Source organism: Kogia breviceps, chromosome 18 (genome assembly GCF_026419965.1).
Source record: "Kogia breviceps isolate mKogBre1 chromosome 18, mKogBre1 haplotype 1, whole genome shotgun sequence".
NCBI lineage: Eukaryota > Metazoa > Chordata > Mammalia > Artiodactyla > Physeteridae > Kogia > Kogia breviceps.
Genome location: NC_081327.1, coordinates 32,298,915 through 32,585,466, shown reverse-complemented (window position 1 = coordinate 32,585,466; position 286,552 = coordinate 32,298,915). Strand labels below are relative to the sequence as shown.

At 44.9% G+C, this 286,552-nt stretch overlaps 5 protein-coding genes, 1 long non-coding RNA gene, 4 other non-coding genes and 2 pseudogenes across 47 annotated transcripts; 5 read left to right on the top strand and 7 right to left on the bottom strand.

Annotated features, from left to right (window-relative positions):
- The first annotated feature begins 27,100 nt into the window (after window positions 1-27,100).
- GOT2 (glutamic-oxaloacetic transaminase 2) lies at window positions 27,101-56,543 on the top strand. Its single transcript, XM_059045429.2, has 10 exons — window positions 27,101-27,429; window positions 44,037-44,193; window positions 46,367-46,495; window positions 48,547-48,606; window positions 49,145-49,306; window positions 49,681-49,785; window positions 50,905-51,055; window positions 51,536-51,701; window positions 54,565-54,715; window positions 55,296-56,543. Exons 1-10 carry the CDS (start codon window positions 27,341-27,343, stop codon window positions 55,416-55,418), a joined length of 1,293 nt encoding a protein of 430 aa, XP_058901412.1. The 5' UTR covers window positions 27,101-27,340; the 3' UTR covers window positions 55,419-56,543.
- A 3,843-nt stretch (window positions 56,544-60,386) lies between these two features.
- On the top strand, window positions 60,387-75,282 carry SLC38A7 (solute carrier family 38 member 7). 2 transcript variants are annotated; one of them, XM_067018393.1, is made up of 11 exons: window positions 60,387-60,819; window positions 62,684-63,105; window positions 63,747-63,945; window positions 64,182-64,326; window positions 65,219-65,317; window positions 65,970-66,027; window positions 66,209-66,323; window positions 67,696-67,843; window positions 68,383-68,582; window positions 69,670-69,724; window positions 72,408-75,282. In XM_067018393.1, exons 2-11 carry the CDS (start codon window positions 62,836-62,838, stop codon window positions 72,508-72,510), a joined length of 1,392 nt encoding a protein of 463 aa, XP_066874494.1. In that variant the 5' UTR covers window positions 60,387-60,819; window positions 62,684-62,835; the 3' UTR covers window positions 72,511-75,282. The 2 variants fall into 2 exon arrangements, 1 of the variants encoding a protein (XP_066874494.1); XR_010837658.1 differs by having other exon boundaries at window positions 60,417-60,819; window positions 68,383-68,753.
- Window positions 75,283-96,495: 21,213 nt separating this feature from the next.
- Window positions 96,496-96,602, bottom strand: LOC131745659 (U6 spliceosomal RNA). Its single transcript, XR_009332393.1, has one exon. It is a non-coding gene; the product is annotated as a U6 spliceosomal RNA (small nuclear RNA).
- Window positions 96,603-103,573: 6,971 nt separating this feature from the next.
- On the bottom strand, window positions 103,574-106,659 carry LOC131745157 (uncharacterized). The gene is made up of 3 exons (XR_010837659.1): window positions 106,539-106,659; window positions 104,428-104,524; window positions 103,574-103,699 (listed from the first exon to the last, which is right to left on the bottom strand). It is a non-coding gene; the product is annotated as an uncharacterized lncRNA (long non-coding RNA).
- Window positions 106,660-107,370: 711 nt separating this feature from the next.
- Window positions 107,371-204,730, top strand: CNOT1 (CCR4-NOT transcription complex subunit 1). Of its 15 annotated transcripts, none has more exons than XM_059045395.2 (49): window positions 107,371-107,501; window positions 127,741-128,013; window positions 143,030-143,137; window positions 143,710-143,808; window positions 144,161-144,229; window positions 144,318-144,372; window positions 144,874-145,077; window positions 146,012-146,180; window positions 147,258-147,384; window positions 147,533-147,643; window positions 151,107-151,277; window positions 151,698-151,825; window positions 154,421-154,661; window positions 156,395-156,514; window positions 157,277-157,399; window positions 157,568-157,719; window positions 167,853-168,003; window positions 169,237-169,438; window positions 170,157-170,300; window positions 171,452-171,576; window positions 171,817-172,103; window positions 173,041-173,119; window positions 175,386-175,616; window positions 175,956-176,096; window positions 177,516-177,695; window positions 179,447-179,563; window positions 179,875-179,985; window positions 180,324-180,401; window positions 180,575-180,752; window positions 181,575-181,705; window positions 184,193-184,489; window positions 185,200-185,340; window positions 185,434-185,538; window positions 186,377-186,496; window positions 188,478-188,669; window positions 189,239-189,381; window positions 189,828-189,936; window positions 190,036-190,205; window positions 190,862-191,093; window positions 193,101-193,349; window positions 194,316-194,479; window positions 194,684-194,801; window positions 195,924-196,025; window positions 199,085-199,258; window positions 200,214-200,363; window positions 201,035-201,215; window positions 202,796-202,928; window positions 204,074-204,208; window positions 204,391-204,730. In XM_059045395.2, exons 2-49 carry the CDS (start codon window positions 127,912-127,914, stop codon window positions 204,467-204,469), a joined length of 7,128 nt encoding a protein of 2,375 aa, XP_058901378.1. In that variant the 5' UTR covers window positions 107,371-107,501; window positions 127,741-127,911; the 3' UTR covers window positions 204,470-204,730. The 15 variants fall into 15 exon arrangements, 14 of the variants coding, with proteins under 14 accessions (XP_058901378.1, XP_058901377.1, XP_058901374.1 ...); XM_059045394.2 differs by having other exon boundaries at window positions 107,373-107,501; window positions 170,154-170,300; XM_059045391.2 differs by having other exon boundaries at window positions 107,373-107,501; window positions 170,154-170,300; window positions 190,862-191,114.
- On the bottom strand, window positions 125,895-125,967 carry TRNAE-CUC (transfer RNA glutamic acid (anticodon CUC)). The gene has a single exon. It is a non-coding gene; the product is annotated as a tRNA-Glu (tRNA).
- Window positions 162,195-162,422, bottom strand: LOC131745155 (cytochrome c oxidase subunit 6C-like; annotated as a pseudogene).
- On the top strand, window positions 168,290-168,425 carry LOC131745706 (small nucleolar RNA SNORA50). Its single transcript, XR_009332436.1, has one exon. It is a non-coding gene; the product is annotated as a small nucleolar RNA SNORA50 (small nucleolar RNA).
- Window positions 178,517-178,655, top strand: LOC131745704 (small nucleolar RNA SNORA46). The gene has a single exon (XR_009332434.1). It is a non-coding gene; the product is annotated as a small nucleolar RNA SNORA46 (small nucleolar RNA).
- Window positions 204,731-206,186: 1,456 nt separating the features above from the next.
- SETD6 (SET domain containing 6, protein lysine methyltransferase) lies at window positions 206,187-211,127 on the bottom strand. 5 transcript variants are annotated; one of them, XM_059045423.2, is made up of 10 exons: window positions 211,038-211,127; window positions 210,137-210,737; window positions 209,822-209,911; window positions 209,597-209,741; window positions 209,377-209,518; window positions 209,056-209,250; window positions 208,807-208,927; window positions 207,170-207,350; window positions 206,882-207,024; window positions 206,187-206,736 (listed from the first exon to the last, which is right to left on the bottom strand). In XM_059045423.2, the coding sequence occupies exons 2-10, from the start codon at window positions 210,161-210,163 to the stop codon at window positions 206,431-206,433; spliced, it is 1,350 nt and encodes a 449-aa protein (XP_058901406.1). In that variant the 5' UTR covers window positions 210,164-210,737; window positions 211,038-211,127; the 3' UTR covers window positions 206,187-206,430. The 5 variants fall into 5 exon arrangements, with proteins under 5 accessions (XP_058901406.1, XP_058901407.1, XP_066875390.1 ...); XM_059045424.2 differs by lacking the exon at window positions 211,038-211,127 and having other exon boundaries at window positions 209,056-209,115; window positions 210,137-210,264; XM_067019289.1 differs by lacking the exon at window positions 211,038-211,127 and having other exon boundaries at window positions 209,056-209,115; window positions 209,822-210,264.
- On the bottom strand, window positions 211,101-255,317 carry NDRG4 (NDRG family member 4). 19 transcript variants are annotated; one of them, XM_067019295.1, is made up of 18 exons: window positions 255,215-255,317; window positions 254,724-254,947; window positions 234,291-234,385; window positions 228,220-228,264; window positions 220,641-220,746; window positions 220,268-220,388; window positions 220,118-220,180; window positions 219,890-219,950; window positions 218,677-218,763; window positions 218,512-218,568; window positions 217,992-218,095; window positions 217,056-217,112; window positions 216,914-216,965; window positions 215,877-215,924; window positions 215,664-215,699; window positions 215,498-215,549; window positions 214,085-214,123; window positions 211,101-213,277 (listed from the first exon to the last, which is right to left on the bottom strand). In XM_067019295.1, the coding sequence occupies exons 3-18, from the start codon at window positions 234,360-234,362 to the stop codon at window positions 213,123-213,125; spliced, it is 1,155 nt and encodes a 384-aa protein (XP_066875396.1). In that variant the 5' UTR covers window positions 234,363-234,385; window positions 254,724-254,947; window positions 255,215-255,317; the 3' UTR covers window positions 211,101-213,122. The 19 variants fall into 19 exon arrangements, with proteins under 19 accessions (XP_066875396.1, XP_066875395.1, XP_066875394.1 ...); XM_067019294.1 differs by lacking the exon at window positions 255,215-255,317 and having other exon boundaries at window positions 254,724-255,139; XM_067019293.1 differs by lacking the exons at window positions 254,724-254,947; window positions 255,215-255,317 and adding an exon at window positions 254,370-254,537.
- Window positions 255,318-280,669: 25,352 nt separating this feature from the next.
- Window positions 280,670-280,977, bottom strand: LOC131745154 (non-histone chromosomal protein HMG-14 pseudogene; annotated as a pseudogene).
- Between the last annotated feature and the right edge of the window lie 5,575 nt (window positions 280,978-286,552).

Sequence of the window (286,552 nt, the reverse complement as noted above, 5' to 3'; positions counted from 1 at the left end):
AGCAAGAAAAGAAATAATATCCAGATTGTAAAGGAAGAAGGAAAATGTGAACCTTTATTCACAGATGACATGATAACCTATGTGGAAAAAGAGATGAACTCAACCAAAAAATTACAGAACGAATAGATGAGTATAGGAAGGTTGTAAAGATTCAAGATCAATATAAAAAACTCAATTACATTTGTATACGCTATCCACAATTGGAAATTAAATTTTTAAAACTATTATTTAAAATAGTATTTTAAAATATTAAATACTTAGGGATAAATCAAAAAAAAGATGGGAAAGACCCATACAGTGAAAACAATGAAATACTGCTGAGAGAAATTAAGGAAGAATTAAATAAATGGACAGCTATACCTTGGTCATGGGTCAGAAGACTCAATGTTGTTAAGATGTCAATTCTCCTCCAAACTGCTCTGTAGATACAAAGCAATCTCAATCAAAATCCTAGTAGGTATTTTTGTGGAAATTGAGAAGGTAGCTCTAGAATTCATATGAAAATGTAAAGAACCTAGAATAACTAACATAACTTAGAAAAAGAAGAACAAAGTTGAAGGACTAACATACCTTATTTTAAGGCTTTTTTTTTAAACTAGAGTAATCAAATCAGCATGGCATTGCCATAAAAACAGGCAAATATAAATAGCAAGTCCAGAAAAAAAAAACTACACATATATGAACAGCTGGTTTTTTATAAAGGCACATAGACAATGCAAATAGTACAGCCTTATCAACAAACAGTTCTGTAACAAGTGGATATTTATATTCTCTGGCAACTCTGGACCTCTGTTCCCACCAGCCAGCAACTGGCTGGGCACCATGCCGTCCACCCATGCACTTTGCTTGGCTCCCCACCGCTCCCCACTGCTCAGCTCATCTCCCCTGTGTAACTCATTCACGTTGCTCACTCAGCCCCTTCAGACAGCTGAGCAGGGGACCCCCAGGGGACTCTCTCCAGACCTGTGGTCCCCTGGGCCTGCCCTAGCTGCTGCCGTCCTCCCTGCAGTGGCCAGCCCTTATGATGGGAAAGGCCCTCTGGACTCTTCCTGGGTGGCCCATTGACACACAGGGCCAGAAGGCCAGGGCATGGGCAGTGCTTTGTCACATTGGTTCCTCTCCGACCGGCCGGTCCCACCTACAGAGCCTTACCAGAAACTGGACACAAGCCAAGCTTTGGTTAAAGGAGGGGTCCTTACCACAAATGCCCATGGGGTCTAAGCTTAGAAGGTGAACCAGTGCAGAGTTGGGGAGGAGACAACACAGGATGGAAGGGACTGAGGCAAACTATACAGAAAGGCCCATCCTGGTGGCAGCTGCTTCCTGCCCACCCTGACATGAACCAGTATTGTCACAGCCTTGCTTTTTAAGACAGGAATCCAGATTTTTAGATGTAAATGGCTGAGTTCTAAGTGTCATCAATGAATCTAAATTAAAATACAAGAAAAGCCACAAGAGGCCAACTGCTTGGTTCTGAAGCCACATTCAGCCTCAGATGCCAGCAGATCCCAGGTTAAACCCTTCAAGGCGTGGGATCAGCTCTGGTCCTGGGTGCCTGTGAGGGCAGCTGTGAGCTGGAGAAGCAGCGGGCAGGGCTTTCTCCCAGGGTGTCTACAGCAGCCCGACCACAGCTCGGCTTCCCAGCTGCCTCCAGGTGGCGCGGCCGGACCTCCGAAGTCGCTGCTGTCCAGTCCCACCACCCGGAAGCCCCGGTGACGGGGCTGCCAGTACCTACAACATACGATGGGGGCAAATACGTCCATGCCTTTGAACTGCTGCTTGGATATGGTCTTGTTGAAGATGAGCCCTCCGAAACTGAGGAGAGACAGCAAACGATTCGAGTGGACGCTTGCCAATCTTCTCCACGCAGACCGCCCATCAGCTGAGCGCTTTCCTGGCTCCCTGGCCCAGCTGGTCTCCCCAGTGCCCTCTGCACCCCACACATGCATTTTCACCTCTGTTCTGAGTCTCACCTGTACCAAAAAGCCCATCTGATGATGTCAGCCCACTGAAAACCCAACGAACCCTTTCTGAGGCCACTGAGCGGGCTGGGCTCTGCCAAGTGATAGCCGGCGAGCTGCTCTTCAGCAGAAAGCCGAACCTGCGCAAAGTCTCCCGACCCTCTACCCCCGTTCCTAGAAGCCGCCACCCCAGAACCTGGCCCCACCAGCCCCTGTGGTTTAGCACAGGCCTGGAGCCCAGGAGCTTCTAGAAGCAAAGACACCTCGACCACAGCCTCCCCTCCCCAAGCGTCAGTCAAGAAAGCACATCAGAAGGGACTCGGGTGGCCCCGGTCAGCGTCCACAAGCAGAAGGGGGCCCCGAGGATGGGTCTGGCTCGGCTGGAGGCCCCAGGGCCCTGGGGCACTAATCCCTCAGCACTGTAGGTCCCACCAGCGGCCGTGCTGCGGAAACACGGCGTCCACAGAGCTGTCGCCTTGAGGCCAGCTAAGCAAGGCCAGGCCGGCAAGGGCGGCGGCAGCAGGAGAGCGGGGCCCCGGGGGCCGGGGCCGAGGCCGCGGCCGGTGCCCGTCCACTGTCACCAGGCTCTGCTCCACAGGCCCCCGGTGCTGTGGCCGCCATAAACAGGGCTGCCCCTCGGAATATACGAGGTCCGGGGTTCTCGGGGTAAGAGCGAAGAGCATGGCGAAGGCGCCGCATCCACGGCTCACCCCACCCAGACCCAGAGGCGTCGCCACACCCCTGCGCCCGCGCGCGCTTGCACCTGCTGACAACCATCCTCAGGACTTTCCCACCCGAACTTCAGGATCTTCACGACGGGTGGGTTCTGCTTGGCGACGAGGACCCACATGGGGGTCAGGGCCGCAAAGCCAACGCAGACCAGCAGCGTCAGATACTGACTGTGTAGGGCGGTGTGCGGGGCGGTAAAGGGGCGCGTGGCTGGTGGCGCCAGAGCTCACGGAGGGGTCCGGGCTGTGGCCTGGGTGGCAGAGCTGAGAGGTGGGTGGGGACTCTGGGCACCGCAGGCCCGAGGAGCAGCTTCCGTCCCCATCAGTCTGGTGGGCCATCCCCCGCACGTCTCAGAGAACCTCGCTCCTATCAGGCGGCTGGAAGGGCTCCTTCCACCTCGATTCCCGCCACACCTGCCTTTTCTTCTCTGATGTCTTTGTGACTTTCCTGACACACTTCCCTCCTCTGCCTCCTCTCTGCCCAACCTCATCGGTTCCACTTATGGGATCGTGACCGTAGTGGCCAGCACCGCGTTCGGCACCTCGTGTGCCTGACTCTCCTGTTCTCAACGACCCACTCGGACGGCCCGGCAGGAGGTGGCAGACCAGGATACACGCCCTGCTCCTGAGGCCACCCCAGCGCCTGTGTTTCTCATAGAGCTCGGACCTCGGCCTGCTTTGCATCTACTCCTGTCCCTGTGTCACCTGCTCCAACCGGCGGGAGCCCGGAAGACCGACCTCGACCTGGATCGGCCACCGGAACCTGGGCGCAGGCCGGAGCCCGACACATGGGGCACACGCGGCCGCCTCGCCACCCTAGCCACTCCCCGCTCCGCCTGCCTCCTACGCGCACGCAGAGGAGGCCTCGTGGAGAAATGTCCCCTGACCCCCGGAGCACCCAGAGCAGGCTCGGGGATGTGCACCCCTCTGCAGAAGCTGCAGGCCCAGTGTGCAGGCGTGGCTCCGTGTCCCCTGCCCTTCTCTGCAGGAAACAATCGTGGCCCGTCCTTCTGGCCCACGGGCTCCTGGGAAGCTGCAGGGAAGGACCCGCCGCCACAGGCCATGTGCTCCACGGTGGGCGTCCAGGGCAGGAGGCGGGCCCAGGGGTTCTGCTAGTGTCCGACACCCTGGAAATGGCAGCCTGGAGAAGCAGGTACTCAGGACCCGTACCCTCCCAGCGCCGTGATACCCGCCTCCCCAGCTGAGGGCTCACCCCCCTTTAGTCAAGACTTAACCGGAGTGGTGCCAGGCCGGAGACCCGCGAGACCCCAGGGATAATCCAGTGTCCAACTACAGGGACGGGTTACCCAACACAACTCAACGTCTGGTGCATCGAGCAGAGACATGGAGCTGAGCGCAGAGAGGAGGGAGGGTCTGGGGAGGCCTGAGACTCGAAGTTATTTTGCAAATCAAACTCGATAACCCATGCACAAATCTCCTTTGAAATTATTTTGTTTGAAAAATAAAATAAGGTCATCTTATTTAAAAGAAAGAAAGAAGAAAAGGAAGGAGGGAGGGAGGGAGGATCTCACAAACAACCTAACTGCACACCTCAAGGATATAGAAAAAGAAGAACAAACTACACTTAAAGTTAGGAGAAGGAGGGACTTCCCTGGTGGTCCAGTGGTAAAAAGTCCACCTTCCAATGCAGGGGATGCGGGTTCCATCCCTGGTCAGGGAAGTAAAGATCTCACATGCTGTGGGGCAACTAAGCCCGCCGGCAACAACTACTGAGCTCTCGTGCCTCAACTAGAGAGCCTGCGAGCCGCAAACTAAAGAGGCCACGCTCAACAACTAGAGAAGAGAAAACCCGCACGCCACATCTAGAGAGAAGCCCGCGCACCACAATGAAGAGGCCATGTGCTGCAATGAAAGGTCCCGCATGCCTCAAGGAAGATCCCCGTGTGCCGAAACTAAGACGGAAGCAGCCTAATTAATTAATTATTTATTTAAAAAATAAAGTTAGGAGAAGGAAGAAAATACAAATGAGGGTGGAAATAAATGAAATAGATACTAGAAAAACAACAGAAAATATTAATGAAATTAAGAGCTGGGTTTTTTTTTTTTTAAGATAAACAAAGTTGACAAACCTCTAGGTAGACTAAGAAAAAAAGAGAGACAACTCAAACAAAACTATACAAGAAAGAAGAAACATTACAACTTATATTATAGAAATGCAAAGGATCTTAAGAGACTACCACGAACACTTTATACACCCACAAATTGGACAACCTAGAAGAATTAGGTAAATTCCTGGAAACATATAACCTACCACGAATGAATAATGAAGAAACAGAAAATCTGAACAGACCAATAATGAGTAAGGAGGTTGAATCAGTAATCAAAAATCTTCCGACACAGAAAAGTCCAGGACCTGATGGCTTCACTGATTAATTCTACCAAATATTTAAAGAAGAATTAATGTCAATCCTTCTCAAACTCTTCCAAAAATTGAAGGAGAAGGAGCACTTCCAAACTCATTTTACAAGGCCAGCATCACCCTGATACCAAAGCCAGACAAAGACACTACAAGAAAAGAAAATTATAGGTCAATATCCCTGATGAACATAGATGCAAAAATCTTCAAAATACCAGGAAATCAAATTCAACAACACATTAAAAGGATCATACACCATGACCAAGTGAGATTTATCCCTGAATGCAAGGATTGTTCAATATATGCAAATCAGTAAGTGTGGTATACCACATTAACAAAATAAAGGATAAAAATCATAGGATCATCTCACTAGGTGCAGAAAAAGCATTTGACAAAATCCAACATCCATTCATTATAAGAACTCTCAACAAAATGAGTATGGAAGGAACATACCTCAACCTAATAAAGGCCAGGGACTTCCCTGGCAGTCCAGTGGGTAGGACTCTGTGCTTTCACTGCTGAGCACGGGACTGCACTCTCCATCTAACTGTGACAGAACCCAACGGCCCTCCCCCACTGAACACACACACACACACACACACACACACACACACACACACACACATCTTCCAGTGTTCATCTGCTTTTCTGACCCATCAGCTACTCCACTCTGAGAGTAATGGCAATTATTTTGAAATTTTGGTCAGAAGTCAATGTGGATATACATTCAGGTCACCATCATTGTCACAAAGAGTTACCGGGAGAAACGTAGCAGAATAACATTTTGAAATATTTCATCTCTATTGTACGTTCTCCCAGTTTCACTTCCCAGAAGACAAGCAGATAATTGGTCATGTTACCATTGCCTCAGGAGAAGAACAAAGCTAAGTTGAAATTAGACAGATGTTGCAAACCCTCTTGCTATTTTTAATCTAAATTTTAAGCCTCAGAAGAATAGGGTTCAGAGGTATGGACACGTTAGGGCTATGTAATGGGTAATTTTATGTGTCAATCTGACTGGCCTAATGGATGACAAAATAGCTGGTAAAACATTACTTCTGGGTGTGTCTGTGCTGCTGTTTCCGGGAGGGATTAGCATTTGGATCCGTAGGCTGAGTAAAGAAGATTGCCCTCCCCATGTGGGTGGGCGTCAGCCAATCCATTAAGGGCCTGAATTGAACAAAAATGTCAAGGAAGGGCAAGTCAGCTTTTTGCTTGAGCTTCATCTTCTGCTACCCTCAGACATCAGTCCTCCCGATATTCGCTTTACTGCAATGGTCTGGAACCTGATCTGCAATCTCTCTGAGGTATGCCTGTATAATTAAAATCCATTTTTTCCTTAAGTAAACACAGTTTGAAGCCAAGCAAAAGGGTTAATAGGGGTTTGTGTAGATGTCCTTAAGTGGCTTGGCATTCTGTAAAGTTTTGGGGGTGAATGCACAGAGCACAGAGGATTTTTAGGGCAGTGAAGGTATTCTGTATGATACCATAATGATGGATACCTGTCACTATACCTTTGTCCAACCTTGTAAAATGTACAACTCTAAGAGTGAGCCCTGATGTAAACTATGGACCCTGGATGATTCTGATGAGTCAATGTAGGTTCATCAATTATAACAAATGTACCACTCTGGTGGGAGATGTTGATAATGGGGGAGGCGATTTGTGTGGGGGGGGGGTGCAGGGGTGATATGGGAAAATGTACCTTCTACTCAATGTTGCTGTGAACCTAAAACTACTCTAAAATAGTCTTAAATAAATAAATATGACATATATCTTATGCCAGAATACAGCCATTTTTATTCCAATTTATAATTTTTAAAAATTATTTCCTGGTAAAATCGCGTAATTCTCTTCCAAAAGTAAAATGGGGACTGCTCAGACTTCGCAGCGTGCGGCATGGAGTATTCTAGGAAGCTACCACGAGATGGCAGCATCCGCCCACAGATGTTACAACCAGCCTAGCCCTACTCTGCAACAAGGAACTACACGTGTTTGAGGAACCCTAGAGGGCCTGAGGCTGCTCACCATCCGTTTAGGGGGAGGCAGGGATGCTGGCTCAGAAAACATCTGGTAGGGGGCAGTCCTCTCCACGCCTCCACGGGTACACACACACTCCTGCCCTCATTCACTCAGAAGGTCCTGTCACAATTCTATATAGTTGTGGCCATTTTAAACACACACACACACATACACACACCACCCAAGATGTCCAAGCTCAGAAAAGCCCCCTGACCCACCAAATCTCAAGGTTCATAGGGCTCTTGCATCTGTTCCTTCCTTTCTATTTTAAACATAGACGTCACTGGAGATGCAGCACGTTAAATAACAATTTCAGTGTCGGGATGCACCAGCCCCCAATGTCAACCAGCTCACCCTGGGTGTGGGTTGCACTCTGCACAGCCAGGACCCGCAGGAAACCACAAACTAAGGAATCTCTGACGTCGGATGAGCACTCCCTGGTACCGTGGAGTAACTTCATTCCGTTTTTTCACTTCAGGTGACTGATTTTCAGTGTGGTTTAGTCACATCTCTATGTTCGTGTACCACCTAGTGGTAGAAGAGAGATTCAGACCCATATTTGTCTGATTTCAAACCCCCTTTTTTCTACTATCACTTTATTTAGTGTTTATCTACTTTATTGGAGCTTTTCCTACAATACTGGGTTGGGGGGGGAAGAAAACAAGAATATCCGGCTCTCTGAAAAGATTTAGTGTCACTTGGGTTTTTTTTTCTTTTTACAAATAGAATCCAATAGAATTAAACAAAGATTTTTGCCAAATGCTGAATGAAAGTTAAATTGTAGTTAAATGGAATGGAATGTGGAATTCTAGTCAACAAGAATTCTCACAGGTATTGCAGAAAAAGTTTTCTGTGACCACGATAGCACCTGAAATGCCTTATCACCACATAAAAATTAAGGTCTATGAAGAATGCCACACTTGTTCTCAAAATATTCATAAAATAAACTGTGCATTCTTAGTTTGAGGTTAGATGTTATGTAACTCTGACCCAGAAGACTTTTTTCTATGCTACTGCTGGCCACAGGGCCATTATAATCAGCAAATCGATATGGGCTTAAGTCACATTAATAAAAGAATAAAGTAATTATCACACTCTCCTCTGCCTTGGTCAGACCTCTCCCAATGGTGCCAAGTTCTTGTTATGACATTTTATGATAGGTTTTGTCAACCTAAAGAATGGGTTTTGATGCCAAAAGTTATTATGACATTTTAGGATGGATTTTGTTAATAAGAGAAGAGAGAGCAGGATGGTCAGAGGCTCCAGGCCAGACATCCCTGGGGTCCTCAGCTGTCTCTCCTGCCATGAACTGAGGAAGAAATGATTTAATAAGGGGGACATAGCGCCTGTACTCAAATATGCAGGGCATTTGTTTTCTGGCTCTGGCGATCAGATGCAGGCCTCTGAACAGAAGGTACACAGTTTATCGCACGATACGGAAGAGTACTGTCACACCGAGTGCTGTCCCACAGTGGAATAGGTGGCCTGGGAAGGGCATCAAGATCTGATGAGCCAGTGAGACCCATAAGCAGAAAATCATTCCATATATGTGATGTACTGTGACAAACTCTAGACACACAGTGGTGTTTCAGGTAGGCTTTGTCTCTGCCCTCACAGGGGCTTCACAGAGAAGACAGACCAGGAAAAAAAAAAAAAAAAAAAACGTATCTAGTTTTAACTATAAAGTATGAAATGTACTATAATAAGAACGAGAGTGCAAAGGAGCCCATCCAAGGGGCTCCTGCCCCTGTCTCTGAGTACAGAGAAGGATTCCCAGAGAATGAGAATATGAGACTAAAATAGTGAATGAGAATTAACTGAATAAAGAAAATAGGAGAAAAAGAAGATTTTCCCCTGAGAGGAATGCTCCTTCCCAAATACAGTTCCCTGTGACCTCCTTCACATATGTGACCTTTATGAACACCAAGGAAAACAGCCCATTGTTATGTTATCTATTGCTGCATAACAAGCCACTTCAATGTTTTGTGGCTTAAAACAACAATCATTTATATGCTCATGATTCTGCATCTTGGCTGAACTCACACAGGAATGTCTCCTGGTTCGCCTGGGCTCACTCCTGTGGCTATAATCATCTGATAGCTCCACTGGGATGGACTGGCCAGATGGCCTCGGCCAGGGCACCTTGGTTCTCCTCCACAGCCTCTCACCCTCTGGAAGGCTAGACAGAACTTCCTTACTCGGTGGTCTCAGGGCTGCATTCCAAGAGGGCAAAGGAGGACGTCTTAAGGCATCTAGGGGTCCAGGCTCTGGAACTCACACAGCATCATTTCTGCCCCATTCTATTGGTCAGAGCATGCCATAAGGCCAATTCGGATTCAAGCAATAGGGAAACAGACTCTTCCTTTTGACAGGAGGAGCTACAAAATACTGTGGCTCTGTTTTTCAATCTACCATAAGTATGGTGAGAAAACCCAAAGTGGAAGGAATTAGGGAAGATTCCAGAGAAGAGATGGAGCTTGAGCTCGGTCTTAAAGGACGAGTAAGATTTTGTCGAGGAGAACAGGAAGAGTGCATAGCATTACAATGACATGGAGGTGTCAGAGAACATAGGTGACCTGTTTGAAAAAGAACACAGGGGTTGGCTCAGGGGACAAAATTGTGGGGAAAGACCCATCAGGAGAAGAGCATCATCACACCTAGCAGTGTCCCACATGCATTTGGCTGCTCATGATACGATTAATAAATACTGACTGCATCCAATCAAGGACAAGATCACGAAAGCCTCTATGGTAGATATAGGAGTTTGCCAAGAGAAGATTTTTAATCAGGGCAGTTAGGCAATGAGAGTTCTCCTTGCTTATCCGAAATGTCATTTCATAGACACTGCATAAACTAGCATCCAAACTATTTTGTTCCTGTGGATCTGGTCAAGACCTTTAATCATCTGTACTTTCCGTGGCCCCTGACTTGATTATCTGTGTGAATTCTGGATCTTTGTTTTGATCATATCAATTCACTCCGAGTAGAGGAGAGATGTAATATCCTCAGCAAGCTGCAGAGACCCCATCTGACATGAAAATGGACACTGAAACATGAGGACCATGGTGAGAGCAGGTATGAAGGCATATGGCTAACATCTAATCCAACACACATTATCTCCCTCCAGTTGGATTCACACAAGATTTTTTTTTATTTGCCTCAATCAGTAGAAAGGAGATATTTTATTGCCAACAGGCTGGAGAGAGAAAGAAGTGGGATTGAAATTCTGGAACTCATCAACTTTGGCAAAGCCATAATAGCGGTAACTTGCGACTACAGTGGTAGATTGCTCAGGGTCACATGGATCAAATGATTTAAGCCACTAAGAACACAGAATAAACATTTGCTCATATCTGTGGTTGCTCTGTGAGCAGGACCTTACATGACTCACGATGAAAGTGTAGTCATAAAAGACCACATATTATTATTGTATGATTCCTTTTACATGAAAGGCCCAGAGGAGGCAAATCTATAGAAACAGGAAGTAGATTAATGATCGCCTATTACTATGAGGAGGAGTGAGGAGAAATGGAGGGTAGCTGCTAAAGGACACAGGGTTTCTTTGGGGGGTGATAAAATGCTCAAAATTTGATTGTGTAATGGAGCAGGACCCTATGGGGACTTCCTGGGACAGACCCTCCCCCCCACTCCCCACCATGTGCTCTGCCTGCCTCTTTTTTTTTTTTTTTAATATTTATTTATTTGGCTGCACTCGATGTCAGTTGCATCAGGGTCTTAGTTGCGGCACGCAGGATCTTTAGTTGATTTTTAGTTGTGGCATGTGGGATCTAGTTCCCTGATCAGGGATCGAACCCAGGCCCCCTGCATTGGGACCGTGGCGTCTTAGCCACTGGACCACCAGGGAAGTCCCCTGCCTTCCTCTTGTTTGTAGAAAAACTTTAGCCTTCTAGGCCTTCCCCAAGTTCCAAAGAATAAATTTAATAAGAGAAGTAAGAAAATGCAGGAGCAAAGGAAAGCAGTCAAGCAAGACAAAATAATAATAGTTTAGCCATTAAACAAAGTCAAGGCCCTTCAGTTCCTCTTCAAGGGCTATAGATAATCTTCTGAGCCAAATCCTTTGAGTTGTTTTGCAGATACTGAAACCCCCACCAGGTGGGAGAAGTTAACTGCGTGCTGCCCACAAGCACGTAGACCCCAGACCAGCTGGAACCAAAAGATTTATGATGTTGACTCCCCGTTACCTCACCATCAACCAATCAGAAGAATGTCCATGAATTGATCACATACCCTGCAACCCTCTCCCACACTCTATCTTTAAAAATCTTTCCCCGAAAGCCCTTGGGGAGTTCGGGCCTTCTGAGCATTAGGTGCCTGGACCCCTTGCTTGGTTGGCCCTGCAATAAACACTGCACTTTCCTTCACCACAACTTGGTGTCAGTAAATGGGCTTTACTGTGTGCAGCTGAGCAGACCCAAGTTTGGTTTGGTAACAATTGTGGTGATGGTTATAAAACTGTGTGAATACATTAAAAATCATTGAATTGTACACTTTAAGTGGGTGAATATATGGTATGTGAATGATATATCAATAAAGCTGTTCCAAAAAACTAAGTTAAATTAAAGAATAAACTCTCTTTTCACGCAAATCCTGTCATTTGGAGGCTGGCTGGCAACCATCCTCTAATCTAACCTTTATGCTCAGAAAGTCTTTTCAAAATCAAGGGGAGATATGGGACTTCCCTGGCAGTAAAGTGGTTAACACTCTGCACTTCTACTGCAGGGGGCACAGGTTCGATCCGTGGTCAGGGAACTAGGATCCCACATGCTGCATGGTGTAGCCAAAAAAAAAAAACCCAAAAAAACAAAAAACAAGGGGAGATATATTCTCAAGGCAAAAATGAGTATAATAAATATCTTCTGCTTCCTAATGGTGCCCTTTGTTTGTTTAGCCCAAAGGGAGCAGCTATATAAATGCAAGTCAAGAATCCAAGCACTTGATAGCAATCAGCTGGAATTTACATCATCCAATTAATCTCAGTGCTGGCAAAAACTACTGTCTTGTTTTGTTTCGTGGGGAGAAGTAAAATCTCTTGGAGGTGGGAAGAACTAAGACCTGTTGATTCAATGCGTTTTGTGTTAGGTTTGCAAGAAAGTGATGACACGTTCCTGGGCCTCAGGTTGACTATATTTTGCTAAAATAGGGAGGAATCCCTCAGGGACACACAGGTCTGGGGCTACTTGTGCTGCAGGGTGGATTCATCACTAAATTATCTTTCTAACAAAGGCTAATTACCTCCTATGTTATACAAGACCTCGAAGACATAAAATGAATGAATCTAATGTCCAGCCAAGACTTGAGCTGAGAGTCAGCAGGATGGCACCTGCCAGAGGAGCCTCTTGGGTGGTCTACACAGACAAAGGTGAGCATAGGCAACCGTGATCACATGTACCCCTTGGGAGGGCTTTCACACACCATGGTCTTATGTGATACTCTTCTCAGTCATTGCCAGGAATGATTTTAATTACATTTATCTGCATATGAGGAAACTGATGTTCAGGAACATCAGAATCATATAGTGGACAGGGCTTAGCTTCTGTAGACATAGAGCTCCTCATTCAAATGCCTTAAATACAAAGTATTGGCCCAATGACTTTTGGCAAGTTTTTACACCTGAGTTTCAGTCGCCTCATCTTTATAGTGATGATGATCATGCCTCTCCCATAGGCTTGTAAGAACTAGAGGAGAATTTATTCACACAAGTACATACACACATATGCACATATACACATACATGCACATGCACAAACATACATGCACACAGAATGTCTGGCACTTCTAAAGAGTTTAGCAAGTGGTTATTAAACTGTGGCCTCTGGAGTCTAACCCCTTGGGTTAAAATGCCAGGCCTGCTATTTGCCAAAGCTAACAAATGCAAGAAGCTTGGCTTCTCTGTGCCACATTTTCTTATCTATAAAATGGGGACAATAATAGCAGCTGACCCACAAGCTTGTTGTAAAATTTTAAGATGATAAAAAGCATATAAAGTCCATAATAAATGGTCAATAAATGATGGAGACAAAGAGGATAATGATTAAAAGTAATGATTATCTTAACTCTGAAACAATTTGTTCAGGGTCACGTAACAGGTTTAAGGTGAAAGTGGGCTCCAATCCTAGGTCTTCTGACTTTAAATACTGATACTTTTCCATTACTAGAGAAGACCACAAAGTCAAGAGAAAGGGTGTGAAATATTTTCAGATCCCAAAGGGTCTTTGGTGGCAGAAAGGATGTCAGCAACGTTCAAGAAACAATAAACTCTTCTTAAAAAATAGAATAGAAGGGAACACTTCATAACTCATTGGACAAGACCAATATTGTTGCAGTGATTCCAAAGCTAGATAAAGACATGACAGAAAAAGAAAGAAAACTACAGACCAATCTCTTTTATGAATATGGACACAAAATCCTCAACAAATACTAGCAAAGTGAATCCAACAGCATATAAAAATAATTGTATATACTATAACCAAGTGAGATTTATCCCAGGAATATAAGATCAGTTTAGTATACAAAAACCAGTCAAAATTATATACCATATATAGAATAAAAACAAAAAACACATGAACATCTCAATAGATACATTAAAAGCATTTTAAAAATCCAATACCCTGGGCTTCCCTGGTGGCGCAGTGGTTGAGAATCCGCCTGCTGATGCAGGAGACACGGGTTCGTGCCCTGGTCCGGGAAGATCCCACATGCCGCGGAGCAACTAAGCCCGTGAGCCATGGCCGCTGGGCCTGCGCGTCCGGAGCCTGTGCTCCGCAACGGGAGAGGCCACAGCAGTGAGAGGCCCGCATACCGAAAAAAAAAAAAAAAAATCCAATACCCTTTCATGATAAAAACATTCAACAAACCAGGAATAAAAGAGAACTTACTTCTTCAACCTGATAAAGGACATCTGTGAAAAACTCATAGCCGATATCATACTTAATGTTGAAAGACTGAATGCTTTCCCCCTAAGATCAAGAAAAAGACAAGAATGTCCACTTATATTCAACATTGTACTGGAGGTACAACATCGTACCAGGGCAATTAGGCAAGGAAAAGAAATAAAGACATCCAGATCAGAAAGGAAGAAGTAAAATTATCTCTGTTTGCAGATGACATGATCTTACATATAGAAAACCCCAAATAATCTGCTTAAAAACTATGAGCTAATAAACAAGTTCAGCAAGTTGAAGGAAACAAGATCAAGATATAAAAAGTAGTTGTATTTCTATACACTAGCAGTAAACAATCCAAAAATAAAATTAAGAAAAAAATTCTACTTGTAATAGCATCCAAAAGAATAAAATACTTAGAAATAAATTTAACCAAATAAGTGCAACACCTATACACTGAAAACTACAAAACATCGTTGAAGTATAAGATCTAAATAAACAGAAAGAAATCGCATGTTCCTGGATTCGGAGACTCAATATTGTTCAGAGAGCAATAGTCCCCAAACTGATCGACCTGTTCAACACAAGCCCTACCAAAATTCAGCTGGCTTTTTTGCAGCAATTGACAAGCTGATCCTAAAATTCGTATGGAAATTTAAGGCACCCAGAATCCCCAAAACAATCTTGAAAGAGAACAAAGGTGGACTTTTTAAAGACTCACACTTAATTTCAAAACTTACTTCTAAACCACAGTAATAGAGACAGTAATGAAACAGGAGGGAAGGGGGCAGGGCACAACCTTTAAAAGAATGACATAGCCCAAGGACACGACATAAACTGATTAGACCAGACAGGTCCAAAATGGTGCACCAGTCGACTTCCACTAGACCTTGAGTCTCAGGATAGCTCATTGTAACACATCAGCAAGCTAAATGACACATCCACAGGTTCCAAGACCTACCATAAAGGTCAAACAGTGGGTGGTGGGGCTTCCCTGGTGGCGCAGTGGTTGAGAATCCGCCTGCCGATGCAGGGGATACGGGTTCGTGCCCCGGTCCGGGAGGATCCCACATGCCGCGGAGCGGCTGGGCCCGTGAGCCATGGCTGCTGAGCCTGCGCGTCCGGAGCCTGTGCTCCGCGATGGGAGAGGCCACGGCAGTGAGAGGCCCGCGTACCACAAAAAAAAAAAAAAAAAACAAAGTGGGTGGTGGCCCAAATTCTGTAAATTCCCACCCCTTCCCCAAAATAGCTGGAATACTCTTCCCACTCATTAGCCTATGAAATTACCCACCCCTATAAAAACTGACAACCCTGACTTCCCTGGTGGCGCAGTGGTTAAGAATCTGCCTGCCAATGCAGGGGACACAGGTTCGAGCCCTGGTCCGGGAAGATCCCACATGCCGCGGAGCAACAAAGCCCGTGTGCCACAACTACTGAACCTGCGCTCTAGAGCCCGCAAGCCACAACTACTGAGCCCGTGTACCATAACAACTGAAGCCCATGCGCCTAGAGCCCATGCTCCACAACAAGAGAAGCCACCGCAGTGAGAAACCCATGCACCACAACGAAGAGTAGCCCCCACTCACCGCAACTAGAGAAAGGCCGCATGCAGCAACAAAGACCCAACGCAGCCAAAAATAAATAAATAATTTTTTAAAAAAAAACCCTGACAACCCCATACGCTGGGGCCACACTGGCCTTCTGTGATGGCCCACACTCTGTCTGTGGAGCGTGTTTCTCTCTAAATAAATCCACTTCTTATCTATCACTTTGTCTCTCACTGAATTCTTTCTGTGATGAGACATCAAGAACCTGAGCTTCATTAAGTCCTGAGACCAGGTGTGTGATCTCAATGAAAAGGCTTTGGGTTCAGGGACTTCTCTGGTGGCTCAGTGGTTAAGAATCTGCCTGCCAGCCACTGTGGAGAACATTATGGAGGTTCCTTAAAAAACTAAAAATAGGGCTTCCCTGGTGGCGCAGTGGTTGAGAATCCGCCTGCCGATGCAGGGGACACGGATTCGTGCCCCGGTCCGGGAAGATCCCACATGCTGCAGAGCGGCTGGGCCCATGAGCCATGGCCGCTGGGCCTGCGCGTCCGGAGCCTGCGCTCCGCAATGGGAGAGGTCACAACAGTGAGAGGCCCGCGTATCACAAAAAAAAAAAAAAAAAAAAAACTAAAAATAGAATTACCATATGACCCAGCAATCCCACTACTGGGCATATAACCAGAGAAAACCATAATTCAAAAAGACACATGTACCCCAATGTTCATTGCAGCACTATTTACAATAGCCAGGTCATGGAAGCAACCTAAATGCCCATCGACAGACGAATGCATAAAGAAGATGTGGTACATATATACAATGGAATATTACTCAGCCATAAAAAGGAACGAAATTGGGTCATTTGTAGAGATGTGGATGAATCTAGAGACTGTCATACAGAGTGAAGTAAGTCAGAAAGAGAAAAACAAATATCGCATATTAACACATATATGTGGAACCTAGAAAAATGGTACAGATGAACCGGTTTGCAGGGCAGAAATAGAGACACAGAAGTAAAGAAAAGACATATGGATACCAAGGGGGGAAAGAGGCAGAGTGGGGGTGGGGGCGTGATGAATTGGGAGATTGGAATTGACATGTATACACTGATGTGTATAAAATGGATGACTAATAAGAACCTGCTGTATAAAAAAATTAATTTAATTTAATTTTTTTTAAAAAAGAGGGCTTCCCTGGTGGCACCGTGGTTGAGAGTCCGCCTGCTGATGCAGGGGACAGGGGTTCGTGCCCCAGTCTGGGAAGATCCCACATGCCGCGGAGCGGCTGGGCCCGTGAGCCATGGCCACTGAGCCTGCGTGTCCGGATCCTGTGCTCCGCAGCGGGAGAGGCCACAGCTGTGAGAGGCCCGCGTACCGCAAAAAAAAAAAGAATCTGCCTGCCAATGCAGGGGACATGGGTTCGAGCCCTGGTCCAGGAAGATCCCACATGTCGCGGAGCAACTACGCCTGTGTGCCACAACTACTGAGCCTGCACTCTAGAGCCCACGAGCCACAACTACTGAGCCCATGTGCTGCAACTACTGAGGTCCGTGCGCCTAGAGCCCGTGCTCCGCAACAAGAGAAGCCACCGCAGTGAGAAGCCCGTGCACTGCAGTGAAGAGTAGCCCCAGCTCGCTGCAACTAGAGAAAGACTGTGCGTAGCAACAGACCCAATGCAGCCAAAAATAAATAAAATTTTTTTTAAAAAGACTGTGGGTTCAAGTCCAAATCTGAGTTGCATAGTTTCAGTGAGGTACTGACATAAAGATAGACATATAGATCAACGGAATAGAATTAAGATTCCAGAAATAAATCCATACATCTATGGTCAACTGTTCTTTCAACAGGATGCCAAGACCATTCACTGGGGAAAGAATAGTCTTTTCAGCAAACGATGCTGGAACATCTGGATAGCCACATGCTGAAGAATGACGCTGGACCCCTACCACATACCATATATAAAAATTAACTCAAAATGGATCGAAGGCCTAAATGTAAGAGCCAAGATCATAAAACTCTTAAAAGAAAACATAAGGCCAGCATGGGAGGGCGTCCTTATGGCTAGAATGGGAGCTCTCAGGCTTTGACCAGGTTTACAATGGAGCTATGTTACAAGACCAGTGCAGTCTATTTTGTGCAGGATAGTTGTGCAAAAACTGTGTTGGTCATGTGACTGAGTCACAGAGCTATTGCAGCTGGTTGTGTATGGCAGGAATCATTTTCAACTCAGTTTTGATATGATTGAGGGTTTTCTGCCATGATCACAAGGCACTCATATACCTTGATCCCTCCCTTTTTCCCTATCATTATCTATTTTCCGGAAAGTATATAAAGGTGGTCATTTATATTTTAACCCTCATCTAGGTCATTCATTCATCCATTCATTTATTTATTTTCCTAGTGCTTTCAATAGCCCAAGGTCAAATAATTTGCATATTAAGCTTCAATTTCCTTATCCTTGTTAGGAGACAAGTCTCCCCAGATTTCTCACTTTCTTCAAGGTCTGGGTCTTCTAAGCAAGATATGTTTGAACGGCAATCAGCTTTGGAAGCTAAAGACATGTATCTCATGAGATATTTGGAGATTATCTCTCCGGAGATATCACAAGGTAATAAAGGTAAGACTTTTCCTTCCCTCTCCCCCAGTGGAAACTTGCTTACATTCCATAAGTAATCTCTCTCTCCACAGGGGAAGATGGACAGATCACCAGTTTCCTAATTTCAGGGTTCCTCTCCTATGGGGCACCCCTCTGCATGAGCAGGTAACCTCCAGCCTTCATCACCTTTCCCCATGGAGCATGGGGCAAGGGGAAACACTGCCCTGGCAGCTGTTTGGGCTGTGAGTACTAAATCATCTGTGTCTCTGACCCAAGGGTCTCATGTCTGCTGTAAGTATATAAAAACTGTAACAGGCTAACTCATAAGCTTACAAATAAGGTAAAATCCCAGACTTTTCTCAATTTCTGACTTAAAATTTTGTAAAATGGATAATAGCAGAACGAACACTTTAGAGTTTTCATCAAGACCATATGAAATAATGCATGTAAACACTCAGCTATTATTAGTCAGCCACAATGCCTTACTATATTTATTAATTACTCTACTGGAGACACAAAATTAAGTACTAGGGACACAGTAAGAAGCAATAAAAGGATTTGCTTCTTAGATTTCTGTCTGAAAACCTGAGTTCGAGTCCTGGTTATGCATTAACCAGTTTTGTGACCTAGGACAGTCACCAGAGCCTTTGTATTCTCATTTGTAAAATTAGAATATTGGAAGAAGTCAACATGTAAAAGATCTATTCCAAGGAACATTAGACTCATGAGATTATTCTTGGGGGAAAAAAAGCGTTCCATGGACACAAGAGTCAGGGAAATTTTGCATCTTATATATCTCCCCTAGAAATCTATAATGCATATAGTAAAAACTCTGAGAAGCCCTCAGAAAGGAAACCTGTTTAACTTGAATGAAGCCACAGTTTCCAAAAGTAATTTGACCACAGGACCCTTTTTCCTCATGACAGCAAATTAGCATCCCATGGATCATATCGTAGGAAATACTGAACTAGGTGATCTAAGTTTCTCCAATGTAAACAATCTTCTGTCTCTCTGTCATCATTACCTACATCTAATGTTTCTTTCTGTAATTTCAGACTCAGGTGTGAGTGGGTATGGTCTTCTTGTTGACAGGGGCCACATCTGTCACTTCTAAGTCACAGGGCATAAGCAACTGACAGGTCAGTATTTACACAGAGCCACACCAGTAAAATATATACCCATCAGCAAGTGCACAAAAACAATGATATTGGAAGTTTGTAAACGAGCTTCCCAACACACTTATTGCCACCAACACCCTGTTTTCCACTGTTCCCAGGAAGCCTTTTCTTTAATAATCAGATGGAAAGAAAAGCTTGGAACCAGAAGGCTTTTTTTTTTCCTGCCTTCTAAACAGCTAAACCCAATAAGAGTAATGGTCTAGAACCTGGATGATTTGGATTCTAATTCTGCCAATCCATGAACTCATTTTTGATTTGAAGCAAGTCATCTTCCATATCGAATCCTGCACTTTCCATCTGGAAAGTGAGGGAGTTAAGCGAGGTGGTCCCAGTTTGAGAGTTAAGCGAGGTGGTGTCTGTGTTCAAACCCAGTTTGTTTCCTTCTGAGTAAATGGCATCTAAAGGCAGTTTTGATCCAGCAACTCCATGGTTTGGCCGTATAGCCTTCGGTAGTGGCCATCTGGTACAATGGAGTGTGTAGCAACCTCTCTACCCTCCAACAAGCAATAGCTGGAGATGGGAACATCTCAAGCCCATCTGGGTCTTTTCAAGGAGGCGACACCACACCCCTCATGGTCAGTGCCCACACTGAGGTTACCCTCACTCTTTGGGACATGCTCTCTCCAGCTTTGGGGACAATCTGTGTCCACTGAATCAATGACTTGGACTATTGCAATCCTCATATTTTCTTTATTTTTTAATAATTAAAAACTCAACAAGAACCCTCATTTAAGTTATGCTAAGGGGTTTACTTCAACCCACAAAATCTATGAGAGCTATACCTGGGCCTGGAAGTGGAGCCAGACACAATAGCTTAGATTAAGGCAGGAGAATAGCTTCAAGTGTGAAGTTAAAGTTTGTCCTGTGTGTGTGTGTGTGTGTGTGCGCGCGCGTGCCTATCTGTCTGTGATGGTTCAAGCATAACTTAGCTGGGAGAACTAAGTGCTGTGAATGCGCACACTGTCTTCTATTTTTCCAAACTGTGCTTAGGAGAAGCTCAAATCCTGTTAACTACTGAGCACAGGGAACATCTCCCCAGTGCAGCTGCTAGCCTTGGCTTTGAGGTTGCTGACTGCACCCCTCTCCCTGCCCTTCCTGTTGTCAGCTGAGTGAGGTCTGGGGCTTGTCTGAATCTCCTCACCTGGTCAGAACCACACAGTTGCAGGAAGAGGAACACTGAAGACTTCATTGGCTCTGACTTTACCAATCTGTGACCTTGAGACAGGCATGTGACTCTATGGGTCTCAGATACTTTCTTATTCTGTACAAAAGGTCTGATAACCCTGCCATGAAAACATCAGGCTGCTGGTGGGACATCTCTTGCCCCTTCCCAATTTGTGCTGTAATATCTGAGACCACCTTGACTTTGTCTGACTATCTGCACCTCGTTCTCTGATGTCTTCCAGTCTTGACAAGTGCTGCTCTTTCATCCTGGTAACATCCTTCCTTTTTTGCTTAATAAACTTGTACTCATTCTTCTAGGATCAAGTCAAGTGTTTCCTCCTCCAGGTGTTTTTTTAACATACATTTAAAAAATTTAAGTATAGTTGATTTACAATATTAATATTAGATTCAGGTGTACAACATTGTGATACAATATTTTTATACTCCATTTAAATTACAAAACAATGGATATATTTCCCTGTGCTATACAACATATCATATCCTTATTGCTTATTTATTTTATACATAATAGTTTATACCTCTTAACCCCCACTGCTATCTTTCCTCTCTCCTTTCACTCTTCCCGCTTGTAACCATTAGTTTGTTCTCTATATCTGTGAGTCTGTTTCTGCTTTGTTATATACATTCATTTTACTTTCTTAGATTCCACATATAAGTGATAATATAGAGTATTTGTCATTCTCTGACTTATTTCACTAACCATAATACCCTCTAGGTCCATCCACATTGTTGCAAATGGCAGAATTTCATTCTTTTTATGGCTGAATAATATTCTAGTATATAAATACCGCATCTTGTTTATCCTTTCATCAGCTGATGGACACTTAGGTTGCTTCCATATTTTGGCTATTGTAAATAATGTTTCTATGAACATTGAGGTGCATGTATCTTTTCGAATTTGTTTTCGTTTCTTCATTTTCTTTCAATTCCAGCAGTGGAATTGCTGGATCATATGGTAGTTCTATTTTTAGTTTTTTAAGGAACCTCCATACTGTTTTCCATAATGGCTGCACCAATTTAAAATCCTACCAACAGTGTACTAGGGTTCCCTTTTCTCCACATCCTCACCATTTGTTATTTGTAGACTTTTTAATGATAGCCATTCTGACAGGTATCAGATGATATCTCATTGTGGTTTTGGTTTCCATTTATCTAATGATTAGTGATGTTGAGCATTTTCTCATGTGCCTATTGGCCATCTGCATATCTTCTTTGGAAAACCCAGGTGGTTTCTCCTGATATCCCAGGTTGGGTGTCTGTTTTGCACTCCTCTGGCAGTGGCATCTGCATTTACATTTATACTTAGAGAACCCCAATTCACAGTTCTGCCCTTCAAGACGCTCACAGTCTTATGGCAGATGCTGCATCATATTCTTTTATATTTGCCCTTTTTTGCAATGTCCTCCTAGGGTGGTGATATGTTTTAGAAGGATCCTGCTAGCTGCTGTAAGGGGAATTTCTTTTTCTTTTTTTTTTTTTTTTCCGGTACGCGGGCCTCTCACTGTTGTGGCCTCTCCCGTTGCGGAGCACAGGCTCCGGATGCGCAGGCTCAGCGGCCATGGCTCACGGGACCATCCTCTTCGCGGCATGTGGGATCTTCCCGGACCGGGGCACGAACCGGTGTCCCCTGCATCGGCAGGCAGACTCTCAACCACCGCCCCACCAGGGAAGCCCAAGTAAGGGGAATTTCTTGAGGGGCAAGACAGAGTCCAACAGTCCAATGAGAGGAGGGGTTTCTGGTGTGACCCAAGAGAGGACTATGATGATGTGACCACGTGGATGAGAGGAAGGTGGCTTCTACTTCCTGTGGTAACGAGAGCTGGGCCTGAATCCCAGCTCAGCCCCTCCCTGGCTATAGACTTTGGGCACCAACTTCTTGGCATCATTGTGAGGAATAAACGAGGGAATAAATGTTTAGTAGTAGTATTCCAGACATATTCTGGAGATCAACTGGGGAGTGTGGGAGGTGATGGAGAGCTGGATCAAGGATGACTCTTGGATTTCTGGAAATGGGTAGGTAAGTCAGACATGACTCAACACTGAGCAAGTCAGGTCATGATGGGAGGGCATATTTGGGATCTGTGGGTGGAATAAGTTCAGGCCTTCACATCTCAGCCCTGGCTCACTCTGAATTGTGGTCCTCACCCCCATGGGCAGGGCAGGGTGGATCCAGCATAGGCAGCCAGGGGGACAGAACTGATTAGAAAAAACAACAGGCCAACTATCTGAAAGGCTAGACCCTATCAAAGGTGCTCTGTGTGGCCCTGGGTAATTCACCTTACTGGCTGGGGCCTGAGCTCACACATATGTGAATGAGGGAGACAACTGGGCCCAGCCCTGGCCTCCCAGACACCAAGCCGTGAAGTACAGACGACAATGATGTTGAAACACCTCCTCTTCCTTCAAGATGCACTCACATGTCACCTCCTCCTTGTCACCTCTCCTGGTTACCCAGCCAGCAGCAACCTGTCTCCACTGTGGGCTCCTAGAACCTCCACACTATGGGCACTTACTTCCTTACACCCACCTCACAGCTCCCGCACAAAATGGCACACACAGGCCACACGCCGCCACGTCTCCTGCTCCTCCTCCCTGCAAGCGGTCAGCATAAGCCCAGGGCTGGTCCAGAACCCAGAGCTAGTCAGGATCCTAGCTGACAGGGGAATCGGGGTCCTTCAGGTGAAGCGTCTGAATGTGAAGCACACCACAGGGAACACAGGGAAATCAAGACACACCCAGGGGTTGCACACGGGGAGCCACAGATGCACAACATTAACAAAGGATTTAAAAACATCATTTATTAAAATCCTTAGTTATCAGGTGGAGGTGGGTGGCTTTTCCAGAGTAATTTTACACATACAGATAAGTGTTTGGAGACGTTCTGTGAGCCAGTGGGAGAGGTTTCCAGAGGGTCCAGCAGCCAAAGACCAGTACATTCTGTGGCGGCTCTGAAGATGCTCTCTGACCATGAAGAGGGGCAGAGACACCAGAAACTACCCCCCACACGCACACACCCCATCTCCTGCTAGCAGGAGTGCCTGCACTCAGGCGTCCCCCAAGCTCTTTTTCCAAGGCTGTGCATTTCCCTAGGGCAGGCTGGGCATGGAGGACTAGGGTTGAGGGGATATAAAAGGCCCCAGTCAGTCCAAAGAAAGGGCTGCTTCTTCAGATGAGGTGGCCCTCAGCCAGCACCATCCCCTCCTCACCCAAGGCCACTAAGGCAGCCCAGCATCCCCTACCCTGGGCTCAGGTGGCCTCTTCTGTCCTCTTCAGGAAGCATGCAAACAGGGCACACCTGGACACCTGCACAGAGTCACATCCCACTCACTGACTTCCACATGTGCACACAAATGCAAGACACGACAAGGTCACGCTCAGTCACCCCAAGTGCACATGCACATTCTCCACAGACTCCAAAGATAGGCATACGGCTACTCATACACTCATGTGCGCACACACACACACACACACACCATGTACACGCGGGCCCCTCCTAAGTACTCTCTCCTTATATAATTTATATAAATATCTACATAGTAGCTGCTGGGGGGCTGCTGCTCAGATCCCCTGCCCCCTTTCCACTGAACCCATTCACTTGCCAGGCAAGGTCATGCAGCAGGACAGAGAGTCAATGCACAGGTACAAAAGCCAGGCCCCCTCGCCCTGGCTCAGGACCACTCTTCAGGGCCGTTATAGCTTCAGAGCCTTTGTTCTTGCTGCAACACAGCTCCTCCCTCTATCCAGTCCTGCTTCAGTCATTCCCCCAGGTGGTGATGGCCAGAGCGCTCCCCCAAAAAGTATGAGTCTGTGCTGAGCTCTCTTTCCTTAACGGTCTTCAGTCCCCTGGCCTGGAAGAGACTACATCTTTTCTACCTGCTGCCTGAGGTTGACCTGCAGCACCAAATCCACAGCCTGGGCCTGGAGCAAAAGCCCCAAGTTGATTCCTGGACAGGCCACCAAAGAGCTGACTCCAGGCTGGGAATAGATCAGGGGATCCTCCTAGTTATCTGCATTTGGTACTGAAATTGGTGAAAGGAATCTAGCCTCTATCTGTGCTTTTGTTCCTAGTCTCAAACCATAGGTGGCTACGTGACCTTAGGGAATACTTCCCTCCTTTGGCCTCAGATTCTCCATAGATATAGTGGGAAGTCTGGAGTTTGGGACACAGGCTCCCTGTGACATCTATAAAGGGCTGCAAGGCATGGTTTAGATCTACACTGCTCCAATGTGGTCCACTGGTCAGCAGCACTGGCCTCATCTGGGAACTTATTAGAAAAGCAGAATCATAAGCCCGACCCAAGACCTGCTGAATCATAATCTGCATTTTCACAAGACCCCTGGGTGGTTCCGATGCACATTACAGTGTGAGAAGCACTGTCCTGAATAAGCTCTGAAAGCCCTTTCTGTTTCTAGAGTTCTATGATACACTACTTCACCAGGATTGGGATGGAGGGTGTGGGCCTTTGGGTTGAGAGGGGTTATTGATTTGACGGCGAAGTTTTGTCTTTATTGATCAATGGTGACCCGACAGCTCAATTCCAGTCAGCTTTCATGACTCCAGCAGAATTCCCAGCTGTGGTAAGAGTAATTTTAAAAATAATAATACAAACGATGATGAGGGTTGAGTAAGGTGAAGAACGGACTTCTCTGTGACTCAGGACCTCCTCACTATTAGACATTCCTGCCCCCTTTCACCCAGGAGAATCCAATGAACATCTGGATCTACCGGGAGCCCTGGGGGCTGACTTTTCTGAGCTCATCCCGGAAACACATCCTCTGGGTCTGACTGAGAGTGACCAGGAAATGGGCAAAAGGCCTGGAGAAGCTCCAGACACCGTGGAACAGAGCATGATATCTAGTCATTTCCAACTGCTGGAACCCAGAGCCTGTGAATGTCTGAACCCAAAGTTGCCCAGATTGCCTAGTCCAGAGGCTTGCACTTAGTTTGTTAAAACTGTTTTCTTAAAAAAAAAAACAAAACTGATGGACCTTACACATATACATATGAGTGCTTACTTGGAAGTTCATATGTAAAATACAGAGAAGTATAGACATCATGTTTGACTTTAGGGCAGGGGTGGCTGCCAGAGGCTCTCTGACTGCAGTGGCAAGTGGACGGCTTAAAGGATCAGCAGCTACTAATTGGCAGATTAGGGCCGAAACCTGAAACGCAGGATTCAAGAATGCAAGTCATCAATAGTAGGATTAGGGGTAGGCGGTGGGAGTGTGAAAAAACCCTGGGAAATGGCCAGAAGGGGTGATCAGTCAGAAGAGGGAAGCTGACCAGCCACTGCCTTCCCCTGGAGGGAGAGTCAGAAGATGGAGAGCCACCCTGAGCCCTGACTGTGATGAGAAGATAGACAGGAAACGGTGGGGGCAGAAGGGACAGTGAAGAGGGGCACGGGCCATGCTTTCTTCCTCCTCCATCTCCCACATGTGAAATATCGTACGTCCTGCAAAGTTCAGATCAAAGGCTATCTCCTCCACGAAGGCCTCCCCGATTTCCACAGCTGGCACCGAGTCCTCCCTCCTGTGCCCTCCCACGGTTCTCTCCCCTCCATCTGATCTTTGCCACATTCTGCCTCCTCCTATTATGGCTCCCTTAAAAGGTAGCTAGTGTGTACCCTTTGCACTTGATTTTTTTGCCCCTTCCTTTAGACTCCTGCCTGGAATGGTGACATTGATGGCTCAAGTTGCAGCTACCATCTTGGACCACTGGGTGAGGGGCACACCTTAGTGAGGACGGAGGCACAAGCTGGGTCCCTGAGGACTTTGTGGGGCAGAAATGCCATGCCAGCCCTTGACTGCCCATCTCCATATTTTTATGTTAGAGAAATACATTTTATCTTGATTAAGCCGATTATTTTGGGTCTCTGATATCTGCAGACAACCCCAATTTTAACTGATACACTGGGAATTATTTCAGACTCCTTTTCTACTTCTCCCTGCATTTAATCACCAAACACTTTTGATTCTCACTCCATATGTCCCAGATCTGTAACCTTTTCTCCATCATTGCTACTTCAACCTGAATTCAGACAATCAAGAATTACTTGCCTAGATTATTGTGTCAGCCTTCTTTTGACCTTGTCTCCCTACCTCTTAGGAGTGTCCTTTCCAATCCACCTTTCATACCAGCGACTCAAATTAGCTTTCTAATGAGAAAGTTAAATGTATATGTTACAGAGACCCACACCCAGAATGGTGATAATCGTTAATATTATCTGTAATTTTTTATGAAGCAAATATGACAAAGTTGTCTTATTCCCTCCATAAGGGCAAACATCCTCTTGTGCCCTCGTGATCCTGAATTGAACTGTCTCCTTGGTGTATTCTTTCAAACTTTTACATACATTTGTGTATGAACGTATGGTATGATTTTGTGTATTTTAAAATTTTATCTAAACGGCGCCATATTATCCCTATAGTTCTGCGACTTGCTTTTTTACTTTTTTGAGGTCTATACATGTTGATACCTATAAACTGAGATCATTCATGTCAGTAGTAACAGCTACCTCTTCGGTCAGGTCCGTCGTCATTAAATGAATGAAGCGTGTCGAGCGCTGTGAACGGCAATAAACTGTGTTGTAACTGTTTTCCGGGACTACGTGGCGCCGGCGGTGCAGACACCCAGGCGGCAGGACCCAAGGCCTCACGGAAGCCAAGCCGCTCCGCTCCGGCCGCCAGGGTGCGCTGTGACGCGGCTCGGGGCCTGGAGGGAGGCCGCTCTAGCCTCGCCCGGGGAAGTCGCTGTCCTTACCTTCAGCAGGACCCCGCGCCTCCGTGTCCGTGCCCGCTGGCATCTCCGCTCCGTCCTCCAGCTACCCACTGCCCTCTTGCCGCCCACCATGGCCCTGCTGCACTCCGGCCGCGTCCTGTCCGGAGTCGCCGCCGCCTTCCACCCAGGCCTCGCTGCCGCGGCTTCTGCCAGAGCCAGGTAAGCGGGGGAAAAAGGAGCCAGGGCGACGGGCCTGCGAGCTGCCGGCGCCTCAGAACATCTAACCCGCCTTCAAAGCACACGCGTGCACCCTCACACACCAACTTTCTCAGCTACCCCCTCGGCTTCACAGGGGGCTGAAGATTGAGCGTCCGCGCCTCACAATGACCCTTCGGGTCCTACCTCCCACCCATCCCACGCCCCTAGGACTGTCGGAGAGCCTGCCAACGCGTTCCCCTGGGTTAGGAAATGTGGCCCTCTACGGCACCCGGACTCCCATTCAAGGTGGCGAGGTCACGACACGCAGATTCGGCGCAGTGCGGGTGGGGGCAAGGGGAGAGCACCCCGGCAGTGGCGCGGAGCCGGCCTCGCGCGGATTGGCTCTGGCGCCGGGAATGCCTCGCGCCAGTTGGCTGCGGCGCCGGGCGGTCCTGGGGGGGTGGGGGGCGTGAGCCCTTGACCCGTGGCTCTGGGGAGTGGCGGGGCTCACCTGTTAGGGTCTCCCTGGGCCGCGGCAGGGCTGGAGGGGCAGCGGCTGGCTCCCGTTTGTGTGCCGGGGGAAGAAAGCTCAAGGGAGGAAGGTTCTCAGGGCCCCGGCTTTCGGGCTCGGCGTTCCTCCCTGCATCCTGTGACCTTGGCGCGCGGCATTCTCCCGCCTTTGTCGCCTCCTGAGTCACCGGTGATCCCCTCCCTTTGGCCCTTGGATGTAAGAGTCGAGGTGTAGTGACTCCCCCCCCCCCCCCGTTTTCTCCCTTAGGAGGTCTGGCTGTAGGGAAGTTGCCTTTCTTCCCCTCCCTCTTGCTCTGCTCTTCGTTTAGTGAATATTTCCTGATCGCAGCCAGGCACTGGACCAGATCCTCTGCTAGATGCAGCGGTGAACAAGCCTGAGGGAGGGACCGGTGTCACTCAAAAAATTCCAAATATGTAATTTCAAAGTGTGTGATGTGTTGCAGAGAATAGGTTACAGAGCATTAAACGAGTTAGTAATCCCTTCCTAGTGGAGAGAACCAAGCCAGGCTATTTAATTCACACAAGAAGCCGATTTGGGAGAGTGCCCTTAATGACTACCTAATCAGGAACCGAGTCTCCAAACCACTCCAATCAGATCTTAACTCGAAAGGAGCAAAGCCTTGCCCTCTCATACCTGCCTTGGCCTTTCGTTTGAATGTATGCACGGTGTCTTTAAGCCGGCAGAACAGTTTGTCCTTACCAAAGCCCCACACTCTTGGCAGCACAGTTTTGTCCAGGCTTTCACACTTTCTTCTTTACCTAATTTGGTTCCTTCTTGGCCCACTGTCAAGGTGTGCTCTTTAAGGCAGCCTGCCTGGACCAGAATTACGGAGGGGTTATCATTAATGCAGCAGATTTGGAGAACAGAAAATAGTGCCTAAAATTATGAGCAAGTGAAAGTCTGTTTCACCACTGTAGTAATCTTAAAATAATCTCTTGTTTTATGGATTTGGTTGAGTGGCCTACAGCTCTGCTTACAAAGTGCTTGGTGAAATCCCTATGGGTGTTACCTTTTTGTCTCTCTTTCACTTTGACAGCCTAACTTGTTTTTCTTTTGTGTCTTTTCCATATTAGAATGTGAATTCCATGAGAGCAGAGACTGTATCTACTTTGTTCACTGTTATAATATAGTATTTCAGAACTTAGAACATTGGCTGGCATGTCTTTCAAATTGAATATTTTAATTTTAAACCTTGATTTTTAAATTAATGCAATGGAAACAAATATGACATTTTAGCATTGTACCTTAGTTCAAAGTCTAAACGTAGGGGAACGAGAGTGGTTCAAAATGTGTACCAAAAAAGTCTTAAAATATTTGAGCCCCTGCAGTTGAGGAGGTGCTGTTCAGGTTTAACAACGATGCATGATTTGGTGATAGAACCAGATGCCATATCTAACTATGACTGTTAACTGTTCAGACAACAAGGAAGTTAAGAATCTCCACTCCTGCCACGATGGATGTGATCTTTACCTAAAGCCAAATGGTAAAACTGGAAAACATTTAAACAACTAATTGAAGTTTTTTTGTTTTTATTTTTTTAAAAAAACAGCTCATTCTAATACAGTGAAACCTTGGCAGTTGGTATTCTGAAGGACTGAGGATTTATCCTATGACATACTTAATTTTCATACTTGGGTCATTTAAATGGAACTCTCTAAGTTTAAGTGTTCCTATAGCTGCATTTTTTTATACAGAAGGAACTAACCTTTAACCTTTTCTTCCTGACCTGTACTGTAAAAGCATAGTAACATGAAATCAGACATAGTCACAGGTCAGTGAAGAAAGGAAAATATGCTAATGTATTTTTATTATAAATACCTATTCTTAATTATTTAATTCTGATTATTTAATTTGTAGTTAAATAACTGAAGGAGTATCATGAGACCCTTTAGAAAGGCTGTGTGCAGTAGCGGTACAATAACCAGTAAAAAGATCGTAATTGTAGTATTGTCTTTGCCGTTTTTTAGCTCTATGATCATGAGCAAGTTAATTAACTTCTCTTCTTATTTTAAAATAAGAATGTGAGGGAAAACATTTTAAAAACTATAAAGCACTAGGTAGACTCCCAGAAAAATTGCAAGGTATTTGAGTTGGAAATGCTTATCTGAATACTTTGTACCTAACATCTTTTGGTTGGCTGGTCAATATTGCTCAATGGCTGAAGCTTTGCACTTTTGTCCAAAGTACATAGATAGGAATGCTTTGTAGGCCACAAGTTATCAGTATCAATTTTGTCCCTGGAACACTCTTGGTTTCCTCTAGTACTATCCCTTAAAATCATTAGAGTTCTTACAATGTGGGCATGATCTTTACCCTTAGAAGGAATGGAATAATAAAGGGCACAGAGGACTGAACATCATTACTGATATAGGACTGACTAATCAAATTAAGTATTCCTGCTCCTTTATTTAGATTGTTTAAGATTTAATGTTTTGAAATTTTTTTAGAATTCTTCTTAAAAGATACCACTCTCAATCAGTTCTCTGCCAGAAGACTTAAGACTATGATTTCTGAGAGAATTTCTCTACTAGGTAAACTTTTTAAAGAACTTGACAAATAAGTGCTTTTCACACCCTTTAGTAAGAATGGTGCCTTCTCCTTGTGGTTTAGGAGCAGCGGCTCTGTCATTGTTGATGGAAGGCCCTAGAAACAGAACCATCTTTTTAAAAATGACAGTTGTTTATTAAAAGTTCTCTGTATGTCATTGGGCATTCAAGATGTTCCTTGCACTCATCAGTTAATGACAGTGATATAGGTGGGCAGGTGGCTGCATGTTTTCAGGGTCTGAATCATGGGTAGGACATAACGAAAGCTTTCGTCAGGCCCAGTTCAGAAGTTGCTTCGAGGTAGTATCTGTTTCTTACTATTGCTTAGATACTGGGACAACCAAGCAGCCTAGAACACTGAGAAAACAATGAGAAGGATTTTGAGTCCTGGCAGTAGTGCTAGTGAGGAGGAAGAATGATAACATCTCTGAGACTCCAGAGAAAACTCAATAGTAATAATTGAAAAGCAGGAAAGACCTGCATTTGGTCATAAAGTTATGACTTATACTCCTTGAATTTTTTACATACTTGCCTCACCAGTCTCCATACTAGTGGCAAGGTGGTTATAAATAAAAGTGTAGTAGTAATAATTTAGTAACAGTAATACCAGCTAACATCAAGCACTGTGTATCAGGCTCTGTTTTTGAGTGTTTTATATTTAATAGCTCCTTTCATCCTTGTAACAACCCTGCGAGATAGGTACTGTTGTGCCTCCATTTTACAGGTAAGAAAAATTGAGACTTAGAGAAGTTAATTGATTGGCCTGTGCTCACACAGCTGGTAGGTGGCTGAGCATTTGAATCCATGCAGTTTGCCCTACTGACATTGCACAGGGCAAGCTATTAAAAGAAGTAAAAGCCTGGGACATCTGCAAATGGAATAATCCACCCTTTGTTAAGAGAGAATTAGCTGTACATACCAATTACAGCTACTGAGACTGAGACAATTTTCAACTTGTCAGGAGAGCTTAAATTTAACTCTACTGCCATGTCCAACCAGCCATCCAGCGTGCCTGATGGAGGAGAGAGGTATATTAGTGCTAATTGGCCACAAGTTCAACAAGAGAATGATCATTGGGAAAGAAATTCTAATGGAATAATTCGCCAAGCTTTCAAAGCTTTCAGCATGGATAGTGTACTGTGCTGTGCTGAAACATTTGATTGGTTGGGATTGAATAAATGATTACTAAAAGAATGTGGGCTATTTCACCTAAGTTATTGGGAACCTTGCTTCCCTAGCTTCTACTTTCTACTGCAACACCCTCTGGCTGTTTCGTACCCTTAGCCTTTATTCGTATGCCTCTGCTTAGAAAGTCTTTTTCCTCCTTTCATCTGTAGCATAGATCACCTCCTCCTGGTAGCCTTCCTAAGCCTGTACTTACCTCCCCTTCCCAGGCTATCAGGTCCTCTCCTCAGGGCCCCCATAAATAATTATCTGTGAGGAAGGCGAGAAGATGGCAGAAGAGTAAGACGCAGGGATCACCTTCCTCCTCACAGATACATCAGAAATACATCTACATGTGGAACTTCTCCTATAAAACACCCACCAAACGCTGGCAGAAGACCTCAGACCTCCCAAAAGGCAAGAAACTCCCCACGTACCTGGGTAGGGCAAAAGAAAAAAGAATAAACAGAAACAAAGAATAGGGACGGGACCTGCACCAGTGGGAGGGAGCCGTGAAGGAGGAAAAGTTCCCACACACTAGAAGCCCCTTTGCGGGCGGAGGGGGGAAGCTCCGGAGCCACGGAGGAGAGCGCAGCAACAGGGTGCGGAGGGCAAAGCGGAGAGATTCCACAGAGGATCGGTGCCGACCAGCACTCACCAGCCTGAGAGGCTTGTCTGCTCACCTGCCGGGCCGGGCAGGGCTGGGAGCTGAGCCTTGGGCTTCAGTCGGATCCCAGGGAAAGGTCTGGAGTTGGCAGAGTGAAAACAGCCTGAAGGGGTTAGTGCACCACGGCTGGCAGGGAGGGAGTCCGGGAGAAGTCTGGAGCTGCCGAAGAGGCAAGAGACCTTTTCTTCCCTCTTTGCTTCCTGGTGCGCGAGGAGAGGGGTTTAAGTGCGCCACTTAAAGGAGCTCCAGAAATGGGCGCGGAGGTACCGAAGGGACAGGAGACTTTTTCTTGCCTCTTTGCTTCCTGGGGCGCGAGGAGAGGGGATTAAGGGCACCGCGTAAAGGAGCTCCAGAAACAGGCGCGAGCCACGGCTGTCGGCACGGACAACAGAGACGGGTGTGGGACGCTAGGGTTGCTGCTGCCGCCACCAAGAGGCCTGTGTGCGAGCACAGGTCACTCTCCACACCGCCCCTCCTGGGAGCCCGTGCAGCCCGCCACTTCCAGGGCCCCGTGATCCAGGGACAGCTTCCCCGGGAGAACACGTGGTGCGCCTCGGGCAGGTGCAGCGTCACGCAGGCCTCTGACGTCGCAGGCTCGCCCCGCATCCGTGCCCCTCCCTCCCCCCAGCCTGTGCCAGAGCATCCGAATCAGCTGCTCCTTTAACCCCGTCCTGTCTGAGCGAAGAGCAGACGTCCTCGGACGACCTACATGCAGAGGCGGGGCCAAGTCCAAAGCTGAACCCCAGGAGCTGTGCGAACAAAGAGGAGAGGGGGATGTCTCTCCCAGCAGCCTCAAAAGCAGCGGATTAAAGCTCCACAGTCAACTTGAAGTGCCCTGCGTCTGTGGAAAACCTGATTAGACAGTGAAATATCCCAAGTTGAGGAGGTGGACTTTGGGAGCAAGATATACTATTATTTTCCCCTTTTTTCTTTTTGTGAGTGTGTATGTGTGTGCTACTGTGTGAGATTTTGTCTGTATAGCTTTCTTTTTACCATTTGTCCTAGGGCTAGGCCGAACTGTTTTTGTTTTTTTTTTATAGAAATTTTTCTTAATAATTATTTTTTATTTTAATAACTATATTTTATCCTTTATTTTGTCTTCTCCCTTTCTTTCTTCCTTTCTTCCCTCCTTTTTTCCCTACTTCCCTCCTTCCTTCCTTCCTCCCTTCCTCTCCTCCTTCCTTCCTTCCTTTCTTCCTTCCTTCCTTTCTTCCTTCCTCCCTTTCTTCCTCCCTCCCTCCCTTCCTTCCTCCCTCCCTTCCTTCCTCCCTTCCTTCCTCTCCTCCTTCCTTTCTTCCTTCCTTCCTTTCTTCCTTCCTCCCTTCCTTGCTTCCTCCCTCCCTTCCTTTCTTCCTTCCTTCCTTCCCTCCCTCCCTCCTTCCTTTCTTTCTTTCCTTTCTATTTTTTCTCCCTTTTATTTTGAGCCGTGTGGATTAAAGGCTCTTGGCACTCCAGCCAGGTGTAAGGCTGTGTCTCTGAGGCAGGAGAACCAACCTCAGGACACTGGTCCACAAGAGACCTCCCAGCTACACACAATATCACATGGCGAAAATCTCCGAGAGATCTCCATCTCAACACCAAGACCCAGCTTCACTCAAGGACCAGCAACGAACAGTGCTGGACACCCTATTCCCAGCAAAGAGCAGGACAGATCTACAGCCCCATCCATTAGCAGAGAGGCTGCCTAAAATCATAATAAGGCTACCAACAGCCCCAAACACACCACCAGACGTGGACCTGCCCACCAGAAAGACAAGATCCAGCCTCATCCACCAGAACAGAGCCACCAGTCCCCCCAACCAGGAAACCTACTCAACCCACTGAACCAACCTCAGCCACTGGGGACAGCCACCAAAAACAGACGAAACTACGAACCTGCAGCCTGCAAAAAGGAGACCCCAAACACAGTAAGATAAGCAAAATGAGAAGACAGAAAAACACAGCAGATGAAGAAGCAAGATAAAAACACACCAGACATAACAAATGAAGAGAAAATAGGCAGTCTACCTGAAAAAGAATTCAGAATAATGATAGTAAAGATGATTCAAAATCTTGGAAATAGAATAGACAAATTGCAAAAAACAGTTAACAAGGACCTAGAAGAAATAAAGAGGAAGCAAGCAATGATGAGCAACACAATAAATGAATTGAAAAATACTCTAGATGGGATCAGTAGCAGAATAACTGAGGCAGAAGGACGGATAAGTGACCTGGAAGATAAAATAGTGGAAATAACCACTGCAGAGAAGAATAAAGAAAAAAGAATGAAAAGAACTGACGACAGTCTCAGAGACCACTGGGACAACATTAAACACACCAACATTCGAATTATAGGGGTCCCAGAAGAAGAAGAGGAAAAGAAAGGGACTGAGAGAATATTTGAAGAGATTATAGTTGAAAACTTCCCTAATATAGGAAAGGAAATAGTCAACCAAGTCCAGGAAGCACAGAGAGTCCCATACAGGATAAACCCAAGGATAAACATGCCAAGACACATAATAATCAAACTGTCAAAAATTAAATACAAAGAAAACATATTAAAAGCAGCAAGGGAAAAGCAACAAATAACACACAAGGGAATCCCCATAAGGTTAACATCTGATCTTTCAGCAGAAACTCTACAAGCCAGAAGGTAGTGGCAGGACATATTTAAAGTGATGAAGGAGAAAAACCTACAACCAAGATTACTCTACCCAGCAAGGATCTCATTCAGATTTGATGGAGAAATTAAAACCTTTACAGACAAGCAAAAGCTGAGAGAGTTCAGCACCACCAAACCAGCTTTACAACAAATGCTAAACGACCTTCTTTAGGCAAGAAACACAAGAGAAGGAAAAGACCACAAGAACAACCCTAAACAACTAACTAAATGGTAATAGGAACATACATATCGATAATTACCTTAAATGTAAATGGATTAAATGCTCCCACCAAAAGACACAGACTGGCTGGATGGATACAAAAACAAGACCCATATATATGCTGTCTACAAGAGACCCACTTCAGACCTAGGGACACTTACAGACTGAAAGTGAGGGGATGGTAAAAGATATTCCATGCAAATGGAAATCAGAAGAAAGCTGGAGTGGCAATTCTCATATCAGACAAAATAGACTTTAAAATAAAAACTATTACAAGAGACAAAAAGGACACTACATAATGATCAAGGGATCGATCCATGAAGAAGATATAACAATTGTAAATATTTATGCACCCAACATAGGATTACCTCAATACATAAGGCAAATACTAACAGCCATAAAGGGGGAAATGGACAGTAACACAGTCATAGTAGGGGACTTTAACACCCCACTTTCACCAATGGACAGATCATCCAAAATGAAAATAAATAAGGAAACACAAGCTTTAAATGATACATTACTCAAGATGGACTTAATTGATATTTATAGGACATTCCATCCAAAAACAACAGAATACACATTTTTCTCAAGTGCTCATGGAACATTCTCCAGGATAGATCATATATCGGATCACAAATCTAGCCTTGGCAAATTTAAGAAAATTGAAATCATATCAAGTATCTTTTCTGACCACAACGCTATGAGACTAGATATCAATTACAGGAAAAGATCTGTAAAAAATACAAACACATGGAAGATAAGCAATACAATACTTAATAACAAAGTGATCACTGAAGAAATCAAAGAGGAAATCAAAAAATACTTAGAGACAAATGACAATGGAGACACGACGACCCAAAACCTATGGGATACAGCAAAAGCAGTTCTAAGAGGGAAGTTTTTAGCAATACAATCATACCTTAAGAAACAGGAAACATCTCGAATAAACAACATAACTTTGCACCTAAAGCAATTAGAGAAAGAAGAACCAAAAAAACCCAAATTTAGCAGAAGGAAAGAAATCATAAAGATCAGATCAGAAAGAAATGAAAAAGAAATGAAGGAAACAATAGCAAAGATCAATAAAAGTAAAAGCTGGTTCTTTGAGAAGATAAATAAAATTGATAAACCATTAGCCAGACTCATCAAGAAAAAAAGAGAGAAGACTCAAATCAATAGAATTAGAAATAAAAAAGGAGATGTAACAACTGACACTGCAGAAATACAAAAGATTATTAGAGATTACTACAAGCAACTGTATGCCAATAAAATGGACAACCTGGAAGAAATGGACAAATTCTTAGAAATGCACAAGCTGATGAGACTGAACCAGGAAGAAATAGAAAATATGAACAGACCAATCACAAGCACTGAAATTGAAACTGTGATTAAAAATCGTCCAACAAATAAAAGCTCAGGACCAGATGGCTTCACAGGTGAATTCTATCAAACATTTAGAGAAGAGCTAACATCTATCCTTCTCAAACTCTTCCAAAAGATAGCAGATGGAGGAACACTCCCAAACTCATTCTATGAGGCCACCATCACCCTGATACCAAAACCAGAAAAAGACATCACAAAGAAAGAAAACTACAGGCCAATATCACTGATGAACATAGATGCAAAAATCCTCAACAAAATGCTAGCAAACAGAATCCAACAGCACATTAAAAGGATCATACACCATGATCAAGTGGGGTTTATTCCAGGAATGCAAGGATTCTTCAATATACGCAAATCAATCAACATGATACACCATATCAACAAACTGAAGGAAAAAAACCATATGATCATCTCAATAGATGCAGAGAAAGCTTTTGACAAAATTCAACACCCATTTATGATAAAAAAACCCTGCAGAAAGTAGGCATAGAGGGAACTTTCCTCAACATAATAAAGGCCATATATGACAAATCCACAGCCAGCATTGTTCTCAATGGTGAAAAACTGAAACCATTTCCACTAAGATCAGGAACAAGACAAGGTTGCCCACTCTCACCGCTCTTATTCAACCTAGTTTTGGAAGTTTTAGCCACAGCAATCAGAGGAAAAAAAAGAAATAAAAGGAATCCAAATCGGAAAAGAAGAAGTAAAGCTGTCACTGTTTGCAGATGACATGATACTATACATAGAGAATACGAAGGATGCTACCAGAAAACTACTAGAGCTAATCAATGAATTTGGTAAAGTAGCAGAATACAAAATTAATGCACAGAAATCTCTGGCATTCTTATACACTAATGATGAAAAATCTGAGAGTGAAATTAAGAAAACACTCCCATTTACCATTGCAACAAAAAGAATAAAATATCTAGGAATAAACCTACCTAAGGAGACAAAAGACTTGTATGCAGAAAACTATAAGACACTGATGAAAGAAAGATGATACAAATAGGTGGAGAAATATACCATGTTCTTGGATTGGAAGAATCAACATTGTGAAAATGACTCTACTACCCAAAGCAATCTACAGATTCAATGCAATCCCTATCAAATTACCACTGGCATATTTTACAGAACTAGAACAAAAAATTTCACAATTTGTATGGAAACACAAAAGACCCCGAATAGCCAAAGTAATCTTGAGAATGAAAAATGGAGCTGGAGGAATCAGGCTCCCTGACTTCAGACTATTCTACAAGGCTACAGTAATCAAGACAGTATGGTACTGGCACAAAACCAGAAATAGATCAATGGAACAGGATAGAAAGCCCAGAGATAAACCCACACACATATGGTCACCTTATCTTTGATAAAGGAGGGGAGTATATACGGTGGAGAAAAGACAGCCTCTTCAATAAGTGATGGTGGGAAAACTGGAGAGCTACCTGTAAAAGTATGAAATTAGAACACTCCCTAACACCACACACAAAAATAAACTCAAAATGGGTTAAAGACCTAAATGTAAGGCCAGACACTATCAAACTCTTAGAGGAAAACATAGGGAGAACACTCTGACATAAATCACAGCAAGATCCTTTTTGACCCATCTCCTAGAGAAATGGAAATAAAAACAAAAATAAACAAATGGGATCTAATGAAATTTAAAAGCTTTTGCACAGCAAAGGATACCATAAACAAGACAAAAAGACAACCCTCAGAATGGGAGAAAATATTTGCAAATGAAGCAACTGACAAAGGATTAATATCCAAAATTTATAAGCAACTCAGGCAGCTCAATAACAAAAAAACAAACAACCCAATCCAAAAATGGGCAGAAGAACTAAATAGACATTTCTCCAAAGAAGATATACAGATTGCCAACAAACACATGAAAGAATTCTCAACATCATTAATCATTAGAGAAATGCAAATCAAAACTACAATGAGATATCATCTCAATCATCTCACAGCGGTCAGATTGGCCATCATCAAAAACTCTAGGAACAATAAATGCTGGAGAGGGTGTGGAGAAAAGGGAACACTCTTGCACTGCTGGTGGGAATGTAAATTGATACAGCCACTATGGAGAACAGTATGGAGGTTCCTTTAAAAACTACAAATAGAACTACCATACGACCCCGCACTCCCACTACTAAGCATATACCCTGAAAAAACCATAATTCAAAAAGAGTCATGTACCAAAATGTTTGTTGCAGCTCTATTTACGATAGCCAGGACATGGAAGCAACCTAAGTGTCCATCAACAGATGAATGGATAAAGAAGATGTGGTACATATATACAATGGAATATTAGCCATAAAAAGAAATGAAACTGAGTTATTTGTAATGAGGTGGATAGACCTGGAGTCTGTCATACAGAGTGAAGTAAGTCAGAAGGAGAAAAACAAATACTGTATGCTAACACATATATATGGAATCTAAGAAAAAAAAATGTCATGAAGAGATTAGTAATAGGACGGGAATAAAACACAGACCTACTAGAGCATGGACTTGAGGATATGGGGAGGGGGAAGGGTGGCCTGTGACGAAGTGAGAGAGTGGCAGGGACATATACACACTACCAAATGTAAATTAGATAGCTAGTGGGAAGCTGCCGCATAGCACAGGGAGATCAGCTTGGTGCTTTGTGACCACCTAGAGGGGTGGGATGGGGAGGATGGGAGGGAGCGAGACGCAAGAGGGAAGAGATATGGGAACATATGTATATGTATAACTGATTCACTTTGTTGTAAAGGAGAAACTAACACTATTGTAAAACAGTTATACTCAAAGATGTTAAAAAAAATAATTATCTGTACCCTGAGCCTGTCTTCATCACTGTACATTATCCCTCCACCCCCTCCCCCCACCCTACATTGTTTATAACTCCCTACTGGTCACTCCACTGGGCTAATCTGGTGGTGAGGGATTGTTTTTTACTCTTATTTGTGTCACCAGCCCTTAGCACACCGCAGTTTCTCAGTGATTGATTTAGAGATCATAAAGACTTTGTTTTCTTTATGAAATATGAAACTGTGTAAAAAATTTCAATGCCCATTACCCCTGAAGAAGAAGGGTAGAATAATCTTTTTCTCAGAACAGTAATTTAGCATGAGGTAAAACCTCAGTTTAATGCATTAATGCCTCCATGCTGCCAGAAGGATTGGAAAAAAAGATGGTGCTTTTCCAGGGCCAATCACAAAGACAGTTTTTGGTGAAAGATAGCCTGAAATTTTTGTGCTTTCTGTATCTAGGATTCAATTAGGGGAAGGCCAAATGAAAGTGTTTTTAGATGTTGTTTAGTCCCTTGATTTACGATAGGATTTTGAGTGTCTGAGAAATAATGATTGCTTACCCATTTAATCAAAACAACAACAAAAATATTAAACATATAACATGATTGTAAAGAACCTTAGCTCTTTCAAATGTGCAGAACATCAATTAGAAAAAAAAGAACTTTGAGTTGGAAAATGGAAGAAAAAAACCAACAATCATAGTACTTTAAATACTTCTGTTCTCTGAATTTCTAGCCAAAACTAAGATTAATCTACTAAATTTGTTCAGTAATAATCTCACAAATGTGCAGAACCATTTTTGATTTTTTGTTTTATTCTATCCTTAAATAATCAAGGACATAAAAGAATCAGCATAGAGCATAGAGAAGTATTCTGCTAAAACACAGAATCTCTACCATCTAGACAGATTATACAGAAGGTAAAAAATAACCTTTCATATTGTAGATGAAGTCATTAGTCACTAAACCAAGGAAGATTGAGCAAAACTTTGTTAAAATGTTAACACATTTCGTAGCTTCTTTTCAGACTCAGTTATTATAAATCAAAACAAAATTCACTTTCCAAGGTTTGTCTTTAAATATTCTTTCATATTTACAGCAAACTGACATACTTTAAGATAGTATAACAGCTTTCTCAGTTTAATTTCTGACACAGTAAATATTGGTAGTTATGCTCCACATAAATAAAGGCTTTTTTGGGCCCTCAGTAAGTTGTAAGAGCATAAAGTGATACAAAGACTGAAATGTTTGAGAACCACTGCTTTGGCAAAACACTTTTTTTCCCTTGAAAAACAGAAACTTACATACAGTTGTATTTCTCTGTCACTGTTGTATAGTCTCAACCATTCATTAATTATAATTTTAACTGAAGTAACTTAAATTTCACAGATAAAATGGGGGAGGAAGTTGATGTCAGTCCTACACAAGCATTTTGGCAGGTTAGTAAAGCTCATAAACACACACAGTACAACTTCTGCAGACACACACACACACACACACACACACACGTCCCTTTTATACCTTCTTAAAATGTCAACAACAAACATATTCACTAAAATGATCCAAAACTATATAGCCTCTCTAAAGCATATAAAAATAAGAAGCAAAAGTATATAAACTTTAAATTAGGCTTAGTAATCAGTATGTCAATATTTTATCATACTTAGAAATTATCTCGGTATCCAATGGTTAATCCATGAAGTCACTAATATAAGTCAAAGATTTTAAGTTATTTAAAGATCTTGGAAATTGTCTTCAAGCTACAAAATTTAATTACTGTTCTCCCATAACCCTAATCTAATCATGAGAAAAACATCAGACAAATTCCAATAGAGGGGCATCCTACAGTATCCCTAACCAGTACTTGCCCAAACAGTCAAGGTCATCAAAACAAGGTATGTCTGATATGGTCACAGCCAAGAGGAGCCTAAGGAGACATGACAGCTAAATGTAATATGGTGTCCTGGAACAGATAACAGAACATTAGGTAAAAACTAAAGAAGTCTGAATAAATTGTAGACATAACATAGCAACACTATTTCATTAATTGTAACAAATGTACCCTACTAATATACAACGTTAAGAGGAAACTGTTGTGGGGTGGGTATATGGGAGCTCTGTACTATCTATTCAATTTTCTCCAAATAAAAACTTCTAAAAAATCAAGTCTATTAGTAAAAAGTAAAAATATATTACTACTGTTAAAATTTTTAATTTGTCAAAATAAAAATTAGTTGAACACAGATTTATATTTTCCATAGTTTTAAACGTTATATAGGAGTGATGTTAGCTTATTTTATCAGGGAATCAGTGTAAGTTTAGGAAAAACAGACCTACATAGAGTAAAATGTATGCTTGTATTATACTTAACATAAAAAAATAAAAGACATTGCTGTTTTTTTAAACCAAACTAGTCTCATTTATCAGAGATTTACCTTATATGAACTTGAGTTTTGTTTGTTTGTTTTTGGCTGCACTGCAACGCATGCAGGATAGTTCCCGGACCAGGGATCAAACCCAGGCCCCCTGAGGTGGAAGTGCAGAGACCACCAGGGAAGTCCCTGAACTTGAATTTTTAAAATGTTTCTGAGTTAGTTGCTTTAAGAAAAAAAAAAAATTAAGACTAGCACATTTTAAGCACTAGAAATTCAGTTTCTATGACACAATCAGAACAGAGCACCTTGACTTTTGAGTTTTTTTAATAATCTAATTTACCAGTACTCTCCTGAGATGGAAAACATTTCTCATTCAGACACTCGGATATAAAACCCCTGAAAAAAAGCCTTTCTGAATTACACAGGGAAAGCTTATAGCTCTTAAGACCTACAACTTCAGCCACTGGTAAAGAGTAAAGACACACAATCTCAGGTCTGATTAAAAAAACATGCAAAAAACAACAACCAACCAGATTGTCATCTCTCCCAATGGAGAATCGATCTGTGCTATCCGTTTACAGAGATCACTGGTCACAGCATAAAACCAAACTCACAGTCAGTGTTGCTGACAGGGACTAGCTTATTTGCCATAGAGGAACCAGAACCCCCAAATTAGTAGGAAGTGGGGAACAAGCTAGAGAAAGTTATTTACAGTGATATTTCCTCTTGGGATTCACTCAGGGAGTGCACACCCCCTACAACACAGTTCACCTGGCTCCCCCAGGTAAATCTAGTGGGCATTGGTGGATGACCCCTAACGCTGTTAAAGGATAAGTTATTTTTTAATTCTCATTTTTTATAAATTTTAAAAATATTTATTTATTTTTAAAATTTGTCTGCGCCGGGTCTTAGTTGCGGCACCTGGGATCTTTGTTGCTGCGTGCTCGTTGCTGCATGCGGGATCTTTAGTTGTGGCATGCGAACTCTTAGTTGCAGCATGTGGGATCTAGTTCCCTGACCAGGGATCAAACCCGGGCCCCTTGCGTTGGGGGTGTGGAGTCGTAGCCACTGGACCACTGGGGAAGTCCCTATTTTTTTATACATTTTTTAAAGGTTACTTTCCATTTACAGTTAATACAAAATATTGGCTGTATTCCCAGTGTTGTGCAATACATGCTTGAGCCTATCTCACACCCAATAGTTTGTACCCGCCACTCCCCACCCCTGTATCACCCCTCCCCCATCCCCACTGGTAACCACTGGTTTGTTCCCCGCATCTGTGGGTCTGCTTCTTTATTCACTAGCTTGTATTTTTTAGATTCCACATATAAGTAATATTATACATTATTTGTCTTTCTCTCTCTGACTTAATTTCACTTAGCATAATGCCTTCCAAGTCTATCCGTATTGCTGCAAATGGCAAGATTTCGTTTAAAGGATATTTTTTTAATGTAAAATCATGACTCATACAAATATAAAATAATGAATATTGTTAAGCATTTTAGCTCAATAAGTAATGAGGAAATCAGTAAGATGTTACAACCAGTTCTAAATACCTGGCAATTCTCTGTCATCCTCTCCACCTCTACTGCCCCCATCCTGGTTCAAGCCCGCATCTTTCTCTCTTTCTCGCTGGGCGCTGAACCAGATTTTTCATGATCCTTCTGCGTTCCCCTCCCTCTCTGCATTCAGTACCCCACCTTGTGACCAGATGAGCTCTAAAAACGCAAGTCTCCTCATGTCACTGTGCTTACCTGATCAACATCCCCCCTCCAAAATAAACCTTAAATGATTCTGTATATTTTCACTACATCCAAAGTAGAGCCCAGGAACCTGTATTTTAATAAACTTTCCAAATGATGCCCCTAACGAATTTGGGAACAGGATAAAACGCAGTCCCTTGGGTTGGGTGTCACAGGACACCCTTACATTGGTCCTTGCTTACTTCTCTAGTCTCATATTTTACTACTCACAGCTTGTCACTGCCAAATTACTTGAAATATCCTTTGCCTGGGAATCCAGGCAAACTGCTTTGAAAGTGTCCACATGCACCCTGTCCTCCCCAGGATGATTCAGGTGCCCCCACCTTTTGCGTCTCACAGCATTTGTATTAATATTATTGGCCTCCACTGTTCTGCAAGGTGCTTCGAAGTCTTATGCATTGTTGGATTATTGGTGTCTCTTGCTATATCACGTGCATGGTAGACACGCAAACATTTGTTGAAATGGATTTTTGGCAGATCCAAGACGTCTTTGGCCATGGAAATCTAGTTACTGTGACTGATGTCTTATATTTTCCATTTCAGCTCCTGGTGGGCTCATGTGGAGATGGGGCCCCCAGATCCCATCCTGGGAGTCACAGAAGCCTATAAGAGAGACACCAACAGCAAAAAGATGAATCTGGGGGTTGGCGCCTACCGGGATGATAACGGAAAGCCTTATGTGCTCCCCAGTGTCCGGAAGGTAAGCTTGCCAGACATCTGTTTGATGGGGATGTATAACTGAAGGGCACTCCTGAAGAGAGACAGAAAGACTCCTGGACTGGGGGTCAGGAGACCTGGGTTCTAGTTCTGATACTGCCTGAATCATATAGGTTGTCTGGGCTGTAGTCTCCTTGGCTATAAAAGTGAGAGGTTGGAGCTATATGGTCTTTTCCAAGGTTGAACTTCTGTGATTATCTGTAAAACAGGCAGAGTGTCATGTTTAATCCTGAGGATGCACAAAAGGACCAAGCATTTATACATTGTCTCTTGGTGATAGGAATAGCCCTTTGTGGATGAGGGTTACCATTGTTATTTTCCATTTCTCTCATTTTGATTGCCTTAATAAAACCCTCCTACCCAGACGTGTTCTGTCCTTTCTTCCTATTGAACTATAGAATAATTTTCTTTATTTTGTCGTATTTTTATTAGTAGTCTTTCTATTGGTTATCACAACTCTAAATAATGTAACTAATTCCCTTAGAACAGTTTTTTGTTTTGTTTTGTTTTGGCTGCGTTGGGTCTTCATGTCTTTGTGTGGGGGCTTTTCTCTAGTTGCAGCGAGTGGGGGCTACTCTTTGTTGCGGTGCATGAGCTTCTCATTGCGGTGGCTTCTCTTGTTGCGGAGCTCGGGCTCTAGGGTGCATGGGCTCAGCAGTTGTGGCTCACGGGCTCTAGAGCACAGGCTCAGTAGTTGTGGTGCATGGGCTTAGTTGCATATCCCGCAGCATGTAGGATCTTCCTGGACCAGGGCTCGAATCCATGTCCCTTGCACTTGCAGGCAGATTCTTAACCACTGTGCCACCAGGGAAGTCCCAGAACAATTTTTTAAAAGAAAGTATGTGTTTCCTTTCCATCTGCACCTCCTCTGATGAAATATGTGCTGCTTTGTCACTTCCAAACATGGGTAGTGACGTGTTGTTCCTACATACAGCAGAACTAGGCATCCTGAGTGGAAGTTACAGAAGCATACTTTGGGGTGGGAATAAAGAACCCTGTGATCATCTGAGCTGCAGTAGGCTGGCTCAGGCCCTCCTGAGCCACTGTAGTAACAGAGCATGGGCTGAATTAACCACTGAAAGAAGAAAGTTCTGAGTGTATGGGAGTGTGGATGAGGTGTCCTCTCTCTAATTCTCTGAGTAGAAAAAAAGGACTCAAGAAATGGTTGTGATGAGAAGACTCAAAAAACCGCTGTCTACTGGGTCCCAGGTCATGCGGGGATTGCTTTTGTTCGCAGTAAATCAGTTTAAACTATTCAGCATGTGTTAGCTATTGATATAAGCTGAAACACCACCACACACTTTTGTACATTACCTCTTAACTCTTCACCTCAGTCATATGAGGTGTAGAAATAGCTGTTCCCCCATTCAACAGGTGAGCAAACTGAGGTTCAGGGAGGTTAATAAATCACCCAGGGTCACACAGCTAGTAAGGGACAGCCAGGCCTCTGACTCCAAAGCATGTAGATATGTGACTATTACTATTAACCTTTTGAAGTTCTTAGACTGGTATATACCTTAAAATACTTCTTTATGTATTTGTTTTGGTTTTATCATCTTATATCTACTTTAAGTGTTGCTCTTAAACCTTGTTCTTGTGCATCCCAAGAATGCCATTTTTTAAAAACCAAGAGACACCATATACCTACCCATTCACATAAAACCTAACTCAATGGGCTTCCCTGGTGGCGCAGTGGTTGAGAATCCGCCTGCCAGTGCAGGGGACACAGGTTCGAGCCCTGGTCTGGAAAGATCCCACATGCTGTGGAGCGACTAAGCCCCTGCACCACAACTACTGAGCCTGTGCTCTAGAGCCCGTGAGCCACAACTACTGAGCCTGCGCTCCCTACTCTCCGCAACTAGAGAAAGCCCGCGCACAGCAATGAAGACCCAATGCAGCCAAAAATAAATGAATAAAATAAATAAGTTTTTTTTTAAAAAAACCTAACTTCTAAAAATAAAGTAAAATATGATAAAAATTTAATATTCCTTTTCTGTAATATAAGATATATTCTACTTACCCTTCTTCTTGAACAATATCTCCAAATTTTTTAAAAGGCTTTACTTCCAAAATTTAACTTATAAAACATTAGATATTATTCATGGTAATTCCATGTAAGGAGAAGAAACTAAATGGATGCATTTTCTCTTATCTAGGCAGAGGCCCAGATTGCTGCAAGAAATTTGGACAAAGAATACCTGCCCATTGGGGGACTGGCTGAATTTTGTAAGGCATCTGCAGAACTAGCCCTGGGCGAGAACAACGAAGTGTTGAAAAGTGGCCGGGTAAGGAGAACAGACTCTGGCATCATACGGGTCTCTTTTTAAATTTAACAGTTTAAACAAATATGAAGTAATTTAAATAAGAAAAGATACACCCCTTTGTGTGTGATGATCGTTTTGAGGTAGCTGCACCATGACTAATATCTCTTCTTTAGGTAGTAAATTGCCACTAATTCAATATAAGATTTCATATAATACCAATTCCAAAAATGTAGTAGTAATCCTAAAAATGTTGTAGTGATTTGACTTAAGATTTGACAGTTTTTGCTGTTAGTCTCTGTGTGTGCTTATGTTCATTTTACACTGAATGGCTTTGAGGAATGCCAAACTATGCCAAGTTTTAAGGCCTATAATTAGCCCCCGCCCTCATGTCCCAAGCTGCCAGCTTAGGTAGAAGAAACAGGCAAAAAACAAGCCACAGGGTGACTGTCGGGGCCAGGACAAGCCTGGCACTCCTCTGCCGCCCCTTCACAGCCAGCTTGGATGTTGAAAGAGCAGACCATGCTCCCTCCGTGCTATCTCCCTCCTCTCAGAGGGCAGAGAGCATCCCTGCAGCCAAGAGGTGAAGCACAAGTGGTTCCTAGGTGTCTCCTCCCTCCAGCTCCCTGGGGACCCTCTTACTGTGGAAGAAAGACGTCCCTAAAGGTTACTGAACATAAGCTTTTTACAAACAGATTCTTGTATGCACCCACAGGGTAAACACAGGCCCAGCACTTGTAGTACAAGACTCACATCATGCAGGTGGGATGCAGCCAGCCAGCCTGATATGCGGTGTCATGTGCATTATAGTTTCCTTGCTTTTGAAACAAATGTGTTTTTTTAATAGATACATTTGTGTGTTTAAATATTTATTTTTCTCGGTAAGTCTGGGGGAAAACACACAAAGCAAAGCTAAGCTACCACATCTCCCCTCCCCATTCTCAAGGCCAGAATGAATAGTTTATTCACAATACTGGTCTAAGAACATTAGTTCACTAAGTGGAAGAGAAGCATACAACCTTGACCCCAGGGTAATGTAGTAATGATCCTAAGTCATGGACAAAATATGGTTTGATTGCTATCCATATAATCAACCACCTGTTAACCTCTCATTAAAACGTCTGTATTTTTCTGTAATTTTTGCTTAGTCTGTGTATCATGTAGCGAATTGTAACCTAAGTGTAAGACTGGCCTATCTTAAAATCACATCAGCTTCTCTTTTATAAATTGCTGTGTCTTTCTGATTCTTATTATTAGATTTACAGTTAGGTTTTTATTCCTAACATGCCAAAGTTTGCACAGGCAAACTTTGTTTACTAAAGAGTTTGTTAGTAGGCTTCCCCCAACATTTAATCCACTGCCTCCCAGTCCAGAAAGTAGATTTATGTTTTGTAGTGCCTTGTACTTCTATGATGCCTAAAACAACAACAACAACAAAAAAAACCCTACTGTAGTTTCTTACTCATCCCCTAAAGTTGACCAATTTGAAGATTTACCTCAGGCCATCTCCTTGTTACCCAAAAAGTATTTTCAGATTATGAAAACTCATAGAATATTACTCATGTAATAATGTTATTCTAATATACTTGTTGACTTTTTAAGATGACTCGCTTTTTGATGTTCAGAGAGTCATTCAATTTCATATAAGTCTAGAATAATATTTTAATGTAGTGACTGTTCATCGTGTCTTATTTTCTCTGTATAAATCACTCCTTTTTCATATCTGGTGGGGGGCTGTGTCCTGAAAGTTTCTCATATGACACAGTATGATACTAACAACTTTCAGGGCAGGCCATAAGGAATTAGCTTCCACATCAGCACAGGTGTTAGAAACTGAAGAGCCAGCTCTTCTGAGAACCTGTAATGAGAGTTGCTCTCTCTTAGAAAATGGAATGAAACAGTAGTACTCTTCTCTCGTTTCTAAATATTCATTTGGAAGGGTGTCTTCACCTTCTGAAGAAAGAAGGGTACTGACCATACGATGCCTCCCTGTGGGCTTGAGCTCAGGTTTGTTAAGTCGTGGGCCCAGTAGAGAGAGTGCTGCACCTCACTGACTAGGGGTGTCTCTCCTTCAGTATATCACCGTGCAGACCATTTCTGGAACCGGGGCCTTAAGGATTGGAGCCAATTTTCTGGTGAGTCGGGAAACTCCTTCAGTAAGACGGTCTATAAGCTGGGGATAATGGGGTTCCCTATTGCATATGAGTTTGACTTCTGACCCAGAAGTAGATTTCCTCTTTCCACAAAGCTGGAAGATTTCCAGTTCTCTAATAAATTGAGTTGGGAGGAGAGCGGGGTATGGAAGTACTTAGAAGAAATTATAAGGAAGAGACAATTATAATAATAAGTACAATTTATTGAGTACCTACTGTACCTAGGAGATTTTATATCTTAACTTGTTTAATCTTTCTGAGGGAGATTTAGTTAATGCCATTTTACAGAGGAAGAAAGTGAGGCCCAGACAGGTCCTTGGCTACATAGCCAGTGTAATTGTTGCAGCCTGATTCCAGCCCAGGCAGTCTCGCTGTTGAGTTATCACTGTCTCTCAATCGTAGAGAGAAGCTGACTTTCAATAGAGAAAAATGTCTTCTCAGTTAAATATATCAACTTTTTTGTTGTCGTTTTTGCCTCTCCTTTCTTCATTTTTCCATTCCCTTTCATTCCATCTTTTAGCAAAGATTTTTTAAGTTCAGCCGAGACGTCTTTCTGCCCAAACCATCCTGGGGAAATCATACGCCCATCTTCAGGGACGCTGGCATGCAGATACACAGTTATCGATACTATGACCCCAAGACGTGTGGCTTTGACTTCACAGGCGCTATTGAGGACATTTCAGTAAGTGTGGCTTTCAGGGCAGGAGGGGGAAGGAACAAGGAATAAACCTCCCTGTGGAGATTTGATGTCTCCCACTTAGGTCTCAATATCCAACTTAAAACACTGGGATGAGGGACTTCCCTGGTGGTCCAGTGGTTAAGACTCCATACTTCCACTGCAGGGCACATGGGTTCAGCCCCTGGTCGGGGAACTAAGATCCTGCATGCCACACGGAGCGGCCAAAAAAAAAAAAAAAAAAAAAAAACCAGGATGAGCTAATTCTCAGACCTCACATTATTTTCGTTACTTATCAAATAATGGTGACCCTGTGGCATTTCAGGTAAATGATCTCCTTTAAAGCTGCAAAGTAATCTCTTGGTTGTTGTTCTCTTTAGAAAATACCAGCACAGAGTGTTATTCTCCTGCACGCCTGTGCCCACAACCCCACGGGAGTGGACCCTCGTCCTGAACAGTGGAAGGAGATGGCTGCTGTGGTGAAGGTGAGGCAGGTGAACTGACCGGTGACTGTTCTGTGTTTAGTAACTAGCCTTGGATGCTTCACTTGGCGAAGTCTTAACAGTGAGAATTAACCTCGAGGCTGCATGAAATTTCCACACATAGTTGTAGTTGCCAGGAAAGAACTCCTTGTTTGCATAATTAGCAGTTCTGTAATTGATGATACATGAGCAGTTTGAAAATAATTTTTGCTCCTCAGCCAAGATGTATAGAATTCTGATAAAATTTGTCGCTGGCTAGTCTGCACAGTCGGTATCCCCTGGCCCCAGGATATCTGCTGTTGGTGCCTACACTTGCCCTGGTCAGTGGCTACTTGTTCATCCTTTTATCCTTTTTTTCACATCCCCTCCTGTCTTTTCCACTCTCCTTGGCATTGCCGTTAATTATTCACAGTGATTCTTATTCTTCTGTGAGAGAAGGCACTAGTCAAAATTCCCAAGGAGGAAGATATTCCTGTTGGCTCGTGTCCCCATTCTCACTCCTTTCGGTTTCCCTTTCTTTACGTTCTCTCAAACCTAAGCTGCGAACAGAGTGGGACAGAGAAACAGCATTCAGAGAGCACTTTCAAAATGAGATGGTTATAATGAGGCTGTCCCCTGAGCCCTGGGAATAAGATGGCCTGCCAGAGCCTCATTAGCCCCAGGAAAGGCTGAGGCTCGTCCTGTGTTGGCTGGACCAAAATAACTACCCAGACCACTGTGGGCCTTAGAAGAGCTTCCTGTTTGGACTTCCCTGGTGGTCCAGTGGTTAAGACTCCATGCTTCCAATGCAGGGAGCGTGGGTTCAATCCCTGGTCAGGGAACTAAGATCACACATGCCATGCTTGCTATTTGACCAGACAGCATTCTGTCCAGGTTGGATTAACATTATCTTTTCTTAATGTCTTCTTGAAGGCCCATATCCACCAAAGTATTGAATAAAAACATATATATGTTGATACCTTAACTCTAGGAAAATTAAACATCTCCAAACTGCCACCTGAGGAGAAAACTGTTGACTTTGTCTGAGTGAAGCAGGCATGGTCCCAATAAGCACAGATAACCATCTGGGGCATCTTGAGAAGAACTGCCTAAAGCTTTGGTCATCTTTTCTTTCCTTTCCAGAAAAACAATCTTTTTGCATTCTTTGACATGGCCTACCAAGGGTTTGCCAGTGGCGATGGTAACAAGGATGCTTGGGCTGTGCGCCATTTCATCGAACAGGGCATTAATGTCTGCCTCTGCCAGTCCTATGCCAAGAACATGGGCTTATACGGTAAGCTAGAGGACCTAGGGTGATATGTGTTCTGCTGAGACTGAAGAAGGGGTGGGAGAGGGTGCCACAAAGGTGTAGAGTCTTGGAAGGGGTGGGTTGTGCGTGTGCATGTGTTGTCTGTGTCCCTCTTACCCAGAGAGGAAAGATGGGTAAAGTGGATTTTACTGCTCTAAGCCATATCTTATTCAGTGTCCCTGAATTCCTCCAGCAAATAAACCTATCACGGCTTCTCTAAACAAAAAGTGACTGCTCTGTGAGCCAGGAAGATAGATACAGTGAAGAGAGACCTGTGACCACTCTCTAGTACTCCAACTTTCTGTTGTAGATTCACCATGCTGGTTGTTGAAAACTTCTTATTTATAACAAAGCATTATTTTGTGCTTCTGATGGAAACAGATAACACATAGCGAATGGAATCATGACTGCCTTTAGTATTTTAGATAGGAGAACCAGAAGACAAGATCCATTTTTTCTCTTCAGGTGAGCGTGTGGGAGCCTTCACTGTGGTCTGCAAAGATGCTGATGAAGCCAGGAGGGTAGAATCACAGCTGAAGATCCTGATCCGTCCCATGTATTCCAACCCTCCTCTCAATGGCGCCCGGATCGCCTCCACTATTCTGACCAGCCCGGATTTACGGAAACAATGGTAAAGGCGCTTTGACATTCCCCAGCCGTCTACCCTTCCCACCACTGATCCTTCAGAGCTCCTTTATACTTGACTTATAGGGACATGCAGTGTCACTCAGCTTCCATATGTGGAAGGGGAGGAAGGAGAGAGGAGTGTACATTTTGTCAGCACTTTCGAACAAATAAGTAGGTTGTTCCCCGTAAGAGAAAACATTGGTCTAGATTAGGGGTTGGCACACTATGTTCTGCAGGTGAAATCTAGGCTGCCCCCATTTCTTGATGAATTGTGTATGGATGCTTTCATGTCACAACAGCAGAGTTCAGTAGTTGTGACAGAGAGTCTGCAGCTAACAGCTAACCTAACATATTTACCATTTAGCCCTTTAGAGAAAGCTTGCCAACCCCTGCTATATATAATTCGGAGTCATGGAAGGTGTGATTTGTTAATAAGAGTTTATCCTGTGTAGCTGGTTAACCGAGGGCATAGATCCCTAAGCAGCTAATTGGATAGAAAAGCTAAGTCTGTCAGAAACTTCTTCCACAGCTCACCTGGTCATCATGGAACAACTTTTTTCTACCTTATTTAGATTAATCCTCTGAATATTGAAGTAAATAGAGTCTGGTTCAGGATATTTCTTTTCAGTACAACAGATCTATGCAAGGCTTACCAAAAAATCAACTACTTTTTAAATTAGATCTGTTATAAAAGTAATGTGTGAGTACATTTCAGAAAGTTTGGGCAAGTCACTATAACCCAGATTTATTTTCTTTGCCTGTTATTATTCATAGCTGTAACATGAATAGTATGTCCATGTATCATATGTATGTGTAAATATGTTATATATGTGTGTGTAGGGTTGGTTTTGTTTTTGTCACTAAGAATTATTCTCAGCTTTTTTTCTTAATATTTTTAAGTGGTTTTAAAAAATATTTCCATGGTCCTTAATGGTTATCAAGATGTTTATTTTTTTAATGTATGCATTTCAGTACTCATTTGAAGTCTGTAGTGTACAGAGATGACAGAGAGACTGTGCTAGGTGACTAAGATATCTCTTCCCTTTGGGAGTTTATATTCTAGTGAGAGAGATACACGTATAGCTTTGCTACAAGGCAGATGGAATAAATGCTGAGTAAAGGAAGAACTATTGATTAGTGGGGAATGAGGGAGGAAGTGATGCAGACAGCAGCATTTGAGCTCTGCCTTGAAGAGAAAAGGCAGGGGAAAGGAAAGGAAAGGAAAGGAAGGGGAAAGATGTGCGTGAGGATCAGCACGGGCACGCGATGTGCATCGTGCAGGGTGTGCTTCAAACCAAGTGGGTTTTGTAGCAGAAACACTGAGTGTAAGGAGGGTGGAGAAGGCAGCAAAGCTGGGAAGGTGGGAGCAGGTCATGAAGCACCTTGATATTGTGAGAATTCAGAACTTCATTCTGTGGACAGCAAGGAGCATGGGGGCGGGAGGGGGCAGGGGGACAGTGGTTGCTAAGGTGGCCCTGGATCTAGCCATGGTCATGTACTCAGTACCTTTAGGGCCCAGGCCTCAAAGTGAATGAAGCTGGATGGATAGGGCTACAGGAAATTTAAAATCAAATGCCATCCTTAGTAGGACTAGGGGCTCCAGCCGGTAATCACAAGTCTGGTGCAGTGTTGCCAGCTTCTTGTTTTTCAAGAGAGGCTACACATCCACGTCTTTATGTGCATGTACCAAATCTAAGAATGTTTAACTGGGTCAAATAAGACATGACGAAGACTCTTATTTGGCCTTTCATTGGCAGTATGTAACCTCTGTTCTACCTCTGCATGACATCATGGTGGAGAGATGGTTTGAAAAGTGAACACATAAGAACAATGAGATAAATTATTTACAGTCATCTAGTTAGTGAGAGCCAACAAGAATTTCCCATAGCTCCATAGGAACAGAATGAAGGGGTAGATTCTGAGGAAGGGGAAGACTGTGTCCTGAATCCAGCGAGCATGCTCAGTCAGAGGACTGCCTTCTGTGCTCCCCCAGACAGAATTCACCCTCTTTTCTCAGGGCTCTCTTAACACAGCACAATTCTATCGATTCTTAACTTATCCCACCTTGTTCGATAATCAGTTGTTTACAGGTTTGCTCCCAGCCACAATGGTAAGCTTTTAAAGGGAGAGGCCGGGTCTCAGTCCTCCCTTTCTCCTCAGCACCTAGCCACATGGCTGGGCACATGGTAGGTTCACAGCACACTGTCTTTAATTGTGAAGGCAGGAATGTTTCTTCCATCCATGTTAAGGAATATGGTCATATTTTACTGTGTAATTTGCAGCTTTTGCCCCTTGCATAAGGGATGGAGAGCCTTAGTCCTCCTATGTTTTAGAGTAATTTAGTCATTCATTTTTCTTTTTTTAAAAATTGAAAATCTAATTGGCTTTATTAAATAATTCAATAATTCATGGATTGGGCAGTATCCATCTAGTAAATACAAAGGTACTCCACATTCATTTTTCTTAATAACTCAATTATATCAACTATTTTAGTTGCCTGATCAAAATGGTGTTCTGATATAAAGCAGGATGCTGTAAAATATCACTGTTGTGGCCTCTCCCGTTGCAGAGCCCAGGCTCAGCAACCATGGCTCATGGGCCCAGCTGCTCCACAGCATGTGGGATCTTCCCAGATGGGGGCATGAACCCGCGTCCCCTGCATCGGCAGGCGGACTCTCAACCACTGCGCTACCAGGGAAGCCCTGTAAAATAGCTTTCTTCCGAGACCAATGACAACACAGGACTTGGTCAAAAACAGAGAATTGAGGCACGCTAGAGCAGTACTCAGGGGAGGTAAAAATGCCGGGAACTGGCTTATTTGTCAGCGCTTGGCCAGAATTGAGCTCCATCTTGGGGTTTTTTTCCAGGTTACAAGAAGTAAAGGGCATGGCCGACCGCATCATTAGCATGCGGACTCAGCTGGTCTCCAACCTCAAGAAGGAGGGCTCCTCCCACAACTGGCAGCACATCGTTGACCAGATTGGCATGTTTTGTTTCACAGGCCTAAAGCCTGAACAGGTGAGTGGACTCCGATTTCTCCGCAGCAGACCAATTGATCAGTCCTTGCAAACCAAAATTCCTCAAGTCACCTACCCATTTAGGATTACTCTAAAAACAGTCATTTTGAAGCTTCATTCATAGGTAAAAGAAATATGAAGCTTTCATTTCGTTTTATTCTTTGTTGGTCGTTTACCTGTCTGTATCCTCTATGAGGTTGCAAACTTCTGAAGAACAGAGCTTGTTTTGATCATTTTTATAAACACTGCTGTTTCTCAGAAAGATTCCAGAACAAGCAGGAGCCTGAATATTGATAGGAAGAGTAGCTGTTCCATAGCTGGATTCTGGATCAATTTTTCTACAAAGGCTGAATATAAGATTTTTTTCACCTGGTCACACTTCAGAACTCAACATCCTACTTTAAAATAGCTTTTTATTCTTCTTTTATTCTAAGCTAGCATACCAAATTCTGGGAATAGGGTTTAGGTGAGAAAACAGACCTTCTGTTATTTTCCTGTTCTAACTGTCGGCTAATTGTGCCATGCCAGGGCTGTGGAGACCCCCCTGACCAGGAAGTGCCCACACACTCTTCTCTCTGCAGGTGGAGCGGCTGACCAAGGAGTTCTCCATCTACATGACAAAGGATGGCCGTATCTCTGTGGCAGGGGTCACCTCTGGCAACGTGGGCTACCTTTCTCATGCCATTCACCAGGTCACCAAGTAATTCCCCTGGTCAGAGGGGACAGAGACAACCTTCCTGTCTTCAGCCTCTGCTATTGTGAGATTCACACGGAGGAAGAGGGAGAGTGGATGGTGGTGAGCGGATCCTTTTTTTCAACCACAGTACTTTAAAACTCAGCGATTGAATGTGTTTCTCAGAAAAGAATGGGCAGTGAAATAGGGCGGAGGCACCTGTGGCTGGTGTTGGGAACTTTGTGGCTGTAAACCAAACTCTCACTCATCCTTTTATCTCCAGTTTGTTCAACAGAGTTTACATATACAAGAAAGATATAAGCCCAAAAAATACCTGTCAATCACACCATTGCGATATTTCAGAAGCTTTAACAGAAGCACCGTTTGGTGTTGCGGGTTCCTCTGTAAAACCAGCGTGAAAATAGCACCTATTAGAGGCTTTGTGAAAAGACCTAGTTCTGACATTAACAGTCAGCCCGATGTTTGTCCTCCCATGACTGAGCAACCTTATCAACAAACTGTATGACAGAAACCATGTTTTACAGCGAGTCTGCTACTGCTGCAGCAAAGAAAATAAAAGATGCAATTTCCTGTCTTATTTAAGAAAAAAAGAAAGAAGGCTCTCCTTTTTAGTACTTGCAGGCATTTTAATGTTCCTCTTTTCTCCTTACTCACTGCTGTTCTTTTCCTTAGGCACAAAGATCTATAACTAGCCTAGATTTTCATCCTGTTCTACTCCTTGATTGACCATCAGTCCCATCGCATAGGATTCACTTATTTGAAGAATGAAGAACATTATTTACTGCTCATCCCATACCCTCGCTTTTCTTGGCAAAGAATAGTGGAGAGTAGGTAACTGCACTTTATGTCAGCATCCCCTTCAATGATTGTTATCTCCTGTAGGGATGTTGCCTCTGCCCAGTTGGACCTCGTAGCTTTGTTCAGTATGGTTGTGCAGTCACTCATTTCATATCATGAGTCAGGCAGTGCAGGGTAGAATCAGGAAAGAGGATATTCTGGGCTTTGATTTTAACTTTTGTGTGCTGCCCGCTGGGCTCAGGCTTCACCCTTTGGAAGGATAACCACCATTTGCTCTAATCATGTAGACTTATTGCAGCCTGGTCTCTCTCTTACAATAAAGTTACTGTAGACCCAACTGCCATTTACCATGTTATCTTTTTTCTTTAATGGGATGAAAGGGTAGGAGTGGGTATATATCCCTGGAATCTGGAATTGTGTCCAGATGACCATAAGCCAAGAGATGTTTTAGCTGTTTTGAATGTAAACCAAAGCCACATCTTTGTCGTGTCATTCCTCATGTCTAGTCCAGCAACGCTGGAAATGTTGGTACAATCCTCTGGACCTTGGTAGACAAGTAAATGGAGTGCCTCAAAGGATCCTGTGGATAGAGGCAGTGATGAGGAGATGGGGAGGGGAGATGGCAACTTCGGGTGTCTAGAGGAGTCAAGTAGGTAATATAAACAGTGCATGTAAAGTAAAAAAGCGATGTGAACTGGGTGTGAGATGATTGTCAGTGACCAGCCCGCATCCTCAGAGATGAGGCATAGTAGGGAAGTAAGTGACAGGCACTGTGAAAATGAAAGCCCAGGGTTGCAGGTCTTAAATTTTTCAAATAAAAATGGAAATCCTGATTTTTATGGGAGGTCTATTGATGCTTAAAAGCTGGCAACTAATTCTTTTTTTTTTTTTTAATGATTTGCAAGCAAGATGCAAACAGTAGATCGCCAGTGTGCAGCCTCTACTATAAAGTCATATGTTCTGTCAGCAGACATCCCAAGGTTTTTCTGTCACCTTCAGCTTAATGCCAGGAGCCACTCAAGATAGTACAACTACTGGGCAGACAGGCAGTGGAGCAGGAGTCAGGCCCAGAGCCCAACCACAGTGTTTTGATTATTGTTGGGAGGGGAAAGCAGGCTCAACTTGTTCGTTCCCCCTTGCTTCTCCTCACTCTCTAAGAGACACAGTACATGATGGGCTCACTCCTCTCCTTGGCTCTCTGTGTTCCTATTGGTAATGGATACACCAAGGTGGTAAAAGGTCAAGTGAATGGACTGATCACCAGATGTCTTTGGGAAACTATCTTAAATGGGGAAACAGTAAACATATTAGTCAGCTGCTCTATAAAGGAGATGACTGCCTAGCTTAGAAGAAACTGCTTTAAGTCTCCCTGTCTGGAGCCAAAATGATTGAAAGTTGGCTGCCAAGACCTCAGCTGGAAAAGCAACTTGACCACCCGACTGACCTTGTTATTTTTAAACACATGTATTTTCAGCTCACCCTGGACCAAGTCCTATTCCTCACTGAAAAGTCGTGTACGGTGTGAACCTGATGTTTTTCTCATAGTTCAGTCTGTTGGCCATCATCAACCCTTTCCTCATTTCCTGCTAGGGTCTAAGATGTTCTTCCACTTGATGGAGGAGGTAGCTTGCCTGCCCAGAAAGAGTACTCATGCCTTGTTTCACCATCATTTGAGGTAGGATAGTTCCCAAATCTGGATTTAAAAAATTTTTAATATTAGTTCCCTGGCCTTACCTCTAGGCACTCTGACTCAATATGTCTCAGGTAAGGCTTGCAAATCTATTTTTTTAAATGAGAAAAAGAAAACTTTCTAGGTGGTGCAGATACAGCTGATGCATAGGCCAGCTATTGGGCTCTATTAGAACAACTGCCTTAGGCTTACATCTAAACAGCCAAAGTCCAGCTCACTCAACCAACTTGAGAATTTTGTTTGAAACTTTTTTCCTTACTTCTAGGCTGTGGAAATTTTTTAAATTAATTTTATTGGAGTATAGTTGATTGGAAAAAAATTTTAATAGAAATTATTGGTTTATTTATATCTAATAACTGAAAGGCCAGTTATTAGATATAATAACTTTTTCTTTTTTAAAAAATGATAATTTTATAAATATGTTGAGAGTAGTATTGAAAATCATGTAACTGATAAGGAATTTGTATCCAGAATATATAAAGAACTCTTACAACTCAACAATAAAAAGGGGGTCTGAATAGACACTTCTTCATAGAAGACATACTAATGGCCAATAAGCACATGAAAAATGCTAACATGAGTCATCAGGGAAATACAACTCAAAACCACAATGAGAATCACTTCATACCCACTAGGATGGCTATAATCAGACAATAACAAGGATTATCAGGGATATGGGGAAACTAGAACCCTTACACACTGTTGGTCAGAATGTAAAATGGTGCAGTTGCTTTAGAAAACAGTCTGGCAGGGCTTCCCTGGTGGCGCAGTGGTTAAGAATCCGCCTGCCAATGCAGGAGACACGGGTTCCAGCCCTGGTCCGGGAAGATCCCACATGCCGCAGAGCAACTAAGCCCATGTGCCACAACTACTGAAGCCCGTACCTAGAGCCTGTGCTTCGCAGCAAGAGAAGCCACCGCAATGAGAAGTCCATGCCCCACAACGAAGAGTAACCCCCGTTCACCGCAACTAGAGAAAGCCCGCACACAGCAACAAGACCCAACACAGCCAAAAGTAAATAAATTTATTAAAAAAAAAAAAAAAAAAGTCTGGCAATTTCTCAAAAGGTTAAACATAGGGCTTCCCTGATGGCGCAGTGGTTGAGAGTCCGCCTGCCGGTGCAGGGACAGGTTCATGCCCCAGTCCGGGAAAATCCCACATGCCGCGGAGCGGCTGGGCCCATGACCCATGGCCGCTGAGCCTGCGCGTCTGGAGCCGGTGCTCCGCAACGGAAGAGGCCACAGCGGTGAGAAGCCCGCGTAACGCAAAAAAAAAAAAAAAAAAAAAAAGGTTAAACATAGAGTTACCATTTGACCCAGCAATTCTACTTCTACATATATACCTAAAATAAATGAAAACGTGTGCACAAAAAGTGTATCTCAACATTCATTGTGGCATTATTCATAATAGCCAAAAAATAGAAACCACAAATGTCCAAACAACTGATGAATGAATAAACGAGATGTGATATAGCCATATACATATATACATGTAATATTACTCGGCAATAAAAAGGAATAAAGTACTAATACATGCTTCAACAACCTTGAAAACAGCTCATCCAGAGCACAAAGTAGATTAGTGGTTGCCGGGTGCCTGGGGGAGGGACGAATGGAGAGTGACTGCTAATGGTTACAAGGTTTTGGGGGGAGTGATAACAATGTTCTGATATTAGATATCAGATATCTGATATTAGATTGCAAAAGTCTGAATATACTAAAAACCACTGTATTGGGCACTGAAAGTATAAATTTTTTGGTAAAATTCATAAATCTCAAAGCTGTTATTTATGTCTTAAAAAACCTGCAACAGCTCAGATGTCCTTCAAAAGTGATTAGTTACACAAACTGCAGATACCATGGCATATTGTTACTCGGTAATAAATAAAACATACACACACTGCATAAGTCTCTGGGCAATTCTGTTAAGTAAAAATAGCCAGTCCTAAAAAGTTGCAGACTGTATGATTCCATTTATATAACATTATTTGAAATGGCAAACTTTTAGAAATGGAGAACAGATTAGTGATTGCGAGGAGTTACAGAAGGGGGGCCTTGCTGGAGGGAGGTGAGTGTGGTTATAAAAGGGTAACAGGAGGGATCCTTGTGGTGATGGAAATGTTCAGAATCTTGAATGTGGTGGAAACCCTACATATGATTAAGTTGTATAGAACTAAATACAAACCAAAAAATGACTATAAATATAACTGAGGAAATCTGAACATGATCAGTGGATTGTGTCAATGTCAGTATCCTGATTGTGATATTGTACGATAGTTTTGCAAATTGTAACCATTGAGGGAAACTGGATAAACAGTACACAGGACCTCATCAGCAAGGACCTTTGATGCATGGAGAGGACATAACACAGATTAAGACATTGGAATGCCAAAGATTATGTGACAGCTTGCAAGTGGCACACAGCCACAAACAGAAGCCAGGGCTCTGGACACCCATTCCTTTATTTATGTGAGTGACACGAATACCTCAGATCCCCAGTTGTAGAATCTAGGCCCTGGGGTTATAGCCATGAACAACCCTCAGTCCAGCCACAGCTCAAGGAGGTACAAATGACCCCTCGCTGTCCCTAGTGAAAAAGTCCAGGGTCACTGGCTGTGGGTGTGAACGTAAGAAGGGAGACAAAGGAGGATAATGAGGCCAAATAGCTCTGGCCCACGGCATCCGTACTGTCAAAGACACCAAACCTCCTAACGCTCTTGCTAGGAGGCAGGAGGTGCGGCTTGGCCAAGAGGCCAGGACTCAAGTAACAGGACATGGGCTGAGGATTAGAGAGCTGGCGTCTAAGACTAACGCCTGCCGAAAACTACAGCTCCCAGAGTGCCCCGCGGTCCGCCCCAGCCTCGGCGGTCATGTGACCGCTGCTCACGTGTCTCCACAGCCGGCCCGGGCTCGAAGCACCGCAGGTAAGTGAAAGGAGGTACAGGTTGATGGAGGTGGAAACATTAGGTCCCTGGGTCCCTAGGGCCGCCACCGCGGCAGAGCCCTGCCCACTCCCCGCAGGGCTCTGCAGCCCGGCGTCCTCTGCCCCACACCTGCCTTCGGTCGGCCGGCCCTTGCCGCGCCTTAAGCCCGGCCTGTCCCCACCTAGTCTCCACCTAATCAGTCCTAGGCCCGGATGAGCGCCGGAGCCGCTCCCCAGTTTACCCCACAGCAGCCCACTCTCCTCGCTACAGGCCTGAGGATCGCCCCCACCCCCCGCCCTGGGTGCGCCCTGGCCCACCTTCCAATTCAGCCCACCCCTCGTATTTCTGGGATCCAGCCCCAGGCTGGTCTGGGAACCTGCTCCGGTTGGGATCTGAGGGGCCTACTGCAGTGGTTACAGCTCTGGCCTGAGCGTGTGGGCATCAGGGTTCTAGTTCTGGCTCTGCCGACGAGCCGCTGTGACATTAGTCTAGCCTCTTTGCCTCGTGGGCCTGTTTCCCTAACTGAGCTGCTGCTCCACTCCGTGAGTTAAGTCAGAGCGCTTCAGTTCCCTTCACTCTGCTGACGCGCACAGAAACAGCTCAGACTCTCTCTGCTGACAAATTTTAGGTAGAGTTTGAGAAAGAAGAAACTGGGGGCAGAGAGGGAAGTGAGGAGAATCAGATCCCAGATCTTTGGGGAGAAGGAGCTGTAAGGAGCAGCTGTCCCTCCACCAAAGCCGGAGGGGTGGAAAGAGCAAGTAGGCTGGGGACCGTGGAGCAGAGTAGTTTGAGGGGAGGGGAGGCTGAGAGATTTCAGCCCAATGCAGAGACCTCTGTGTCTGGGATGTAAGCAGGGTGGAGGACAAGGTCTCACCGCTCAAGTAGCGCTAACTTTGCAGGGCTCTCTCTGGAGCTACGCTGGAAACTTGGGAGACCAAAACTGCCTCCATTGCTCACTGCTTTGATTTTTTGCTGAGTTGCTGGCTGGGTGGCAGGTTGCACAAGAGGAAGCCCTGTGGCAGCTGACTGATCTTTCTGGACTTGGAGCCAGCAGGGAGACACTTGCCCTGGAGCTGTGTCTCTTGGTTGCATGCTTGGTGACAGATGTCTGAGAGCACCCAAACTCCCCCTTTTCTCTCTAATGAGTTTAAGGCTCCCAACTTTGTTCAGCCATCACAGGCGGAGCAATGGCAAGCATCTGACTACCCAAGAGGCCTTGCTAGCCATTCTAAACCCCCCAGTGTGCTGGGGGCATTGGAGGGGATGTCCCTGTGATGGGCAGTGGTTAGGTCAGGCATGTGGGGAGAAAAGTAAGAATTGGCCTAAATTTTGAAGGGCTTTGAAAGCTCCACAGAATTTAGACTCTGGAGGGGAAGTATGCTGGGCTGTAAGAAATTGAAATACCCACAGTTCTGGGTGAGGATTGTTCTTGCGACCCTGTGGTGTAGAAACAAATTAGGAAGCCAGACAGATCTGGATCTAAATCCTGCTTTGCAACTTGCTACTATGTGACCCTGGATGAGTGATCTGATCTCTCTGAACCTTATGACCACTGTCATAAGGAATGAATGAGATAAGATATGTCCACGATACTCCTGCCCGATGCATGGCCTCTAGTGCTGACATATCAGTACCCCTCTCTTCTGTGTTTATGTCTTATTTACCTGATAGGTCTGTAGGCCTGAAGCAGGCAGGAATTACATCTGACACATTTCTGTCTCTGCCATCACACTGTGGCACCCAATGCAGTATTCTGCACAGCGGCACACCCGGGTTTGGATCTCAGCCATCTGATCTTGGGAAAGTTGTTTCACCTTTCTGTGTGTTTCTTGGGATAACAGTAGTACCTGCCTTTCCCATCTAGGTTGAGGAGAGCCAGAGCCCACAGGCCTCCTAGGATAACAGCCCCAAACAGGCTGGTGGCACCCTCCAGCTGAAGGTGTTCCCTCAGCTCCCCAGGGCATGTGGTCGTGAGACAGAACCCACAGACCCTGCAGGAACAGGACTCCCAGGGCCATGGCCCAGGTCAGCATCAACAGTGACCTTGGAGAGTGGGGCTTAAGCACAGACTCCGGGGAGCGTGCTCGTCTGCTGCAGAGTCCCTCTGTGGACATAGCCCCCAAGAGTGAGGGGGAGGCCCCTCCTGGGGGTCTGGGCAGAGGCACCACTTCCACACTTGGAGCCATCTTCATCGTTGTCAATGCCTGCCTGGGCGCAGGGCTGCTCAACTTCCCAGCAGCCTTCAGCACTGCCGGTGGAGTGGCAGCTGGCATCACGCTGCAGATGGTGAGTGAGCGGGCCTGGTGGGCAAAGGTGCAGTTCTAGTGGTGGGTCTGGGCTCTTCACCTCAAAAGGGAGGCTCTGGATCAGGAGTGGTCAGTTGGAGACACATGCTACCACTCTCCCCTCCATCACACATGGCAGACATTACTAATCTATTCCAGCATTCTTTCCTTTGAGCCCAGATGAGGCTTCAGAAGCCTTCCCAGCTATCAGGGAAGTTTGGACATCGACTGCATATTTAATAATTTCATGGTTACGTTTAAAAAGCAGGCCCATACCTCAGAGCCGTGCTGAAATATTTGCTGATGAAATGATATGATAGCTCGTTCAAAATAATCCAGAGTGGGAGAGGGAATAGATGAAACAAGATTGGCTGTAAGTTGATAATTTTTGAATTTGAGTGATGGGTACATAGGGGTCCATTATACCATTCTGTCTACTTTTGTGTATGCTTGAAATTTTCCTCAAAACATTTTATTTTTAAAGAAAATCTCAACTCCAGTAATCTATTAAAATTGCCCTGCAAGATAAGGCTAATTTGCCAGATGGGCACTAGGCACCGGGCCAATAAATGCTGAGCAAGACCAGGCTGCTCTTTGCTGCCAGGCCTTTCCCACACCCTCTTGCTCCGCCCCTGCCTGCAGGCCATGCTGGTTTTCATCATCAGTGGCCTCGTCATCCTGGCCTACTGCTCCCAGGCCAGCAATGAGAGGACCTACCAGGAGGTGGTATGGGCTGTGTGTGGCAAGCTGACAGGTGTGCTGTGTGAGGTGGCCATTGCCACCTACACCTTCGGGACCTGCATCGCCTTCCTCATCATCATCGGGGACCAGCAGGACAAGAGTGAGGTCCCCCCTCAGTACCTACCTCGTCCCCCCCCACCTTCAGCCCTGGGGGTCATGCGGTGGGCGGGAAAGAGCATGGAACACCTGCCCAAGGCCTGGCCTGGGCCCGGCATTCATCTGGGAGTCCTCCCTCCTGGCTGCTGGGCCCATTAGACAGATGGAGGTCCCAGCAGAGGTGGAGGACCACACCCTGCAGTAGCCTGGCATCACGTTCCCTCCTTCCTCCCTGTGCAGTTATAGCTGTGATGGCAAAGGAGCCTGAGGGGGCCGGCGGCAGCCCCTGGTACACAGACCGCAAGTTCACCATCAGCCTCACTGCCTTCCTCTTCATCCTGCCCCTTTCCATCCCCAGGGAGATCGGCTTCCAGAAATATGCCAGGTTCGGAGGCCCCACCCCAGCCTGCGCTGGACAGCAGCTCTGATCACAGGCAGCTGGAGACCCAAGGGCTTCAGGGGAACCCCTCTCCTCCATGCCACCTCATCTCCTGGGGCAGCAAGAGTGGGCGAGGCAGGGTAGACTGGGGCTTGCAGGGGTTCCGGCATAAGACCTTCCTCTTGTGTCAGCAGCAAGGGAGACAGTGGCTCTTTGTATCAGTGAGAGATTCAGTTCCAAATGTCCTTGTCAAAGAAGGGGTGGGTGATAATCATGTGTGAAGGCAGTCTCCTAGCCTGGGCCTCGTCTTTCCCGTGGAGGATGGGATTCTTGATCATCTGGGATTGTCAGCCTGGCAGCATTTTCCATGCACCTTGGTATGAAGGGAAGGGACTCGCTTCCTGGCTCAGAGTCTGAAAAGCTGTGGGATTCTAAGCTGTTTCCTGTGATCCTTTATTGAAGGGGTCACACTCAGTGTCTCCAAGGTTTCCTTTCATGTTGACTTCCCAGTATTTGTGCCTTCAACCCTCCAGCATCTCCTACTTCTCAAAGGCCCTGCTTGCACCTCTCGCCAAGTCTGGGCTGCTCTGATTGAAGTAGCAGATGTGCTTTGAAGCCCAGCCCCCTTGCTGTGGTCTCTGAGCCATGGAGCTGAACCACCTCATTTCCCAGTGACCACAAGTGTCAGTCTGGTCCCCTCTTGGCTTTCTAAATGTGGCTTGTTTCTCTGAAACATATTTCTCGTGCATTTCTTGAGCCTTTGTTTGGGATAGTCTCCCAGTTGGTTCATTAGACACTTGTGGTCACTAAAGTTAAGGGCAGATGTCCCTGGGGATGGAACGAGAGAAAAGGCAGCTGGGGCTAGGGAGGAGGAAGCTTAATCTCTCCTTCCTGGCAGCTTCCTGAGCGTCGTGGGCACCTGGTATGTCACTGCCATCATTATCGTCAAATACATCTGGCCTGATAAAGAGATGACTCCAGCGGACATCCTGAACAGGTGGGTGAGGGCCCCCGGGAGACACATGGGGTAGAAGCTGCCACTCGGGCCCCAGGAGGTGCTGGGTCAGGCATCAAAAAGCCACACAGGTGCTCTTCCCAAGGCTCATTAGCTCATCAGGGCTTGACTCATTGGTCATTTTAGGAAGGAGGCAAGAGGTCCTGATCTCTTTGTACTGGAGAGAAGAGTGACAGCCGGAGATGAGGGAGACTTTGCCACTAATGTCCAGCAGATGAGCCAATGTGAGACTAGGCCTCAGGTTATGGAAACTGTCAAGGTGGAATTGCACATTTGTTTCAACAGCTGCTTATCTGTAATATCTGTATCTTCCATGTGAGGATGAATCAATTTTATTAATTAAAAAAAAAGTTTCCTTTTTCTTGAAAGGAACAAATCAGAGAAGCAAAAGCCCAAGTGCAAGAGCCAAAAATTCTGGATTTTGGTCCCAGGAGGGCCTTCCAGAGCCTTAGCCTTAGTTTACTGACCTGTAAATGGAGATGTGTCCTCTCCCAGCCCCCAGACTTCTGTGGGTTGAATGTGTGCATGCTGGATAAGGGAGGCCGTGGGGGGCTGAATGAAGAGTAAGAGCATGGCGGCGGTTGGTGACTCTGAGGGGTTCCCGGGCAGCAGCATCTTGTGTGTTTGTCCACAGGCCAGCTTCCTGGATAGCCGTGTTCAATGCCATGCCCACCATCTGCTTCGGATTTCAGGTGCTAGTTGCAAGGTCCCTTTTGTCCCCTTAGCTCACTCCCCATCCTGGGATGGAATCCCCGTTACAGGCAGGATTGGGGAGTCCTGGAAGGAAGGATGGAGCGGGGGCCCCAGGACCTGCCCCTTATCCTTGGGGGTGAGGTCACTTGCCCACCATGACCCTGCCCTTCACCCTGACAGTGCCACGTGAGCAGTGTACCCGTCTTCAACAGCATGCAGCGGCCTGAGGTGAAGACCTGGGGTGGGGTGGTGACAGCCGCCATGGTCATAGCCCTCGCTGTCTACATGGGCACAGGTGAGTGCTCCCCTCCGAGGGCGGGGCTTAGAGGGCTCCCACTTTCCCTCTTTGTCCCCAAGTCGTCTGGCCCAGGATTTCCTGGGGACAGCCCCGCACTCCCAACATGTCAAACACTTCTGTAGGCACTGGCTTGAACTTGAGCCACCTTGGGCCTCCTCCTGCCCCAATGAGAAAGATGTATGCATGCATTCGTTCAACAGCTCTCAGTGGGTGCCCAGTAAGTCCCCGGAACTTTCTCAGCATGGGGGATATGCCATGGAGATAGATAGACCCGGTCCTGCCCTCATGGAATTGACAATCTAGTCGGAGAGAGAGTCTTACAGGAGCAAGTCAGGAATCAGTAAGGAAATCCAGACAGTGGTGAGTGCCCCGGTAACAGGGAAACAGGGAAGCTGTGAGTGGGACTGAGCGGGGTTGGCTTTGGTGGGTAGGTCACAGATGGCTCATCTCTGAGGAGGTGGCGATTGGGGAAGCCCAAATCATGAGAAGGAGCTAGGAGCTGAAGAGCTGGGGGGAAAGCATTCCAGACAGAGGAACCAGAAAACGCCAAGTCCCTGAGGCCAGGACAGAAGAAGGTCTGCATAGCTGGAGTGGAGCAAGTTGAGGGTGGGTGGCGGGCAGCCCGGCCAGACAGGGAGCACAGCCAGATCCTTGAGGACTGCTGGGAGGCCGAGAGGACGCGTTTCAGCGGGGGTGTGGCTCGGGGACACACGGCTCTGGGTGTGGTGTAGAAAATGCTTTGGGTGAGAGAGCAGGACTGGGAGACTACCAAGAACGGCCCTGTGATTCCTTCCGCAGATGGTTCTAGAACAGGACCAGCACTGTTCTAGTTTCTGAAGCCACAGCCAGGAACAAGGGTGGCAAATAGGCAGAGTCCCGTTCTCCTGGGGCTCGGGTTCTGGTTGAGGGAGACAGACAGTAAACAAGTTAAAAAAAAAAAAAAAAAAAAAAAAAAAAACAGTTCCGAGAGAGGAGTGCTCTGAAGAACACAGAACAGGGTGGGGTGAGGGAGTGCAGGCGGGCAGGGATTATTGTGGATGGGCTGGGCGGGGAAGCATTCTGAGGAGGGGACAACGGAGCTGAGACCTGAATGATGAGGAGGTGGTCAGACGGAACGTTAATGCAGAAGCTCTGAGACAGGAACTGCTGGGTGAGTTCAAGATCAGAAAGGTGAAGGTGTGGGGGTGGGAGATGTGAGAAGTCAGGGAGGGAGGCTTCTCATCCCAGCCTGGACACCCCTGAGCCACAGTCTTAGCCTCCAGAGCTGCTCCGTCACCTCCCCATCTGCTGGTGGACCCAGCGGTGAACCGTCCACGGCCCTAACCCTCCGAGGGTCGCCCGGACCCAGCCCTCTTGTCCCTGCCCTCAGGCATCTGTGGCTTCCTGACCTTTGGAGCTGCTGTGGACCCCGACGTGCTCCTGTCCTACCCGTCGGAGGACATGGCTGTGGCCGTTGCCCGCGCCTTCATCATCCTGAGCGTGCTAACCTCCTACCCCATCCTGCACTTCTGTGGGCGGTGAGTCCCCTCTCCACCCCACCGGGCTGCTCCCTTTCACCAGGGCCCCTGAAAGCCCTTTGAACATGGGCCTTGCGTAGAATCCATTTTATAGAAGGAGAACCGGAAGCCCAGAGGAAAGAGTCAGTGCCTCGCGTGGCCCTGCAAGTACCCCCAGCCGGGTCTTTGGGGGCCCCCTTTGTCCCAGAATCACCAGAACATTCTGTGAGTCCTCTGAGAACCTCTACTCCAGATCCTTTCCTAAACACCCTGCTTTCTGGGTACCCCAGACCCTTCCTTTTCAGGAGACTAGTCGTATATGTTCCCATGGGTTGTGCTAGTCCTGGGCCAGGCAAGGCACTAAGCCGTTCACAACCATCCCCTCCGGTCCCCACGGCAACCCTGAGAAGAGTGCTGCTAGGCCCATTTCTAAGAAGAGGAAACTGAGGCCCAGGGGTTAGGCTCTTACTTACAATCCACCCAGCCGGGGGTCTGGCTCCATGGCTGGAGGTGGGGAGCTGTTAGCAGGGGCGCCTCTGAGCCACTCTCCGTGTGAGCAGGGCGGTGGTCGAAGGCCTGTGGCTGCGCTACCAGGGGATGCCGGTGGAGGAGGACGTGGGGCGGGAGCGGCGGCGGCGAGTGCTGCAGACGCTGGTCTGGTTCCTGCTCACCCTGCTGCTGGCGCTCTTCATCCCTGACATCGGCAAGGTCATCTCAGTCATTGGAGGGCTGGCCGCCTGCTTCATCTTCGTCTTCCCAGGTGTGGACCCCTGGCATCCCCGCAGCACTCTCTCCCAGGGCCTCCTGACCTGAGCTCGTCACCTCCCGGGGAGGATCATCACCAGCATTTATTGATCACCCACTTCAGGCTCTGGCACGTTTAAGTGTCGTCTCCTGCAAAGAAGGTGTAGTTGTCATCTCCATTTTACTGGTGAGGAGATGTGAGGATCGGAGAGGGTAACAAGCTTGCCTAGAGGTTAACAAACTCAACTAAAGAATAATAGAACCTTTTCAAACCCAGGTCTGTCTAGGTCCACAGCCTATACTTTTTTTTTTTTTTTTTTTTTTTTGCTGTACGTGGGCCTGTCACTGTTGTGGCCTCTCCTTTTGCGGACCACAGGCTCCGGATGTGCAGGCTCAGCAGCCATGGCTCACGGGCCCAGCCGCTCCGCGGCATGTGGGATCTTCTCGGACCGGGGCATGAACCCGTGTCCCCTGCATCAGCAGGCAGATTCTCAACCACTGTGCCACCAGAGAAGCCCTCACAGCCTATACTCTTAACTCTTCATTCAAGTACCTGTTACTCCCCGACTATCAGGGATTTGGCTGGGTCAGCCCATGACAGGGTAATTAGGGTCTGGTGGTGGCACCCTGACACGGGTTGGGAGACCTGAGTTTCAGACATAGTCTGCCACCAGATCCCTGGGGAACTGTCCTATCTGCCCAATCATAAGTTTTGCCTGTATCCAGCTTACTTCTCTCTAGGAGGCCACCTGAAAATCCCTTGCCACTTTGCTTGGAGCAAGGGGGACACATCTGCTCAGAAGTGTACTGAGAAGGGGCCTGCACTGTAGACACCAGAGTCAACTCCCAGTGCTGCCCCTTTAGCTCTGGGGCTTGCATGCAGCCCAAGGGGTGCCTGGCAGGTGCTGGCCCCTCCTGGAGACCAGATGCCAGGTCTCCAGCTGGGTGCAGAGTGGAGACAGAGGCAGAATGTGTGGAGGAGTAAACACAGGCCTTTCTCCACCCACCATCACTGCCTCCTGGCAAAGGGGGAGGCTGGACTGCTGGGGGGTGGGGCGGGGCCCCGCCCACCCAAGCTCTCGGGGCCACCTCTTCTCTTCTAGGGCTGTGCCTCATTCAAGCCAAACTCTCTGAGATGGAGGAAGTCAAGCCAGCCAGGTAAAGCAGGGCCCGGCCCGTGGTCCTCTCAGGGTGGTACTGGATGGGGAGTGGTCTTTAAATGGATAGAGTCAGGAGACTTGTGTACTTTGAAAAACTTTTTTTAATACTTCTTTTAAAATGGGTAATATGTTAGTTGTAACAGTTCAAATACTACTGCGGATTTTTTTTTTGAATTTTTGAATTTTATTTTACTTATTTTTTTATACAGCAGGTTCTTTTGGGGGGGGCGCGGTACACGGGCCTCTCACTGTTGTGGCCTCTCCCGTTGCGGAGCACAGGCTCCGGACGCGCAGGCTCAGTGGCCATGGCTTACGGGCCCAGCCGCTCTGCGGCACGTGGGATCTTCCCGGACCGGGGCACGAACCCGTGTCCCCTGCATCGGCAGGCGGATTCTCAACCCGCTGCGCCACCAGGGAAGCCCCAGCAGGTTCTTATTAGTCATCAGCTCCTGAGGATTTTAGAGAAAAAAAGTGGAAGTCCCTCTTTCCCCACAGCCCACTCCCCACTGCTCCCTTCTCCTGAGAGAGCTCCACGAGATCAGCACAGCTTGTTCCCTTGTAGACTGTTGCTGTGTGTGCATATATGTCTGTACACAAAGCTACGCATGCGTGTACACAAACACATGGGGTTTTGTGTCTGGTTAGGTTTTTGCAAAAATGGTTTCATGCCAGACACACTTTTCTGCTACTTGCTTTTTTCACTTAACCATGTATTTTGGAGATCATTCTATGTCCACACAAGATCTTCTGCTTCCCTTTTCCACGGCCGTAGAATATTTTGCTGTTTGAATATGTCCTGAATTGTGAACACACTTCTGCATGTACACCTTGGCACAGCTGTTCGAGGATCTCAGTAGCATTGATTCTTAGAAGGAAATTGCTCCGTCATAAGGCATGCTCATTTTTACTCTGGCACACGGGTTCAAATTACCCTCCAAAAAGGCAGTACCAGTCAGAGTCCCAGAAGCAGTGGATGAAAGTGCCCTGTTCCCCACACCCCTGTCAGCACTGTATATAGCAGCCTTTTCAATATTTGTTAGTCTAATGGATACAGAACACTACATTTTTTTTAAATTTACCACTTTAAAGTGTTCAGTTCAGTGATATTAAGTGCATTCATATTTTTGTGTAACCATTACCACCATCTACCTCCAGAACTTTTTCATCATCCTAAACTGAAATTCTGTACCCATTAAACAATAACTCCCCATTCCCTCTCCCCTCGCCCAAGCCGCCACCATTCTACTTTCTGTCTGTGTGAGTTTGACTCTTCTAGGTACCTCATGTAACTGGAATTATACAGTATTTATCTTTTTGTACCTGGCTTCTTTCACTTAGCATAATGTCCTCAAGGTCCATCTATGTTGTAGCAGCCTTTTAAAGGCTGAATAATATTCCATTGTGTGTATAGGCGACATTTTGCAAAACATTGCATTCTTTTAATACGTGCATGTCCCTGAATGGTAGAGAAGTTATGACCAGGTTGCATGCTTTAAAAAAAAAATTATTGTGCAAGTAATACTCATTGAGTATAGAAAACTTAAAAAAATACAGACAAGTCTAAGGAAGAAAATAATAATCACCTTTAATATCCAGATATAACCAGGGAATTTCCTGGTGGTCCAGTGGTTAGGACTCTGTGCTTTCACTGCTGAGGGCATGGGTTCAATCCTTGGTCAGGATTAAGATCCCACAAGCCAGGCGAGCAAAAAAAGGGAAAAAAAAGAAAAAGAAAAAAAACTCTAGTTATAACCCTGTAGCTATATATATATATATAGATATATATATATTTTTTGTGTGTGTGTGTGTGTGTGTGTGTGTGTGTGTGGTACGCAGGCCTCTCATTGTCGTGGCCTCTCCCGTTGCGGAGTACAGGCTCTGGACGCACAGGCTCAGCGGTCATGGCTCATGGGCCCAGCCGCTCCGCGGCCCGTGGGATCCTCCCGGACCGGGGCACAAACCCGTGTCCCCTGCACCGGCAGGCGGATTCTCAACCACTACACCACCAGGGAAGCCCCCGTAGCTATTTTTGACACATATCTTTCCAGGTATCTGCTTTTTTATTTTTTTAATGAAATGGATCACTCCATGTGACCTGCTTTTTCCTGACCACCTTTCCATCAGGACATATGCATTCTTTTTTAAAAAAAAAATTTATTTATTTATTTGGCTGTGTCAGGTCTTAGTTGCAGCACGTGGGATCTTCCTTTATGGCACGTGGGAACTTGTAGTTGTGGCACACAGGATCTTTAGTTGTGGCATGCGGCGGTCTTTAGTTGCAGCATGCGAACTCTTAGTTGTGGCATGTGGGATCTAGTTCCCTGATCAGGGATGGAATCCGGGCCCCCTGCATTGGGAGCTTGGAGTCTTAGCCACTGGGCCACCAGGGAAGTCCCAGGAGACATGCCTTCTAATTCCAGTCCTGCCCTTGGTGTGCTGTGACCAGTCAATTAATTCCATTAGGTCTTGGCCTCTTTACCCATGGTCTAGGGATCATACACCCAGCCCCATAAACCGTTGTATGAAAGTTGTTGAGAAGTAGGAAGTACTCCACCCACAGGAGAAGTGGTATAAGTAATTACAGTAATTAACTGATATATATAAATATGTATATATATGGAAGTCAGCAAAGTCACAAGTGGGTCGACTGACCAGGCCCTCTCTCACCTTCTGCTCTACAGCTGGTGGGCGATGGTCAGTTACGGAGTCCTCTTGGTCACCCTGGGAGCCTTCATCTTCGGCCAGACCACAGCCAACGCCATTTTTGTGGATCTCTTGGCATAACCACTGCCTCCCAGGGAATTCTTGGCCTTTGCCATTGGACCCTGGAACCCATCTTGTAGAGCTTCAGGACCACCCTGAGTCCGGCACCATTCCCCTCTACTGGTGGGATGACATCTGCACATCCTTTTCCAGGGACAGTTCTGGGGTGAAATAGGCCCAACATCCCTGGACAGCTCAAACCCAGCTCCCTTCCTGCCCCTGCATCCTGGCAGTGCCACGGATGGTAGGAGGAGGTCTTGTGTCACAGAAGAACCTTTCCCCCTCTTTCACCTCTCAACTTCTCCACGCCTGGAAGCCATGGGTGAAGAGAGTCGGTAGGTCTCCAAAGGAACAACTCAGCCTGACTTCCCTCTGGAGGAAGAGTGTGGACCAAGGGCTGCCATCCTCCACAGAGAAGCCTGCCCTGGGTACGGGCTGTGCTCATTACCCCGGGACTCAGTGCCTGCTCCAGTCTATCGGCAGCCCAGCCAGCAGTGGCTTCCTCCAGCAAGTTCCAAAGGTAGCACTGAAGTCATACAGGTGCGCCGAGGCAGGCAGACTGATGCCTTGTCCACGGCCTCCTGGGCCTGCGGTGAGCCTGAGAGCCCTCTTGCCCATGGCTGGTTGACATTTCCCAAGCCTTTTGGGGCCTCACCCTGTCTTCTTACCCAGACCTGATGGTCCAGGCATCCCTCTGCATCTCCATGCCCAGACATCACCGAGTCTAATGTTTACAAACGGTGCCAGCCCAGCTCTGGGCCAGGGGCCGTCCCGTGCCACGGTGCTGTGAGTACTCCTCCCTTAACTTTCCCCAAGGCGGGGAGTGTGCTTTTCTCTCTCAAATTCCTGATGGGTCCCTCTTTTCAGAGGCACAAGGGTGGGTGAGGGAGCATGCTGGGAACCCCATACCGGCTGGGCTGGTGAGGATCAAGGGGAACCTGTCTGGCATCTTCACTTTGAATGGCTGCTTCTCTTCTCCCTGCCCTGCATGTCCCCCCTTCCCTGCCAACCCAGCCTGGTACCCTGGAGACAAGAAAGGCAGCTGAGTGGCCACTCACTGGGCAACATCTGAGTGTAGTCACACCAGCCTCAAAGTCTCCCTTCCAGTCTGGATCTTGTCTGCTCCTGTCGCCCATCACTTCTTCACCACCACCCCATTTTTCTGTGTAGCTCAGTCTCTCCTGTTCACATAAGTATGGGGGTGGGCGTGGACCAAACCCTCTCTCGTCCACTTCCTCAGCTCCACAGGTCTACCAGGCCTGGCCTCGGCGGCCTGCCGATCACACTGAGGTCACGCCTACGTTGTGCCCCAGGCGGGGTGAGGAAGGATATTTTCCCCTTTCATATTCTGGACGTCTTGGCCACTCGCTTAGGCCAACGCTAGGCACCAAATCAGGCTTCCTCTGCCTGGAACACCTAGCGTTCTCCCTGGCCCCTCCTGCCTAAAATCTCTGAATGCAGTGGCGGGGTGAGAGGGATCCCTCCCTGCCCTCAGGGCAGTGAGACAGAAGAAGCAGAGCCTTGTTGGGGCCAAACAGGCTTCTGCTCAGACCCCCGGACTGGGTGACCTGCCTTTCCTCACGTCCCCTGGGGGCCAGACCCACGTGGCCGTTTTCTCTCAGCCTGCTGCACAGCACCAGGCCCTGCCAGTGCCCACCCCGGATACAGTTAGGAGGACGGCCCATCACCCACAGGGCCGCACTGCCTCCTAATGTTGGATTTCAGTGAGGGGTGGGGGGATGTAAGGGGACAATGAGCTGGAATCTGGCCTAACCTCAGGAGCACCTTCCCCTGCCCTCTCTGCCAGGGCATTTTACTGTTTCTTTTCTACTTGTGCACATTCAGACCAGGGAGGATGGTTAATAAAAAGGGACTTGTGCTGCTGAGCTGCGTGGCCTGTGTCTGGTGCCAGGGACAGTGCAGGCCACTGACAGGAGGAAGACGGGCCGGAGTGGGAGTAGGGGTTGGGGTGCGACAAGGCCGTTTGGCCTCACTGTCTGTGACCCCTTTACTCGAGAATAGGCCCATGACGCTCCCTTCCCTAAGCCGGAAACCTGCAAGTGGTTCTTAACACTTCTCTCTCCGTCCACATCCCATCAGACTTTCCCCACTGACTTGGGACTCCACCTTGGTCTGTCCTGCTGCCTCTACCTTGGCTCAAGTTCTTCCTGTGTCTTCCCTGCACCACTGCAGCCTCAGATTAGCCTCTGTGTTGTATGTCCCTCCCTGAGCTTCAGACCCCTGAGCATCCCCTCCACTTTGTCCTTTCAGAGGCAGGTGTTGAGAGCAGGCCCTATTGTCCTGGTTATGGAGCCTGTCACTGTGCTCAGTGCAGGGGAGAAGGTATTCAGCAAAACACACCAGCTGTGCTGTCGGTCTACTGGGGTAGACTGATGCTTAGCAAGTCATCACAGATATAAACATGCAAGTTGTGATAAATGGCAAGAAGGGAAAATACAGAATGTTATATTTGGGGGTCTGAAGCTTCCCTGGGGAGTCAAGGAAGGTTTCCTGGAGGAATTGACATATGAGCTGGCCTCTGAGTGATGAGTAGAATGAATGAACTAAGTGAAGAGAGGTGGGGAGACCTTTCCAGGCTGTGGGAAACGCATGTGCAAATGCCCTGTGATGGGAGGAACATGGTCATTTGAGGAACTGGAAAGTGGCCATTGTCGGTGGAGCATTACCTGGGTGTGGGAGAGCAGCAGAGGTGAGAGCAGAGCATTCTGAGATGGTCTGCAACGGCTCCCCCGGTCCTCAGAACAAAGTCGAACCCGCTCACCTTCTACCACACTCCCCATCCCTGTTCAGGTATTTTGCAAAGATCCCTCCCTCCTGGTGGAGGTGGGGACCCTCTCCAAGGAGGAAACATGTTGCAAGACTAGACAGGTGTGACAGCTTTGGGCCACGGTTCACACCTGCCTAGTGGGCCAAGAGCTTGAGGTTGGGTTTCACTTTCTCTGAGCGAACAGAGAGAAGGAAAGGTTACATCTAGGCCACAGGCAAACGCACAGCCAAATTCATCCATTCAAGTCAAGACTTGTAAGCACTTAATCAATGTCTGTCTCCCTGTTAGACTGTAAGTTCCACGGGAGCAGGGTCACATCTCCCTTGTCCATCAGGTATCTTAGCCAGTGCCTGGCACATAGTCAGCAAGTGTTCAATAGTTGTTGAACAAATGAATGAATGAATAGCAACTAACACTCGTTGATTTCTTACTTTGTGCCAGCAATTAACTTGCATCATCCACTTTCGGTCTTCAGGACAACTCTATGCAAAAGTGAAAGCTGAGAGATGTTAATAGTGTGCCCAGGGAGTAAAACTAGAGCCCTCTGGCCATGCATGAATGAACAAGTGAGCCGAGGGCTCTCAACCCCAGAAGGCAAGCTCAGGAACCTCCAGCCCTCATGCTGGCACCAACATCAGATCCTACAACCTCTGACTTACTGTCCCGTCCAAACCATGTCAAGTGCTGGGATGCCTGCTGGCTGGTGGCTCTGGCCAAGTCGCTTCCCCTCTCTGGGCTTCTGTTTCCAGAATCTCTAACACGGGACTGAACATCATTGACTGATCATCACTGACCTAAGGTCACTGATGATCAGTTTGTACTTTCAACAAAGTACATGAAAAAAATGGCAGAAGCGCTTTATAACCAGAAATCCACGTTTACAGAAGAAATGCAAAAACTCAGTTTCTCCTCAGGAGGACACAGGCAGAGGTTCCCCTACCACTTCCTGAGAGTCAGGGTACTTCTCAATCTTTAACGTGCATACAAAATTTTTTATCTCCTTAGGATACAAGTTCTGATTCAGTAGATCTGGAGTGGGGCCTGCAGTCTGCATTGTTAACACTCCCAGCTTCGCCCATGCTTTGGTCCTCGGACTGAACTTTGAATAGCAGGGGGACTGGTGGACAGACCAAAGGCTTTGGCTTCGGACAGACCTGGGGTGGATCTCAGCAGTGCCTCTTTACAGTGGGAACTCAGAAAGTAGTTCACTTCTCCGAACCCCACTCTCCTCAACTATAAAGTAGGGGTGATGGTGCCCATCTTATAGATGCAAATATTATAAGTCCAAGGACAAATGGCATAATATACGTGAAATGCCTGGTAGATAGCAGGGGTTATGGTGGTCATTTCCCTGTACTGGAAAGAAGGCGGGTGGGGTGGGAGGGTAACTGCAGTGTCTTCCTTTAGTCAATAGAGGTCACCTCTGAATATTTTCAGCTTATGAAAGTGAGGAGCCCATGGCCTCAGAGGACAGTCCAGTCCTGAGTCATTAGGGTTCCTGGTGATCTGCTGCCTAGCACTTCTGAGTGATGTCCCTATACTGGGGCAGGGCCACTTCTAGATCATGGCCTCCAATCTGGTGGGGCAATCAGACCAGTCAAATAATCACAGAAACTAATTATGTAGGTACATGTGCTAGATGTACATTCAGTATTACAAATCCAGATTTGGTAATTCATTGCTGTGATACAATGAAAAATTTTTCCGTAGGTGTGGAGGAAGGCCAGAGACATTGTAGTCAGGAAGAAGGAAGAAGGCAGACACCCTGTCCTCCGAATACTTTGTGTTTCCTGCGGGGGCACTGGGGTGGGGAGCGGGGGAGGCATAGGCACAAGATGCCTATTTGGATATTCTTCCATTAAAAATGAAATTGATGTGTTTCCAGTCCAACATGTAAGAAGCTTGGAAGTGGCCACTCCATCCTAACAACAAGTAAAAAGTTGAACAAACCGAAAAGTCAACTCTTCTTAGATATGTACAATAAGTCAGATTATAAGGCACACCACTGCCCCCAGAATTGGAGAGAGAGACAGACAAATACAGAGCAGAAACCCACAAGCAGAAACCTCTGTGGGAGTCAGTGCCAGGGTAAGGAAACCTGAAATGTAATTGATGAATTGCTGGAGGCTCAGTGTGGACAAATCTGAGAAATAAAAACATCAAGGAAGGGCTTCCCTCGTGGCACAGTGGTTAAGAATCCACCTGCCAATGCAGGGGACACGTGTTCAATCCCTGGTCTGGGAAGATTCCACATGCCACGGAGCAACCAAGCCCGTGAGCCACAACTAGTGAGCCTGCGTGCCACAACTACTGAAACCCGTGCGCCTAGAGCCGGTGCTCTGCAACAAGAGAAGCCACCACAGTGAGAAGCCCACACACCGCGATGAAGAGTAGCTCCTGCTTGCCGCAACTAGAGAAAGCCCGCGTGCAGCAATGAAGACCCAGTGCAGCCAAAAAAAAACCAAACAAAAAACCCACCAAGGAACCCAGTCCTGTTGGGGGAAGGGAGCATACTTTGTTACTTTGTGGGTTTTACCTGAAGCTCTACCAGGTTCTCATAGTAATAAACATCAGAAAAAAATTCCTCATGTTTCCAGCAGGGGAGGGTAAAAGGAACCATTCTGAAATGTGCTAGAGCATTCTGTTCTTGTTAATAAGATATGCCCTCAGGAGACACTTAAAATCTAACCAGAGCCTAACCTACTGGGATTTTATCAGAGCCTAACAGACCTAAAGGAAGGGAAACACACAGCTCAATCCCACTCTAGCCACCCTGGGGGGACTGGAGGGAGAAGATAAGTCAAGTCCATAGTCTTTCTCTTAGTGAGCCAGTCCATCACAGGCTCACTAAGAGACTGATCCAGTCACAGGACTATAGAACGCTTTCCCTTCCCTTACACCTTGCAACCTTATTACTAAAGGCCAATCTATAGCAGCTCCTTTTACCTAGTACATTATGTCTGGCTATCAAGAAAAAATTACAAGATATACTAAAAGGCAAAAAACATAGTTTTAAGAGACAGAGCAAGCATCAGAGCTAGACTCAGATATGGCAGGAGTGTTTGAATTATCAGACCAGGAATTTTAACAACTATGGTTAAGATGCTAAGGGCTGTCATGGATGAAGCAGACAGCCTGCAAGAACAATAGATGGGCAATGTAAGCAGAGAAATGAAAATTCTAAGCAAGAACCAAAAAGAAATGCTAGAGATAAAAAACACTGTAGGAGAGATGAAGAATGCCTGCCTATACTGTACAGACTGGATACAATTTAGGAAAGAATCTCTGAGCTTCAGGATATCTCAAAAGAAACCTCCAAAACTGAAAAGCAAATAGAAAAAAAAAAAAAAGTCTGTGGAAAAACAAAAACAAAAGGAATAATGTACACAGAATGGGAATATCAGAAGGAAAAGAGAGAAAGGAACAGAAAAATATTTGAAACAATAATGACTGAGAATTTCCCCCAAATTAATTTCAGGCACCTGATTAATTAATGACAGACCAGGGAGCTCAGAGAACACCCAGCAGGATAAATGCCAAAAAATATGACACCAAAAAAAAAAAAAAAAAAAAAAAAAATATGACACCAAGTCATATCATTTTCAAAAAATACAAAAAATCAAAGATAAAGGGAAAGTCATGAAAGAAGCCAGAGGGAAAAAACGCCTATAAAGAAGCAAAGATTAAGAATTACAAGGGAATTCCTTGGGCGGGCCAGTGGTTAGGACTTGGCACTTTCACTGCCAGGGGCTGGGTTCAATCCCTGGTCAGGGAACTAAGATCCCACAAGCCTCACAGTGTGGCAAAAAAAAAAAAAAAATTACTGTTGATCCTTGAACAATATGAGGGCTAGGGGCTCCAACCCTCTACATACTTGAAAATCTCCATATAATTTATAGACAGCCCTTTGTATCCGAGGTTCCTCCATATCCACGGTTCTGCATCTAAAGATTCAACCAACTGCAGATCGTGTAGTATTGTAGTATTTACTATTGAAAAAAATCTACTATATATAGACCCTTGCAGTTCAAACCCATGTTGTTCCAGGGTCAACTGTACATCTGACTTCTCAGAAACTACGCAAGCATGAAGAGAGTTGAGTGAAATATTTTAAATGTTAAGAGAAACCTAGAATTCTATATCCTGTAAAATTATCCTTCAACAGTGAAGGAAAAATACTCTCTCAGACAAAAATTGAGGGAATTTGTTGCCAGTAGACTTGCCTTGAAAGAAGTGTTAAAAGGAGTTCTTTAGAGAGAAGGGAATTTTTTTGGGGGGGCCACGCCACCCTGCTCTCAGGATCTTAGTTCCCCAACCAGGGCCCCCTGCAGTGGAGCACAGAGTCCTAACCACTGGATTACCAGGGAATTCCTGAGAGAAGGGAAATTAAATGAAGCAGATATCACAATGATAAAGAAGAGAATGCTTTGAAAAATGAACAAAATGAAAACTAGCACCTAAAAATTACAAGTATGACTGCCAAATTTAAAAATAAATCAAAACAAGAGTTAAAGATAGTTAAGAAAATCCCCTAGAAAGCAGAACAAAAAGACAGATGGAGGGAATTCCTTGGCTGTCCAGTGGTTAGGACTCAGCGCTTTCACTGACAAAGAGATGGGAAACAAGATAAGAAAATTAGAGTTTCAACTCAGATCCAACATCTGACTAACAGAAGTTCCAGAAATAGAGAAGAAAGAAAATGGGCAGGGGTAGGAAGTGGGAGAGCAGAGAAAGAGATATTACCAAAGAAATAACTCAATAAAATTTTGCAGAACTGAAAGATATGAGTCTCCATACTTGAGCCAGTAAATTGAATTTTAAGAGCTGCACACTGGAAATAAAGAGAAAATCTTAAAGATTTTCTGAGATACTGGTGGGCAGGGAGGGCATGCTTCTTGGCATCACTGCAAGCTAGAAGATAACACATCAATGCCTTCATAATTTTTAAGTGAAACTTTTCAACCTAGATTTCAGTGCACAACCAAACCTTCAATCAAGTGTGAGACTGAAACAAAAATATTTCCAGGGGCTTCCCTGGTGGCGCAGTGGTTGAGAGTCCGCCTGCCGATGCAGGGGACACGGGTTCGTGCCCCGGTCCGGGAGGATCTCACATGCCGCGGAGCGGCTGGGCCCGTGAGCCATGGCCGCTGAGCCTGCGCATCCGGAGCCTGTACTCCGCAACGGGAGAGGCCACAACAGTGAGAGGCCCGCGTACCGCAAAAAAAAAAAAAAAAATTTCCAGATAAGTAAAGGGTAAATAAATTTACATCCTGTGTAGCCTTTCTCAGAAAGTCACTGGAGAATATGCTTCAGCAAAACAGAGTTGTAAAGCAAGAAAGTGTAAGGCAAAGCATCCAGGAAACCAAGAATCTACCTCAGAAGAACCAAATGATGGTTTCCAAATGGCAGCTGGGCAGCTGACCAAAACGTGGCCAGTTCAGTTGAAGCAGGAATACGGAGAGCAAGCAAAGGAAGGTCTCCAGGGAAACAATAAAACTAAGAGGTTATGTGACTTGTCTAAGCATTTGGAATAATTACTGACAGATCTGTTGGAACATTTGGATAAGTATATATATAACAAAGCAAATGGGAAAATATGGCCATTATTAACCACAGGAAAAACAAACAAGTTTTACAAAGAAGGAAAGGAAATCATAGTAAACTATCAATAGGTTTTTTTTAAATTTATTTTATTATTTATTTATTTAGGCTGTGCTGGGTCTTAGTTGTGGCATGAGGGATCTTTAGTTGCGGCATGTGAACTCTTAGTTGCAGCATGCATGAGGAATCTGGTTCCCCAACCAGGGATCTAACCCCAGCCCCCTGCATTGGGAACAGAGTCTTACCCACTGGACCACCAGGGAAGTACCTAAACTAACAATACACAGCACAGCAGTGAACAATATTTACATACTCATAATAATGTACATACTGATTATTTAACCCTAAGGGCTGTATTGTGACAGAACCTCATTTTTAAAAGGGAGGAAGGGACTTTAGGGTACAGGTGTAAGAAAGCTAAATCTTTAATCAATAATTACTGCTTTTAATTTTTAAATCACAAAATATTATCTTAAATAGCTATCTTAAATAGCACATTATCTTAAAATAGTGAGATAAATGCCAAAAGAAACAGCTTAAAAGAGATGCATGTAGGCAACACAACGAGCTAGAGGTGGGCAAAGCTGGGACAAAGGACTGCTGGCATTTGATACAAGCTTTTTTTAAAAATATTTATTTATTTATTTTTGGCTGTGTTGGGTCTTAGTTGTGGCACAAAGTCTTCTCTCTAGTTGTGGCGCATGGGCTTAGTTGCTCCGCGGCATGTGGGATCTTCGCTCCCCGATCAGGGATCGAACCCATGTCCCCTGCATTGGAAGGCAGATTCTTAACCACTGGACCAGAAGGGAAGTCCGGGATATGAGCTTTTTATTACCACTGGATTTATAAAACAAAATGCATGACTAGTTGGGTTTTTTTAAACTTACAATTATTTTTATACTTACAATAGCCAAGATATGGAGGTAACCTAAGGGCCCAGTGATAGATGAATGGATAAAGAAGATGTGGTCCATAAAAAAGAATGAAATCTTGCCATTTGAGACAACATGGATGGACCTAGAGGGTATTGTGCTAAGTGAAATAAGTCAGACAGAGAAAGACAATATATGATTTCAATTATTTGTGGAATCTTAAAAACAAACAAACAAACACAACCAAACAGAAACAGCATCAAAGATACAGAGAACAAACAGGTGGTTGCCAGAGGAGGAGGGTGGGGAGATAAGAAAAACAGGTGGGGGAGATTAAAAGGTATAAACTTCCAGTTACAAAATAAATGAATCATAGGTATGAAATGTACAGTGTGAGGAATGCTGTCAATAATTATGTAATATCTTTATATGGTGAAAGATGGTAACTAGATTTATCGTGGTGATCATTTTGAAATGTGTAGAAATATCAAATCACTATATTGTGCATCCAGAAGTAACATAGTGTTTTAGGTCAATTATACTTCAAAAAACAAACTAAATCAGAGAAAAAGAGATCGTTACCAGAGGTGGGGATCAGGGGAGAGGGAGTTGGATGAAAGTAGTCAAAAGGTACAAACTTCTAGTTATAAGATAAATCAGTACCAGGGATATAATGTATAATATGATAAGTATAATTAACACTGTTGCATGTCTATCTATGAAAGTTGTTAGAGGGACTTCCCTGGCTGTCCAGTGTTTAAGACTCTGTACTTCCATTGCAGTGGGCGAGGGTTCAATCCCTGGTCTGGGAACTAATATCCCATATGCCGCAGGGTGTGGTCCTCAAAAAAAGTTTTAAAAAGTGATCATAGGGCTTCCCTGGTGGCGCAGTGGTTGAGAGTCCGCCTGCCGATGCAGGGGACATGGGTTCGTGCCCCGGTCTGGGAAGATCCCACATGCCGCGGAGCAGCTGGGCCCGTGAGCCATGGCCGCTGAGCCTGTGCGTCCAGAGCCTGTGCTCTGCAATGGGAGAGGCCACAACAGTGAGAGGGCCGTGTACTGCAAAAAAAAAATTAAATTAAATTTAAAATTTTTTAAAAATAGTGATCATAAAACAATTTTTTTTTTTTTTTTTTTTTGGCCGCACTGCATAGCATGCAGGATCCTAGTTCCCCAACCAGGGGTCGAACCCACGCCCCCTGCAGTGGGAGTGTGGAAGACCGCTTGGCAGCCTTCTCCATTCTTCAATAAACAATACAACTTGTGAAATAGTAAAAAATAAATATATTGGTCTCTGCCCCATTTCTGTCACAGAGCTCCTAAAACTTCTGTAATTTCCTAAATGATAAGGGTACTTAGGAGCATTTTTGTTCTAATATTTGGTCTTGGACCCTGGTTCCTGACACAGAGCTCCTAAATCCCTTGGAATTTCCTGGGCGATAGGAGTGTCTTTTGTTCTAATGAGGCAATGATTGGGGGGCTTCTGTATAACTTCAGGATTGGTGCAGGTCACCAGAAAGTCCACACGCCATGATCAGAAGCTCGGAACTTTCAGCCCCAGCCCCTCAACCTCTGGGAAGGGGAGTGGAGCTGGAGATTGAGTTAATAATCAATCATGCCTATGTGATGAAGCCCCCATAGAAATCCTAGCACTACATGGTTGGAAGAGGTTCCGAGTTGGTGGACACATCCACATGCCAGTAGGGTGGTACACCCTGACTCCACGAGGATAGACGCTCCTGCACGTGGGACCCTTCTGAACCTCATCCTATATACCTCTTCATCCTGGCCATTCATCTGTACCTTTTATAATATCTCTTACAATAAACCAGTAAATATAAGTAAATGTTTCCCTGAGTTCTGTAAGTCATTCTAGCAAACTACTGACCTCTGAGGTGGGAGTCGTGGGAACCCCAATTTATAGCTGGTCACCAGATTCAAGTGGGGGGAGCCAGACCCACCCCTCCAAGAGAGAAGTGACAAAGTATTTGTGGCCATCTTTATCTACCATATAATCTGGAAAATATACATAAATACTTAGCTCAAAGGGCTGTTACAGGGCTTCCCTGGTGGCGCAGTGGTTAAGAATCCGCTTGCCAGTGCAGGGGACACGGGTTCGTGCCCCGGTCCAGGAAGATCCCACATTCCGCGGAGCGGGTAGGCCTGGGAGCCACAACTATTGAGCCTGCGCGTCTGGAGCCTGTGCTCCGCAACGGGAGAGGCCGCGACAGTGAGAGGCCCGCGCACCGCGATGAAGAGTGACCCCCCACTCGCCGGAACTGGAGAAAGCCCACGCACAGAAACGAAGACCCAACACAGCCAAAAATAAATAAATAAATTAAAAAAAAAACCGGTTGTTACAAAAATTATATTGGATTTATAAAAAATGCCTTGTCTATACTGAGGAATAAACAAATGTTTTATTATCGTAATTCTTTTAAAAAGGTCATATTTAGCATTAGAGGGTGCCTTTCTTTTTTCTTTTTTTTTGGCCCCATAGCTTACAGGATCTCAGTTCCCCGACCAGGGATTGAACCCAGGCAATGGCAGTGAAAGCCTGGAATCCTAACCACTAGGCCACTAGGGAACTCCCAGAGGGTACTTTAAATTAATAAAGAGAATTCTTCACTTAGAAGAGTTCACCTCAAGTCTCTCTAAACAGCACTCTTCCAGGAAAAGAGGACTTGGGTCATGTGTCATTTCACTGAATCCTACTAGCTAGAACTGCACTATTCATACACACTGAGGTGTCTTTTGAAGGCCCAACGTGGAGAAAGAGGCTCTTGCTGGGAACATTACCAACTCCATCTCCTGGAGGGGCAGTGGTCGGAGCAGGGGCCAACTAAGAAAGGATGACCTCCCCTGGGCTTGGCTCTTAATGTCCAAAAATGAGATTGGGGGAATGAGGAGGTGTGTCCACGGGCCACTTAGTTTATTCTCAGTGAGATTGATTCTGTGGTCCCTCCCAGCTCTGGCAGATTATATTATCCTCAGCCTTTTCCTCCTCAATTCCTTATCCAGGGGTTGTAAATAGAACCCATTGTGTGCTTATCTTTTAAAAAGAAGGAGGAGAAGGAGAAGAAAGAAGAGGAAGAAAGAAAAGAAAGGAAGGAGAGAGAGAGGAGAAAAAGGAAAGAAAAAAAGGAAGAAGAATTTTTAAATTACTTTGAGGCACGGAGCTCCTAAAACCCTTGGAATTTCCTAAGTGATTTAAAGTGTCTTTTGTTATGTTAATGAGATGAAGTTCTGACTGCGCCTAAGGTTGGCGGCTGGTTGCCAGGAAACCAACTGTGTTATTAGAGGGTTGGAACTTTCAGTCCCACCCCCTGACCTCCAGGGAGGGGAGAGGGACTGGAGATTGAATCTGCAGCCTAATGGCCAATGCCTTACTCAACCATGCCGATGAAAAAAAGCCTCTATAAAAACCCAGAGTATGCAGTTCAGAGATTCCATATTGGTGAACAGGTGGAGGTGCTGGGAGCGTGCTGTGGTTGGAGAGCATGGACGCTCCATGCCCTTTCCCCATACCTGCCCTGTGCATCTCTTCTATCTGGTTGTTCTTGTGTTACATCCTTTTACAATAAACTATTATCTAGTTAAAAAAAAAAAAGAAAAAGAAAGAAAGAGGGACTTCCCTGGTGGCGCAGTGGTTAAGAATCTGCCTGCCAATGCAGGGGACACGGGTTCGAGCCCTGGTCCAGGAAGATCCCACATGCTACGGAGCAACTAAGCCCGTGCACCACAACTACTAAGCCTGCACTCTAGAGCCTGTGAGCCACAACTACTGAAGCCCGTACGCCTAGAGCCAGTGCTCTGCAACGAGAAGCCACTGCAATGAAAAGCCCACACACTGTAATGAAGAGTAGTCCCTGCTCGCCACAACTAGAGAAAGCGCGCGTGCAGCAATGAAGACCCAACACAGGCAAAAAAGAAAAAAAAAAAAAAAAAAGAATTTTAAAATAAAGAGCAATAAGGAAGGAAACCACCAGCTAGAGCTGGATTTCAGTATAGTACCAATCTGGCAGCTTCTTTCATATATGTTCCCTGCCTGGCACCTGGGGATATCTGGGTTTTGGAGCCCTGCAATTAACCTTGAACCAAATCAGCCAATCCCAGCCCACCCAGGTGCTACCCTGTAACCCAGCATCTGCCCGGAGGTTCTGAAATGCCAGCGACTGAGCAGGTGCCAGCACCAGAGCCAGCTGTCCTGCCAGCACCAGAACCAGCTGTCCTACCAGCCTCTGCCCAGAAGCTCAGGCTGACAAAGGGAATGGGACTGGCCAGGAACACTAGCCAGGGCTGGGTAGGGAATGAAGTGAGAAATATGTAGCCTCCCAGCTATACCGTAAACTTTGGCTTTTCTCGGACCCCAACATCCTCCCTGCTTGTCTGGCTGCTTATGGTTAACAGAAGGCCAGGGAGACGCTGACTCTGCCTTCTTTTGAGCCAAGCCCCTGGGGCACCATGCATATTAGTATAAGGGAGGCTTCTGGGTGCTATGCTATTATGCTGGACCTCAAGTAACCAGAACCAGCAACCAACCATTCTGCTTAACTGAATTCCTGATTAACATGTATATCCCTAACCTGTATATCCTTGATGTTTAAAATTAAAAATTCCAAAATGTGTTAGGAATCCTTTCTTCTTTAGAAAAGAACATCTCATAAATACAATATATCTGAATCTTTCTCTGGGGACTTAAGGTCTGCCAGAAAGCTTCTTTACTTCCTTCTCTTCTTCCTTCCTTTCCTCCACAAGTTGTTTTTAAGCATCTATGATGTGTCACTCCCTGTTTAGGCTTGAGGACAGAGAGCTGCAGATAGCTGGCTGGAGTGGGTATTAACTAAAGAATATTCCTGAGAGGCCACTACTGGTGGCCCAATGGTTAAGACTCCATGCTCCCAATAAAGGGGGCTCGGGTTCAATCCCTGGTCAGGGAACTAGATCCCACATGCGGCAACTAAAGATCCCACACACTGCAAAGAAGGTCCCGCGTGCCACAACTAAGACCCGGTGCAACCAAACAAATAAATATTTTAAATTAAAAAAAAAAAAGAATATTCCTGAGAAATTGCCTTCATAGCCTAAATTCTGAATCCTAGTCTGTTTCCTCTGTTTTTTTTTTTTTTTACTATTCTGAGGAGGAAGCTCAGGAAAAAAAAAAAAAATCAACCTAATTGTGAGCTCTGGGTAGCCAAGTTCAAATCAATCAAGGTTTAACTGAACAGGGCTGGGGCACAGGGAGACCCCAGATAATCAGAATAGAGCACAGGGCTGGAATTGGAGAGGTCTGAATTTGAGTCCTGGTTTTACCATATTCAGTTGGTAGGATCTTATATTCCCAAACTTTATTGAGCATTTACTATGCACTTGGCACTGTGTTCAACACATCCCATGCATTATCTCACTTGATAAGTGAACTCTAAAGTTACTGCCTAAGAAATCACAGGACAGGCACTTTACCTCCTTGAGCCTGAATTTCTACATCTGCAAAATGGAAACAAAAATAGCATCTGACAGGTTTGTTGGGTGGATTAAGTGAGCCCAGTGTTGGAAAGTCCTCAGCACTGGGCCTGGGCCAGGGTGTGTTCACAGCAGGTGTGGCAGCCAGGACAGGCCACTCCAAATGCATCCTGCCAAGGTGCTCTGCTGGGTAGTCAGGTTTTGGTTTTGATTCTTTCTTTATTAAAATCTTGTCCCCCTTCTTCTTCTTCTTCTTCTTTTTTTTTTTTTTTTTGTCATTTTAAAGGGACTTGACTCTCCAGTTTGGCTGGGCTTCACTGCTTTTATTGAATCCCAGACACAGCTGCTCCCAGCCTACGAGGATCTTGCCTGCCAGGAGCTAAAACCTAACTTCACACAGTTTAATTAAGACGATAGAAGACTGGAAATTCCCTGGTGGTCCAGGGGTTAGGGCTCCACGTTTCCACTGCAGAGGGCACAGGTTCCATCCCTGGTCTGGGAAGTAAGAACCCACAAACCACTCGGCGTGGCCAAATAATAATAATAATAAAATTAAATTAAATCAAAAAAAAAAAAAGAAAAAAAGGAAATCTTCCCAGGCCCAACCCAGTGCTAAATGAGTGCTCTGTCTCTTCACTGCTTGCCTGCCCTCAAAAGGGTACAGGCAGGGGCTTCCCTGGTGGCGCAGTGGTTGAGAATCCGCCTGCCGATGCAGGAGACACGGGTTCGTGCCCTGGTCCGGGAAGATCCCACATGCCGCGGAGCAACTAAGCCCGTGAGCCATGGCCGCTAGGCCTGCGTGTCCGGAGCCTGTGCTCCGCAACGGGAGAGGCCACAACAGTGAGAGGCCCGCATACCGCAAAAAAAAAAAAAAAAAAAAAAAAAAGGGTACAGGCAGTAAGGAAAGAGTCACTGTTAGTCCAAACAACGACTTGCTGTGCATCCCCACGCAGGTTTCTTTCCCTCTCAGGGCCTCAGGTTTCCTTCCTCTATAGTGGGAGGGTTGTAGCACATGACTGCTGAGGTCCTTCTGACTCGGGAAGCCTGTGGTTCCAGCTGGAGTTTGCCACTAACTGCCCTGCAAACCCCTCCCAACCCCCCAAGCCATCACATATGGCCGACGGGGCTGAAGACAGGCCAGGAATCAGTGGCAAGAAATGGGGCAGCGTGAACCCTCAGTGAGGACCCCAGGCAACAAAGGGAAGCCAACCTTTCCACGCCAACACAGGGCTCCTGTCGGGGGGAAGAGGAAGGCCCACTTCCAAGCAGCTGGGCCATTTCCTGGCCACAGGATCTGCCACATCATTTGTGGGGCCCCCTCGTGCAAACGTTATTAAGAATTCAAGACAGTGACAGCAGAACAGTCAACCAAGAGTGGGGACCTTCTAAACACAAGGCCCTGTGTCACTGCACAGGCCACATGTCCATGAAGCTGGCCTGCCTGGAAACCCTGGGACATGGTGCCAGAAGATCACTTTCTCTTTCTCCTGCAGGTTTGTGGACGCGCAAGGGAATCCCTCACCGGACCATCTGATGCGCTAGCTGAATGGCAGTCTGGGCTAGAGTTCCACTGAGGGAATTCTGGCTGAGACGGGCCCGGCTGGGTGAGGCAGGGGCTTCCTGGGAGCAGTGCTGGCGTGGGGCAGGAGGGATGAAGGCCACCTGGTCTACTTTTTCCTTGATGATCTAAGCCAGAGCTATAGTGAAGTTCCCTAAGGAGCCCTGTGTGATCTAGTGCCAGGTGGTGAGGGTTGGAGAATTAGACTCAGGCCTTCAGAGCCAGAAACTCTGGGAGAGCAACAGAACAGCCAGCAGCTCAATGTGGTGGAAAGAACACTGGACTTAGATTCAGGAGGCATGAACTGTAGTTGGTGTCACCTTGGGCCGGTCACTCCCCCTCTCTGAGTCCCAGTATTTTCACCGATCAATTGCCTTATGGACTTTTTAGCATCAGGTGAGTAAAATTCCATGGAAAGCAAACCATCCTGAGCATGACTCAGGTGCAGGGTCAGTTCACATGCTGCAATAAGACAGAGGTGGTTCAAGCCCCCTCTCCAACACCTCCCACCTGTGGGAACTTGGACGAGTTACTTAACCTCTCTCTGCAGGCCTCAGTGAAAGAGACGACAATAATTTTAGTATTGTGAAGATTTAGATCATTTAGGAGAAGTTTAGCATAATATGTGCCTTGGAAACAGACTAGTTCAATTGTGGGCTCTGCCATATACTAGGTATATGGCTTTAGATAAATAAACCTGGTTGGGCCTCAGTTTTCTCATCTGAGAAATGGGAATAATAAAAGAACCTACTTCATGGGAATTCCCTGGCAGTCCAGTGGTTAGGACTCCACGCTTTCACTGCCGAGGGCCTGGGATCAGTCCCTGGTCAGGGAACTAGAATCCTGCAAGCTGCACAGTGCGGCCTAAAAAAAAAAAAAAAAAACCTACTTCAAAGGTTGCTGTGAGAGGAATAGGAGCAATTCCCATAGAGTACTTAGCACAGTAGCTGGCAGACAAGTTGGCTCTCGACAAAAGGGAACAGAGAACAGGGCCAGCAAGGACCAGATTTGGGGTTCAGGAAGAAGCTCCATGGCAAAGTTTGGCCTTAAATTGGAATACCCTCTGTTACTCAGGTGGTGAAAGGATTCTCTCTAGAGAAGGTTTGGAGAGGCTAGAAGAAAGAGGGCTTCCCTAGCCTCCCCTGTGGAATGCCAACCTAGGGGATGCCCTGGAGCTACCTACTCCTGGACTGGAGCATCCACCTATGCCCCTCTCTGGCTGCCATCTTGTTAGGAGGCATGGGCAAGAGCCCCAGGACCACTGCGTTCAGCCCTACGGGTGCCCTTGGCCCCTGCAGCCCAAAGCACACTCACACATCTCCCTCCTCCCTATACAGGGAACGCTGACGGATCCCTCTACACGAACCCACACAGCTGGAACCTGGTAGCCAGTGTTCTGGACCTGGAGTCCCCACCGGTGTGGTTTCCTCCTACTCTCTCAGCTAGAACTACCAGACCAATGACCAACAGGTGGGTGGCTGCACCACTCAAGGTGGGGACAGGGAAGACGGAAGGAAGGGGAAGGAAAGGAAGAAGGGCAAGAAGGCTAGATGGAGGTAGAGGGAGGACAAGAGGACGGGAGCTGGAGGAAGAAAGGAAATGCCTTCTGTCTCAGACAAGAGGCTGCAAACAGCAGCCTGTGAGCTGCAGCCATTCAGCCCGTGGACATCTTTTCCTTGCCCTGCCTATTAGAGGGAAGAAAACTTGAATTTTGTTTGCCACTGTTTACATAATTGAGAGATTTCACTTAAAAATTCAGACTTGTGACTTCTGTTGAAAAGTCAACTCTGAGCCTGCATTTGCTCTTAGTAACACCCTTCTGGAGCTGAGGCGCAGCAAGGGTGAGTGGTTGTAGAAGACCCTGTGCTCTCCAGTTTACCACTGTCCCCACCAGGCCCTATTGCCTGACACCCGTCTGCTTCACCCATTCATGTTTTCTGCCTAGTTCCTGCAGGCAGTAGGTTTGTGGCCCCTGCTTTTGAATCAAAGAGTGCCAAACCTCACCCTGGGGGCTGATCGAGGAAGGATAATAATGCCTCCCTCCTGTATACAGGGCAAGCTGGACAGTGTCGTGATTAAGAGTCAGGCTGCCAGGTTCAAATCCCAGTTCTGCCATTTCCCAGCTATCTGGCCTTGGGCAAGTTCCTTTAAATATCCCTTGCCTCAGTTTCCTCATCTGTGACATGGGATGCTAATAACAGTACCTATCCCACAGGGTCATGCAGAAGATTAAGGAAGTGAATACACACAAATGACTAGAATATTGAAAACACTCAAGGTCAGCTATCATTATCATCATCCCCGAGGCTGTCGCAGAGATCAGACTGTATACGAAGAGATACTTTGTGAGCCTCTGAGAACTGAACAAAGATGAGGGATTTACCAGCTGGGCCAGAGGAAGCCTGAGCCAGCTTCGAAGCAGGTGGTGACCAGGCAGCTGACTCTGCAAGCTACTCTTTGTGTGACCATGGGCAAGTCACTCACCTTTCCTGAACCTGAGTTTCCCCACCTATGAATTTAGGAGCCAGACAAAATGATCTCTGGACCCTCATTTTCTTTTTTTAAAAAAAATTAATTAATTTATTTTTGACTGTGTTGGGTCTTTGTTGCTGTGCGCAGGCTTTCTCTGGTTGCAGCGAGCGGGGGCTACTCTTCATTGCGGTGTGTAGGCTTCTCATTGCGGTGGCTTCTCTTGTTGCAGAGCACGGGCTCTAAGCGTACGGGCTTCAGTAGTTGTGGCACGTGGGCTCAGTAGTTGTGGCTTGCGGGCTCTAGAGTGCAAGCTCAGTAGTTGTGGTGCACGGGCTTAGTTGCTCCGCAACATGTGGGATCTTCCGGTACCAGGGCTTGAACCCTGCATTGGCAGGTGGATTCTTAAGCAGTGAGCCAAGAGGGAAGTCCCTGGACTCTCATTTTCTTTTTTTTTTTCTTTCTTTTTTGTTTTCGGCCGTACACACAGCTTACAGGATCTTAGTTCCCGGACCAGGGATTGAACCTGGGCTCTGGCAGTGAAAGTGCGGAGTCCTAACCACTGGATCTCCAGGGAGTTCCCAGGACCTTCATTTTCTAATCTGAAATTGAATGCAACAATCTTCTTCTTAGTAATCTACTGTGGGCCAGGTACAGTGCTACACATGGGGGAAACAGTAGTGAAGGAGGTGGTCCAGTCCCTCCTCATGGAGCTTACAGTCTAGGGCAGAAGCAGACATCAAACTAGTCATTACAAGTGTGAGGAATATGGCAAAAAAGGAGCTAGAGGGGATTGGGAAGCACAGAGCAGGGAGATGTACATCACCCTTGGCCTCAGGGAACAAAGCCCAGTGATTGTGGAGGAAAGAGTCTACTTACAGAGTGTGAGCAGGGACCAAAGGCTTGGAGATAGGGAAAGCTGATGCCTGAGAGGCTGGAGCATTATGTTTAAGAGGGAGGGCGACAGGAACTTCCCAGGTGGTCCAGTGGTTAAGACTCCACACTTCCAATGCAGGGGGCGCAGGTTCGATCCCTGGTCAGGGAACTAAGCATGTCGTGTGGTGTGGCCAAAAGATTAAAAAAAAAAAAAAGAGGGAGAATGGGGCTGGTGAGCTGTGCAGGGCCTGACTACTGAAAGTCTCATAAGCCCCATTAGGGTTAAGGGTGATAGGAAGCTCTGAAGAGTGTGAAGCCCTGGACTGCCTGGATCAGACCAGCTCTGCCATGTTAAAGAGAAAGGGAGAATGGACCAGAGTGGGTAAGAGGGGAGCTCAGGGAGACCAGCAAAATGTGCAAATGAGTATATGATCTCTTCTCACCCTTTGGCTGGGGCAGGGGAGCCTGTCTGTGATTCTTTCCCACCTTGACCCCCACCTTGGGCCCCACTTCCTCTCCATTCAGGTGGCTTCTGACAACTGCTAAGCACTGCTGAATTTCTTTGAAAAGCTCCCCACTTTTGCCAGCCATGACTTCTGTGTTTTTGGAGAAAGTTAAGAGAGTATATATGTGCCCCGCCACCCCGAGTGCACAAATTGTCAAGGGTCCATTTTCCATCGACTTCAAGGTAAGTCTCAGGTCCTTGGCTGCTGAACAGGAGCAAAAGGCCAGCACTGCCCAGTAATCTTAATCCTGTCCTTCACTCTTCAAATATTCTTTGAGCACCCAGCCTGGCGCAGACGGGAATACGGTGGTGACCAAGACAGTCTCTGCCTTCTAGGTGGAGGGAAAATAGGCAGTAAGTGTACACACATATATAAACAAGGTCGTTTCGGAGAATACCAAGAGCTATGAAGGACCGCTTTAGATATCGTAGTTGGGAAACCTTCCTGAGAAGGAGACAAGTGAGCTGAATGATAAGAAGAAGGCATGAGAAGAGCCTCAAGAAAAGCGGTCCAGGCAGAGAGAAAAATAAGTGCAAGCCTGAGGCCGAAGAACCCAGGTGGAAAGAAGGCCTCTGTGGCCGGAGCAGAGTGAGCAGGGGCGCGTGTGGAGGCCACTGGAGAGACGAACGGGATCTGGGGGGCCTTGTAAGCCATGGTAAGGATTCTCTAGGAAGCCATTGGAGGGGTTTTAACAGGAGGATGGATTGCGGGGGTCGGGGGAGAGTAGAAGGAAGGAAACCAGTAGGGCCTGTTCTGGTGGTCCAGGCAGAGATGACGGTGACACATGGACTAGAATGAGAGCACTGGAGATGGAGATTAATGGAAAGATTCGGGATATATCTGGAACCAGAGATCAACCTCTGACCTTGATCTCCATCCCCTCTGGCCTGTTTCCCCATCTATACATAAGGCTAATCTGAGACATCAGCTACTCTGAGATGCTGAGTATGGTTCTGTGTTAATCCTGCACATGGCAGCATAGCCAAAACACTAAGAGTGTAGACCTGGAAATGGCACTAACCTGGGTTTGAACCCTGGCTCTGCCGCTGATTGGCTGTGTGGCCTTGAGCAAGCTCTTTAGCCTCTCTGTGTCTCAGTTTGCTCATCTGTAAAATGGGAATGCACCAAAAAAAAAGAAAGAAAGAAAAGGAAATGAATTCCCTGGTGGTCCAGTGGTTAGGACTCTGCACTTTCACTGCCAAGGGCATGGGTTCAATCCCTGGTCCAGGAACTAAAATCCTAGCAAGCCACATGGTGCGACCCCCCCCACCCCCCAAAAAGGGGATGCACACAATAGTACCTGCTTCACAGGATTAGGGTGAATAAAGGAGACAATGAATATACAGGGCTCAGAGCAGGACCTAGCACTCAAGCTTAGCCATTATCACTGTTACCATCAGGAGGGGCTTCTCGGCACTTATTTGTGTCTTCTGGTATCAGGGCTTTGGAATGGGAAAGGAAATGAGCAACTACCAGCTGGGTGATGATCTTCTGATAGAGTATGGTTATTACTACCATGGCCTCATTGGCAATGAGTAAGTCCTGTTTCCTTCTAGTTCTTGGCATGTCTACTTTTGAGGCAGCTGGCTCTCTGTCATCCTTAGGCCAGAGGCAGATGATGCCACCAGGCAGGCCAGTTTAGATTGATCAGAGGTAAGTAATATGGCAGGAAATCGGCACAGAGCTGTTCTTACACACATACACACACAGAACATACCCTCCAATCAGTTTACAGCAACCCTGTGAGGCAGGCAGATTGGTGGGACTCACATGGGGATTTAAAAATTCTTATTTCTAGAGGTTGGGGAAATTCCTGAAGATGGTCAAAAGGTACAAACTTCCAGTTATAAGACAAATAAGGGCACATCCCTGGTGGCTCAGTGGTTAAGAATCCGCCTGCCAATGCGGATTGGGGACAAGGGTTTGAGCCCTGGTCCGGGAAGATCCCACATGCCACGGAGCAACTAAGCTCGTGCAACGCAACTACTGAGCCTGAACTCTAGAGCCCATGAGCCACAACTACTGAGTCCTCGTGCCACAACTGCTGAAGCCTGCACGCCTAGAGCCTGTGCTCCGCAACAAGAGAAGCCACAATGAGAAGCACACGCACCGCAACGAAGAGTAGCCCCCGCTCGCAGCGACTAGAGAAAGCCTGCGCACAGCAACAAAGACCCAAGGCAGCCAAAAAATAAAATAAATAAAATAAATAAATTTATATATATAAAAAAAGATAAATAAGTCCTGGGGATGTAATGTACAGCATGGTGACTATAATTAATAATAGTGTTCTGTATATTTGAAAGTTGCTAGGAGAGTAGATCTTAAAAGTTATTATCACAAGAAAAAAAAACTAACTATGTGAGGTGATAGATATTAACTAAACTTATTGTGGTAATCATTTTGCAATATATATATATATATATATATATATATATATATATGTCAAATCATTATGGTGTATACCTTAAACTAATACAATGTTATGTGTCAATTATATCTCAATAAAACTAGAAAAAAAGTAAATACATAAAAAATAAAATTTAAAACATTTTTTTCTTGTTTCTCATTGCTTTTAAATTGCAAATACAATATACTGTCCTGATTAAAAAAATTCAGGCAATATTTCCTCCCTATTTTACAGGAAAACAAACTACCCCAACGCCTTCCAGACAGTCAGGGGCAGACTGTGGACTAGAATTCAGGTTTTTTGTGTCCAAGGACAGGGTTTCTCCCCTGGGCTGTGTGGTCTCCCCATAGGGCCTCCAACTCTGCCCCTTACCCTGCCCTAATCCAGAAGAAACCTACAAAGGCCTTGGCAAAACACTTAGCAGATAGGCCCTGATCCACATCAGAGATAACATTTTCTCTGACACAGGAGATAGGACTGTCCCCAATTCCTCCCACAGTATTTGCTGTCACACCACTCCTGTCTCCTCCTCCCAAGAGGGTGTGCTTATCTGAATGCAAATGACGCAAATCTGAGTGCAAACTTCAGCACTCTAAGATTTTTTTAAACCAAATAAACAGCAGGAGGTCTCTCGGGGAATGATGACACACTGAGGGGATGACCTTCCTAGAGCAGTGTTTCTGCCTCTGCTCCCGGGGCTGGTGCTGGGCCCTCAAGGTTCTGATTAGCCATTGCCAGAACCCAAAATGGCAAATGCCTCACATTTTCCTTTGACCCTTGACAAAGGGTTATTGTGCACAGGGAGCAATCATGGCTCACCAAATTTTGATTTTCAAATTAGATTACTGGGCAATCTAACTCCAGATTTCTGCCAAGGGTTTGCAAAGTTCCTGCTGTGCATGCCCACGTGGAGATAGTGGAATACCACTAGGAGTAGGAATGGGTGAGATAAGAGGACCACAGAGCCTTTGGCCGTATCTAAATGGGGTCAAAACTTAAAAAAACTTAAAAAAAAAAGTGTGACTCCTGGCCTCTAGAGCATAATCCAGCCCCCTGACTTTGCTGTGTTGGGTCTTCGTTTCTGTGCGAGGGCTTTCTCCAGTTGTGGCAAGCGGGGGCCACTCTTCATGGTGGTGCGCGGGCCTCTCACTGTCGTGGCCTCTCTTGTTGTGGAGCACAGGCTCCAGACGCGCAGGCTCAGTAGTTGTGGCTCACGGGCCTAGTTGCTCCGTGGCATGTGGGATCCTCCCAGACCAGGGCTCGAACCCATGTCCCCTGCATTAGCAGGCAGATTCTCAACCACTGCGCCACCAGGGAAGCCCTCACTTGGATTGTTTTTAACAAAATCCAAGAACAGAATGAAGAACTTGGGCTGATTTTTTTTTTTACATCTTTATTGGAGTATAATTGCTTTACAATGGTGTGTTAGTTTCTGTTTTATAACAAGGTGAATCAGTTATACATATAAAAATATGGAACACTTCACGAATTTGCGTGTCATCCTTGCACAGGGACCATGCTAATCTTCTCTGTATCGTTCCAATTTTAGTATATGTGCTGCCGAAGCGAGCACCACCATCATCTCTTGCCTGGACTATTACATCCTTCTAATTTGAAGATTCCTGCTGCCCCCCCACCCCTTTGCTCTCCTGTAGTCTTCTTTTTGCAGTAACCTTTTAAAACTAAGGTCAGCTCACATCCTCAGCTCAAAATCTTCTATGGCTTCTCTTCTTACTAGGATGAAAGCCAAAGTCCTCACCTACCATGCCTGACAGGGCCCCACAATGCTGGCTCCTCTCTGACCTTTTTTTCTGCTACCCCTCCTCTCCCACTGCTCGGCCTCAGCTACAGACTCACCACGCTTCAGCCTCAGGGACTGTGTACGTTCTGGTCTCCTGCTTGGAACCCTCCGCCACCAGATGTCTGTGTGCTTTCCTCCCTCACCTCTTTCGGGTCTCTGCTCAGATCCTTTATCAGAGAGGTCTCCCCAAACAAAAAGAGCTGCCCACCTCCCCAACCTTCCCACCTCTGTCACTCCAGCACCTTATTTGCTCCATTTCTTTTCATAGCACTTAGACCGCTCAATATTATCTCCTTAGTATTATTGTTTATCACAACCCCCTGTTTAAATGCAAGATCAATGACTGCAGGAACTTTTGCTTTTTTGCTGCTATATTCCCAACACCTGGCACAGAGGAGGCACTTAAAAACTATTTGTTGGGGGGACTTCCCTGGTGGCACAGTGGTTAAGAATCTGCCTGCCAATTCGGGGGAACACGAGTTCAATCCCTGCAACTAAGCCTGTGCGCCACAACTACTGAGCCTGCACTCTAGAGCCCGTAAGCCACAACTACTGAAGCCTGCGCACCTAGAGCCCGTGCTCCGCAACAAGAGAAGCCACCACAATAAGAAGACTGTGCACCGCAACAAAGAGTAGCCCCCGCTCGCCACAACTACAGAAAGCCCGCGTGTACAAACAAAGACCAACGCAACCAAAAATAATAAATAAATAACAAAAATAGATTCTTTAAAAAACAAAACAAAACAATTTCTTGGGGACTTCCCTGGTGGTGCAGTGGATAAAACTCCATGCTCTCAATGCAGGGGGCCTGGGTTCGATCTCTGGTCAGGGAACTAGATCCCGCATGCATGCTGCAACTAAGAGTTCACAAGCCACAACTAAGGAGCCCTGAAGCCACAACTAAGGAGCCTGCCTGCTGCAACTAAGACCCGGTGCAACCAAATAAATAGATAAATACTAAAAAAAAAAAAAAAAAGCTTACCTAGAGCAGCCTTTGACACTGGACAGCATGGTCTGAGCCTGAAAGAGATCAGAATGTGGGGTGCTCAGGATGGTGGGAATGGGGGGACAGGCAGCATTTCCCCAGGGTCCCCTGACCAGTACAGGTGTGTCCTTGGAATTCTTACTTCTTGGGACTATCATGTGGTGATGGTAAGAGAGGAAGACATGCAAAGTGGCCTGGCTGCCCCTCCTCTCTTTATCCTGCCTTCTCCAGGTAACTCTCCCTGACAACTCCCATTTGGGGTACAGAGTGGACCAGGGGCTGCTGTGGAAGTCAGAACAGTTCCAGACAGAAAGGACTGTGAGGTCATCTAGGCCAACTCTTCTGTTTTACAGAAGAGGATTCTAGAGAGACAGAAGGACTTAGTCTGCATGGGAAGGGGATGAGCAGAATTACAGAAGGGGCCCGGGGCTGTAGAGCATGGGACAAGCTTGTGGGACCCCAAAATAGCATCTCTATGAGGTTCACCAAGTATTGGGGGACTGGCATGGCAACTGGGACGTTGGGAGGGAATATCTGAGGCTTTCAACCCCATAACCCCTTCCATACTCTCTGCCTCCTGACAGCCCCATCCCTGGGTTGCCTGAATGTACCCAGGCTGTACCACATACCTGTAGCTGAGCCACACCCTCAATTCCCTCCCTGCCTGGGAACTGTGCAGGTAAGCCCAGAGGAGATCCAGCAGCCACTGGCGGAAACACTAGAGTGTGGATATGACCTCCCAAGATTGGGGGGCCTTCATGGGGAGAGGTAGGGCAGAGATAGCTGACAGTAAGATGTAGGGTAGGGCAGGCTGTTGGTTCACTACTAGGATCCCAGCACCTGTAATAGTGCCTGGAACGTGTGGTGCTCCAAGGACAATGGTGTTTCAGGGACAAAGGACAACCCTGCCTGAAAAAGTTTCAGCGTTACACACCCTGCTGGACTCTTACTGCCATGTTGCGATGGGTACAAAATTCCTGAGCCCACCTGGGCTACAAGACCTGTTCCTCTCTCGTCCCAAATAAAGAAAGGCATCTGCCCTGTCCCACTCCCACGCTAAAGAAGGAAGGTATATGTGCCTCGACCAATAAGAAAACAAAAATTTCACCTTGGACCATTTCTTTGTTCTAGGGATATAAAAAGTGACTAATAGCACATGTTCGGGGTTGGCTCTCCCAGACTACTAGGAAGTCGGCCTGCTGTTCTGGCAGCGACCATTCCCTCTAATAAATTCTAACCTCTTTACATTCTGCTTTATGTCTGGAAATTCTTTTCCAACCCGCGTTCAGACCACAACAGAACACAGTAAACACTCAAATATTTGTTGAAAGAAGAAATGGATGAGGGGGAGGCATCTGTTGCAATTAGAAGGAGATGGGATGGAGGTGGGGGTCCTAGAGCCCAGGCACAGGGTGTGGGAAAGAATCGTTATCCTGGGAGAGTGGATAGGCCCATAACTAAGGGGAAATTTCTGCTGATTAAGAGGCAAGGTTGAAAATGGGATCCAAGAATCCCCGTTCCCGGTTTCCCGGAGGAGTAGATGCAGGCTGTCTGGACATCCTCAGCTGCTTCTGCCTGCAGAGCCCAGGTTTGCCCTCAGTACCAGTGGCAGCATATGGACATGGTCCCTTTCCCCTTGGAGCTGCTGCAGAATGACCTCTGAGCCCTTGTCCATAAAGGGGACAGTGACCTGGCTTGCAACTTCGTGGGTGGGGAGAGGTCTGTGGAGGCCCTGAAGCAGCCAGTGAGGATGTGATGCCCCAGGGGAAGGGTGGACTCAGGGGCTGGCCGGGTGGGGGTGGAATGGCTTCAGCCCTTTCTTCTCCCAGAAGTCAACAGCCAGAGGAAGAGTCACTTCCCAGGCAGCTCTAAGTGGGCGCTTGTTGCTGGATACCTTCTGCCTTGGAGAAGAACCCACAGGAGAAGGAGGAGGACTGAAGAAGATCAAAGCCCAAGTATTTCAAAAACAAAGAAGAAGACCTTGGCCCTCCAGCTGCTAAAACTGAACTCAAGGGAGGAGAGATAACTTCTTTCCAAAAGAACTTATTAGCATTTAAAGGTGTCCCAATCCCTCTATCTTAAAAACTACAAACCCTCCTTTGCCCTCCAGCTACAGCTCTCCTCTGCAGCCTGATCCCATCTGGCTTTAAACTCCCTCTCAGCCACAGAAAAGGCTCTCTGTGAGGTCACACAGCCCAAGGCCTTGTCAACCTCCTCCCTGCTTGACTGCTCAGCAACACTGAGTCCCTCAGTCCTCTTTTGCTTCCGTGACTTCACTCAGCCTCCAGCAGTCCGCAGTCCTCCAGGGTTGGGCTGTTTCCCAGCATGCTGGAGACTCTTCCCTCCTCAACCAGGAGCCTGAGCACAGCTCTTCTCAGGGCCCCCCAAGGCCTCTGCTCTCTGAAGGCTCCCCCAGGGCAACCGAGCCGGCTTGTCAGTGCCTCCATCAGCAGTTCTGGCTCTCAGAGGCCCAAAGCTTTAGCCCACAGCGTCACCTTCAAATTGAACTCACTGTCTCTGACTCCACACCTGCTCCTCCAGTCTCCCAGCATCAAGGGGCAGAGTTGAGGTGGGGGGAAGGAGGTACCCAAGGGCAGACAATCCTTCACTTTTTCTCCCTCACCTTTCACACTCCATCAGTTGCCAAAGCCCGACACTCTGACCTCCCTCATCTCTCGTGACCCCACTTCGCTCCATTCCCACGGCCACCGCCTCCCCTGGACTCCTGCGGTAGCCTCCTGGCTAGTCTCCCAGCAACTTCTCTGGCTGCACACCAGTCCTTTCTTCACGCCACAGCCAGTGTGACCTCCAAACAGTGCAAATATTAGCATATCAGCTGTGCCATCCAACCCTTCAAAGGTTCCCAGAGCCCTTAGGATAAAGGGCTGAGCACAGAGGCTTAAATTGTCCTCTGGCTGCCTCTCTAGGCTCCAACCTTCCTGGTCTTTTAATTCTTCAAAGATGCCAGTATCATCTCTGTGAGGCTTAGCTCTTTGCTGGAATGTACTCCCTTTCTGCCACTCTGTTTAGAGAACTCCTACTCCTTTTCATATCCTTAGAGAGTCCTTGAATCCCCGGACTGGGTTGCAGGCTCCCCGGAGCTCCCTATGTTCCTCATTTGTTAACATTTATCACAGTTGTGATTCTTTGACAGCTGGCTTCTCTGCTAGTCTGAGCAGATGATAATGAGCAACTTCAACCTGCATAGACACCTGAAGTGCCGATTCTGCTCTGAGCTATGTTCCAGGACACAGCTGTTGTTTAATCAGTGATTATCTGTTGAAGAAATGAGGGTTCTGCCCTGGTGGTGGAGGGGTGTGTGTGATGTATTGGGAGGTAAGGCCTTTGGGTGGTGATTAGGTCATAAGGGTGGAACCCTCATGAATGAGATTAATGCTTTTATAAAAGGGACGCCAGAGAACTCCCTTGCTTTTTCTACCATGTGAGGTTACAGCAAGATGTACATCTATGAACAAGGAAGTGGGCTCTCCCCAGACACTGAATCTGCTGGTGCCTTTATCTTGGGCTTCCCAGCGTCCAGAACTGTGAGGAATAAATTTCGTGGTTTTTTTTTTTTTTCCTGCGGTATGCGGGCCTCCCGCTGCTGTGGCCTCTCCCGTTGCGGAGCACAGGCTCCGGACGCGCAGGCTCAGCGGCCACGGCTCACGGGCCCAGGTGCTCCGCGGCACGTGGGATCTTCCCGGACCGGGGCACGAACCCGTGTCCCCTGCATCGGCAGGCAGACTCCCAACCACTGCGCCAGCCAGGAAGCCCTAAATTTCTGTTTTTATAAGCCACTGGGTCTATAGTATTTTGTTTTAGCAGCTTGAATGACATTATTCAAAATGCTTTCTTTTTTACTTGAACATGGAATTTGTCCTTTCTTTCACCATCTCTGATTACTCTAAAACCACAGGGCTACAATGACAAATATAGGCCTATCCTCATCCTCAGGTCAGTGAATGAAGCTAATTAGGCTCAGATTTTGGGGGGTTGAAATGGGCCTCCGTAGAGATTCCCCAATATTTTATTCCAAAGGTGTTTGCTTATTATTTTCCCTACGGGTTCTGAATTTTGGAAGATTTTTGCCTACCAAATATGATGAGCTAATTAATGATAGCTGCTGTAGCTTCTGGGGGGGGGTAGTGTGGGGAAGGACAAATATTTGATTTTCTTATGCTTTCTGAAGTACTGAAAGCTGTTCAGAGGCCCCCAATATATTTGAATTCAGGGATTCTTGGTCATGAAAAGTCCTTTTCAGGTCAGTGTGGGTGGCTGGTAAGCTTACCTTTTGGGGTTCAGGGAGGGGGTACTGTTTTAAGCTACATATCCTGAAAGAATTCCAGCAAAAGTATTTCTCCTGGATCAGCTTCCAGAATTTAGATTATTGACCTATTCATTCTATAGGTAACATACAGGCTTGAATTGTTCACTAATGATTACCTGGTCTGTCTTTTGCTCCTCCAAAGAGTGACTGTAAACATCTTAAAGACAGAGGCCTCTTTTTCTCAGACTTCCAAGACTCTATACTGTATTTGGAAGAGATTAAATGTCTGATGGACTTAATAACCTAGAGAAGGAAGTATGAAATGGTCAAGAGGAATTTGGAAAGGGAGTTCCCTGGTTGGTCTAGTGGTTAGGATTCTGGGTTTTCACTGCTGAGGCCCTGGTTCAATCCCTGGTTGGGGAACTAAAATCCTGCAAGCTGGGAGATGTGGCTCCCCCATCCTAAAAATAGAGGAATTTGGAAGACAACGCTCAACTTATTGCCCCCTCCCACCTTCAGTTCAGGATATCTTGTAAGTTTACCCCTCTAAGATGACAGTAGAGATGGGTGCTAGGTAAACCATGTTAAGTGTAAGTTGGGGGCTGAGGGGCTGAGACAGTTTCCAGAGAAGTCTGTAGTACTAAACGAGAACTATCTGCCAAGGCAGGGGCCCAGATGGGCAGAGAATGAAGAGTTCAGACTAATGGTCCAGGTTTCAGGCAATCATCTCAAGTATCAGGTCTGTAATCAGGGAGGACACAGAAAGTTATGGCAGAGTCATACAGACAGAGTCATACAGTCATACAGCTCAGAAGAATTCCATAAATAATCCGAAAGTCCACGAATCTGTCTAAAGCCCAGGTAGGATTCTCAGACCTGCTCTAACTTGTTTGCAAGCATCCACTCAGTGCTAAACTAACCATGAACCAGAGGAGATGCTTTGTGGCTTTTCCTTTTTCCTCTTAGCTTCTTCCCTGTTCTCTCATGAAAAGAGACAGAGGGATAAATAACCTTAAAAAAAAAAGTCAGGAGTTTCCTACACAGTCTTGGGACAAAATCCCGTATTAAAGAGAGAATCTAGGGACTTCCGTGGTGGCACAGTGGGTAAGAATCCACCAGCCAATGCAGGGGACACAGGTTTGATCCCTGGTCCGGGAAGATCCCACATGCCGTGAAGCAACTAAGCCCCTGCACAACTACTAAGCCTGCGCTCTAGAGCCCGTGAGCCACAATTACTGAGCCCGTGAGCCACAACTACTGAAGCCCATGCGCCTAGAGCCTGTGTTCGGCAACAAGAGAAGCCACCGCAATGAGAAGCCTGCGCACCACAACAAAGAGTAGTCCCCTTCGCCGCAACTAGAGCGAGCCCGCACCCAGCAACAAAGACACAACGCAGCCAAAAATAAATAAAATTTTTAAAAAAGGAGAGAGGCTTCCCTGGTGGCGCAGTGGTTGAGAGTCCACCTGCCGATGCAGGGGACACGGGTTCGTGCCCCAGTCCAGGAAGATCTCAGATGCCGCGGAGCGGCTGGGCCCGTGAGCCATGGTCACTGAGCCTGCGTGTCCGGAGCCTGTGCTCCGCAACAGGAGAGGCCACAGCAGTGAGAGGCCTGCGTACTGCAAAAAATAAATAAATAAATAAATAAATAAAAGGAGAATCAAAAAATTCAAATGTAAACTCAACTGGAAAACACCAAACTCACAGCAGTATTTTCAGAATCTGTCTCATTTATAACACCCTATCAGACGATGCACACATTTTTTGGCTTGGAAAATATCTGATCACCACTGGACCACTGAACATGACAGCTGGGAGATCACCTAGGCACGTGTGTGTGTGTGTGTGTGTGTGTGTGTGTGTGTGTGTGTGTGTGTGTTTCCAAACAAAGGCTTAGAGGATGGTGGCTGGGAATGTAAGCCCTGAAGTCAGAGAGCTTGGGTTTCAAGGCTGGCTTTGCCATTGACTAGGTATGTGACCTTGGGCAAGTGACTCACCTCTCTAAGCTTCAGTTTTATGATCTGTAAAATGGGGTCCCTACCCCACAGGGTCTTGAGGTATGGATGAGATAAAGCATGTAAAGTTTTACTTTTAGAGTATATTAGTTGATTTATAAACCTATGTGCACATAAGAATTCCAGGACCACACAGTAAGGCTTTGGCTTCCCAGGAGTCCACAGAACACACTTTGGGAGCCAAATCCAATATCCTCAGAATAGTAAAGAGGAAAAAAGAAGTGCAGGGAGGGGAAACGACTTTCCCAAGGTTACACAGAAAGTTAGGGGCACAGCCTGGTTCTGGGCCTGGGTTTCTGAATTCCACAATGGGCTTTTTGCAATGTGCTTACCTGGTCATCCTCCCATCAGGGTAGAGCCACCAAAGTCATACCAAAGCCTGGGTGCCCAGGGAGCCAGAAGGTTTGGAGCTTAGGCATTGCTGATGGTCTGGAAGGAGATCAGAATTTAGACTTAGGCTGTCAGTGAGTTGCTTTGGATAAGACAGTCAAAACTACTGTAAATTGGGAACTCCCTGGTGGTCCAGTGGTTAGGACTCCATGCTTCCACTGCAGGGGGAATGGGTTTGATCCCTCGTAGGGGAACTAAGATCCCGCATGCTGTGCAACGCAGCCAAAACACAACAAAACAAAATAAAACTGCTGTAAATTGAAGTTACTGACTCTCTAATAAATGGGACTGAAAAACAAGAACACTGAATAAAAAGGCCTTGTATCTCTTCTTCATTCAAGCACCAAACATTTTATAACACAGTTTGCACAGATCTCAACGTTTTTGCCTTCTAGGTATTTATGCCTCCACCCCAAGCCAATTCAATAAGGCTTTTGTTTCCTAACACTTACATTTCCCTCTCCAGGCTATTTTGGGAAATAATTAAAAGAGTTTGTATAGTTCTTCCAGAGCATGGGAAGCACAGTTAATTGGGGGTGAAGGATTGGAAGAAGGCTGAGGAAAGAGGCCAGGTGAGTAATTAACAGCTGGTAAAAATATCCTGTTTCTAAATATGTTTGAACCCCAGAACACATAATTGCTGAGTTACAAGGTGATGCAGCGAGTCCTCCGTGAAGGTCTCTAGTAAACTAGTTTGTCTGGGCATGATTTCCAACTATGTCTTTCAGTAAAGTGAAAAAAGTACACTAAGTTATCTCCATTAACCCTTCCAATTTGTAAACATTCTATGAGTCTCTCTCTTTCCTAGCAGGGATAGAAGCCACCCAGAATTCTTGACAGCACACAGTTGAAGGACTTTGATCTCCAGGCTATTTATTGTGCGAATCCTGCAAGTACTAGGCTAAGTCCCCAAAGCACGTCAAATCCTAGCAGTGGTGTTGGTGTAGCTGGGAGTGAGGATGGGGGTGGAAGGGTGGCACTGGGAGTGGGCAGAAGGGTCTCCCAGAGCAGCCTCAGTATAAAGACAGGTGCAAATGGGGAAAGGCAACTCAGCTTTATTTCATTCAACTGACTTTAGGAAATTTATGTCTGAGACCTGAATTAGTTGTAGAATTACAGAATTGATCTTAGATAGTTGACCTCCATGGGTGTCATTATCTGTCTCCTTTTATTTATTTTATTTTATTTATTTTTTTATTTTTGCATTACGCGGGCCTCTCACTGTTGTGGCCTCTCTTGCTGCGGAGCACAGGCTCCAGACGCGCAGGCTCAGTAGTTGTGGCTCACGGGCCTAGTTGCTCCGCGGCGCGGCATGTGGGATCTTCCCAGACCAGAGCTCGAACCCGTGTCCCCTGCCTTGGCAGGCAGATTCTCAACCACTGCGCCACCAGGGAAGCCCCCTACAGCTGTTTGAAATCACCACTCAGTAAACGTCTGCTGAAAGAGTTAGCCTCCAACCAAGGAATGGGCAGGTGTCAAAAAGTATTTCTAGGACGTTAGTGAAATAAGCCAGTCACAAAAAGACAAATTCTTCGTGATTCCACCTATATGAGGTATGTAAAGTAGTCAAACTCTTAGAAAATAGAAGGGTGGTTGTCAAGGATTGGAAGGAGGAGATGGGAAGTTGTTTGATGGGCATACAGTTTGTTTTGCAAGATGAAAAACTTCTAAAGATCAGTTGCACAGTAATATGCATATAGTTTTAACACTCCTATGCGGTACACTTAAAAAGAGCTAAGATGGTAATTTTTATGCTATGTGTTTTTACCATAATTTTTTTTTTTTTAGGCACAGAAGGTAGTATGAGAGAGATGCCTATGAGACAAGCAAACCAGCATAGCCTCAGGACGGAGCGATGAGGATACTTGTTTTCAAAACTTAAAAGAGCCACCAGTCAACACTTCCTTCCACTCATCCCACACTCAGCTAGGAACACGTGACCACAAAATCGTTTCAAAAATATGTTTATTCTTTCTCCCGAGAGCAAAGGGCATAAGTATTCTTTCTGATACCAGTTCCAGGGACTAAGCCAAAAAGAGACTGAGCTTCCTACCTCTCTGTAAGGAGTCCCTTCTTCAACAGGCAGAACTAGATGGGAAAGTTCTCTTGACGAAAGTGAGGCAAGCTAGGACCAAACGGGAACCTGGGGGACTACGTTCTCCAGCACGCCTTACTCCTCTTAGGGCGCAGTCAGTGACGGAAGAACTCGCACTACTTTTGCGACAGGAACGGGGAGGGGGAACTACGTATCCCAGGATGCAAAGCGCCACCACTCTAGTTACAGGGTGGCTTGCTTTCTGGTAGCTGGTGCTCCCCGCCAAATGGACAAGGCGGGCGGGGATGGGGAAATGTTTAAGATTGGGAAGCCTGGTGGTCTACCAGACTTGACACTTCGAAAGTGGAAGGAGCGTATTGGAAAGCTGTTTTTCCCTCTAACTCGGAGCAGTGCCCGCGCAAGGTGGCGAGGATTTAAGGGCCCTCTCCTTTATTTATTGTTTCTCAGAGGCAATGCCAGGCCCCCATTGGTCGACGACCTCGAGGGCAGGTGGGAAGTCCGTAAAACCCCAAATCGAAGTTACCTGAGTCTCCCCATTGGCTCTCGCCTCGAGCGCAGGCGCAAGGGCTCCTACTCCCGTCCCTGGGGACTGGTGAGCGGCAATTGGCCAAAGCCCGCGAAGTAGGAGTCTGGATTGGTAGTTGCTAGCAAGAGCCTGGTTTCTTCCTTGAGTTCTGCAAGCGATAGTGTGTGATTGGTTTAAATCCGCGGGCACCCGTCTGTGATTGGGCAGGGGCCACAGGCGGGGTACGATCATTGGCTGGTGCTGGGGCCCTCCTTCCTCGGGCGGGCAGCGAATGATGAAATGGGAACGGGGAGGGGAAAGGCCGCGACGTGAGCGCGCGACCTCCGGCGCCATTTTGTAGAGAAACAAGCGGAGTTAACCGAAGAGGGGTCGAGGAGAGCCGGAGTCGGGGACCGAGGAGTTTCCTGTGTCCAGCGCCGCCGGAGCCGCCTGAGGTGAAGTGGGCTGGGGTCGGGTGCTGGGGCCGGCGGGCGGTGTCAGCTACGGAAAGCGGGTGCCGGTGCGGGAAGGAACGGGGGTGGTCCCGGGGCCACTGGGAGCGTTTCCCGGCGCTCCGCTGTGTGAGGGGCAGTTGGGACGGGGAAGTGGAGGGGCGAGAGAGGGCGGACTCTCTTCTCTCGGCTCTAGAGCCTTCGGGCTCTGAAAAGAAGAGGCCGAGGCGAAGGCTTCACAAAGCGGCGGGCAGAGCGCGGGATGAGACCCGGGATGGCCCCCGGCCCGGGCCTGGAGGCTCTGAGGGCGGCGGTGGCGGCAACTGGGGCGGCTGGGCCTCGGTTCGCGCGGACTGCACCCTTCTCAGACTCCACGAGCTTCTCAGCTGCCGGATGGGTGCAGCAGGCATTGGCCCCGGAGGCCTAGCTTCGGGGGCGAGGGGCCCGTGTTTGGAGTACAGGCTCCCAGTTCCTCTGGGCGGACCTGGAACTGCCAGTCCCCTCCCCCGCCCCCAGCACGTTGTCAAACCCCGGGTGTTTCGGGTGTCCGCCGGTGGGAGGGGCGGGCGGGAGAGAGCACTTCCTCATTACTTCTTGCCACAGGTTTTGTTCTACTCGCGCGCCCGGGCGCTCACTCTGTCTCCAAAGTCGGCCCCCACCCACCGGGCCCAGGGTCTGTGCTGTAGTGGTGGTTCCGCTCATCCGTAGGAAGTGCCCGTTTCCTAGCCGAGCACTTGTAGGCCTCAGCGCTGATGGGAGAGAGACTTATTACAGGTCTTACTACAGGGTTCCGTAAGGCCAGACGCACAGGTGTTCTTTTTCAGTACCACCCCCTCTGCAGATTTCACCCCACCGTCCTCCCACAGGGGAGTATCCTCACTAGGATGAAGCTTTAATGCTTAATTTCTGTGGGTTTGGAAATGTTGTGTTTAAAGTGAACTTCGAGCAGAAACTTTGCCCCTTGAAGTCATTCATACATCACAGTTTTTAGGACTCTAATAAAAACTATTTTTTTCCTGAAAGTGAGTAATAGCACTTAGTCTCCCTCTTTCTCTAAAATTCGATTGCCTTGGGGAGTTTATTTGACCAGTTAATAATTGAGTGAGTGTAGTTGATTACCTTTTGCGAAAAAAATTCTGAACATTTGCCTCATGACAATCCATTTGATAGGAGTTAGGGATGCACGGATGAAAAAATGGTTGGACACGTACAAAATCAGGAAATAGGTCAAACAGATTAAGAACAAACTTGTTTGTGTAGAAGTATTTGGGTTTAATGTGCTCAGGTTGACATTCCTACCCATCCAAAGATTGGCAGTGTAGTATTTTAGCTGTTAATAAGATATATGGTATCAGTTTAAATAATCCTGTTGTAGGACACTGCAGATTGTTACCTTTTCTGAGGAGAAGATGAGCTGATGATACATAAAGTTTTAGACATCGAGTTGTGCTTTGACTGAAAAGGTCCCATGATGATAAAACTTATTTAGAGAGTTGGTCCCTTTTCAACAGGTGGGGGCCCAAGTCCTTCCGTGGAAACTTAAGTCTAGAATCAAGGCACCAAGATTTGACTGTCAGTAACTGAAAGTATTACCCTTCTTGCCTAAGATTGTAATCTTAGAATTTTTAAGGCAGCCTTTTGTGGCATTATGGTGGAACAGAACTGAAATGCTTTTGGTTCCTAACTCACTCGAATGGATCTCTGGCTTAGCTTCTTTCTTTATGGTCTCTTAAATTTCTACTGGGGTTTTAAATCCCAGTCTCTCTAACATGGATCTTGTCAGGCTAAGTACTGTGATGTCCTCCTAACTTTGGGTTAAGTCATTAAAAAAAAACCACAAAAAACAATTGTGAGGACAGAAGAGGAAATGCTTCCTATTTCTTGACAACATGTTTAAAGACTAATCTCAAATTATCCTTGCTTTTTCCAAGTATGTTTTTGGTTAGATTCTGATCTAATTATGAAAAGCTTTCTTTTTAGCCAGTTTAAATTTATGAACTTGAGTCTTTATTTCATTCTACCACGTAACAGATCTTTGGTACTCAATACCTTGGAAGAGAATTTATCACAATAATTTTAATTGAGTGCTCAGATATTTCAAGACACTTACTTTTCATGAGAAGTTTAAGATTCTTGAATTAACAAAAATAGTACCTGCTATGAACTTGGTATATTCTTTTGTAAAAGAACAAAGCTAACTTTCAAGTCAGTTCATATTATTAGTTGAAGCATTTAACCAGCCCTCTGATCAAACTGAACTTCCTGCTGGGAAGTTTCAAAATGGCATCCTACTGAGTCTTATTTTAAGACCTTATATAAAGAAAGATCCAGCAGTTCCTTTGCTGTTTGCTCACAATTTTTAAGAAGCATGTTTCAAAGCTAAAATGGGCTCAAAACCTTTTGCACCCTATATGTACACAGTAGTTAATTTTAACGCACTTTTCATTCATACGTTTGCAAGAATGTAGCAAAGCAAATAAAACAAATTATTCGTTGGAAAGCATTGTTTGAGAAGTCACTAATTAGAGGTGTAGACTTAATCTGAAATCCTGTGTTAAGATTTGAAGGAAATGCAGCCTTTGGGAGTCCGTGGAGCGTAGGTTTAAGAAATGCATTTCTGGGGGAAAAATGCATTTCTGTCTTTAATGCTGGAAGGCTCAGGATATACCTCTAGGGTAAATTAAAATGTTGAATGAGATGTTAAACACTGTCTGCCCGAGAGGTGTTGGTTTTATTGTGCTTTTTGTTTTTTGTTTGTTTGTTTGTTTTTTGGACTAATTATATGAAATGTAACATGGAATGAAAGCATATTGTGAAAGACTATTTTATTGCTCTTAAACTTCATATTAAGAGCTCAGCATTTTCCCTTTCAGATAATTCGTTTGAAAGTGTCACCTTGGATTTAGAGCTCTTAGTTTTGAAATGCAATGTTACCTTTAAATTTTTTGGTAGACTCGTTATAAGAATAGTTACTCCTCACACCATTGTAAAACAGTTATACTCCAATAAAGATGTTAAAAAAAAAAAAGAATAGTTACTCCTTTGTTTCAGACCCTGCCTTTTCTGCAGTAGCTTTCTAACTAATCTCCAGTATCTTTTCCCCATCATTTGTTTATTGGATTTCTTTATTACGTAAGTAATATGTGAATATGTTATAATTATAAATAATTCTGGGAATACAGTTAATTCTTCACATTAATGCCAAATTGTCTACTAAATCATTGGTTTTTGTGTTTTTTTAAATTAATTATTTATGGCTGCGTTGGGTCTTCGTTGCTGCGCGCGGGCTTTCTCTAGTTGCGGAGAGCGGGGGCTACTCTTCGTTGTGGTGCATGGGCTTCTCACTGTGGTGGCTTCTCTTGTTGGGGAGCACGGGCTCTAGGCGCGCGGGCTTCAGTAGTCGCGGCACATGGGCTCAGTAGTTGTGGCTCGGCGGGCTCTAGAGCGCAGGCTCAGTAGTTGTGGCACACAGGCTTAGATGCTCCGTGGCATGTGGGGTCTTCCTGGACCAGGGCTCGAACCCGTGTCCCCTGCATTGCCAGGCGGACTCTCAACCACTGCACCACAAGGGAAGGCCTAAATCATTAGTTTGAAACGAGGCGTTCTATACACCAAAGTTTTTCAAGTACCTTGGCCTGGAGCTTATTGTGGAAGTTTTGATCCCTCCCTACATATAGTAGCATATTACAACTTATGCTTTAGTTAAAAGACTGTTGCACAGTGGTTCCCCAATACATTTTTGCCCCTTTTATCTGGAATGTCATCATCTGTATCTACCAAAACATTATCCCTTATTCTAGTTCATACTGAAATGTACTGTCTATAATCTTTTCCCTGACTTCCCTAAGCAAAATTGATTTCTTACATTCCTCTTGGGTAGTTTCACTTAACCTTTACCATGTATTGCCTTATAAGTTGTTTCATTTTATAGTAGGTAAGAAGTCTCCCATCCTCCAAACATGTACATACAGTTGCCCTGAATTGTAATTGAATAATACTTCATATGTTACAGTTAGATAGATTTATAGAACATGGCGTCCTTGGAAAACAGTACACCCTGGTTTTCTTTTGAGGACACAGACTGTTTTTCTTGGAGCTATATACTTATAATTCTGTTGACATCTTTTAGAAGGTTAAACTTTGAAATCTAGTCATACAGAATTATGGTATCATTTGTAGGAAATTGAAGCCCAGGAAAGTGAGGTGACTTCGTTAGTTTAATGTTAGACCAGGTTTTCCTACTCTAGCCTAATGGTGATTTCTGTCTTTCCGTACTGCTAAAGTTCAGTACAAGGAAAAGTTCTATGAATCTGATCATTCATCAAAAAGGTGAGAATAACCTATGATCAACCACTTATTTTTGGAGGACAAGACGCAAGATTTGAGTTTTTCATCTCTTCAGTGTGAAAATATAAAACTCTAGTCTGACAAAAAGATAGTCTTTTGCAATTATTGGGAATGGTCGTTACTTAACCTCAGTGTAATAAACTTGCATTTCCACTGAGGCCTTCAAAGGATGGAGCGACTTAAGTTTTAAAATGTTCTTCAGCCCTGTAAATTGAATTGTGACAGATAATTTGAGTAAGTTTTCTTCTGGTGTAGTTACAGTTTTAAGATAAAGTAGTTCTAAGAAGGGTACTTATTCTCTGTTATTATTTTTTAGTCATCTTAAATACATAGTGCATAGCTTTATAATTTTACGCATGCTACTGGAAGATGCTTCTGAATATTCAGTTGATTGATTTCAGATCAAGAACTTGGTTATTTTCTGATTTTGGAGTAAACATGCTTTTTGGGCTCTTTTCACTTTTTCAGGTTTTAAAAATGAATGGTTATTTGCTAATACTAACAATTGTTTAAACTATGCTGATGTACAGATTGTAGTAATTCTTCTAAAATTGTGAAGTGACTTCCCTGACGATCCACTGGTTAAGACTCTGCGCTTCCACTTCAGGGGTTGCGGGTTCGATCCCTGGTTGGGGAACTAAGATCCCACATGCTGAGTGGCCAAAAAATAAGTAAATAAGTAAAATAAGGTGAAATAAAATTGTGAAACTATCCACACAAGGCTATTAAATGTGCTTTAAAAGTTAGTATTAAGGTTCTGTTGCCTTTTTTCTGGCCACACCGCGCAGCATGTGGGATCTTAGTTCCGTGACCCCAGGGATCGAACCTGTACCCCCTGCATTGGAAGCGCAGAGTCTTAACCACTGGACCACCAGGGAAGTCCCAGTCAACTCTTGATCCATTTGTTTTTATCCTTGGCAAAGCTTACATTTCAAACTGATTTATTACCTGTCAACCATAATGTCCTTGAATATTTCCTTATCCCTTGCCAGCTGGGTTCTAAAAAAAAGTTTTACACTAGACCTTTCTAAGCCCAGTAATACATAATTTGGGGATGTCCTTGATTTGGATTACTCATATTAGTGCTTTTTGTTCTTTAGGTAATGAAGAGGTAAGTGTACCATGTATATATATCCACTGTTTGCATGGATATTTTAGGAATATTCCTGTTCCCTTTTCAAACAGACAATTATACCAAAGATTACAGAAGTTGAGGTGGTCTGTCCAAAGGTAAAATGTAAAAATTACTTGAAAGTATTTCATTTTGATTTTTGTCTTCTTCAGTCAGTAAGCCCTCAAAGGATTCTGGCAACTGCAAAATTTTGGTATGGTAACTTACTTTAATATAGTAACCTAGTTTTGGGATATTTGTGTATAGCATTGTAGGGTTCTTCTGTGTTTGGGTTTTAGTCACTAATTTCCTCTTAATGTGCTATTGTCTACCTTGCTTTCTACCCTTGCTCCCCTGTAGTTTATTCTCAGTTCATCATCTGGAGTGATTCTTATATTTTAAAAAATTATATTATGTCTTCTGTTCAGAACCACCCATTGATTCTCCATTTGTCTTTAGTAAAAGCCAAAGAAAGGCCTTTTATCACCTACAGGATTTAGCCCTGCCCTATACCTCTTCATATGTTCCCCCTTCTCCCCAAATTACTCTCTTCACTCTCCTCCTCACTAAGTTTACTTCAGCTACACTTGGCCTCCGTGCTTTTTCTCACATATGCCATGTACTCTCTGAGGAAGCCTTTACATTAACTGACAGTCCCTCTGTCTGGAACATTCTTCTCTCAGATAAGTGCATGGCTAAACCCCTCAGCTCCTTAAAATCTCAAATACTACTTTCTCCATAAGGCTTACTCTGACCACCTTACTTTGCAATCTCCTCCCGCCCTCCCCACCTCCAGTGTGGTTCACGTTTACCCTTGCTATTTTTCCATAGTACTTAGTGTCTCTTGAAATGCTTGATAATTTTTTATGATTACTGTTTCTTTCCCCCAGTGGGAATGCAGGCATGTTTGCATGGCTGTTTACTGATGTATCTCAAATACCTGACACATAGTAAGTACTCAACAAGTATTTGACTAGGTTAATATACATAATAGTAGTGTGTAAACTGTTTCTCTGATAAGTTTTGGTAGCCACTTCACATTAGCCATATACTGTTTCCTACCATTTGGTGGATTTAAGTTGTGCTTGGCTTTGCGTTAACTTTGTGGAAAGCCAGACTTGAGGTGTTCGCATGTAGGGCCCACCCTGCAGAAAGTGGATGCAAAAGCTGTTTCCTCAACAAGGACACTATTGATGTTTGGGCAGAATAGTTTATTGGTGGTGCTGTCCTCCCTCCTTGCAAGATGTATATTGCATCTCTAATTCTCATTGAATGCCAATGGCTCTCCCACTCCCACTTTCAAAATGCTTTTGGAGATACTGCCCTCTAGTTTATAAATACCAGTAAATACCCTTTTGGGGTTCATATTTGTTGTCAGGGTTATTTTACTTAACTTTTATCCAACTATTGTTGGGGAATGTCACAAGTTTACTTAAAATTATTTTAATTTTACAATAGCATATGTGAAAACACTACATATGGAAAAGGAATATGATATTTCACTGATCCTAAAACAAATTTTTAACATTTTAACACCTCTGAAATTGGGATGTATCATGTCAGAAAAAATACTGCCAAATAAAGTTTATAACTGATACATAAAATAGTGATGCTATCACAATTAAAGACAAACCAACCTGAAATGAGATTATGGAAAATTATCTCCACCTTTGATGGGTGATGAAGGTAGAAGAAATTTTCCAAACTTTGACTACATTTTGTTTTCTGTTAAGTCTAGTCAAATTGTATTTTAGGGACCTAGAAATTGAATACGGTATTGGACTTATCAGGGTTATGGAAAAATTTTGATGCCCTCAAAGCTGGTTGTTTGGTTGGGAGTGGTGGCAAAGAAGAGATAGGGAATAAACCCAAGGTATGTCCCCAGGCACTGATGAAAAGGATAATACACATGAAACAATAGAGAACAGTGTGATTAAATTTTAACAGTATGTGTCATGCATAGTGAAGGGAAGGGAAGGTATAGATCAGCACATCAACCTGTAGACAGTCTGATGTGTTTGGAAGGTTTCAGAGGGGCTGGGGCTTGAGCTAGGCCCTGGTCTTATTACCTGATGGTTTTGTCCTTTTTATGTGGGAGTCTTTGCTTGCCTCCTGTTGACCACTAACGTCCCTCTCTTGAAGGTATTATCTTGAAGGTATTAGGGATCTCCTAGTTGGTAATTATGATAATTTATAATAGTTTCTATTTTTTTATACCGCCAAATGTATGTCATAAGATCTCTCCCCCATGGTTTTCATAGACTCTTATGGATGTATTAGTTATCAGTTGCTGCACAACAAATTACCCCCAAATTTAGCTGTTTAAAGCTTCTTTGCTTTTTATTATTTCACAGGCACAACCTGGCTAGATGCTTCTGACTCATTGTCTCTCACAAAGTTGCAGTGCAAGTATTCACAGACCATACTCATCTCATGTCTGAAGGGTAGTGAGAAGGGTCTGAAGGGTGCAAGCGTACTCATGTAGCAGTTGTCATGTCTCAGATCCTTGCTGGCTATTGTTTGGGACATATCAGTTCCGTGCCACTTTGCCCTCTCCACAGGGTTACTCACAACATGATTGCTTGCTTATTTCTGTCAGAGCACAGGCTCAGAGAGAGGTAAACCAGACAGAAGTCAGTCTTCTTGTAACTTAATCTTGGAAATGGCTTTCTGTTCTCTTATTTTGAAGCCACGTTTAAGGTCCAGCCCACACTTAAGGGGAGCAGATTACTTAAAGATGTAAATACTAGGCAGGGATCATTGGGGTTATTTTAGAGGCTGCCTACCACAGTGGATAAAGATTCTTCCTTGGAGGTCTCTTAGGGATGCTGTCTGTTTCTAGGTTTTAATTATTACCATTAAGAAGAGGACTATCCTTGGTTTCTGATATTATTCACTGTTTCTTCCACCTCTCTGTCCACTCTTTATTTCCCTTTTTGACTTCCTTTGTTTTTTACTTATTGAAGTATAGTTGATTTACAATGTTACATGAGTTTCAGGTGTACAGCGTAGTGATTCAGTGGGTTTTTTTTTTTTTTGCGGTACGCGGGCCTCTCACTGTTGTGGCCTCTCCCGTTGCGGAGCACAGGATGCACAGGCTCAGTAGCCATGGCTCATGGGCCCAGCCGCTCCGCAGCATGTGGGATCTTCCCAGACTGGGGCACGAACCCGCGTCCCCTGCATTGGCAGGCGGATTCTCAACCATTGCACCACCAGCGAAGCCCTCAATAATTTTATAGGTTATACTCTATTTAAAATTACTGTAAAATATTGGCTATATTCCCTGTGCTTTACAATATATCCTTAGAGCTTATTTATTTTATACATAGTAGCTTGTACCTCTTAATCCCTTGCCCCTATCTTGCCCCTCCTCCCATCCGTCTCCACCCTTTAACCACTAGTTTGTTCTATCTGTGAATCTGTTTCTGTTTTGTTATATTCATTTGTGGGTTTTTTTTTTAAGATTTCACATATAAGATAGCATACAGTATTTGTCTTTGACTCTACTAAGCATAATACCCTGTAGGTCCATCCACGTTGTCGCAAATAGCAGAATTTGTGTGGTTTTTTTTTTTTTTTTTTTTTTTTTTTTTGCTGAGCCACATGACGTGTGGGATCTTAGCTCCCCGACCAGGGATTGAATCCACGCCCCCAGCAGTGGGAGCATGGAGTCAACCACTGGACCACCAGGGAAGTCCCTCATTTTTTTTAATGGTTGAGTAATAGTCCATTTTATATATATATGTGTATATAAATGGACACATCTACTTTATCTGTTCCTCTGTTGATGGATGCTTACGTTGCTTCCATATCTTGGCTGTTATAAATAACGCTGCTATGTGCATTGAGGTGTGTGTATCTTTTTGAACTAGGGTTTTAATTTTCTTCTGACACATACCTGGGAGTGCAATTGCTGGATCATATGGTAGTTCTGTATTTAGGGTTTTTTTAAAAAAAATATTTATTTGGTTGCGCCAGGTCTTAGTTGCAGCTCCTGGGCTCCTTAGTTGTGGCATGCAGGCAGGCACATGGGCTCCTTAGTTGTGGCATGCATGTGGGATCTAGTTCCCTGACCAGGGGTCGAACCGGGTCCCCTGCATTGGGAGCTTGGAGTCTTAACCACTGCACACCAGGGAAGACCCTGTTTTTAGTTTTTGAGTTCCTCTGTTTTTTGGTTTTTTTTTTTTTTTTTAACCTTCCCTTAATTGCTAAGCTTCCTTAGGACTCTATAGCAGGGGTCCCCAACCCCTGCCCACCATACAGCAGGAGGTGAGTGGCGGGCAAAGCGAGCGAAGCTTCATTTGCTTCTCCCCATCATAGCTCTCATTACCACCTGAACCATTGCTCAAAATTACTGCCTGAACCATCCCCCCCCCGCCCCACCAGTAGAAAAATTGTCTTCCACAAAACTGGTCCCTGGTGCCAAAAAAGGTTGGGGAACCGCTACTCTATAGGCCCTCTCTTATTCTCATTTCTATAGTTCTCCCATACTATCTATATGTTGATGACACTGAGATGTTAAGTTATTAGCAGCCCACACTTTTCATGCTTCAGACTGTAAATCTAACTAACTGCCCAGTGGATTTCATCTGTATGCTTTACTCCAGACATGCCTCATTATCTTTCTTGCCCTTCACACTTTGTCTTCCTCAGTTGTTTCACGTCAGGAGTGAGTGGAACCCAGGTGCTTAGTCTGGAAAGATGAGTGTTTGATTCCTCCTCTTTCTTCACTTCTTTCCTTATTCTTCACAGTTTTAGAATCCTTGCAGTTTCCTCTTGAGTGCATTCACTTCTTTTTCCCACTGATAGTCTTAATTTCTCTGTGACCTACTCTTTTCTCAGTGTTTCACATTGTCAAGAGTAACTTCTAAAAGTTTTCACCCAATCATGTCCTCTTTTGGTAGGCAAAAGCAGGCTAGGGTTGTAACAAACAACCCCAAGGTATCAGTGGCTTAGCAAAGTAGACGTTTATACTCAGATAACTTTCATTGAGAGTGTTCATTTACGTTACCTTCTATGCAGTAATTCAAGAACCCAGGCTCCTATCTTTTGGTGCCACCCTTCTCTAGGTGTTAGGAGTTCTATTCATAGCTGGTGCTTGGTAAAAGAACCAGAGGGTTGTGGTGCTTGGTGAAAGAACCAGAGGGTCGTGAGTAGGAGGTTTTATGGACCAGTGGCTGGTATCATATTTGGCCTACATTTCATTGGGTATAACTTAGTTTGTTGGCCACACCTGTGCAAAAGGCTGAGAAATATAGTCTAGCTGTTTATCCAGGAAGAGGAAAAAGATTTGATGATTATCTAATCAGACTCTGCCTCTTCCCTATTCCCTAAGACATATCTAAGCCAATCCAAATAGCTTCCAGGATTGTCTTTATGATAAAATGGAAAATTCTGAAATGGATTCTGCACATACTAGAGAAGAGATCCACAAAATGAGTCCCAGTTACCTTCAGAAGGCTTTTCCTCATGGCTAGCAACAGGATGAGTGTGTTGCGGGGGGGTCCCCCAGGACTACCATCTCCAGGTTCAGGTTCAGTAATTCACTAGAAGGACTCACAGGACTTGGCATATGGTTGTACTCAGGGCTATGATGTATTACAGCGCAAGGATACAAAGCAAAATCAGGAAAGGGAAAATACATATGGGGTGGAGTCCAGAGAAAACTAGGCTCATTCCCCCAAGCATGAACCTCTCCTAGTGCCTCTCCCAGTGGAGTCACACAGGACCTACTTAATTCCTCCAGCAATTGTGACAGCATATGTGTATGAAATGTCTCCCGGTAGGGAAGCTCATTAGAAACTCAGTGCCTAGGTTGGTCGTGTAGGCACCGTCTGCCTACAACATAGCAAAATTCCAGGTTCCCAGAGGGAAAGCAGGTGTTCAACATAAACCACATTTTGGGGTACAGTTTAGGCACAGTGAGCCACTCTTATTAGTTCTGGGAGTGGGAATTCGTTCTCTCAAAATCCAAATTCTGACACCAGCCAAGAGCCAACCTGACAAGCCTTCCTAAGTATAGCAGCCTCAGGCCTTCTATGTTAAATTAACTCTTCTGCATAGTGGCTGATGTTCAGACCTCTATAGATTGGGAGAACTTAGAATATGCAAAAAAAAAAACCCACTTTATTGACCTAAGTTTTATTCTTTTCTTTTTTTTTTTTTTTTGGCTGCGTTGGGTCTTGGTTGCTGCATGCCGGCTTTCTCTAGTTGCGGCATGCGGGGGCTACTCTTCGTTGTGGTGTGCAGGCTTCTCACTGTAGTGGCTTCTCTTGTTGTGGAGCACGGGCTCTAGGTGCACTGGCTTCTGTAGTGAGCTCAGTAATTGTGGCTTGCGGGCTCTACAGCACAGGCTCAGTAGTTGTGGCACACAAGCTTAGTTGCTCTGCGGCATGTGGGATCTTCCCGGACCGGGGCACGAACCCGTGTCCCCTGCATCGGCAGGCAGACTCTCAACCACTGCGCCACCAGGGAAGCCCGAGAGTTGACTCTTGAACAATGTGGAATTAGGGGGATCAGTTCCCACATATAACTTTTACAGTTGGTGTCATTATGTGCAGTTCCACATCTAACCACAGATTGTGTAGTGCCGTAGTACATATTGAGTGACAAAACTTGCGTATAGGTGGACCCACGTAGTTCAAACCTGTGTCATTCAAGGGTCCGCTGTATATACTGCATCTTTATATGTTCGTCCATTGATGGACACTTAGGATGTTTCCATATGTTGGCTATTGTGAATAATACTGCAGTAAACATGGGAGTACAGATACCTCTTTGATAACCTATTTTCATCTTTGGATGTATACACAGAAGTGGGATTGTTGGATTGTATGGTAGTTTTTAATTTTTTGAGGAACCTCCACATTGTTCTCCATAGTGACTGAACCAGTTTATAATCCCACCAACAGTGCATAGGGGTTCCCTTTTCTCCACATCCTCGCCAATGTTTACCTCTTATCTTCCTGTTGATAGCCATTCTTACAGGTGTGAGTTGATATCGTGGTTTTGATTTACATTTCTCTGAGGATTAGAGTTTTAATGTACCTGTTGGGTATTGTGATGTCATCTTTGTCTACTAAGTTCCTCTGCCCTTCTTAAATCACATTTGTTTTGTTTTTTGGGTTTTTTTGTTTTTTGTTTTCTTTTTTTTTTTTGCGGTACGCAGGCCTCTCACTGCTGTGGCCTCTCCGGCTGCGGAGCACAGGGTCCGGACGCGCAGGCGCAGCGGCCATGGCTTACGGGCCCAGCCGCTCCGCGGCATGTGGGATCTTCCCAGACCGGGGCACGAACCCGCGTCCCCTGCATCGGCAGGCAGTCTCTCAACCACTGCGCCACCAGGGAAGCCCTGTTTTTGTGTTATTGAGTTGAATGAGTTCTTTATGAACTTTGAATATTAACCCCTTATCTGATACATGGTTTGCAAATATTCTCTCCCTTTCTGTAGGTTCTCTTTTTTAAAAAATAAATAAATTTATTTGTTTATTTATTGATTTATTTTTGGCCGCCTTGGGTCTTCGTTGCTGCCTGCGGGCTTTCTCTAATTGCAGTGAGCGGGGGCTACTCTTCCTTGCGGTGCGTGGGCTTCTCATTGTGGCTTCTCTTGTTGTGGAGCACAGGCTCTAGGTGCTTGGGCTTCAGTAGTTGTGGCATGTGGGCTCAGTAGTTGTGGCTTGTGGACTCTAGGGCGCAGGCTCAGTAGTTGTGGCACATGGGCTTTGTTGCTCCGTGGCATGTGGAATCTTCCCAGACCAGGGCTTGAATCCATATCCCCTGCATTGGCAGGCAGATTCTTAACCACTGTGCCACCAGGGAAGTCCCTGGTTTTTTTCTTTTTTATGATTGCTTTGGCTATTCAGGATCTTTTGTGGTTTCATTAAAATTTTAGAATTTTTTTTCCTATGGAAAATGCCATTGGAATTTTGATAAGGATTATGTTGAATCTGTAGATGGCTTTGGGTAGCAGGGACATTTTAACAGTATTAACTCTTTCAAACCATGAACACGGAATGTCCTTCCATTTGTTCCTGTCTTTTTTTTTTTTTTAAGTTTACTTATTTATTTATTTTTGGCTGCATTGGATCTTTGTTGCTGCACACAGGCTTTCTCTAGATGTTGCCAGTGGGGGCTACTCTTCGTTCTGGTGCACAGGCTTCTCATTGCGGTGGCTTCTCCTGTTGCAGAACACAGGCTCTAGGTTTGCGGGCTTCAGTAGTTGTGGCACATGGGCTCAGTAGTTGTGGCACACTGGCTTAGTTACTCCATGGCATGTGGGATCTTCCTGGACCAGGGCTTGAACCCATGGCCGCTGCATTTGTGGTTTTCATTGTACAATCTAGTATGTTTTATTAGACTCAATTAGAAAATTTAAAAAATGAGTTCCTGTTGATACTTCTATTTCGAATAAAATATTTCAGGTTTTTTAAAGTTTTATCTTTACTACATTGATCTGCACTGAATCTGGATTCCTATTAATTTATTTGCTGTATCCAGTAATATATAAAAGTAGCTTAAAATTGCAGTAAAATATTATTGCTAACAGTAAGCTTATTGAGTCAAATTTCTTTGAAATTCCTCTGTCGTTAATATATCCCACTACATCAAGGATGTTGAGATACTGTGTTCAGTAGTTACTTGAAATATTCGTTTTCACTGTGTTCTTTGTTATCAGCTTGGTATTCCAGTTCATTCTTTGTGCTTGATATTAGTTTTTTTCTTATTTAATTAAATTTCAAACAAATATGGATCAAAAGTCAGAACCATATAAAAGATATAATCTGTGAATTTTTGTTCTGTTTTCTATGTCTTCTACCCAGTTCTCACCCACTCGAGTATAGGTAACTTTTTATTAGTTTATGTCTGATCTTTCCTGTGTATTTTTTGCAAAAAAGCAACTACATATATGTATGCATATATACAAAACAAAAAGTAGCATGTATATAGAAATTAAAGCTTAAACAGAAAGTAGACTATTTTGTACATAGTCCAAGGTGTTTATTCACCAGTCACCAATTCATGGCCATTCCTTTGCTATGATAAATATTGCTGCAGTGAATAACATTGTACATATGTTATATGTGTGAAGTGTACAGTATTTCTTGGACTTCTTTAAAAATGGAATTTTAAGTGAAAGCCTCTCTGTAATCTCTATCTAGAGCTTATTTTTTCTGCAGATGTTAACATGGATGTGTTTATGGGATGGGATCATGCTGTTCAGAGTACTGCAGCTTTTCAGTTAGTGTCATGGGTATTCTTTCACCTTAACACTTAGAGGATTAACTATAAACCACAACTGCTTTGGTATTCCTTAGATTGGATGTTTAGGAAACAATTTGTAATACTATGTAGTGTTCTGCAGTTAAAATGTGAAGTAATTTTACATAAGTTGGACTTCTACATACCATTTTATAAGCTTTCTTTCCTTCTCCAGTGTGTAGTGAACGTTTACAGCAAAACTACGTTTTAAATGTCTGTTTCACATGTTGGGTGGGATTCCATTGCATGTAGGTAGATAATCCTTCACTGATGGATATATAGATTGTTTCTAAAATTTTTAATATTAGGAAAAATACTGAGAACACACTTAAACAGTCTTCCAGAATTGCTGTTTTACTTTTTATACAACCATATCTTTGGGAGATTTTTTTGTTATCACTGTTCAGGAAACAGCTGTCTTATAGTGTATTGCTGTCAAATGTCAGTGCTCTTTCATTCATAGTGTTAAATTGAGAAATGCTGGGGGGAATAACAGTAGTAGAATTACTGTTTGAAAGGATTTAGTGTTTTTGTTGCAAGATTGTTGCTATTATTGTTTCCACTGTTGAAATCCCAGTGCTGTGATAACAAGTCCTTTGGGGTTTTGGAAGATGTATGCGTGTGTACATTTTTAATAATGAAGATAAGGAGGCCTATTGAAGTGGTAGCTGTTTTTGAAATGTTCTTTAAGACTTTGCCTTGATAGGAAATTAATAATTATTTAAAGTCCCTGAGTCCCTGGTGTATTATGGAGACCAATACTAGGCACTGCATATACAAATAGAATGCTCCTGGGCCACAGATTCCTTACAGTTAAGGAATATCTTGGAATCTCAAATTTAGTGATCTTGAAAGAATTTAACATCTAAACATTTTAGTGGAAAGCTGTTGAATAGTCACTTTATAGCTTTGCACTTAACATGTTTCAATAAACATGGCCTATAAAACATTGTGACCCAATTTATATATACATATTATGATTCTAAAGGTTAATTGGAAGGGTCTTAACAACTTGATAGTGTATGCTGAGGCAACTAAATTAAAACTCATCTGTTATTTCCTCTCATGTGATTGTTATTTCCTCTCATGTGATTGTTATTTCCTCTCATGTGATTGTTATTTCTGACTAGGAAAATTTTGGTGGGTTTCCATGCCTTTTGGTAGAGTCAAAATATAGGTTGCAAAATCCTAAGCTTCAGTTTACAGCTCTTCAAATATGTAGTGAGCTCCTACTATGGGCCATGTAGTGCTTGTATGTAATAAGTTGGTGAACAATAGACAGTTATGATCACTGCCTTCATGGAATTTACATATGAGGAGATGGGCAAATATAAATATGTTACCCATGTTTGGTGATGTAATGTGGAAAAAAGGGGGTGGTCAGGGTGATCTCAGGTGATCTCAGGGTGATCCTCACTGAGAAGGTGACATTTGTGTAGACTTGAAGAAGTGAGGTAGTTAGCCATCTGGGTATCTGGAGGAAGAGGATTCCAGGCAGAGGCATCTAAGGTGAGAGTGTGCTGGAGAAGCAGCAAGGAGGCCATTGTAGCTAAAGGGAATTGAGCAAGGGGGAGTGAATAAGAGGAAGGCCAGGAGAGTACGGGTGGCTAGGTTCCATCAAGCTGTGTTCATTCATAGGCCTTTATAAGGGCTCAGGCTTCCATTCTGAGTCAGTGGAGGGTTTTGAGCACAGGATGATCTGAGTTTTTTTTTTAAATAAATTTATTTATTTTATTATTTTATTGTTTCTGGCTGTGTTGGGTCTTCGTTGCTGCACGCGGGTTTTTCTCTGGTTGTGGCGAGCGGGGCCTACTCTTCGTTGGCGGTTTGCGGGCTTCTCATTCTGGTGGCTTCTCTTGTTGCAGAGCACGGGCTGTAGGCAGGCAGGCTTCAGTAGTTGTGGCATGTGGGCTCAGTAGTTGTGGCTTGCAGGCTCTAGATCGCAGGCTCAATAGTTGTGGCACAGAGGCTTAGTTGCTGCGCGGCATGCGGAATCTTCCCGGACCAGGGATCGAACCTGTGTCCCCTGCACTGACAAGTGGTTTCTCAACCACTGCATCACCAGGGAAGCCCTGAGTTTTTTATATTTGAAAAGTGTTTTTCTTTGGCTGTTGTGTTGAGAATAGACTTGCAGGGAGCAAGGGTGGAAGTGAGAAATGACTGGATTCTGTGTATATTTTATAGGTAGAGCCAAAAGAATTTTTTGACAGATTGATTATGGGGAGTGGGAATTTTAAGAATTTGGCCTGAGTAACTTTAAGGACAGAGTTGGTATCAACGGCGATGGGATAAACATGTACGGGGTGCAACATTATGGGGGGGGCAGGGTGTGAAGATCAGAAGCTCTTTTTTTTTTTTTTTGGGCTGTGCCACGTGGCATGTGGGATCTTGGCTCCCTGACCAGGGATCAAACCTGAGCCCCCTGCATTGGAAGTGTGGAGTCTTAACCACTGGACCACCAGGGAAGTCCCAGGGGCTCAGTTTTGAACATGTTGTACAATATTTGAGTTGTCATTAGGAAATTAAATAATATATTTCTAGACATCGTGAGAAATTTGGGTTGGAGATAGAACTTATAGGAGTTATTGCTATAGGTGGTTTTGAAAGCCATAAGACTGAAGTATATCAAGAAAGTGAATATAGAGAAGTCCAAGGACTCCAAAACTGTGAGGTCAAACGAGGAAGGGCCAGTAAAGGAGACTGAGAACAAGAGACCAGTGAAAATGGCATTTTAGAAACAAAGTAACAAAAGTGTGTCTTGGAGGGAGGGATCAGCTTGTCTAAGGCTTCTGGATGGTTAAGGTGATCACATGTCCTAGTTTATACCTGTTGTCTTGGTGTAAATTGTTAATGGTACCCTTTTTATTTTCAGAAGCATCCTAGTTTGGTTAATAAATAATGTCATCCTACTGATAGATCTCGTAAGGTGATGGTTCAAAATTGGTCATTAGTTTAATGCATTAACTTGCTCACATAATGAAGATTGGCTTGTTGAAATTTGTGTTACACTAGTATTTTTATCCTTCACAGTCTTTTTTTTTTTTTTTTTTTTTGGCTATGCCTCGAGGCTTGTGGGATCTTAGCTGCCCAACCAGGGGTTGAACCCAGGTCCTGGCAGCGAAAGCGCTGAGTCCTAATCACTGGACCACAGGGAATTGCCTCCTTCACAGCCTTTAGATGTTAACATGGAGAAGTTGTAACCCTTGTCATGGGACTCATATCAGAAGAGAAGATGCTGTGCCAAAGTATCAGGAATTCATTTTCTTGGAAGGTCGTTCAACACTTGTTTTGCTGGATTTGTGCTGTACCATAGGTAAAAAAATAATTAAAATAGGCTATGATCACATCTATTTCATGATAAAGTGATTCTGTTGTCCCTCTGTGTCAGCATTTGTGATACAAATTCTGAGCAAGGAGAAACTTTGTCTTGCAAAACTCTTATCATCTATTGCCTTTTTGTATGTAATTGTGAATAATAATTATTAGATGTGTGTAATACAGTGCAAAGTAACTACTGTTCATGTGAATAATATACTTTGAATAATACAGTTTTAGCTGAACACAACTTACAAAAATTAAAAATACTTTGAATTATATTTGGCACTGAGAATGAACATTTTATTTTATTGTTTTAGTTTTAGTTTAGTTTTTTGGCTGCACTGTGCAGCTTGCAGGATCTTTAGTTTCCCAGCCAGGGGTTGAACCTGGGGCCACGGCAGTGAGAATGCCAAGTCCTAACCACTGGACCACCAGGGAATTCTCATCTGTGTCCTTTTTTTGTCTTAAATAGTATCTTTCCTGCTCAGTTTTGCTTCATTCTTTTTAACAACTGCCTTGTTTGGATATATCATAATTTATTTAAGCAGTTACTTTTTGCTGTACTTTCTTTTTGCTATGATACACAGTATTTCAGTCAAAACCTCTGTTTCCTTTGAGTTCTTGAGGCAATATACATGGAGGGATACAGTCTTAATTGTGGAATTGAGGTTCAGGGGTAGTGTAAGAAACACTTTTTACAATATTGCCACTTTGAGTTTCAGAAAAGACGTACCAGTTAATAATGTTAACAATCTGATAAGTCCTCTGTTTTATGGTGTGTTCTTAAACTTGGATTTTTGCTAGTCTGATACAGAAAATATGCTGTCATCGTAATATGAAGGAACAACTTGCTCTAAGAATTTATAGCAAGCAAGTTTAGTTACATATAATGGATAGATATAAGCACAATTTATCTTTAACTTCTCATATGTTATTATTCTAGAATAAACAAAAATACCTTGCCACATTCCCAAGATTCTTACTCTTTTTTTTTTCTTAAGGAGGATGTGGAAAAGGATAGCATAGGTAGAATCTTTGCTTTGTATGAACAAAACAGAACAAAAATGTAGGGACAGTGTAGTCTGTCTACATTGTTAATAAGTTATTAAAGATAAAGGCTTAAATGCCCTTACCAAGGGGCTTTTAATCTTCATGAATTTTCTTTACCTTACATAGTAAGTTCTGATGGTAATGAAAGTATGAGCAGATTTCAGATCATGAAGCTGTGGACAAGCTTAGCTCCTTGCATTCAAAGATTTTTGTTTCAGCAGTGGTACTTGGTGAATTCTTAAAAAAACTTGGGGTGTTTTTTGTTTGTTTTGTGTTGTAAAACAGAATAGTTCCTCTGACTCAGCAGGTTGTTGGAATTAAAATGATAAGCATCCTGTCACTTTAGCTGTATTGCTGCTTCGAGCTTACCTTTCTAATTTTTCTTAGTGCAGGAAGGAATTTGGGTTCTGAGGCCCTTAACTTACTTTTTTTTTTTTTTTTTTTTTGCGGTATGCGGGCCTCTCACTGTTGTGGCCTCTCCCGTTGCGGAGCACAGGCTCCGGACGCACAGGCTCAGCGGCCATAGCTCACGGGCTTAGTTGCTCCGCGGCATGTGGGATCTTCCCGGACCAGGGCACGAACCCGTGTCTCCTGCATCGGCAGGCGGATTCTCAACCACTGCGCCACCAGGGAAGCCCCTTAACTTACTTTTAAGCTAGCCGTTCAAATACCTAAAATGTACATCCTAAGATAAAACTTAGACCAAACTACTGTCTGATTTTGAAGCAATACATAAGTAGTAAGGTGAATAAATGGGATCTTATAAATAAGTTGTAGATAGTGTGAGAAGAGGGATTGAAAATGTCAGATGAGTGTTTCTTTCCACAGACCCTAATTTTACTTAAGTACTTTTCTGTGGCTTCTAAAGGGAATAGTATAAATTATCATTGAAATTGATAGAATAGAAGCCTCAAATATTATAGGACATCTTGCTAAAACGACAACTTTTTTGTGGGGTGGGGTGTGATTTTTTTTCTTATACCAACCCTACCTAATTTTTAAAACTTGGCATCTTTTATCAATAGTGGTTGAGACATCTTAATTTATTTAAAAGATCCTTAGTGGTATTTCAGGTATTAAGATGGAAAGATGGTTATTTAACCCTTTTTAACCCTAATAAAAAATTAACTAATTAAAATATCTTTTTTTTTTTTTAAACAGGTGCCATGTTTCAGAACGGAGTAAGACCCCTGGTAAAGAACTGAAGAAACTGTACAGACACCAGATATAGGCTAATTACAAAGAAAGCATTAACCTGCCTCTGAGGTGACTAAAGGGGAATAATGGTGATTTTGCGCCGGGCTCGGCCGCCTGCTTCCGCCCCAACCAGCAATGAATCTTGACTCGCTCTCGCTGGCCTTGTCTCAAATCAGCTACCTGGTGGACAATTTAACCAAGAAAAACTACCGAGCCAGCCAGCAGGAAATACAGCATGTAAGTAAACTAGTGAGAAAACAAGCACCATTAAAGGAATGAGTATGCAGTGAAAAGAAAATTGGAAATTTTTGTGGTTATGTTGCATGAAAAGTAACTTTTGCCCCTTATTTCAAGTGATTTCAGTTTAATATATAAAAGAGAGCTTTCACAAGGTTGTTCAGCTGTCACCATCTAACTCCAGAATGTTTTCATCACCCCAAAAAGAAACACCTGAATCCATTAGCAGTTGCTTTCAATTTCTCCTTCCCTCCAGCCCCTGATAACCACTAACCTACTTTGTGCTTCCATGGATTTGCCTTTCTGGACATTTCATATAAATGGAATCATACCATGTGAGGCCTTTTGTTTCTGCCTTCTTTCACTAGCGTAAGTTTTCAAGGTTGATCCATGTTGGAGCATGCTTTTTTTTTTTTTTCTCGGTACGCGGGCCTCTCACTGCTGTGGCCTTTCCCTTTGCGGAGCACAGGCTCCGGACGCGCAGGCTCAGCGGCCGTGGCTCACGGGCCCAGCCGCTCCACGGCATGTGGGATCTTCCCGGACCGGGGCACGAACCCGTGTCCCCTGCATCGGCAGGCGGACTCTCAACCACTGCGCCACCAGGGAAGCCCTGGAGCATGCATTTAGATATTTAGGTTTGGTTCTACTTTTTGGCTGTTGTGAATATTGTGGCTGGCAACATTCATTTACAAGTTTTGGGTGGATGTTTATTTTAAATTTTGAGGATATATACCAAAAAATGGAATTGCTGGGTCATATGGTAACTCTGACTTTCTAAAGAACTGCTAGACTGTTTTCCAGAACACTGTATCACTTTTCACTTCTAGGAGCAGTGTATGAAGGCTCTGGTTTTTCTTGATCCTCACTAATACTTGTTATTGTGTGCCTTTGCTTTTAGCCATTCTAGTGGGTGTGAACTGGTATCTCATTGTAGTTTTGGTTTAGAGTTATTGATGCTGAGCATCTTTTCATGTGCTTATTTGTTGTATATCTTGGGATATATTTCAGGTTGTCCCCCCACAATCTTTTTTAAATTTTTTATTATTTATTTGATTGCGTCAGGTCTTAGTTGCAGCTCCAGAGCACATGGGCTCAGTAGTTACGGCACTTGGGCTCTCTGGTTGTGGCACGTGGGCTTAATTGCCCCATGGCATGTGGGATCTTAGTTCCCTGACCAGGGATTGAACCCGCATCCCCTGCATTGGAAGGTGGATTCGTAACTATTGGACCACCAGGGAAGTACCCCACCACCAGGGAAGCCCTAATTTTATTTTTTAAATAGATAATACAGTGGGACTTCCCTGGCCAGTGCAGGGGACACGGGTTCGAGCCCTGGTCCAGGAAGATCCCATATGCCGCAGAACAACTAAGCCCGCGAGGCCTAGAGCCCATGCTCCACAACAAGAGAAGCCACCACAATGAGAAGCCCGCACACCACAATGAAGAGTAGCCCCTGCTTACCGCAACTAGAGAAAGCCCGTGTGCAGCACCGCGTGCAGCAACGAAGACCCAATGCAGCCGAAAATATATAAATAAATAAATAAATAAAAATTTTAAACCAGATAATATATTAACCTGATTACTCTAGCTACCCATTTCTCCTACCCACAGGCAACTGATACTAGCTGTTTCTGAACTGTCCTTACAAAGATATTTGCATATAGAAAATAGAGAAATATTTCCCATCCCTTTTCATATGGTGGCATATGGTATAAACTGTTCTGCATCTTGATTTTTTAAAATTTGTTTAGTTAACTAGTTTATCCTGGAAATGAATCCTTATCCATACACAGAAAGCTTCTTCATTCTTTTAAGGGTGCATAGTAAACCGTGGTATGGATGAATCATAGAATTTACTTCACTATTGATGCACATTTAGGTTATATAAAAAAAATTTTTTTTTCTATTGACAGTGTTGTTCCAAGGTCATTTCTTGCATGCATATATCTGTCAGTATGTTTGTAGGATAGATTCCTAGAAACTCAAGCTTGGGCAACTCTTCTGCTCTGCTCTCTAATGGAAAAGCTCAATTCTTAGAATTATATATTTGATTTTTTTCTTTTCATGTAGCACTGTTTCTCTGGTACATTGAAAAAGCAGGTGTGTATGCTTATGGAGTTTATTAACATTTGATGCTGCTTTGACAAATTATAGTGCTTAAGTTCATTGTTTTAATACCTTCAGTGATCCTCTTACTATGGAACGAAGTCAAAGCTCCTCAGTAAAAAGTTTCAGTACCCTTGTGGTATGCGGGCCTCTCACCCCTGTGGCCTCTCCCATTGAGGAGCACAGGCTCAGCGACCACGGCTCACGGGCCCAGCCGCTCCGCGGCATGTGGGATCCCCTTCCCAAACTGGGACACGAACCCGTGTCCCCTGCATCGGCAGGCGGATTCTCAACCACTGCGCCACCAGGGAAGCCCCTAAGTGCAATTCTAAATGCTTTTTTCGGAATTCTGTTCTTTCAAGAACCAAATCCAATACCACCTTGCCAGTGAAGACTTACCCTCCTTTTCCTTTATTTGGATTAATTCCTTAGGCTCATTCTGAAAGGTGTGTTGGTCAGAATGTGACCTAACAGTTTCATGCAGCTACTGTTTAAACATCTGCTGTGTGTCACATACTCTTTTTTTGTGTGTGAGCTTTTTTTTTTTCCCAAAGATTTAATAGAATGTATACATGGTAGAGACTGAGGATAACTGAGTAACTCCTTATCAACTTTTTACTGAAGTAAAATGTATATACCAAAAAATTCATAAATAGTAAGTGTGCAGATGAATTTTTGTAAAACGAACATAGCTATTAATAATGATGCAGATTAAGAAAATTGATACTAGCATCTCAGAATCTGTTTTTAGTTGTTGAACATATCACTTATGACCTAGCAGTTCTGTTTCTGTGTGTGTACCAAACAGAAATGCATATATACATTGATCAAAAAAACATACATTGTGATAGCCCAAAGTTGGCAACAACCAAGTGTCCATCAGCAAGGTATACTAAGAAGCAGTGAGACTATTTTGTGTAACAACATGGATTGATCTTACAGTGTTGAGTGAAAAATGCTAAACATTCTGTTAGTTCAGTAATTCTGTGTACAGTCAGTTCTCTCGTGTCATAGCAACCATTCAAACATTTACAGTGTTCCAGGCATTATTTTTAATGTGATTTTATGTCAGTTCTCACATTCTTGTTGTAGTAATGCAGGATGGGTAGTGGGTATTGTTCCATTTTACACTAAGGTTCAAAGACATTAAATATTTTTGCCCACTGGTACTCTGCCTGAAAGTGGCAGATGTGAGATTGGAACCCACAACATTCCTATGTTGAATCTCTTTGTAATTGTTCACGGAAGACAAAGTAGGAGGAAATTAGAGACCCTGGATTTGACCCCCTGACAGCCCCTACTCTAAAACATCTTCCACATTTTGTCAGAGTGGCCTTTCTAAAATGTATAGCTAATAGTCAGTAGTCTCTTTTCCACTTTAAAATCTTTTGTGTGTCTCTGTCCCACTCAATTTAAAGCTCATACTCCTAAGCTGGCCCTCTGTTGCTGTTCTTTGGAAGCAGATATGAGACATTTTGGAATGCAGGTTATTTATAAGGTTTCAACACCTGTAGGAGGAGGAGGACTGGTTGGAAACAGAATTGGACAGAAGGAGAACTACAGTGGAAATCTTCATCAACTCCATGGGGAATTCTGGGATGGGTATCAGAGTTGTCCCATAGGGGGCCCAAATGGCTAGGCCTTCATATCCCTGTTGTTATTGTGTGTGGGCTCCCTCAGGAGGGCATGTTCCCTTGGGTAGTATGATTGCAGCTTAGACAGACACCGAAGGAGCTGATTGCTGGGGCACCTGCAACTTTAACTTGAAGTGGGAAATAGGGTGGCACTGTCTGAATTTACCCCAGCAAGGCTCTGTGTGATCTGCTGAATTTAATACTATATTTTAATTGGTTTGATCATCTTCCGTACTCCCAAGACCTCATGGTGTGGGGCTGTCCTTTAGTTTATGTCTCTTATACCTAACATTTAGTAAGTGTTCAAATGCAATTGGAATGAAAGAAGGAATAAATTAATAAGTAATTAATTTTGAAGGTAAATGTTAGAATGCTTGGTTTCAGCCTGTGGCTGAGGTTTTCACTGTCTACAGATAGTCTTTAGACGAGTGTGTCCTCAGTGCTACCCTTGCAGATAGTCCCCTCTCTTACTTTTAGAATGGTTAGGAATTTAGAACTGGGATAGGAGCAGGGTTCTAGTTCTTGACTCTGTCTTTATTTCCTTTGGTGATATGTAAAGGCTTATTGCAATTCTTAGATGCCTAATATATTTTAGTGCCATACTTTTGGGGGCTTAGACTAATAAGTTGGCTAGGATTGTGTTCCCTTTGTTATTTCTCCTACTGACAGTGGGAAGAAGGAATGTTTATTGAATTTATTAGATGTATGAGTTCCGTAAACATGAACAACGAGCTAGTTAGTATTACCATTTTATAGATGAAAAAACAAGTTTAGAATTTGATTTGCCCCCTCAGTCAGGATTTTATGATGTTTTTTAGAGCAGTGTCCCCAACCTTTTTAGCACCATTGATCAGTTTTGTGGGAAAAAATGGGTGGGGATGCGGGAGGGAGATGGTGATGGTTCAGGCGGTAATGCGAACGATGGGGAGCGCAGATGAAGCTTTACTCCTTGCCCACTGCTCACCTCTCGCTGTGCAGCTGCTTGTTCAAGGCCCAGGGCTTGGGGTCCCCTGCTTTAGAGAGTAACTCATATAGTTCTTTTCTTTAAAAATATTTGTTGTCATTATTAAAGAAATTATGTAAGTAAAATATAGAAAAATAAAATTAACTCTGGTTTTTCTACTCAGCATTTTAACACTTTTGAGTATTTTTTTGTCTTTGCATTAACATTTTATACTGTTCTTTTTTTTTTTTTTGGCGGTACGCGGGCCTCTCACTGTTGGCATGAACCCGTGTCCCTGGCATTGGCAGGTGGACTCTCAACCACGGCGCCACCAGGGAAACCCTATACTGTTCTTTAAATGATAGTCTCTGTAAATATAATTTTAAAACATTTTATTAAAATTTCAAATTTATTTCATTTATTAAAAATGTAATAAAAGTTAAAATTAAATAAGTAAAATTTATATTAAAATTAAGTAAAATTTATTTATACTACTCACACACACGAGTAGTATAATATAACCCCATGAATCTATCATCTACCTTCATTTGAAGTCATGACCAATCTTTTATTTCATCTAACCCATTCTCCTCAGTTGTTTTAAAGCAGATCCCAGTTATAATTTCATCTGCTTATATAATCCTAACCTCAATACTGTTATGTCTTTTTTAAAAACACAGTAATTGTTTTTTAAAAAATTGTATTGAAGTATATTTCTGGTGTACAGCAAAGTGATTCAGATATACATATGTATATTATTTTTCATATTCTTTTCCATTTTGGTTTATTACAGGACACAATATAGTTCCCTGTACTATATAGGAGGATGTTGCTGTTTATCCATTCTGTATAATAGTTTGCACCTGCTAATTCCAAACTCCCAATCCTCCCCCACACCCCATCCCCCAGCAAAATAATTCTTAAACATCAAATATCCAGCTAACATTCACATTTCCTCAGTTTGCTTCATAAAAAAATTTGAAAGTTGACTTGAGTTACGACCACCCCCCACCCCTTTCCTCAATCTGTTTGTTGCATTGGCCCTTACTAAATCTTCTAAAATCTATGGGTTTTCTCTCCCTCTCTTTTTCTTGCAGTTATTTTGTTAAAGAAATCAGGTTGTTCTGTAGTTACCCACAGTCTGAATATTGCTGATTACGTTCCCAGCATGGTATTTTACATGTTCTTCTGACTGTTGTATTTCCTGTAAATTGGTAATTAAATTTGGGAGCTTAATCAGATTAAGGTTTTTTCTCCCTTAGGACAGTTTTACAGGTGGTGGTGTGTACTTTAATTAGGAGGTTCGTAATGTCTAGTCATCTCTATTTTTGTCATTTTTAGCAGGCTTTGTTCCTTGCCTGGATTCATTGGTTTGTTAGGGATTGCAAAGTGGTGACATTCTAGTTGTTAGGCGTTTTTTATTAGTTGAAATAGTTCTGTAAAGGGAGTTCTGTAAAGGGAAACTTGCCCTTACCACCTGTAACTATCTGGTTGTCCGAAGTACAGTTTATATAGGAAGGGCTTGATTCTCTCTATTTGCCGGTTTTCAAAATGACTTGTTTCCTAGCATCCTCCAAATATGACCAATGAATGAGTTTTTTAATATTAGGAATTCATGTATTTTTAACATATTTGATGTGTTTGAATTCATTGAAAGTATTATTGATATTCATTATCCTCTTTGGCCAATGTAAACTTATTCATGTTGGCTTCTGAGTCCTTTTGACCATATTCTTTTTTTTAAAACATCTTTATTGGAGTATAATTGCTTTATATGGTGTGTTAGTTTCTGCTTTACAACAAAATGAATCAGTTATACATATACATATGTTCCCATATCTCTTCCCTCTTGCGTCTCCCTCCCTCCCTATCCCACCCCTCTAGGTGGTTACAAAGCACCGAGCTGATCTCCCTGTGCCATGTGGCTGCTTCCCACTAGCTATCCACCCTACATTTGGTAGTGTATATATGCCCATGCCACTCTCTCACTTCATCACAGCTTACCCTCCCCCCTCCCCATATCCTCAAGTCCATGCTCTAGTAGGTCTGTGTTTTATTCCCGTCCTATCACTAATCTCTTCATGACATTTTTTCCCCTTAGATTCCGTATATATGTGTTAGCGTACGGTATTTGTTTTTTCCCTTCTGACTTAGTTCACTCTGTATGACAGACTCCAGGTCCATCCACCTCACTACAAGTAACTCAGTTTCATTTCTTTTTATGGCTGAGTAATATTCCATTGTATATATGTGCCACATCTTCTTTATCCATTCATCTGTTGATGGACACTTAGGTTGCTTCCATGTCCTGGCTACTGTAAATAGAGCTGCAGTGAACATTTTGGTACATGACTCTTTTTGAATTATGGTTTTCTTAGAGTATATGCCCAGTAGTGGGATTGCTGGGTCGTGTGGTAGTTCTATTTGTAGTTTTTTAAGGAACCTCCATACTGTTCTCCATAGTGGCTGTATCAATTTACATTCCCACCAGCAGTGCAAGAGTATTCCCTTTTCTCCACACCCTCTCCAGCATTTATTGTTTCTAGATTTTTTGATGATGGCCATTCTGACCGGTGTCTTATTCGTCGTCTTTGTTGTGATTTCAGAAACTTGGAAACTGAAATATTCCAGACTCGTATGTTTCTTGCTTCAGACCTGGAAAATTAGCAGTTTCTCTAAGAGGTCTTGGTTTTATTTTACTGGGAAATGGTATTTAGAGATTACCGTCTCTTGTGTTAATAAATGATTAAGACCATTTAGGTGATACAAACAAACTTTATTTAACATTTCATGAAGTGGACAGTCTTACTTCAGAGAACTGCAAAATGGGCAGAAGACAAGAACCTTTTATAGGATAAAGAATAAAGAACAGGGACTTCCCTGGTGGTCCAGTAGTTAAAGCTCCATGCTCCCAACGCAAGGGGCACGGGTTCGAGCCTTGGTCAGGAAACTAAGATTCCACATGCTGCCTGGCACGCCCAAAAAAAAAAAAAGAATAAAGAGAAGACAAATAGAAAATATATGATTGTCTGGGACCACACAGTGAACCTTGTTAGGGGTTAAATAGGGGTTAGAACACCCAGAATCGGCTTGGTGTTTGGGAATTGGCTGACTGAATATACTGTGTTTCTGGTCAAGTGAAACATTTACGGGGACTCCAGACTTATCTAAGTTTTGGTTTGCTGTTGTTACACCAAGGGCAGGAACACTCCATTTTGGGCCTAGAAAGTTACTTCAACACTTGTATTGTTTACTGATACTCAGTTGGCCATTATTAGGCCTTTCAGTGGACAAAGCTAAGGAGAAAATACACCATGAGTTCATACTAATACTTCCAGTTTAATTTCAGGACCAAGGGATTTTTATTTCAATTCATTACCTAAAATCTGTCTCTCCTTAACTTCCAGTGCAGAAAATTGCCGTTTTCAGTGATGAAAAGTCATTTGTTTTATTCCACACTACACAGTCAAGAGTCTCAGATTATCTGTGACTCTACTAACAGCACTGTGACTATGGAAAATATTTTACCTTTTTTTTGGTGGGGTTGGTGGGGAAGCTTTTAAGGTATATCTCACTAGAGATGTAAAATCAAGTTACTGTTTTAAAGTCAATTAGAATAGTTCTTCTTGGCATAGTTATGCCACACCACCAACTGGATATGGAGTTTGGGTTCATTGTTTTCATATTATTTTCAATATTTACAAAGTACTTTTAATAGTAATTAATTTTGCTTGATGCCATGTAAAATGTTTATTTCCAAAGTCAAATCTATAAAATGACTTTTATTAAAAGAGTAGTTTATGCAATGAGGTATCACCTCACACCAGTCAGAATGGCCATTATTCTTTTTTTTTTTTTTTTTTCTTCGGTACTTGGGCCTCTCACTGTTGTGGCCTCTCCCGCTGCGAAGCACAGGCGCCAGGCACGCAGGCTCAGCGGCCATGGCTCACGGGCCCAGCCGCTCCGCGGCATGTGGGATCTTCCCGGACCAGGGCACGAACCCGTGTCCCCTGCATCGGCAGGCGGACTCTTAACCACTGCCCCACCAGGGAAGCCCAGAATGGCCATTATTAAAAATAAGTCTACAAATACTAAATGCTGGAGAGGGTGTGGAGCAAAAGGAACCCTCCTACACTGCTGATGGGAATGTAAATTGGTGCAGCCACTATGGAGAACACTATGGAGGTTACTTAAAAAACTAAAAATAGAGTTACCATATGATCCTGCAATCCCACTCCAGGGCATATATTGGCAGAAAACTAATTAGAAGAGATACATGCATGCCCAGTGTTCATAGCAGCACTATTTACAATACCTAAGACATGGAAGCAACCTAAATGTCCATTGAGAGATGAATGGATGAAGATGTAGGGGGGCTCTGTGTGTGTATACACGCACAGTGGAATATTAGCCATAAAAAACAGTGAAAGAATGAAAAAATGACATTTGCAGGAACATGGACTTAGAAATACCATATTAAGTGAAGTAAGTCAGAAAGACAAATATATGATATCACTTATATGTGGAATCTACAAATGAACGAATTTACAAAACAAAAAGACACATCGAAAACAAACTCAGGGTTACCAAAGGGGATAGTGGAGGGTAGGGGGAGATAAATTAGGAGTTTGGGATTAATAAATACAACCTACTATTATATAAAATAGGTAAATAACAAGGATCTGGAACTATAATCATTATCTTATAATAACCTATAATAGAAAAGAATCTGAAAAAGATAAATATATGTAACTGAATCACTTTGCTGTACACTTGAAACTAACAACATTGTAAATTATACTTCAGTTAAAAAAATTTTTTTAAAGAGTTGGTTAGTCTTATTATAAATGTATTATATATTAAAATGGATTGAGTACTTGCAGCCTGTTCTTTTACTGCAGTTTTTATATTCCTGAAAATATCTTTTATTTTCATACATTTTTTTGAAAATAAAATCTTCTTGTCAGAAGATTTGTTTCATTTGGAACTCAGGTGCCGTTACCTGAATTCTTTCATGCTTGAGAATATCTTTCTTGTTTTTATTTGAAGTCCAGTTATCATTAGATATATATATTCCCCCAAGTTTTGCAAATATTGTTCCCCATTATTCTTTAAACAGCATCAGTTGCCAAAAGCTGCCTATCTTCCTTTGTCTCTCTCCTTCCTCATGCATTTTAGGTGACTAACTTCTCCTGCCAGCATCTATTCCTAAACTGAATATCCCTATTAATTTCCTTTTTTAAAAAAAATTAATTAGTTTATTTGGCTGCGTTGGGTCTTTGTTGCTGCTCATGGGCTTTCTCTAGTTGTGGCGAGCGGGGGCTACTCTTCGTTGACGTGCACAGGCTTTTCATTGCGGTGGCTTCTCTTGTTGTGGAGCATGGGCTCTAGGCGCGCAAGCTTCAGTAGTTGTGGCGCATGGGCTTAGTTGCTCTGTAGCATGTGGGATCTTCCTGGACCAGGGCTCAAACCTGTGTCCCCTGCATTGGCAGGAGGATTCTTAACCACTGCGCCACTAGGGAAGTCCCTGAATTTCCTTTTCATTAGAGTTTATTAACTTCAAGTGTATGCTGTAGTATTGATTATTCTGCATCAGCCTTTCTTGTTCTATGGTATACCTTTCATTCTTCCAACTCAAATGTTTATTTCAGGGATATTTTTGTTGTTTTCTTTGAATGTTTTTCTTTTCATTTCTTGTGGATTGAGGTATTATACATAGATTATTAAGTTATCTTTTCTCTAAGATTTTTGCTTTGTTTCTTAAGTGCCAAAAGTTTGCTTTCATTTCCTTCTGTTATGTTGTACTTGAACCTAGTGTTTTGTTTTACCTTTTTGAGGACTTTCTTCTTAAAAAACAAAAACAACTCCTATAATCTCTTCAAGGATATGGAATACTATTTGCCTGAACTCTTCTGTTTGTTTATTTGTGTAAGTCTTTTGTTTCTTTTAAATTAAAAAAATTTTTTTTATTTTTCTGGGTTGGGGGGTAAGTCTTTTGAAAAGTATGTTCTTCACCTGTCTTGTTTGTTTCTTTGCCCTGTTTTACAGTTTCTTCAAATAGGTTCCAGGCTGAGTCTTTGGATTTTTGCTTGTCTTTGAATCAACACATTATTTACTCATATATAAAACCATCTTGGGGATGCTTGAGGGTGGGGAAGTATGTTGGAGTAGTCTGCCATGTTCTGTATCCAGGTTTGGTAATGGTTACCTCTTCTTCGTTATTCTGCTTCTCCAGGATTCTCCTTTAACTCGATGTTTTGCTTACAGACATTAAAAGTAGCATCTTGAGCTTGGTTCCCTCAGCTCTATCTCCTTTGCCATTTTCTAATTTCCATATATTGATCTGGGTCTCTAAATGGACAGTCTTTCATGGCTCATCTGTGCTCCAGATTCATCACTTGAACAAAGGATAACTATGTGTGTTTTGGGACATTCATCAGTCCTAAACATTTTTATTTCTGGATTTATCAGTCCCAAATAGAAACCTGCATTTAGCCTGTCATTAGCGGTACTGAGAATAAGCTATCTGACATATCTCTCTGGACCACTTCTTACGTGAATGTTTTGTTGAAAATGGATTTTTTTTTTTTTTTTAATATGAGAAGCTAGAAAAAAAAATATGAGAGACTAGAATAGGAAAAAAAGGTCTCTTAGTTCCACCATCTTTTACTTAGGAGTTTGACAGTTCTGTGCCTTTTGTGTTAAAAGTAACCCTTTATGTTTACTGCAAAAATTTTTCATGTTCTTTTCAGTATGTTAAACTGTTTTGAATAGGTACACTATTTTTTATAAAGTAACCCAAAGCATTCATACAGATAATATACTAAAAACCTGGAATGGGCTTCCCTGGTGGCGCAGTGGTTGAGAATCTGCCTGCCAATGCAGGGGACACGGGTTTGAGCCCTGGTCTGGGAAGATCCCACATGCCGCGGAGCAACTAGGCCTGTGAGCCACAACTACTGAGCCTGCGCTCCGCAACAAGAGAGGCCGCAACAGTGAAAGGCCCACACACCGCGATGAAGAGTGGCCCCTGCTTGCCGCAACTAGAGAAACCCTCGCACAGAAACGAAGACCCAACACACCCAAAAATAAATAAATAGTTTGAGAGCTGAGAAAAATCTGGAAAAAACAAACAAACAAACCAAAAACCTGGAATGACTATTCTTAACGGTTAGAATATGTATAACAAGTTTAAGAAATAGGAAGATCCTACATTATTTGTGTGGAGTATATGTATGTTTACTTATAATCCAATTATTCCAATTACTATAACTAATCATTGTAATGTAGTGAGTTACTGTCTTCAATTTAAAGTTTAAAAATATTGTACTTTGTAATTATATAGAATCTTAGGCCTCTGAGATCATCTATTAGGCTAGATTTAGTATTTTTCTTTATATAAATCTTGTTTTTATGTGAAAATCTGTATAGATGTGGTTTGTTTTTTTCTGTTTGTTTGGGGTTTTTCTGGCCACACCAGGCAGCATGTGGAATCTTAGTTCCCCAACCAGGGATTGAACCCGTGCCCCCTGAACTGGAAGTGGAGTCTTAACTACTGCACCCCCAGGGAAGTCCCAATGTGGGTTTTTTTCTAAGCTGTTTTTAGGAGCTGGGGTTGATGTTATAATTCCTTAGATAATTGCTGCTTTATCAGTATTCTACCCAAAGGATGACTTTTAAAGTATTAATAGCTGTAGGGATTTTTGATGTTTCTGGCTGTGGAAGTTAGTTGACTACTTCATTTACTCATTACCATTTGTGGACAACCTTATTAAGAGTATTTTTATAACAAGCTAAAATAAACTGTTTGGGGCTCTTTTTCTGAGGATTTAGTATTTAAGTACCCTTCACATAATTAAGTCTTTATTCTTCTCTTATGTGTGCTCTCTAGGCCAAATAGTGCCCCATTTCCCCAACCATTCTTCATGATTTTCTGAATCTCTACCATCCATCGTGGATGCACGATTTTTTTTTTTTCTTGCGGTACACAGGCCTCTCACTGTTGTGGCCTCTCCCGTTGCGGAGCACAGGCTCTGGACGCACAGGTTCAGTGGCCATGGCTCACGGGCCCAGCCGCTCCGCGGTATGTGGGATCTTCCCGGACCGGGGCACGAACCCATGTCCCCTGCATCGGCAGGTGGACTCTCAACCACTGCGCCACCAGGGAAGCCCCAAGATCATGTTTTTAAAATACTACTTTAATTTTAAAAGAAAACAGTTGCTCCTAGAGAAGGGTAGCATGGTTTCACAGGAGGAATATTTCATTCACTTAGCAGCCATAAAACACACTTTCTGATTCTACCACTTATCCAGCAAATTATATGATATTTGTCTTTAGTCTTTGCAACCTTGATTAAAAAAAGAAAACAAAACAAACCTTGTCTGTAATAACATGGTATATTACATGTATTATATGTATATACTTCTTAGGGTTGTTGTGAAGATTGAATTGTTGTAAAAGCAATTTTAAAATTATAAAATGTTACAGAAATAAATGCTAAGGATAAGGGATATTCATAAAATTTGCTGATCCTAACTAAAACAAAAATTTCTGGGTTTTTTTTGGCCTTTGACAGTCTCTTGGAATGTCTTTCCATTTTTTAGGTTGATGTAAGAGTACCAGTTAAGTCAGTATGCTAGTTAACCATGATCTGGTTCCCTGACTCCTGCTGGCCTTTTTTCTGTTACTAAAATCCTTTATATATTGTTTACCTTGTCTCAAATGCTCTTCCTTCAGTTGTATCTGTGGTTGTCACCTAAATATTTTAAGTCTCAGTTTACATGTTACATCTTTAGGGATGGCCTCTCTGAGGTATACCTCCCCCCACCATCCTGTCAATATCATATAAACCTGTTTTCTTCATGAGTTAATATTATCAGAAATTGTTTGCCTGTACTTTTCTTCTTCCGTGAAAATGTACTTCATGAGAGCTGTGGAACCCATTGGTCTCCTCTGCTGTTATATTTCCTGTACCTTGAATGGTGTCTAGCATGTACTCAACAAATGTTTGTTAAGCCGGTTATTCTTGTTCTTTCAAGGGAGGAGGGGTCTGGTTGGTTGGAGCATAGGTAATTCTTCTTAATTAATTTGAATTGGCTCTTTAAGATAATGTCTTCAGTGTTCCAGGGGATAGGAAAAAATAACCTATGATTATATAGATTTTAAGATGTCTGAGGCAGTGTAAAGCTTGGTCTTACTTAACTCTCACATGTTTTGGATGCGGAGAACTGAAACTGAAATAAGTTAACTTAGCTGGCTGTGACATAATTATGGTACAGTAGAAAGAGTATAGACTTTGGAGTTGGACTTTGAATACCACACTCCTAACTCATAGACTATTGGATTTTAGGTTTGTGGAGTCTGTTTGAAGTGGCCGCTTTCTCATCTATAAAATGAGAGTAAGTTTTGGTAGAGTTGTTGAAGATTAAACCAAGGAAGCCCAGTCACATTTTTAGGCCAAAGTAGGTAGTTAAATATTTACTATTTTAAAATTTTAATGTGGCATTTAATAAGCAATTGATTACTCTGCACATACATTGTGCTAAATAAGCTCTTTTCCTGACCTAAATGTGAAGTGAACACAACTACATAAATTCCCTTTTCTCATGCAACTTACAGTCGAGTGAGACATAGACAATAAACAGAAATTATCGGGTGGTGCTAAGTACTGTGGAGAAAAGTAAAGCATGATGGTGGGGCAGTTCATGTTGCTATTTTAGGGATGGTAGTTAGGAAACCTGACTGATGAGGTGGCTTTAGAGCAGAAACCTAAAGGAAGTGAGAGAACAAACCGCATGTAGATATCTAGTTTTCTAGTTAGAGGGAATAGCAAGTACAAACATTAGTAAATTTGAGGAACAGCAAGAAGCTCAGGGCCAGTACTGATATCAGACCAGTTCCTTTAGGGCCTTGCCCTACAAGCTATTACAAAGAGTCAATTTCAGGTTACACTTTTTAGGGGTAAAAACAACAATGGATAGAAAAAATGTTGCTCTCATGAGTCCAGTTTGTTATAAAATTGTTGCCTTACAACTTAAATATGTCATTTGTGCTGTTTGGTGGTTTTGGTGTAGAGGTTGATCAGAGCACACTGTTACATGGGGCTAATTACTGGTAGTTTTTCTTCTTCTCTCTTTCCTGCTAGTGCCTGTAGGAAACACTTTAAAAATATTTAATTATAAAATATTGGTACCTCCATCTCAATAATTCATTTGGAACTCTTGTTCCAAAATGAACAATTAGTGTAATTTGGGATGTTGTCCTAGAGATGAATTTTTTTAAAAAAAGAAAAGAAAGTCACTCTTAGCGAACTCATATTTTTTGTCTTTTTAGATTGTGAATCGGCACGGTCCTGAGGCAGACAGGCATTTATTACGCTGCCTATTTTCGCATGTGGATTTCAGTGGCGATGGTAAAAGCAGTGGCAAAGATTTTCATCAGGTATTTGGGGCTTACATAGTATATATATTCACTTAGATCTAATTGTTCCATGAATTGCATTTTGGGCATAGCTGTGTAGCAAACACATATAGGATCCAAAAATAATCTTAGCTGAATACCTAAAAGGCAGTGGGACTTTTCATTTTCTTGTCCTCTCTTCTCCTGCCTGACTGCAGACCATTACAGCTACTTAGTTCAGGCTTAGAGAGCTGGGAATCAGACCTTCCTGAAGGAAGCAGGACTGTGGGGAAGTCCAGCTTGACAAGTAAGTAAGGCAGAGAGAGGATCTCTTCACCTAGTTCAAGTTTCTATGGTTTGATTCTCAATCTGGGAACAGTTTGTCATGATATTACTCCTTATAGTTATCTTGTCATTGGACTTTCTTCTGTAGAGGTTTTGGTTTAACACTTGTTGCTAATAGACTTTGGTAGTTTCAATAGGATTTTTAAAGAGCTGATGTAGAAACAGTATACAGAATCAGGTTATCCTTTAATGTTCTGAGCAATGCTGCTTCTATTTGTGCAAGAAGATGACCGTTAGTGCTAATGAAAATTCATTTTTTATTTTTAAAGACTCAGTTTCTGATTCAGGAGTGTGCGTCACTGATTACGAAGCCAAATTTTATCTCGACGCTGTCCTATGCCATTGATAATCCATTGCACTATCAGAAGGTTGGTATTCCTTTTATCTTTAGTGGTCCTAAGAATGTGATCTCTTATTAGGTTTTCTAAAAAGGCCTTAATCCTTGGTCTCATAATATCATATTTTAAATAAAAAATTTCAAATACTTTCTTTGGAGTTTTTGTAGCTTTCTCACAAAGTCAAGGTGGTTTGATAATAGAATCTTAATAAAACCAGATCATGTGAAGGCTTAAGCTTGTCAGAACACAGTTCCACAGCTGTTGCTAGCAGCACTACAGAATTGTCACTCCTATGTGTACCATAGTTGGGTAAACAGATGCTTTTATAAACTTTTTGAAAATTGTGTGTTCTTACTTTAAAATAAAGTTTGGTTTGTTTCAGAGTTTAAAGCCTGCACCCCACTTATTTGCCCAGCTGAGTAAAGTTCTCAAGTTAAGCAAAGTACAAGAGGTAAGTGATTTAAGAAAAGAGGTATAGGCAAAATTAGAAATAAAACAACTATTTGCCTCTTTGGTCAATCTAACCCTTCTTGTTTCAGGTAATTTTTGGCCTTGCCCTCTTGAATTCTTCCAGCTCAGATCTCAGAGGTTTTGGTAAGTTTCCCTTTCCCTAGAGATCCTACAGTGAAGTTAGAGTCTTTAAAATCCGTGGGTTTCTGAGTCTTGAGCCTCCATAGTTTAGAGAGTAAGCTTATTTTCTTTTGGTCTCTTATGTATGTATGTATATGTACGTATGGTAAAAACACATAAAATTTACCTTTGTAACCATTTTCAAGTGTATAATTCAGTAGTGTTAACTATATTCACATTGTTGTATAATGGATGTCTGGAACTTCTTTGTCTTGCAAAACTGAAACTCTGTACCCATCCAAAAATTCTCCATTCCCTCTCCTCCTCCTGCCCCTGCCCCCCACCGCCAAGCCCCTGGCAATTGGTCTTTTATTTATGCCTACCAGCTAGAGCTGTAAAAACATTAGAGGGTGAAGGGTGAGTTGGTGAATGAGAATGATGATCATCTGTATTTTGATGGTATGTGACTTCTTACCCATTGTGGTGCAAAAATAACTTGTGGTTTTTTATTTACCTCACTTTTAGCTGCCCAGTTTATCAAACAGAAGCTTCCAGATCTTCTGCGTTCTTACATTGACGCAGACGTCAGTGGAAATCAAGAAGGTGGCTTCCAGGATATAGCAATAGAGGTCCTACACCTCCTCCTCTCCCATCTCCTCTTTGGGCAGAAGGGAGCCTTTGGAGTTGGACAGGAACAGATAGACGCTTTTCTTAAGACACTGCGCAGAGGTAAAAAGGAGTGTCTGTAGCCTACAAAAGATGATTTCTTTGGATGAACACACATTACAAAAGGATTGTATAATACAAATGGAGACAGTGATTTACTTTTCTGTTAACTTCATAATCTTTCAAGGAAGAGAGTATTTTGTAATTTAAAATATGAAAATGATAAAAGCCTCATAGACAAGGTATAAAATGAAGAGCACTTACCAGCAATATTTGTTATCTAAGTACAGTCTCATTTCAGATTTGGTATATTTCCACGTGGTCAAATTTTTCACTTTTAGGGAGACAGAGACTACTGGTATTTGTGACATGCTCTCTTTAGTTTAAAATGTTGATCACTATCATATATCCACTTTACCTCTTGGCTGTTGGCATTGTTATGCTAAGATAACTCCTGGTTCTGTTGTTGCCATCCTCCTTCCTCTGATCCTTTTTTTAGAGATAGTGTTTAAAACAAATCTTTTATAGTGAACTAAGCACTATCCATTTTCACTCTTCTTATTGTTTACTTCTTAACATTGATATACTTTAATTTAAACTTCATTAACTTTCTCAGTAACAGGATGTTTTCCCCTTGTCAGTGAAATAAAGAGACTGATGTACCGATGATTTCTGATGTCTTCCTTACATGGGAATTGATAGCCCTTTTGTGAAATTTTAAAGTAATATTTAGGGTGCAATAGATAATGGGATCCTAATATAAAAAATTAAAAATATACTTATGACCATTTTTTGTGATATAAGAACATTCAAATTTTAGAATTGGGGTTGAAGTCATAACTTGGGCTAGGCTAGCTGGATTGGAAAAACTGAATAAACTTTGCTTTGAATATGGACCTGTGAAAACTCAGGTTTGAGGGGCTTTTTTTAAAGAGTAAAAGAGGACAGTTTGTTATTAATCATTATAGCAGTTATAATTATCTTTTTCCTTCTTCAGATTTTCCCCAGGAACGCTGTCCCGTGGTGCTTGCACCACTTTTATACCCTGAAAAACGGGACATTCTAATGGACAGAATCCTGCCTGATTCTGGAGGGGTAGCTAAAACCATGATGGAGAGCTCTTTGGCTGACTTCATGCAAGAAGTGGGCTATGGCTTTTGTGCAAGGTTGGTAGTCAGACATTTTAAACTTCTGATTACTCTTGTGAAAAGCACAATGTAATTCTTTAAAGCAAGTACCTAAAGATTCCTTAATGTATTATCTTTGCCTCTCAAGAATTTTGCTTCTAAATTTAATCTTCAACGTATTGGTTTTGGTGGCAGCTATAAATGTTCTCGTGGCTAAATTTCTATCTCCCCATCCCCCCTAGTTTCTCAAATTTAAGGATCAGAGGTTCCTAGCCTAGTTGCCATGGTAGGCAGTTTTAGCTTTCCAGAGGGGGAGGGCATTGAGGCAAGTGTCCATGGAACTTGCATCATTTCCCATCCAGCATGTCTAATATGCTCTTCCCTGCCCCCACCCTCAATTTCCTTGCTGTACCTTGATTTTCTACAGTCTTCCTTTTCTGCCCTTTCCATACGCTGCCTCACAAATTTTCCTCACCTGCCAGGGGCATAAAAGGATATTGTTTCAGCCTAATGGTAGCATATAGGACTGTGATATAGTGGATTGTTAATATTTTTCTGAGAATATGTTATTAAGGGCATTAATGTGCTTTGCTTTGACTTTAAGTGTAACATTTAATGTTTTTAAAACTCATACAAACCACATTTCCACTTATGTTTGAAAGTGTATTGTGTGTGTATAAATGTGCCTGGCATAAAACTTTTGTTGATGCAAAGTGAAAAAGTTAAAATACATTTTAACTTTTTTTTAACTTTTTTTTAACTTTTTTTTAAAATACATTTTCAGGGCTTTGTACATATCAGAATAACCCTTGAGTTATCAGTATTTTAAAGAATAACTTGATTTATACCGAAGATTGAGGAGGATAATTTTATGTCTCTTTGTAGATAATACTGTTAACTCATACTTCCTTCTTCCATCAGTATTTTAAACTTTTTCTATTTTCTTAAGTAGGTGGATTTTTACATTCCTAGCTATGTGAAAGTAACAAGAAATGAAACTTATTACTCTCTGTGTTAGTAAAACTCCAGCAACTTCACTCAAGTGCATTTTACATGAGTGTTTCTTAACCTTGGTATTGAGGGTACCATTTTTCTGAAGTTAAATTTCTGTTTCAGTATTGAAGAATGTCGCAATATAATCATGCAGTTTGGTGTTCGGGAGGTGACAGCTGCCCAGGTTGCAAGGGTTTTGGGAATGATGGCTCGAACTCATTCAGGATTAACAGATGGAATTCCATTACAGGTAGGTGTGGAAATAAACTATTTTACAAAGTGAATTAATGTCCTGTCCTCTTTATTTTCTTTATTAAATTACAGTATGATTGTTCTACCAGCCAGAGCTGAACACATTGAGTAGTTGGCTTTGTTTAATTCAGATTTTACTTCTACAGAGTATCTCTGCTCCTGGCAGTGGGATCTGGAGTGATGGAAAAGATAAAAGTGATGGAGCACAGGCACACACATGGAATGTAGAAGTCTTGATTGATGTTCTCAAAGAACTGGTGAGTACACATGTAATGTTATAGATTTATGATGTTAGTATGATGTAGCCCAAAGAAAGAAAATTTTAATGAATAAAGTGCCTAGCTGAATGAGAACTGCAATGTTTTATAATTTCTGACTTCAAAAGTAATGAAGGGTCCGAGATAATTATGTACTGGAAATAGTATGCAATCACACTCTAGCTTTGTTCATAATGAATTGTTGCTATGCAATTCTGAGTAGCACTGCTGAGGTGATTTGGTAGGTTGTTAGTATGTGGTTTTTTTGGGGAGGATGAGTTTGTTACAAAGTAATGATTGTATGAGGAATTATTGAGGAGAAAGGAAGACTTTGAATGTTTTCTGGAAGGTGCAACAAAAACCCTGCCAACCTTGTTTATGGGATATTATTATAGGGATAATAAAAATCCATACTTATCTTACTATTTCCACTTCTGAAATATCCACAAACTAAATAATTGGTCCCCAAATAAACAACGTACCTCTCCTAAAATGTTGAACTGTTAAAATAACATAAAAAAGTGAAACTTCTGGTTATTAAAAGGGAGTGATGAAATTTAGTCAGTGAAAGTACAGTGGAGTCAAGATCAAGATAGAATGTTTTCAGTCTTGTTCATAAAATGTCAAGGAACAAAATGTCACACTAAAGACTACAAATACATACTTCCATAACATTCTTGATAAAGTGTCAGGTCATTTGTCTATCCTATTTCTCATTTTTAGTTTTCTACATTTGTAACTTATAAGTAAAATTGAGTAACAGGGAATCATACTGTTCTCTGTGTGACCTTACTACTAACAGCATCAGTGGGTTTTCTTTTTATTTTTTTTAATAGTAGATGGGTTTATGATGTTCAGACCTACTCTTTAGTTATAGAGAAGGGAAAAAAATAACACGTGATCATGGCAGAAAACTTAGAAAGTGAAAAGGAAGAAAGAAAAGCAAAATAAAACCACAGTTTTAGCACTTAAGGATAACCAGTTACTAATTGGTTTGGTTTTTTGCTTTTTTAATTTTTAAAAAAGTAATTTATTTTTGTCTTTGCTTCGCACGGGCTTTCTCTAGTTGCGGCAGACGGCTTACTCTTCGTTGCGGTGCACAGGCTTCATTGTGGTGGCTTCTCTTGTTGTGGAGCATGGGCTCTAGGTGTGCGGGCTTCAGTAGCTGTGGCGCACGGGCTTAGTTGCTCTGTGGCATGTGGGATCTTCCCGGACCAGGGCTCAAACCCGTGTCCCCTGCATTGGCAGGCAGACTCTTAACCACTGTACCACCATGGAAGTCCCTACTAATTTGTTTTTAACCTGTGGTTGTCTTGCAAATATGAAAACATGCTTTTCCCTCAGTTTTATCTTTGTACTTTATTGCACTATTGAAAAACTTTTTTAAAAAAAATTGCAGACAAGGACAGTTTTCCATGTTATCTGAACCTATGTTTTGATTTCAGAGAGTATGAAGGCTATAAATTGAACACCTTCACTGTAGATTTGAATAGTTGAATTAGTAATCTCTTTTCTTTCTTCTTCCTTTTTCTCGTATGTTTGAGTTTCTGTACAGTTTTTTGTAGAAAGGGAACAGAGGACAATTTCATATACACTTTGGGTTAATAATTTTTCTGATTTACTTCCAAGGATGGGAGGAGGAAACCATAGGGGCATGCCTGTGGATTTACCAAACTTAACTCTCTCTAGGATAATGCTGTTTAATAGTATATTTATGGTTTTATTCTGTCACAGTCAGTCCTTGAAACAAATTTTAGAAAGAAAACAATGTTACCTATGAATGCCATTGTTGTCTTAGAGTAAATACTGCAACTGACGTTTATTCTTTGTACCGTATACAAAGCAAGAATTAAAGTCTTCATGGATTGAAAGGTGTCACCTTATAGCAAAACTAAACTGGACATAACGCTTTGGTTGGAGATTTAATTATGAAGTGTGCACAGCCTTTTTTTCTTTCAAGCACAAAATATTCTTTCTTTTCTTCCCCCCTTTTCTTTTTCGCCGCGCTGTGCAGCATGCGGGGTTTTAGTTCCCCGACCAGGGATCGAACTTGTGCCCCCGGCATCGGGAGCTCAGGGTCTTAACCACTGGACCGCCCAGGAAGTCCCAAGCGCAAAATATTCTTAATGCTTGGTGCAAAGTGTTTGGTAAATTATCTTCTCTAAAGTTTCCTTTGCTTTGTGTTTCTTTAAGGAATCTCATGCTGCTTTATGAATACCTTTTCATAAAACATTTTTGAATGAAATTTTTAGTCATTTTGACATAAAGAATCTAGACCACTTTTCCTGATGCATACATTGGGATGCTTTTAGGGGAGATCTTTAGTTAATTAAGATTTTTTTAAAAAATAAATATATTTATTTTTGGCTGCATTGGGTCTTCATTACTGCGCACGGGCTTTCTCTAGTTGCGGCGAGTGGGGGCTACTCTTCATTGCAGTGCACGGGCTTCTCATTGCGATGTCTTCTCTTGTTGTGGAGCACAGGCTCTAGGTGCGCGGGCTTCAGTACTTGTGGCTCGTGGGCTCTAGAGCACAGTCTCAATAGTTGCGGCGCACGGGCTTAGTTGCTCCGCGGCATGTGGGATCCTCCCGGACCAGGGATCAAACCCCCATGTCCCCTGCATTGGCCGGAGGATTCTTAACCACTGCACCACCCGGGAAGTCCTTGTTAATTACGATTGATATTTGGGATAATTGATTTATCTTTGCAACTTTGTTCCAAGGTAGTGGAATCTTACTGTAAAGACGAGGCACTGAGTGAAGCATTATCTATTTGCCATATTGGGATGGGAGTGTTAGTTGGACTAAAGTAGGGGAAGAGAATTCCCCTTTACATACTCACGTATTTACAAGTATGTTGTGAACAGAAAGGTAACTTTGAGTAGCTTGCTAGTAGAGCCAGTTTATTTTGAATATTAATAATTTACCTTTCCAAGTCTCTTTGGAAATGCCAGAAAGATTTAGATGATTTTGAGTCTATAATTAGACCATCTTGATTGAACTTCAGATTTAATATGACTCTTTGGGTAAAGCAATCAAAATATGTCCATTTCTGTTCATTAAACTTTTTTTTGGCTGCGTTGGTTCTTCGTTGCTGTGCGTGGGCTTTCTCTGGTTTCAGAGAGCGGGGGCTACACTTTGTTGCGGTGCGCGGGTTTCTCTTGTTACGGAACACAGGCTCTAGCCGCGTGGGCTTCAGTAGTTGTGGCACGAGGGTCCTAGAGTGCGCAGGCTTCAGTAGTTGCTGCATGTGGGCTCAGTAGTTGCGGTGCGCAGGCTTCAGTAGTTGTGGCTCGTGGGCTCAGTAATTGTGGTGTATGGGCTTAGTTGCTCCACAGCATGTGGGATCTTCCTGGACCAGAGATCGAACCTGTGTCACCTGCATTGGCAGGCGGGTTCTTAACCACTGCACCACCAAGGAAGTCCCTTTTCATTAAACTCTGAAATGCTTTTCTTTTTTAGAACCCAAGTTTGAATTTCAAGGAAGTAACTTACGAACTGGACCATCCTGGATTTCAAATTCGTGACAGTAAAGGACTTCATAATGTAGTGTATGGCATTCAGAGGGGTCTGGGTATGGAAGTGTTCCCTGTAGACCTCATATACAGACCTTGGAAACATGCAGAAGGTCAGGTAAGTGAATGATGTTTAGCTATAGAAGAGACAAAGAATCATGGCTTAGATAGTGCCATCTATCCGTTGATTAAAATATTCTTTTAATGTAGAATTTGTTTTGCATTCCTCAGAAAAGCAGAGACTGATAAATTTTGAAGGAACATTATTATAGTTTAGTACCAGTCAGACTCAGCTGAAGTGTAGCAATCAAACTGTTTTCCCAGTGGTTTAATGATGTTTATCTCCAAGGTCACCTCACCATGCACCTTTCATTTGTCTGACTTGTCTGTGGTTTTGAAAGATCAAATAAGATTTTAAAGGGAAATTTCATTCTGATGAATGAGAATTAAAATTGAGATTAGCCTAGTGAAAATGTTTCACATTTTTATAACATTCACAGTCATTTATGATCGTAAGGACTTTTTTCTCTTGTTCCAGCTCTCCTTCATTCAGCATTCCCTTATAAATCCAGAGATCTTCTGTTTTGCCGACTACCCATGTCATACTGTTGCCACTGATATTCTGAAAGCACCACCAGAGGATGACAATCGAGAAATTGCCACATGGTAAACACTCTTCATCTAGCTTTTCTTGAAAGGGTCACTTATACTATTTTGAATTATAAGATTAATAGTGAGCCAACTACATAGTTAAAAGGTTTAAACAAAACACTATTTTTTTTTTTTTTTTTTTGCGGTACGCGGGCCTCTCACTGTTGTGGCCTCTCCCGTTGCGGAGCACAGGCTCCGGACGCGCAGGCCCAGCGGCCATGGCTCACGGGCCCAGCCGCTCCGCGGCACGTGGGATCTTCCCGGACCGGGGCACGAACCTGTGTCCCCTGCATTGGCAGGCGGACTCTCAACCACTGCGCCACCAAGGAAGCCCGAAACACTATTTTTAGTAAGCCTACTTACCCTGAATTTTTATATAGTAGGATGTTGGTGGATGAAAATCTATATTTAGTCTCCTTATCATTACATACATCTTTCCTCTTGTAATGTCTGCCATTGTATATTTTCTGTAACAATCAAACGTTAGAAGGAGGTTTTTACTTCTCCCTTAATGTTAAATCCCTTTCTTCTCTCTGTAGATTTGCTTGCTTGCTTCCTTTTTTAAGTGGTTCAAAATGGCCAACTCATGAAATCTATTTATTTATTTATTTATTTATTTTTTGTGGTATGCGGGCCTCTCACTGCAGTGGCCTCTCCCGTTGTGGAGCACAGGCTCGGTGGCCATGGCTCACCGGCCCAGCCGCTCCGCGGCATGTGGGATCTTCCCGGACCAGGGCACGAACCCGTGTCTCCTGCATCGGCAGGCGGACCCTCAACCACTGTGCCACCAGGGAAGCCCCAACGCGTGAAATCTAAAACGTTAAGCTGAATTATCTATTTTCTCTGAGTTTCAACTCAAAATTTCTGCTGGAGAATCTGACTGGCTCAGTTGGTTTCTTCTGGAACTAACTCCTCCCTGGGATGTGAGATAAGGATGGTAAAAGTACTTCCATCACTGTTACAATACACCCACAGCTATGCAGAGGGGTCACGGACTGGATTGGTCCCCAAAGACATCTACTTTATAATGTTTCTTCCATTTTTTCCAACCATACTCCACTGGGACACATCTTATATAACAAAGGATGGTAAACTTCCTGTAAAGGGCTTTGCAGGCCAGATGGTCTCTGTAGCAACTACTAAACTCTAATTGTAGCACAGTGTAAATATGGGTGTGGCTCTGTTCCAACAAAACAGTATTTACAGAAATAGGCAGTGGGTGAGATTTGGCTTGTGGATATAGTTTGCTGATCCCTGTTCCGAAAGATTGACTGAAACAGTGGTTGGTTCTGAAGTGTGTCCTTTCCCCAGGTGCTAGCCAACATTGGTTGTACAGGATTGGTTGTGTTTTTTTTCCTCCAGTTAAGTCTAATGTGTATGGCAGTATGTCTTCTTTTTATTTTATTTTAATAGATAAAGGCCTCTTTCCATTTTATAAAATTGAAATGTCATATACATTTAATAATTCCTTAATGTAGCTATATATTCAGGTTTCCCTAATTGTCTCAAGAATGCTTTTTAACAGTTTGTATGATTGAGAGTCCAGACAAGGTCCACATAGTTTCTTTTATGCTGTTAAGTCTTTCTTCTCCCTCTTTTTTTTTTTTAAACATCTTTGAGTATAACTGTTTTACAATAGTGTGTTACTTCCTCCTTTACAACAAAGTGAATCCCTCTTTTTTTTTTTTTTCTTAAATATAATTCTTGGCCATCGATTTAATGGAGAAGTAGGATCAGTTATCCTATAGTTTACCCTGTGGTATGGGGTATCTATTTCCTCATGGTGTTTTAATTTGATCCCTATCCCCATAGTTTTCATGGACTAAGGGTAGCAAATTGGGGCAAAAATAATTCATAGGGGGCATTGTGTACCTAAGTATAAAATCTTGGTGTTACCAAAGTAAGTGTTTGGGCTTTTTTTTTTTTAATTGAAGTATAGTTGATTTACAGTGTTATGTCAGGCTGTATTTTTATGTAGAATTTTTCTTGTGTGTAATTATATCTATATTTGTGTTGGATTTTTGACTGTTTCTAAACTTCTGTTTGTTTTTATTTTGCACTCTAATCACAAAAGTTGTGGGTTTTTGTTTGTTTGTTTTTTTGTTTGTTTTGGGTTTTTTTTTGCGGTACGCGGGCCTCTCACTGTTGTGGCCTCTCCTGTTGCAGAGCACAGGCTCCGGATGCGCAGGCTCAGTGGCCATGGCTCACGGGCCCAGCCGCTCCGCGGCATGTGGGATCTTCCCGGACCGGGTCACGAACCCGTGTCCCCTGCATTGGCAGGCAGATTCTCAACCACTGCGCCACCAGGGAAGCCCCCACAAAAGTTTTTGATGGTAACTCTTTGGTAAGGCGGTCCATGGTTATGCACACGGTCAGTTATGTCTGCTGTCCTTCATCATGTATTCTCTTAATTTGGACTGCCTTTGAAATTAGTGAAAGCATACCAGCATTATATATTTGAGATGAACAGCACCAATTTAAATATTTTTCAAATATTAAAAGATGACAACAACTTGGTTTTGTCTTGATAACTGGTATCACTTATTTAGAAAATGAATTTTGTGTACTTAGATTTTCATTGATAGAGTATCTTACTTCCATTCTTGTTAGGAAGAGCTTGGATTTGATCGAATCTCTGCTGAGGCTTGCAGAGGTAGGGCAATATGAGCAAGTCAAACAACTCTTCAGCTTCCCTATCAAACACTGTCCAGACATGCTGGTATTGGCCTTACTACAAATCAACACCTCCTGGCACACCTTGCGCCATGAACTCATCTCCACTCTGATGCCAATTTTCCTTGGAAACCACCCTAACTCAGCTATAATTTTGCACTATGCATGGCATGGGCAGGTAAGATATGACCATTTCTTTGTCTTAATAACTGACATTCTTTTTTTTTTAATTGGGATATAGTTGATTTACAATGTTCTGTTAGTTTCAGGTGTATAGCAGAGTGAATCTGTTATTACATATACATGTATCCACTCCTTTTCAGATTCATTTTCCGTATAGGCCATTACAGAGTACTGAGTAGAGTTCCCTGTGCTATACAATAGGTCCTTATTAGTTATCTGTTTTATATATAGTAGTGTATATGTGAATCCCAGTCTTCCAGTTTATCTCCCCCCACCCCATAATGGACATTCTTTCTTTCTTATTTTTAATTTGGCTGTGCCAGGTTTAAGTTGGCGGCATGTGGGATCTTTAGTTGTGGCATGCAGGGTCTTAGTTGTGGCTTTGGGGGATCTAGTTCCCTGACCAGGGATCAAACTCAGGCCCCCTGCATTGGGAGTATGGAGTCCTAACCACTGGACCACCAGGGAAGTCCCAACATTTCTTTTTTTATTAATTTTTATTGGAGTATAGTTGCTTTACAGTGTTGTGTTACTTTCTGCTGTGCAGCAAAGTCAATCCGCGGCACGTGGGATCCTCCCGGACCGGGGCACGAACCTGTGTCGCCTGCATTGGCAGGCGGATTCTTAACCACTGCGCCACCAGGGAAGCCCGACAGATACTCTTTTGTCCATTGATTCCTCCCCTCCATAGCCTACATTTTAAATAAAGATATATGTAGAAGCTTTAAGAAAACGCAGTCATCTTCCCCTTTATATCAAGTGCCCCTTCCCCTTTTAAGATCTTCCTGCTATAGTTCGTTATAAACAAGTGCTTTTAAAAATTCGGGTAGGACTTTATAAATGAAAAACGTTAGCCTTGGTTGCATGCCTTTCAGTCAGACCAACTCCATTTCTAGAGACTTAAATCACATGATAGACAGTAATGTTTATCAAACATTTAACCAAAAGTTTGTAGCCCAGACATTCTTAGGCTTTTCTCACCACATCTGTGAGGTGGAAAGGGCAGAGTGGAAGGACTTGTATCTCCACTCCTGGTTAGATAACTTGTTTCTCTAGGACTCTCTGTCAGTCTAAGACAGTTACTGGAAAGTGATTTAGGCAGTGATAGTAATTGCCTTGCTGTTGCTTCTGTGAGAAACATTTTCTAAATTACCATTCAACTGCACACCTTTAGACCAGTCTTCAAAGACAGGCTGTTTACTACTAAAAAAAGAAATTGAATAATTACAAAAAATGAGCATGATCATTTGTGAAAATAGCTAGATTTAGAATGTACAAACTCTATATAATTCCAGAAATACTGATAAAACACTACCCTGTGCAGCATGAGAGATGATTACCTTAAACTGTTTTGTTTTTATAGGCCAGTGATTTGTGATTTAATTTAAGGGATCATATAAACTTGATGCATCCTCATATTCTCATCATATTTTGGCTTTGAAAATGTATAGGCAGACTTTTATAGGACAAATAAATTTGTTGTATGTGACTATATGACCCCAGGGTTTTGGGGTAGGCTTCATTTGGGAAATATGGAAAAAACTGCTTTCCCACAAAAAAAAAAAAAGTCACTGTAATCAATGCTTGAGGTTTGAGCTTTGTTGTCTGCACTGATACACCTCAGTTTTACATAAATACAAGTAAAATCAGCATTTGCAATAGCATTTGCAACAGCCTGTCAAAATGGTCAGTAGTATTGCTATTTAACCCTCCTTTTTCTTTTCTTAGGGACAGTCTCCCTCAATCCGCCAACTTATCATGCATGCAATGGCAGAATGGTACATGCGAGGGGAGCAGTATGACCAGGCCAAATTGTCTCGAATACTTGATGTGGCCCAGGACTTGAAGGTGAGCTTGGAGGGACAGATTAACGTTTTTTTATTTATTAATGATAAAAAATAACATTTTTATGTAACATAGATGCTTTAGGAATAATTCACATGTAACTAACTCTTAGCTAGAATGGTTGAGATTTAGAATTTTTCCTTGTATGTAGAAAGAGATTGGAAGAAGAGTGGTTTTAGAAATGTAAAAATGTTTTCATTTACATTTCACTGAATTTTGTTTGGTCGTCTGTGATATTTGTAAGGCTGTTTTAAAGCAAGTGATAATTGACCTCAGATGTAATCTGTGAGATACAATTTTTTGGAGAAACTGGTTGGCTTTCAACCCTTTGGCAGATTTCATTAGCGTTAACAGGGTCTTTTGACAAATAGTCTGATTCTTGATGTCTTTGATCCCTGGTAATGGTGTTGTAGTTGTACTTAGGTTAGAGTAAGCCTGAGTTTAGATTTTTTAAAATGGGTAAGGATAATTTTTCACGCTTTTGTGTTTTGCTTTGCTTTAGGTTAAATTATTTGAAAAAACACAGGGTAAAGTTTATTTTGAAGGTAAAGTCATGTGTTTGTCTTTGAAATGTGATTTTATTTTAAGTAGGGACAAGTGTTACCATTGATTTCTGCTAAGCTGTTTAAAAAATTATGACTAAGAAAATATTAGCAGTATGTTTTATTTAGACTTGTTTGTGAAAATAAAAACTGGAAACAGAAAATAGGACAGAAAAGTCACTCAGTTGCTTGACTTGTAGTTTCTAATATCCTTTTTCTTTAGGCCTTGTCAATGCTGCTAAATGGTACTCCATTTGCCTTTGTTATTGACCTTGCTGCACTTGCTTCACGTCGTGAATACCTCAAACTTGACAAGTGGCTCACAGATAAAATTCGAGAGCATGGAGTAAGGATTTGTCTGTTTATTACTGCTTTTAATTTTTGATGGTCAAGATAGCTTAAGAAAGTGGCAATGAAGATGTTACTGTATTCTGGATTTTAGTCCTAGTGCTTAGTCTTATCCGAAAGCAATTAATGATGAATTTCAAATACAGAGAGACTTTCTCTTTTCCAGGAGCCTTTTATCCAGGCTTGTATGACTTTTTTAAAGAGACGGTGTCCTTCTATTTTGGGTGGACTTGCACCAGAGAAAGATCAGCCCAAAAGTGCTCAACTTCCTCCAGAAACTCTGGCGACAATGTTGGCCTGTTTACAAGCTTGTGCAGGGTAAGAAGAGCATGCTTGAAAATTACTGTTTAATATTGGAATTGGATTGAATGGATAATTGTTGATTTGAGGAAAAGGGGTTGAATGATTAAAAGTGATATCATCTAAGGTAATCCAGTGGTTTTTAAGTCCAAAGTACTATATATACTACATAAAATATGTATGAGATCTGTTTGAGTTAATTTTTTTGTATGTGGTGTGAGACAGGGTCCCAGATGCATAGTTTTGCATGTGAATATTCATTTGTCCTAACACCATTGTTGAAGAGACTGGTCTGTCCCTGTGGAATTGTCTTCTAAAAGATCAGTTACACATAATATATGAGTTTATTTTGGGGCTGTTAGTTCTGTTCCATTGATCTTGTCTATCGTTATGCCACTACCACACTGTCTTGATTACTGTCGCTTTTTAGTAACTTTTAAAATTGGGAAGTGTGAGTTCTCCAACTTTGCTCTACTTTTTCAAGATTGTTTTGGTCATTCTGCATCCCTTGAATTTTCATAAGAATTTTAGGGTCATTTTGTCAATTTCTGCAAATAAATTACATAGCCCAGTGAGATTTTGATAAGGATTATGTAGAATCTTTAGATCATTTGGGGGGATAGTGCCATTTTAACAATATTAAGCCTTCCAATTCATGAATCTGAGATATTTACCCCTTTCTTTAGGGCTCTAATTTCTTTCAGTGATATTTGCACTTCTTTTGTTATGCTTATTGTTAGGTATTTTGTACAAGTCATGAACCTCCAGTCTAAAGTTGGATAGAAGTGGTGAGAGCAGACAGCCTTATCTTGTTCCTGATTTAGGAGGGAAGTATCCAGTGTTTCAGAATTAACTATGATGTTAGCTGTGGTTTTTTTTTTTTTTTTTTTTTTTTTTTTTTGGTGGTACACGGACCTCTCACTGTTGTGGCATCTCCCGTTGCGGAGCACAGGCTCTGGATGCACAGGCTCAGCAGCCATGGCTCACGGGCCAAGCCGCTCTGCGGCATGTGGGATCTCCCCGTCCCGGGGCATGAACCCATGTCCCCTGCATAGGCAGGCGAATTCTCAACCACTGCGCCACCAGGGAAGCCCAGCTGTGGGTTTTTTATAGTTATATTTCACATTCACATTGCGGGGGTTTTCCTAGTTAGTTTGGGGATACTAGATCCCTGACCCAGGGATGGAACCTATGCCCCCTGCAGTGGAAGTTCAGAGTCTTAACCACTGGATTGCTAGGGAAGTCCCTGTTTGGTGTTTTTTCATTAAAACATTTTGTCAAATGTTTTTGTCTGCATCTATTGAGAGGATCATGTGGTTTTTGTTTTTTATTCTATTGGTGTGGTATATTATGTTAATTGATATTTTGGATGTTAAAACTTGCCTTCCTGGGATAAATCTCACTTGGTCTTTGTATACGCTTCCTTTTTATATGCTGCTGAATTGACTTTGCTAGTATTTAGTGAGCATTTTTGTGTCTGTATTCCTAAGGGATATTGTTCTGTAGTTTTCTTGTGTTGTCTTTGGTTTTGGTATCAGGATAATATTGGCCTCATATAATGAGTTGATAAGTGTCTAGTCTTCTAATTTTTGTGAGAATGTTTGGTGTTAATTCTTTAAATGTTCCATAGAATTCAGCGAATCCCTCTGGTCTTGGGCTTTTTCTTGGGGGTAGATGTTGTTTACTAATTCAGTATCTCTACTTGTTATTGCTGTGTTGAGATTTTCTGTTTCTTCTTGAGTTAGATTCAGTAGTTTGTGTCTTTCTAAGAATTTGTCTATTTCACCTAGCTTATCTAATTTGTTAGCATACGATTATTTTATACGATACCCCATAATCTTTCCTGGTTCTGTAATGTTGGTAGTAATGTCCTCTCTTTCAGTTTCTGGTTTTAGTAATTCACGTCTTCCATTTAGTTTATTGCAGCTCTAAACTTAATTATTTCCTTCCTTCTGCTTATTTTGGGTTTAGTTTGACCTTTTAAAAAAATTATTAATTGGAAAGTTAGGTTTTTTTATGCTGACATCTCTGTCACGTTATATAATTATCATTTATGTTTTGTGGTGAGAACAATTAAGATCTAGGCTCTCAGCAACTTTGAAGTTTATAATAAAGTATTGTTGACTCTCAACATTACTGAAAGTGGGGTATAGAAGCCTCCAGCTATATTTTTGAATTATCTATTTCTCCCTTTAATTCTCCTTTCATGTTTTGGGACTCTGTTTTTAAGTGTTTGTATGTGTATAATTGTTAGGTCTTTCTGTTGGATTGGCCTTTTTATTATTATAAAATATCTTTGTCTATTAATTTTTTTCTTAAAGGCTATCTTGTCTGAAATTAGTATAGTCATTGTAGTTCTCTTTTGGTTAAGGTTTGCAAGGCATACCTTTTTTCATTTTTTACTTTCAAGTTATATGTGTTTTTTTAAATCTAAAGTGTGTCTCCTTTAGACAGCATATAATTGGATTATTTTTTTAAAATCCATTTTGACCATTTCTGCCTTTCAATTGGAGTATTTAATTTATTTACATTTGACATAATTACTGCTAAGGTAGGATTTATCCATGCTCTTGCTTAGTTTTTCTATATGTCGTATGTCTGTTTTGCATCTCCATTCCTCCATTACTGCCTCCTTTAGTGTTTTTTTGTTTTGTTTTGTCTTTAATTAATTAATCTATTTATTTATTTTTGGCTGCATTGGATCTTCCTTGCTGCGTGCGGGCTTTCTCTAGTTGCGGCGAGCAGGGGGTACTCTTCATTGCGGTGTGCGGGCTTCTCATTGTGGTGGCTTCTCGTTGCGGAGCATGGGCTCTAGGCGCGCGGGCTTCAGTAGTTGTGGCGTGCGGGCTCAGTAGTTGTGGCTTGCGGGCTCTAGAGCGCAGGCTCAATGGTTGTGGCTCACTGGCTTAGTTGCTCTGCAGCATGTGGGATCTTCCTGGACCAGGGCTCGAACCCATGTCCCCTGAATTGGCAGGCGGATTCTTAACCACTGGGCCACCAGGGAAGTCCCCTCCTTTAGTATTAAATAGATACTTTCTAGTGTATCATCTTAATTTCCTTGCTGTTAACTTTGACATGTTTTTGAGTTATTTTTTCCTTTGGGTATTAAAATGAACGTTTTAAACTCAAAACAATATAGTTCCAATTAACACCAACTGAATTTCAGTAAGATGCAAAAATTTCCTCTAAACAGTTCTGTTCCTTTCCTTCTTCAAAGTGCTGCTGTTGTCAAATAATACCTTTATACATTGTGTGCCCATCAAAAGATTTGATGTTACTGTTTAATGTAATAATTGTCCTTTAAGCCAAGTAGGAGATAAAAAGATTATAAGCAAAAAATACAATCATAATGTGTTTTATATTTACCTATGTCCCTTTACGGGTACTCTGTTTTTTTATACAGATTCAAGTTATTGTATAGTGTCTTCATTTCAGCCCAAAGGGTTTCTATTATTTCTTTCCTTTTTTTTAAAAGTATATATGTATGTATGTATGTATTTATTTATTTATTTGGTTGTGCTGGGTCTTAGTTGTGGCTCGCGGGCTCCTTAGTTGCAGCATGCAAACTCTTAGTTGCGGCATGCATGTGGGATCTAGTTCCCTGACCAGGGATCGAACCCAGGCCCCTTGCGTTGGTAGCGCAGTGGAGTCTTAACCACTGTGCCACCAGGAAAGTCCCTCTATTATTTCCTATTAGGGCAGGTCTGTTAGCAATGAATTAACTCAGCTTTTGTTTATCTGAGAATATCTTAATTTTTCCTTTATATTTGAAGGATAGTTTTGTCAAATAAAGGATTTCTGATTGACATTACTTTTTCATCAACACTTTGAATATGCCATCCCACTACTTTCTGGCTTCCATAGCTATTAATTTTTTTTTCAAGGCTCCGTTGTATATGATAAGTTGCCCCTCTTGCTGCTGCTAAGATTTTTTTCTTTCAACAGCTTGATTATGTTGTTTCTAGGCATGAATTTCTTTGAGCTTATATTACTTGGAATTCATTGAGCTTCTTAGATGTGTAAATTAATAATTTTCATCAAATTTGGAAAGTTTTCAGCCATTTTAGCAACAATACTCTTTCTACCCCTTTATATCTCCTCTCATGTTTTGTTGGTACCTTTGGTAGTGTTGCGCATGCCTCAGTCTGTGTTTATTTTTTTCCCTTTCAGTTTTTCAATCTTTATTGGACGATTCAAGTTCTTGGATGCTTTTTACCTGTTTGAATCTGCTGTTGGGAACCTGTAGTGAAGTTCTCATTTCAGTTATTTTACTTTTTTCTTTTAAAATTTGTATTGATACACTCTATTTTATGAGACATCTTTTTCAAACTTCCTTTAGTTCTTTTGTTGTTGTTGTTATTAATCGTTTATTTATCAAGAGAAGCTATTCCTTAGCCCAGATATTAGTAGTTCATAGTTTCATAGTTCAGGAACACAGGTAAGTGACAAACTTCCATGGAACTCAACCCAAAGAAATTCTTTATATTCCAAAATCACTTCACACTCTGAAAGACACCAGCCTTCCTCATCTCCTCAAAATCTTTTATGGAATCATAATTTCTGTAGAAGTCTGCATAGGCCTTCTTTCTTGGTTCAGCCACAGCAAACTTATAGAAAGCTGCAATTCCCAAGGAGATAATGAATGTTCCAACAATATGAACTCACAGACACTTGCCCAGAAGGCCACACATCTGAGGTTTTGTCAAAGAACTGGAAGCCATGGTAATTTTTCTCCTTGACAGCTCAACAACAATGTCCTTCCAGACAGGTGGAGAAATGACCCTGTAGTTCTTTTGACTTTTTTTTTCTTTGAACATAGTTAAAATAGCTGATTTAAAGTCTTTGTCTGGTTAGGTCCAACATCTGTTCTTCCTGAGGGACAGTTTCTCTTGATAGCATTTTTTTCCTACATACGGGCCATGCCTTCTTTGTTTGTGTGTGTGCGCGTGTGTTTCATGTCTTATAATTTGTGGTCGAAAACTGGAAAGTTTAAATAATGTGGCAATTCTTGAAATCAGATTTTACCCCCACAGAAGCGTTTTTTGTTGTATTATTACTCTTTTCTGAACGAATTCAGTAATGTCTGTATTCTTTGTCATCTTTGGTCACTGAAATCTCTGGTTACTAAGCCTTGTGTTCAGCTAAGATTGGAGGTTTTCTTAAACTCTGGAATCAATAAGCTATTCTTTACCCTGTGATTCTGTGTGCATGTTTAGGCACATCTTTAACACTAAGCCAGTCTCTTGACAACTCCACTTTAGTATTCACTTGCTTCTTAGGCAGAGTCTGAAGGTTGGCTTGAGGTGAGAACTTGGACCTTCTCAGGTCTTTCATGGGAATGGCACAGCTTTAGATTTTAGCACAGCTCTACACATACCTCAGGCCTTCTTGATTCCTGGGAAAATGTGGGAGTTTTTCAAAGCTCCATCCATGGGAATCTCATTTCCTCAGTTTTCCTTTTAAACTTTTTGGTTAGCCTGTTGTTTGCTCAAACTGGTACCTTCTACCTCAGGCAGCCAGGAAGTTAAAACAATTACCTTTAAAATGTTTTCTGCAAATACTGCATGGGGAAAGGGCTGTTTGCCCTGGGTCAATTCTTAGGTGCAATAAAGACACCTGGCCATTGTGGTCTCACAGGGAATCCTCAGAGAGGTGAAATAATGACGTTTCTCTGGGAATGAAGCTTTGAAGATGTTTCAACCCAGTTCTAAGCCCTCTCATCTGGTGGCTGTCAGGCTGCTGGTTTTCACTGTGATTGTGTGTTTTCAGTCCTGAGGGGAGCATAGGAGGAGGGCAAATTTGGACTCCATAAAGCTTGCTGTTGTTACAAAGATCTAATCATCTTTCCGGAGTAAAAATTCCCTTTTTTAGTTTTTTTGTTTGTTTTCTTTTTGGCCATGTCTATGTGACTTGTGGAATCTTACTTCCCTGACCAGGGATTGAACCTGGGCCCCATCAGTGAAAGCCGCAAGTCCTAACCACTGGACTGCCAGGGAATTCCCTCCCTTGAGTGTTGTAAAGCCTTTTGGTTAATTTCTAGAGTTCTGAAAAAGTTGATTCCTACAATTTTTTTTTTTGCTAGTTGCTTTTATGGAGGAGAGAATATTTGGAGGTCTTTTACTCCACCATCCTCATTTATGTCCTGTCCTGTGTTGTTTTTTTTTTGTTTGTTTTGTTTTGTTTTGCGGTACATGGGCCTCTCACTGTTGTGGCCTCTCCCGTTGCGGAGCACAGGCTCCAGACGCGCAGGCTCAGCGGCCATGGCTCACGGGCCCAGCCACTCCGCGGCATGTGGGATCTTCCCGGACCTGGGCACGAACCCGTGTCCCCTGCATCGGCAGGTGGACTCTCAACCACTGCGCCACCAGGGAAGCCCCCTGTGTATTTTTTTTGTAAGTTCTGAAGCATAATAAAATGAAAACCTGTGATTCTTTGTGCAACTTAAATGATAACATGACCAGTACTTTTGAAGTTACCCTTGTCTTCCAATGATGCTTCCTTAACTCTCCCACATAGAGCTTGAATTTTATTTTGCCCTTTCTTGCTTTAAAAAATATTTCCCCATGTATATCTCTAAACCAGTGGTTCTCAACCAGGGATAATTTTGCTTCCTTGAAGTCATTTGACATTGTTTTTGATTTTCATAATTGGAGAAAAGTGTGCTACTGGTGTATAGTGAGTGAAGCCCAGGGATGCTGTTAATTATCTTACAAGGCATCGGAGAGCCTCCCACAATGAAGAATTATACAGTCCACAGTGCTAATAGTGCAACAGTTGAGAAACCCTGTTATATAAGTTCTAAGTGTTCTAAAATTTTAAATTTTAAAGTTTGGCCCCTCACATTTATATATTTTAATCCATCTGGTATTGAATATTCTCTTGGAAATTTAAGTGCATATTAAAATTGGAAAAAATGTATTGGATTTATATATAGGGAGGTAGTTTACCTAACTCCCAGTTTCAATTTCTTTTGTTGATTTATTAGAAATACCCATCTTGAAAAATTTAATGAAATAATGCATGTAAAGTATTCAGAGTCTATACTGTTAAAAGTAAATAAATGCCAAAGAAGGAAAGTTCCTCCAGTAATAAATATAGAAGTAATTGCAGTGGAGTTAAAACTTCAGTGGATGCTAAAAGTAATGAGTGAATATTTGAGGAACAGGATAATTACATAATTTCATGGTATTTCCCCACAAATCACTTAATAATCACAGAGAGGAAAGGTAGTAACTTTATGGTAAAGAAATCTGGCATATACCACATTAAGTTATTGGTCAGGAGATCACTAGCTCATTTCTACACGATGTGCCTCAATGTAAAATGCATTGAGAAGAACGTTGTGTAAGTTACATGGTAGTCCTGCCATCAGTGCATCTAAAGTACAAAGTAGCAGACAAACACAAATCAAGGGACATTGTATTAAAAAACTGACTTGGTTTTCAAATCAAGTTTAAGAAAGAGAAGTAAAAGTTGATGAATTCTTCTAGTTAAAGAGGGACTTCGCTTCCAATGCAGGGGATGTGGGTTTGATCCCTGGTCGTGGAGCTAAGATCCCACAGTGCCACAGGGCAACTATAGAGCCCACGCACTGTGGATCCCGTGCACCACAACTACAGAGCCCACGTGCTCTGGAGCCCGCGCACGACAGCGAAAGATCCTGCGTGCAGCAACTAAAACCCTATGCAGCCAAAAATAAATAAATAAAATAAAATTGTTTCTGTTAAAAAAAATAAGCTAAAGAGATGTGACAGCTCAATGCAATGGATCAGATTCTGATCCAAGGGGGAAATAGCATTGAGGACATTATGGGAACAACTGATGTAATTTGAACCTTGGCCTATCCTTGTTAAACGTGTATTAAACTTCCCGATCATTATTTTACAAGGTTATGTAAGAAAATGTCCTTGTTCTTAGAAAACAGGTAGTAAACTATTTAGGGGTAAAAGATACATGATGTATCTAACCTAAAAATGTTTGGGAGAGAGAGTAGTATATAGAAAGAATGGTTAAATAAATAGGGCAAAATGTAACTGATTGGTGAGTGAAGCGTTTATGGGAGTTTCTTGTAGTAGTTTAGTGTCTTTTAAGTTTGGAATTGTGTCAGTTATGACAAATTCTTCTGAAATAGTAAGAATAATATTTTAATTAATGATATTTTATCAATCCTAAGACACCCAGTTTTTAATATTTTAACATCTCTGAAATGATGATGCATCTCATTGGTGACCTCTTACAGTTAGAATTAACCCAGTTATTTTCTTTTTGTGTAGTGTGTAAAATAACGGTGTGGCTTACAATTGAAGGCATTTTGTATTCAATACAATATGATAATCTATTACTAGTAGCCATTAACATGGCATAGGTGTCTTTGGAATGCTTTCTTTTTTAATTTAAAGAGGTTATTTTGTTTGTTTTCATAGATACGATTCCATACTTAAAAATTCGAAAATGGTGTATTCAGTGAAATTTTCCTTGAACTTTGTTACCTCCACCTTGTTCTTTTCTTCGCCTGTAGTTAACCATTTTTGTTTATTTTGTGGGTTATCTCTGTATTAGAAAAGTATATATTTTCCTCTTTCCGTAGAAAAGGTAGTATATACTTACTGCACTATGCTTCTTTCATTTGATCATATATCCCAGAGTCCACTCCATAAAATTATAGTTTCCTTATTTCTTGTAATTACTCTGTTGTACTCCACTGAATAGATGTTTTGTGCCTTAGTAAATCAGTACCCATTGGTAAATACGCTGTTTATTCCACTCTGTGTCACAAATAATGTTGCAACAAATAGCATTTTGCATCTGTCATCTTTGCCAGTGTATATTTGGGCCCACCAGAAGTGTAATTGTTAGGTTAAAGGGAAATGCATGTGTAATTTTGTTAGGTGCAAAATTTTTCTCCATAGCAAGTTCTCCTTTTAGTATAACCAGAGGCAGTTGGTCTGTTTCCCCACTGCCTTGTAGCTAATCTGAAAGATGAAATATGTTATGTCCATGAAGTTTTTTTAACATGAAGTTTTAATTGCAGGGGAGATGGGTATTTTTAACCCAGATACATAGAGGCTAGAGACAGCTACTCATGTTCTATTTGAAATACCTTTTGGAAATCAATGGTTTTACTACTTACTACTAACTTAAATAAGTAGACCCACACCTTTAGGAGTTGACATCTCTCTTTTCTTTTCCATGGTCTGTAATATTTTTCTCCTTTGCTTCAGTGGATGAAAAAATAACTCATTGTTCATTTTCATTTGTAGTCCATATTTTTAATTTTTATTGAATATCCTTGATTTACAATATTATATGTCACAGGTGTACTAATTCACAATTTTTAAAGGTTATACTTCATTTATGGTTATTATAAAATACTGGCTGTATTTCTTATATTGTACAATATAACCTTGTAGCTTATTTTATACATAATAGTTTGTACCTATTAATCCCCTGCCCCTACATTGCCCCCTCCCTCTAGTCCATATTTGAACCACTCATTTTTTTCATGTTGGAGAAAATAAAAATATTGTACATTTTGATGTAGTGCTGTTTTTGTTGGCCATGCCACACAGCATGTAGGATCTTAGTTCTCCGACCAAGGATCGAACCTGCGCATCCTATTTGACATTTTAGAAGTCAGTCAATTCTGTATGTGCTTGCCAAATATAGTTACTGACTATGTGTATGGCATTTTTATCTATACTTAAATAAAAGTCTTATTTTTGACTGTGAGAACCTAGTTAAAAATTGCTTACCTGTTTACTTTGATATGTCCAGATTTGGGCATAATTTTTTTTAACATCTTTATTGGAGTATAATTGCTTTACAGTGGTGTGTTAGTTTCTGCTAGGGCATAATTTTTGATGAAGTAGTTGAGGATACGGAATGTTTCTTACAGAGTAGTATTTCAAAATACATAGGCAACACTATACACAAGGCTTAATTTCAGAGGTGTAAAAAATATTTTCAAGAGAAAGCCAGTGCTCAGAAAATCCTGGTGATTAATGACAGGTGCAAAAACATGGGATATGTGGGATATGGTGGAAATTTGGCCATAGGTTCCAGCAAATTTTCTTTATTAGAAACCCAGGTTTGTTTATTTAGGTGTTCTAGAGAATAATAAGTGACGTTTTTCACTTTTCATTTCTCTTAAGGAGTGTTTCTCAGGAGTTATCAGAAACCATCCTCACCATGGTAGCCAACTGCAGTAATGTTATGAACAAGGCCAGACAGCCACCACCTGGAGTTATGCCAAAAGGACGCCCTCCTAGTGCTAGCAGCTTAGATGCCATTTCTCCTGTTCAGGTAAATGAACACTACACTTGGTACATCTCCATTTGTTCATAGACTTGGAATAGAATAAACTTCTACATCATCATTAATAATCTACTCAAAGGAAATTTTTGTCTGAATTTATTACATTTTAGATAACTGCATGTCTAATATCCACTTAAAGGAGATCCATATAGGCATTGTGGCTGAGAACAGATTTTAATCATTAAGTAGAAAGAACATGACTATGAGAGGAAAGATACAAAACAACTTATTTAGGGCTTCTTTTTAAAATGAGAATAACTTAGACTTGAGAAATAAGCACTGCCTTTGAACCTGATGTGTCTTGTTTGTAGCTTCACGGGCCAAGCAACAGTGCTAGAGCATAAGGACTTGTTATAACTGGGGCTCTTCAGCTCTCAACTGAACTGCTCTTTTAAAAACAAGGTACATTTAAGTTACTCCCTGACACCAACCACCCCCTTCTCTCTGGGAGCAACATATTCCACTTCTATTTTCAGCTGCATTGAATGGCAGATTGGGGTTTATTTTAAGAAAAGAGCATTTAGTGATTCTTCAGTGACCACTTTATAAAAGGCATTTTGTGTATTATTTTCTATAGTCACAAAGGTCTGAAATAATGCCACAAACTAAGACGCTTAGAAGTGCAGTTATTAGATATTTTATAAAATCTTTTGGTGAATAGTATACCTTGTTTTTTGTTTCTGTTTTTGTTTGGGTTTTTTTTTTGTTTTGATTTTTTTAATTTTTTAAATCAGAGCTGGTCTCCATCCCCAAGATTCTCAAATTTTGACTAGATATATTTGTTTTGACTAGATTTCTAATTTCTAATGCTTTTATTGTGTTGTAAGTTAAATAACTTGCATTGAGAGATTTGTGTTTGTTTTAAAGGGGCTTACTGGAAATTTTACGGACTGCCCCATATCACTACTAAATGTTTAGTAGTACAGCTTCAGAGAAATTCATCTGAAATGTTATTCGTGAAGTTTTATAGCCCTCATATTGTGTGGCTCTGGTTCTCTGGCAGGGGCTAACTCTTTAAACCTAATCCATCTATGATATAATAAGAAAAATGACTGGTACTCTTGATTTGGGGATTTAAGCATCATCAAGATTGTGTGTGGTTTTGCAGTTTACTTTATATAAAGCATTTGAAGAGATGTTGCTAAAGATTGCTTTACCTGTGTCGTTTGTCTGCCTTGGCTTGAAGTATGTTTAATACGTTTTTATAATGTTTTTCTTTAGATTGACCCTCTTGCTGGAATGGCATCTCTTAGTATAGGTGGTTCAGCTGCCCCTCACACCCAGAGTATGCAGGGCTTTCCTCCAAATTTGGGTTCTGCATTCAGTACCCCACAGTCACCAGCAAAAGCATTTCCACCCCTTTCAACCCCAAATCAGACAACTGCATTCAGTGGTATTGGAGGACTTTCATCACAGCTTCCAGGTAAGGGAGTTGGTGGGTAGGGGTGCAGATTATTTGTAAGCCGCCTTAGTGTATATAAGGTGTTTTGGAGTCACTATGATAAAGGAAAGCTGCTAGAACTAAATCGTGAAAAATTGCTCTCATATCCAAAGTTGGGAAGAGAAAAACATTACATTAATTTAGCCAAATTGCAATGAGGATATTTGTACTTGTAAAGTTAGTTGAATTTTTCAGTAAGGATTTTATTATCAGATGATAGTATAAATATTAAAAGTGTGTTAACCACATTCTGAAGAACTTAGGCTTAGATCAAAACTCAGCTTTATGAATTACTCAAGGTTGGTATAATAAAGGGAGAATATTTCACACATCAGATTCAGGTATATGTTCTGCCTTTTTGCACATACCTTGAAAATGATAGTAAATCCCTAAAACTTTTCCACATATTTTGGCTTGTAACTTAATGTTGAAGTAAAGGTTACATTTTTTCCCCCTCTAGTAACCACATGTTTCTCCTAAGCTATCTGAATCTTTTATTGCCAGAGTATAAGTTTACAGTACTAAAACCTAAGGAGTGAAATATTGTAATAACTCTGTAACCTAGTTATCACTGAGTTAACAAAAGACCCCAATTTTTTAATTAATATGTTTTTAATTAAAAACTTATATCTTTGATGTGAATAAAGTCAAGAATATGAGTAACGATAAGACTTCTGGCTGCCTTCGTTCTTTCTAGTAGGTGGTCTTGGCACAGGCAGCCTGACTGGTATAGGAACTGGGGCTCTTGGACTCCCTGCAGTGAATAACGATCCTTTTGTGCAGAGGAAACTGGGCACCTCTGGACTGAACCAGCCTACATTCCAGCAGAGTAAGATGAAACCTTGTAAGTGGTAGTGTTGTCTGTGATTGTGAAGTGTGACTGATGCACATAAAACTTGCATGTCCAATTTGTTGTCCCTAGAGTTATATGGACAAAGACATTGACTTATCTTAATATATTGTTAGTAGGAAGGTTGATACGCCTCCTAGATCAGTGTGAGTAAATTCATACATTTAAATTATTAAAACAAAAATTTGAGGTATCATTCCACCTTTGATCCTTGATTGCCAGAACAAGGTGACAGTTAATAAAGAGGTAGCATCCTTCGAGGTGTCATCCTAAAAGTCAGAAGTAAAGAGAAAAGACTTTCAGCAGTATAAGTCTATGTATGTAAGTCTTATACTTATCCTAAAGATTTTTTAGTGTTTGTTTTTGTTTTTTTAAACAAATCGGGAGCAGCCAGGAGAATTTCAGATTTCTGTTTCAGCTTGGCAGTTTATAAAGTAAATAACTATATTTTATTTACTTTAATGTTTATTTATTTTAATATAATAGCTTTATGATATATATAGCCTTATAGTACACATAATTATTGCCATATATATGATGCTACGAAAACCAATTTTTTTAAGTTTTAATCTCCTTTAGTAGGTTATTTCAAAATCAGAGACGTCCTCTTTGTAAATACATAGGTATCATTGGCTTATAAATATTCTTGTCATTGGGACTAAATATTCATCATACAAGGTTTGAAAGTATACCAAGTGACTTGAAAATGTTAGTGTGAAAGACTTGTCTGAATGTTATGTTTTGTAGCATGCGTTGTGTTTATATCAAGTGTCATGCACATGCAATGAGAATTCTTACATGTAAAAGGTGATTTTTTTTAAAAAAAAATAAAGTAGTAAAGATTTGTTAACCTCGAGTGAGGTTGTATTGAGGGTAAGTGCATTATGAATTTGAACCTAGTGAACTTTCATGGTGTGATAAATCCTTATGAAGAAAGTACTAGGGTAGGACTATGGTTGTAAGGCAGTTTTGTGAGAATCTTTTGTGTCCCTAGAGCACTTGAATATTGAAACTTGACCACTTAAAACACTTCACTTTATTTTTTCCTTAAAATTCAAACTATATTGGTCGCTCTGGCTCTGCTTTATGTGGGGGAGTGAAGGAAGAGCCTAAATGCCCACTGGTTGCTTTTCTGTTTCTGACAGCGGACTTGTCTCAGGTGTGGCCAGAGGCAAATCAGCACTTTAGTAAAGAGATAGATGATGAAGCAAACAGCTATTTCCAGAGAATATATAATCACCCACCACATCCAACCATGTCTGTTGATGAGGTGAGTGTCTAGGACAATCTAATTCTTTATGGTTTAGGTAAATCTTAAATAAATGCCCTTTTCAAAGTGAAATCCCAACACAAAGTGTTTTGATATGTCTGTGCATCTTTGGAAACCTTAATATTTGTCTCAAGCTCAGTTTGTTGTTAAATATTCTGCTTCACAATAAAGAATATTTGAGGAATGCTCTTAACAATGGTTTCCTTTATGTGTATATTATTTTTGTCTTGCTTTCTCCAGGTATTAGAAATGCTACAGAGGTTTAAAGATTCTACCATAAAGAGAGAACGAGAAGTATTTAACTGTATGCTAAGGAACTTGTTTGAAGAATATCGGTTCTTCCCCCAGTACCCTGATAAAGAGTTACATATAACAGCTTGCCTGTTCGGTGGGATAATTGAAAAAGGACTGGTCACTTACATGGCACTAGGTTTGGCCCTACGATATGTTCTTGAAGCCTTACGCAAGCCTTTTGGATCCAAAATGTATTATTTTGGGATTGCTGCACTAGATAGATTTAAAAATAGGTGAGTGGATAGGTTTCCTGTGAAGCTTCTCTTTTTTAATATAAGGAGAAACAGTAGCTTACTTTTCAACTAATTCTTGCCGTGCCTTTTCATTATATGTATATTAACTAATCTTAATGACTGTGTGAAGTAAAAGAAGAAGTGAAGACAGTTAAATTCGTTACAATTGACAAATATGTGGTAGGAAAAGTATAAAATGAAATAGCGGGTTTTTTGGTTTGTTTATTGAGGCATACTTTATATACATAAAAGTCAGTATTGTAGGTGAACAGGTCTTTGAAGTTTGACAAATTCTAACGGTTGTATAACCACTGCCACCAACACCACAATCAAGATACGGAATATTTTTGTCACCCCCAAGAAGTTTTCTTATTCCCCCTTTGTAGTTAACTTTCCTTCACGTCTAACCCCTGGCAATCACTGATCTGATTTGTCTAGTTTTTCCAGAGTATTATTTAAATGGAATCATACACAATGTGTATGAGTCTGACTTGCACAAAGCATGATGCTTTTGAGATTTATCCATGTTACTGCATGTTTCAGTAGTCTGTTTCTTCTTATTGCTGAGCAGTATTCCAATGTATGGGTTCATTAGCAAATTGTATTTCTATTCACCTGTTGATGAACATTTGGAGTCGTTTCCAGACAGAGTAGGTTTAGTGGGTCATTGTAATCTAATATTAAGTGGAATAAGACCTTTAAAAAACAATCAGTGATACTGTTTTTTGATGTAAAAGGGGTGAAGTTCATAAATATCCACCCTCTTACTTCTTTGTTCTTCCTTTTGGCGTTCTCTTCAAATAAGGTATTTCAAAGTTAGAAAAGGGGGAAATGGCAGAAAGGGGGGAAATGGCCTAGACTAGCTTTTGAAAAATTTTAATTTGTGCTGCCTCTGTTCTTACATGTAATGGTAAAGAACGAATGTTTTTGTCGGCAGATTGAAGGACTATCCCCAGTATTGTCAGCACTTGGCTTCTATTAGTCACTTTATGCAATTTCCACATCATTTACAGGAGGTAAGTGTCTTCAGTACCTAAGTAGTTGGATGGTTTATCTATTTTAATTTGAATTTGGATTTACTGGCAATGGCATTAATATTTCTTAATGATTGGCAGGATAACAGGTATACGTATTATTTGTTGCTTGTTTTGCGGCTTAATCATGAAAAAATATGGATTTTGGGTTACCTTTTGTAAGCAGTGGTTTTGCTTGATTTAATAAAAGGCTTTTGCTAGTTCTTTTAGCCTAATAAAGCTATTGAGGTAGACATCTTTCGCTGTTACCAAGAATCCCTTGCCTGAGTCTAAAAAGGATTTGGAGTGGGACTCTGATTAAAATATGTAAAGTTGTCCCTCTGATTTAAATGTTAACATGAATCAGAGCTGTTTCTTTTTGTTGTTTTGTTGGTGGTGGTGGTTTGTTTTTTATTTGGTTTTGGGCAGGGGGTGTGCTGCTCCACGCGGCTTGTAGAATCTTAGTTCCCCAACCAGGGATTGAACCAGGGCCACGGCAGTGAAAGGTAGCTCTGAGTCCTAACCACTGGACCACCAGGGAATTCCCAGAGCTGTTTCATATAAAACTTTCAGACCAGCTGTTTCTTAAAAATACAGCCTTCTTAAACTACCTGCTTTTAGATTCCTTTGAGGTTAAAAAGGAGACAGTCCCTGAGGAAATGGACCTAGAGAATATACATTTTAAGCCATGTTATGTGATTATTCTTGAAATTTGTAAACTATTACTTTAATGATTGATTTTAGGTGATTAGTTACTAAACATTCACACTTTTGCCTTACCTTTGGTCAAAGTCAGCTTATAGAGAACAAAGAAAGTTGATTAATCTCTATTAACTTTATTTTATGTTTTAAAAATAAAAGATGAACTGCTTTATAAGATCATATTTTTAAGAAATCAGAAAGATCAGAATTTTAACCTACTTTTAATTCTATTATAATTTAGTCCAGCGCTTTCTACCTCATCCCACTGGGTTTGTTTGTAGGAGGGTAGGGTCATGATGGTTTAGCCTAGGAAACCATAGCATGGGGGGCAGGAGTGTATTCATGCCTCTTGAGGGGGTGGAGGACTGTGCCAAAACTATAGCACTGAAAACTAGACGGGAAAGCAGAGTTTGAAAACAAGGGAGGTGGTATGAAAGTGATCACACAAAGCAGTGATCCTAGTTCCCACTGTAACAAGATACCCAGAGAAGAGAAGGGAGGTAATTGTTTATATTTCTATAGTCAATTTAAAGGTCTGTACTTTCTTCAGAGATTGTCCTTCCTTGAAAATGTCCCCTTTTTTGAATAAAGTTATTGTATATATAGGTAATAGTTTGTTTTGTTATATAGGTAAAAGCTGTGGGAAATAGTATCACAGAGGGTGTGTCAGTCTTCTGATTTGTGTGTCAGAAGGAATTTTATTGGTCTGTGAAATGAAAACAAAACAAAACAAAAAAAATGTGTCCTAGGACATCCAGTATCATGCTTTTACCTCCAGTTGGCTAGGTGGTGTGGTATACACTGTTTTGTGGTAATAGTTTTATTAAGAGAGGACTCACATTGCAGTGTGTTTTTTAGGACATGGTTTTCTCATCAGCATCCAATAGAAAAGAAATTAGTTTGGGCTTCCCTGGTGGCACAGTAGTTAAGAATCCGCCTGCCAATGCAGGGGACATGGGTTAGAGCCCTGGTGCAGGAAGATCCCACATGCTGCGGAGCAACTAAGCCCGTGCACCACAACTACTGAGCCCGCGTGCCACAACTACTGAAACCCGCACGCCTAGAGCCCGTGCTCCACAACAAGAGAAGCCACCGCAATGAGAAGCCCATGCACCACAACGAAGAGTACCCCCACTCACGGCAACTAGAGAAAGCCCGCACGCAGCAACAAAGACCCAACACAGCCAAGAATAAATGAGTAAAATTTTTAAAAAAGAAATCAGTTTACTATATAAATTTTAAAACTTTAAAGTTTACATGTATTAATGGATTTAAGGAAATTTATATGCAGGCATTTGTGGCTACTCTTTTGGAACTTGTTTTGTTAGACTAGTTCTCTTATAAATACTTTCAAAACATACTCCTTAAGGGGTTCATGGTATCCACTATATATTATAGATATAGGAATATGGACCAGAATGGGGTGAGACGTAAGGGAGATAGATGAACCAGAAGAGTGCTCTGAAATAATTTCTTTTCTCTCAGTAGTGTGAGCGAGGTATAATTCAAAAATTTCAGTTTCTGTTAAGAACTCTTTTAATGTGTTTCTCTTTCCCTACCCCCATAGTATATCGAGTATGGACAGCAATCTAGAGATCCTCCTGTGAAAATGCAGGGCTCTATCACAACCCCTGGAAGTATTGCACTGGCTCAAGCCCAGGCCCAGGCCCAGGTTCCAGCGAAAGCTCCCCTTGCTGGTCAGGTTAGCACTATGGTAACCACCTCAACAACCACCACTGTTGCTAAAACAGTTACAGTCACCAGGCCAACTGGAGTCAGCTTTAAGAAAGATGTGCCAGTAAGTAGGTCTATCTTTTTTCTTTGTTGGATTTGATATGTTGTAATACATCCAGTAGTGAACATGTCTTTTTATTTTATTATAAATATAAACAACACATACCTACTTTAAAAAAAAAAAAAGCATTTCTCCCTTTGTCTCTCCACCTTCCCACCCTGATTTCCCACACACAGCCACTATTAATAATAGTTCAATACATATTCTTTCCAGCACTTCCAGTACACAATCATACACACCATGTATATTTCCTATACTAAAGAAATCTGTATACATTTTCCCCCCTGGGATTTGTCTAGGAAGGATTTCAGTTTGTTTATTTTATGTATTTTATTTCTTTAGCCTTCTATTAATACTACAAATATAGATACATTACTTGTGGCCACAGATCAAACAGAGAGAATCGTAGAGCCCCCAGAAAATATCCAAGAGAAAATTGCTTTTATCTTCAACAACCTCTCCCAGTCAAATATGACACAAAAGGTGAGTCTGAAATAATAGTTTATATATCACTACAAATGCTCTCTATTCTTTTCCTTGATGGGTTGGGGGATTTATATATGACATTCTGCACCCTTTTTAATACTTTTAAAGGTAGAGATAATAGAATGAAAATGAAGGGAACATGGATATACAACTACTGGTTGTGGATTTTGTAGACATTAAATAGCACTGGTTTTTTAATTTTATTTTATTTTATTCTATTTTGGCCGCAGCTTGCGGCCAAAATAGGGTCTTATGGGGTCTTAGTTCCCTGACCAGGAATCGAACCCACACCCCCTGCAGTGGAAGCACGGCGTCTTAACCACTGGACCTCCAGGGAAGTCCCAAATAGTGTTGTTTTGCAATGAGTTACAACCTTTTTGAAGTAGACTTGAAAATGATTTCATGATGATGGAAATTTCATTTGTATTTCTAATCACAATTCATGTCCTTCCAGAAACCATTAGGCGCCTCATAAGTGAGGTAGAGCTTCTGAAAAGTAATGATGCACAAGATTATGTGCTAAGACAATACTTGGACATGTCCATTTTAGTCAACAAGATTAGACTGAACAAGTGGGTTTTGAGATGTAATTTATAATGCAAGTACTGTCTTTGAAAATCTCACCATAATTGGGGGAGAATTTTGAAGCACTCAGCATCCCTTTTGGAAGAGAAGTTTCAAACTTTACAGATAATTCTTGGAGATATAAATTTAGGAAAACAATAGTTCTGGTGTCAGGTCTGTTAATAGCAGGTTTGTAGATTAGTAATTTATCCTCTTTTGGTCAAATGGAGAGTAAGAAAGGTGGGGTTGAGGGACTACATACTTTGTAATTTTAAAGTTTAAAGTGACGGTAGATGTTTCAGTTCTAATCACCCAGTTAAAGAGATGATTGACTCTATACTTAGATGGAATTGAACATACTGTATTTGGATAGCATCTGTCTGAAATTGGGGAGATGTAGCATGGTACTTTATTTTTATTAATTTATTTATTTTTGTCTGTGTTGGGTCTTCATTGCTGCACTCAGGCTTTCTCTAGTTGTGGCGAGCGGGGGCTACTCTTCCTTGTGTGGTGCGCGAGCTTCTCAATGCAGTGGCTTCACTTGTTACGGAGCATGGGCTCTAGGCGCGTGGGCTTCAGTAGTTGCGGCATGTGGCCTCAGTAGTTGTGGCACACGGACTTAGTTGCTCCGTGGCATGTGGGATCTTCCCTGACCAGGGCTCCAAACCCACGTCCCCTGCGTTGGCAAGCGGATTCTTAACCACTGAGCCACCAGGGAAGCCCTAGCATGTACTTCAGCATCTAATTTTGCAAGGAGCCACATGCTGTAGTATTGTTCAGAGAAACGAAACACAAAACTATTATTTTATCATCTTTTAATTGTATACTTCCCATGTCATAATGGTTGGCTAGGTTGAAGAACTAAAGGAAACTGTGAAGGAAGAATTTATGCCTTGGGTTTCACAATATCTGGTTATGAAGAGAGTCAGTATTGAGCCAAACTTTCACAGCCTATATTCAAACTTCCTTGACACACTGAAGAATCCTGAATTTAATAAGATGGTTCTGAATGAGACCTATAGAAACATCAAAGTAAGTGTTCTTGTATTTCTTTTTATTAATGTTTTGAGTTTGGAAATACTGATTGTACAGGTGTAATTGGAGGGGGAGGGGTATTGCTGCTTTCCCCTGTATGTGTATATGTTAAAGTATTTATGAAAGTTGCTCTAGGGTTTGTTTCAAATATAGAACTAACTTTTCTTGAAGAATTTAGTCTTACAGACACATTCTATGCACTATTTACTTAGAAAGTAACCACTCTTGTGAATTTGTTTTCATCATTCTATGCATGGTTTTGAAATCTTTACCCTTTGTGCATGTTTTTAGGAAAACAGTAGTTCTGGTGTCAGGTCTGTTAATAGCAGGTTTTATGTAGATTAGTAATTTATCCTCTTTTGGTCAAGTGGAGAGTAAGTAATATGGGGTTGAAGGACACATACTTTGTAATTTTAAAGTTTAAAGTGACGGTAGAAGTTTCAGTTCTTTTTTCTCCTTCTGCATATTATTTGATTATATACTCTTAGCTTTAATCCCTCTGTTTTTAATAGTCTTCTAGAAATCCATTATATTGGTTGTTAATATCTTTCACTATTACAGAAACAGTGCTGCAGTGAGTATTTTCCCTTATGTCTTAAATGCCAGATATCTCAAGACTCTAGACCTATTGTAGAATAGCTGTTGTTTTGCATTCTCAGAAGTTTATTTTAAGTTCAAACTCTTCCTAATGAGCTAATGCTTGTTCTATAAAATCCAAGTGTTTTTCTTAGGAGGAATAACTTCAAGAAAACAGTGTGAACCAGCATGTAGCTAAAAACGTTCTTTGCTGAATAACTTGGAGTATTGGCTTAGGAAGCAGCACTATATTTAAACCTGTGGATAGGAATTTTCCCTATTCTTGGTTACGCTGTAGTGCAATAGAATTCCTGGCTCCTTTCTGTTGCACAGCTGACTTTGTGCCGTTCTGCTGTTGCTGTATGGAGTTAAGGAACATAACTGTATTCAGCCTTTGTTATTTGATAGCAAGGATGATTGGGATATATAAAAATTTCCACATAATCTGGAGCAGAATTTCAAGATCCTTTCTTTTAAACAAAAGTTAAATTACAAATTTAAATTTAAAGTCATAACTTAAAAGGTATATAGTAAGTGGATATATGTGTGTACCCAAGACACTCTTCGTGTGTACCCTAGGCACTCTCATGTGTTGGTTTTGTCCCCCTTAAGAAAGTAACAAGTAAAGAATTGAAGAAATAGATTAGGTCTCCTAGAAATGTGATAAGTGTGTAAGCAGTATTACACTGTATTCTAGAACGTTATCTTAGTTGTCTCCAGAGATAATGCTAAAGATCAACAAAATTTACTGCAATCTTGTTATGTTCTCAGTATGCCTGCTGTCTGGGAAGGACTTAAAAAGTATAGCTGTAGTCTTTATTTGAATTGAATTTAGCTCTTCCAGATAGATTTGCAGTTGGGTCTCTGCTTCAAACCTAGCTAAAATTTTCAGTTGTGGGACCATACGTGATACTTTTAACGTTGTGTTACTTTATACAATATATTTGTATTACCTTTTTTTTTTTTTTTAATGGAAAGGCATTTGAAGGTAAAAATGTCACTGAATACAACAAAATATCACAATGATGCATCGACGAGATCTACTTTGGGGGCATGTTCTCTATTGACAGCTTGTTTTTAATGTAGAATAATGGAATTCTTAAACATTTAGTTGAGAATTTTTTTTTTTATAAGCTCATTGTCATACCTTCCTTAATCCTGCACTATTTCAGGTGCTCCTGACCTCTGATAAAGCTGCAGCCAATTTCTCTGATCGTTCTTTGCTGAAGAATTTGGGACATTGGCTAGGAATGATCACACTAGCTAAAAATAAACCCATCTTACACACTGTGAGTTTCAACTAAAAGCTCATGTAAAACTTGAGAATGTTCATACAGCATATTCTGTTGAAAAGTCTTGACTTTATTTGGGGCTGTAAAAGTTTGGCCCATGTTTTGAATCCCTAATTGCATGCTCATGGCCTCACATTGTTTAGCAAAAGCCAATAAGGTATGATTGTTACCCCTTCCTTTTCATAAGGCAAGGGTCAAGTTAATTGATTCCAATTTCAGGGGCGAGTTTGGCAAGGTATAATTGGGGGTGTTTTGTGAGGGATTTTCTAGTATATTACCAGCTTTTAAAAATATGTTTTTTACTCTAGGACTTGGATGTAAAATCTTTGCTGCTAGAGGCTTATGTTAAAGGACAGCAAGAGTTGCTCTATGTAGTCCCCTTTGTTGCCAAAGTCTTAGAATCTAGCATTCGTAGTGTGGTGAGTAAATTTTAATATTTTATTGATGGCTAATTTGTAAGAGTTAGTTTGTTTTAGCACAAGGTTTAGAGGCTATATCCTTAGTTCTTATGGACATAGAGCTAGTTGAGTTAGTTTTCCTCAGGGAAACTCAGGTTTTCCAAATTGAGAAGCCAAGTAGTATTATAGGACTGATTTTAATGGGTGGTTTTGGGTTCTGGTGTTTTTCTGAAATATAATATTATAGCTGGGAAGGCTAGGGGTTTTATTATGGCCACATAGATGTAAGTGCTTAACTTTTAGATAATACAAATTAAAGAGTAATTTTGGGGCAAGCTTAACATAATGGTTTTCTTTAGGTGTTTAGGCCACCCAACCCCTGGACAATGGCAATTATGAATGTATTAGCTGAGCTACATCAGGAACATGACTTAAAGGTAAATTTGTTGCTCTTTATTCCTAAGAACACTCTCTGGCTTTACATTATTAAAATTTACAGGAAAAAGAGGGTATTTGGGGGGAAGCACTATGACAAATGGGTGAGAATACTGTATAATATGAAGCTAAATTTTCATTTTTAATATTCTAATTGAATACTGGAATTATGCAGTTAAACTTGAAGTTTGAGATTGAGGTCCTCTGCAAGAACCTTGCATTAGACATCAATGAGCTGAAACCTGGAAACCTCTTAAAGGATAAAGATCGCCTAAAGAACTTAGATGAGCAACTCTCTGCTCCAAAGAAAGATGTCAAGCAGCCAGAAGAGCTCCCTCCAATCACAACCACAAGTAAGTGTGATAATAATTCCTCTGTTTATCAGATGTTCTCTTTAATGGTACATTCTCACGCATATAACAAATTATAATTATTCTGTGTAATGGGGTGCTGAAACTTTGTGTACTTTCTGGTGAGCCTTCTAAATTATTAAGGAAAAGTTAGTTATATTTAGGCATTGTCTTACTGTATTAGAATCTATCTGGGTAGTTCATGTGGTATTCATAATATTATTCATCAGTTGTTTCTTATATCCCAACTAAGCCAGGTTATCTTTTACATTGTTTGAGGTCTCAGAGAAAGAATTGCATTGGCATGATGACCTGTGTTATTCCTCAAATCTGGGGGTGGCCAGACCGGCTCGACCTGTTAGGGGAGTGGATTATTTGACCTGGGTCCAGGAGGGTTGAAAGTGTGGGGGCTGTAGGAGTGTAGAATGATTGGGAGTTGTGGTTAGAATGAACCAGCTTTTCTTCTTTTTCTCAGCTCTCAGTTTAAGAATCCCCAGGTAAATCGAGGGAACAGCCTAGGTTGAAAACTGACATCTATAATATAGAATAATTGAACAAGGCTTGGGCCTGCTAATGTGGCATGACCCCTCAATTGCTTTCTGTGCCCACCGTGCACCGATACAGTTTTACATGCTTTGTTCAAATCTCTATTAAAATAACAATTTCCTTTATAATAATTCAAGGTGGAAGAATGTGACCTGTGCCACCCCTCCCCACATTCAATTAGTTTAATTAGGTAAAGACCACATGATGCCCTGCTAATTTTATAGTAAAGTCGAAGTGTGCTCCTTTTTTTTAGCTCTTATTTTATCTCTCTACATTTAGCAACTTCTACAACACCAGCTACCAGTACCACCTGTACAGCCACGGTTCCACCACAGCCACAGTACAGTTACCATGACATCAATGTCTATTCCCTTGCGGGCCTGGCACCACACATTACTCTAAACCCAACAGTAAGTAAACACCACCCTGTTCCTCAATTCCTACTTTGTGACAAGGTAAACTGGTTACTTTCCCATCTCTCTTCCCCTTCTTTCTGGATTCCTAAGTTGTAGGCTTTTGTGGCAGAGAGTAGGGATCAGGAATTGCTGTGTAGTATAGCTGATATCTTTTTTCTACTCTAAAAATAAGTCACAAATCACTTATATTGGCCCCTCATATCCAAACCCATGAAAATTAAGTAAGCTGCCAATATAATCTCAGTCTCCAAGTATTCCTTATATAGTCAGAAGATGCTTAGTGTATACCATAGGTTTTTGTTCTTTCTTTTTTTATTATTATTTTATTTTTATCATTATTTTTATTTAGTTATTTATTTTTGGCTGTGTTGGGTCTTCATTGCTGTGCGCAGGCTTTCTCTAGTTGCAGCGAGCGGGGGCTACTCTTCGCTGCTATGCGCAGGCTTCTCATTGCGGTGGCTCCTCTTGTTGTGGAGCACAGGCTCTAGGTGCGCAGGCTCAGGAGTTATGGCTTGCGGGCTCTAGAGCGCAGGCTCAGTAGTTGTGGCGCAGGGGCTTAATTGCTCCATGGCATGTGGGATCTTCCCGGACCAGGGCTTGAACCCATGTCCCCTGCATTGACAGGCGGATTCTTAACCACTGCGCCACCAGGGAAATCCCTAGGTTTTTGTTCTTTATTATCATGTCACCTTAGTCTTGCACTAAGCCATATCTTTTGGAAGATAGCTGGAACTGAGCTGGTGTGTGCGTGTGTGTGTGTAAAGTCTCCAGGCCAAGGTCTGGCAGTGGATTTAGTACGCTCAGTTATGTTTCTGTGGCCTGATTCTGTGAGATTGTCTGGTCTATTAAGTAACTTGCCATCAGTCCTTTTTCCTATACTTAAAGGGTAGTATTCTACTCTGTATATTGAGGGTGATGATTGCTTGTTTATCATTCTCATTCTCTTATTCTGCTTAACACAGTTGTTTAGTTCAAAATCAGATTTCTTGGTCTTTGCTTTTTAGAAATTGAAATAGTCGTAACATAAATACATTGAAGTTTTGTATTTAAAGGACTTTGAAAGGGTTTTAAAGAGATCATTTTTAACCTGTTTTTGTTTGTTTTTGCTTCTGTAGATGTGGCACTTGGTTTTGGGGGAAAAACCAGGTCTAGAAATGATGATTCTCTTTTATAATACTCCCAATAATTGAATATTTTTATAAGTTCATCATGAATATTTTTTAAAGTTTCTTAAAAATTCATTGAATACCTGGAAGCAGTCTTTCAATGAAGCAGGTTTCAGTGTATGGTAATTTTTTATAAAATGCTTGCGATTTTGAAAATAATAGTTTTTGTAGTAAGCCTTTTCTCTTATAGCCATTATCTTGTAAAAACTTAATGGAGTGTAATGTATACTGATTACTACGCTGTACACCTGAAACTAATATTGTAAGTCAACTATACGTCAGTAAAATTTTTTTAATTTAAAAAACAAAAGTACCATGCAGAAAATGAACAGACAAGACACAAACAGAAATGATAGTCCCAATAGATATAACCACAAAGAATTAGTATTTAGTGCATATAAATAAACCTGCAAACCAAGAAAAGAACCCAATAGAAAAACTGAAGATGTATTTTGTAGAAGAAATATGAAAAGTCATCCAGCATATAGTAAATGCTAATAAACCTCATTAGCTGTCAGGAAAATGCAAATTAAAACCACAATATAAAATTTAAAATCCCCCATTAGGCAAAAATTGGAAGTATGATCATACCAGCTGTTGGTACAATAGAAACTGTTATGCATTGCTGGTGGGGGGTATAATATTATCATTTTGGTGAAAAAAATACAGCATAACCTGTTAAAACTGAATATGTGACTTTTTTAAAAAAAGCCTTTTCTCTGTAAACTTGATTCTTTTCGCATTTCCCCATGCTACTAAAGAAGTTTCTTCTTCTTTTTTTTTTTTAATATTTATTTATGGCTGCGTTGGGTCTTAGTTGTCACACACAGGCTTCTTTCTAGTTGTGGCACGTGGGCTCCAGAGCGCATGGGATCAGTAGTTGGCATCACACGGGCTTAGTTGCCCCTTGGCATGGCATGTGGTATCTTAGTCCCCCAACCAGGGATTGAACCCGCATCCTCTGCATTGGAAGGTGGATTTTTAACCACTGGACCACCAGGGAAGTCCTAAGAAGTTGCTTTCTTTAGGAGTACTTGAGCCACAAATTTTGACTAAGCAGGTAGTGTCTTTAAGCATCTTGTAATGAACAGTTTGCCCATTAAATTTTATCTATAATCATGTATCACAAGATATACTGACTACTGTGCCTTCTTTGGAGCCCAGGTTGTTTCCTTAGCTTTTCATTGGTTAATTTAAAGTAGAAATTGGTAGTTCATGTTAACCTTGAAATAATGACAAAAACATGGGTGTGGTTACTGATAGAAATTGGGTTGTCTTATTTAAACAAGCTGTTGACTTGTTTTTTCCTCCCTAGATTCCCTTGTTTCAGGCCCATCCACAGTTGAAGCAGTGTGTGCGCCAGGCAATTGAACGGGCCGTCCAGGAGCTGGTCCATCCTGTAGTGGATCGATCAATTAAGATTGCCATGACTACTTGTGAGCAAATAGTCAGGAAAGATTTTGCCCTGGATTCTGAGGAATCTCGAATGCGAATAGCAGCTCATCACATGATGCGGAACTTGACTGCTGGAATGGCTATGATTACTTGCAGGGAACCTTTACTCATGAGCATATCCACCAACCTGAAAAACAGTTTTGCCTCAGCCCTTCGTGTAAGTTGATTATTCTCTTGTTGTCATATGAAACTTATTATTGCTTATCTGAAAATGTTTCTTTTCCTTTGCTAGTAACAGTGAGCATTTCCACTTATTATAATAGTTACCATATGTATTTGATGTCCTCCCCTTTAGACTGTAAGTTCTGTGAGGTAAAGCGTCATGTCTGTCTTTGCTCACTATTATATCCTTAATAGTGTTTGGCAGATAGTAGATACTCCAGATACTTACTGGTTTGAAGGATTTTTTTAAAAACTGCCTAAGTTAACAGTCTTGATTCTGTTTGCCATGAAGAATTTATATTTAAAGTACTTTGGAGTAGGACAGTACAAAACAACTTAAAGTGACTGTGTGTCTGAGCGAGCACACACACACCACGCACACACACACTCTTCAGGTAACTCAGTTATTAAGTTGGGGACTCAGATGTTGTGGTTAATAATGCCTTTGTTTACTGCTTTACTGCTTTCATAGTGTTCACCATCTTCACAGAAACCTGGTAAGATGTTTCAGTTGAGTAGTATTTTCATCTTGTAGATGAAGATGATTGTTAGACTGTTTCATGGTCACAGCTAATGAGTCATAAGTAGAGTTGGAACTTCTAAAATTAATTTGTCTAAGCACTGCATTTTCTATTATCCCATCTATCTGTTTCGTCTACCCACAGAAAATTTTAAATTTTTTTCTGTCTCTCCCCCTCCCAATAGACTGCATCCCCACAACAAAGGGAAATGATGGATCAGGCAGCTGCTCAGTTAGCTCAGGACAATTGTGAATTAGCTTGCTGTTTTATTCAGAAGACTGCAGTAGAAAAAGCAGGCCCTGAGATGGACAAGAGATTAGCAACTGTAAGTGTTTAGCATTTGCCTTTTAAGTATTTTGTTTTTCCATTTAAGAAAGTGCCTCATAACAAGAACCTCAGTGACTTTTTTTGTTTGCAGGAATTTGAGCTGAGAAAACATGCTAGGCAAGAAGGGCGCAGGTACTGTGATCCTGTTGTGTTAACATACCAAGCTGAGCGGATGCCAGAGCAAATCAGGCTGAAAGTGAGAATTGGGGGCTCTGTCTCTCCCTGCCCCATCTTTGTTTTCTTTCTGTTCTTGTTGCTTAACTCCTCACCAGGACTAGGATAGGGGGTTTAAATGCTGTTTCTGAGAAAGCATTTCATTTCACTTAAAGGTTACCTGTGGAGAAGACATAGAAATAGCTTAGATGTGTCCCCTCCTCCTATTGTTGAAGTGCCTTTTTGTTTTTGTTTCCCAACTTGGTCTTCCCTTCTGGTACTTGAGGGGTTTTTTTGTTTGTTTTGTTTTTGTTTTTTTTTGTTTTTTTTGCGGTACGCGGGCCTCTCACTGTTGTGGCCTCTCCCGTTGTGGAGCACAGGCTCTGGACACGCAGGCTCAGCGGCCATGGCTCATGGGCCCAGCCGCTCCGCGGCATGTGGGATCTTCCCGGACCGGGGCACAAACCCGTGTCCCCTGCATCGGCAGGCAGACTCTCAACCACTGCGCCACCAGGGAAGCCCGGTACTTGAGTTTTTATTGGTTGTTGGTGAGAAGACGATGTTGAGAAATTTTATCATTTTTACCAGCTCCACTGGAGAATTGCACTGGCAGCATGGTCCTACTTGAGTCACTTTCCAGTGGAAAAGCTCTTAATTTATAAATAAGGGTGACTCTAACAGGTCTCAAGGAAATAGAAAACACTGAACTGTGTGTGTACGCACATGCATGCATATTCAGTCATGCTGTTAAATGTTGTAATGACTCCTGTGTCCCTTCTCAGAACCCCTGTGCTTACTCCCATGCAAAATTTACACTTTGATAAAAAGGTTTCCCTTGATTGTGAAGAGGATCCTGTTAAAGTAAGTTTTCTTCTTCCAAGGTTGGTGGTGTGGATCCAAAGCAGCTGGCTGTTTATGAAGAGTTTGCACGCAATGTGCCTGGCTTCTTGCCTACAAATGATTTAAGTCAGCCCACAGGATTTTTAGCTCAGCCCATGAAGGTAAATAGTCGTCTTGGATTAAATTGAGTAATTTACAGTTTAATTTGAATGTTTTTGTCAGTTAATCTATCACTGGTTCCTGGGAGCTTCAGTTATAGGGAAAAAAATTACCCACGGTTGTTGAGTTGTATAGATATTATTTGTATCAGATCAGCATGGCATTCGGGAATTTTTTTAAACCCATGAGGTTGATTTAACTTTCATGTTTGGCCTAACTAAAGGAATTTACGTGGTGACCTCATGGCTTCCCCTGTTCTTTGTAGAAACATTTTCTTAAAATTTGAAATGTTATTTACACAAAAGTTGAAAATGTAAGGGGAAACATTTTTCTTAAGAACCATTTGAACATAGGTGCTGATCTTGCTGGCCCAGTCTCTTGAATCCTTTGGTCTGTGTTTCCTACAAAGACGTTCTTCTGTGTGACCATTGTGTAACCATTGAAATCAGGAAGTTAACACTGATACCTTAGTATCATCTAATCCTTAGATAATTCAAATTTTACCAATTGTCCCAGTATTGTCTTTTTGTAGTAAAAGGACCTAAATCAGAATCATGCATTTCAGGGAATTCCCTGGCCGTCCAGTGGATAGGACTCTGCACTTGTAATGGGGGGCCGTGGGTTCGATCCCTGGTCAGGGAACTAAGATCCTGAAAGCTGTGCCCCCCCCCCCCCCCCCCGAAAACAAAGAACCACACATTTCATTTAGTTGTCATATTTAAAATTTTTCCCGCAGGTCAGTCTACTCCAGCTCCTTTTCTCATCTTTCCATGGCCTTCACACTTTGATTACAGGCCAGTGATTTTTTTAGAATGACCTGATTTGGGTTTGTACAATATGTTCTCATGAATAGATTCAGGTTGTACATCTTTGATAGGAATACCACAAAAATGATGCTGTGTTCTTATTCTGTCCTATTAGGTTTTGACAGTTGGCCTGAATACTATATTTTCCATGGTTTGGATTATATACTTTCATAGGCTGCAAATTAGATGCTACAAGTGGTGCTACTCTCAGCCTTTCCCATTATTTATCATGCTCTTTCATCACTTGATTGTATTGGTGTCTGCAAGGCTTTCCACTATCAAGTAAACAAAACACACCCCCACCAGTGCTTGCTTTGCACTGCACCACTTAATGGCATCAAGACCAAACAGTTCAGGAAGGGGAATGGAAGAGCACCTCCATGTTTTGATGAAAAAGAGAGAGAAGAAAATAATAAGGGTAGTTAATATACCAATAGACTTTTTAAAAAATATATTCATTTATTTTTTTGGCTGTGTTGGGTCTTAGTTGCGGCACACAAGATCTTTAATTGCGGCGCGGGCACTTCGTTGTGGTGTGTGGATTTTCTCTCTCTAGTTGTGGTGCGCAGGCTCCAGGGCACGTGGGCTCTGTAGTTGCAGCACGCGGGCTCTCTCGTTAAGGCTCAGTAGTTGTGGCATGCGGGCTTAGTTGCCCCATGGCATGTAGGATCTTATTTCCCTGACCAGGGATCGAACCCTTTCCCCCTGCATTGGAAGGCGGATTCTTTATCACTGGACCACCAGGGAAGTCCCCCAGTAGACTTTTTTTTTTTTTTTTTAATTTATTTATTTTATTTTTGGCTGCGTTGAGTCTTCGTTGCTGCACGTGGGCTTTTCTCTGGTTGTGGCGAGCGGGGGCTGCTCTTCATTGCGGTGTGCGGGCTTCTCATTGTGGTGGCTTCTCTTGTTGCAGAGCATGGGCTCTAGGTGCACAGGCTTCAGTAGTTGTGGCACACAGGCTCAGTAGTTGTGGCGCACGGGCTTAGTTGTTCTGCAGCATGTGCGATCTTCCCGGGCCAGGGCCAGAACCCATGTCCCCTGCATTGGCAGGAGGATTCTTAACCACTGCACCACCAGGGAAGCCCCCCAATTGACTTTTAAATTCCTACCTGTGCCAGTGAAAAATCTTTAATTTTTCCCCCCTCTCTTTTTTGGGTTATTTCCTCCTCCAAAACAGCAAGCTTGGGCAACGGATGATGTAGCTCAGATTTATGATAAGTGCATTACAGAACTGGAGCAGCACCTTCACGCCATCCCACCAACTTTGGCCATGAACCCCCAAGCTCAGGCTCTTAGAAGTCTTTTGGAGGTTGTAGTATTGTCTCGAAACTCTCGGGATGCCATAGCTGCTCTTGGATTGCTCCAGAAGGTTAGTTCTTAAACTGTTAATTTTAGAAGAAACTAGTTTTGTAAATATCTAGTGACCTGCACCATTATTTACTTAAGTTATGCTTAAAATTATAAAAATTAATATAAAGCAAGTTTTGTTCTGTAATAAGCAGATGATTTTCTGCAGAGTGTAGAGTATTGTAAATAGTTACAACAGTAAAGTGTGAAATCTTTTCTTTTTTCCATAAAGGTAAGATTTTCTGGAATTATAATTGTTTAAGAAACTTTAAAAGATAGCCCTTTAGATTTTGAAGGACAGTTGATCCAAGTACTTGGGTAAGGGGGGTGGGGTATGGGGCAGCATTAGGTTATTACTGTGTAGGGACAGTGTCACCTCTCTTGACAGGGAAGAACACTAAGCATGGACTAGAAAGAACTCAGAGAGTGTGTGTGTTAGGCAAGTGAAAAGGATTTTAGTGAAAGGACAGATTGTTAACTTGTGGCTTTAGAAGGTATGTTGTACTTTGCATTAAGGCTTGGTTATTGACTTTGATAATTGGGCTGAATACTGTATTTTCCATGGATCTGAACACTTTTTTTCTTCCATAGGCTGTAGAGGGCTTACTAGATGCCACCAGTGGTGCTGATGCTGACCTCCTGCTTCGCTACAGAGAGTGCCACCTCTTGGTCTTAAAAGCTCTTCAAGATGGCCGGGCGTATGGGTCTCCATGGTGTAACAAACAGATCACAAGGTCAGTAGCCATCTTAGAAGAGTAATATTTATTGAACTGCTTTCTCACATACATGACCCTAAGTACTGAGAATTGTTGAATGTTTGTTCTTTTTCCATCTGGTGCCCATGATGGATACAGAAAACCAGTACCTTGTTTGGGGGAATAAATGATAGATCATGGATTTTAAAAGGTTTCAGTGATTTCATAGACATGATGTTCATAAATAATGTCTTAAATGGAATGCTTTGTTTTCTAGACTTCGAGAACAAAACTCGTGTTTTAACACTGGGCCGTCTGTTCTACTTCTTTACTGGTTATTTTGAATCTTGAAAACTGATTTTTAGTTGGTTCTTAAGGCATCCTTAATTTGGAACAAGTTACCATTTAATAAAATGGGCTCTTTATTTTACCTGATATATAGTATGGTTAAGCCTTTATGAATAAAGAAATACTGACTTTTCTAGGTGCCTAATTGAGTGTCGGGATGAATATAAATATAATGTGGAGGCCGTGGAGTTGCTAATTCGCAATCATTTGGTCAATATGCAACAGTATGATCTTCACCTAGCTCAGGTATGGAAGGAATTAAACAGGAAAAGTGACCTCTGGGAGTTGGGAAGTGTGTTCGCTGTAAGTGCTGTCTTTCTTACATTGTGCTTTCTGTGTTGCCAGTCAATGGAGAATGGTTTAAACTACATGGCTGTGGCATTTGCTATGCAATTGGTAAAAATCCTGCTGGTGGATGAAAGGAGTGTTGCCCATGTTACTGAGGCAGATCTGTTCCACACCATTGAAACCCTCATGAGGATTAATGCTCACTCCAGAGGCAATGCTCCTGAAGGGTGAGAAGGAAATGCTTTGGGATTCTTGTGTATTCAGCAGTCTAAGAGCTTTAGAAATGACTGTATAGACTTAGTAACGTTACCTGTTATATAACTGCTTCAGCTACCACATATGGTAAGCTTTGGTGAGGCCTAATATTGTCCCTTGAGATATGAAAGCTTAAATAACTGCCAAGCCTTCTTGCTGTAGAGCAGTACATAGAGCACTAGATTTGGTGTCAGAGTCCTCTGTTTAAGGCCTGGCTCTGCTGCTTAAAATCTGATCTTAGGCAAGTCGACTTACCCTCCCTAAGCCTGTTTCTTTTATAAAATGGGAATAATATCTTGAAGAACTGTTGAGAATTAAGATGAATAACACAAAGCATGGCACATAGCAGGCATGCAGTGAATAATATTTTGACCACAAACATGAGCTCCATTTCATAGGGCATCGTTATTTTGTCAAGAAGTGACTTCACTGAAGTCAGTCATTTGCACATTATGTCCTCATGAGTAAACAGATATGAAGAAACCGAGGATAGTTTTGTTTAAATATGGGAATGGTAAAATTATCATCACTCTTGCGGTCTCTCTTAAATAAACAAATTGTCCAACTGTATGTCTGTGAAATCACAACCATGAATAGACTGATTTTCATTCTGGATTTATTGTGCTAGATTGCCCCAGCTGATGGAAGTAGTGCGATCCAACTATGAAGCAATGATTGATCGTGCTCATGGAGGCCCTAACTTTATGATGCATTCTGGGATCTCTCAAGCCTCAGAGTATGATGATCCTCCAGGGCTGAGAGAGAAGGCAGAGTATCTTCTGAGGGAATGGGTGAATCTCTACCATTCAGCAGCAGCTGGTCGTGACAGTACCAAAGCTTTCTCTGCGTTTGTTGGACAGGTAGAGCTTTTGGAAAGAAAGGTGCTTTTTATTCAACATAAGTAGGGTGTGATGCCTCCAATATTAAAGCTCAGTATTATGTACCTGTGGTCAGTTACCTCCATACTCATGTAAACCAAAAATGTCACCACCATTACTCTGTTAAATTGATACTATTTTCCCATCATTGGTCACTAAGCAGTAAAGTCAACATTTCCCATCCTCTTTAGTTCTTTTTGTCCGATTTCAGTTGTCACAGCTACAAAGTACAATGGGTCAGGTAATGAATAATGAAATTGCCAAATGTATATAGTAATTCTACCAGCTTCATAATCAGCAGTCATGGATTATGGGCTAATCTGTAAAGTTCTTATAATAGCCCATGTTTAAAAAGTAAAATAAGGAGTACCCTGCTGGTCTAGTGGTTAAGGATTTGGTGCTTTCACTGCGGTGGCCTGGGTTCAGTCAATCCCTGGTTGAGGGAACTAAGAATCCTGCAAGCCCTGAGGTGCAGCCAAAAAAAAAAATTTTTTTTTTTTAATTTAAAAGAAATAAAACACAACACAACACAACAAAAATAACCTTAAATATTTAAATGGTGGAGATTTTTATTTTATTTTCTAAATTAAGTACCTTATCTACCTAAAATAGCTTATTTCTGCAGTTCGACCATTGTATTTCTTCAAACCAAAGCTTAGGTGTGCCACCGAAGAAAGATGCAAATAGATCTATTATCAGATAAATGACAATTGAATGTGGAAGAGCTGATTTGAATTTTAGAAGTTGTCAGGAATTGGGTTTTACTTTTCAAGATGACTAATTTCTTAGTAAATCATACTAAGTAAGTTTCTCCCTTAAAAGAATCGAGGGAATTATAAAAACATACCCTATTGAAAAGCTGTTACTGCATACTTACAGTTTGATTTCTGATTTGGATAGAGGAATATCAAATCAATTGGTTTTTGTGATCATTGATATTTCATGGGTATGGATGTGGCACCTGTCTCACCCCTGTTGTTGGCTTGTTTGCTCTTGTTCTCTCCATTTGGAAAAGATAATGTATTATACTTTTCTATTCTCTTTTGAATCCTTTTGAGAATTCCTTTTTTTTTCCTTTTCTACTCCCTCTTGATCATAGCAGTCTATCCTAATTTCTTCTCCCCCCGCCTTAGTTTTTCAGATTTCATTGTACAAAAGTCCCTTTGCTGGCCTTCTGTTTTTCCTAGGGTATATTATTGTCAGTTCAGCTGTGTTATTGCTTATCAAGGGACATTTAAATTGTTTTAAAGTTTCCAAGATAATGGTCAAGTTTTCATTCTGGGCTTGGTTTCAGCACTGACCTCCTCCCTCTGCAGCCTTAACGCTTGTTACACTGTCTTCTTTTTCTTCTTTCATACTAGCGAAACAACTTTTCTGCTTCACTTCCAAATTATATGTCATAAAATTTGTACTTTATCCTTTCTTTTAAATAAACTTGCCCTTTCCACTTTATCTTAATTTACATTAAAATAGCCACGTATGACCTGTGAGATTTTGCTTTGGTACCTACTTACTGTATAAATTATTATTTGATTTTCCTAGTGCAGCTAGTTGGAGTTTCAAAAACGTTGTTGTTATTGGTTAAGTCAGTTAGAAGAAATTATGTGAGAAACTAAAATATATGTAACTTAATCTCTTACTTGGGGGAAATACACATTGACCAGAATGTCTTAATATGACTTAATGAGTTACTAAAAGTTGGTTTAGTTTGCATAATTAACTTTTGAAATTATTGGCTATGGACTGCTGTTAAAAATTGCCATGTTATTATCTCTCAACTCCCTTCAAACTTAAAACTGAAGGAATTCGGTCATGGATCCTTAACGTAAAAGTCATTTTCATGACCCCCTTTTTTTTTTTTTTTGGACAAAGTAAGAATCAGAAATGTGACAATAGAATTGAATGAAAAATACTTCTTACATGAAAATTAAAATTTTATTCATGTGTATTATCTCATTGTGCTTTGCAATGTTTTTGTTCCCTTGGTAGATGCACCAGCAAGGAATCCTGAAGACTGATGACCTCATAACAAGGTTCTTTCGTCTGTGTACTGAAATGTGTGTTGAAATCAGTTACCGTGCTCAGGCAGAGCAGCAGCACAATCCTGCTGCTAATCCCACCATGATCCGAGCCAAGTGCTATCACAACCTGGATGCCTTTGTCCGACTCATTGCACTGCTAGTAAAGCACTCAGGGGAGGCCACCAACACTGTCACAAAGATTAATCTGCTGAATAAGGTCTGAAATCCTTTCTTGCCTTAGTCTTTGCACACTTGAAGTCTGTATCAGTGGTTCTCAACCCTGCAGGGCCCCCAAAACATTTTGTAATATCCCCTTTTCTGTCCAGATATTAAATTCATAGATAATATGTAAACATAATCACCAAATTTTAGAGGAAGAGTATGATGCCTTAAGTGAAAGACACCCCTCCCCTAAAACAAAACAATAACATTTTCAGTATGTTAATGTTTGGTAACGAGTACACTAGAAAGTATTTAGGTAGTATGAGATTTGCCCCCATGTACAGAATCACTGTGAATGAGATGGCTAGACATGTCCATTGATAACAAAAATTGGCAGCTCAAATACCATGAGTGACATTGCAGTTGTCTTGATTTACTGAAAAGGAACAAAGCAGAATTTCTGTTTGATTTATGCAGTGGAATTGCTGGAAATTTGAATGTTAAGATAGTGCAAAAATGAACTTAAGAGCTTGGTCTTGGATACAAATGGGTTCACATATATCCCCCACTGTTCAGTGATAAAATCAAATGGAATGCAGGATAGTTCTTAAATATTTCTGCAACCTGATAGCATACCTGACCTTCCATCTACTAAATGCCAAGAGGAGTATAAATCATTTGCCTCTTGTCAGCTTTATGTCAGACCAGAAAAATTAGGTTGATTGTGTTAACATGATAAAATATGATGTACCATGCCGATTTCTAGAGCTTTAGAAAAACTTGTGGAAAGTATACATGTCTACTATACTTCCATATACAGGGGTATGGAAATTCAAAGAAACCATGCAGAATTCTGTAGGGCAAATCAAACCCCAATGCATGGTCCCTTTGGCTACCAGTATGTAATTTTATATTTCCTTTCATGTGGGGCATAACGGTGCAAGGTAGAAAAGCATGGCTAGACAGTGGTAAATGAATTATCTTCATGATTTACAAGCTCTGTAATCTGTGTGCTCTATAGGTTCTTGGTATAGTAGTGGGAGTTCTCCTACAGGATCATGATGTTCGTCAAAGTGAGTTTCAGCAGCTTCCCTATCATCGAATTTTTATCATGCTGCTCTTGGAACTCAATGCACCTGAGCATGTATTGGAAACCATTAATTTCCAGACACTTACAGCTTTCTGGTGAGTATTTGTTGAATATAATACTGTTAAGGATTTCCTGTTAAGGATTGCTGTTGTAGTGTAGTAAAATTTGAGATGTAGAACTCTTTGGATTTGAGGCATGTTGAGTGATAATGCAGCTTACATGTTGTCTACCTAATTATATTCATTTTTTTTTTAACCATATTTAAGCTTGTGCTTCTGACTAAGGTTTTCTTCTTTCAGCAACACATTCCACATCTTGAGGCCTACCAAAGCTCCTGGCTTTGTGTATGCTTGGCTTGAACTGATCTCCCATCGGATATTTATTGCAAGAATGCTGGCACATACGCCACAGCAGAAGGTGTGGCTGCAGTTTATCTCCTACAGATGACGACTGTAACTACCTGGGACTTATTAGCACTCTTAGTCATTCAGTAGTCATTGTACTTCTTTTAGGCTTAGTTGGGAGTTCTTCTGTTTAATGTGGAGTCAGGTCTTGGAGAAAGGCTTAACAAGTACTTGACTGCCTCTGCCTGAAAGCCATTCCTCAATGATTAGGGTACTGCTTCTCCAAGTTGTTGTGAGTCACCTTATGTCAATCTCTTAAGGGATTTTCAAAAAAAGTTGAAACCTTAGAGCACCTCTATAGACAGCTATGTAAAACTCTGAGTAATGAAACTCAGAAACCTGCCAGTTTTACAGGGTTGAGGACCACTGGTCTCTACTGAATCCGAAAAATTAAGATCAAATTTGAGTAAAGAGTTTTTAGTCTTAACTGTGAGTAAACAGCATGAGAAGTTTCTCTCCCATCTTGTAATTAAATGGCAAATGAGTACTCCAGGAAGTACTCTTGATTGACCCTTCAGATCAGGAGACTATGTAACTACTGTGTGTTTAGTAAAAAAAGAAAGTGAAATAATCCTTAAATGGATTTCATTTTGTTTGACAAAGAAGTGCATTCCAGGAGGAGGGAAAATATATCGAATAAAAACTACTCCAAAATGAACATAATTGGTATAATTGGGATATGGTGAGGAGGCCAAGTTTGGGTGAAAATAGAGGATTAATGTTGTAAATTGGATGAGGTTATCTGCCAGGAGTTGAGGAATTGGGAGTGGGAAAATAAATGATTGAGATCCAGGACTTTAAGAGAACAGACCCAAGTTTCTCAGTTGGCTACGTGTTTTGTGTTCTGTCTGAAAGTTCCTCCCCCTATTTAAAATGTTGCTACAGGCACAAGGACCTATATATATCCTGGAGTTTCTGGAACCAGTTTGTTTCAAATATCATTTCCCATTATCTCCATAATTTTGCTTACTCCTATCTCGAGCCAGTCAGTCTTTAAGAGAGGTACTAATGTCCATATTCTCTAGCTATATGAAGAAGATAATAAAGTCACAGTGTAGCTGCTTGGGCAACTTTTTTGATGGCAGGACGGCAGCTGACTGAGGATAATTATGACTCATACATTTCTTTCTTTCAGGGATGGCCTATGTATGCACAGCTACTGATTGATTTATTCAAATATTTAGCACCTTTCCTTAGAAATGTGGAACTCACCAAACCTATGCAAATCCTCTACAAGGTAATTAATTTTGAGTTCTAAATTTAAAATAATTAACACTTAAAGCAGTTAAAAACACTTAAACACTTCAGTTGGGAATATGAGGTCCAATGTTTGTTTTTAATCATTAAGCTTTATATATATATATATATATATATATATATATAAAATTTATTTTTGGCTGTGTTGGGTCTCCGTTGCTGCGCGGGTTTTCCCTAGTTGTGTCAAGCAGGGGCTACTCTTCGTTGCAGTGCACGGGCTTCAGTAGTTGTGGCTCGTGGGCTGTAGAGCGCAGGCTCCATGGTTGTGGCACATGGGCTTAGTTGCTCTGCGGCATGTGGGATCTTCCCGGACCAGGGTTCAAACCCGTGTCCCCTGCATTAGCAGGTGGATTCTTAACCACTGCACCACCAGGGATGCCCCTATCATTAAGCTTTTAAAGTATAACATATATTCGGAAAAGTACAAAAATCAAACATATTTGCATAACCAGTACTTGATCATAAGGCATTCATATGTTCATATATGTGTATACCAATTAACTCTTCCAGAAGCACATTAGAATTACTATTTCTCCCCATCCTTACCATATTTGAAATTGTTTTTCGTTTTAGTCATTTTGTCAGTTGTGCAGTAGGATCTTCATTGTGGATTTAATTTGCATTTCCTTGATTTCTTAATGAGATTTTTGTGGCCATTTGGGTATCCTTCTTTTGTGATGTTCTTCCAGCCTTGTGCTCATATTCCTATTGGATTATCTGGGTTTTTCTTATTTATTTTAACAGGGATTCTTTATGTATTCTGGATGTAAGCCCTTTGTTGATGTATATTCAAACATCTACTCTTGTGGCTTGCCCTTTCACTCCGTTAAAAGTAATGTGTGGGGCTTCCCTGGTGGCGCAGTGGTTGAGAATCTGCCTGCCAATGCAGGGGACACGGGTTCGAGCCCTGCTCTGGGAAGATCCCACATGCCGCGGAGCAACTAGGCCCGTGAGCCACAACTACTGAGCCTGCGCGTCTGGAGCCTGTGCTCCACAAGAAGAGAGGCCGCGATAGTGAGAGGCCCGCGCGCTGTGATGAAGAGTGGCCCCCACTTGCCGCAACTGGAGAAAGCCCTCGCACAGAAATGAAGACCCAACACAGCCATAAATAAATAAATAAATAAATAAATAAATAAAAGCTGAGCTGATGTCCTTCAAAAAAAAAAAGTAATGTGTCTTTTGAGGGATAGAAACTTTAAATTTAATGTAGTCAAAATTACCAGTTTTCTTCTTTTATTAAATGTTGCTTTTTGTGTCTTGGGTAAGAAATCTTTGCCAATCTCAAATTGCATTCTGTTCTGCGCATGCCTGCCCCCTGCACAAGAAGCCATTAACTCTGGCTTTTACATTTATATTTTAAAAGAAAACTTTATTTTTGTGAATAATGAGGTTCATTTCCTCCCCCTTCCTTACACTCTCCAGCCCGTAAGTATGGTAAGGTTTTTCAGTACCATTTTTAAAGTTCTTCATTTCCTGTTCAATTGATTTGGCACCTGTGTCAAAATAGTTGACTATTTATGTATGGGTACCTCTCTAGTTGATCTGTTTATCTGTTCTTAGGGCAATACCAAACTGTCTTGATTGTAAGACTTAACTGTAAAGCTAGTGTAATCAGGTAGAGTAAGTCCTCTTCAACTTTGCTCTCTTGTAACATTATTTTGGCTATTCTGTATCACTTGCAGTCCCATAAAAACTTGGTAATCAGCTTTTCTTCCAAAAACTTGCTGGGATTTAGATTGAGATTGCACTGAATATGTAGATCAGTTTGGAGAAAATAGACATCTTAATAATATCGAACCTTTCAATTCATGTATATCTCCATTTAGTTGTTAGGTCTTTAATTTTCCTCTGCAATGCTTTCCTTGGACATATTCCCAGATATTGATGTTTTTGTGGAATTGTATAATGTTTTTTTGTAAATCTGTAGTTTTGTTTTGCAGATACCATTATTATCTGGTTAAGGAAATGCCCTTCTATTCATAATTTGCTGATAGTTTTAAAATCATTTAAATGGGTATTGAATTTTATTGGATGTTTTCTTGAATTCAAGATCATGTAATTTTTGTGTGTGTGTGTGTCAGTGTTTTAAATCCATTAATTTTCACATGCTTAAACTGCCATTATATTCATTTGTGGATCATTTGGTTGTGATATATCACTGATTTCCATTTGTATTATTTAGGATTTTTTTTTTAATTTTCATGTCACATTTTGATATCAAGGGTATGCTAGTTTCATTGAAAGCGTTGGAAAATGGTCTCTCTTTCTATTAAGATTGTGAATAGTGTTAATTTTTCCTTAAATATTTGTAAGGATTTGCCAGTAAAGCCATCTAGGCCTAGTGTTTCTTTGCAGGAAGGGTTTTAGCAAAATATTTAACTTCTTTATTATAAAGTACTATTCAGATTTTCTTTTTTTTGTTTGGGCTTTGGTAAGTTGGATTTTAAGTAATTTGTGTACTTTATCTGAACTGTCAAATTTATTAGCATAAAATTGCATAATACTCTCAAACTGTCTTTCACATCTGTAGGAATTATAGTGATGATACTTTTTCATTCCTCTACTGGTATTGTGTTTTCTCCATCAGTCTTGGTAGGGTTTATCAGTTTTATTAATCTTTTCACAGAACCAACTTCTGGTCTAACTTTGATTTCCATTCTCCACCGTCATACTTTAAAAAATTTTAAATTGATTTCTGCTCTTTTTCTTCTACTTACTTTGGTTTTCATTAGCTGTCCTTTTTCTAATTTTTGAAGATAGAAGCTTGTATCATTGCTTTTATTTTTTTTTTTTGTCTGGCCTCTTCTAGCACATGCATACAAGATTATAAACTCTAGGTACCTAGTTTTTCATGATTTCCAGTTGTAGATATTTTGATAAATCACTTGTGATATTGCTAGTATTAATTAAAGCCTGCATACATATGATGCTTTTGCCTTTTTTTAAAGCTTCAGTTAAATTCATAATAGTAAAAGTGCTACTCCCATTTTCTTACTTAATGTAGAAACAGCCAATGTTTTTCTTGTTTTTAAAAAATAGGGCACTTTAAGAGTGCTGCTGGTTCTTTTGCATGATTTCCCTGAGTTCCTTTGTGATTACCATTATGGATTCTGTGATGTGATCCCACCTAATTGTATCCAGCTAAGAAATCTGATCCTGAGTGCCTTCCCAAGAAACATGAGGCTCCCAGACCCATTCACTCCTAATCTGAAGGTAAAGTTCAAAACAGTTCAAGGAAAGGCAAGTTATATCTTAGTATTTTAGTCCTTTCTCTAATAAGTGGGGTATTTGCTGTCCCCAGCACACACACCTAGAAGTTATTTGTTGGGTAAGGGTGCTCTTTGGGGGAAGCTGTCATATTATTAAGCCTGATAAAGTATGGTACTGCTGCTGAATATTGATTTACAGTATTCGTCTAGTTGCTATTTTCAGTTTTGATATTAAATTTAGCTATATTTACAGAACCTCAACCTACGTATTGGGCCATTCATTTGCTGGGTGGCCCCAGTGGCACAGAATTGCAGAATAGACACTTGTAATGTCATATTTCACAGGTGTTTTGGATTTGTGTACTTGTGTTTTGTTTAAATTATCAGAAGGAGAGAAGGGACTGCTTTAAAAATCATACAACCCTGACATGGCTATTGTAATTTTTATGTATTTTTTTACTCTTCTTTTCACATGCATTTTTTTTTTAAAGTGGCAAGTACAGTGTCTTGTTCTGCTTGGGGCATCTTTTCAAAGACTAGGGCTCTTGGTGAGCAAGGAATCTCATTCTGTACTCTTGTTTTGAAATCCAATTCCAGGAAAAACACAATTAGTGGTATCAACTAGACTTCTCTACAAAAGGTACCTATCATGCCTTATTTTAAGAATGAGAAAATAGTATAGAATGAGAGATTACTATCATTTTGTATATAGGTACCTTTAATTAGAAGAATCTATTTCTTCTAATTAAAGATGAGTAATAACACTTTGCTGTACAGCAGAAATTAACACAACATTGTGCTGTACTTCAGTAAAAATTTCTTAAAAAGATTGATTACTCTTCAAGATGTAAAGTGTATAACTTTAGAAAAACAATCCAACTACTTTCTAGCATAGATACAGTTTGCTGTTAAGGCCTACAGATACTTGTGATTATGATTCTTGTATTTGTTTGTGGCAGGTGGATATGTTGAGTGAAATTAACATCGCACCCCGGATTCTCACCAATTTTACTGGAGTGATGCCACCCCAGTTCAAAAAGGATTTGGATTCCTATCTTAAAACTCGATCACCTGTCACTTTTCTGTCTGATCTGCGCAGCAACCTACAGGTTAAGTGGTTTGACTTAAACTCTTGGTTGTGTCTTTCACTTTGTACGCACAGTCCTGTGCGTGGTCTCTTGTAAGTTAGTCTTTTCAACCTGCTTTAAAGGTTGTAAAGCACATTGTCATTTTTAATGGTTGGATGAGATTAACTGGATTATACATTTTACTAGTGACAAGCTATATAGCCTTGGAAGAGGCAGCCAGGGAATGGACTGGTTTTCTGTAAGAAAAGATTGCTGATAATCATCCACTACTCCAAGACTCTTCTAAGTAAATGTATTCTGGTTCAATTTGCTGTATAGAAATTGATTGAGGTTGTATTATCTTTCCAGTCTTTCCATACCAAGAAACCACGTTTTTCCCTCTCCAAATAAGCGAGATAGTGCATATTTTGACTTCATAAACTTCATTTTTGTGCTGGTAACTGTCAAAGCTTTCGTTTCCCAAGGGAAATAATATTTCTGTTGTTGACACAACTACCCTTGTGCAACTGTGTATTTGTTAAATAACCTCAAATTCAAGCAGGTTTCTAAAATTAAAGTCACAGAGGATATTGGGAACAGTTCAGCTTTTCTGTGAAAGGCATAAAAAGGGTTCTTAGAAATATCGGTGCCTAAATCTGATGCCTAAGTCCTCTGTGACAGTAAGTCAGGAGCTTTCTGTTTTGTTCATTTAGGTATCCAATGAGCCTGGTAATCGCTACAACCTCCAGCTCATTAATGCACTGGTGCTCTATGTAGGGACTCAGGCCATTGCACACATCCACAACAAGGGCAGCACACCTTCAATGAGCACGATCACCCACTCTGCTCACATGGACATCTTCCAGAACCTGGCTGTGGACTTGGACACTGAAGGTGAGTGAAGCCAGCTAGTTCTCAGAGTCAAGTTTCATGCACTTTTTGTCACAGTCTGGTCCCCAAAATACTTTAAGCCACAATAGAGAATGTTCTGTCAATATGGTTATGGGTCTGGCTGGTTATTTTATCTTGAATTCGATAGTATTTGCTCAATGCAGAAGGCACAGCAAAGCATAAAGGAAAAAAATCATCCAGAATCCTTACCACATCAGTTAATATTTCAGTGTGTATGATTATAGTATTTTTCTTTTTTAGTGTGAAAATAAACATGTTCTTTTTACTAGCCTCTCTTTAAAAATAGGCTCATGTTACTTTTTTTGTTAGCCTGCCTTTTATCCCAACATTTATTGATGCCTCTTTGCCAGGCGATATGTTAAATATTAAATGTGTAAAGATTAATGAATAGAACTTCCCCTACCTGCTCTGCAAAAAAGTTCACAGTATAATTCCTATTGTAGGTTGCATCTTGCTTGGTTGAACTACAAATTTTGGTGTTCTGTATAGTAGGTGGTGACCAACGATATAGTCCTGCTCAGCCTAACACACATACACTTTAGGAGGATGCCTACTTTTTTAACTTCGCTATGGATTTTTAAGAGGCTAATTTTGAGTATATACTACTTGCCTATTTGTAGGAGGGCGTTTGAGACAGCTTAAAATCAAGATTTAACACAAATGAATACCATTACGTCCAGAGCCCAACAAAAAAAGTGGATAGCCTTTAAGTAAGTGTTAAAGCTCACTGTGATGGCCTTACAAACCTCAGTAATGTCAAGCAGAGGGAGACAACCAAATCCAATGAATACTTACTCCAGTAAAGTTTAAACTAGCATTTCTCAAAGTATAGTCTGGGAACCCTTAGTGGATTATCCCCAAGACCCTTATAGAAGGGTTGTGAGGGACTTCCCTGGTGGTCCAGTGGGTAAGACTCCACGCTTCCAATGCGGGGGGCCCTGGTTTGATCCCGGGTTGGGGAACTAGATCCCGCATGCATGCAGCAACTAAGGAGCCGGCATGCCGCAACTAAGACCCAGTGCAGCCAAAATAAATACATAATAAATAAATAAATATTTTTAAAAAGAAGGAGGAGGAGGGCTGTGGGGTTAAGACTATTTTAATAATAAAAAGACATTTTCTTTTTTTCACACTCATGTTGTCACAAGTGTACAGTGACGGTTTCCAGAGGCTACATGAAATAACCGTACTGGCTGGAACAGATTGAACCTAAGGGCAGAAATGAGAATCCAGCAGAATGTGAAACAGTGACTCTCTTCTCTTAAGTTTCTTGGGGGGAAATACTTAAAATTTTTATTAACAGGTTATATTAATATGCAGTAGGTCTCATTTTTAAATAGACTAATTTTTTTTAACCACAATTTTTTTAATGTGAAAAATAGTTACGTAAAACCCACAGAAATGAACTCTTTGGGGCCCTGAGCATCGCTGGTTGAAACCAAAGGATAATTTGAGAACCTATATCAGAAATGCAAATCCAGCCAGTCAGAATGATTTGTTTGTCTTCTGACTTTGGCCTTTCAGAGTAAATTCTCACTAAGCTGGTTTTTCTTAATATCTAGGTCGGTATCTCTTCTTGAATGCAATTGCAAATCAGCTGCGGTACCCAAATAGCCACACTCACTACTTCAGCTGCACCATGCTCTACCTTTTTGCAGAGGCCAACACTGAAGCTATCCAAGAACAGATCACAAGGTAAGAGAGAGGTCTGTTTTTCAGAGGGTTCTAAATGGAGCCTCTTCCCCTTTATTATGAATTCTGAGTGGTTTTTTTCCCTATGCATTCCATGTTCACTGAGCAACTTACATGTGTTAAATAGTTGAGAACAAAATGGGCATGGTTCTGCCCTCTTGATAATTAGTCTGATGGATGCAAAAAAAATCACAAGTAGAGAATTACTAATCACTGCTGAAACAAAAAGTTTTCAACAAAAGGCGCAGCATTTTGATAGATCGGGAGTTTTTCTCAGGTGGTGGTGTTAGCATATTTAACCACTCCTGAAACACCCAGGCCTTTAAAAGCCCATGTTAAAGAACTTAGACTTGTCATTCCCTCTGGGTTGGAAGGTTTTAAGCAGGAGAAATAACAGGATCATACGTGTGTTTTACTAACAACAGTTAGGAATCTGTTGCGGATTGTTTGGACTACGTACAGCATTGGAGATCAGGAGATGGGTATATCCTAGTGAGAGATGTATACACAAACTTAAAAAACTGGACCAGACTTGTTAAATTTGCCCTTTCGCCTAATAGTAGTTTCTGAGTATTAGTATTCCTTAGGTTTATATACTAAAAATTAACTAGTGTTTTATTATTAGATGTTTAGATGGTAAAAGTCCTGTTTTGTGGACTGTATAAAGCTTTCATGAACTTCCTCGAACTTAAATCTTTGTTCTTGTGCTTTATTACAACCTTAGGGTAAATTTAGATGTACAATTGGTTTTATCAAAGGATGTGAAGAATTATCCCACCCAATTTACACATGTACTACTAGTAGTAAAATTCTCATTTCCTATTTACTTTCATTGAGTATGTATTCTTTAAGTGATTATCTTCTCTGTGTCGTGTAATCTGTTATTCTTTACCTTAACTTAGTCTTCTAGGCTCAGTAATGGGAAGAGGAGGGATTCAGACCCATGTTTGTTATGTAATTCTAGAATCTACCTGCATTTAACCACTCTGTAGAAAAGACTTAATCCACCTGCCTTTTGTAAAGCTAACAACTTTTGCATATAGTGTAATAATCAGGGGAAAAGTGTTAGGAAAAAACACAAATGGAGAAGTGGTCATGAATTTGTATGTTTCTCTGCGCATTGACTAACTTTTTCTTCCCTTCTCCAGGGTTCTTTTGGAACGGTTGATTGTAAATAGGCCACATCCTTGGGGTCTTCTTATTACCTTCATTGAGCTGATTAAAAATCCAGCGTTTAAGTTCTGGAACCACGAGTTTGTACACTGTGCCCCAGAAATTGAAAAGTGAGTTAAAAGTAATTTTTAAATTGTTCCCGTTCTTAATACAGAAGAATGAGAATCATTTGATGGCTCCAGCTTGGGTGGGTGATTAAGAAGGCCATAGTAACCAAAATTATTAATAAGACGCAAGGTTTTAGTCAGGCCTGAAGTTTTCTCACAAACTTGTAACTGTCTCCATTCTTCAGGTTATTCCAGTCTGTCGCACAGTGCTGCATGGGACAAAAGCAGGCTCAGCAAGTAATGGAAGGGACAGGTGCCAGTTAGATGGAACCACATCTCTGTTGTAAATTTTTCAGCCTGGAGGTCTCACTGTACCAAGTTCATAAACTGGCTGAAGATCCTTTCAGCTCTTCCTGACTTTCCCAGCCCTTTGGTCTCGGGTATCTGCCCCAGTTACTGTTTGGGTCAGCTTCCTGTCTATGTGGACACGTTCCAAATTTAAATGCATTTTTTTGACTCCTGGCCAACATTAAGAAGATGCTGTGAATATCATTTTGAACTTGTGTAAATATATGAAAGAGAAAACCTTTGTCTGGAACTTCTTGGGTTTGTGCAAAATGTGTCCAAGGCAAGTAGATAAACTGGTGATACCTACTTCCCAGCTGATAAATTGAAGAGGCTGCTGATGCCATGCACTTGTTGGGGCTGGGGGGCATAGCTCCATGTCATCTGACATTCCTGGTGTCCCAAAGAATTGCAGGAAAGCCAGTTTAAATACTATGTGACTTATTTTTTAAAAATATGGATGGGGACCTTGAAAATCAAAGTTGTTAAAAAATGTGGATGTGTAGAATTTGGTATGCCAGGAAATATGGGAAGAGTTCACAACTGAGATCCCGTAGATTTTTATTTTGCCTCTTCCCCAAATCTAAAGCTGGCTGCTGGCAGAGCATCATTTTCTCTTTTCTGCTGCAAAACACATCCCCCTTGGGCCCTGTGAGACACTTCTTTTTATAAAGGGAAGCCAAACCAGGCCTAAAGTTCCCCCATCTCTCTCCTGATAACTTGTAAACTGTGCAGAAAGGAACCAAATATTATGAATTGCCCTTCCCCATTATCCCAATGAATGGCCATACAGACTAAGCTGAACAACAACAAAGTCAAAAGGACCAATACAGCCCCTTTTGTAAGGATTTTGAATGTTTTGTAAATGTATTGGTCCATGTGTTGTATTTTGTAGCCTTCCTAGTTCCTGGGCTTTAGCTTCCCTACTTCTTGTATGTATATGCATACTGTAGTCAAACATTAAAGTCATGACACACACACGAGTCCACTGTGCCTTTCTCAGTAGCGGCCAGTGCTGGTGGTGAGGAGGAAAGTGGACCACCCAGCCTTCCCATTGGGGAACACCAACTTTTGCTGAATGGTAGGTTGTTCCCACTACCAGTCTGGCATCTTTAAACAAGGAAGTGATTTTTGTGCAGTGTTTTCCTTTTCCTTTCCAACAGTGAAAAATTATTGGAGCAGGTTTCTATGATTAAACAATTTCAAAATGCCCATTTCAAAACATCCTTTACCCTCATGGTGTTTCAATATATATTTTTTAACATCTTTATTGGACTATATAATTGCTTTACAATGTTAGATATAATTTTTAAAAGAAAAGGAGTAGGTATATATTTAAAACTTATATATACCTTACCTTTCATGACTGTCAAGTTTTATGGCCAGAGAGGACAAAAAGAAGGTTCAAGATTAAATAGTAGAAATCTTACACGGGGACTTGAATGTCACTGGTGTCTTAAGGGTGAGTTGTGCCATCTAGGCTGCTTAAGGAATTTAAACAATTGCTCAGAGTCCCAGTGACACAGCTTATTAAATCGTCCAACAGGAAACAAACAGTTGTTAAAAAAGGGAAAGTGACTTGTTGAAAATAGACCTGGATTTGAACCACATCTACTTTCAAAGTCCATGTTATTAAATGCCAGACTACAACAAAATGTATCCCTATCACATTTCTGCCAACTTTGGATCAAACTGAGAACCAAACAGCTATAAAATTTATTAGTGTTCATAACAATAAGCAGCAGTTCCCACGTCATCCTTCAGCATGTCACTCTTACCTTGGAATTCATCCTAGACAACAGTTTTGCTACTTTTCCTTTTGGTATTTAGTATGAAATTCAAAACAAAAGGTCCAAGTTATCCTCCTTTTCAAGCATCAGTGTGTACCAGCTTAGCAGAGAGTTCTTCTCCTGGACATTCTTCAGGAAAAAGGGAACCTGCTAATTTGTCAGTTCCAACAATTGGTGTAAGATCATCTTCTGACCATAACGAACCTGTAAGGCTTGTTGTTCCCTCCAGCTCAGTGTGGCGTAGACCTCCTTACTACTGAGTAAATCTTGCTCAGTTTTTAAGTCTGTGGCATAGGTTTGCAGGGTCAACAAAACACTGTCCCGAAGAAGCCGTCTCCATGATGCTTTGAGTTTGGGGATATTTGTGATTGTCAGGCTGTCCTCTTCCCTTTTATCATCTCCCCATCCATCCTGGTCTTTAAATTCTCTGAACTCCTCAGCAGGCATGCACAGTACCTAGAAGCAACCATGGGGCCCTTTACTTGCGTATTTCCGGAATTGATTTAGAGAAGCCAACCTACCTTGACAGCATTTGAGTGTCCTCTCCATCCATGCCACCTTTCCTCGCACCTAGACCTAAATACGTATTTTGAGCATTTACCTTGAGTGTCATGGCCAGTTCCTCTTCTGTCAGCACCTCCTCCCGCCCAATCACAAAGGCTCCCTCTTCCCCTACCATCTCCAGTTTGCATAAGAAATCCCAGCGTTCATACAGTAGGAGCCTTTCAGCTTCAACTTTTGTTCCTGTAGACAGAAAGTACTGGTGTGAAAGTCAGTATACCCAAGAGCTCATTTCTCCTTAGTCTACAAAAAGGGAGCAACTACTATTGGCAGAGCACCTGGGGCAGGGATGGAGACATACACCAGTGTCCAAGGTTTAATCACTCACCCTGTAATGCTGCTTCACGAACCGTCACCATCTGAATGTCAGCCGTGTCATCCGTGTTGTCAGGATACGGTTCAGCAAAACCATACATGTGAATCAACTGCCAGTTAGCCATTTGCCCGTAAGTGTTGAAAATCTCATGGCCCTTAGGAATGGGCTGAGTGGCCACCATCCGAAGACAATTCTGGGGTGGAAGGGAGAAGCTGGGGCCAGGCCCTTCCCAGGCCCACCTCATGAAGATTACTTCCCTCCTAGGAGGGTACAGTTCCCTCCAGCAAGTATAGTTCAGTGATGGGACTGACACTATACCAACATTCTACCTTTAGTTCTTACTAAGATCCTGTACTGTGGAATAAAAGTGGTGAGGCTTACAAAGGTCAAAGGTCATCCCAATGGTTTAGTAGGTAATCTCCGCTCAATGACCTCACAAACACTTGAAAAGTTGCTAGCTTTGGTTGGGGACTTCTCTGGTGGTCCAGTGGTTAAGAATCTGCCTTCCAATGCAGGGGATGCAGGTTCAATCCCTGGTGAGGGAACTAAGATCCCAACACATGCCACAGGGCAGCTAAGCCCACATACCACAACTAGAGAGAAGCCTGTGCACGGCAACAAAGAGCCCGTGTGACACAACTAAGACCCGACATAGCCAAAAAAACAAGTTGCTATCTTTACAAAAATGAAGAATTAGGGACTTCCTTGCAGTCCAGTAGTTAAGACTGCTGGGGGCCCTGGTTCAATCCCTGAGCAGGGAACCAGGCTCTGCACAGTGTAGCAAAAAATCAAAAACAAAAACCAAAAAACCCAGATCAAAGTAGGAACAGCAAATGGACACAACCTTTTAAAAGTAATAGCCAGGGACATCCCTGGTGGCACAGTGGTTAAGAATCTGCCTGGCAATGCAGGGGACACGGGTTCGATCCCTGGTCCGGGAAGATCCTACATGCCACGGAGCAACTAAGCCTGTGTGCCACAACTACTGAGCCTGCACTCTAGAGCCCGTGAGCCACAACTGCTGAGCCCGTTTGCCTAGAGCCTGTCCTCCGCAATGAGATGCCCACACACCAACAACGAACAGTAGCCCCCCGCATGCTACAACTGGAGAAAGCCTGCATGCAGCAACAGACCCAACACGGCCAAAAAAAAATTTTAAACAACCATTTCCTAATTTTTAATTCCATAAACATATCTTTTCCTGCAACTTTCCACTTAGCAAATAGAATTGATCCAAACACAACCTTGGTATCATCTTAAACCGGTCTTAACGAACATCCCCTCTTCTGACAAGTATTGACACTATGGCTGTTCCAGATTGCTGTCCACAGGGCCCGGAAACAATCTTGGTTCACTGGCACTGCACCGAACAACCAACCTATAGAACCAAATCAGTGAGGGTGCAAGGTTTACCAGAGGATTAACCCCAGCTTTCTTGGAAGGTTTTGAGATGTTTTATGTTCAGAGGATTTCAGTGGAATACACAAAGTACACAGAGGAGGAGGTAATTCCACCTACACGTTTTTAGTATGAGGAGAATGGAGCCTGTTTAGCTCAACTGCCAGGCCAGCATAAGTCACACACCGGTTTGAATCAAATGCCCAATCATTAGTGCACATAAGAACAAGAACTGGGACAGATCCACTCACTGGAGAGTATTCTAGATTGGCATTGTGATTGGCTAAGTGGTTTAGTACGTCTGCAGCAGGCACCATCAAAGGGGAGTTTGGCTCCTTTTCATCATCCTCTTCCTCCAGTGGTTCCTGAAAGCTGCCACAGAGAGAACTTTGCTAAAGCCCAGTCCAGGGTGAGAGGCGAGTGGGGTTCACTTTTTTCCCTTCTGCTCCCTCAACAGAGTTCTAAAAAAAGGGGTCCTTTTTAAGGCTCCGCTCACTGACCTGTAGGCCATCACAAGAGCCACGAGCTGGCGGTACAGTTCCAGAGAGCGAACCCTGGGGCTGAAAAGATCGGGGTGGGCTTCCATGAAGGGCAGCACGATGGAATAATACTCGCTGCGGATGCTGGCCAAATCCTTCTCCACGGCCTCGGGTACGCCGGTGCCCTGCAGCAATCGCCGGCGCTCCTCCTCTGGCCTGCAGTGACACCCCCACCCAGGTTCTTCACACCATCTACCGGGACTAGCGCTTGGGACCTGTGTCCCAAGAGCAGGGCGGTTCGAGCCAGGCTACCTACGGTGCTGCCCCTCCTACGGCTCTCACCAGAACATGGGGTGCTCCAAGCGGCCCAGCTCGGGCCACAGCGCAAAGTAGGGGCTCCAGGGCGAGGCCGGGGCCTGCAGCTCGTGGAGCAGCGCCAGCAGCAGCGGCACCCATCCCGACTGGCTCTGCAGCGCGCCTCGCTCTGAGGGAGACAAAGAGGTTAGGGCCCCGGCCGGTCCTGCAGGCCCGCCTCGGCGTCCCAGCCCGCCGGCGTGCCCACCTCGCTCCAGCAGGCCGCTGATTGAGCAGGTGTGCTGCGACAGGAGTGCGGCCCGCGGCACCGCGAACAGCAGCTCCCCCGGCTGCACGCTCTCCCGGGCCACCATGCCGTAGCCGGCCACCGTGCCCTGCCGGCTCACCGCCACCTGAGCAGGGAGAGCAGCGGTCAGAGCTAGACCGCGCCCGCTTCCCCGCCGCGCCCGCCTCCACCCCGCCCCCCACTCACCTTGGGACTCAGCTCCAGTCCCACCCGCCGGCACCACCTCAGGAAGCCGGCCACCGGGGTCGGGTCCTCGCAGCCCGCAAGCCCTGCCACCTGAGATAAGCAAGCGCAGTGGCGTCCCCGCCCGGAAGAGCTCGCTGGGGGCGGAGAAGAAGGCGGCGCGTGCGCGGAGGAAGGGCCGGGGTTGGGGGAGGGGATGTGGAGCGCGGCAAGTGACCCGCGGCAGGCCGCGCAGCCGTGTGCGGGACGGCGCTGCGGACGAGGGAGCGGCGAGGCGCGGCGGAGAGGGGTGTGCCTGCGTCTGCCTCCACAACTCACCCGCCGGCGCTTCGCCTGGGTCGCCATGGTCCAAGGGCGCACAGCCCCGCGATCCGCAGCCCCGCGCAGGCGCTTCCGGCGTCCGGGGGCAGGACTCTCAGGGGCGGGGCCTATGTTCCCGCCCCAGGACCACGTGACGTTCGTTTCGCCTTCCACGCGGAAGACGAGTGAGGGTTTGCACCTGGTCGTACCACCCCTGCTGAGAACAGCCTTGCGTACATCCTTGAGGCCGGGTCTCCCCACTTGGGTTTAGAAAACGTGCCGCCGGGTGCAGGAAGATGTGTCCCCTTGCCGCCTTGAGCCTGGTCTGAGCCAGGCACAACCCTTCCTAGTCCTGGTCTGTGACAGCTGAAACCCCTCGGGGTAGAAGTCCGGTTGAAGTGCAAAATCCCGTTTCTGGATGAGAGAAGGGAAGGCCTCGCGGGAGGCCGGCTGGGAGCGCAATTAGAGCAGTTTGTGCACGTGTTTCGGAGTGGTGTGGTCAGGGCTCCCAGAACTATTGATAGAATCGACCCGCTCAGTTTTTCATCTTCTGCATAGCACATGCAGGGGCTTATTTACTTGCTTCTTTAGTTGCTGACACACAGCAGGAACTCAATATCTATTTATTGGATAAATGGCTGAGTAAATGAATCAGAAATGGTGGTTAAACATGGGGAAATAGCATGCCGTTAAATTTAAGAAAATGAGGCAGCGAATATAGAGGTTACAGGTCTGGGTTTTGAAGTCAAATACAGTTTCCTCAACTGTGAAAGTAAGATAATTAGTATCTACCCTATGGAATTAATGAAAGGATTGGTAAGATAATGTGACAAGATATGGAAATACAGAGATAGATGGAAATGCCTGTTTTCACTCTGAACGGTCAACCCCACCTAAACCCAAGAAGCACCAGCCTCACCAGCTTAAACATTCTGTCTCTTCCGAAGCTTCTCACGATGGGCATGCCATCACCATACTCAAATTCTTCTTAGTTTCTTTATTAGTTTTTCAGCACAGTTAACTCTTTCTACGTTGACAAGGGTTTTTGTTTTACATTTTGTCACCTCAAAGTCTCATGACATCAGGCACCAGAATACACAAAAGTAGGCTCTTCACTTTGTACAGAGAAGAAAATAACAAATTCCATTAATAGTTCACTTTGACCAAAGAAGACACAACCTCCGATGGAAAGCCACACGCCGGAGTACCCAATATACATATATATATAATGTATAGATATTTATAGATCTCATCTGAAAGAACACGGAAAAAAAATCCAAGATTCACAGCGCTATCTACAGTAAGAGGGATTAATTCTACCAGCTTTTCAAACAGTCACATTCTATATTCAAAGGAAGCACGTGAGTAACTATAACTAACAGACTAACACTCCACCGGGCTCTATAATGGCTTAAGATGACAGAAGGGGGTGATGTGTGCCGAGGAAATGTGGATGCAGGTGTCCCCTCAGCCCCACACACACCCACCCACCCTCCACAGCCCTGCATTTTTCATTGCTCTCTCCTCTTTTTTACTTGTGGCTTTTACTTTTTTCTTGGGCTTGTGGCAACTGATTTAGGCTCGGAGACAAATGGCTTCTGGTTCCTGGGCCAGGAGATTCTACCCAGTAAGGTGGATGAACAGGAAGTATATGGCACAGCCCTGGGCTTCAGCTGGCTGGAAGGGGCTGGGGTGTGTGGGGAGCCTTTCTCCTTTTCCTGGCCCTTGTTCACTTCAGGGAACGTCACCTCCCACCCCCAGGACCCAGCAAGCCCCAGCCTGAGCCTACTCCAACTGGCTAGGGTGGTGATTTGCGACTGCCAAATCCTGCTATCTTGGACCAGTTTTCTCCAAATTAACTATCTCAGTGATGCCTATGTGAAACATTGGCATAGCTTGACTAGAACTCTCCCTAGAAATGTTTCCAGTGGCCTTGGCCATGCTGCTGCTGATTAAGTTGTCCTCCATGGAACCTAGGGGTGAAAAGGGGGTCTCTGGGGGAACTCTATAGGAACTCTGAGCCACCACTGCCTGCTGGCTTCCAAAGGCAGTCACCACGAAGTTCTCAGAGGTGTACCCAACACTCAGAGGCTATCCCAGCCTTTAACCTCAGCCCTAGTCAGCTCCCTAGAGGCAGAGGACCAGGTGACTTTCTGCCTCAGGACCTTAGCTCAGAAACGGGACAGGGCCAGGAGGCAGCGGACTGTGGGCTGGAAGGGACAGTCTGTGGGGTTCCTGCCCTCAAGGTCCTCTATGTTCTGTCTTCCTTGGGCAGAGAAACCCCTTTCAGCCCCTACCTGCCTGGCCCTACAGCACCAGGCCCACCCAGAGAGCACCAGGAAAACTGCTGTCTGGTAGAAGCGCCCCCTTGTGGCTACTGTTCAGATGATTGTCACGGGTGCTAAAGTCAGAAACAGATGTGCTTGATGGTGGGGCTCGGGGGTGGGAAAGGGGCCTGCAGGGCTCCCGGGCTCCTGCCTCTGAGTGCTCCCTGCTGCTGTCTCCTGGTTCTCATGCCAGTGACTGAGCTGGACCCTGTGTTCCTGCTGTCCCAGCACCTACCACCTCAAAACCCCATCCCACCTTCAAACCTGCCTGCCTGAGGGGGTCAACCCATGCTTTCTTTAATTCAGGATATTATCCTGGATCCTGGCCAGAGAAGGACTCAAAGTCTTTCCTTAGCTAATCTCCTTCCCTGGAGCCCTGCCCTGACCGTGCCTGGGCCTTGGGGAACTGGAAGAGAGGGTCTAAGTCAGCCAAGTTAACGAGGTGAGGGAGGGGGTGGGGTAGGGGAGGAGTTAGCCCCTCAAACCATCTGGAGACTGTTCCACTGCAGCATCTAGGACGGATCCCCTCATCTTTTTAAACAAAAGAAAAGTAACCCCATTTCCTCCCCTTCGCCCTCGCAAAAATAAACTAAAGGGGAAATGAGCTGCACGAGGATGGCAGTGGGACGTCGATGCAGGTTGGGGGGCAGGTGAGCATCTTCGTGGGACCAAGCGCTTCAACAGGACACCTCCATGGTGTGGTTGACCTGGCCCAGCCCCTCACTGCTCTCTGAGTGGGTGCAGGCCTGTGGGCGGCTGCCATCCACCGAGCTGGCGCTGGTGAGGGACGAGGTTCGAGAGCGGGCGAGACGGGTCATGCTGGCCGAGGGCACTGCAGACAGAGAGGGCACCGGGGGTGAGGACCAGCAGGTGGGGCCGGGCGCAGGCAGGCGGGAGAAGGATTTACGCAAGCAAAGCGGCCAGCGAGACCCGTTCTTCCGACGAAGGCATGGAGGCTCATCCCAAGCCAGGGCTCTACATTTGCTCTGTCAAGCCCCAGGCATGCAACGCCAGCGACGGGGAGTGAGCCAAAGGGGCGGGGGGCCACAGAGGCCAGCAGGACCCTCCTCACAAGAGCTGGCCAGAGCTGTGGCCAAAATGGGGTGGCAGCTGACCGGGTGTCCTCGAGCTGGGGCCAGCATGGGACATTATTTCCAACTCTGCCTCCCTCAAGAGGATGATGGGGCAGGAGGAATGAGACCAGTTCTGTAAAGAAGGGCAAGGTGTGATGGCCCCAGACTGCCCTAAATCCTGTTTCTGCCCTTATGCAGAGTTTCACAAGCGAGACTTGCAGGGAGTAAATTCCACCTTCCTGACCTCAACTAGCCACCTGTCCAGCTCAGGCATGGCTTGCCCCTGACCCCAGGGCCGACACCTCTGAGAAGTTCTGGTTCCAACTGCCAGAGTTCTGGAAGCCACGGGGCCCATGGCAACATAGAAGAATCTAAAACCCAGCCAATCTGGAGCCCTAATTGGGACAGAGCCCATGGAAGAGCAGGACACAAGAAGTTCCCACGGCAAGATGCGGCCTGGCTGCAGCACTGCACAGAGGAAGGAGCAGGGAGGGGATCCTGGGGTGGCAGGGGGAGGAGGCAGGACGGGGACGGTCCATGCATTAGGGGAGGGGGTGCGGGGCTACCTGCTCCTCCACTCAGCCTTCGGTCCTTCAAGTATGCAACTAAGAGAGAAGACAGAGCCAGAGGGGCAGGGTTGGGGAGACAGAACACGGGTGAAGAGGAGGTCCGGCGAGGTGAGGGCGTCGAGATGGGTCAGAGAGGAGAGGAAGGCACAGAGCAGGCTGGGGGCAGGGCCAGAGCCTCAGGAAGCCCACTCCTGCCCACCCACCGAAGCAGCGGCCACAGAAGGAACCACAGCACTGACTGATGTCAATCTGGCCCTAGGAGTCGGGAGAGCAGGGTGGGGTGCTTGTCTCACCCCCCGATTCTCCAGCCTGGGCTGCGGCACCGGGGGCTCACGCCCACAAAGCCTTCAGGGCCTATAACCTAGTGCCAGCACCCTCTCCATTCTGCTGGGGCTCACTCTCCCCGTGGACAGAATGCGGGAGGCCCGTATGACCTCCCAAATCCTTCCCAGCTCTTGGGCTGCCTGGTGGTATTTGTCCCGGGGCCCTGAGGACGGGTCCCAGCCCCGTGACAATTACCACTCACCCACCCGCCCCAGCACTGTCCGCCAGGCACTTCCTGGGCTCAGGGCCCAGCCTCAGAGCCCCTGCTGGGTCTCACTGTGGGTCTTGGCCTCTTGCTGCCCTACTTCTCAACAGACAGGCTGGCAGGGGGCCCCGGTTCCCTGGGGGTGGGGGGTGGAGTTCTGTTCCTGGCTGGCCCCCAGCCTTCCCGCACAGGCCTGTCCTCCCCGGAAGGCACAAGCTCCAGAGGCTGAGGTCTGGGGCGAAGAAAAATTTGGGCAGAGGAAGTTTGCTTCCAGGAGGAGAGCCAGGCGCAAGGGGGAGATGGAAGGAACTGAGGAGATACACGTGTGTCACCAAGGGGGCACGTGCGCTGGTGGCGCTCCTGAGCAGTGTCTCACCCCCACACGAGGGGAAGTCGGGGGCGGGCAGGGAGCCAGTTCTACCCCTCTTTCCTCGGGGTCTTCAGATATGCCACTCCCAGTTTGGCTGCCTTCAGCTCTCCTAACACCCAGATGGCCTCACATGCCTTCCCCAGTCCCCAGACTCCAAGTCCACTCCTCTGATGCCCCTGGTACCATCTGGCATCTTCTCAGCCCTTCTCAGGTGCTGTAGGCCCAGCAGGCGCTGGGTGGTGTGGGTGACCCACCTCTAGGCAGGCTTCCCCGGCAGGACTCAGCCCCGGGCCCTGCTCCCCAGAGCTGGGAAAAGAGTCCCCCACCCCAAAAGGCCCAGCCCCGTCAGGAGAACAGTGCCCCAAAGCCTCCTCAAGGGCAGGGCCTGGCCTGGGACAATCAAATTACAACCTAGGTGGAGATGCCCTAGAGGCCCCCAGGCACAGTGTCAGCCCCAACTTGCCACCTGCCCCCCAGTCTCTAGGGCAGGGCGGGGTGGCGGTATACTTACTGTAGCCCATGCCTTGCAGGAAGTATTTGAAGGCTTCAGTCAGCTTCCCGGGCTGCAGGACGAAGGACAGGTACATGCTTTGTTTGGCTGCCTGGGATTCAGGGAGAGGGGAGACTTCCCCAACCCCTGGCCAGGTAAGGGATAGAGCGGGGGCCAAGAGTCTCACCTGTGTGACCTGGGGGAGCCCCCCGGAATCTGCCATCTGCAGGGGAGAGAGGGGGCTGAGCTGAGCAGGGGCCCCTCACCCCACACCCTGCCTGTCCCTGGCACACCTGGACAGGCTCCCCGGACCAGACACACCGTCCCGCTCCCGCCTTGGCTGGGGCCCCAGGCAGGCCCCTCCCTGCGGCTGGGCCCAGGGTGGGGAGGAGGGCCTCACCTTTAGGAAGGTCGTGGTGGTTGGATCCAGTTTGGAGTTGCACTCAACCTGGGGACAAGGAACGGGCTTCAGCAGAGTGAGGCGCCCAAGGGCTATCAGGCGTCTGCCCTGCCCCAGATGCTACGGGAGGGTCTATCCCCAGAGCTGCGAGGCTCTACAGGTGAGGGAGGGAGTGCAGGGGGCAGACATAGGCACCTTGGCAAGGCCAAGGCCCTGGGGATCAGGAAGCAGCCCCCTGAGGGCCTGAGACCCTCTACTGCACTCACAACTGCTGCTGGGCTGGGGGCAGGGGCTGGGCATTGACCTCACAGCGAGCCAGGGCCACCTTGGCGGAGGAGGCTGGGAAAGCACAAGGGACCCCAGAAGTCGGGCATCAGAGGTGAGGGAGGGCCAAGGGTCAGCAGGCCACTCTGAAGCCCTGACCCTGCCTGGGTCGAGATGGCAGGCGCAGCCCACAGCCCTGCTCCCCGAAGCCCTCAGGCACATGGAGGGTGTCGTAGTTTGGGTGCACGTCGGGGGCTTCCCTGGGCACTCGTGGACCCCTGACCCTCTGGGGGAACATGAAACAGCCCAGGCTGCCTGCCCTCAGAGTTCCAACAGGAGGGGTGACACATGATCCCCAAACATAATGGATGCATGTGATGGTCAAAGGGGGACCATTGCTGTGCTCATGAATTGCTTATTTCATAACAAATGAATCCAATTTTAGAGAAAAGAGAGATCTTAGTCTCGGCCTAAAATCGGTGGAGAGTGCGGAGGGGCTGCCATGCTGCAGGGAGAGGTAGGGCGGGGCAATCAGGTGGCCAGGTCCCGGCCCCAGGCCCCTCCTGTCTCCGGGTCTCCCTCACCTGAAGGATGGGGGCTGTCTCAGGCACTGGTGCCCGGCAAGATGGTGGGGAAGTGGGATGAGCAGCCCACCATCCGGCGTCCCCCCGAGGCTTCCCAGGACAGGGTCAGGAATTGGCCCCGTTGGCCAGGAGCCAGTGACCCTTTTGCCCCTGCCACCCACTGGCACCGGGGCACAATCCCTCACTCACCACCCCCTCCTCGGCAGGTGCGTTATCCCCGACCACCAGCATCACAGGGCAGCTGCAGACACAGAGGAGAAGGGCTGTGTGGCCTGGGCACCGGAGAGGGGGTTACAAAGGCCGGGCAGGCTGGAGGGGGCAGGGCACTCACCGGAGCGTCTTGGCGTTGGGCACTGTCCCAGGCCGGTTAATGTCCAGGTCTCTGCGGCTGCAGGGAGAGGCGGAGGTGGGCATCTCAGGACTGGATCCCGGGGCGGGGCATTGGGGAACGTCCCCAAGCCTGACACTGCCGTATTCCAACCCCGTCCCTCCACATGGCAATTATGGCCCAACATCCCTGGAGGTGCCAGGCTGGCCCCAGATCTGGGGCTCACGCTCTAGTGTCTCAACGGTGAGACAAAGCCTCACACATGCCATTGGTAAAATGGGGAGACAGAGACCTGTTCTGCATAAGTAGGGGCCTGAGGGCTCCCCTCATGTGACTTCTTCCGGGACCCCCCCCAAGTCATGCCAGGTGGGCCCTCACATTTGGCTCTCATCACGGGCTGTGCACCACCACCTGTGATGGGAGTCCTGCGCCTTAGAGGCCGGCCGGCCGGCCAGGCTTCCCTCCTTCTCGTGTTTCTCCAGCACCATGCACACAGCAGGGGTTCAATAAAAATTTGTAGGAGAAAGAGAAGGAGGGGCAGGCCAGCGGTGGGGGGGGGGGGGCTGGCTACTCCCCTGCAGGGCAACCCCTAAGGGGCTCCAAGGAGCACTTAATCCAACCTCCTCTCAACTTACAGATGTCAGCACTGAGGCTCAGGGCAGTGGGGGCAGCGGGTGGCGCCCACATCCCCTGCTGCTCCCACCGGCAACGCCCAAGGCAGGGGGAGGAGTGGAAGAGCCCTGCTCCCCCTCTGCCCCTCGCGGGGTGTGACCCTGGGCAAGAGGTCACCCCTCTCGGAGGCTCATCGGTCCACTCATCTACGAACTGGGAGAGTGTGTTGCCAGCCGTGGGCAGCTGTACCGGGGAGGGGGGAGGGTCCCCCAACTGCGTGAGCGCTCCCATCCTGGTGCCGCCAGCTGGGACCCGAGCCGCCCATACCTGTTGTACATGTTCCAGAAGAGCTGCAGGTTGGCCTGGTTCACCACATTCCCGATCTGCTGCCGGTAGCTCTGCACCAATTCTGTGTTGCTCACCAGCTCCTCCTGGGCCCCGGGGACGGGGGATGAGCGCATGCGCGACAGGGCGGTGCGGAGCCACAGAGGGGGACCGCCTCAGAGGGGGCATCTCTGCCCGGAGCGGCCCCTGCCCCAGCCCCAGTGGTGGGGAGGGAGGGGGGAGGGGGAAGAGTGGGGGGGGAAGCCCACGGCCTTGGGAGGGGAGGGGACCCCGCCCCATCCGTCTCCCCAGTCTGTCTCGGGTGCTGCAGGCTCGCGGCTGTTCCCGGGGTAGAGGTGAGGCATGTCTGATGCCCCATCACCCCGCCACCCTCTTCCTCCGGCCTGGCCGGGAGGGGGGCCAGAAACCCCGGGTACCCCCGCGAGGGGGCAGAACCAGGCCCTCGGGAGAGTCCCGGCCCGGCCGCTCCTGCTCCTGAGTGAGGACGGCCCCGCCCCCTTACCTGCCTGAAGAGGTGGGAGAGCACCGTGTCGGGTAAAGTGCTGGTCAGGCTGGAGAGCTGCGGGCCGAGGCGGAGCTAGTGTGAGGGACGCCCCGCCCCGCTCCGCTCCACCCCACCCCATCCCACCCCACCCCTCCCCTCCCCTTCCAGGCGGACCGCGCTCACCTTGGTGGCCGCCCAGTCGATCCAGCCTTTGCCGTTGGGGTCGATGTTGATCAGCACCAGCCCCTCCACCAGGTCGGGGAAGATGAGCTGCCGGGACAGGAAGACAGGGCTTGGGGGGCGGGGCAGGGTGCAGGGAGCTCCAGTCTTCCCACCTGGAAAACGGACTGTAAAATTCTGGCCCTGCCCCTCTCACAGGCGGTTGCTAGGATCTGAAGAGAAGGCCGCGCTCTGTAAGGGCTTCAAGGTACCAGCGATAACCAAGTGCCTTCAGCTGGGAACTTGCCCGGGGCCCCTTCCAGCGCCCCTGCTCATCCTCCTCCCCAGCTGGAACCTTTCAAAACCCTTTCATTGGGAATCTATGCCTATATCACTGTTTTTCAGCCCCTTTAATATATCTTTGAAGAGGCTACTGTTGCAACACTAAAGATTAAACATCTTCAATGAAATATTTTGTTTCTTTGCTTTCATAGAAAAAAATCCTAGTGACATTAAGAAACTGACCTTTCCAAAGCCTGTTTTGTGTTAGATCTTGTAAAAGAGATTCGAGTTTTCTGTTCGACTGTCTGCCTGTGTTTAGGGGAAAATGGTGATATATATACAATACCGAGGTCATGTCAAGGTTGTCTGGGGTGACGGAATAGTTGACAGTTAACAAAGTGGTTAAGTACTGCAGTGGAAATTGGAGTTGAAAATTCTTAAGTCAGTTTTTTTTTTTTTGAAGAAAGAAATACTTTGAATCCTAAAAATTAAGTTTTTGCTTTTAGAGATGGAAAGCTTGTGAGCTCCTACCCTACATGATGTTTCTGAAACCTGACTTTCTTTAACCCTCACAAACTTAACATACGTGTAATTTTAGATTAAAAAATGATTCATGTTTAAGTATTACCCTAATTAGTGAATGAGTGATTAAGATAATCCTTATTTAGTGGCTGGAGTAATTAGTTGTATAGTTTGTTGCTAAGAGAAAGTTTGGTTTTGGATAATGGTTGAAGCAACGTATGACGCAGAGTGTTTTAAGGAATTGTATAGAAAAAGTAACCATTTTTAAAAAAAAAATTAATTTCCTTGGAGGAAAAAAAGAAAAAAGGACTTTCCTAAGTGAAGAGGAAGTAGGGGGAGGAGGAAAGGAAGAGAGGAAGGAAAGTTCCTGTGGGGTTGCCCCTGGAAGAGACCAGTTCTGGGGTTAGTTATGGGGGCGGGTGGAGAGACTCACTGCAAACTTGGCCAGCACGTAGGCTCCGGCTCCCACTCCAATGCCAATCACGTACTTGAACCTGACAGAGAGCATGGCTGGTCACTCTAGGGGTTTCCCATGACTGCCATCCACAGCAGACCCACCCATAGCCCTCAGCGCTCAGCTAGAGCCTGCTGGCTCTGTGGAGATGGTGGGCGCCCCCTGGCCCCCAGCACAGGGGCAGGGCAGGGCTGTGCGAGGACTCACCCAAAGTGCTGCACCACGCTGGAGAGCATGGCGGCTAGCTGCTCCATGGAGGGGAACTGGTACCTGCAGGCAGAGCAGGAGGTCAGGCCCAGTGCAGCCGGGGGTACAGGGCTGGGGAAAGCTGGGGGGTGGGTCGCTCCAGGTACCTACCCCTGAGGAAACTGCGAGGCCCCCACCTGCTGACCGGGGGCATCCACGTGACACACCACGAAGTGCTTGGTGATCTCCTGCATGTCCTCAAAGTTGAAGAAGGTATTGAAGCACAGCTTGTCTGCAAAGACAAAGCTCTCAGCTGTGGCTGAGCCGGGAGAGGCGGGGAGGGAGGACCATGGATGCTGAAAGGGAGGTCGAGGCAGAGGTGATCAGCCTCATGGTTCAGCGGAGAAACCGAGACCCAAATGGGTAGGGGCACAGAGCTAAGCGTGAGTGGGGATCTACGGGGCTCTGTGGGGAGGGAGGGGGGCCTCACTGTTCCGGGAGATTCGAGGCAGTGGAGGGCCAAACGATGCTGAGGCGCACTTACGGTTGAGACCCACGTCATGGTAGGTGAGGATGGCCGGGCGGTTCCCCTTGGGGGAGCCCCGGATCACCACGTGCAGAAGGCCGTAAGGCGTCTCAATGTCGTGCTCCTGGAGGGGAGAGACAGCGCTGGACACTCCGGGCAGCACCCACTCCTGGCTCTTCCGGGAAACGATGCTGTGCGGCAGCCGGGACTTTCACCCCCACAGTGTGGGGCATCCCCTTCTCATCACCCCCAGCCACCCCCAGAGAGGACAGACCAGAGGGAGCACCCCTTCCCAAGGCTGTTCAGCACAGGGGCAACGTGAACTGGTCTGCACGTGAAAGTTCTGGTCTCCTCTGCAAACCAGCCAGTGGGACGAGCTGCCACCGCCCAGGCCCAGGCTCAGGCCCTGCTGCACTCAGGCCTCCAGGGTCCAGTGAAGCCCATTTTCCCCATCTCACTGCAGCCCCTCCAGGACAGCTCTACCATCCCCACTGAGTCCCGCCCTCATCATGTTCCCCCTCGACTCAGAAGCCTTCAAAACGGCCGCAGCTCCTGAAGGGGACTGGCCTCAACAGCTCGCCTAGAATCCATGGCAAAGACCCCTTACTGGCCAGCCCAGCCTCCCACCCCGACACCTGCCCCTGGTTCCACCTCCAGGCTCTCGCTCCTGCCTCTCCGTGATCCCCAAGGCCTCCCTCAGGCTAGACTCCCACCCCCTCCCCAAAGGCCTTCTGCAGAGGCCACTCTGGGGTCCTCCTGTGTTCACGCCTTTGGTTTTGCGGCTCAAGGTCGTCAGTTCTTCAGGAAGCAGGAGCTGGCTGCTGCAGGTTCAAGACCCGCGCCGGCCCTTACTGTGCGACTCTGAGCACGGCATCTCTGCCTGAGCCACCTTATCAGGACTCTGTGAGAACTGAACAAGCTCATATCTGCCGAGTGTGCATCCCTGAGCCCTGGGGAGGCGCCCTGCTGGCTGGTCCTTCTGCAAACTATTCCCTCTTGGCCACTCATGGGGAGGCTCCAAGAGGGTCTGTCAAAGCTGAATAAACAGCCCTGCTGGCACCAGGGGGAGTCCTGGGAACTACAGGGGGGTGGCCCCAGGGAGATGGAGGTGGGGCTAGGGTCAAGGACAGTCAGATGTGACTGAGCATCTACTGTGTGCCAGGTGTTACGCAAGAGAGAAGGAGCTCTTTTCCCCATCTTTCGGGTGGAGGACACTAGGATGCTCAGATCCAGAGACAACCTAAGTTCTTGCCTCCGACAGGAAAGTGGAGACTCAGGCAGGAAACATCTTCTTGGGGACTGGCCTTCTTGGGTCTGGGCTCAGAGGACCACTGTCGAGGCCTGTCTCCAGTGGGGAGAGACAAGGCAGTGCCAACCCTGTGGCTCGAGGCTGCGCCCCGGGAGCCACACTTCTGGGAGTCCTCCAGGCGGGCCCGAGTCCACCACAGCCTCCCCACGGCCCAGGCCTGTCCTCCTGCAGGGCTATCAAAACAAGGAACACTTCCTGCTCGCTGACCACTGACCAGACACTTTTCATGTATCTTCTTATTTATCCTCACAGAGGAGGAAACTGAGGCTGGGAAAGAACTGACTTGCCCAAGGCCAAGTTCCAAGAAAGCAGAGGGGGGCCTTGCCGGGTGCCAGCCTCAGGCTGCTTTTTCTGAGGAAGAGATCAAGCTCCATGCAAGAGACTTCTGAGCAGGCAGCCTCTCCACAGGGTGCCTGTCCCTGCTGGGGGGCCCTGCCTCATCCCCACCCCCCATGCTCTGTTGGCTCTGGAGGGCAGGGCCTGGGGCAGGAAGAATGCACAGTGCTAAGGAAGGTGGGATGGGGACAGGAGAGGGCATCCACAGCACAAGAGCTGCAGTGCGCTTCCTGCGGCATGGTTCTCGGAGCGGGGTCAGCTCTAGCCCGCAGAGCACAAGTCAGGGTCCAGGGCGTGGTCCTCCCAGATCTCCACCGCCCCCGTGGGTGTGTGTGTGAGGGCAGTGTCTGCCCCTCCCAGTCCCGGTGTGGCCGCCCAGGTCCCCATGCGTCGCAGTGCTTGCACCACCAAGGCTCAGCCCCCCGGGGACGGGCTGGGCTGGGCCTGGACAGGCCATTGGGAGCACCAGGCCGGTTGCCCACTGACCTTGGCTGAACCCCCCCACCGACCTCCCTGCACCCTCTCGACCCAGGAGTTCAGATCCAGGTAATCCTGATAGAGGCCAAAGGTCCCCAAGAAGGGCGCCCCAAAGGCCGCAGCCAGACGCGCTTCGAGTCCCCCAATCCCCAGGGCCGAGGGCTCTCATTGGCTCTTGGTGACGTCAGAGCCCGTCCCCGCCTCCAGGTGGGCGCCAGCGCGAGGCACTGCGGCAGCAAGGGAGGGGGCTCTAATGTCCTCTCTGCCTGTCCGGCTCCCCTCATCCGTGACCTTGAGCGCTGCGGGGGGCCTTCCGAGTTGGGCTTCAGGTCGCGCGCTTGGATTCCTCCCATCAAGCGCATCAATAATTCAAGGACCGGGTCTGCAGCGGCGGGTAGGCGCTGACGTCGTTGCCTGGGTAGAGGTCGGCCCCGTGGCCTCCGGACCCGGCACGGCAGGCAGGGCAGGCTACGGGGTAGAGGGGTATGTCTGCCCCCGCCTCTCCCTCCTGGAGTTAGAACAGCACCGAGCCTGGGCACCTGCTGCCCCCAGGCAGAAGGAGGCACCCTGGTCCCCCCGGGACCCCTAGCCCTTCAGGTTCATCCCTCGAGCATTGCCTTCCTACGTCCAGAAAATAAGGCACAGCGACCCCCTTCTCCCTGCAGGGACCCCAGCTTGACGGAACAGTTAACACCATAACCCAGACTTCCCTACTTCTGCCTGACTGGCACCCTGCAGTCCCCCAAACAACCAAGACAACCCCCGCAGGGTCAGGAGGTGTCTGCAGGCACAGACACCCCAGACACGCAGGGAACAGCTTCCACAGGGCTGAGGTGGTCACAGGCGCCAAGCAGAGCCAGCTGGGCACGTGCCAGGCGGAGGGCAAACCGTCAGTGGGATACACACATGCCTACACACCGATCCACACAGGCTTACAAACAAGTCACAGCCCATTCCAGTTTGTGCAGAGATTTCAGCCTTCCCCGCCCTCCCCTGTGGACCCTGACCAGCAGCTACCCCCAACCGCTGCAGCAGACCAGGGTGCCTGGAACCTGCTGGCCTTGCTCAGTGACCCCCAAGGTGAGGCGACTGAAGGCAGAACCACCACCAGACAGAGGCAGAGGGACGCCCCTCCCTCCCCGCCCGCCTCGCCACCCCCAGACTCCGCACTCACCCCATCCCAGCACTCCGGCATCTTGCTGAGGGAGGCGACCTGCCTCGACTAGGAAGGGCAAACAAAGGCCTGAGTCACCAGAGTCCAGAGGGAGGGGGCAGCGCAAGTAGGAGACCAGCAGCTCTATGACGGGGCACAGCTCCCGGGCCATTTATATGTAGAGCCTGGGGAGGGGCGGGAGCCTGGGCTGGCCCCTCCTCCCTGCGGGGTTTCTGAGCAGCCACTCGCTCACCCGGAGCCCCTGCTCCCAGATTGGCTTTCAGGAGACAAACTTGGCTCTGATTGGCTTCCAAGGTCCTCACTCACCCCATCTCCTGCTCCTCCCGCGCCCAGCAACACATCAGTCTTGATGGTCCCCAGCCCCTGCATCCGGCCCACCCCCGGCACAGAGGCTCACAGCAGCAGCTGCACACCAGGTCCTAGGAAGACTAGAGGCCACGTGTACAGGTGTGCCCTGTGACAGGCACACAGGAACCTCTCAAAGACGAGCACACCGAAGCAGGGCAGGGTGGACCACACAGGCATGCCCTAGACAGCAGAGCCCTTGACCCATACCCTGGGAGCAGGGAGGGCCCGAGAGCACCTCAAGCCCCGCCTCCACATCAGAAAGGCCTGGATCCCTTAACCTTGAGGGGATACGGGGAGCCACTGCTTCCTGGGGCAACCTGGGTCATGACCCTACTCCAGGGGACTGCTCCTCCTCCACCCCCAGCGCCTCCCACTGGGCAGCCCCCCCACTCTGCCCACATGTATACCCAGAGCCTGCCCATGCTGGGGAAACGGGGGTTCTGGGGCCAGGGGGCCTGGGCAGATTGCAGGACCAGGGAGATGGTGGGCACACACCAGCTCTGCCCTCCCCCACCCCCATCCTGCACAAGGGGCTGAAGGCCACTAGAGACAGGAGGAGGGACAGGAGGCAGCTTGTTCATGTGGACATGCCCACCTCCCACAGACACACCCAGCCCTCTTTCCTGGGGCCACCCAGCCTGGGGCTTGGCTCTCAAGTCTCTGGGGAGCAGGATGCTTGAGCCGCCTCCCGCCTCCCTCCCACTGTCCTGAGCAGCAGGACAGGTGCTGGAGGTCACGTGGCTCAAGATTTGGGTGAGGAGCTGGCCAGAGACATGCAGGCAGAGTAAAGAGATTAGAAGGGGCAGGCAAAGGAGAGCAGAGGAGGAGAGGAAATAGGCCAGGGAAGGGGGCCGAGGAGGGAGCCCAAGGACTGAGAGAAGCAAGAGCAACAGAGAGAGGGAGGGGAGGGGGCACCTGTGCCCCCATTCTGTCTCTTTGGTGAGGGAGCACGCCACTCGTCCCAGCCTGTGCCGGCAGCCCTGCACGCTGGCTGGCTGCCCTGGGGGAAGGCGGTCACCTCCCCATCTCTGGGTTCCTAGTGACCTGGTCAGCACCTGCCATGTATGCTATTCCTGGTCATGTCCTCTGACTGGGGGGCATCAATAACTTTCCCTGCCCCTCTCTGACCTCTCACGCTGGGGGCCTATTGCAGAGTGCTGGGGGCCTGTGGTCTCCCAGGGCAGCTGGGGTGTGGAATGGGCTATCCCCCCACCCCTCATGTTCTGGCCATGTTCCCTGTTCCCTGCAGCCACTTCGGCATAGGAAGAGGCTCTGGCAATTGAGGTGGTGTGCAAAAGCACAGCCCTATCTGCGGACCTGCCCACAAAATCCTTCCATATGCTTCTGGAAGAGGGGCAGGGTGGGGTGGCCTCCCAACCTTTCGGCCACTAAAACCCTGCCCCTTCACGGTCCGCATCCAACCTTATGCCCACCTGAACCTCTGAGTAGCCTTTCCCACCCTTGGACCTGGGAGACCTCAGACTCTGCCCACCCCGGGCCGTGACCTCCCAATTCTGCTCAGCTCAGTGGTTTCAAATCCACAGACCTGAGTTTAAATTCCAGCTTCCCCACCCACTAGCTGGGTGACCTTGGACAAGATTTTTTAACTCCTCTGTGCCTTAGTCTCCTCAACTGTCAAAGAGGAATTGTGCCTTCCTCACAGAGCTGCTAGGATGAAAAAAAGCCGCATACATCACTATATGTAGTGGCCTGTATGTAGGCCTCTCCCAGGCCTGCCCAGGGGAGAAATGGGATAATCTGTGTGTCTCTTCAACCTGTTGGCCTCCTCCCTGGAGTCTGTACAGTTGTGGTTGAATAAGGCAGGCTCAGGTCCTGCTAGCCAAACCCTGCTAGTCTTTGCTGTGTGACCTCAGGCAAGTCAGTCAACAACTCTGAGCCTCCACATCTGTAAATGGTAGAAAAGCAGCGTAGCTGCTTGCACAGGTAGCTTTAAGGAGCAAGGGTAACACATAATCCTCACAAACCTATGAGAAAGGATGAAGAATCTGAAGCACAGAGAAGTAAGTTCTCCCACTCAGCTAGTAAGCAGTGGAGCTCACCAGCATCTCAGCACCCTGGGCCTGAGGTCACATTAAGAGTAGTAAATGCTTCGTACCATATCTCCCACGTGCCATACTCCATCCAAATGCTTTGCACATGTTACTTTATTTTATCCTCTGAACACCCACTTTACAAACAAGGAAAATGAAGCACAGAGAGGCTCTGTAACCTGCCCAACATCACACAGCCAGTGGGCACAGAGCCAAGAACCACATGCAGGCAGTCTGGCTCTAGTGGCCACTAGTCACAGCCCAGGGTCTGAGTGCCCAGCCCAAGGGCACCAACCCCAACCCTACAAACACCCGGAGAGGGCTGAGCTGCCTGCCTCACTCTACAAATGAGGTAGTGACCTGTGCTGGAGGTCAGGTGGCAGGGCCAGGACCTGGACCCAGGTCTTCCTAGCTCTAGTTTGTCCTTCTGCCTCCCCCCACTGGCTGGGCCCACGGAGGCAACGGACTGAACAGGATAAAATCCCTGCCAGGCCATGGCCCAGACAAGGGCCATCCTGGCAGCTGCTTTAATAAAAAAACAATTAAAAAAAGAAAAGCAGCCGCTGTGTGGTGTAGCCAGAGTTAGACAGTAAGGTACATTTTAACACATGTTGCCCTTTACCGAGCAAAGGATCTTGAGAACCAAGGTCCCACACACATGGGGCGACCACCCTAGTCTGGGCCCGGCAGATGGGTGCAGAGGACCCCAGGATTCTCATCCCCTGTTTCACCCTCCAATCTGCCTCCCAGGCTGCTGTGTTTGGGGGCCGGCAGTCAGCACCATTGGCATCCAGTGAGTCCCACTCAATGTCGGGCAGGGGCTGATTGCTCTGGATTTTATTTCAGCAGCCACCTCCTGTGGAGGAGGGTCTGTTTGTTCACACATTCCAGCCCTCATTTGGAGCAGGGAGGACAAAGGGGACTCTGGCTGGGCCTGGGCCACCTTGTGGACACCTCCCCGGCCCCTAGTTCCCCACTCCCCCAGGCCCCCTCCTGTCTTCTCGAGCTCCAGAGGCCTTTGTGTTTGGAGCTGGTGCTCCCAGGAGACCAGAGCATGTGCACAAGGGCCACTCTGACGCCTCTGCTCGCGTCCTTGAAGGACGGGTGACCCAGGGTCCAAAGCACAGTTCGGATCCAGATCCTCAGATCCTGGCTGCAGCTCCGTGCGCCTGGGGGAGGAGCCGGCAGGCCACCCCTCCTTCCACGTCACCCCTGCGTCCAGACCACAAGGCTGAGGCTGTCATGGGGCTGAGAGACTGACCCAAATTGGATGGTGGCCTGGGGGCTAGCTCCTGCCAGCCAGGAGGAAGGTCCCAGAAAAGTCTGACTTTGTTCAGTCGGTTATGATGGCCAATGGGGCCCTGGAGCCCTGTGAGGCTCCCATTGTGTCTGCTGTCATGCGTTTTCTGAGACCCGGAAATAAACGGCCACTATGGGACTCACAGGGGAGGAACGGTTGGCCAAGTGAGCAAAATCAGAAATCATGCAGAGAAATAAAAACAAAGAATGATTTCAGTTTCACAGGGAATCTGGCATCAAACTAAAGAGGACATGGTTGTCCTGGGCAACTGTTGCCATGGAAACAGGAGCTATTTCGGAGCATCAACCTGGCTTTCATAGGAAGAAAGTGCTGATTCAGAGGACAGCATCTTCACTCCCCCAGACCTCCCCTCCTTTCCCTGTCCTGTTCAAAGAGAGAGGGGGCATTTCTCCATGGGACAGAGGGCAGGCAAAGCCGCTGTGAGCAGTGGGGGTGGTCCTGGAGGCTTCCAAGTGCCCAGTCCCTGTGGCTTCAGGCTGTGGGCACGCAGAAGGGCTGTGATTCTCCTCTGAAACAGGCTGGGCGGGGGAGGGGCCAGGCAGCAGCTGGTCCCCATATGGGGAGGCTGAGCAGAGACCTACCTTCCAGTCTGTGTCCACAGCCAAGAGGAAGGTGTCGGAATTCTCCTAAAGCAAGGCAAACAGAGGGGGTGGCTCGTTAGGCCCCAGGCTGGCCCAGGCAGGGAAGGGAGGCGGCCACAGGGGCTCTGCCTTCAGCAGCCTCGCTTGCTGTTCCCCAGGCTATCTGGGTATTTTTTGGCCGCACCATGCGACATGTGGGATCTTAGTTCCCAGAAGAGGGATCAAACCCGGCCCCCTGCAGTGGAAGCACGGAGTCTTAACCACTGGACTGCCAGGGAAGTCCCTCCCCAGTCTATCTTAATGTTAACAAAAGTGACAGAGGGCTTTCCAAGCGCCGGGCATCAGGCCATTTAGAACCTGACAGATGAGGTTACGAGCAGCTACACACATCGATTTTACCTATTAATTTTTTTTTTTTACCTGTTAATTGAAAATATGAAGATTTCCACTTTGCAGGTGAGAAGGGTGAGGCTCAGAGAGATGGAAGCACATGGCTAGAAAGTGACGGAATAATCTCTGACCCCAAACTCTTGCTGTTCATCAGCACTTTGCCCGCTGCCCCCACAGATGACTTTTGAGGTCACCCATCAGGGCACAAGCGCAGAGGCGGGCCTGACTATCACACCCACTTTAGGGATGGAGAAGCTGAGGGAGAAGGGGGGCTTTTCTGACCCGCACAAAGGCGCTGTCTGGGCCTCCGCACTAGCTGCTCCCACCTTTCCAGACCTGCCTGCCTCATGCTCTCAAAGCACCCAAGTCCCCTGCTTTTCGGCTCATTTATGGTGACTGGTTTGCGTCTCTGATTGGTGCCCACCCCTCCTGCTGGACTGCAGGCACCGAGAGGGTGTGGACCACGTCGGGCTCAGCTCTCAGCATAAAGCCTGGCGTGGACCAGGCTCCTCAAACACAAACAGGTCTGGGTGAACAAGTCTAACTTCACGAACGAGGGGAGCACGGTTTAGACATACCCACTGTTTATAAGGTGGCAGCAATGGAGAGTGGAGGAATGGGGGCCCGAACCCCATGTGTCTGCGTTGCCAGGCTCTCCCCGATGCAGCCCGGCGGCCCTCAGACACTCTACACCCGCCCTGGGCCTCTGTCTGGGGAAGGAAACCTCATGGGGGGGTCCCACGTATCCAGGAAGAACAGAGATCTAGGGCCTCTGGCCTGCCTTCTACTGTGTCCGTCTAGGACCCTCTCTGCTCCCCTCTGCACAGTGTGGGCAGATCACTTAGCTTCCAGGCCTCAGTGTCTGTGAGGATTAAACAAGGGGCACAGACAGCAGTCATTCTGTCCTTGGCACTCCTGCGCTGGACTCTGTGTGCTACAGATGCTACTGAATACATACGTGGATCAATGAGACAGACTAGAACCGGGATATTACGGGAGGACGGCAAGCGAAGGGCAGGGCTACTTGGTGCAACAAGAAGGAAAATGAACCCAAATCACAGGAGCAGGGAGGAAAACAATGAAAACCAGCGATGCTGATGTTTTACTCTCAAAATAAGAGGTTCACCCACCTGCGTTCGGGCAGTTAGAGTGGGAGGGGTGGTGGAAAAAATCAGACAGCACTAGAGGCTCTCACACGAAAAAGGAAAGCCATGTCTCAGGTGAAATCAACAACGGCTATCCCCTCCCCTCCTGGTTCCTCCAGGGCCTGAGGGCTCTGCCTGGGGAGGGGAGGAGAGCATGGAGGTGACCACTCCTGGACCCTCCAGGGAAGGGGACAGGGGTCTGGGGGAAAGGGTCGAGGCTGCTTATCAATGAATCCTCTTACCTTGGAAGACCTTGCACAAGGGAGGGGCCAGGGAAAGAGATGTAGGAGATTTTCAAGGGGATGGGAAGCTTCAGATGGGCAGGACCCCAAACCAAGAAACAGCAGGAATAATACAAGCCAATCCAGAGACACCGGAGGCCTGGGAGGAACCACATGAACATTCCAAGGAAAACCGGTGGGAGAGAGGGCCCAGCTGAGAGGAGGGGAGGAGGCCCAGGAGCGGCCTAAGGAGACCCAGGTGGGGGATGCAGGCACGGGGAGAATCAATAATTCTTCCACGGAGCCCTGGACACACCAGGCAAAGACTGCAAGAAGCAAGTGAGTCTGAAATGGCGGAGGGACGGTGGGTAACCGTGTGGAAGTATTTGCTCCTCAGTGGACTCAGGGAACTTGCACCTGGAAGGTCGAGGAAGATTTAAAAAGTGAAAAGGATTGACACTTCTGTCCCGTACAGCTGGTCAGGGGAATCTGTCTGTGGGTGTAACCGCCTGGGAGAGAGAGGTAGAGAGCGAGGTAGAACTTCAAGACAGCACTGCACCAGTTGTCACTGAAATCTGGAAAGGCCACACTGGGAGCACCTCGAAGGATTTTGGGGGGGTTGAGGATGGGGCCATTAATACGCCTTGGGAAAAGCAGATGTGACCAGTGACCAGGTCCACAGGGCTTGTGCTGACCCGAGAAAGGAGAGGAACTGAGCTGGGGATTCGCAGCCTCCGTGGCGGACTGAGACGCAGACCCTCGTGCAGGGGAGCCAACTCTGGTCCAGGTGGGATGAGGCGAGAGACACCAAATGCAGCACGAAGAAGGCAGAGCCAGGGGGCTGGTCAAAGGGGCTCAGGGAGGGAGGGGCAGCAAGGTGCTGGGCCAGGCCGGGCAGAGAAGGGGTGCGAGGGCATCTCTTGGGGTGCCCTGCCAAGGTGGGGAGTGGAAGAGACAGGCGTAGAACGTGTGAGGCCAAGGTGCCCTGCGTGCTCTGTGCCACCCACAGCTGCACATCCCGTACCAGCAGGCAGCCCCCTACCCCTGGGCCCTGGTGATGAGTGCAGGGGTCCCTGAGAGCCACCATCCGGCCCACCACGCCCTCACAAGAAGGCTGGTCTCTGCTCGCATGCCCTGAAAGACGGGCTGTTTGTGGGGAGGAGGGACTTTTCTGAGAGTTCTGAAAAACTTCTTTCTTCTGAGCTGCATCAGTCTATAGCTTCCACCCGACCCAAGTCTTTACTGAGAGCCTACTGTGTACCAGGCACTGTGCTAGGAACTGGGGAGATCGGGGAACAAAACGGACAGGGTCTGTGCTCCAGGAGCCTGTGGGGCAGAGCCCGAGAGCACTAAGTGCCAGGCCCGGAGGGTGTGCGGGTGTCAATATTAGACCCGGTGGTCAGAGAAGGCGTTCCTGAGGAGTGGGCATTTGAGTGGAGCCTGAACAAAATGAAGGGCCAGCCCTGAAAAGTCCTGCAGCTAGCGTGTCCCAGGCGGAGGGAACAGCTGGGAATATGATCAGCTTGTTCAAGGAAGAGCAGTGAGCCTGGGAGACAGGATAGGAGCAGCAGGGGGAGGGGTGCAGCGCACACCCCGGGCCCCGGGAAGGACCGTGGCTGCAACTCCGAGTGCTGTGGCAGCCACTGGCCAACCGTAAGCAGGAAAGTGACATGACGTGTGGACTTTTTAGTTTACGCAAAAAGGATACAATTACGGGGGTACCTTACCAAAGCCAAGAGCAATAGTTAAAAACTGGCCTCAGGAGGGATGGTGGCCAGTAACAGAAATCAAATCTGGTCAGTCTAAGCAAAAAAGGGAAATTGATAATTAGGATACAAGGGTGCCTTACCAAGCCAAGGGCAGGACTCATGAAGGGCTGGAACAAGGAAATGGAACACATCAGAAAGCCAGGAGTGACATGATGTATTTTAAAAGGTGGTACAGAGCAAGGAGACCAGTGAGGAGGCTCCTTCAGGCAGAAAGGAGGGGGGTGGGGCTGCCGGGCCGAGGCGAGGAGTGGAAGAGAGCGTGCGAGGCCGAGGTGCCCTCAGGCTTCTGTACCACCCACATATGCACACCCGTGCCAGCGGGGAGCACCTGGGCAAGAGATGATGGGGGCTTGGAACAGGGAGGAAGTAGAATTAGAATCAAAAGTCTACAAAGTGTCCAGCTCACCAGCTGTTCCCCGACCATTCCTGGCGGTTGCCCTCAGGTAATCAGGTCTCATAAATTAACTTGAGGTTCTGCTTTAAAAGTAAGACTGCACCCTGGGAATTCCCTGGTGGTCCAGTGGTTAGGACCCCGCGCTCATACTGCTGAGGGCCCGGGTTCAATCCCTGGTCGGGGGGGAAGGGGGAGGGCGGAACTACGATCCCGCAAGTGGCGGGGCAAAAGAAAAAAAAAAAAAAAAAGACTGTACCCTTCTTGGGAACAGGACTGCCGGCCTCATGTGGTTGGGCCCCTGGCACCTGGACAGCCACTCTGTCCCAACACATGGAGCTCAGCAGCTCTTGGGCTCAACTCCTTCTGGAGGGAGGATCTGGGAGGCTGGGGCAGAGCAAAGAAGAGTGTGCCAAGGACCCAGGGACTGGGCTCCTGGCTTCCCCATCTGTAAAGTGAGGGGGGCTGGGTGGCATAACCAGCAGGGACCTGCAGCCGTGATGCCCCAGAATTCTATGAGCAATGGACCCATAGCTTTTCCTTGCAGGAGGGAAAGGGAAGCTGCGCTGGGTGTCCCGACAACAAGAAAACGTAAGAATCCGCCTGCCAATGCAGGGGACACGGGTTCGAGCCCTGGTCCGGGAAGATCCCACATGCCGCGGAGCAACCAAGCCTGTGCGCCGCAACTACTGAAGCCCAAGCGCCTAGAGCCCGTGCTCGGCAACAAGAGAAGCCACCGCAGTGAGAAGCCCGCGCACCGCAACGAAGAGCAGCCCCTGCTCACCGCAACTAGAGAAAGCCCGCGCGCAGCAACGAAAACCCAACGGAGCCAAATAAATAAGTAAATAAAATTAAGAACGTTTTTTAAAAATGCTATTAAAAAAAAAGAAAACGTGGGTAGAACTAATTCTGAAATCTAACGCCTCGTGTTCAGACGAGGACCCTTTGGGTTAAAATAACCTCAAATGCCTTGATCCCGCTGCTCCTGGAAACACTGCTGGTACCTCAGAGGCTTATGAGGAAAAAAGAGAGGCTGCAGACAGGAAAGGCCCAGGTAGTTGGGGAAGCATCGTGACCCCACTGGAGGCACAGCTGCCCAGCGGGGACCCTCTTGGGGCTCAACGGCCGCCCACAACCAGGGGTTGAATACGGGCCTCATTCCCCGAGAGCTGTGTGACCCTGGCTGAGAGAGTTAACCTTTCTGTGCCTCGGTTTTCTCATCACTGAAATGGGAATAACTCTTCTACAGAGCCTCCCAGCTTCAAAGACAGCCAAAGCCACAGCGAGGTTGGCTGGGTTTTAGCCGCATGGGCATTCAGCCCGGCCGGGAACTCTCCCAAGGCGGGGACAAGGCTTCTCGGGGTGGCTCACGGGATGGAGCGCCGGCCATCTCCTAGCCATCGGCACGACTATTTGTAGTGAGGTGGATGGACCTAGAGTCTGTCATACAGAGTGAAGTAAGTCAGAAAGAGAAAAACAAATACCATATGCTAACACATATATATGGAATCTAAGAAAAAAAAAAAGATCGGGCTTCCCTGGTGGCGCAGTGGTTGAGAGTCCGCCTGCCGATGCAGGGGACACGGGTTCGTGCCTCGATCCGGGAGGATCCCACGTGCCGCGGAGCGGCTGGGCCCGTGAGCCATGGCCGCTGAGCCTGCGCGTCCGGAGCCCGTGCTCCGCAACGGGAGAGGCCGCAGCGGTGAGAGGCCCGCGTACCGAAAAAAAAAAAAAAAAAAAGATCATGAAGAACCTAGGGGTAAGATGGGAATAAAGACGCAGACCTACTAGAGAATGGACTTGAGGGTATGGGGAGGGGGAAGGGTAAGCCGGGACAAAGTGAGAGTGGCATGGATATATATACACTACCAAATGTAAAATAGTTAGCTAGTGGGAAGCAGCCACATGGCACAGGGAGATCAGCTCGGTGCTTTGTGACCACCTAGAGGGGTGGGATAGGGAGGATGCGAGGGAGGGAGACGCAAGAGGGAAGAGATATGGGAACATATGTATATGTATAACTGATTCACTTTGTTGCAATTATACTCCCATCAAGATGTTAAAAAAAAAAAGAAAACTAAAGGGAAGGCTGCGATTTCCTTCTCCGTCACGAGATGGCGCCCTCCGCCCTCAGGACCGCGAAGGGGCGACTCACCAGCTCAGCGGCGTCCTGGCCCCGGAGCAGTGGCTTCTCCTCGGGGAATCGCAGCTCCTGCAGGCCGGCCATGGTCAGGTCGTGGAGCAGGAGCCCTAGGGAGGGAAGGCGAGGACGAGCGTTGGGCACCTGATGCGACGGGCACGCCTGGGCCCTAGCTCGGACTCTCTCGGCAGGCGGAGAGGCCAGCGCAAGCCCGGGCTGGGGCAGGGGCACCGGGGACCACATTGACCCCTCCATCCCGGCCCGGTTCCCAAGCGCAGGCCCAGCGCGGCGCTTCACCCGGGCAGCAAGGCTCCGTCTGCAAGACTCGCCTGCTTGGCTCAGGGAAGGTCACTGTATTATTTAGTCTTAAAAGTTAAAACATGTTCTCTGCCACCCCCCAAAAAAAGGAAGAAAGAAGGAAGAAGCGGGGGGGGGCGGGGAAGAAAGGAAGGGAGGGAGGAAGGAAGGAGAGAAGGAAGAAAGAAAATAAAGAGAAAAAGAAAAGCAAGGCGACACAATACAGGAAGACCCTTGAATAATTTCAAGTAAACTGCATTTATTAAGAAGCAGCGGGAGGGGCTTCCCTGGTGGCACAGTGGCTTAGAGTCTACCTGCCAATGCAGGGGACACGGGTTCGAGCCTTGGTCTGGGAGGATCCCACATGCCGCAGAGCAACTGGGCCCGTGAACCACAACTACTGAGCCTGCGCGTCTGGAGGTTGTGCTCCGCGACAAGAGAGGCCGCGATAGTGAGAGGCCCCCGTACCGCGATGAGGAGTGGCCCCCGCTCGCCGCAACTAGAGAAAGCCCTCGCACATAAACGAAGACCCAACACAGCCAAAAATAAATAAATTTACTTTTTTTTAAAAAAAAAAAGCAGAGGGACAAGTGTGGGGAAGACAAACACAGGGTCGGAAGCCCCCTGTGGTCAGAAGTGGAGAGTGGGCTCTGGGAGGACACAGAGGAAGAGAGCTGAGGGCTGTCCTGAGTGCCCAGAAGGACAGGCCTGGGTGAGGATGGCTCTGAGAGGGGAGAAGGGAGGGCCTGGCAGTGCGGCGGGCAGACCGACATGATGTACCACCAGCAGGGAGGGATGACACAGTGACCACTCAACCCACAGCCTCCAGGCAGAGGGGCCCAGACCCTAATGGCTGCGTGTTCGTGGGAGACCCCGGGCCTCTGAACCTCAGGAGAGGAACGGGTCATATGTGCACATGTGTGTTTGGAGGATCCAGTGGTGGGGGAAGGCAGACAGAGGGTGCCAGGACCCCACAATCTGTCTATCTAGCCTGGCACTGCCATTCCTCACTTGGATTTCGGGATGGCACAAATCATAATGCACCAAGAGAAACACTAGGCAAGGGTATGAGCTGGAAATTCATAAAAGAATTACAACTGGTCAGTAAATACATGGGAAAATGTTAAAGCTCACTAGAAGTCAAAGATATTCTTTTTTTTGCCAGTGGAATTGGCAACATTTGCAGTGCTGGCAAAGATGCACCAATACTGGCACTTTTCTTATACTGCTTGTGAGTGTATACATTGGTACATCTTTCTGGAGGGCAGTTTTACAGAATGAATTAAGATCATTTAAAAGGTTCTTACTCTTGGACTCAGCAATCTTGTCCCTGGGAGAAATTTCCTAAGGAAACTAGAGAGGGCACCTAATGATTTATCTGTAAGAATGTTCACCACGCCATTTATAATCCAAAAAAAACACAACACCCAAAACAAGCTAAAAAAGCTAAATGTCCATAAGTAGGGCACTAGACAAACTATGGGTAAATAACTTGTAAAAGATTATTTAATAACATGGTAAAATGCTTGTGTTGTAATAGATTTTGTTAAAAAGCAGTTATACAACATACAGTATTATCCAAATTATGAGAAATATGAATAGTTCCATAAAAAAGCCTGGGAGGCTTTTCACAAAGTTAACAGGCATTATCCCTGGGTGAAGGACTGAAAATTAGGGTCTACAGTCTGAAATCAGGAAAAAACAATATTTAAGGAAGACTGTTTGTAGATCATTACCAATTCTTTATTCTTGCAAAGCACTTCACATCTCCCAAGGTACTTTCCTGTGCTATTAGATTTCACCCTGATGGGAAGTGCGGTGAGGAGGTAAACCAAGGCTGAGGGAGGTTCCACGGCTCGCCCAGATGGGGCCAGGCCTGGAAATGGGGTCTTTGGATTCTTAGTCTGTCCCAGTGCTCGTTCTGTAACACCACGGCAGCCTGACCTGGAAGGATGGAAGGATGGCTTCCTATTCTCCCTCCCACCCCTCTTCCCTTCCTTCCCAATTCTATTTATAGTCTTTCTCAAGAGTGAAGTCCTCAGACTTTCCCTTCTGCCCTGAAAGGCTGACAGTCCCACTAGCTGGTTGGTCAGAAGATGCCCCCCAGCCCTGCCCACCCCTGCTCCTCTGGCTTCTCCCTGTGGAAGCCCTAGTGACTGGGGAGTCAGCGCAGTGGCTTCCTGGGACCCAAGGGCACATGGCCTCGGATGGAACCCGTTTCTGTGGCAGGGAGGTCCTGAGGCCAGGTTGTAGCTCCAGACCCTGCCTGGGCTTCCTTCCATCCTGTCAGAAGCAGGAAGCATCAGCCCTCCAGAATGCTAACAAAGACGGTGCCTTGTAATCGCATGGGGGTCCCCACCTGAGTCTAGTTTGGGTTGAGACGTGCTGGGGCTGGGCTGGGAGCCGCTGGCCACTCAGGCCTCCTGGAAGGTTAATCCAGAGCTGTGCAGCCCCCCTGGGAAAGCCTTGTCCCCAGCATGAAGAGGCCAGGCAGGGAGGCCCCTGCCCACCCAGGTACCCAGGTCCCTGCACCTTAGTGCCATGCTGGAGCTCTTGGTTCCCAGCGGCTTCTGGGGAAACCAGCTAACACAATGCAGATGGGCTGTATTTTTAGAAAGGCATCCTCTCCCCTCTCCCCCACTTTCTCTTCCACCCTTTCTGACGCGTGTGCACTCATCCATCCATCTGGGTGGGGAGCTGAAAGAAGGGCCAGCCTGGAAAACTCTTCTCCCATTAGGGCCTTTTGAGCCGCCAGTCCCCATGAATACTGACTTCAATTAAATGCTTTGGCAGCACTGGGCTGTCCCCGCCCTCTCCCAGGCCTGTTATGAAACCACACTGGAGACCATCCTCCCCAAGGACGGTTCTATTAAAAGGGCTGAGAGTGGGCAGCGCAGGGACAGATGGCTGTGATGAGGGGGTGGCGGGGAAGGGGGCTGCAGAGAGAAACCTCATAAGCCAGAGCACTGGGAGGTGTCTCAGCCTGTGGAAAACGGGGACAGCCCAGGGCCCAGCAGGTGACGTGGGGCTCGGGAACAGAGGCCGGAGGGGACACTCCCACAGGGTGGTGGCAGACGAGCTTCTTCCTGAGAACGTTATGATTTTTTTAAAAAGCAGCTAGATGACGTTACAAGAAAATGAGATTCCCATCAAATCAGTATATTGTATGCCTGAAACGTATACAATGTCACATGTCAACTGTATCTCAGTAAAGCCGGAAAAAAATTTTTCAAAAAAGAGCATGAATGTGTTTGTAAATATTCTGGCATCCCTCGGGCCTGAGAAGGTTTTTAAATGTGTTATTTACTTCTCTAATCATGACAATTACTATAAAATAAAGTCTAGAAAAATTTTTTTTAAAAAAAGAGAGAGAGAGCGTGAGATTGCTATCAACAGAGCGTGAGATTCCTGTCAACCGCCCACAAGGAAGCCTGAGTCAGGTTTGTCAGGAATCAGGAAGCACAGGCAAATGGGGGGCCAGATCCCACGGGTCTGTGAAGCAACAGTAAGGGACCTTTTCACTTTGCCTTTTTTCCCCCTCTTGATCCCAGATTCTCTACAGGCAACACAGACTGTTAGAACCAAATGCGCCTGGGGTGGATTCCAGCCCTCAGCTTCTCAGTGGTCCGGCCTAGAGTCACTGGAATCTCTTCTGTGTCACTCTCACTGCCTAGCTTTATTGGGGGGCAGATCACTAAGAGGATTGCTTATCTGCAAAATGGGAGCGGTAGCCTTCCTCCCCCGCCTCTGAGAGCTTTGACGTACAACAGAGACAACAGATAGAAACATGCTTTTTAAATGGAAGATTTCTGTACCCATTTGGATGGGACAAAAATAACGTAAGTGACTGTGGTCCTCCTAACCTTCCTTTGCCGACTTAAGACAACTCTGGAGTTTCTTTTTCTCTTGTCTCCTATTTAAGGAAGGGTTCATACCTGCTGGCAGGGAGGCTCTGCTGATGTTTCAATAAAGGGACGGGAAAGGGATGAGGGAGAGAAAGCCCCGGCTCTTTGGCTGGGTGACAGAAAGGAGCTCCCGAGCAGCGTGAATGTGGGTGGATTCTTTAAGAGGGACTGCATTTCTTTTCAATCACTTTTGGTTGCTGATTTGTGCGTCATTAAATGTGATCCTATGCTGTGATTCAAATACTTTTGGTTGTTGATTCGTGCTTCTTTAAATGTGATTCCCTGGGCCACGTGAACCCTCACACTTATGAGGGGTAAAAATACAAACAATTACTGTGATCATTCCTGAGCCTTGTCAATAAGTGCTTCAATTTAATTGATCAGAGGCAGTTACACAACCTATAAAGCAACTGTTTAGTGGGAGCACTGCTCAGCAGTAGTAGGGGGCATTTGGAAATACACGTGGGGATTTTGGGTTGTCTCAGCAACTGGGGGCTCCTACAGCATTTAGTACCCGAGAGCCAGAGGCGAGGAAGGTTGTGTGGGGACAGTGCTGCCCAGCCAAGCATCGCTCCCCACCCAGACCTGTCCCACCAAGAAATGCAAGAGCTGACGGTGAAGGAAGGCCAGACATCAACAGGGTAAAGTTAGCACATGCAGGCGAACCAGACCTTGTGGGACAGGGAGAAACCAAACTGTAAAAGTGGAAGGGCTGTGGAATGGCTTTTTTTTTTTTTAACCACAGGAGTGAGGGGGCCTCTTGGCAGGTCATGGTCAAGGTCTTGGTCCAAGATGCCCTGTGGATGGTGCACTCCTGAAAGCCCTGGTTATAAGGTCCCGTTTTTACAAGAAAGGTCACAAGCAAATGCAACAGGGAGCAGAGCCAACCTGGCTTGGCCAGCTCTGCCCTGGGGGAGGGGTCTGCGCCACAGATTAAGAACGATGTCGCTAAGGGCAGGCAGATGAGTCACGTTCAAGCCTGAGCACCTGAGATCCTTCCACCCACACCACGCCAGCCCTGTGGTTTGAAAAGAAGCCCCAGAACTCAGGAACCCCAGAAATCAGAAACTCAACTTCCAACTGCGCTATGTAGAGGGTTTAGAGCCTCTGGGTGGCTGGCCCCTCATACCACTGTCCCTGTCCCGATCCTGACCTCAGAGGGTTGGGACAGCACTGGGGGTACAGGGCTGGGATGGGGGCTAGATCTTCCCTCAGCATCCCCATCTCACAGGTGAGACAAAAACAGGTGCAAGTCCCCTGGTGGCTGATCCAGGAAGGGACCCCAGAGCCTGTGCTCTTAAACCCTACTCTACACAGATTCTGTCTCCCCAAGTACACAGCCCAACAGAAGGGTGCAGGGAACATGATCTTTTGTTCTGGCCCAGCCTACATTTCCTCCCTCGTTACAGCCCCTTGATTTAGGCCCAACCTGACCACTTCTGCTTTTTTCTTGATTTGGGCCTATGAATTCCTATTTCCCCGCAGCCACTGCAACCCTGCCCCCCGCCCACACACACACACACTCCCACTGTGCTTAAGGCAGCCATATTTGGATTCTGACGCTCAGAGCTAAGGACCCCCAGCTGACCCGGTAGGTCCATTCTACCCACAGGAAGCACGTGCCTTTGTTCATGCCGTTCCTGCTGCCTGAAATACCTTTCCCTATCACATCTCTACCACAACAGTAATGACAAAAACGACTTAATATTTTCTGACACTTGATATGTTTTTGTTGAATGAGATGGAGTGAAGGAATGCTTCTCCACCCAGACTGCAAAGTATTAAACGACTGATAACATTCAGTGTTGGTGAGCTTGTAGGGCAACAGCACACACTCTCATACACTACTGGCCCGACTGCAGTGGGTTCACCTGCATCTGGAGGGCGAGTTGGTAGTTTGTAAAAATGCAAATATCTGTCAACTTTGCAATTATATCTCTAGATATTTATCCTAAAGAAAACACTAGGAGGCTGTGCACAGGGCTGTTCACTGCAGCACTCTTGGGAACAGGAAAAAATGGAAAACAACCCAAACAAACGTCAGGAGAATGGTTCAATAAACCATGGCACATCTACGCCCCAGAGCACCATGCAGCTATTTAAAAAATAAGGCAGCTCCACTCAAACAGATAGGGAAAGCATTCTAAAATATGCGGTTACGAGAAAAAGGAATGCCACAGAATAATAAGTATAAACAAATAAGCCCATTTATGTAAAAAGTACATGCATCAAACAGGTACATATATTTGCAAATTAAAAAAAAAAAAAGTCCTCAAATGAATCAGGGTAGCTGTAATGCTCACCTCTGGAGAAGGATGTGGGTTTGGAAGGGTCTAAAAGGAGACTTTATTCTACACACAGCAGATATTATCAAATCTAAGATACCATCAATTATAGCTGACACTAACATTTTATGTACTAAAAGAAGAGAAAAAACACTGCCAATTAAATTAAGACATAATACTGTCCCCTACCTTTTACCTTTTTATTTTGAAATAATTACAAATTTAGAAACATCAAAGAAAAAACAAAGCACAGAAACCTCCCATATACCTTTCACTCAGCTTCCCCTAATGTCACCATGCTACAGAACCTTAATACAATTAGAGAAACCAGGAAAGAAAATGCTGATACAATATGGTGAAGTAATCTGCAGACCTGAGATGAATTTCACCAGTTTTCCCAATAGTCTCCCAGTCCAGGATGCCACATTGCACGGAGTTGTCATGTAGTCTCCTCCAATCAGGGACAGTGCCTCGGTCTGTCTTTTATGATGTTGACACTTGAGAAATACTGATTAGTTAAATCTGTAGAGTGTCCCTCAGTTTGGGTTTGTCCGTTGTTTTCTTATGATTAGACCAAGGTTATACATTTTGAGTAAGAATATACAGCAGAAGAGATGTACCCTTGTCACTGTACCATCTTATGGGGTACATGATGTCAATCTGTTTTTTTTGTGTTTTTTTTTTTTGCGGTACGCGGGCCTCTCACTGTTTTGGCCTCTCCTGTTGCGGGGCACAGGCTCCGGACACGCAGGCTCAGCGGCCATGGCTCACGGGCCCAGCCGCTCCGTGGCATGTGGGATCTTCCCGGACCATGGCACGAACCTGTGTCCCCTGCATCGGCAGGCGGACTCTCAACCACTGCGCCACCAGGGAAGCCCGTCAATCTGTTTTATTATTGGGGATGTTAAGCTGGATCACCCGATTCAGGTGGTGTCTGGCAGGCTTCTCCAGTATAAAGTTACTATTTTTCCCTTTGTAATTAATACGTATCTTGTGGGAAGATACTTTGAGACTATGCAGACATCCTGTTTCTCATCATACTTTCGCCCACTAATTTTAGCAACCATGGATGATGTTTGCCTACAGTTATTACTGTGGTATTTGCTTAACGATAATTTTCTATTTCCATCATCTCTTCTACATTTATTAACTGGAATTCTCCTCGAAGAAAAAGAGCTGTCTTTTCTTCTCCATCTACTTATTTATTCAATTACTTATTTTATTCTATGGGTTATAATCAATTTCTATTATTACTTTATTGTTCTGATTGTGCCAGATTTGGCCATTGGGAGTTCCTTCAAGCTGGCTCTTGGGTCCTTTCACCATGCGCCCATCTCTTTTTTGAGTCGTTTCTAATTTTCTAGCCCTGTATGATGTTCCATACTCACCTTGCATTTTTTCTGCCTCACTCACACAGACACACACACACACACACACACACACAGTCTATATCTATGTATCTGTAAATCTATTAAAAGTCTGGAATTTATACTGATACCTCTAATTCCAATTCAACACCTCTCAGTTTATTCTAACTTCCCCCCTTTCTTTATTTGCAATTGTTTTTCTTCCACAATGAGAAACCTGGTTCTCATTATCCCCAATATTTTTATCTGTTCACTCCTAGTATAAACACACAGTAATTTCAGAACTGCTATTCACATAATGAGTTCTTACCATTCAGAACTTTGGGGACTTACTTTATTTTTTTAATATTTTATTCTTTTAGACTTAGACCCAAAATTTATTTATTTATTTCGGTATGCGGGCCTCTCACTGTTGCGGCCTCTCCCGTTGCGGAGCACAGGCTCCGGACGCGCAGGCTCAGCGGCCATGGCTCACGGGCCCAGCCGCTCCGCGGCACGTGGGATCTTCCCGGACCAGGGCACGAACCCGTGTCCCCTGCATCGGCAGGCGGACTCTCAAACACGGCGCCACCAGGGAAGCCCCAAAATTTTTAAAAAATATTTATTTATTTAGCTATGCTGGGTCTTAGTTACAGCACGAGGGATCTTCGTCTCTGTGTGCAGGATCTTTTAGTTGCGGCATGTGGGGTCTTTAGTTGCCGCATGTGGTATCTAGTTTCCTGATCAGGGATCGAACCCGGGCCCCCTGCATTGGGAGTGCGGAGTCTTAGCCACTGGACCACCAGGGAAGTCCCAGGCCCAAATTTTTAAAAGCATCTCTCACTCTTGTTAATTCTTTTTTTTAAAAATTGAAGTATAGTTGCTTACAACACCTGTAAATTCTCTCACTCTTGTTAATTCTTTTTTTAAAAAATTGAAGTATAGTTGCTTACAACACCTGTAAATTCTTAAAAAGGAAAATACAAGTGAAATAAACTGTGTCAGGTCTTCCTAAAACGTCTTCACATTCAGGGTCCAATGTCTCCGAATCACTCCATCTTGAAGTTGTTGCTGGCTGTGCTTTTCCATGAAGTCCCAGCTCCTCTGACATTAAGATCATCTGTGGTGCAGCATTTCCCAAGAGTGCTCCACTACTGATTCCAGGATTTCTCTCCAAGCAGCAAATTTTGGTGTACCTGTGATGGCAAGGACAGTAGTCCTGGAGCCCACCTCACCAACAGAGACTGTCATTTAGAGATGTTATGAAAAAACAGGTGCATCTTAGAGTTGCCATAACATAGCTCTTCTATAAAACTTTCTTCTGTTGAGGCACAGCACCAATGTGTGAACTGTTTCTGTACACACGTGGTTCCAGGTATTAATGCAGACATAATAAGCCTCCAATCCCCAGACCAAGGGCAAGGGCAGACAGAACTGGAATCCCAACAACACATTCCATGTGAGCAGCTTCTGTACGGAGCCAATAAAAAGTCCTACTAGGGCAGAGACTGTTAATTGTCCCCCAATACCTGTTCTCCTCTTCTTCTTTAATAATACATTCCCCGGGCTTCCCTGGTGGCGCAGTGGTTGAGAATCCGCCTGCCGATGCAGGGGACACGGGTTCGTGCCCCGGTCCGGGAAGATCCCACATGCCGCGGAGCTGCTGGGTCCGTGAGCCATGGCTGCTGAGCCTGCATGTCTGGAGCCTGTGCTCCGCAACGGGAGAGGCCACAACAGTGAGAGGCCCACGGACCACACACACAAAAAAAAAGATTCCCAAATTTTAGACGAGCAGGTAGACAATGGGAATAAAGCCTATTTATGACCATGTGACAACAATCAGCCAGTTAGATATAAGTGGAAGCATGTGACTTTGGGGTAGTGCTCTTATAGGGAGGAGACATGTCATTCTTCAACCTTTCCTTCCTCCTGCTGACTGGAATATAGATGTGATGGTGGGAGCTTGACAGCCATTTTGGACCCTGAGGCTGGATACTAAAGGTGGCAGAGTGGCAATACAGAAGTCGTCTAGGTTCCTGAGAATCATGAAGTCATAATTCTGGATGGCCTATCTCTAGACTCTGCTTATGAAAGAGGGAAACACACTTTTATCTTGTTTAATCTATTTTTTAATTGAGGTATAGTTGATTTATAATATTGTGTTAGTTTTAGGTGTTGAGCAAAGTGATTCAGTTATATATATATATATATATATATATATATATATATATATATATATGTATGTATTTCAGATTCTTTTCCCATATAGGTCATTACAGAGTATTGAGTAGAATTCCCTGTGCTATACAGTAGGTCCTTGTTTATCTATTTTATATACAGTAGCATGTATCTATGTTTTGTGTATCCCAAACTCCGATTTTATCCCTCTCCCCACTTTCCCCTTTGGTAACCATAAGTTTGTTTTCTATGTCTGTGAGTCTGTTTCTGTTTTGTTGTTTAATCTATTATTATCGTGGGTTTTCTGTCATACGTCACTGAAGCGAATCTAAACTTGGGACAATTTTCTTGGAGACCCAGCCTAACATGCTAAAGGAACTCAAAGAAAAGGAATAGGACGGGCCTTGCCCAAGGGGACACAGGGAAATTCTAGGGCTGATCCAGAGCCTACAGCCTCCTCTCTACAGTGAGCAGCATCCTTGCTTCAAGGAGTGAGCCAGCCCCTTCCAGCACACAGTAACTGCATCAACACAAGTAACTATGACCCACATTCAAAAGTTAAAATGCTCAGTTTGGCACTTTTGGCCACGAATTCTCAAGTTTCTTTAACACAGATGCCTCAGTTCAGTCCTGTATCTTTGCCTAATTTGGCAAACGTCCCAGAAACAAAGATTCGCTTGTCCTGTATCTTTGTGCAAGATTCAAAGGGGTAAGCCAAGGCAACAAGCCTCCTCCAGCTCAGAGGTCTGCAACGTGGTCTGCAGGAAAGATAGAGCCCAAAGGAGCAGCTTTCTTACTGGGTATTTCTCTCCTGGAAAGCCCCCTTTCCCTCTGAATTGCCTCAGGTATTCGTGCTTTGAAGAACAGCACTCACCTGGCAGAGAAGCACCCACTCCAAGCAACTCCCAGGGTCCTCCTGCCTCACATAGGATGTCTGCAGAAGGGGGGCCCCTGCTCAACCCCAGGCCATTTCTTCTCATAACAGCACCTGGTTGTGGAAATGGCACCCCTGCCCCATCCTCAGTCCATGTGGTGCAGGGATGACCACACCCCCAGGGGTGGCCAAGTGCCCCAGGCCTAAGTCCTTCCTTCCTTCCTTCATTCACTCACCAGATGTTGGTTGACCAGCTACTATGTGCCAGGCACTGTTCTAGGCACCAGAGATAAAAGATTGATCATTACAGACAAAAAGTCCTACCTTTGTGGAACTTTCAGGGGAGGGGGTAGGCAAACAATCAACAAATCTAAGTAAATACACAGTGTGTCAGACATGCCAGGTGCCCAAGGAAGCAATGTCACAGAAGGGGAAAGAGCATGGGGCTGGGGGCTGGGATCTGAAGCAGGGTGTAAGAGCAGGCCTCACTGAGAAGGTGACCAGAGCAAAGACGTGGAGGAGGTGAGGGAGGGGGCCTTGTGGATGCCTGGAGTGCTCAGGGCAGAGGGAACAGCAAGCGCTATAAGGCTGTGAGGCAGGGGTTTGCCTGGCGTGTTCAGGTGGATGTGAGGAAGCCAGCGTGGCTGGAGCGGGGGAGTTGGGGGAGACAAGGAGGAATGAGGACCAAGAGGGAAGAGCAGAGGCATCAGATCACGTTTCGTCTAAAAGGCTGTTAGAAAAACTCCGGCTTTTCCTGAGTGAGGTGCCTTGGAGGGTTTTGAGCAGTGGGATGACGTGACAGGATTTCCACGTTCTACGTGTAGAAGAGACCTAGCGGGTGAGCGTGGGAACAGGGAGACCAGTCACTGTATTAATCCGGGAGAGAGATGCTGACGGCCGTTGTGGAGATGGTGAGAAGTCCTCAGCTTCTGGGTATGTTCTGAGGGTAGCCCCAGGGGGAGCTGAGGATGGATCAGCTATGGGGTATGAGAGAGAGAAGAGTCAAGGGCGATTTGGTTTTGTCCTGAGCCACTGGACGGAGAGGGTTGCCATTTATGAGTTCGGAAGACCTTGGTGAAAAGAGGTGGGGGGAAAGCCCAGGTGGTTGGCTTAGACCTGAGTCAGGTGGGGCTGCAAATGGCAGGTGGTCATAAGAGTCTGCACTTCAGGGGAGAGTCTAGGACTGGAAACATCACCACACAGACGATGTTTGAACGCATGAGACTAGATGAGGTCAGTTAGGCAGTGAGTGAGGACAGAGAAGCGGTCCCAGGATGAGCCCTAGAGAAAGGCGATGAGGAGAAAGCAGTAGAGAGTGTGCAGGAACAGCTGGAGAGGTAGGAGCGGGGTGCAGAAACCAAGTGGACACACTACATTTGGTTTCAGAGACAATTCAGGGAGGGGTGTGGGTTCCAATCAGGGCAAGGCCTTTGCTGGAATATTTGAGAAGCTCTTTGCTGGGGTTATCAGGAGGATGGTCTGTGAGCCAGCAGCCATTTTGCCACCATGAGGAAGGGACTGACTTGGGGCCAAACCAACCCAAAGAATGCAACTGATAGGAGTGGGGGAGAGAGAGAGACAGAGCTGATGGCCTTCAGCGGCCGTAGGTCCACTGTGCTGCATAGACACCCTAGTTTCCCTTCTTTGTGTCAGTCTAAGTTCAGTTTCTGTCACTTGCAACCAAGAGACCTAACACAACATCTAAGGTCTTTTCACCTCCATGGTCCAGAGGGGCCAAGCAAAGCCCCCCACCCACCTGTCTGGCAATCACACAGGGTAGCCAGGCCTGGGTGTGGGGTCAGAGGGCTCATGGGTTTGGAGGCAGGGCTTCCCTGCCACACTTGAATGGCAACACCACAGTCTACTCTGGCAGTTCAGGCCTTTTCCAAACCAGGCACTTGCATCAGGTGAATCCAAAGATGCAACGGTAAAAAGAAGCCCCAGAACATTCTGGGGCCTATGGTCCTCCTGGATGACCACTTCAGATTGCAGGGCACCTCCAGGCCACCCCTGACCACTGTCCCTCTCTGCCCTGTCCCAGTATGATGGGTTCACAGCAAACACTTTGGAGCTGGCAGGGGCTTTGGGAGCAGCGAGCTTAGAACACTCACTTGATGGACGAGGAACAGGGGTACGCTCAGGTGGGACAGGCCAGGATTCTCACTTGCCCAGGACTGGAGCGTCTCCAGACACACGGTGCCTGCCATGCACTGCCCCCAACACGTGAACTGAAAAAACATCTCAGTCCTCAAAGGTATTGGTTACGGGGCTTAAGACGTATGGTCATTCTGGTTGGAGTATACCTTTCATCTGTGGTTTGGAGTTTAAAGTACCTGAGGATTAAGGAAAGTGGAAGGGCGTGCCATGAAAGCTTTTCTGTTACGACACAGAGACCAGGTTTGTGGTAGGCGAGCAGAAGTTCACATCCTACCAATGCTTGGGTGACGCTCTCCTGCTTACAAAACAGTGTCATGATGATCTCCCCGGCTGATCCTCAGGACTATTCTGTGGGCTCAGCCAGGCTCAGCCCAAGGTCAAACAGCCAGGGCCTGATCAGAAGCAGGTTTCCAGACCCCAAGCCTATGGCCGCGGGGCCAGCCTCTACGGCGGCTGAAGCACTGGGTTGGATCTGCATGCACCCCAGCATTGGTTTCCTGGCGCTGCTATTACAAATCACCACAACTTCGGTGGCTTCAAACAAGACATATTCATTGCCTTACACTTCTGGAGGTCAGAAGTCCAAAATCAGTGAGCTGAAATCAAGGTCTTGGCAGGAACACTCTCCCTCTGGAGGTTCTGGGGGAGAATGTGTTCTCCCGCCTTTTCCAGCTTCTAGAGCTGTGTTCCTTGCATTCCTTAACTCGTGCCCCCTTCCTCCATCTACAAGGCCAGTAGTGGGAGGAAGGGAAGCATCTTGCTGCAGACGTCACATCACTTTCTTCTTCTGTGGTCTGTGGTTGCATCTCCCTCTGGCTCCCATAATAGGAATACATGTGGTTGCATTTAGGGTTCACCTGGATAATCCACAATAATCTCCCCATCTCCAGATCCTTAACTTAATGACAATTGCAGAGTCTCTTTTGTCATATAAAGTAACGTTCACAGGTTCTAGGAATTAGGATCTGAGTATGTTTGGGGGTCATAATTCAGCCTAGCACGCCTATACACACGTACACGCACACCCCACGGCCCTGCAGCCCCATCTGTGTTACTCACTTTGTCTGTATCCTCCTCCCTATAAACACGGAAAGCCAACTACCCATGGTGAATGACTCTTCCTCTCTCGAGTTTTCCAAGAACACACCCTCCCAACAACCCCAGAATTCAGCTCTCCTTCACAATTCCTGTAGGAATTCTGGTTTCACCAGAACCCCAGCACTTAGCACTTTCCCCTGTACATTTGTTAATTTTTCATTTTTAAAAATAGAACTTGAATTTCACGCAATACACATTCACTGAGAAAAGTCAGAAAAGCAAAAGAGCAAAAAGAAATTAAAAAATCACATACAATCCTAGTAACCACAGGAAACCACTGTTAACTTTTTTTTTTTTTTTTTTTCGGTACGCGGGCCTCTCACTGTTGTGGCCTCTCCCGTTGCGGAGCACAGGCTCCGGACGCGCAGGCTCAGCGGCCATGGCTCACGGGCCCGGCCGCCCCGCGGCACGTGGGATCTTCCCAGACCGCCGCACGAACCCGTGTCTCCCGCATCGGCAGGCGGACTCTCAACCACTGCGCCACCAGGGAAGCTCCACTGTTAACATTTTTGCTTATCTCCTTTCATTTTCAGTGCTAATAATCTATACACTGAAAAAAAGGTTTTGTTTTTTTAAACTGAAACGTATTTTGGACTCTGGAGCCAGATAGCCTGGTGCAAATTTCAGCCAGTGACTTGCCATCTGTGTGACCTTAAGCAAGTTACTTAACCTGTGCTTCAGTTTCCTCATCTGTTAAAAGGAGGAAATAATGGCACATACCTCATAGGGTTGTTATGATGATGAGTTAATATATTGAAAGTGCTTAGGACTGTGCCTGGCACATGACAAATGCCATGTAAGTGTGAGCTGTCTTCACATTATTACATGTACATAAGGAGACATCTGTTCAGGTGGGTAAATAACTTTTGGTAGCATAATTCACAGCTGCCTGGGGTTCCCTGGTTTGAATGCACTCCTGTTTATTTAACCTCCCCTAGTGTTGGGCATTTAGGTTGTTTCCAGTTTGTTTCTTCTCTTCTATAAACACCTATGGGATAACATCCTTGAACAAACACCTCTGAACACATCTTTATTTTTTCCTAAAATTTCAACTGCTGAGTCGCAGATCGTACAGATTTTTAAGCTTTTGGTACATCATTGCCAACTTGCCCTTCATAAAAGTTGCACCAGCGGGACAGCTTTGCCCATCTCCCCACACCCCGCTTAATGAACCGCTCCCTTCTCCCCTCTTCCTGCAGGCCACGTGTCCCCTCGCACCTATCTCTCGCAGTGCCCCTGAGAAGCAGTGAGGTTTACTAAAATGGATGAACTGGAAATGAGGATTCAGGGTCCTATTTTCAGCCCTCCTGGGGTAAATCGATGCCTCCGTTTTCCCCAAATATAAATATATGGGTCATCACACCTGCCAACAATCAAACACTATTTAAATACACATTCCATGCATTAAAATGATACCAAAATTCCAGGCTGAACTGGCAATAAGGCTTGCTTTCTAATCACACATCAAGAATATTTTTAAAAATTTCCAACGTCTAATACTGAGGCTCCCAAGGGACTATTTCAGAGCCCTCCATCTGCCATTTTAGAGCTCTGATTCTGAGCCATCTTGGAGACAGACCGTTGGCGTATAAATGCACAAAAACCATCACCTTTCTACTTGCAAATAGACGAATGTCCCACTTTTCCCCATCTCACTAAGAAATGAAAAAAGGCACCGAGAGTCTGCCCTCTGGGGACTACAGGGAGCTTGTGTGTGGGCAGGACAGAGTCCTGGGCTCCTTCTTACCACGCTGACGAGGAAGGGCCTTTATTCCCATTTTACTGATAAGGAGACGGAGGCTCAGAGAAATTAAGAATTTGCTCGGGAGCTGACAAGTGGAGAGGAAACCCTGAAATTCACATACTCTGATTCCCAAATCTCTGCCCTCCCTACACTGGAAAACTCCGTAAAGGCGTCTGGAATTCTAAGTGCCGGCTGCCTAAGCGTCGCTCACCTGTGAAGGAACGGCCCCTTCTCTCTGGAACAAAAATACATGTTCTGGCTGCGGGTGAAAACTCACAGGCACCCTTCCAGCCCTGTAAGTGAGGGGTACCTGGCTTTGCCCACCTGGTGTCAGAGCTGTGGATGTCCGGCCAGCAGGGCCCAACCCCAGATGTCGTGCCTCACCTTGTCCCAGGTGACGGGAACCTGAGGCCGAAGCAGGGTCCCCCCAGAGGCACATCTCAGGGAGGCCTGGATTGTGTGGAGAACCCAGAGGACGAACAGGAACTTCCCCGAGGAAGGGAATCCGATGACTGGAGCACGGGGGGAAGGGGAGGAGACTCCAGGACACAGAGAAGGCAGCTCGGGGACAACAGCCCTACACCTGCCATTTGCTGCCTGCCCGCCAGATGCTGCTCTCTCACACCTGTATGGGAGGTACCACAGCGAACCTATTTCACAGATGAGGAAAGTGAAATGTAGAGCAGCTAGGAGACCGGCCCAGAGGCAGGCAATTAGAAACGCATGGGGGGACGTCCCTGGTGGCCCAGTGGTTAAGACCCCATGCTCCCAGTGCACAGGGTGTGGGTCAGGGAACTGAAATCCCACATGCTGTGTGGAGAAGGAAGGAAGGCAGGCGGGAAAGCGAACATGAAAAATTAAAAAAAAAATAAAAAAGAAATGCGTGGGATGGCTCAGGGCTCAGGTTTGAAACCCAGCTCCACCTCTTCTCAGCCGCAGGACGTGAGGCAGAGACTGATGTCACTGGTAAATGATCATGATGATAAAATGGGAGAATGTGAAAACTATAAACAGTTAAATAAACATGAGTTTAACAAAAGGTTCAGTGAAATAATTTCCTAATGCTGGTGTGGGGCAGGGAGTTGGAGACCTCTAAGGAATCATCCTGGAGACACACACTGCTGAGCCTGGACTCAGTCAACAACTACTGAGCACTTGCTGTATGCCACCACAATAAACCAGCCACCACCTCGTGACCTGCTCACCATCCAACAGAGGAGATGGGTCAAAATCTCACAGATGCACGTGACACGGATAAAGTGGGTGGAGACAGATCCAAACTTCCTCGTGGCCAATGAGCCAGCGCAGCTGGACTCCTCCATCATGGGGACAGCCAAGACCAAGGAACCGGAGAGGAGATGAAGTCCACGAGGTGCCCACCAGGGCCAGGCCCCAACCGGGTGTGTCACCTGTACTATCTCAGTGAGCCTCACGCCAGCTCTCAGAGGGAAGGGTCAACATTTCCATCTCTAAGATGAGAAAACTGAAGTCAGGGAGGTTAAGCAACTTATCTGAAATCACACGGCTGGCCAGTACAGGGGCTGGGATTTGAACCCAGATCGGTGGGATGAGGAGGAGGATGGGAGGGGGCTGGAGAAAGGGGGGGGGCTGGAGAAAGAGGGAAGGCTGGAAAATCCACTGTGACGCAGCTGGGAGGGAGGCCCTGTCTCCCAGGGCCTGGTGACAGGTGCAATGGGAGTCCAAGACTGATGATAGTGACCGAGGGAGTCCTGTTCCAGCCTGGCCAGGGGTCTAGAGAGCCTGTGAGAACCGGGCAAGTCTGTCTGATGAGGGAGGAGGGGCCCTGACCCATGTACCCAGAGACGAGGGTACACTGTATTGGGACCGCAAAGCCTGGACCCCCGTTGCAGCCCTCACGCATGTCTCCCATGAACACTCCTCCTCCAGGCCCTTCTGGGGCTGGGAGAGGAGAAGGGGGAGGATACAGGAGTTCTGTCCTGCAGGCGGGGCTCTAAAAACCCACAGGGTGCTGAAAACTTTCCCTCGGGGGGGATTAACAAGTTCAGCCGCTGTTGTAGTCAGGAGGACTGGCCTGCCTCAGGTGAGCTCTACAAGGCAAGTTGGCAAGGGACTTGGCGGGGGGTGGTGCCAGCCGCACGGCTAACTGGGCTCAGATCTCGCGCTTCTGAGCACCTGGCCAGTGTTTCCAGCGCTTCAGGAACAGCGCCCACCTTCTCTTCCCCCTGAGCTTGGCATGAGCCAAGGAGTGGCCACTGTTACTTGAACACGTACTCACAGCCCGAAACTTCACCCAACCCCCAGCTCACCCCATCCCACACACTCCAGGCCCTCCAGCCTCTGCTTCACATCACATCACTCCCAGTTCAAGCCTCTCTCACATCCCAGGGCCTCTGTGTATGCTGGTCCGTCCATCCTTCAGCCTGTAATGCCACCTCCCACTCCATTAACAGAAATTCTGTCTTTTAGGGTCCAGTTCAAATGCTGCCACGTGCTCAAATCTATCTGCTCTCCTCCTGCACCCCCCACCCCCGGTCAGACTCCAACCTGTTTCCTGAGTGTGTCCTTACACTGCTGCCCCCTTCCCTTTCTTGTAACAGGGCTCCTGTGCTGTTCCCTTGCACTAGATGGTAAGGTCCTCCAAGTCAGGGATCAAACCTCCCCGGTGCCAGGGGACGATTTCTGGAATCCATGTGTCCATCCAGTACACATTGATTGAGCACCTCTACAGCCCAGGACCTGGTGGGATCTGGACTTCCCAACTGTTTCCCTTTCTTAGCCCCCATCCTCCTGTCTAGGTCTCTCCACACCTCTCCCTTGGGGATACCACAGAAGCCACCTGTACTGTTTGCCCTTCAGGCCTGAGAGAGTGTCTCCACCCTTCAGACCCCTGGCCCCTGTCCCGCCTGCTCTTCTGGGCAGACCCACTGTCCTCTGTTATCTCCAGCCACAGCACCCAGGATATGATTTCCAGTGGGGTGTCTGGCCATTTCTTCACAGGGGCCCCAAGGCTGAAGTTCCCCAGTCACCAGAGCCCAATCTGGCTTCCCACTTTCCTGGCCACTTGGCCTCTACTCCGAGCAAGTAACTTCTCCTCCCAGGGAGAGGTGCTCGATTGTCACAGGGAGAGCAGGAACTCAGAGGCCCACGGCAGAGGTCCTGTTGGGAGCCCAGGAAGCTCCTTTCTTGGGGGGACTGAGTGACACTGATTGAAGGGCAGGGGCTCTAAGCTCTCTTTCCCTTTTGGGGGACCTGCCTAGAGCTTGACTAGTCGGAGACTCCAGGGGGCCAGTCCTCGAACGCGCGCCCCTGCGGCAAGCGCTCTACTCACCCGAACGCCGGGCCCCTCAGAGAGCAAAGCTGAGCAGAGCAGGGCACCGCCCCAAGTCCTCTCCCGGGGCCGGGCTCCGCACAGGAACCCGCAGCGCACAAGCTAGGACTTAGCTGGTATCTGCACCCCCCCCTCCTGCTCGAACCGCGCGGCCACCACCACCAAGCCCCGCTCCAACTCGGAAAGTAGAGGGCAGCGAGGGCCGCGCGGAGGGGCGGCGGCGGCGGGGAAAGGCCGGCGGTACCTGTCAGCAGCTCGATCTTGTGTCCTAGCACCTTCATGTCTGCGCCCCGCGCTGCCCGGCTCGGAGCTGCGGCGTCGGGGGAGTGCGCTCAGCCGAGCAGGGGAGAGGAGCGCGGGAGGCGAGGAGGGAAACAGCAGGAGAGCGAGAAGCGAAGCAGGAAGAGCAGCCGGGAGAGCTCTCGCCGCCCCCCCCCCACGCCGCGCTCCCCCCTCCAAACAGGTTTAAAAAAATCCACCAATTACACGACCGCGCACCCCTCAAAGGCGCCCGCCGCCACCTGGTCCGGGTGAACCCCGGGAGGCTGAGAGAGCGCGCGGAGTGGGTGCGGGTGACACTCTGGGAGGCGGCGGTAGCGGGCCCCTGTGCCCGCCGCCCGAACAAAGAGGGCCAGCCGCCCCCATGTCGCGATCAGGGAGGAGCGGGCGGCCGCGGGGCCGTGGCCCTGGGGGTCCGCGCCTCTGGCCGGGAAGGCGAGGAGGAAGAGCCCGGGCGGGGCGGAGTGGGCTGAGGGGGGAGGGGGTGCCGCCCTCGTAGGCGAAGTGTGGCCCGGCGACAAGGCGGCCCGCTCGCGGGGGCTGCGCCGGGGCGGGGGGCCGGCCGCGGCCGCAGTGGCCGGGGAATGGGGGGAGATGGGTCTCGGGGCGCCGCCGACTCACCTAGGGTGAGGCGAGCAAGACAGACGCGCAGGCGGGGAGCCGGGCCTCTGCGCTGCTGCAGCCAACGCGCGGGTGCAGGTGCCGGCAGCGCCCGGCCCCTCTGCAGAGCCGCGGCTGCTGGGGGCGGGGTCCGGGCCGGGGGTGGTGCGCCGCGGGGGGCGTGCCCACGTGGGCGCGGGGAGCGTGGGCGCTCGCCCAGGTGCTGGGCCCGGCCTGGGGGCTGGACCCGGGAGGCGGTTCTGCGCGTTCGGCTTCCGCCTCCCTCTGCGGCTGGAGCGCCCAGTGGGCGGCCGAGCTAGACTCCCGGACACCCGAACCTAGCGGAGACCCGGGGTCGATCGGCCTGCTCCTCACCTCCTGCAGGCGCCCGGAGGAAGGGTCCCCCGCTGCTCGGAGTGCGCCGGGGGCGATGGGAGGCCCCGCCCGCGCCGCCAGTCCCCTGGTAGCCGCGTGGCGTCGGGCTCCCGCGGGAGGGAGCGGTCTCTGCCCCAGTCTTTGTTTAGATTCCCCAGGAGCCCGGAGGAGACAGCACCCCTCCCCCGCCCCTGTCGCCGGCTGGGAGCCGCTGGGGAAAAGCCCTGGGGGGTCGGGAAGAGCCAGGCACTGAGGGGGATTTGGGTCACCGTCCGCCGTTTTCAGAGCCCTAGGGTTTCCTTGGGGAACTCATGCGGGAGTGAGTCCAGGCAGAGGTGTTCTGACCCCTCGCCCCGCCCCACCCCCGAATGTGGCGAGGTCCCCTGCTCTCCTCCATTCACCCTCCATTATCTGAGCGAGCAGGAAAGGGAACTGGGGACCCCTTTGGTGCTCAGGCTCACTCTGGTCAGGCCCAGTGACGTTGCTCTCACCTGTTACCCCAAAAGAGGGAACACCAAAGTCCCTGGATGGAGTCCTACTGTAGGGAGAATGGAAATGTGATGACCTGAAAAAATTTACTTGGGCAAGACAGCTCAAGAGGAGGGCTCCTGGAGACAGGGGTTCTATTCAGGCTCTGCCACTGACCTTGGGCGGGGCTCTACCCCTCCCGATTCTGGCCTTTCCGGTGCAGAGTGACTGTGTTGGACCAGGTCATCTGGGAGGTCCGGGATGGTGCGGGCTGAGACGTCAAGAGGATCCTTCATTGTGTCTCCCCCTTCACTGGACCTTTAGCTGTGCTGCTTTGTAATGAGGTCCCAGCTTTCTCTCAGCTCCAGGCTTCCGTGGAAGCTACTTTGACTTTGAGTTAACCGAATCTGCAATGTTTAGGAAGCTGGTAAGATTTGGTGGCCCCCGATGGGGTGCACATTCCTGCTTGGGGTGCAGTATATAAACTGCACAGAAGGCAGCAAGCTTGGGTTCTCCTTACAACTCTGGGGCTCACCTTGGGGAAATTCTTGCCTCTCAGTTTCCTCCTTTGTAAAGAGATGATGAGGGGAGGTGGTGACAGAGTAAACCTCTGCATCCAAAACATCCAGGAAACTGGTTCTATATATACAAGTCTGGAACCGGTCCTTAAGAGCACAGGCTGGTTCTATAATTTCCTGGCTGTGTGACTTATTCTCTCTGAGGCTTCATGTTATACTCTGTAAAATTGGGATAATGCTGACCTCAGAGGGCTCCTAAGAAGTAAATGATGGCATAAAATGCTTAGCATAGTGCCAAACACATGGTTGAAGTGCTCAATAAACAGTCCTTGTGATTACTGATGATAAAACTGTTATTATTGCACTACTGATTCTTTCAGGCTTTGCTGAATTCTACCCTTTCCAATAATTTCAGGCCTGGTTATTGAATAAAACTAACTGTTGATGTTCTAGTAACATAATTCATGAGGCCTAGCCTGTTCTGAATTCCTTGGAGGAATACAGGCTCCAGGAGGATGTAAAAGGCTGCCTAATAAGAGCTTTGACACTGTGACACATCTGCACACAGACAGATCTGTGTGGAATGGTGTCTGCCATAGACTTGAACTAATGTAGACAAATGCTGTGAAAGTTGTTGCCCTCTCTGGACTGCCCTTTTCCCATTTGTAAAGCAGGGAGGAGACTGGCCTGTACCTCAGCTAGAGACGAGACCCAGCCTGTCTGAACATCTCTTTGGGCCTTCATTTCCCCATCCAGAAACTCAGGCTACTGAATCAGTCTGGGTGACTGCAGGAAATAGAAACCTACTCTGTCGGATTTAAGCAAAACAGGGCTTTGTTAAAAGGATGGTGGGCAGCCCTCGGGATCTCAGGAGCCAGGCCCAACCCTGTAGCATTGGTCTGGTGTCAAAACCACTGCTGCGGGCTTCCCTGGTGGCGCAGTGGTTGAGAGTCTGCCTGCCAATGCAGGGGACACGGGTTCGAGCCCTGGTCTGGGAAGATCCCACATGCCGCGGAGCAACTAGGCCCGTGAGCCACAACTACTGAGCCTGCGCGTCTGGAGCCTGTGCTCCGCAACAAGAGAGGCCACGACAGTGAGAGGCCCCACGCACCGCGATGAAGCGTGGCCCCCGCTTGCCACAACTAGAGAAAGCCCTTGCACAGAAACGAAGACCCAACACAGCAGGCAAGCAAGCAAGCAATATATATATATATATATATATACACACACACATATATATATATATACATATATATATAAACCACTGCTGCCATCCCCGGGAACAGATGCTGCAGCCAGCACTGCCCCTGGGCAGGGACACGGGGTGCTGGCATAAGGACCATGGCTGCCTCGGAAGCCAGAGGGGCTGCTGCTGCCGCTGCCACTGCCACACTGTCACCAGAATGGACTTGGTGTGGTCTAGGCTTGTTCGTGTCACCAGTTTCTAATTCACAGTCAGGAATGTGATGTCCGATTGGAGATGCCTGTAAAAGGTACTCTGTCAAAGCTTCAAGGGAGGCTGGGAAAAATGTGTTTTCAGTTCCTCTAATAGGAGGTGGACTCTGCCTCATAGGAAGGGCATGTCAGATGCTGGTGGCCAAAAGAGTGGCCAGTGCCCACTTCAGATAATAATGGACTTGTTGTGAAACTGCTGTGAGATGACACACATGGGCACTTAACTCGGAGCCTGGCATGGAGGGAACACACCGTCCCGGGTCACTGAGGGTCATATCACACTGCAAGGCTACAGTGTCAGGTGATGATGCTCCTACATCCTTTACTCTTTGATTTTTCAGCAGGTGAAAGACAAAAGGACCTTGAGAACAGTGTGGCTTGCTGCCCTTCCAGATGCAGAGGCAGCTCCAGTCCCTTTGCCGGGAGGGCAGGTGACTGGGTTTTTCCACTGTGGTGATGAATTGGGCTGAGTCACCGTTCCTCTCCAGTCCCCTTGTGACCATGACTGGGAGCAAGTGAAAAGAAGCAGGTGGGATCACGGGTGCAGGGGAGCCTGGGGCCATCGAAGCCCCCTCTGTTAGCAGGGGGAGGTTGAGCAGGAACTGTCCCCCCCCCCCCGGTCCGCACTAACACTCCCACTCACTAATGATGAGTAAGATGGCCTCAGGAAGAGAAGAGAGGATCCTTTCTCCTCTTTTATAGGCTTGGTTGAGTGCCTCTTTGGTGCCAAGCCCTGTGCTGAGTGCACTGGAGAACCAGAGCAGACCGGGCACTGACCTTGCCTTTCAGGTTTGTGCACCAATGGAGGAAACCACCTCAGCGTGCCATAATCTGCGTACCGGGCAGACTCTGCTAACATGTGCAAGTGAGGTTACCGTGCAGTACAGGGGGTCCTGGAGGGGGTCAGCAAGGGCTTCTTGGAGGTAGAGGCATCTGAGCCTGCAGAGAGGTGGAAGGTGAGCAGATGGAGACAGAAGAGAGGGTGTTTGGGGGAGAGCATCCATCCATCCATCGTGCAGTGGGTCAGCTAGGCCCCATGCTAAGCTCAGGGAGGCACAGAGCTGAGCATGTTGCAGCCCTGCCCTCTGACAGGAGCTCCTGCATTTAGGTGGAGAAGGCTGGGTGTGCGTGAGCAGATGGTGAGGAAGCTGGAATGAGCAAGTAGGCAGCGGTGAGTGCCTGGTCTCAGGCTGCCTCTGGAACCTCACCAGCCACCAGATTATCTGCTCCCTGCTCCTGGGCCACCCTGGACCACAGAGTGGCTATGTTGCCACCCCCCTTCTCCCATAACATGTTAAGACCCTCCCCCTTCAGTGCCTGCCCTTTGCTCTCCAGGGAACTCCAGACACCCCACTCTGTCCTCCCTGATCCAAGAGGACAGCAGAACCCCCTCCAGTTCCCTTTGACAATGCCCTTCCACCTCCCCTGGAAGCTTTACCAGACACATGGAGCCTCAGTATGTGCTGAGTCCAGGCAAGGGGTAGGTCTGATAATATATTTTTCAAATTCCAATAGTCATGTATGCTCAATGCAGAAAACTCAATGCAGAGGGAAAAATTAAAATCACTCATAATTCCATTGCCTAAAGATAACCAGTGTTAACATGTTAACATTGGGGCAGAAGGGAGGGATATGTCCTTCAGCACGGAATCATATTGCACATATTTTTGCCACTCAATCTTTTTTCACTTGCCAGTATATCATGAACATTTACCCTGATAAAAACTATTCTTCCACAGTGTAATGATAATAGCTGCACTGTATTGTGTGGATGAGTCATTATTTTCTTAGCCGATCCCATAATGCTGGACATTTAGGATGTTTCCAATTTTGCATTGTTGGAAACAGTGTTTCTAGCAATTTACCCCAAGATGCTGCCTTGCCCACATCTCTTGGATGACCTCCTAAGGCCACTCTGCAGCCTCCCTTTGCCTGCGTGCTTGGTCTCTGACCTCCACCAAGGCCAGCCCATCCATCCTTGAAAGGAGACCTGTGTGTGGTCTCCCGACTGGCTTCACACCTACGCAGGTTCTTGGGGGAATCTTGGGGAAGGAGTGGAGTGGTTGCCAGCCCCACCTTCCCAATTGTGCTAATTTCACTTTAAAGCCTGCGTTGTTTTGATCTTGTATGTGTAAGGTGTTACCACTGGAGGAAACTTAGTTAAGGGTACACAGGACCTCTCTCTATTATTTTGCAACTTCCTGTAAATCTATAATTATTTCAAATAAAAAGCTAAAAACACAAACACACCCAAGGCAGTCCTGGAGGGAACTATTTGGCCCCAGATTCAGGAACGAATGTTTTTAAGTCCACACTTTGTCACAAGGTCCAGAGCTAAGAGTTCCCTGTCTCAGTTTCCCCTCAAGGACAGGAAATCTTCCAGGGAAAGACAGCTCTCCTGGCGGGTTCTGGGTGGCCCTCCAGGCTTTCCTTGATCCTAACTCTGCTGCTGGCCCCAGTCGTGAGCCTGAGGGGCCTGATCAACCCCGTTTGCAGCGGGAAGGGAGAACCAAGAAGTCAGGGAGGAGTCACAGCTTTCCCTGGGCCCCAGGGAGCTCCTTACGTAGACACGACTTTGCAGAAAGCAGACTGAAAAGCTAAGATTTGCTCTTTGGAGGAGAGCTAAGCCATTCTCCTTCCAAAGAGGACACGCATGTCTGGAGAAGCCTTTGTCCTGAAGTTCTGGAGAGAATGGCCCCCTTTCTACAGGGTGATTGTCCCAGCCCCACCCCAGGCCTGAGCTAAAGCCATGCCCAGAGTTGGGGTGCCATGCCCCAGACCTAGTCTGCCCTGGGCACGCCTCCCTCTCAGGGGGCCACAGTGTCCTCAGCACCACAATGACAGGATTGGTTTGAATCAGAGGTTCCAACCAAGTTTCCAGATAACAGAAACTGAGGAACTGACATAGCATGCTGTGTTAAGGGTCCCCAAGACCATCCTCAAGCTTGATGATTTACTAGAACGACTCGTAAAACTCAGAAAAGCCATTTCCTTCATGGTTACCGTTTACTGCAGCGAAGGACACGGATCAAATCAGTAAAGAGAAAGGGTGCACGAGTGGAATCCAGGAGACACCAGGCGCGAGTTTCCAGTGCCCCTCCCAGTGGAGTCGCACAGGGGCACAGTCAATGCTTCCAGCGCCGACGTGTGATAACACGAGCAGAGCACCAACCGGGGACGCTCACCTGAGCCTTGCAGTACAGGGTTTTTACTGAGAGTCGGTCACATAGGCATTCAGCACCTGTGCAACTGACCTAAGCTACTCAGTCTCCAGGCCCCCAGAAGTCAAATTGACACAGTGTGGCCCAGGGCCTCGGGCCTCCAAACACAGGCTTTCCCCAGAGGTCACACTGTGAGTGTTAACTATCTGGTCAGACCCATACAGTGTGGCCCAAGGCCTCAAACACACACAAACACTCCCGTCAGGCAGCAGGAGCACCAAGGACCAGTCCTTTCTTTGGAAAGTCCGGGATTCGAGCAATCCAAGCCTGCTGGGCTAACCCCTTGCTGCACAGATACCAATCATTTATTTTGCCACAAGCACACGCAAACTGTCATCTATCATCACCATGATTTCACACAAGAAAGGAAGTTTAACTCCGAGAAGGTAGTCCAGACATCATGATGTGATAGGGGTTAGCACTCCCCAAGAGAAAACAGGTGGCCCTACATTGTTAGCTTTGAAGATGAGCGAAGGGGCCAGGAGCCACCAGTGTACACCAGGACTCTGATACATACATGCTTTCCTTGTTTGTCCACACAGCTTTGTCCCCAGTCAAGGAACAGATAGGCTGAGAAGCTCCCTCTGGCTCCTGCGTTAGCTCTGGGTTTGGGTGTCCTCGCTCTTGGGTAGGACCAGGCTTTGCTGAGGGTGGGAGGGCTCAGTCAGGGACCCTCCTTAAGCGTCCAAGCCAGTTTGTCCTTTCTTTTCTTGCACCTTGCTGCGGTTGCAGCTTATCCTGGGAAAGAGATGAGCCTGTTCTTTTTAACAAATGCCCTGACCCCTGCCCTGGCCCTTACCCCAGGCTCCAGGCACCCCTAGTTCAAACTCTAGGGTAGACCAGATGTTCTTCTAAGGTCCCACTTCATCCTGTTTCCTCATGGTCCAGGCTCTATGCATGGAGCTGAGCCACCAAAGGCCTGGGCTGTTGGCCTGAGCAGGCCTTGAGATGGGGAGTCAGAACAGCCTTGGGTTTCACCATCTACTCCCTGGGTGACCTTGGGTAAGTTTCACACACTTACAGAATTTCCTCCTCTCTCCAACACGTCTAATTATATAGCTGTGAGGAATTAGTGAGCTGCTAACTGAAGAGCCCTCAGCTCAGGGCCCAGCACCTAGTTGGGGCCCATTGATGAGTGGCTGTTAGGACAATGAATTTTGTGGTTCCAGGTACAAGGTGTGGGGGCAGGTGGGATCCTCGTGATGAGTACAGTGGGCGCAGTACTGCCTTGGAGCTGGGTGTTTGGAAGCCAGGAGGTCCTTCTGGCCTCTGGACTTTGGGAGTGGGAGCACAACTCATGTACGCAGCAGGAAGAGACCTGGTGGGCTATTGGGGTATCATGAGGATCGAAAGGCCTGTTCACCACAGGTCCTTTGCACGTGCATTCTTTCTGCCCAGGGACCCTTTCCTTCCACTTCCTACACTTCCCTGGGCTAATCCTGCTCATCCCTGGGGGTGTCAATTTAGACTTCACCTGACTCCCTGATTCCCTGACTGCCTTCCTCTGTGCTTCCATCATACCACATTCTCAATAATAATACCAATAATAACAGTCTACCATTTAAGAAACCCTTACTATATGCCAGGCATAGTGCTAAGAGCATTACCTGCATACATTATCTCATTTGAATCTCCCAACATTTGGAGAGAGAGAGCTATTGTTACATTTTTCTGATTTTACAGATGAAGAAACAGGTTCAGAGAAGTGAAGTAACTGGCTCAACTGTACAGTGGTTGTCTGTGTGCCTGTCCATCTCCACCCAGGACTATGAGCTTCCTGAGAGCAGGGATTGTGTCTTGTTGGCTGTTAAGTCTCAGCATCCAGCACTGGGCCTGGTACTTAGGATGAGCTCAGTAGGTAGGAGCCCTCCACCAATATCTGTTGAATAAATGAGGGAGTGAATGAATGATTGCAAAGTACCAATGCAGCACTTGGCTCACCGTGAATGATTTGTGGTCAGCAGAATAATGCCTCCCCCCTCAAATACGTCGGTGTCCTCATCCCTGGAACCCGTGAATATGTTACATTACTTGGCAGAGGGGAATGAAGGTTGCAGATGAAGTGAAGTTGCTTATCAGAGGACTTGCAAGTAGGGAGATGATCCTGGATTATCTGGGTGGGCCCGATGTAATCACATGGATCCTTAAAAGTGGGAGAGGGAGGCAGGAGACAACCAGAGAGACGGCAGCATGAGGACTTGGCTTGATGGCATTGCTAGCTTTGAAGACGGAGGAAATGGCCGTATGCCAGGGAAAGCAGATGGTCTCTAGAAGCTGGAAAAAGCAAGGAAATGGATTCTCCTCTAGAACCTCCAAAAGGAATGCAGCCCTGCCAACATCCTGATTTTAGCCCAGGGAGACCCATTCCAGACTTTGGGCCTCCAGATCTATAAGAAAATTTATTTGTATTGTTTTAAGCCACTAATGTGGTAACTTTTCACATCAGCAATAAAAACTAGTATGGTGCCCAATGCCTGATGCTGAGGATCACACTTAGGTCACTTATTAAATGATTGTTGAGCTGAATTGGATTATTACTGTATGTACCCCACTTACTATCAGGAAAGACATATGAGAAAAAAGCATTTTTGTATATTCTGGAGTTACTGCATCAGAGGCCTAATTGGGAGGTCTCAAGTCCCAGGATGGGTTAGAGTTTGATCCTGAGACCAAGCCATTGGCTTGGCAGGCTGGGCTGAGTGGGGTCACAGAAAATGACATGAGGGGCCTTCTAGGGAAAGGGAGCCCCAGGGTGTGAGTGAGCAGTGCTGCTGGGCAGGTTGAATCAGCATCCTGGACTGTCCATGGCCTCAGGCCTGAGGATGCCATCTTTGGGTGCATGCCTGCTGCTTCCATAAGCAGAAGGGACACCATGCACTGAGTCTGTACCTCTGCTGGCAGGTCCTATCAGCTGTCAGTCGGCTCAGGCTGCTATAACAAAATACCATAACTGGGTGGCTTATAAACAGTTCTAGAGGCTGGAAGTCTGAGATCAGGGTGCCAGCATGGTCAGGTCCTGGGGAGGACCCTCTCCCAGGTTGCAGACAGCTGTTTTCTCACTGTGTCCTCAGATGGGGCGGGAGGAGGTGGAGCAGAGCTAGCCCTCTGGGATCCTTTTATAAGGGCACTAATCCCACTTATGAACACCCCACCCTCATAACCTAATCACCTCTCAAAGGCCCCCAACTCCAAATACCATCACATTGGTGGAGGGGCATTAGGATTTCAATATATGAATTTTGGGGACACAAACATTCCGTCCATAACAAGCCCCACTGTGTAAGTACCATGATGATACCAATCCACTAGAGGAGAGAATAGCCAGCTCTTTTGTCTTTCTTCACTGTGCTGGGCACTGTACTAAGCATCCTTAACTGGTTCAGCCCTCATAACGATTCCATGTGATGGGTGCCATCGTTATTCCCATTTTACAGATTAGGAAACTGAGGTCTAGAAAGGTTACTGCCAGTAATTGGGCCTGAACAAAGGCAGGGGGGCTCCAGGGTCTCTGTTCTTACCCACTGCGTTCTACTGCCTCTAGATGGAATAATGATTATAAGAGCAATAAGGCCACCTCATATTTGGATAAGACCTTTCTGTTCACACTTATTTGCATCCTGTTTTCTCTTGTCATCCTCACAGTGGCCAGTAATTATGATTAGTACTCCTGGCTTACATTTTGGGAAACAGCTCATGAGAGGGAGGTCCCAGCCTTCCTCAATTCAAAGCAAGGGTGGGATTCCTTCCTGGGTCTCCTGGCTCCAAATCCAGAGTCTTTCTCTCTTCCACCAGCTCCTGCCTCACCCTGATGCATTATTTATGGCCCATTACTTACCTCCTGCAGGCACCTAGATGCTGCCTGCCAGAGCTGTGACCTCGCTGAGTCCCCTGGAGAGGATCAAGGGCAGCTCTTTCCCCCTCATCCTTGCTCTCCTCTCTCCCCTCCCCCTTGAAGCCTCTCTGGGTCTTGGCAGGCCCCTGGGGTGTGGCACAGCCAGTCCCCTCTGCTGACTTGTGAGCACTTTCCTCTTTGCCAAGCTAGTCAACACATCCAGTGAGCTCCCGGCTTCCTGAGAAAAGCAGCAGCAGCTGCACAGTCCAAACTCACCATCCCCTTATCACAGCCCTGGCTCGAGTCGCCAGTATGTGTATGCATGGGAGGATGGTGTGTGTAAGTGCATGTGTGTGCATGTGTGTCATGAGAGGAGGGCATGTGTTTATATTATATATGGATCAGGGGAGGGGCATGGATTTAAGAGCTCACAGTTGAACACGTTTGAGTTGCCTCTTCTGGGTCTTGTAGCCAAAAGCTAAGTCACTGTGGCAACTGGGAAGCGGTGCTTAGGTCAAGAGCTAAGGCTGGGGGGCTTCCCTGGTGGCAAAGTGGTTAAGAATCCGCCTACCAATGCAGGGGAAACAGGTTCGAGCCCTGGTCCGGGAAGATCCCACATGCCTCAGAGCAACTAAGCCTATGTGCCACAACTACTGAGCCTGCACTCTAGAGCCTGCGAGCCACAACTACTGAGCCCACGTGCCACAACTACTGAAGCCTCTGAGCCTAGAGCCTGTGCTCTTCAAGAAGAGAAGCCACGTGCAATGAAGAGTAGCCCCTGCTCGCCGCAACTAGAGAAAGTCCATGTGCAGCAACGAAGACCCAATGCAGCCAAATATTTTTCTTTTAATTTTTAATAAATTTTTTTTAAAAAAGAGCTAAGGCTGGGAGCAGGATCCCCAGGGCCCCTGGAGCCCACAGCCTTGGAGCTTTGAGACACTGAGCAAGTTGCTTAATCTCTCTGTCCTTATATGCCTCCTTCTTTACTTCCCTGAGTGGAGGATTAGATGAGAATTCCTGTGAAGCAACCAGCGCAGGGCCTGAGGGACAGTGAACGCTGATACACATCTTTTGACCAGGCACCCTATCCTGCCTTCCTCTAGGCAAGGAAGGATTAGTTTGGATCACAAACTCTTGGGAGGAAGGGCACCTGGGGACAGGGAAGGAGAAGGAGAAGCTAAAGTCTTGCAGACCCGACTGGTTGGTGTCTAGGCAGCAGCTGGGTCACCTTCATCTCAGTTTCCATGTCTGTAAAATGGGCAATAGCTGAAGTTAATAGTTGCTTAACATCATGGCTGGCACCATGGGATTCTGGAAGATGAGAATGAAAACTCCAGGAAATTACAGAAAGTGCTCCTTGGACGTTTTCCCTTTTCCTCAGAATTTAAGGCTTTTGGTGCATGTTAGCACATAAAACCAGAGGGCAGGCATTTGTTTCTCCTCCTCAGTTTTAAACTCAAAACTCCCAGGTCCTGAGTGATTAGCTGAAGTTTCTCAGAATCATCTGGAGACCCTGTGACCCACACAGCCCCTAAGCCTTGACTCCAGGACCCTGGTTAGGAGGGACCAGAGGCACCAACGAATCTGTGTCTTTAATAATCTTCCTCAATGATTTCAAAGCAGGTGGCCCACTGTGAGAAATTAGAGACCAATCCACTGGCTGGGGATTTTTCCAGATGCCCCTGGAAGGAGTCCTTTCAGAGTCCTGTCTCCTAGGCTCCTTGTCCTCCATCCTAGGACCCTGAGAACGGAACGAGTGGGCTTCCCCAAACCTCACCACCTCCCACTTCCTCCAGTTTAGCATTGTTGGTTTCTGTAGCTTGATTCATTAATTAATTAATTCTGTAGCTTAATTAATCACCATAACTATTCTTGGACCCAGGACAACTGATGTTTGTTCTGTGGATGCCCCTCCCTGGAAGCACAGGGGAGTGAGCAAAGCTGGATCACAGCAAAGTCTTCCCCAGACTTGGGAGCCCAACTTGAAGAACCTGCCCTTGAACTCCTGCCTATTGAATTGAAAAGGACACACACTGGGTAGCTGCCACGTACAGACTTTGGGCCACAGAATGAGATGCAGGGAGCAGGCCTGACAATGCACCGTGGACTAGAGCAGAACTGTCCCAGCCAGCATGCAGACCCCTGAGCAAGAAAAGCAAACACTTGTGGTGGTAAGCCCCTGAATTTGTGGATGGTTTGTTACACAGCATTATTGTAGCTATAGCTGACTAGTTCACCAGGATCAATCTATTTTTTTTCCAGAGGCTCTTGAGGCTAACTTTGCCTGCTTTAATCTTGCTGTATGATTCCTTGCCTATAGTGAATCAGCAAGTCTGGTTCTAAGGTTCAAAGTCATTTTGGTGCCCCTGGTGGTGCTCTGTCCCCTCCTACTCCAGAACTGGCTCTGAACCTCTTCCATCTCATTCATCCTAGGAGCAACCATAGTAATCACCTGCAAGCATTGACTGCTGACCACAGACTGCTAATCCATCTGAATTGTTCTATATATTTGTCGCCATAATCCTATGAACTAGTAACTTGAGATTATCCCCATTTTATAGATGAGGAGATCAAAGCTTGGGGAAATTTACTAGCAATCTTACCGCTGGTAAGTGGTGAACAAAGACTCTAGCCCAGATCTCCAAGCCTGTGCTCTTCACCCCTCCTCCCAAGAGCTTCCTCATGTTGGTGGAAATGCCTATTTTCCTGACACAGCCCCCTCCCCAAGCCCTCTCCCACACACCCTTCTCCAGGGCCACCTTCCAGCTTCAGGTCCCACAGCTACTTCCCACTTGCAGTGAATATACTTGATCCCTGATGCCTGGAGTTAATTATTTCAAAAAGACATTTGGAAACTCAGCTCCGTTGGGTCTGTGTTCTTTTTTGCTAATTTAATAGATCTGTCTTTCAAAAATGAGTGTGCTTTTGAAACATGTTCACTGGACTGTCATTTCATTACCCTCCAGATATCTTCCCATTGTTGTTTTTCTCTTTGAACCCATGCTCACACCACCCCTGTGGATCTCAGAGCCGAGACCTGTGTTTTGTGGCTGGGGTGTCTGCTTCCTACAGGTAAGGCCTTGACTATCTGTGTGCCCAGGCTCAGCAATCAGGCAGAAAGACAGTCTGAAATCATGAAAAATCTAAAGTACTGGATCATTTTTAAAAGAGGCAGCTTGGATTCTTACTGGTGCATTCTGTTCACCAAATGCTAAAATGGTTATTTCTGGGTAGTGGATTTTAAGGGAGTTTCTAGTTTCTTCTTTACCCATCTCTTATCTGTTTTACTTTCCATTGTTTTTAATTTACAAAAGCATGTATAATTTTAATAATAAAATATAATTAAAAATAATGTGCATGCAATAAGAGGAAACTGACCCTTCTGGCAAAGTGTCAAGGCAAGTCTGGCTTTTATGAATTTGTTAAGTGAACTTTCATAAACTTGTCAAATGACCTTTTATGAATTTATTAAAGCCACTCCAAGAAGCAGACCTCTCTCTGAAAATGAGTAGAACTCTGTGCAAAGAGGGAAAACAAGACCCAGGCTAACAATTATGTTCGTAAAATAATTTTTGTGTTTCCGCCTGCCAATGCAGGGGACACGGGTTCAACCCCTGGTCTGGGAGGATCCCCCATGCCACTGAGAGACGGGGCCTGTGCGCCACAACTACTGAGCCTGCGCTCTGGAGCCCGTGAGCCACAACTACTGAGCCCACGTGCCTCAACTGCTGAAGCCCATGCACGCAGAGCCCGTGCTCCACAACAAGAGAAGCCACCACAATGAGAGGCCTGTGCACCGCAACGAAGAGAAGCCCCCCCTTGCTGCAACTAAAGAAAGCCCACGTGCAGCAATGGAGATCCAACGCAGCCGAAAATTAGTAAATAAGTTAATTAATTTTTTAAAAATGGGATGGAACCTGAGTTTTTAAAACGTTAACTTTATGGTTTGTTAAATCTTAGATACCACTTTTCTTTACCCTTAGGCATGATTTCACTTAAATCTGCAAATCGACTGAAGGGTAGATCTGTTTCTATAGGTTTTCACTTAACAGACACGAATTGAGTTTTTCCCAGTGCCAGACAGTGTTCTAGGTTCACAGGCTTCAGTAAGGGGCAGTGATGGATCCCCAGCCTTGAGCAGCCACTGCTCTGGGAGAAGGCAGTGGTGCCAGCACTCACACAGCTGGATAAGTGCTCTGGGAGGACACTGGGGAAGCCCAGAAGAGGCAGTTCTTTTCTCTCCCTGAGAAAAATCAAGGAAGGCTTCTCAGAGGAGGTAACTGACACATAGAAGTTTACCAGGAGGAGCAGGTGACATTCCAGGAGGAGAAGGAAGACATTCCAGGCAAAGAGAAGAGGAGGTACAAACTCTCCTGGGGAGGGGGCGGGTAGTGGTTGTAGAAAGGCTAGAATTGTGTTCGTGAAATAGCAAGTTGCTGGCTGTGACTACAATTTAGAGTATATAGTCTGTATGTGTTTGTTGTATGTTGAAGAGCCTTGAATGATGGGCTAAGCAGTTTATCTGGTTGGCGATGGGGAGCTATTAAAAGGTCTTAAACCGGGAAGTGGCATGATCACATTTGCCTTTTAGAATGGCTGCTCAATGGATGTATCCAGGAAGGTCCACGTGGGCAACAGAAGCCACGTTAACCATATGAATGGAGAAAATTTAACGTAAAGAATTACCTAGGTCAGAATGGCCATCATCAAAAAGTCCACACATAATAAATTTTGGAGAGGGTGTGGAGAAAAGGGGACCCTCCTACACTGCGGGTAGGAATGTACATCGGTGCCACCACTATGGAGAACAGTATGGAGGTTCCTCAAAAAACTAAAAATAGAGTTACCATATGATCCAGCCATCCCACTCCTGGGCATATATCTGGAAAAGATGAAAACTCTAATTCAAAAAGATTCATGCACACCAATGTTCAAAGCCGCACTATTCAATCACCAAGACATGGAAACAACCTAAATATCCATTGACAGATGAATGGATAAAGAAGATGTGGTGTATACATGTATACAATGGAATATTACTCAGCCATTAAAAAGAATGAAATATTGCCATTTGCAGCAACATGGATGGGCCTAGAGAATATCATACAAAGTGAAGTAAGTCAGACAGAGAAAGACAAATATGATATCATTTATATGTGGATCTAAAAAAATACAGATCAACTCATTTACAAAACAGAAACAGAGTCACAGACATAGAAAACATATTTATGGTTACCAAAGGGGAAAGGGGAGGGATAAATTAGGAGTAACAGATACACACCACTATATATAAAATAAACAACAAGGACAACTGCATAGCACATGGAACTATAGTCAATATCTTGTAATAACCTATAATGGAAAAGAATCTAAAGCCATACACCTGAAAACTAATACAATACTGTAAATCAACTATAGTTTAATGAATAAAATTTTTAAAAAGACAAAATAATTACCTAGGTATATTTATCCATCTATCCATCCCTCTATCCATCCATCAATCCACCTTATTTTTTAATGTATTTCAAAGCAAATTACAGGCATCACTGCACTCCCCTAAATACTTCAGCATACATGTCATTCATTAATGTTCAATTTTTTTTCAGTTTTTAATCAAATTTATATACAATGAAATGCAAAAATCCTAAGTACACATTTGATGAATTTTGACAAATGAATACACCTGTGTAACCCAAACTGCAATCAAAATAGGAGACCTTGGGCTTCCCTGGTGGCGCAGTGGTTGAGAATCCGCCTGCCGATGCAGGGGACACGGGTTCGTGCCCTGGTCCGGGAAGATCCCACATGCCGCGGAGCGGCTGGGCCCGTGAGCCATGGCCGCTGAGCCTGTGCGTCCAGAGCCTGTGCTCCGCAACGGGAGAGGCCACAACAGTGAGAGGCCCGCATACCGCAAAAAAAAAAAAAAAAAAAAAAAAAAAAAATAGGAGACCTTACCATTACCCTAGAAAATTCCTTCATGGCCATCCTCAGGCACTCCTTGCCTCCATCCTCCAAGAGACAACCACTGTTCTGATTTTTTTCCCACCATTTTCAGCATTATTGACATTTTGGTCCAAATAATTCTTTGTTCTTGGGGGCTGCCCTGTGCATTACTTAGCCTGTCCTAGAATTTTGTATAAATGGAATATACTCTTTTTTGTTTGACTTTTCCTGCTTAACATGTTTATGAGATTCATCCATGTTATCTTTTTTTTTTTTTGAGGCTTCGGATGTTCTTTATTTTTTAAATTTTTATTGGAGCCTAGTTGATTTACAATGTTGTGTTAGCTTCAGGTGTACAGCAAAGTGAATCAGTTATGCATATACATATATCCACTCTTTTTTTCATCCGTTATCTTGTGTATCGTTGTTTGTTCCTTTTTTATTGCCAAGTAATTGTTCCGTTTTTATTGGCAAGTAGTATTCCATTCTAAACCACAGTTTGTTCATCCATTCTCCTGTTGATGGACATTGGGGCCATTTCTAGTTTTTGCTTCCCTTGCCCCTCTTTCAATCTAAGAATCCTGTTACTGGATGAGTTGAAAGTGCTCACTGAGGGATCAGTGAATCTGCATGGAGCTATGGCCATTGCAGGCTGTCAGGGTGGGGGGTTGAAAACCTCTAACCTCAGGGTCCCTAGAGTGACGGGTGAGGCTCTCACCCCTTGGGGTACCCAAGGAGTAACCAGTCTGCCTGTGAGGCGCTCTCAAAAAAGAAGGGGAAAAGGTCAGACTTTATCTGGTATCCACAAAGCCACTTAGATGAGAAGCCCTTCTGCCTCCATCCGACATTCGCCAACGCCAACCACAAATCGGCACCTTCTCAGTAAGCCCTCAGCAACCGTGTGTGACCAAGTACAACCTGGAGACACTCTTGTCTGCGTTCATTCTCCATTTTCATAAACCTGCAATTGCTTTGGGTACGTATGTGTATTAGAAGAGTTGTACACGGCAGAGCCTAATTTAATCTGGCTTATACAAGACAATTTAAAAGAAAAGAGGTAATTAATTTACTTACTGAACTGAGAGGTGTGGGCATGCAGCTATTTCAGGCTTGGCTAACCCAAGACTCACATGCTGTCAGGCCTCGGTCCCCACCCCCCCATCTCTGGTTCTTGCTTCTGTTGTGTTTGCTTCAGTTTGGGGCTCTGTCTAGTGGCCAGATGGACACAGGAAGTGGTCCCTACCTCCTCTCCGGTTTCAGGTCTGGCAGGAGCTCAGGGGCGTCTAGGGTTGTGACCAGGGCCCCGGCTTGGTCACGTGCCTGCCTGCTCCCGGGAGCCAGTGACTGGCTCGGGGTGAGGGGATCCCTCACTCTTCCCCCAGGAACTGGGCCTGAGGTCAGCTTCTCTGGGACAACGTGAATCACAGGGATGGTTCCCCAGAGAACAATACGGGTATAGTTACCAGAGGAGCTGAGAATGGATGTTGGCAGAAAAAAAGATGTTCTTGGCTCCACAGAGGTGCTAAATGGAGCCAGGGTTGGACCAGGGGTGGTTGATTCTGGAGCTTGACTTCTAAGCCTCCGTAGTCTGTGTCCTGTCTGTATCCCAGAGCCCCTCACAGAGCCTGGTAAACAACAGGCACTTAATTCCTGTGCAGGGAGTGAATTTCTTGTTGCTGTGCTCTGCACACCTGCCTGTTGGGACACCTTGTTTCTCTGGACAGGCATCCATTGCCTGACCTCTCACCCTCCAGAAACTGAATCCTATTCTCATGTGTGAGCCCCTCCCAGTGTCTTCTTTTGCAGCAGACCTCAGTCTGAAGTGAAACATCAGGAAAGAATCCAGCCTACTGTGTTATGAACATACACGTACACATTTGCATACCCGGTGAGTTCCTGACGCATCCCTTCAACCTGGGTTGGGGGAGGCGCTGGAGGCTTTAATATGTCAGATCCTAGGGAGCTGGGAGCCATGCAGAGATTTCCCTTGGATCAGGGTATGTGGGAGCAGTGACCTGGCACAGACCCTTGCCAGCTCAGCGCTGCGCATGGGGAGTGTGGTACTAAGTGGCTGATAAGCTGGGGGCTCAGTTCCTAGGACGCAGTCAGGCAATGCAGTGTCAGTCATCAGCCCTGGAGAACCTGACGGTGGTGGGTGCAGCTCCCTGGCTGACTGGCGCCCAGCCCCGAACCTAAGGATGGAAATGAACCAGAGGCTTCAGAAGCACACTCTGTGCCTGGAGCTGCACCGTCTTAGCTCCGGATGACGTAACAAAATGCCATAAGACTGGGTGGCTCCCTATTAGCACGTGATGGATGAGTGGATGTTCAGTGGATGTGGCAGTGTGTGACTAAGAGGTCACTGGAATGGCAGGGGGGACTCCTGTGGGTTGGTGTAGGCCCTTCTCCAGCCACCCTGGAGAAGGCTCTGGGCTCCCTTGATCTGGAGGATGTCTTCCTCCCCTTCCTGTTTAGGCTGCTTGAGCCCCAAACTCTGGGCATGTCTTCACGGGAGGTGCTAGGTAGTCTGGTTCGCACCACTTGCGAGTCTTGGCACCACTCGTGTGCTGGTTGTGGGGATGGGTGCTGGGTGGGGTTGGGTGGGTGCTGGTCTGGAGGGAAAGCAGCCGTGAGGGTGAGCCGAGTTCAAGGTCAGTCTTGCCAGCTGGCTCGCTCGCCTGAGGTCATGAGGCCAACACCACAGAAGGACCAGGACTTGAACCCGGTGCTGATTCTAAAGCCCTGACCCGCATCCACCCTTGCTTCAGAATAGACAGCACAGTAATTATGGAAACTGTCACTTATTTGTAATCTCATGCCAACAGCCCACTGAGAAGGAAGGACCCACTCAGATTTATCTCCTCTTGGCCACTGTGGCCCTCACGGCCCGTGAAGTCCTGGGGTATCCAGAGGGTGTCCTCCGTTCTTAGGCCAAATGGAGAAAGGCACAAAGCCAGGCTGGGCTGGCTTTCCTTCCCCGTGGGACCTGCAGCTCCATGCTCTCCCCGTGGTGGGGCGGGGGGAGCAGCCCTGCAGACTCTCCCCATGGGTATTTCTGATGCTTTTCCTGGGCTGCAAGGAGACTCGGTGTCTCCACACAGCACATCCCACTGGGAATGGGGTCTATTTACGGCTCTGAGAGCTCTGGCCAATTCCAGGCCCTGGAGCACCAGATTCCCAAGTCTGGGTTGGGCCATTCTGACTCAGGGAACACAGCACCAAGGAGGTGGGAAGAGGTGAGGTGTCCAGGCCAGGGTTCTAAATCCCAGCTCTGCACAAACCAGTCATGGGAGATCTTCAACCAGTCACTTAATCTGCCTGGTCCTAGGTTTTCTCATCTGTAAAATGGGGATAATAACGCCACCACCATCATCTCAGGGTGGTTGTGAGGATTATAGAGGGCAAAGCACATGGAACCCCACTGAGGCTCTGACACCCATGTGATCCAATCCTGGTGCAGGGTCTCAAAGAAACACAGCCCACTGAAGTTCCAAAAAGTGTTCAGATCTTTTTGAGCACAAAGGGGGTCCAGGTACCGACAGCACAGGCACTTCCAGTCTAGTGACCATTCTCCGTAACATCATACAGCTCCCATGAGATGTTCACTTTCCTTTCCAGAAGACTTCTCCCTCACTCACGCATGTCTGCCCCACCCTTGCCAGGCCTCTGCACTGCAGCCAGAACCCAATTCCAGAAGGCACTGCTCACAGTGTATTGAATGGACGAGTTGGCACAGCAGCCCTGTACCCCCTTGCTGCAGATGTGCTGCCACCGACCTCAGTTCCCTCGGGATGGTTCTTCTCCCAGAACCTGCTGGGCAATGGCAGTGCCCTCCGGGGACGGTATGGAGGGAAATGGAGTGGGTGATGCCAGGGGCCTCACCTGCAGGCCTGGGACAGCAGGGCACACACAGTTCAATACCTGCAGTCCTGTCACTCGCAGGCAAGTTCACGGTTCTCTAAGGTGGCATTTCTAGAACCGCCTAATGGAAAGTCTCGCTGCAGTTTTCTATCTAGGCTGCAGTGGGCTTGGAAAATGCTTCCAGTCAAGGATGTAAGACCCTGGGATGAAGCAATGCAGGCCCTCCACTGCCCCTGCGGAAAACGATTAGCCTGAGTGGCCCCACTCAAACAGGACACAACGGTTCTTGGCATTTTCCAGGTGATGGATTTGGATGCATCTGCAAATCTTTATTGAAGTGAGAAGTCTCATCAAGGATCAGAGAGAGCAGGTCACTGGCAATGTTTTGGAACCAGAAAATACCCAAGCACACAGGCTCCCTTGGCAGCGAGGCCTGGGAATGGGGTAGCCTCACCCTCCATGGCCGAGAGCTGCGAGGAGAGTGAGGCTGAGGGGCTGGTGTGCCGGGGGGGCTGCCTGGTATGCCAGCGTGTACAGGCCACCGTGACACATTGGAAATGCAGCAAGCGGAGGGAAGATCGTATTAATTAACCAGAGCTCTTCTCAGGGGAAGCCGTGTGTGGGGTAGAAGGCGTACTTTGGGAAGGAGCGAGGGTGGAATAAGTAATACTGATAAGTAATAAGTAATACTGGTAATACTGATACAAGTGATAACAACTGCTAACTAGATCATGAGGCAGGCGACGGAGGGACTGCGGAGCTTGCTTTGCCAAGTCAGGGAAGCACGTTTGGGTCTGAGGAAGGCTCTCAAGACAGTACAGAGGACTTGCCTGGTGGTCCAGTCGTTAAGACTCTGCACTTCCACTGGGTTCAACCCCTGGTTGGGGAAGTACTGCATGCCGCTGCGGTGTGGTCAAAAAATTTTTTTAAAGTTAAAAAAAGAGTCAGTGCAGAGACTGGGCCTTGTATCAGCCCTTCCTTCTATGATTCACCATCAGGGTCCGCCAGGAATACTAGTTTGGAGGGCTGCCTGTCCAGGTGCCCTCATATCTCAGTTAGGACATGACTAATGCAACCAGCATCCCTAGGCCTTTGTTACCTGCTTCATTCTGTCTCCTGGTAGAAGGCTCCTAGTAGAGTTGAATCGTGTCCCTAGAAGAGCTGTTGAAGTCCTAACCCTTGGTACCTGTGGATGTGACTTTATTTTGAAACAGGGTCTTTGCAGAGGTAATCAAGTTGAGAAAAGGGCCCCCAATCGAGTGGGCCCTGATGCAATAGGACTGGTGCTCTCATAAGAGGGGAAATTTGGGCACAGAGATGGACACAGGCAGAGGGAAGATGACGCAGAGACACAGAAAGAACGCTGTGTGATGACAGAGGCAGAGACTGGAGTAATGCACCTGCAAGCCAGGGAATGCCAGGGGTTGCCGGGAGCCACCGGATGCTGGAAGGGGCAGGGAAGGATCTTCGCTGAAGCCTGCAGAGAGAACTTGGCCCTGCTGACACCTTGATTTCAGACCACCTGCCTCCAGAACTGAGAGACAAGAACTTTTCATTGTTTTAAGCCACCCAGTTTGTGGTACGATGTTAAAGCAGCCCTAGGAAACAAATCTAGTGCTTCGGAGGCAAGTATGTGTGAGCCCTGTCTGGAAGCATTTTTTCTGGTCTGGCCCAGCACACCCGCCGTTGGCTGGAATGAAAAATGCCCACAGAGACTTCCTTTTTTAAAATTTATTTATTTTAGTTATTTATTTTTGGCTGCATTGCATCTTCGTTGCTGTGCCCGGGCTTTCTCTAGTTGCCACGAGTGGGGGCTACTCTTTTTTTGTGTGTGTGTGTGGCACTTGGGCCTCTCACCGCTGTGGCCTCTCCCATTGCGGAGCGCAGGCTCCGGACGCGCAGGCTCAGCGGCCATGGCCCACGGGCCCAGCCGCTCTGCGGCATGTGGGATCCTCCCGGACCGGGGCACGAACCCGTGTCCCCTGCATCGGCAGGCGGACCCTCAACCACTGCGCCACCAGGGAAGCCCCAAGGGGGCTACTCTTTGTTGCGGTGTGCAGTCTTCTCATTGTGGGGGCTTCTCGTGTTGCAGAGCACAGGCTCTAGGTGCATGGGCTTCAGTAGTTGTGGCTCACGGGCTCTAGAGCACAGGCTCAGTAGTTGTGGCACACGGGCTTAGTTGCTCTGTGGCATGTGGGATCTTCCGGGACCACTGCTCGAACCCATGTCCCCTGCACTGGCAGGCAGATTCTTAACCACTGCGCCACCAGGGAAGCCCCCACAGAGCGTCCCCATGAGGCTATTCCACAAAGCATAACTTACAGAACTCTGAAGTCTACACAAACTAGCCTTGGCTTTCTCTCTGTAAAAAGAGGAACCGGGATGGAATTGGCTCTCTCCAAACTCTAACTTGCTTTGCATTTGTAAAACCACCCAGCTGCATCAGACAATAAAGTGCCTAACAATTATCAATCCTTGAGAGTTCACTTGACCAAGTGCTGGGTGGGGCCCCAGGGGGCTGAAGGGAGGTGCCTGTCACACAGGTGCGAAGCCTCGGGGCTCCCAGGGTATCTCCTCTCTGCTGGCATTGGAGGAGGCCTGCAGCATCTGGGGCCAACATTTGGATGGCCTGGCCACTCTGGCACTAATGACAAAATAAATTCCCAACATAAATTCAGTCCCTGGACTCACAGAAAGACAGACAAGATGAAAAGGCAGAGGACTATGTACCAGATGAAGGAACAAGATAAAACCCCAGAAAAACAACTAAATGAAATGGAGACAGGCAATGTTTCAGAAAATGAACTCAGAATAATGATATGAAGATGATCCAGGACCTTGGAAAAAGAATGGAGGCAAAGATCGAGAAGATGCAAGAAATTTTAACAAAGATCTAGAAGAATTAAAGAACAAACAGACATGAACAATACAATAACTGAAATGAAAACTACACTAGAAGGAATCAATAGCAGAATAACTGAGGCAGAAGAACGGATAAGTGACCTGGAAGACAGATGGGTGGAATTCACTGCTGTGGAACAGAATAAAGAAAAAAGAATGAAAAGAAATGAAAACAGCCTAAGAGACCTCTGGGACAACATTAAACGCAACAACATTCACATTATAGGGGTCCCAGAAGGAGAAGAGAGAGACAAAGGACCCAAGAAATTATTTGAAGAGATTATAGTCGAAAATTTCTCTAGCATGGGAAAGGAAATAGCCATCCAAGTCCAGGAAGCGCAGAGAGTCCCATACAGGATAAACCCAAAGAGAAACATGCCAAGACACATAGTAATCAAATTGGTAACAATTAAAGACAAAGAAAAATTATTGAAAGCAGCAAGGGAAAAATGGCAAATAACATACAAGGGAACTCCCATAAGGTTAACAGCTGATTTCTCAGCAGAAACTCTACAAGCCAGAAGGGAGTGGCATGATATACCTAAAGTGATGAAAGGGAAGAACCTACAACCAAGATTACTCTACCCAGCAAGGATCTCATTCAGATTCAATGGAGAAAACAAAAGCTTTACAGACAAGCAAAAGCTAAGAGAATTCAGAACCACAAAACCAGCTCTACAACAAATGCTAAAGGAACTTCTCTAAGTGGGAGACACAAGAGAAGAAAAGGACCTACAAAAACAAACCCAAAACAATTATGACAATGGTCATAGGAACATACATATCAATAATTACCTTAAACATGAATGGATTAAATGCTCCAACGAAAAGACACAGGCTTGCTGAATGGATACAAAAACAAGACCCAACTATATGCTGTCTACAAGAGACCCACTTCAGACCTAGGAACACATACAGACTGAAAGTGAGGGGATGGAAAAAGATATTCTATGCAAATGAAATCAAAAGAAATCTGGAGTAGCTATACTCATATCAGATAAAATAGACTTTAAAGTAAAGAATGTTACAAGAGACAAGGAAGGACACTACATAATGATCAAGGGATCAATCCAAGAAGAAGATATAGCGATTATAAATATATATGCACCCAACATAGGAGAACCTCAATACATAAGGCAACTGCTAACAGCTATAAAAGAGGAAATCGACAGTAACACAATAATAGTGGGGGACTTTAACACCTCACTTACACCAATGGACAGATCATCCAAAATGAAAATAAAAAAGGAAACAGAAGCTTTAAATGACACAATAGACCAGATAGATTTAATTCATATTTATAGGACATTCCATCCAAAACAGCAGATTACACTTTCTTCTCAAGTGCGCACGGAACATTCTCCAGGATAGATCACATCTTGGGTCACAGATCAAGCCTCAGTAAATTTAAGAAAATTGAAATCATATCAAGCATCTTTTCTGACCACAACGTTATGAGATTAGAAATGAATTGCAGAGAAAAAAATGTAAAAAACACAAACACATGCAGGCTAAACAATACGTTACTAAACAACCAAGAGACCACTGAAGAAATCAAAGAGGAAATCAAAAAATACCTAGAGACAAATGACAATGAAAACACGACGATCCAAAACCTATGGGATGCAGCAAAAGAAGTTCTAAGAGGGAAGTTTATAGCTATACAAGCCTACCTCAAGAAACAAGAAAAATCTCAAATAAACAATCTAACGTTACACCTAAAGGAACTAGAGAAAGAAGAACAAACAAAACCCAAAGTTAGCAGAAGGAAAGAAATCATAAAGATCAGAGAAGAAATAAATGGAATAGAAACAAAGAAAACAATAGCAAAGATCAATAAAACTAAAAGCTGGTTCTTCGAGAAGATAAACAAAATTGATAAACCATTAGCCAGACTCATCAAGAAAAAGAGGGAGAGGACTCCAATCAATAAAATAAGAAATGAAAACGGAGAAGTTACAACAGATACCACAGAAATACAAAGCATCCTAAGAGACTACTACAAGCAACTGTATGCCAATAAATGGACAACCTGGAAGAAATGGACAAATTCTTAGAAAGGTATAACCTTCCAAGACTGAACCAGGAAGAAACAGAAAATATGAACAGACCAATCACAAATAATGAAATTGAAACTGTGATTAAAAATCTTCCAACAAACAAAAGTCCAGGACCAGATGGCTTCACAAGTGAATTCTATCAAACATTTAGAGAACAGCTAACACCGATCCTTCTCAAACTCTTGCAAAAAATTGCAGAGGAAGAAACACTCCCAAACTCATTCTCTGAGGCCACCATCACCCTGATACCAAAACCACACAAAGATACTACAAAAAAAGAAAATTACAGACCAGTATCACTGATGAATATAGATGCAAAAATCCTCAACAAAATACTAGCAAACAGAATCCAACAACACATTTAAAGGATCATACACCATGATCGAGTGGGGTTTATCCCAGGAATGCAAGGATTCTTCAATATATGCAAATCAATCAATGTGACACACCTTATTAACAAATTGAAGGATAATACCATATGATCACCTCAATAGATGCAGGAAAAGCTTTTGACAAAATTCAACACCATTTATGATTAAAAACTCTCCAGAAAGTGGGCATAGACGCAACGTACTTCAACATAATAAAGGCTACATACGACAAAAAAAAATTCAGTCCCTGCTTTGAGCTGGGCTCTTTGTTGAAGTTTTCCCCTATAAATCACATCTTAGGCATTTTTTTTTCATAATTGAGTTTGTTTGTTTGTTTGTTTTGCGGTACGCGGGCCTCTCACTGTTGTGGCCTTTCCCGTTGCGGAGCACAGGCTCCGGACGCGCAGGCTCAGCGGCCATGACTCACGGGCCCAGCCGCGCCGCGGCATGTGGGATCTTCCCGGACCGGGGCACGAACCCGTGTCCCCTGCACCGGCAGGCGGACTCTCAACCACTGCGCCACCAGGGAAGCCCCACAACTGAGATTTTACTGATTGTTTTGAGGATCAGTACACACACATTTCAATTTGTACAGAATTCTCAACATATGTACCAAAAATCTAAAAAGTCACGTAGTTGTGATTCTTTTCTGAACAGTTATTCCAGGGACTTTCCAGCTTAAAATTTGGAGGCAAATTTTCCTTCACAGGATATCAAGTACCAATATTTTCAAATACTGATATGCTGTTACATCGTAAGTCCCACTAATTCACATTTAATATCATATACACTACATACTCAAATTGTCAGTCGTTCATAGCACATTAACAGTTACGAGAAGGACTGGACTACCACGACCAAAGATGTCAGAGTGCAAAAAGCTGCCCAGGAGAGCCAAGATCAAGGGGGGAGTGGTTTGCTTTAGGAAACAATTCTACTAAAAACAACATGGGAAGAGAAGTAATGTAAAGTGTTTAAGACATTAAATGCACAACTGACTCCAAACCGCCATTTAGTATGCTTTGTAGTAATATAGGAGAGAAAAGCTACCCTCCACCTGTGGAATGTTAAGCGGACACCCAAGACAAAGCCTCGCATATTCAATATCCCACTCTTTTCTGGTTGTACCAAAAAAAAACCAACCAGCAAATGATTGCACCCCTTTAAAAAAAGCATTTACACTTAAAAAATGCGATGAGGTGGGATTCCCTCCTTTTTATAAATGTTTCTAGAGCTACTAAAAAACTTGCATTTACGAAATAGTTGATATTCCTCTGGATTGTACATGAAAGGAGACAAGGACCAGGTGTGTGATATTAATCAGACTTGGCTTCTTTCCCTCCTGCTTCATCAGAAGCTGGGCTCTCCTCGTTTTTTAGTTTCTCCATCTTCTGCAGCTAAGTCTTCTTTAGTCTCTTGGTTAGTCACTTCATCCAGTTTTCCCTTTGCTCCCCTTTTCCCTTTTGTTTGCACTTTTTTGTCTTAAGATTTATCCTTTCCTGCTGCTTTTATTTGGCTTCGTTTACACTTTTGCTGGAGCCAGTTTAACGGACAGCCTCGCCCATCTCCTCTTGGACTCCTCCTTCGCCGCCCCCTCAGCGAGGCTGACCTTCCTTTTGGGCATCGCGGCAGGCGCGTGCCGGGTGCCTGTGGGTCACGGCGCGCTGAGAGCCTTCTCGAAGCCGGGCTGCCTGGCCGCGGCCGCCCGAGCTGGCGGGACCCGCGGCGGGGGCGGGGGGAGAACCGGATGGAACCGGATTGGGAGCCCGCCCCCACAGTTTAGGCATGTAAAGCCCTGAAGCTGAGCCAGTTTTGACATGGTGGCTGTTACGTACTCTATTTATAATGTCTCTATTAGCTTCCTCCCAGGTTAAGGGGCCAAATCTACCTGCTCTTTCTATTCTCCGAAAGCACAAGGAATTGAAATGGCAACAAACAACTAGTGTAGCTTGATGCTGGAGATGCTAATATTTCACTGTTTAGACCACAAGAAGTTTAGAAAGAATAAAGTCCTGTCCCAAGGTCAAAAACAAACCAATGACACAGGAACAGGACAGAAGAGATGGGACTGAGGTAGATTTAGGTGTTCAGTTCCTTTCTAGATTAATGAGCAGAGCTTAATGCGAGATTCCCAGACACGCTGACCCAATCGAACAAAATGCTTACTCTGTACCAGTGGGCAGGGTCTAGAGCAGTGGGTCATTCTGGGATTGACATTTTGAGAGGAACATGGGCACATTGGGAATTGTCAGGAGGGCAGTGACCAGGATGGATACCATGTCTATATGGGAGACAATAAATGAATCGAGAAAATGAGTTTATACTTTGAACTAGAAATTTCTAGGTCTCTTGCTGAATTGGTTTTCTACTGCGGCTATAACAAATTACTATGAACTAGGTGGTCTCAAAGAACACAGATTGAAAGGATTCTGGAAAGAAAGATAGTGGGATGGGAGGCATCAGGAATCTATCTCCCCCTGCCCCCCAGACAACAACTGTACTGGCAGAATCTGTCTCATGTAAGTATTTTGGAACTCTGGAGTCTATTGAAGGATTGCGACGTCCAGGGAAAGGCTTGGACAGGTAAACTGTGCTTCATTTTGGTCAGTTTCAGCTCTGAGCATAGCAGTTACCCATCCCCCATTCCCATGGTGGGCAGCTGTTTGCATACAGCTTGTGGGAGCCAGGTTGGGCAAAAGAGGACTCTGTGCTCCAGATGTTGGAGATCTATGCTGTGACCGCCCATTGCTGCTTCTGATTAGATTGTTGCTGCCCCTGCACCTCCAGCTGAAGTGACTTCCAGGGGATTTAAAGGGTGGGTGCCCTTTACTGCCCTCTTCATTCTTCTCTTTTTCCTCCTTTTTAGAGCCAAACATTAAAGACAAGGATACTGTATTAGGGTTCTCCAGAGAAAGAGAACCAATATGATATATGTAGATTGATATCTCTATAGAGATATCTCCCTCTCTATGTATATCTATATGAAATTTATTATAGGAGTCAGCTCATGTTACAGAGGCTGAGAAGTCACATGATCTGCAGTCTGGAGAATCAGGAAGGCCATGGGCATAATTCAGTAAAATGCTGAAGGCCTGTGAACCAGCGGGGTGAGGGGCTGCTAGTGCAAGAAACAGGAGCTCTGATATCTCTGAGGGCAGCAGAAGATGGACCTCTCAGCTTAAAAAGAGGGAGATAATTTGCCCTTCCTCCGCCTTTTTGTTCTATTCAGACCCTTGATGCGTGGGATGAGGCCTGCCCACATTGGTGAAGGCAGATCTTTTTCACTCAGTGTATTGATTTTCTTCTAATCTCTTTGCTAATCTCTTCTGAAAACACCCTCACAAACATACCCAGAAATAATTTTTCACCAGCTATCTGGGCATTCCTTAGCCCAGGCAAACTGACACAAAATTAACCATCAGACATGCAAAACAACTGCATATATGGGGGAAGTTAGCAAGTGATCGTGCATGCCCAAGGAAAGGCTCTGAAAAGACCCAAGACTTTAAACTATACCTCAGCTGATCCTTGTCACATGGATAGCCTACAGCAATGGGAAACAAACAAACAAACAAACAAACGCTATTAAACAAAGCAGTAACAAAAAACAGCAAAATCTGGGTAAGAGGGAGAATCTGGTCTCCATAATTACCACGTTATTAAATCCAAATATTCAAATTTTTTCCAAAAAAATCATAAGGCATAGAAAGAAACAGAAAAGTATGGCCCATTCAAAGAAAAAAAAAAAAAAAAACCCAACAGGAACTATCCCTGAAAAAGACTTGATGGCAGATACAGCAGACAAAACAACTGTTTTAAAACAACTGTCTTAAAGATGCTCAAAGAACTAAAGGAAGATTTGGAAGAAGTCAGGAAAATGTATGAACAAAAATGGAAACATCAATCATGAAACAGAAACCTAAAAAGAAGCCAAAAAGAAATTCTGGAGCTGAAAAGTATAATAATTGAAATTAAAAATTAACTAGAGGGATTCAAAGGCAAATTTGAACAGGCATAAGAATCAGTGAACTTGAAGATCAGACGATGGAAATTATTAAGACTGAGGAACAGAAAAAAAAAAGATTCAACTCAAAGCCATATGAAGAAACAAAGATCCCAATAAAGGTACATAAGCAAGCAATTATAAAAGCTAACATTATTGTAACAATGTTTTCTAAATGACTTGAGACTAATGCATTAAAAATCATTATTAGTTTACATTATTCTGGGGCACACAATGTATAAAGGTGTAATTCTGTGATAACAACAGCAAGCGGTGGGGATGGAGCTGTAAAGGAGCAGAGTTCTTATATATTATTGAAGTTAAGCTGGTATAAGTTCAAATAAGAGTGTTGTAACTTTAGTATGTTAAATGTAATCCCCATGGTACCCACAAAGAAAATAACTATAGAATATAAACAAAAAGGAATGAGAAAGGAATTTAAACATTTCACTACCAAAAAAAAAAAAAAAAGTCAACTAAACACTAAGGAAGACAGTACTATAATGCAGGGAGCGAAAAACAAAGTTGTAAAATGTATAGAAAACAAATAAGATGACAGAAGTCTCTCCTTCCCAGTAATTACTCTTAAATGTAAATGGATTAAACTCCCCAAAAGACTGGCAAAATGGTTAAAAAAAAAAAAAACACAGTCCAACTATATGCTATCCACAAGAGACTCACTTTAGATCAAAAGGCACAAATAGATCAAAAGTGAAAGAATGGAAAAAGATATTCCATGCAAACAGTAACCAAAAGAGAGCAGGGGTGGCTGTACTAACACTGGACAAAACAGATTTTAAATCAAAAAGTTTACAAGAGACAAAGTAGGACATTATATATTAATAGAAGTTTGATATATCCTCTTGTTGTAACATTATAAACGCTTACATTTCTAATGACATACAACCGAATAAAGCAAAAATTGACAGAATTGAAGAGAGAAATAATGGATAGAGCAGGCAGACAGAAGTAAGGAAATAGATACAACAAACCAACTATATATAACAGACACTACACACTCTACCCACCACCAAAAGCACACACATTCTTCTTATGTGCACGGGGATATTTTCCAGGTTAGACCATATGTTAGGCCACAAAAATTAAGTGTCAATAGATTTATAAAGATAACTATCATATTTTCTCTGACCACAATGAGATAAAGTGAGAAATCAGTGACAGAAGGCAAACTGGAAAATCCACAAATATACTGAAATTTAACAACACACTCTTAAACAACCAATGGATCAAAGAAGAAATCACAAGGTGAATTAGAAACTCCTTAGTTTTAATGAAAACAAAAATGCAACATACCAAAACTAGAATGCAGCAAAAGCAGTCCTAAGGGGGAAATGTACAGCTATAAACACATTTTTAAAAAAAGATCTCAAGTTAAGAACATAACTTTACAAGTTAAGGAACTTGAAAAAGAACAAACTAAACCCAAAGCTAGAAGAAGGAAGGAAATAAAGATTAGAGAATAGGGGACTTCCCTGGTGGCACAGTGGTTAAGAATCTGACTGCCAACACAGGAGACACTGGTTTGAGCCCTGGTCTGGGAAGATCCCACATGCTGCAGAGTAACTAAGCCCATGCGCCACAACTACTGAAGCCTGCGCGCCTAGAGCCTGTGCTCTGCAACAAGACAAGCCGCACCAATGAGAAGCCCACGCACTGCAACAAAGAGTAGCCCCCGCTTGTGGCAACTAGCGAAAGCCTGTGCACAGCAATGAAGACCCAACACAGCCAAAAATAAATAAATAATTTATTTTTAAAAAAGATTAGAGAATAGGAAAATAGAGAAAAAAATCAATGGAATTAAAAGCTGATTCTTTGAAAAGGTCAACAAAATTGACAAAACCTTAGTTAGATGAACTGAAAAAAAGGACTCAAATTACTAAAATCAGAAAGGAAAGTGGGGACATTACTATCATTTCTACAGAAATAGAGAGGATAAGAATACTATGAACAAGTATATGCCAACAAATAGGATGACCTAGATGAAATGGACAAATTCCTAGAAACATAAAACCTACCAATACTAAGTCATGAAGAAATAGAAAATCTGAATAGACCTGTAACTAGTAAGGAAACTGAACTAGTAATCAAAAATCTCCCAACAAAGAAAAGTCCCAGATCTGATGGCTTCACTGGTGAATTCTACCAAACATTAAAAAAAAGCTAATATCAATCCTCCTCAAACTTTTCCAAAAAATCAAGGAGGGAATACTTCATAAGTCATTCTATGAGGCCAGCATTACTCTGATGCTGAATTCAAGTCACTACAAGCAAATGAACAAGAAAACTCAAAACAAAAAACTACACCAATTTCCTTTATGAACATTGATGGGAAAATCCTCAACAAAATTCTAGAAAACTGAAATCAGCAGCATATTAAAAGGATTATACACCCTGACCAAGTGGGATTTATTCCTGGAATGCGGGGACAGTTCAACATAAAATTGATCAATGTAATATACCACATTAACAGAGCAAAGGGGAAAAAAATATGATCATCTAAACTGCTGCTAAAGAATTTGACAAAATTCAACACCTTTTCATGGTAAGAAAAACACTCATAATAGGAAAAGAAGGAAAGTACTTCAACATAATAAAAGTCATATGTGTGGAAAAACCCACAACAAACATCATGCTCAATGGTGAAATACTGAAGGCTTTTCCTCTAAGAGCAAGAACAAGACAAGGATGCCCACTTTTGCCACTTCTAATCAACATAGTACTGGAAGTTCTAGCCAGAAGTATTAGGCAAGAAAAAGAAATACAGGGCATCAAAAATGGAAAAGTAAAATGATCTCTGCAGATGATATGCTCTTCTATGTAGAAAACCCTAAAGACTCCACAACACGAAAACAAAACTATTAGAGCTAATAAATGAATTCAGCAACATAGCAGGATACAAAGTCAACACAAAAAAAACAGTTGCATTTCTATACACTAACAATGAACAATCTGATAAGGAAATTATAAAAATTCCATTTACAATAGCATCAAAAATAAAGTACCTAGGAATTAACTTAACCAAGGAGGTGAAAGACTTGTACAATGAAAACTACAAAAATTGCTGAAAGAAATTAAAGGAGACATAAATAAATGGAAACACACCTGATGTTCAAGGACTGGAATACTTAATATCGTTAAGATGTCAATACTACCCAATGTTATCTACAGATTCGAT

Excerpts from the sequence above, each read along its gene's own strand:
- SETD6 (XM_067019289.1), bottom strand. The coding sequence starts at position 210,163 with ATGGCGACCCAGGCGAAGCGCCGGCGGGTGAGTTGTGGAGGCAGACGC. Across the intron at positions 209,742-209,821 it reads GACTGGAGCTGAGTCCCAAG|GTGGCGGTGAGCCGGCAGGG; the intron begins GTGAGTGGGGGG and ends CTCCCTGCTCAG. Across the intron at positions 209,116-209,376 it reads TTGGAGCACCCCATGTTCTG|CCCCAGGGTTCGCTCTCTGG; the intron begins GTGAGAGCCGTA and ends CGATCTTTTCAG.
- GOT2 (XM_059045429.2), top strand. The coding sequence starts at position 27,341 with ATGGCCCTGCTGCACTCCGGCCGCGTCCTGTCCGGAGTCGCCGCCGCC. Across the intron at positions 49,786-50,904 it reads AGATGGCTGCTGTGGTGAAG|AAAAACAATCTTTTTGCATT; the intron begins GTGAGGCAGGTG and ends TTTCCTTTCCAG. Across the intron at positions 51,702-54,564 it reads CCGGATTTACGGAAACAATG|GTTACAAGAAGTAAAGGGCA; the intron begins GTAAAGGCGCTT and ends GTTTTTTTCCAG.
- NDRG4 (XM_059045430.2), bottom strand. The coding sequence starts at position 253,750 with ATGAAGGTGCTAGGACACAAGATCGAGCTGCTGACAG. Across the intron at positions 217,113-217,991 it reads TTCTGGAACATGTACAACAG|CCGCAGAGACCTGGACATTA; the intron begins GTATGGGCGGCT and ends CTCTCCCTGCAG. Across the intron at positions 213,278-214,084 it reads AAGGCTGAGTGGAGGAGCAG|TGCCCTCGGCCAGCATGACC; the intron begins GTAGCCCCGCAC and ends CTCTGTCTGCAG.
- CNOT1 (XM_059045391.2), top strand. The coding sequence starts at position 127,912 with ATGAATCTTGACTCGCTCTCGCTGGCCTTGTCTCAAATCAGCTACCTG. Across the intron at positions 201,216-202,795 it reads TGTGGACTTGGACACTGAAG|GTCGGTATCTCTTCTTGAAT; the intron begins GTGAGTGAAGCC and ends CTTAATATCTAG. Across the intron at positions 202,929-204,073 it reads ATCCAAGAACAGATCACAAG|GGTTCTTTTGGAACGGTTGA; the intron begins GTAAGAGAGAGG and ends TCCCTTCTCCAG.
- SLC38A7 (XM_067018393.1), top strand. The coding sequence starts at position 62,836 with ATGGCCCAGGTCAGCATCAACAGTGACCTTGGAGAGTGGGGCTTAAGC. Across the intron at positions 64,327-65,218 it reads GGCTTCCAGAAATATGCCAG|CTTCCTGAGCGTCGTGGGCA; the intron begins GTTCGGAGGCCC and ends CCTTCCTGGCAG. Across the intron at positions 65,318-65,969 it reads CCAGCGGACATCCTGAACAG|GCCAGCTTCCTGGATAGCCG; the intron begins GTGGGTGAGGGC and ends GTTTGTCCACAG.